This window comes from Akebia trifoliata, chromosome 8, assembly GCF_017979445.1.
Source record: "Akebia trifoliata isolate Shusen 1 chromosome 8, ASM1797944v1, whole genome shotgun sequence".
NCBI lineage: Eukaryota > Viridiplantae > Streptophyta > Magnoliopsida > Ranunculales > Lardizabalaceae > Akebia > Akebia trifoliata.
In genome coordinates, this window is record NC_141382.1 from 50556155 (window position 1) to 50842481 (window position 286327).

Genomic DNA, 286327 nt, shown 5'->3' on the forward strand with positions numbered 1-286327 from the left:
AGAAGGGGGTCATATTATCATGACTCATACCACAAATTAAGACAAATCCTCAATTAATATTATGAATTTAGAAAAAAGAAAATTACCTGAATGGGCATACTTGCAATACGCTCAGTGGGCTTTTAAGTCAATTTAAAAATAAATAAATAAAAAATTACTTAAATTTTTTTCTTAAAAAAGAAAAGTAAATAGAAGTAAATAGAAGGGTACTCAAGTAATTAAAAAACTTTAGAAGGAATTTTTGGAAGTTTAATAGATGCCAAGATTTCTTTCATTTAAGTATACTACCGTCCTTTTTCCAAGTCTCCCGTTAAACTACTTCAATCTCTTTTTTCTCTCTCCCTCTCTTTCTCTCTCTCGCCCTCTGTTTCTCTGAAACAGCTTCAATGGCGAGCGCCATTAAAAAGGTTGAGAAGATCCGTCAAATCGTTCAACTAAGGCAGGTGATGAAGCGATGGAAGACAATAAGCCTCAAACACCTGTCTCGCCATTCTCATACAGACTCTGACTCTGACCCTGACTCCGGTTCGACTTCTTCATCCAGTTCAACTCGTCGCATTCCATCCGGTTCTCTCGCTGTTTATGTCGGCTTAAATCACCGACGGTTCGTAATCCCGGCCCGGTTCCTCAATCTGCCGATCTTCTTGTCACTTCTGAAGAAATCAGAAGAAGAATTTGGGTATCCGTCTAATGGAGGACTGGTTTTGCCATGCGAGGTAGGGTTCTTTAAAGGGGTTTTAAAGGTTCTTGAGAAGAATGAGGAGAAGTATGGAAGGATGGAATTGGATGAGTTCTTGATGATGTTTTCTGAAGTGGGTTCTGATTCTTGTAAAGAGGGTTTAGATTCTTCTCACGCATTTACTCCTCTGTTACAGAAAGCTAGAGTTTGATGTCATTGTAGATGGTGTTTTTAGGGTTTCTTTTATTTTTGGTTTTTTTTTTCTTTTATAGAAAAGAGTCTGTAAAGGGCATGGGCGAGCCACCTTCATGGTTTTCGGTTTTTTTTTTTTTTCTCCTTTTTTTAACCATCCATGAACTTAATCTTTGATGGTGGGTTTCAATGAGATGTTTTCTTTTCTTCTTTTTATAACAATTTTAGGGTTTTATGGGCATCAATACGTCTGAAGAGCCATGATGCTGATGATGATGATGATAATATTTGAGAATTAATGAAAATTTCATTTCTAATTTTTCATATTATTGGAGCCATTTTTCCTCTTTCTTTTTATAAATATTATTATGATTACTATGATGTTGGGCTGTTTGGATTTTTTATTTTTTATTTTTTCAGTCGTAAGGATTTTACCCATACTAAGGATCATCGTTCGGCTCACCTTGTGGCATTAAAATGATAATAATAATAATAATAATAATATAATAAATAAATAATGATCCGATGCTTCAGGGTTGTTGGGGACAAAATTCTATAAATTTAGAAAAAAAAATATTTTTCATCTTCGTATCTTAATTTTAAATTTTTGTGTTAGGTGTGGAAATTTTGCTAGCCATCCATTTTCAAAACCTTGGATCAAGTCCCAAAAAAAAAAAAAAGTTGTTTTTTGATTTTTGATTTTTGAGTGTCAGTGTTGGATTGCTGATGACGACCCTTAGCAAGGATTAAAATCTTTGGATTGTAAGGAAAATATTACTCTTTTTCCTTTTTCTTCTTCCTCTAGTTCATGTTTCTTTAGTAGATCCGTACTTCTACCAACTACAACAATAACTTTATGATTTAAAGCTTAAACAATAGGATGAGTTATTTTTAGGGACGTTTTATGATTTTCAGGCTATTTTTAGATGGGTATATCAAGAGAGCTGCTATTAGCACTCCAACTTTTACTTATTACACCTTAATTTTTAAAATTATTTATCACACTACAATTAAAGATTAAAACACTCTTAGAACACTACCAAGGTTTGGCTCAATTTATAATCTCAACATTACAAAACTTTATAACATCCGTTCATACAATTTCAGTAGTTGTTTGTAATTATGATTAGGTGTATATAGAATCCTAAACAAAAATAAAAGTAAAAAATCTAGCAAAAGAGAGAGAGAGAACTCCGATTGGCAACCCAACTCTTACTTATTCTAAATAATTTTTTTTCAAAACATGTGCTTCTTATATTCAAATTTGATTTCGATACACTGTTCATTTTAATTCCCAAACACATGCATTTCGAGTGAATTCTTATAATCAATGAATTCGATGGTATATCTATAAATTCATCAATATTAAAAGTGACAACTCACAAGTTCGTAAATTATAAAACTGATGAATGCATATGGTCTAGTAAACAAGTGTCATTCTTTTGAGGTTTAAGAGCCTAAATTTTTAGGATAAGGGTTCGCTGATGATGAGCATTGCACTATATATGATCGATGAAGATGCTTTGGGTTTGTCTGCTATGGCTTTTTTTCTGATTTGGTAAAGTAATATCTTCCAGTTTTAATATTTGAATTGGCTTAAGTAAAAAAAAAAAATTTGTCTATTAATTAACCTAGACGAAGAGTAAATATTTTATAGTAATCTCATTATATCTAGATAATAAGTAGATGCATAAATTTTAATTTTTCGAGTTACAAAGATAATTATTAAATCATTAGGTAAAATAAGAAATTTAAAGATCTCAACAACCCTAAAGATCCAAATTCCAAATGATCATAAATTTATGGTGAATCCTACACTGTTGTTTTATGATGCTCCCTCATATTTTAACTATATGTTATGTTCTTTTTGAAAAATAATACTACCTTATAAATTGGATATCCCTCGAGATTTGTGCTTTGTGAACCTAAAGATATCACCTTTTAAATTAAAACTTAAAATGACTTTCTTCTCTCTAAGTTGTTGGTTTCCTGCTTGGTGGGACGTGCTTTTGATTCCTACTTGCCTCCCTTTGTTTGTTTGTATTTTATAATATTCATCTCATGATGGCATATTAACCATAGTTTTCTTGATGGGGGGAGATTATTGAAATAATCATGTATATAATTAAATTTTAAAAAATAATTATATACTGATGAATTTGCATATATATCCTAGAGTCGAATGTATGTTCAAGATAAATAAGGAAATAGCAAATGTGATATATAGATATACACACACATAGTCACATAGTAGAGTTCACTCATGCCTATGTCATAGGCATCCATTTTGGAGGTTTAAGGGTAAAAGTGAAAAAAATAATAAAATTATAAGAATATTAAAAAAATCTTTAAGGTTAAAAGAGAAAAATATAAAAAAAAAAAAATAGTTGAAGGGGTATTATTATAAAATGAAGGAAGAGCGAGGAGAAAAAAGAGAATAAAATTAAAGTGGTAAAGAGAGAAGACAATACATTGAGACCCACAAAAGGGATGGATGGAACGTTTATCCCTCATAACTATACCCATGGATCCTACAGTTGCATTTTATTATATAAAAGTACTAGAGTTCACCTATGGCACAAGCGTCCTTTCTCCAATTAAGGGGGTGAGAAAACATAAACTTGAAATAAGTTGTGACAATTTTAACAAGACTTGAAAATGACACGAAATTAATGGTTTGAATCAAGTCTAAATTGGTTTGGGATATTATTAAAAAAATCTTAAGGTTAAAGGGGTTACATATTGAAAAACAATAAAACGGGTTAATGGGGTAAAAGAAAAAGTTTAGTAAACTTATATGGGACAAAATGTAAAACAAAAATAAAGTGGAACCCACATAACTATAGCTTAATAGGAGAGTTGTATGCATAAAAGTGAAAAAAAATAAAGTTGGAAGAATATTATTAAATAATATTGAAGTTAAAGGGATAAAATAGAAAATATAATTAAGGTGAAAATAAAATTAAGGAAGTAAAAAAGAAAATGCAATAAAGTTGTTAAAGTGAGTCCCACACAAAGATTTGTCTCACAACTGTACCAACTCAATTGTGTTTATTATATAAATATTATCATTGTCAAATTAATAAATGGACATAATAAACACAAATATATAGTCTTTAATAAATATATTTATCATGTAAAAGACTAACATACTATTGTCTTTTTTACTAAAAAACAAAATGAGAATGGATGTTAGTGGTGGATAACACTAACTTTCCTATGAGATCTTTGACATTAGTATTTGATAAGAAAAAAATAACTATTAAAAAATATTTCTTTTTGAAAAGATAAATTACGATTCTCAATCATAATAATTGATAACAAAAAAATAATATTAAAATCTTATTACCATAGGCAACCCACATTTTTTATAAAATACTTTACTTCCAATGATTAAATACTTTTAAAATAAAAAAGAAAAGAAAATCATATACATGATTCAGGTTATGTAGACTTCAAGGTAATACTCAACAAATATACTCTTGCTTCATTTTTACCTAAGCCTATACAGCCCCAAACGCAACCACCCAATCAAGTGGATTTTATGTCACCTTCCAAGTAGGCGTGTTTAACCATTTACGTACTATATAATAAGGTCATTCCATTTGTGATAGTTGAAAAACAAAACTTGCAAGTATGAGATAGGAACATAATTTCGTTTTAATTCAATAGTACATAGTCAAAAAATTGTATTAATATATTAATATTAATGTATACATACATACATACATTAATGTGCCAGATTACTAAAATGCTCGAAGTCTTTGATTGTTGATAACTTGATATCATGACTTGACTTCCATATCCACCTTCACCTAGTAATTATTAACTACTAATCTTTATTGCAAGGCAGAAAAAAAATATATTTACAAATGTAGCTAGACCAGATTCAATGATTTATTACTTAATGAAAAAGAATCACCTCAGAGAATCTCAATGAGACCATACAAGATTGCAATCAAATAAGGTAAGTTTAGAAAGACAAAATCATAATAAATATAAATAAACCCTTTCCTTACTAAGCCCTATCCATTGTCAAAAGGATCTTGAGATGCGTAATACAAGAGTTTGAAATTTATTACAATTCTCGAGGATTTTTTTTACGCATGTCGAGGTCTTTTTGACGATGGATGAAGTTTAGTAAGGCCTTTTTTTCCTCACTATCATAGTAAAGCTAGTCGGTCTCATAAACATGCATATGTGAAACTCCAAAATTCTAATAAAAATAAGTATAATGATTTTCTGACACGTACTCACATCATAAAATCATAAATCATTTGCCTCGAGATACACATAATTATAAATCCTTTTGTGTATCCCAAGGCAATTGATCTACGATTATATGATGGGGGCGTCATATTATCACGACTCTAAAAATAATAAAGAGAAGTAGAGTGACTCTAAAAATAATAAAGAGAAGTAGAGTGAGGGTTTTATAAATGGATAATAGGAATAAGACATACAGTAATGATTATGATGATACTCTTTCATGGTTTAAATCAAGTGTATTTTAAGTTATTATAAAATAATATATGGAAGTTGGTACGTATGGTGCCTGGTGGGCCAAATGATGATGGACAACTGATAAGGGTATTTTCGTCATTTTAAAATGAATAGGATAATTTCGTCATTCCGCAATTAAAAAAAAGTAAAAGAAATTTAATAAGATTACGGAAAGCAACAAAAAAAAAAAAATACGGAAAAGGATTGAAGAGATTTTCAATCGCTGAAATTACGGAAGCGACGGTCTTTCCGTTTTGGTTTGTACGGTACTATCTCACTTTCCATAAACAGAAGAATAATGCTGAAGTAACTCAAGCCGTAACTTCATATTGCACGTCTAGACGTGCAAGTGGGTAAGAATCATAGACTTTTCATCGAGATACGTGTTTCAAAACCATCTTTCACGTTGGGGTGTGCGATATGATGTAAAATGCTGAGTTGGCTGCAGCACGATTCTAGAAAGAACTCTACTTTTTTTTTTTTTTCTCTTTAATACCATAAACATGCCTATCTTTTTTCAAAATTCAACTAAACTGAACACCCTTACCTACTTTTTAGTACGGATTCAAAGAATGGTTTTATTGTTATTTGGAAGAAGCAATGGAGTAATTTAGAAAAGTCTTACTTTCATTAGAAATTACGAATCAACTAACCTTATATCCATCTTTTTTCCTATTTTTCACACCCAACATTATTGTTTTTAACTCGTTTTGACCGTTCGTCTCGTCCATTAACGAGGCCGCACGAGTTTTTCTATACGTTTGAGTGGTCTCATTCAACAATAAATAAATAAATAAAGTAATTTTGACATTCTCCCTTTATTTTGATAAATATTAGAGATACCCTTCACATTTTCAAATTGATGACATAGATTCCTTTACCGTTATCATTAATGAGGGATCAATAAAAGATGACATTTAGGTGAATAAGTACTTGTCAAAAGACTTAAATATTCTCACATTTTGAAATACCTCGCATTAAATTCGTCCGTGAATCAATGCCTTTAAAATTTATTGAAATACCCTCATTGAAAAAAATGTCAATTATACTAAATAAAAGCATCTAAAAGAAATTGAATAATTGAAACATTACCTAGTGTATCTAAAAGAATTTGAAACATAAAATAAAATAATGATTCTTTTCAATTAGGATAATTATAAAAGCACCTTACGAATTAATAAGGGCAACCCACACCATAGCCATTTTTTTGTTTTGTTTTATATGGGTTAAAAGTTTTGGAATGAGCTGATTTTTGGTGAATATGATTTTTATGGTCTGAAGATCATCCTTACCAAATATCAACTTATTCCAAAAATTTTAACTCATATAAGACAAAACAATTCAGTTATGGTGTAAGTTGTCCTTATTAATTTGTGGGGTGCTTTTATAATTACATTTTTCAATTAAGTTAGTTGGAATAAAACCATCTTGTGCTAGGCAACCATAGTAATATTTTTTTAACATAAACTAAGTTTCTGTTTGAACATAAATACAATTAAAACACAAAGATGGTAATATAGGCTAACTTGACTACCTAGTAAGATTTCAATTTTTACAAAAGGTTGTTGGGCCCATGTGAATCACCACCTTGGCATTCCAACACCACAACACTCTAGATTTTATGGAAAAATTTTGATTAAAAAAAAATCCAACTAAAAAATTGATCATTTTGGATTGATTAATGGTGTTGAAAATAGACTGCTACCGACCTTCCAAATTTAAATTTATGGTGAAAAATAAGTTTTTTTTTTTTTGAAAAATTTATTTCCAAAGTGCTTGGAATTCTGTTATGTGCAACCATGTAGCAGTGAATCCTGTTTTTAGATGCCACAAGATGACGAGATTAGGAAATTTCCTTATTAACTTAGTAAGGAGAATGTTTTTCATAACACATTCATCTTCTCCAATCATTTTTTTTTAGGTAACGTCCTTTGCGGGCTACAACTTCATGGCTATACTTGATTTAATAAATAATTTAAAAGGTCCTAAAAAATGAATGGGTAATGAACTTTCAAATCTTAAATTAAAATCTTAACTGAAAAATAACTTCTTTTTTTTTTTCAAAAAAGATGCAAAAACTTGAAATTTACAACTATGATTATGATTTTGAGATTACCTTTGTATATTATGTGATTCATGAAAAGAATAAATGGATTATGATCAATTTTCTAGGATTTTAGAATTTATCAAAATGAGAGGTTGAAGATGATAATAGGCTTTCTAAAATAGAAAACTCAAGACTTTTAATCTTACACCCTAAATATGACTTCTCATACTAATTTTGATATTAGAGATCTTAATTGTTTTACTGAATTTTAATTGTTAGGGTATTTTAATCTTTTAACAAATTCTTATCCTCCCAAATGTGGGCATGACTTAATTAGAAGGGTATTTCAACCTTTTAACAAGTAGTTATTCGCTCAAAACACAATTTATTTTTGGTCCCTCGTAAAGGACAACAGTCAAGAGATCTAAGTCGTCAATTTGAAAATGTGGGGGGTATCCCTAATATTCATCAAAAGATAGGGGGTATGTTAAAGTCACAAAACAAAAATGAACTATGATTTTAAATCGTCAGCAATGTGTGAAACTATGTCAATTTCAAAGACTCATTCTCCCTTTTCCGTACAAATCAAACATTCAAAGAGACTTGGATGATGTTGTCCTACTCCTTGGAGTATAGGATACGCATTTGTTGTATCAAAAAGAGGGAGGCATGTTTTCTTCAAACGTGTTTATGGGGTTGGCAACAACATTGTGATTTTTATATTAGGTTTTATAGCCCCAATAGAATGGTCTTTTAGTTGCAATGTTCATGCATCCTATGTGTGGAGAAATCTAAATTTAGGCTTGTTTTCTGCTTCTTTAGAGCGCCCATGATAATATTGAGGAACTTAGGCTAAGTGAGTTTTAGTTAGTTTGTTTAATTGTTAAGAACTAACCAAGCTCATCAATCCACATTGACTCCACACAACTTACCACTTCAAAGATATGTACTACTATATTATTAGGAAGTGTAATGATTTTCTAACTCAACTCTTACAAAACAGCTCAAAAACTCAACGACATGGCATGTACAAGAATCCTAGATTTTTTTCCTTGGAATGCACAACTACACATCCCCATAAACATGTGCAATTGTGTATCCCAAGGGAAAAAAATCTACAGTTCTTGCACATGGCACGTCAGTGAGTTTTGAGTTATTTTGCCAGATTGAACTAGAAAATTGGCATTCTATTAGGAATTGGTATTACATTAGAAGTATGTGTTATAGTTTGTGGAATCTGATGGTATTGGTCAAAAAGGAGTTATTTGTTAATCAATTCACGAGTTTTCGCCTCCGAACCAAATTTTCTTATGGGTATTTTCGTATTTTCATTGATGATACATAAAATCCTAATTCCGATTCTTTGAGAGTATACATTTTTCTTTAATCGGTGAAAGAGTATAATCTGTAAAGAGATTTTTTTCTTCACAATGGAATCGATGCGGCTCTGTTAGACATACCTCAATCTCAAGGGAACCATATAATATAAGGCAGATTGAAGAATGTATGAATAGAAAAATCGAATATTGATCTATATCTACCATCTCTCCTATCTTATCTATTCTTAAAAGTGTTCGATGTATTTTGTAGGTTTTCTATTTTGTATCCTAGGGACATATCTTCATGATCATATAAAGTAACATCGACAAAGATGAGTATATTTGATTTTTCTAATCTTTAACAATCAATGATGACACGACTAAATCACTTCCATAGAGAATAAAAAGTATGCCTAAAATTCCTACGGATTGTGAAGTTCAAAATCCATCAATTTGTCTAGCAAACTACTTGTAGGCAAGCACTTCACATGCCTACAATGATATCTGTAAAAGTTATATTGTAGCATAGAGTGTGAAAAATTAGGAGATCATAATAGATGATAAAGTAAGAGGAAAAGAAAAATATTCGATTGAGATGACCTGATCATGTACAACAAAGGTTGATTACAATCCTAACTTGAAACAACGTGCAAGTTAATTAAGTATATAAAAAAGAGTCAAAAACTAAAAAAGGACATACATTTTAGTTGTAAGAGCGGATCAGAACACATTTGAATTATTAGAGGACACGATTTTAGACTGATAAATTTGGGGATCCAACTCTAAATCAATTGGCAATGAGTAGAGAAGTCCCAGATCATATAAGGAGAGAGCCAAGGCAATTTGTGTCAAATGTGGGACTAAACTCAACACACCCCCACACGTGTGGGTCGAATTGAATCAAAGCACGTGGAGATATGAATTGGGCCGCTCTGGTATCGTGATTAATTTGGGGGATCCAACTCAAAACCAATTGGCAATGAGTGAAGATGTCCGGGATCTTATAAGGAGAGAGACAAGGCAATTTGTGTCCAATGTGGAACTAAACTCAACGCGCTCCCCCGTGATACCATGATAAATTTGGGGGTCCAACTCAAAATCAATTGGCAATGGGTGGAGAGGCTTATGATCATATGAGGAGAGAGACAAGGCAATTTGTCTCCAATGTGGGACTAAACTCAACATAGACAGAATTGAAAGAAGACAGAGATAAATTTAGTCATCTTCATTCAAATTAGGATCAAAATGCCGTCATTTTTCAAAAGCAACTAAAATATTTTACCTACTTGGACAAGATTAATGTAGTAAGAACGATAAACACATTCTTGACTCCAAACAAAATTGAATGATGGAATTAGATTCAGTCAATTAACCCCCAAATTAAGTCAGGACAAGACTTCAATTATAATAATGATGATGATGGCTATTTAGATGGGTATTTGGCAATGTCAATGATGTCACGGCAACCCTGAAATTAATCTCGAGCGTTGCTTTTGATAAGGATGTTTGTTTGATACTATATTGCAATAATATGCATGGCAACTTTAACTTGTATTTAATTAATTTAATCGATAAGGATATATTACTCATGAACACAAAGTAATTTAATTAAAGAAAAGTTTTAGTCTGCCACTATGAACACCTTTTGGAAAAATGTTGAAGTGTAATGGAGTAGCTCTTAACAAACGATGTTAAAAATTTAAAGTAACTTTTGTGCTTGTTATGCGTCCTTGGCTTCCATTGTCCTTTTAAGTGTCTTAAAGATTCAAATTCAATATTTGACTACCCCATGAGCCATGAACTTAAAGAAGTGTATGCTGTATGACTCAACCAAGCTTGGATATATTCTCTAATTAAGATCCATACACATGTACCCTGCGTTTTCTAATCACCAAATTTATTCTCCAAAGCACAAAAGTAAACTTGTTCTCGCCTTGAGATCGTTGATTGGGTCAAATGCAGACCAATATCGAAAGAATAATTATGGGTTGTATCGTATATTTTATTGATTTGCGCTTAGTGGGAGATGGAATCCTTAACCTTGATTGAGTGAGAACCACTTTACTAATTGGGTTATGTAGAATCTCTTGATTTATATGGCTAGATGAGTCATTTTTGCACAATGATTTGGTTGTTTTTTGCTTTCTTAAAGATGAAAGTATCTGAAAATAATATACTCATTAGTGACTTAATGGACACCTTAAAATTCTCAAGTATATGTGATTAGTAGCTATCATGTCTCCAAAGGGAAGGCCAAAATCATATAAGAGAGACATTCAAGGAAACCCTTTATCGTGGGTGTAGTGTTTCGAAGTCAAACCAAAGCTGATCAATGTGGATATAGGATTTTATCTTTGTGATTGGGAAACTCAAATGGTCTTTAAGACCAAGCCCATCTTAAAAAATGGGCTTGGGCTTCTACAATTGATAACAACTTGTTAAGGAAGTTAAAGTGAAAGGTAGAATGCTCACTTGTTTTTGGGCCGTATTTCAAGTCGGTATGACCAGATCGGTAAGGTATATGATTTTAAATCTTGGTTTCGCCTCTGGGCTCGTTCCAAAGTCATCTCAATTTCGAACGATTTTTAAGCCCAATTCAGATCTGTGAACTAGGGAAAAAATAACCGAAAAAGTAGAATAAGAAAGTAAATCCCAATTTTGGTATCTTATCGGTGATAAGTAGAAATTGAAGCACCATTGAACCCTCTCATTCCTCCTAGGATTGAGTTGATTTGTGCGAGTCATCTCGTGTCAGACGAATCAAACCACATTAACATGAGTTTCATTTTTTAGATAACTATTAATATTTTCTATTATAAGGTAGATTAGTGTATCCTCAATTACAAAGATCTAATTTTCATATAATGTCACAAACATTTAAAATCATTAAAATGTGATTGTTTTACACATGTAAAAAGGCCTTAACTGGGCCGGGTGTTATAAAATTATTTGGTGTTCTATTAAAAATAGAGTCGTGATAATATGACTCACCAGGTGGCATACTCAAATGACTCCATGACATGGACAAGTTCGGGTACCTTAGATCTGTATGCCTTGGGATACATGATTGCACTTCCCCACAAAAAAGTGAATCTCAAGAGAACCATGTATCCTAAGGTGTACAGATCTATGATTCCCGAGCTTGTCCATGTCATGGAGTCATTTGAGTGTGCCACCTGACGTGTCATATTATCAGGATTGTTAAAAATATGGTATGAAATTGTATGAAGTAACAAAAATGAGTAATGATAATCTGACACCCCCCATGTGGAATACTTAAAATACTCTTGTGGACATGGCATGTGTCAGAACCATAGATTTTCTTTCATCGGGGTACACAACTGCACAGATCTATGGTGATGTATAGTTGTGTATCCTAAGGCATAAAGCCTATGGTTCTAGCACTTGTTATGCAAGAGAGTATTTTGAGTATGCCACGTAAGGAGTCAGGTTATCATGGCTCGATAAAAATACTCAATTAAGCAACATTTTTATGCACGTGAGTTCAACTCAATAACCTAGACCATCATAAGAACACTCTTAGGTTTTAGTTAAAGTACGATAAAACTTCTGCTGGAACAACGAGAGAAACCCGTTTCAAGTCATCAACTTAGGGTCTTTAGAAAAGATTTTAGGTTTTGTTTAGGACCCAATTTGATAACCGTTTTGAACCCATCAAAATCCAATCGAAGTGTCATTGCTCGTAAGATCAGATTTGAATCCAATCATTACGATCCTATAAAGACAATTCTCAAAAAGACCCGATCTAGTAAGTAATGGATCAGTTCTCGATTCGATCTGATTTATATTGAATCAGACAATTCTCAAAAAGACCCGATCTAGTAAGTAATGGATCAGTTCTTGATTCGATCTGATTTATATTGAATCAATCTCAAATGGACTCCTGTCCATACAAATCCAATCCATTGACAACAACAACAGCCTCATCCCAAATTTTTCGGTCGGCCAAACGGATCTATTTACCTTAAGAAGTGGTTCAGATTTGTTTTCATTATATCCATGATCGTTCTTTTGGATCTTCGAGGACCATCAATGTAAATATTTACTTTAATTGTGACAATAACTGAACTTTTACATACACCCAAAACATCTTAGTCAATTTTCTCTTAGTTTATCATATAAACTAAGAATCAAAACCTGGAGAAATATTTTTCAAAATGCATGATTGCACATTGAATTTGGCCGACTAACCCCATAATTTCATAACATTTCTTATTAGACTTGAAATAGATCTTATATATACGATTAAAAAAATAAATCAATCACTAAGATTAAAAAAGTTAATTAAACCTAATAGTTAGTAGTCACCGTTAAAAATAACTGTTTTTATAGTAGCCCAGCCACAGATCAGCCTAGAAAGTTGGTAGTGGGCTAAAGTTACTTTAATACATAGCTTATTTTATTTTTCTTTTATTCTATTCATAAAACAGTTAATCTTCTCCTCCAATGACTTGTTCACAAGTGTTCGGTTTCGAATAAGTTTGATGCTGACTCCCTCCATATCAAGCCAAACATAGTATTTGTCTTGAGCCATGATAATCTGATTTAGACTTGTGGTATACTCGATCGACTTACATGACGTGACATGCTCGAAAATCTATTTTCCTTGGGATGTAAAACTGCATTTTTTATTATGAAGAACCGTAGTTCTATATCCCAAGGAAATCACATCTACAATTTCTGAGGCTGTCATGTCAAGTAAGTCGATTGAGTTGCCACATGCACAAGTCAAATTATCAGCACTCGTCTTTTATCAATCATTCAATCTTGGTCTCAAACAGTGTAATTCATGAATTTCATTTCATCATTACTATTATAATGAGAGAGAAGGGGGAGTAGAACACAAAACTTTGAGTGGTCATAAGTGCCTTTACTTTTATTTACATATCATAAACTTTAAAGAGTAGATCAAAGTTAGAAAAAAAAAAAAATTATTTCCTTTTTTGAGGGCACTCCTCCTATTTCTCTCCATCTCTATGTCTTCATTTTCTTCTTCTTCAATCCTCCTCGTATAATTTCTCTCACTGTGTTCTTCTCCTCTTCCCTCTCCTTCAATTCTCATCCTCATCTGAGTTGTTGGAATTCTTAGAGGCTGAGAAGAATGTTCACAAATTTTTTTTATAATTATTTTGGAAGATCCTTAGAATTTCATGACGTGTCAATATAAATTTTTGTAAAATCAAGTTTTTCAAAATTATAAAAATATCCTATTTTTTATTGTATATTTTTTAAAAAAAATTTAAATTATCTGCTAGCTTGATTTAAAGAATGAAAGTATTATAAATATTAAGACAATGTATCTATTACTCAAAAAATTATTGGATAACATATTTGATAAAGTAAGATTTTTCTTGAGTTGTTCAGTAAATTTATCGGATTTTTATAAGGAATCCAGATCTTATGCAGCTAACGTGGAGGATGGTAACCTTATCCCACATCTCAACACATGTCACATAAATCACAAAGGAAATTTTTAATGAGGGATATTTTCAACATGAACCCTGATAATATGACTCGCAGGGTGGCGTACTCGAATTGTATTCCTCGGCTCAGGATGCATGATGCATGGTTGCACTTGTCCGTGAAAAAGTGTATCCCAAAGCGTACAGATCAACAAATCCAAAATTTGTCCACGTCAGCGAGTCGATTGAGTATGCCACCTGGAAAGTCATATTATCTGGACTCTTTCAACGTCAATCGCTTCGATTGTGGCTTATGTTTCCATCCTCCAGCCTGGTGCATAGGATTCGGTTTTATTAAAAGGACCATCTGACGGTTGGACGACAGGGAGAATGTCCTCCTCGGGATTACATCAATATTTTCCCATGAATTTAACCGTAAAGTTGGGTTGTAACACCTAATATCATGGAAATCACCACTATAACTAACTTTAACGGTACCACTGAAATATGATAGCCCGAACTACACCCAATCAAATCTTCGGAAATATTAGCGCGAAGGAGAAGCCATTAAAATTTATAAAATCAATTTCTGCAAATTCTCTCTCTCTCTGAGTAAATCTACTTCTCCAGGTCATAATTCTTATCTCTGCGAGAAACAAAAATTCGATTGGATTCAAACACTAGAATTCTCCAATTCTTCTCGAAACCCTAATTTTTCTCTGTTAATCTATTCTACTTATAATCCCTGCTTCATAGATGAAGTAAAGCCATTCGAGCTGGTTAGGCTTCATTCATATGTCAATCAGCCCTAGTTCTCTTACTATGATGAAGACTTCCGATCTCTGAGTTTCTTTATCCATGGAGTTAGTACAGAATGCTTCGTGCTTAGTTTACTCTCTTAATTACAATCCTTGGAAGGTAAAATGGAGGAATCTACTGTTTTCCCACAAGTTTCAGCAGAAACCTAGTAGAAATCACAAGATTTGGAGTAAAAATTCCATGAATATAAGGGCAATGAAGTCATTTGTGGTCAGTGCAAGTGATGGAGGAAGAGCAGAGGTAGCGGAGACTGCGGTTATCGAGAAGCCGAGGTTGCGGCCATTTGAAGTTTTCGGGGGAAGTCCGATGCCCTTTGGTGCCACTGCTCGAGACGGTGGAGTCAATTTTGCGATCTATTCTAGTGGTGCGGTATCGGCCACTCTTTGCCTCATCAGCCTCTCAGATTTACAGGAGGTAAATCTCTGTATAAAATAAAATAAAATAAAATAAAATAAAAATCTAATTGAACAGTTTTTTATAATTTCTTAGTTCGTTATTCGTCTTCATGATCAGTAACAGTACATTATGCAGAAATAAATTTACTCCCAAAACTATATTAAAATCTCAAATTATACCTTTTAGTATTGGATTTGAGAAGAAAATTGTCAAAATGTGACTAAGAGTAGTAGTGGAGTAAGTGTGTTTGGAGTGTTGGAATAATTCTGTTCTGGATAAACTAAATCCAGGATAAAGAGTTTAGGAATAATTCGGTTCTTGAATTGTAATAAAAATGAGGTAATTATGATCTCATCTCCTATTGTTGTTTCTTAATTTATTTGGTTCATAATTTTCTTATATTCATGTTGAATACAACAAATTTTTTCTTTTATGTGATACAGAATAGAGTGACGGAACGGATCAATCTTGATTCATTGATTAACAAGACTGGGAATGTTTGGCATGCATTTCTGAAAGGTGACTTTGAAAATATGTTATATGGCTATGAATTTGATGGAAAAATTTATCCTGAAGAAGGACACTACTATAATTCTTCTCGGATCTTGGTGGATCCTTATGCTAAGGTCAGTAGTAAGTTTTTTTCATTTTCATTATGTAATCCAATTAATATCTATCATGCATTGTGGGGACAATAGATGCCTTTTTTATTTTGCATTCATATTATTCGATTGATTCTTCGTTGTTATGCATTTGTAGCAGTATACCATGACACAACTAATTATCTTCTTTTTTTCTTTTTGATTTAGGCAGTTATAAGCAGAGGGGAGTATGGTGCTTTGGGACCTGAGGGTAATTGCTGGCCCCAAATGGCTGGCATGGTACCTACTTCTGATAATCGGGTATTTATTGATTTTTATGAATGTTTTAATTTCTATTTGTATTTCATTTATTTTGATTTATCCATTGTTGTATTTCATCTTGTACAAAGTTAAAAGAAGGATAGTTAAATTGTTATACATGTTGTAAGATTTTAACTCGGTTTCCTTGGTCCATTTTTGTGTTTAGTAATCCCATTCTTTCAACATGTTAATCTTTGTATGAAATCCAAAATTTATTACAGTTTCTACATGACTTCTCTGTTTTGCATAGTACGAACTTTGTTTCAGCCTTTGAATATTGGATGTTTGCAGTTTGATTGGGAAGGAGATTTACCTTTGAAATATCCTCAAAAAGACCTTATAATCTATGAAATGCATGTTCGTGGGTTTACAAGGCATGATTCAAGCAGAACTAACTTCCCTGGGACATACCTTGGGGTAGTGGAGAAACTTGATCACTTTAAGGTACATCTACTGATTTAGTATTATCTGAGGCTTCATACTAAGCTAGGGTATTCGCCCTCTTCTTGTTTGTTACCTATTATTCTTTTTTTTTTTTTTTTCTTTGAACGGTGTATCTCTAACCATTTTTATGTGTCTATTATTAGGAGCCAAATCTTTAGAATGGTTCGCCTGTACATCTTTAAACTCAAGATATTAGATTTATCAAGTCTTCAGATTTTTTTTAGTTATATAGCTTCTTGAGTGGGGATCAACTCACTCATAGAGGATGATGAGTCACCAATTAATTACATTTGCATCCTTTGTTTCTCTCCTTATTGTTTCCTCAGTGTTGTTTCATGCATTGTGCAGGAACTTGGAGTCAATTGTATAGAACTAATGCCATGTCAGGAGTATAATGAGTTGGAGTATTTCAGCCACAATTCTGTCCTGGGTAATTATAAGTATGTGACTGCAACCTTTATATCAAGTTCTTGATTATTAATGTTGGTTTAATGAAATAAGTTCATACTAGTTGATTATATATTCTGCTAATAATTACTCATTTATGTTTGTTCTACTCACTTTAATACACTCACATGAATCTAATTTCACACTGGAAAGTCAGTGAACTCATAAATCCTGGTATCTAATGTTTGCCTTATCAACCGTTGTGGAGAAACAATTCTACATAGAGAACATTTCAGTCTTTAAGTACTTTAGAAGTCAACAATATTAATTTTCATTTGTCAACACTTCATCTAATTCGAATTATCAATTGCCTAGCGTTCTAGTCTAGATATTTCTTCTTACCTTTTTCTATCCTAGCAGGGAGGACACAAGTCTCTACTTTTACAGAATTTTTGGAGAGATATTTTTCTGTATTTATGATAAGTAACTGGTTACTTACTGAAAAAAGGGATTTCTCTTTCCAAAGAATCGTTTGCAGGGTTAGTGCAACAAAATATTATGTGATAAGAGGAAAAATTGCAATCTTGACCTGTGAACCCATTGACCCATTCTTTCGTAAAAAATCAACTGTAATTTCTGCCTTGTTTGATCAGTATTCTTTTACTAGACTGGAGAAAGTGCAAACTATATTCCATTTATCATCTCTGGTTATTGCTTTAATCCTGCCTGCTAGATATTTCCCAAGGAGCTACTGTAAAAGTTGATTGTCTTCCAGTCTCTACTAGCTTTATCAAGAAAGATTAAAACTTTGCTTTCTCTTCGGGCCTTGCATAACAGTCTGTCAGTATCTTTCAAGATGTTCCATTACGAGGTCGAATTTCCTTTAGAGGCATGCCCAATCCACTAAAATTTTGACATGACTGGTCTTCTGAACCCCTTAGATTTATCTAAAGATTGTCAATATTCTACTTTCCAAATTTCCCAACAAATGTTGATAAGAATGATGCACCAAAGAACCATTTTAGTGATCGCTTGACCAATTTATGAGGTTTCATAATAATACATGGCTCACTTAACATGAAGCCCAAGACAATCAGAGATGGAATATAGAGCATTGGATTTTTCTTTTCGTTATCTTGGGAGTATTAAGCATTGTTACTGTAATAATTTCTGGATTTTGAGAGGTCATGACTTCATTTCAGGGTTTTCAATAAGACTAGGGCATAAGATACCTTAGAATTCTCTTGTGAACATTACATTGTATATGCTTGCTGATGACTGTCAAAATTATAAAGTTCTGTTATCTATGATCTTTATTAATAAGAAAAGATTATGGGAATCAAAAAAATAAATAAAATCTTATGCCCTAGATTTGTTTATAAAGTGTGCTTCTTGTTATTGATGAAAACATTGTCACCGGATTTGTTTATTTGAGGATATTTTCTGAAAACCATTGATTTTATAACTTGAATACATTCAATCAAAATGATAATTGTACTATTTTGCAAATTCATTTTTTTTAATTTATCCCCCCGATCAAATCTGTCTTTTGTGGGAAAAGAGAAAAAAATAATAAAAATAAGACAATAAAATTTCCCTGCACTAGTCATAGCACGTGATTCCAAATATCATTTTTGCTCCAGGCTCAATTTTTGGGGATATTCAACTGTAAATTATTTTTCACCGATGCTAAGATATTCGTCAGCTGGCATACGTAACTGTGGCCGTGATGCGATTAACGAAGTTAAGATTCTTGTTAGAGAAGCACATAAACGAGGCATTGAGGTGACAGATGGTTTGCAACTCACTTTAAAGGTTTTTGTTTATATGTATGGTGAATTTTATCTCTAATTTTATTTTTACAGGTGCTCATGGATGTTGTTGTGAATCACACAGCTGAAGGCAATGAGAATGGGCCTATTTTATCATTCAGGGGTGTTGATAACAGTGTCTATTATATGCTTGCGCCTAAGGTACAGTTCCTAATACTAAAATGGCTCACTTGTTATTTATTACAGGGAAAATTGGAGAGTTTTACCACTGTGGTGACCCTTTTAAAAATAGCTCTAACTGCAGTAAGAGTTTTCAGCAGCAGTAAAAATAAAAGTTCTTAAAAGAAATGCCATCACTTAACGTCTTAAGGCATATAACTTAGGTGATGAAAGTGACTTTAATAGATAAAATTCCTTCTGGAAATTTTCAGGAAAATAAAAGAATTTTAGTTGAAGCTAAACAGCGAGTCTCGTTGAGTTCTAAATTAGTGACTTACTTCCTTTAGTGATTGTGGTAAAGAGATACTTGTATCTAACAGAGACACTGACAAGTGTGTTGCTGTCGGTATGTATGTATTCATGCATCTATACTGCACTGATACAGGTTTGTTTGTCAATGTTTGACACTAGCACAGAGTGTCAAATTCCTCACATCCTAAAAGAAAGGGTATTTGAACGGGAGCCACAACATATTTTTTAATAATGAAAGACTAATTAGGGAGCCACGAGTCCACAACATTTTTTTTTAATAATGAAGTTGTGTGAAAATGATTATTCAATGTGTGGATGAAATTATAGAGTAACAGATAACAATATGCAGAGTGGCAGATCCTCTAGCTGTGTGATTGCGCTTCGGTGGCCATTACTATTTATATTTACTTGTATAAAAGAAAATTTTCTTCCAAATTTTTATATTGATAAGTTTTTCTTATTTCTATTTTGTCCTTTATTTTTGGGATTTGAAACCATGGCAGACACTTCACCAATCTAGAAGAATTCATGCAACATAGACACTACAGGTATTATAATGTAATAGTTTATTTAAGACCACTTTTTAAAATAAAAGTCTAGAAAATCATATAATTAATAATAGAGTGTGACATTGTCATATGCATGATGACGAGTATTGGGACATGTCAACTTGGGTATCCATGTTGATATATTTTGACATGGAAAAAAAGCGTAAAAGTGTCATGCTTGTAACTTGCTATGGTTTCCCATTATTAACTAGTAGACTTGGACAAGAAAGCAAGAAAAAAAATTGAGTGATATTTTTTTCATTTTTAAAGTAAATCCTGAAAAAATTACGCTATATGTTTTTCTTTGGAATGTGTTCTTTCCAACAAGTTAATTTTTTTTTAGTGTGGGCCTTCTAGTTGGATAGTTTCTTCGGAGACAGCATAGACTATACAAAGGAAGATGTTAGTTCAGGATAGCTAGTAATGTTAGCTCTTGGACACACATTCTTTGAGTATGAAAGTTTGCAGATTCCATATGAAAAATTGGTTGATCCCTGCATCTTCTTTTATGGTTGTTAATGCAACCATTCTATACTTGGCAGTTGGAAGTGCATTTTGAAATTCTTCTTCTAATTTGAGCTTTGAATGTGTGGAGTGTTGTTCCCACGTCCTAGGTTCAAACCTCCTTGAAACCAACTTCACTTGCTAACCAATAATCCTGTACCTATCAACAAAAAAATAGTTTACATATCTTCATATATCTTAGTTTACTGCCTTTGTACTATGAATTCCATGAAATACAACTTGGTTTATGTTTCTACAGGGAGAGTTCTATAATTATTCTGGTTGTGGCAACACCTTCAATTGCAATCACCCTGTTGTACGCCAATTTATATTGGATTGCTTAAGGTAGATTGACCAGGATTATCTTTCCTAAGGTTTTATTTCTTCTTGTTGCTATAATTTGACTAATAGTTGGACAGTTTTTGCTGAATGAGTTAAATGGATATTTCTTTCTTTAATTCGCATCTGTTCCTTTGTTTCTTTCTTGCAACATGGGTTTTAAAGATATTTTCAAAACTTTCTTGTGTAACAGATACTGGGTAGAAGAAATGCACATAGATGGCTTTCGCTTTGATCTTGCTTCTATTTTGACCAGGAGTTCCAGGTTATCCACCATAGACTTTTCTCAATAATTTTGGTCCTGAACCAGTAAAAAAATAATTTCTTTTTTCATTCAGTTCATAAAGGAGGCTGATGTTTGTTTTTTCTCTTCTTTTCTTTCCTCTTTTGTTTTTTCGGTCAAGTCTTTGGGATGCAGTTAATGTATATGGGAATCCAATAGAAGGTGACCTGTTGACGACTGGCACTCCTCTCAGCAACCCTCCATTAATTGATATGATCAGTAATGATCCAATCCTTCGTGGAGTTAAGGTACATATCTTGTTCTGTGTGCAAACCATGACTTTCAGCGTCATTGTCGAATGTGGGAAGAAAAAAATCATTGCTCATGCACTTTTCTGTAATTCTTATTGGCACCACAATTGATATGGCTCTCACTACATCAAATTACATCTCTTTATTTTCATACTTTCATTTCTAAAACTTATTTTTTTATGGACAACATCATTCTTTTTTTCTTTATCCTGAAATTATACTTTTTACATTGTGATGTGTACTCTACATAGAAGAGTGGTAGTACTTGTACAGGTTTCTACAATTAATTGGTAGTTGTTCCATTAATGTTCATTGGTGTTATCACTCTTCTAATAGAAACCTGATCAAATTTGTGTATCTACTCCCTTTCAAACAGCTTATTGCTGAAGCATGGGACACAGGTGGCCTTTACCAAGTTGGCAGGTTTCCTCATTGGGGTGTTTGGTCAGAATGGAATGGGAAGGTTAGTTCAGATTTCATATTTTTTCTATATTCTAGAGGTGACCCGGTTATAATGTGTTAGAACAAAAAGTTAGGAACCATGGTAAAACCATCAGACATAAGCAACCTCCTGAAAGCATTGAACTTACTTTCAGGACCATCATCGGCACATCATTTTACAGGGTTGACTTGTTGGATGGTCTGAAAATATTTCTGTTCTCTCTAAGCTTTCAGTCATGTTTTGATTTATACTTTCTTATCATTTCAGTATCGTGACATAGTGCGGCAGTTCATAAAAGGTACAGATGGTTTTTCAGGGGCTTTTGCTGAATGTCTTTGTGGGAGCCCAAATCTGTACCAGGTAATTACTTTTTTCTTTCTCAGGTATATATCAAGTCTTTGTTATACAATTTAAAATTCTCTGCTGGCGTGCATTAATTTTTCCTCATTTTAATATCTGAATTCCAGCATGAAATAACAATTCTCTTGTACCATTTCCTGGTCTTTACGAATCATAGACATCACTATGGCATTGAATTTGTGATTAATAACCACCTATACAAAGTTTATTCTGGTAAGAGTGGTGTTCCTTACTTGAACTATACATCAGGAAGGAGGAAGGAAACCTTGGAACAGTATCAACTTCGTAAGTGCACATGATGGATTCACTTTGGCTGATCTCGTGACATACAACAAAAAGCAAAATTTGGCTAATGGGGAAGACAACAATGATGGAGAGAGTCATAATAATAGTTGGAACTGTGGACAGGTAAATCCTAACTGTAGCTTTGTCCTCTTGAGGTCTTAAGTTGACACTTATGTGCTACTTGACTATATTTTTTTCTTTTTCTTTTTCTTTTTATGGTTATGTGCTACTTGATTATCGACGTTTCATTCACAGCGTTTCTTCAGTGCAATATATCACTCTCAAAATTTTCTTTTGGCCTTCAATGCAAACTTATATACAACACCTGTTTCTCTGTTCCATTATATACAAGGGCCATATCCTCCATTAATCAATTGGCCCTGGATACAGATGGAACAAAAAAAAGTTCAGAGCAAAAGTGAGACGATATTTAAATCAAAATACAAAACAGAAAGAAAAAACTATTATTATAGTCAAATGTGAAAAGTGCCGTGGAAAAAAAATTTAGGAAGAAAACAAAAAAGATGACTCAAGACTAAAATAGAAAGCAACTCCATTTGTTTGTTTTGAAACTGTGTAATTCTGAAAACTCAACTTAGAATATTGGATGATGCCAAACTCTCCTTCTCAAACTTGGTGCATGCATCTGGGTCATGTAATGTGGCAGTTGAACCTTTCTGTTTCAGCTGGATTCTCAATCTTGCATATTTCCAGTCATTTTCACCAAAACCTTGTTAAAGGAACCAAATGGTCTCAACTTTACCAAGATTTAATTTTTTTATTCTTTGGATTGCCTGTATTATAAATCCCTAGGAAGACAATTCCATTTTCATTCGTAGTCTTTGTATATTTTCATAGATTCTAGTCCTAGTTACTACTTATCTATGTCATTACAAACATCTTTCCCAGATTCTTTGTCTTGCCCTTTTGTCTTCTCTGTTGTCTCAAATTATACATTTGAACGGGTACTTTGCTATTCCAAATTTTAAATAAGAATGTGCTATTTCCACGGTCATCAGATGCACAACATGATAGTAATTTTTATTGACTGAGACGGCCTGCAATGCATTTAATGACCTTGGCATTAATCAAAATGGCCCTGGAAATAGAAATTTCCTATAAATACTTTGGACATATGCAAGTTACTTCTTGACTACTACCAGTTCTGAAGTAAAATATCTAATCAGAACTCAGCATCCTATTCCATCTTACTCGATGCTTTGGCAGATAGATTATGGAGGAAGCTTGCATTTTTCTAAGAATTGCAGAAAGAGAAGCAAAACAACGTAGAAGTTTAGATTCTACAACCAAAATACCTAAATAAGACAAAAATTGTAATGTTTTAGCATATGATGACCCACAATAGGCCATGGGGGTTAACTTGATATCTTCTAACAGTATGGTTTACTGCAGTTACCAAATGTCCACTGAGACAGTTTCGATAATCTCAACCTGTCTTTCTGCATTTTCTGTACACTTTCACATGGATTTTTAATATACATTAATTAAAGTTTCCATTGCTGAGTTATAATTGCATCAAAATGTATTAGCTTTTTATGCAATACTGATGAAAAGATTCCCTGTTTGTTTTATTTTAAATAAATGATTATGCAGGAAGGAGAGTTTGCTAGCCTTCCTGTGAAAAGGTTGAGGAAGAGACAAATGCGGAACTTCTTCCTTTGCCTAATGGTTTCTCAAGTAAGGTTTTAGCTTGTATCACTCTCTTGTATCCAATGTTTGGACTTTGGAAATAGGTAGCACGGACATTATAATGAAAAACTTAAGTTTATGCTAGCTATATAGTTAAATATCTATGGATGAGTGAACTATTTTGTATTTATCACAAAAGTAGTCTGCCCACATACAGAAGTATTAATAGTGAGGTTAGTAATGAGAGTTTCTTATAATAAAAAACTAAAAAATAAAAACAGTAATGAGCAAAGGCAATTTTTTATTATATTTTATCTCTTACTAACTGGCTTTATCATCTGACTCAGGGTGTTCCCATGATTTACATGGGTGATGAATATGGTCACACAAAGGGAGGCAATAACAATACATATTGCCATGATAGCTATGTAATCCTCCACTTCTTTTTTGTGTATATTAATGGAAAACTCCATTTTGAATTGTGTGCGTGCTTACCAACTACCAGCTCTAATTACAGATTAACTATTTCCTGTGGGATAAGAAGGAAGAGTCCTCATCTGACTTTTTCAGATTTTGTTGCCTAATGACAAAGTTCCGCCAGTAATTACCATTTCCATGTTTAGTTTTTTTTTTTTTTACTGCGTTTACTTTAGGTCAACCTTTTACAGCTACCTTGGTTGATCTTAAATGTTATGATCTACAGAGAAAGTGAATCACTTGGTTTAAATGACTTCCCAACAGCAGATCGACTGCAGTGGCACGGCCACATCCCTGGGAGGCCAGATTGGTCTGAAACAAGCCGATTTGTTGCTTTTTCATTGGTATGTGCCTCTTGGTAATATCTGCGCTTGATATTATTTCTTGGGTCGTTATGTTGCATTACTTTCAAAGTACTGTGGTTTAGAAACTCAATTCTTGATCATATTTGGATTCAAGTAGTAGTAAACTCATGCCATTTGATTTAATCTGAAATGTTTGATCATATTTGGCCTCAAGTAGTAGTAAAATTTAATCTGAATTTTGGCTTGAATGTCTCACAAATGGTTGAATGGTGTTTGCAACCCCACTGAATCATTAATATGCCATGATTAATTTTTAATGGCTGAATGTAAATCTTTTTTTAGACTTCATTGTATCTGTGACTAGTTGTTCTTGTATTGAAGATACAGATCGACTCGTTGAAGGGGGAGATTTACATTGCCTTCAACACTAGCTATTTACCTGTCACTGTCACATTGCCTGAACGGCCCGGTTACAGATGGGAGCCACTGGTAGACACCAGCAAGCCAACCCCATTTGATTTCCTCACAGATGATCTTCCGGAAAGAGATATTGCCATCAAACAGTATGCCAACTTCCTCGATTCAAATTTGTACCCAATGCTCAGTTATTCATCAATCATTCTGTTACTTTCTCCAGATGACGATGCTTAGCTGAAATTCCTATCTGTCCAGGTAAAATTTTGCTTCAAAATCATATATATGGTGATATTGAATCCGAGAATATGTGGTTACTGTTCCAGCAGAGACCACCAGAATACAGTTTCTATGGGCAGATAATGCCAAATTGTATCTGGAATATGCCAATATGATATATAGAGGAAAATGCAGGTAGAGCTGCCTATGTATGTAAAAATGTTACTGTACTGTAAGCAGGTCTACTTTCCCTTGGAAGAAAACTGGGAAGAAAAATGACGAATCGCTGCAGTTTAGTAACTTGTTACTTATGTTCAAATTTAAGCCGGTATGTGCGATGTTCCAAGTTCACACACCCACACACACGCATTGCAAATCTGAAGATGGTGCGACAGGACCTTTACTCCCTGAAATTGAGTTGCAAAAAATATAAATAAAATAACATTTGGAAATGTTACTCGAATAGCACTAGCACTATTTGATTGTGGAAAATACTAGAATCACCGAAATGGTCCAGAGGTGCTTCTCGCTTTTCCCCTCCGACTGTTTTAAGTTTTTTTTTTGAAAAAAAAAAACCATTGTTGTCAGTTTCAATAAGTACTTAAAAAATTTTCCCCTGGGTTTGTTTCAACAAGACCAGTGTATTTGCACATTATTCTCACCCGTTAGACTTCCCTATGGGTTCTTTACTTCATTTTGGTTTTTGCAATTTTCAACCTGAGAGTCTTGAGACTACCATTTAAATTTAAATCAGTTATTTTATCGTTTCTTGGAAGTTTTCTATAAAAGATTACAAATTATTTACCAAAAGTATTAGCCGAAGTAGTTTCCTATTCTGAACTATCATAAAATTTTCCTTTATTTATGTTAAATTTGATTTACCAAGAAGTATTAGGTTTTGGAGAACTATTTTTTATACTTTTAATCAAACGATAATAATGCTAAGATTCTTTTCTTTGCCCTCGATAGTACTTAGTGAAGACAATTACCAATTTTGATAAATACCAGCAAATGATACTTTTGCTTTACTTCTAAGAATCTCAGCAGTAAAAGCTACAGCATAGACATGTTGATTTTATAGTATTAATTATTGCCTACAATTCACAATTCAATGTCATGGTCATATTGATCTAGAAATGATTCACTTACGATTAGAATATAAATCTGTTTAAAGAGTAAGCGATATAATGCAGGAATCATTTCATACTATTCAGAAAATCTGTCTATTACAATTTTTTTTCTGCGCTAAAGTGCTGTTTTATTTTAGGTATATAAAATTATTTTGAATGGATACAGGATCGACAAATTATGATTCTAGCTCTATAGTCAATTATTGAAAAAGTAAAGCTAACAAGATTCTCAATTCTGAAAAATCAGTTTTCGTAATCTGATTCATTCACACCATCCAAAATTAGAATTAAATCTAATGTTGAACTGATATTAAATACTTCCACAAAGATTAGAAGATCAATACTGATGGAGGATCCATGCAAGAGATTAGACGTATACGGAGGGACTTTTAGACATTTATTTGATTCTTGGCGATCTTTTCCCAAATAACTTTCCAAAAAACAATATTAGTAGAATATCATATCTTCCCAAAATTGTAGTGCCTCGATACATAATTACTAATAATTAATGGGATCCACCCTCCAAAAATTGCCTCAACAATACCTTTAACAACATAAATTAGCCTGACTGTTGATTTCTTTATAGCCTCAAATCATTTTCTTTCAACCTTGGGATCAGAGAACCCATAATCAGAGTGTTCTTGAGGTGTCATCATCATCATCAAAACCTTGTTCCAAGGATTTGGGTAGCTAAACAAATCCTAATCCCCATTCCACTGTCTCCAAAGCCACATTCATGAATCTCTTTATTTAAAAAACTTAAATCTAACAACAAAAATACAGTTATAAGATGATGTTAAGCCATTACTAATACAGCATGACAGTCTAAACATCCAAAAAGGGTACATAAGCTATAGAGACCACCATAACAGCCCAGCCCCCCCATACCAGCAACAGCAATATTAACAACAACAACAAATTGATGACCATTTTATATTAAATACTTCCATTACTGTAGCTTTTTCTTCTGATTTTTAGAAACAAGGAGCAATGCTCACCTGATCCTGCCCAGCAAAACCTTCCTCAAACCCTCCTATTTTAACCCCGTCATTTTCCTCTTTTTTTTTTTTATCTTTTCTAAAACATAATATAATGTACTGTTGAGTAAAGCCAAAATAAAGGAAACCTCCCCCAAGGTGTATAAAAAAGATTCAAACCTCACACATCATAGGAACTGCTCCTAGACGGCTGAGGTTCCTCCTCTACCTTGTTCCCTGGCTGAATGTACCCCTCCTCATTACTGTTGTAATGCATGCGTTTGGATGGCGACTTGGTCGATCGCTTCTTTTTTGGTGGAGGTCCCGGGTGCACAACATATTGAGTCGACAACCCTGGTTCATCATTCTGTGTCTCAGGAAAGCCAACTGGACTTGCCCACGATAGGGGATTCACTGCAGAGCAACAATACCAGCATCATTGTCAGTTACGAAGGTTTTAAAGTTCCATTCTGAAACAATATTTCAATCTCGACCAAAACCAGTATTAAACTTTGAACCCTGATTGTTCGTAATAGCATGTCTTTATTTATCAACTAGTCCCAAGAATATTTATTTTGTTTGATGAAATAAACATTATATTACCAATTTACCATCATGGCAGATGCAATAATGTGACCCAAAATTGTGATAACTCATGGATGGGGCGGCTCTAATCGAACCAATTCAGCACACATCATGAGTTTCAGCTCAAATGTGGCAGTTCAGAAACTTCAGAACCCCGAGAAAGTTTTCTTTGATTGAGCCACAACAAAGGGATTTCTACTGAATCCCCCCTCATTTTCTATAGGTTATTTATAATATCATAATTTCTTTTAAATACCTTCAGCAAGTTCAGTAGCGTCGTATGAAGGTTGTACGCGTGCAGGGCGCTTTCTCACATAATTTTCCTGTAATGGCTTGGGAATTTGAAATGAGAATTGTGACATCGTCACTCCAGCTGTAATGTACTCTGGGTGTTCGACAAGAAACCTGCAAAATAGGGACATAAGAACAAACTGTACAGCAAAGAATGAACATTATATTCCGAGACAACATGAAATAAATTCCATTTTATTTTACAGTCAGAGAATAATAAAGAAAAAAAAAAACTCTCAGTTGATAAGAGTAAAGCAGGTCATACTTCTGCACTTCCACCATGGATCGGAGTCTCTTGCCAGACGGAGCGACATAATACCTGAAGAACACATAGTAAGAAAGAGCAAATAAACAAATCTGACTAATTTGAACAAAGTTAATTAAAATAGACTTGGCAGTTTTGAAGAAGCCCGCATTAAAAGGGAAATATAGCGGCTTGTGCCTTCGAATATTAAATGTAAAACAAAATTGGAAAGAATACATACACGTCTGCAAACTTCGTGCTTCCTTCACCTCTAATCCTGAGTAAACGTTCCCAACCGCGAGGGGGCTGAGCAATATTGGGCTTGTCAATTGCCCAGAGCCTGCTGCCATCCTGTGAGATGTCAGCTGGATCATCACAAGTAATGTCAGGTCGCCACTCACGAGCTCTTTCACAAACAAAAGGCTCTTGCAATATACTCTCTCTAATTTCTTCGTATTTCTCCTTTGTTGGGATGAACCGCCATTTAAAACAGTTGGCACACTGGACAGTAAATGCACCTACACAAGGCAAAATTCTTGATGGAGGGTTTGGCGCATAAGTTGGCATTGGTGGAGGGTGATAGTCGATGGGCTCGGGCTCGGCTGGAACAATTTCTCCAACACCATTCGCCTCTGGGTTATAAAGCACCAACTGATTTGAAGCATTGTCATAAAGCTCATTCTCATCCTCTATGATTTGCACGTCGTCATCATCCTCGTCTTCTTCCTCTTCCAAAGTAGAAACATTTGCAGGTTCTTGTGGAGTATTTTCCAAGTGACTTGAGGAAATAGGTTCAATAAAGTTATATTCTTCCTTCTTTACCTCGGGGGAAGCATCTCCAGAATGTGAAACTTCTTCATTGTTCACCTTAGGGAAGGAATCTCCTCCAAAATGCGACTCTTCTTCATTGTTCACCTTAGGGGAGGAGTCCCCTCCAAGATGTGACTCTTCTTCCTTCTTCACCTCAGGGAGGCTTCTTCAGGATGTGACTGCATTTGGATAAACTTCTAATGACCTGTGTAATAATTTTTTTTAATAAAAAAAAAAAAAGGTTAGTTTTCAATTGGTATATAATGCTATGATGATGTAGGGAAAAAAACCATCTTTATTTTATCTAACTAAATCAAGAGTGTCGTAAAGTAATTTGTCTACATATCACGCAAAAATAGGTTAGGTCTTTCCAGGGAGAGATACCTTTCTTTAGCAACTCAGGGCAAAAGGAAACCTAGCAAGCTTCGGCTCTGTTGGAAACCCAGAAAATGTACCCTGCAAAAACTCTAGCCTCATATTCCCAAACAAAAATGCAGACCCATATTCCAAATACAATCCATACTTAGAAAATTTTCTACCCTACTTCTAGCCAAAATCAAGCAATTCTGCCTTCAAATTACTATTTCGACATTGAGTAACCTGAGAAATATAAGAGTGGTGATCACATGGTGAGCATACAATAGTAGTAAAACATACGGTCGTCGTGTTTAATACTCATTGAACAAACGAATGAGAAGCCTGAAGTTTCTGTGTCATTTTTCGGTGTCTTGCGAAAGCCCAAGGTAGGTAGAGGTCCAATGAGAATCGCACACAATTGATCGCCATTTCGTTTCTCTTCTCAAGGATTCTTTTGAAAAGCATCAAGTACAGGGAGATGAAAACAACTATCCAAATTTCCTCTGGACTCCAAAACAACAACCTCTTTTGATAGATTTGTCAAACAATTGATTGTGGACCTACTTAAGATTTGAGATTGCTACTCCCATAGATTCTAGGGTTACAACTATCTATAAACTGAAACAACAAAAAACATTTGTTTCACTCTTCCCCATTATATTTTGCACCAAAACAATCAACATAAACCTTCCAAGATATGTCTTCAAAGTCTCCAATATCTTCCCCTTTGACAAAGTTCCAGCCCTTGCATTTCTGCCATGTAATGTTTAATGTATAGCTAATTCTTTTAGTTAGTGAAATAAAAAAGAAGATAACGCCAAGCATTCACTACTATTTGTCAAGAGAAACGATCTCAGTTTTAGTGCTCCCAAGTGTGTAGCTAACTATAATATCTAAAGATCAGCTGGCCTCGATTGAAGGGTAAACTATACAAGATAGAGCATTAATCGTTTTCAACCATAATAAGAAACCAGAATGAAAATTTTCAAGATCTTAAATCCTAGGGGAAAAGATATACATTCAATTCATCTAAATTCTTCCCTTATTTGGACGCAACCAAAACATCATTTTTTTTATAAGTATAAATTCATTCATGCGGGGAAAGAATACAAGAAAGACACAAGGCGGTCGAGGTGACCAACCCCAAAAACTCCTAACAATCCAACAAAGCTTCTCACCAAAAAAGACAAAGTCGTCATGGAAGACCCTTTAAAGTCAGGGTATAACTTACGCCAATAAAATAAAGTCCCCAAAATGTTGAGGGTAATCTCATGGAAATTAGAAGTCACCCCTCTAAAAATTCTCCCGTTCCTTTCCAACCAAATTCCCCAACAAATGGCAAAAGGAAAAAATCTCCACAAAATGTTCAATTTCCTCGAGAAACAAGTTAAATCCCAACTCCGAAAAAGATAGAAAGTAGTATTTGGAAGAACCTAAGAAATCCTAAAAAGACCAAAGAAGTGCCTCCAAATGGCGGAGGACACCTCACAATGAAGTAAGATGTGATCAACAGATTCACCACTTGCTAAACAAAGAGCACAGCAATTGGGCTTCACAAAACCCCAAGAGATAAGAAGATCAAGTGTGGGTAATTTAGACCATTTCTTCTCATTCCACCTACCATCAAAGTATGTTAAAAAAAAAGGGAAAATACATTTTGGCATATGAAACACATAATAAATAAGAATTCTTCTAACAAACAAGGTGATCGGCAGCCAAGATCATCGAAGGACTAGAAATTCCAAATCAAAGCTTAAAATAAGATATTCTCACAAGTATATTTACATTAGATTCAATCAGAAGTATTTTAAATTGCATCTTCTCAAAAGAAAATATATTTAATGTAGATCCAATCACACTATCACAGCTTTCTTGAAAAGGAAAATTAGGTAGAAAAGCTAAATCTTAGTAATTTTTATTCAAGAGTAGATGGAAAAACTTCTTCCTATGGAATTGAAAATCTTCAATCAAACCATCATTAATGAAGATGGAATAACTTCCCAAAAAATAAAAAATTCCGGCAACTCCGTTGCTTGGAAGAAATAAAAATAAAATAAATAATAAATAAAAATAGAGAGAAGGATAATAGGCATAGGATATGATAATAAAAAAAAGGAAAATAAACAAAGATAAGGCCAAAAAAAAGGCCAAGTGAAGAAGAGATCAATGCATTCAAGAGAAATCAAGTTATCTTTAAGTGGAAAGAACTCTCTATTTACAACAAGACATTTTTGTTGATTACTTCAAGACGACTTCTAGTAAGTTCATTTGACCGCAACTTTCATCAATTACTCCAACTATTAAATTTGGAGACCTTATACTTTTAAGAAAGCTAAAAAAGACGTTGATAAAATCCACCCTCATTTTCAAGATGTACCCATCCAGAAATATAGGAAAGAAGATTGAGAACACATCATCAAAGGCCTTTCAATCGGTGCATCCAAGGAAGACTTGACGGTATCAAAATATACATCACAGATTGTAAAGTTAAGTGAGAGTTTTTACTCTTCCTTTTGTTCATGTTCTTCTCTATTGTCAGTGATATTTGAAGAACTCGAGGTTGCACCCACAAAAGTGAAAATTTTGAAATAGATAAACCCATTTTTTGTTTTATTTACATATAAGTAAATGTGATTTTTAGCGAGTAATTTATGTTTACAATGCCCATCCAAGACGAAATCAAGCATTTCAAAGTAATAAATGCTAACTAAATGCCAAAATGTCAAACAAATAGAAAAGAACAAATATCCATTAGATGATATAACAAACTTTGTGGATAATTTTTTTGTCGAAATAGGCATTTATTCTCTTTCCCTAGATAATACATCCCCAATAATGTTTTGAGCATATTCAACGAAGACCAATCAAGTTGTAGTGAGTTCTGCCAAGAATTCAAGCAGATATGAGCATATCAACTTTTAAGTTTATGTCTGTTTGTGATAACAATAGATATCCTGATGCCAAGATGGTGTGGATGGACCCAATGACAAAAGAATTATATCCAGAGGCACTCAAGGTGCAAATCACTTAGATCACTATTCTTAAATCTTAATAGTTTTTATTAAATTATTCAATGAGAGTTTTTTCCCTACATTCTACAATACATTGCTTTTGTTTATTATCATATACAATTATGCAAAATAAAAGTAACTTGGATTTAAATTACATTACGTCTAATCAGCTTTGAGCTATCTGAGAACTTTTCAAAATCCAATTCAAGTCTCAAAGTACCACTCTTTTCTAACTCACTAGATCTCTGATACACCATTTTTAAAGCCTTGGTTCTTTAGTTATCAAAAGAGTAAAATATGTAGAACTTTTTCACAGCTTTCCAACAAAGTCACTGGATTTGGACACTAAACGACCAAAGATTCCAAAAATAAAGTAAATTTCAATTAAGGTGCAAAAGTTAGATGCCCTATGGAGAAACATAATGCAAAGTGCAAGGAATCCACTAGCTTGCACTCTGATTATTTTTCGGAAATTGTTTTTGGCTTCTTGCTAAATAAATCCTCATTCAAGATAATAAAGATATCCCACGTTCAATGGAATTGACCCTCATAAAAGTGTCATCATTCTAGTTCCAACTCTTGTCATCAGTGCCTTGTGTCAAAATGGATAGATAATCAAACCTTGAAAGATGATTAAGTTAACATTATGGAACAACCTCCAACCCTACACTCCATCTGCCAATTCTCTCATACAATTTTACAACCAAAACTTTTGTTTGTTTTTTTGGCAAAAATCTCACACAACAAAAGGGTTTTACATTAACAGTGGATTCCTCATACCAAATACATTCCAAATCCTACCTCTTTTACTTACACAGTTACACCTGGCCCCATATATTTTAACCCATGATGAACTCCTTGAAAATGGAGACCTCTTCGAAACCTCAAATCCATGAAAATTAAAAATTAAAAGAAAAGAAAAAACTTTATCACTATCCAACCTCCTCCAAAGCTCAAACATGTTGTATCACCCCGCCATTGGCTTTGACGTTTTCATTTGACCGAGTATAGCACTCAAGGGAAGATACAAGCAAGTAGTACCATGTCGTCCACTTACGCTGATAAAATCACTTCAGTAAATTATCCGGGATTGAACAACATAGGATGCACTTAACATTTATAACTCAATAACCCTACATATGATGATAAATTTATTAACAAGCTAAGATGTGAGATAATTAGGCTAATTTTGGCAGCATTGGATCCTTCAAAAAAGGTAAATATATAAAACAAAATAAAATTTGAAAAAACAGTCACAAATGAACATTAAAGGGTGGGGAAAATACATTCAGCGACAGATTATTTGACACTGATATACTTTTTGAGTCCAACGCAGGCAACAGAATAATGTATTTGAAGCATGATAATCAGTTCAACAGGAACCAATAATCAATTACCTTGACAAGTTAAAAAGCACATAAATGGAAATAACTATAACGAACGCCACTTCATCGTTGAGATAAATTCATAAAATTCCAAAAGCAGGGCGATATTACAATTCCTCATAACATTTAATGATATTGCAACGACTAACGATACGCAAACCGAAGAATGACTGGAATTACTATTACTTGAGTGTTACATTTACTAATTTTGTGGGAACTAGCCAATCATTTACTAAGAAATAAAGAGATTTCTCCAAATCATGATTTAAATTATAATCAAGCAAACCATTCTATATGGGATAACTCATTTTTTTTTTCGTAGGCAGGCATGCAACATGCAGATAGGTTTTGATTTCAAATCATTGATCTCAAACAAGATCTTAAGCAATGTTAGCAAATTTGGGCACAAGCTTGACCTTGCAAACACCAATCAACTAGAAGTAAGCATGCATTATCTCTAGATTAATAAGAACGAGTGATGGTTTGGCTCAATCTACCTGCCTACATGACATCGTCTGAAACAAGTTTAGAAATTAGCAGATCCTAAACCTATCACTTCTGCCTTCTCAGATATTGAAATCAGCATGATGAATCATTCAAAATGGAACTTTCAGCCAACACCATCAAAAATAAAAGTTCATATCAGACATGCAAGAGCAAACCTTCCAAACATCTAACTTCAATGTCATCGTCAACATTCTTATAATAAAAAAATCAAGATCGAACGAAGCTGACTAACCTATTTCAGCGGATGAACAAACGTTTCTTCTCTTGCGTTTAACGTTTCAAGGAATATTTTGCATCTCAGTATTGAGTCATTGCATGCAAATCGCCGCTCCTGAGAAGGAAAAATAACACGAATATAAATAGAAGGAACACCAAGATTCGATCTCGGTAAGAAGCTCAAGTATATCAGATCTAAAATCGGGAAAAAATCGAACAAAATCCTATCCAAGAACACTAAATCTGCAACCGGATTAAAGGATTTAAGTTGAGAAACCGGTCAGCAACATCGTTACTAGAACAAGAACACTGAAACATCACAAAAAAAACCTCCAAAAATCCGATCAAAAGAAAATATGCAACCAAGAACACTAAATCTGCAACCGATTGAAGGATTTAAGTTGATAAATCGGTCGGCAGCGCCATTTCTAGAACAAAACACTAAAACATCACAAAACAACTCCAATAACCCGATCAAGAAAAAAAGGAACAATCCTTGAATAAAATCCACCAGAAAAAATCAGAAATCTCTCAGTAACCCTAAAATCCTCGGAAGATCAACCAAACTCTAACGAAAAAACGATCCGTAAATATAATCCGATTTACTGAACAAAATTCGAGGCCAAAAACATTGGCGGGTAGAACTCGCTGAGCTTAGAAGATGACAGAAACGATGATAAACACAACCACCATAGGAGAAATCGTTAAGTTTCAAAGATCTGAGTCGAGGATTAAGATTACGAGCCATATGTGATGTAGAAAAATGAAAATACGAAGAAACGTACGGTTCTGCGGAGCTGTTTTTGTGAATATTTGCAGGCTTGCTTCGATCTCCTCGCTCGATACAGGGGAGAGAAACAAAAGATAAAAAAGGTTTCACCGGTTTATATATTTTTGTCCGAAATTACAGTATTACTAGATTACCCCTGACTTATTATATTATTCACTTAAGTTGACATTCAAATTATGTACCACAGTGCGAGAGGTTGTAGCTTTTACGAAGGGGACGAAAAATAAATTCTTGAAGCTTTCACAAATGGAACCTTCTTAATATGCAAGTGTCAACTAAATAGGATTAAATCATCAAATGTTTTAACAAAAAGGGCTCAGTATTTTCCTAAAATTACCAAATTAACCATCCTTTTTTATTCGTGAAAACGCCTTCTATGACGGTTACCTTCTTGATTCCATTGTTCCACGTGGCATATGTACAGTACTTTTGTGGCATAATAAGGCGGACATTTGCCAATGGCAGTTTTAAAATGACCAGATACATTAGTGAAGAGTGGGAAGGGATCCACTACTTGCAAATCATAAGTTGCTATTTGCCTCCCAGCTTAAAAAAATGCGTTTTGTTTAAAGTGCAATAAATACACTTAGAAAACTGGAATTTAAGGGTATTTTGATAAAAAAAATATTTTTTTTTAGGGCATTTTGGTACAAAATCCAATTTTCAATGTGTATTTATTGGACTTTGTGCCATTCTAAAAAAAACCATTATCTTTTATTTTTTATAATCGGATATCCATGTAAAAAGGGAATTGGGTTCCTTCTGGGCTTTTCCCAATCTATAGATTATGATCTTGTCCAAGATTTAATCTCGTGACACTGCAACTCCTACACATCACACGCACCAAGTAAGTAAGGGTGCACCCTCGCGGGAGGCCCCTAAGAAATTAATGTTTTTATTAGGTATCAAACTCACGACTTACGGGTATTAATAATTTATCGATCCGAAATTGCACCTTATTTCTTGTCATTGCACTTTCTTTGTTCTTATTCATCATTGTTACCATCAATCGTAACTTCATGCATCTTCTCTCGACACTGCAACAACACCACATATAGCAAAATTGAAAGAAAAATATGATGGTGAAATGTGATACTGTAATTATTATTTTTCTTTAATAGACGATGAAGAAGAAAAAGAATAACCTCACAACTAATTGTAGACTTTGACTGGTCAAATAAAATAAGATGATGGTGATAAAGAATGCAGTTTTTTTGTATTTTTTTTAAAGAGGAGGATTTTAAAGTGATAAAGTGCAATACTAATCCACCTAGGACTAGTTAATCCATTAAGTGAATTACAATAAATCTTATTTGTCAAAGTAACGTGCAATATGTTTAGAGTTGTGCTGGGATGACACAAAGGTGACAAAATGATGTGGTGGCACGCACATTATCGTAGATGCTTTTTTGTGAAATACGAGGAAAAAACATCTATGATTATGTGTGCGCCACCACATCATTTTTATCACCTTTGTATCTCCATTTGTGTCATTCCAGCATTTTCCATTTGTTTATTGTTCTCGACCTTTTAAAGTTTGTATATCTCAATAGATTGTTGTAACTTGTAGTTAAGATGAGAGCGATGTAAAACATGACAACTTACTTTAAAATGGACAAATACTATGCACACCAACATAATATTTCCATCATTTATCTTGAAAATGGTCCATTCAAAGATGTTAGATTTTTCTTTTTCTTTTTTCAATAAAATTTGTGAGATAAATAACCATGCCTCACAAGTCACGCCTTGAATTTTGGGATTTTTGCCAAACAAGTCAAATCTTCTTCTCAAAAGGTCACCAAGCGACTTGTAATTTCACTTGTATGATAAAATTAATCCACGGATCAACATATTTTCGGGGAGAATAATAATAGGATCGTATACTTTTGACTTTAAAGATGATATCTCATTTTTTTAACAAGAGAATCCCAAGTATTCCCAACTTACATCCAATTAGTGAGATCAAGTGAGCCAGGGACTGGACCAAGGCATATGGACCTCTCCCTCTAAGAAAATAAGTGAGGGTATGCCCTCGAGAGTAGCCTCAAGGAGTCATTGCTCATATTGGGTATCGAACACACAACCTACGGACTCTCACCACTTATTGGATTCAAAATTGCCATTGAGCCAACCCCTCGAGGTTAACTTTTTTATGGTGATATCTTTCATGGCTTCTTGGAAGAGGATTATATATATTACATCTTATATATTAAAGTCAACGACATCATGTGATAATTTCTCATTTTGTCTCCCATCATGTGAGACACTTCTCCAAACAAGTCATTGTTTGGAATGTTGTTATGTGTCCCAAGAACAAAGTCGATTTTATGCAACACTATATTTTGCTTATCGTCAGGCGTCCACACGAGGGTTCCTTTCCTTTTATCAAGCTTTCTGCTTATTCTACGAATTTGTAATTCTCCAATCCAAATTTATTTGTTATCTAAATTATTTTTTAACCATCAATATGACTTTATGGGATTGAGATTTTACTAAGGGCGAACTTATAATTATGATAAATGTTTCTGATTTACTAAACTGATCCTGATATAAGAAGCAGATATTATCTCATTTCTATCCTTTTAGTCAAGTTTTGAATTGAGGACTAGGAGTATGGATAGGAACACAAGCCATTTTTCGAGGTGATGCATGTCTTTATGCTATTGATATTGTTTTTTGTATCTTTACAACGTCACTATTAATAGCTTTGTTCTCTTAATTATTTTTAGGTTATTTGTAGTCTTTCGTTCTTTAATTATTTATTTTTTGTTTCATTCATAGATAGGAAAATGATACTTCAGTCCCCTCCTCTCCTCTTTCTCCAAATGGTATTTTCTACGTATCCTCTCTCATTTAAAACTAAAAACATCTTAGGCGAAACAACATTGTTATCTTTAAAAAAAATGACTTTTTATCAATAAAATTGACTCATAAAAAATTTATCGTCCATATCTTTTAAATATGCTTCAACTTCAATAACTCATTTACATGTAACTGTAAATTCCATATTTAAATTTTATTATACAACACATTTAATAAATTAATTTGGCACTTGAATGGTGTTTGTGGATTATGACTTATTACAAATTTCACTTTCCTTGTGCATATAGAGAACATTATCATCTTACCACAATTGTACTTTGTATTATCGAATATCTAAGAGTTTTGGTTGAACACAATTATCCAAAAGGGTGAGCACAGTTGCACCGACTTTTTGAGGCATCTATATCCACTTATAAGTTGCACCCCTGGGATTTAAAACATGTTTGTTAATAAACCCATATGGTAAGTGCACCAACCAATACATCCTACTATCATCCACGATTGAACTTCACAGCTCATCCTTCTCGTTGTCCCACAAGGGAACGTCACAACGAACCATCTTCATTTTCGAACAAAGAATTGGTCTAAACCTTACAAGACATCACACTTAAGTTTTTTTTTATTTGTTTATCATCTCTTCTTAGTAATGTATTTGTAATGGGGAAAATGAACCACGACCTCAAAATTACTTTGCATTGTGTTAAACCAACAAAGCAACGGGTCTAAGCCCAGAAATTATATTAGACATATTATTACATATAACATTATATAATATAATAATTGACTTATCGAGTTGGACATTGTTAATACTTAATACATTATCCAATCCAAATTAATGGGTGAACAATTTTGAATTGGACCCTATCACTGCGTTTGGATAGAGCTTCTTGACGACTTCTGCTCTTGCGGGGAGCTAGCAAACGTTTGGATAGATTTTTGCTTTGGCGTGGAGAGGTTTTTGCTCTTGCGGGGAGAGGTTTTTTGCTCTTTGTGGAGAAGCTTCAAAGACCTGCTCTTCCGCGGAGAGGTTTTTTGCTCTTGCGGGGAGTGATTGAGCTTTTGTTCTTGCACGGAGAGCTGTATCCACACAGGCCCTATGTTTGCAGGCTTGAGATCAAAGTCCTAACATTATCTTTTTGGGATGGGCCAACAGGACAAAATGAGAGCCTTAATTCCTTGTATTTCGATTTTTTAACAATTAAGTTTCTTTTAAAAAAAATTAATTTAATGGAACCCAAGATGTAAAGTCTCCATTGTATATTGGTAGTCGTGTACACTTGGTATTTCTAGATCTTAAAAGTAGCCTTGCTAAAAATAAAGATAGAGTCATGATGAATGCATGCAATTTTTTGTATGCGATTGACATAATAACAAGGACACAGAATCATAGATCTTTTTCTTCAGGATACACATGAAAAAGATCTGTAGTTCTTTGCCCTTGCCACATCAACCCTGCGTGCATTCATTATTATTCACAAAGATATATATATATATCTGATCTAAAATATTGATAAGAATAATGATTTTCTAATTAGAAAGTCTTCACTAGATCAACACTCGGCTGACGTGTTACGAGTTGGGAACCTTAGACCCATTTTCTCAAGATACACAAATGCAAATCCCCATAAAAAAGTGCATTTACATATCCCGATGAAATATATTATGATTTTGTATCCGTAACACATCATCAATTGAGTATGGATTGAGTGAAGACTTTCTCGTTAGAATATCAATACTCTGTTTATAAAGACATCTCCGTACGAGATGAGATTTGCAAGAATAGTGCTTATTTCATAATTAGAAAGTCTTCACTCGATCAATACTGACTGACGTGGCACGGACACGGAATCATAGACTTTTTTTGTTTTGGTTTTAGTTTTTTTTTTATCATCATTTTTGGATGCCGCAAGGTACACTAAACAAATCTTAGTAAGATTTGTGAAATCTTACTACGTTAGTAAGGCTAGACTTATTATATAAACTTTTGATAAAGACATGATGCAATGCTTAAATGATGCGCATGCGACAGTTGGAGACAGAAGCAAAGAATAATTATAGATACATCGGGCGAAGATATTATTTCCAGAAGACACTAGGGATTCTTAGAGGCATCAACGTGAGGCCTCACATATTCCTTCAGATTTCATTAGCCCAATCTTTATGAATATCCAATGGTCAGAAACGTTACATGATGTCATTGGCACAATCCTTATTAGATGGACAGTATCATTTCCTTTGTCCACTTTACTTTTTCATCATCGGCTTGATATAAATGAAAATCTCGAGGAATCCAATAGAATATATTAGAGAGTGTGACTTCCAATCTTTATGAATAACCAACGGTCAGAATTATTACATGATGTCATTAATCCAACATCATAAATATTTTCTCGTGTATCTCGAGGCAAATGATCTAAGGTTCTGTAATGTGAGCATGTGTCAAGGGGAGCGTCATATTATCATGACTCTTTATTTTACTCTTTCATCTTACACTCAAGATTGTTGAAAATCTCGAGGAATCTGAGAAAGAATAGTAAATAGAGTAGAGAGTATGACTTTCAATGGATTCCGTCAAATTGGATCAAACTAGAGATACTCGGATAACCATTTGATCAGATTCTTATCATATTGATCTTTATTGGATCTCTATGGTAGGACCCAAACTCGACTCAATAAAAATGAATTGGCCAAGATTGGATTCATATACAAAAATTAAATAAAATTTATAGATTTATATAAGTATATAATAGAATATAAATACTTTCTAACATTTTATTATATTATGTCCGATCCGATAGGATATTGGATCAGATCCTTATTAGAATTTAAATCATTGATCCGAATCCAAGATTATCGGATTGGAACAAATTGAATTTTCAAATCTGATCTAATCCATTCACAGCCCCTTTGATAGAGTATATTTATGATCTACAACTAAAAGTTTAATTGAATTGATACCGAATTCTGGATAAGATATTTTTTCCTGCCATGGAGTAGCTATCTTCGAGTAATGTACTCTCCTACTGAAACGTGACAGGCAACTACATCGTTTCCTAGGCCAAAAGCAAAAGCTTGATCACCAATTTAGATGGATTGGTTGATGCACGGTCCAGATTTATGGTTTGTATAATATACCCTGAATGGAAGTACCAAGTACATCCCACGTGTCATTGTATCCTACTCTATTAGTATTTCCTTATAGGGGAGTAATTTTTTTATTTTTTATTTTTTATTTTTGTTGTTGGGTGTCACGCTTTGTACACGAGAAGTAATTATACAGGGAAGGAAAATTACTTAAATGACTCTCGAGGAGAAACTTCTTTCTAAATGGTCCCTAAAATTTCACAGTTAGCTAAATAGGACCTTTAGTAAAACAATTTCATTCTAAATGGTTCCTGGACCTCATCTCACCTGGATAAAATATTTGTAATAATTAAACTACCATTTTCTCGTTTTCTTCACATAATTAGATTTTTCAATGATGATTCCGATAACTTTCGACGATCTTTGATCATGAATGACGAATGGAGAATGATATTTTGTTAATTTTGAATATTTAGATGTATTTTTTTTATTTCAATGATTTATAAAAATAAAAAATAAAAAGAGCACAATTGAGATTCAATTTTTTTTTTAATAATTATATTGTAACTTTTGATTTGCAACTATAATTGATGCATTTTTTGATATTTCGATGAGATTAATCAAGTATTGAAGTTGAAAATTTTGAAGAAAAAAAAAATGAAAATCCGATTTGTATTACAATGTCAAGTTCGCCACTTTTTATTTGATTACCGTTGAACTTAACAGTAATTAAATAAAAAGTTGTGAACTCGACACTAAATTAAAAAATGGTGAACTCATTACTTAGTTTCGAACTCAACACTAATTAAATAAAGTGTGGTGAACTCGACTGTAATGCAAATAGGATTTTTTTTTTTTATAACAATTTTGTCTTACCAATCTTGATACTTGGTTAACTTCCTCGAAATACTTAAAAATACATCAATTACGGTTGCAATTAAGAAATTATAATGTAATCATAAAAAAGAAATTGAATCTCACTTTCGTTCTTCAATTTTCTTTTTATAAACCAACGAACTAAAAAATATATATATACATCTAAATGTTCAAAATTAACAGAATATCATTCTCCATTGGAAAATGTAGAATGATCATGAATATCATTCACAATCAAATATTATCAGAAATGATCACAATCACCACTGAAAAATCTAACTATGTGAAGAAGATGACAAAATGGTAGTTTGGGTATTTCAAGTACCTTATACATGTGTGCGGTGAAGTCTAGGGACCATTTAAAATTAAAAAGTTTACTAAATGTTTTATTTAGCTAATCGTGAAAACTTATGGATTATTTAGAAAGAAGTTCCTCCGTGAGAGTCCGTTAAGTAATTTTCCCAATTATATATGTTGATGTCGCAATGGATGGGTCACATCAAGACAGCGATTTGTTTAACAACATTGATTGAAGGGTTGGTCTATTTACTTCCGCCATTTATGCTCACTCCCCCCACCTAAAGCACATTTTGGGTGGGATGCATAAAAGAAAGTGGATGCACCAAGCACCGAGATGAATAATGATTTTTGACTAAAAATTCTCACTCCATCTTTCACTCGGTTGATGTGGTAAGTAAACATAATCATATATATTTTTCTTGTGTATCCCAAAGAAAAAGATATATGGTTTTCTACACTTATCATGTCGATCGAGTGAAAAAAATTTAGTCAGAAAACCATGACTCCACAAAGATAGGTGCAAATAGAACGACCCTCGATGATTGAACCCTTGTACCATCTTCCAAGGAATTATAACCATGCGGACCAGACGGTGAGCACCATCCATGGTTTTTAAACTCGGTATTTGGTCTCGTCTCGTTCACCTCTGATACCGAGTTGACTCGGGCGATACGTCTCGTCTCATCGAGTCGTCTCGTTCAACATTAAAACAATGGTTTTTAACCATTTAAAAAATCTGAAAAAATCAGGAAAAATTCAGAATTGATTCCTATTAAAAAAATGAACCCCTCAAAAAATATAAAATTAAAAAAAAATTATAATATACCTATCAATCAAATTCAAGGTAATTAAATAAGGGTCCCGTTCAATGGCTAACTTTTTGGCAAAACATTTTTCAAAACATGAGTTAGAAGTTTTGGAATGGGCTGATTTTTGGTGAAGATGATCTCTACGGTGAGGAGATTATCATCACCAAAAATCAGTCCAATCCAAAACTTCTAACCCCATAAAAAATAGTTTACAAAAAATGGACGGTCCACGATTTTTCAACTTGTAAACATGGGTTAGAAGTTTTGGAATGGGCTGATTTTTTGTGAGGATGATCTCCTCACCATAGAGATCATCCTCACCAGAAATCAGCCCATTCCAAAACTTCTAACTCATGTTTTGAAAAATGTTTTGCCAAAAAGTTAGTCATTGAATGCTACCCATTAAATAAAACACATGTTTCCTAAAGATTACTATAAATTTCTACTGAAATTTTCATCAAAAAACTTCTAAAGAAAAAATAAAATAAATTATCAAAAATACATTTAAGTATTTATCACAAGAAAGTAATAATATCACTCAATAGCTATTGCTTGTAAAAATAAAATAGAAATTTTCATTTTTAACTTTTTTTTTCACAAAACTCGGTTGTCTCGGTTAACTCGGACGAGATTTTGAAAATCTCGTCCGATACAACTCGTTTGTCTCGCGAGTTAATGTAAAATCTGTAATATCTCGGATATCTCGTTTGTCTCGGACGAGTTTTGCGAAAATATCGTCCGAGACGACTCGCATAACTCACGAGACGCGTTCGTCTCATAACTCATTGTGAGTTGGTCTCGTTCACCGCTGATACCGAGTTAACTCGGGCGATACGTCTCGGTCTCGGACGAGTTTTAAAACCATGGCACCATCTCCATCAAACCAACGACTGAGGTGAGAGTGGAAGAACGTTCTCTCGGATGTCTGGATTTGATGAAGTCCTAACTTTTGTTAGCAAATTGGAATACGACAAAAATTCACTAAGAAAAATTCAAGTTTGGTTTGATTTTGGATTGCAAAAATCCGATCTAAAATTCATGAAACAAAAATATATGCTGCATATGGTTCATACTTATATTATCCTTCTCATTTCAAAATTTCGATGATATGATAGTGATGGTAATATGGTGGTGGTGATAATGAGGATATTGAGGTTATTGTTCCATTGATCTATAAAAGAAGATCAAAGTCAAGAAATAAATCATTAATTTGAAAATGTAAAGTTGAGTCTCAAATAAATGTAAAGGGACATGTCATTAATTTTTATAAGATGAAATAGGCATTTGTCACCTAAAAAAAGTGGATTAAAGTCAAACTTGTGTTACATGTCACAACTTACAAGTTTATACTTTACAACATACAACAAGTTATAATAGCATTTTTTTCGAATGAGTTTTATAAAAATTTGTAAAAGACGCAAAATACACACTTTTATCTATTTATAAAAAAAATTAAAAATATGTGAATTATTCAAAATAATTTAATAATCTAGAGAATAATAATTTCATTTAAAATAAAAGAAAAACAAAAAATTCGTGAAATTTTCGAGAATTAGACGGGAGATTGCTAATAAGGTTCCTAACTGATATATGCTGATACCTATGAATTAGTGGTTTCACTTATTTAAAAATAGGACTCCACGTTTTGAAAAATATCTTCAAATTTTGTGCCGAAGGAGGCATGTCATCACATGAAGCAAATCCTCTATAGTTCATTTTCCTTGCAGTACCCTGTAGTGATATCTGACGATTGAAGGACAATCACGACATACATCCAAAAAACTAGTGTCGTTAAAAAATTTGAGGCCATGGACCGTCTATTTTCGAAACCTTTATTCAATTCAAAGAATTCAATATATATATATTTTTTTGAATCTGATATATACCATGATCCATACAAGGCTGAGTTGTCAAGTTTTGTTCTCGGACATCAATCTCGACTAATATATATATATATATTTTTGAATTTGATATACACCATGATCCATACAAGGCTGAGTTGTCACGTTTTGTTCTCGGATGTTAATCTCGACTAATTAGAAGGCACAAACGCATTACAGAGGATCCCCTCCCATCCCTATATGGTAGGTGTGGGAAAACTGTAGTATTCTAATATCACTACCCTCAATTAAAATAAAAAATATGGATTAATTACAAAATCTAATCTCATCACTTGGAAGGTGAAAAAATTTAGAATGAAGATTTGTTGTATAAAAAAAGAAAGAAAAAGTGTAATAAGAAGATACTCAATGGAATAACGACACGTGTACCAAGAAATTAGAGGCATTGATTAGTGGAAAAAGTTACACGAATATTACGATGACTTAAGAATTATTAGGAACTCTTTACAAATTTTTGCATGTACACGTGGCAATATTTTATTTATTTACAGTTCAGGATAGTTTTTTTCGGTGAACAGCAAACTCGGACTCGGAAAACAGTGAGGGGTTTAGAAGGTCTTCAGGGTTTAGGGTTTATCGAGCGATGGTCAGGAAGCCATGACCGCCAGGATTATCGCCTCTTCAACCCCTCAAAATTTGAATTTTTCAGCTTCAAATGATCGAATTTTCTTCGGTTACTCCACTTTCAATTTTCGATTTCTCGCAAAAACCTCCCATTTCCCCACCAAAATCCCTTCAAAGCTCGATCTCTCTCTTCTCCCAATTCAATTTCCAGAGACAATTCGACGAGCATCATCGATAGTTGAAAATGGAGGGAACTTGGGGGACGAATCAATGTTCATCGATGCACAAGAAGCTGTTTCAGATATTCTGCAAGAAGAAGGAATCTCGAAGGAAGAATCCATGGAGATAGCTTCGAATTCACCAAAGTATGTCAAAATGTTGATTAATAGTGTTCATGATTTGGATGAGCTTTCTCTCTGGAATTCATGGAGAATCGAGAACAAAGATGTCGATAATCTTTCATTTAAGAAGAAAATCTTTTACATGGCTAAGGAGAAAGGCGATAATGGGATACTTCCATTATTGGAGAGTGTCGGTCTGAACCCGTTGTCTACAACACATATCGCTCGGTATCTTGCCTCAGAATCACTTCCCAGGATCATTCAGAAGGTATTGAAATTTCTTAACAGTTGTAGTCTAGGAATGTGTGGTAGTAACTTAGTACATAACTGTGGAACTATTGTGCGACGGTCTAGGAATGTGTGGTATTAACTTAGTACATAACTGTGGAACTATTGTTTGACGGCAAGAATTCTTATTATATTGTTGAAGATGTCGAAATTACTGCCCTGTTTTGATTCAATAATTCTTTTTGTTAGTACAAAAAGTAATGATTCAAACAATGTTACGACTCCGAATGTGTATGGGTTTAACTTTCCGCACCATTAACAGCTAGATATTTTTGGTGTATTGGTTGGTTTCGTATCATTTGGTATAAGAGCCAATGCCATGTCTTGGGTTCAAACATCACGAGGAGCGACTTGGGGAAAGGGGTGCCCATGGCCCCGAAAAGAGGGTTCTTATCATTTTGTTCTCTGTATAGGGTGAATGGTGAGTCAATTGACCACGTTCTGGTTCATTGTCCCTTGGGGGCAAAGCTGTGGGATCACTTTCTGCATTTGTTCTAGTTGTCTTGGGTGCTACCTAATGTGGTCCTTAACCTTTTCTAGTTCTGGAACCATAATGTGTTCTTGGGTTCCCCTAATTCCTTTTGCCATTTGCTGGGTTATTTGGTGAGAGAAATGGGCTTAACTTTCTGCTCTATTAACGCCTATGTATTTTTGGTGTATTATTGGGTTCATATCTTTTCTATTATAATGAGATAAGGCAGAGTAGAAGTGGTTCGACACCAAAATTTGAGTGGCCATACACCCCACTTTTATATTTAAATTTAATATAATTAGCATCATTTTGGTAAAAACCATGAAAATTGCTAGCCCTACAATCAAGTTGGTTATTTTTCAAAATTACAAAAAATTCTTTATTATTTTGTTATCTTCAAAAACTTTATTATTTTGTAATCTTCAAAAACCCTTTAATCAATATTTAAAATTACAAATAGGCCCTTTTGATACATGTGCGCGTTTGCACATGCCACTTGCTAGTCAGAATTAAACAGCCTATAGTTTTTAATTGAATTGATTAATGTGTTTTATTCTGTTTGTTTTTTTGGTTGGTGGAATTTTCATTTCTTATTTTTGCATTTGGTTTATAGGTCAAATATGTCAAGGAAATGTTATTTTCTGGTGGCGACGATGAAGGATTCATCGGGAAGAATGCTTACCGCATGATGACACAGCTATCGATTTTTATTGATGAGGATATTCAGCAAACCTTATCATTTTTCGAAAAGGTCTGGTACTTTTCTATGTATTGTTACTAATAATTTGTTTGGAAGTGCACATTATTGTCATTTTCACTGAGCTGAAAGTCTCCGGATTTTAATTTAATAATTTGTATTCCCATTCCACCTGTATTTAGTATATATGTCGGTTAGATAGTTTTTAGTTTTTAGTTTTTACATGTTAAAATGAATGTGGCTGTTTGGTGCTGTAGATGGAAGCAAGGCGCGGAGGTCTTAACATGTTGGGTTCCAAAGATGCTTCTTTTCAATACATCATTGAATCGTTTCCACGTCTTCTTTCATTATCAGTGGAAAGCCATTTTGAACCTTTGGTGAAATTTCTTGAAGGTGTTGGAGTTCCCAAAGGACGCATTAGAGTTATACTCCTGTTATTTCCTCCAACTATTTTCTATGATATTCAGAAGGACATACAACCACGGTTACATGCTTTAGAAAAGGTAAATGTTCGGAGTTGATTTTGCATTTTTAAGTTATTGGTTTTACACAGTGAGCATAAAACCAATAACTTAAACTACGACATGTCTTGATTCATTGTCCAATTTTGTTAAAATGCTACAGTTTGTGTTTTGAATCACACTTAACCCAAATGTTTGAACTTTGGATATATTGAATTTTTTGTGTAGATTCCATATATGTTGTTTCATGTTTGTCTTCCACATATAAAATATAGGTACCCTAGAAACAATCTTTGGTTCAAAATGATTATCTTGATACCTTATCGGGGTGAGGTGTCTTGGTGGTAATGTCTGATACTTCAAGACATGCTCATTTGATATTTCTCTTGGTTCCATGCTCCATATACTCTCGGTTGAATAAAGCTAATGATTTGGAACCATTTATTTATGCATCTGACCACATTTTGATTTGTGGTCTTTTAGGTTGGCTTAGAGGAGAACGATATTGGGAGGATGCTACTAAAATATCCGTGGATTCTTTCAACAAGCATTCAAGAAAACTATGAGGAGATATTGTCCTTCTTTGAATTGGAGAAGGTATAAAATCAAAGATGTTTTGCATGCACATGCTCAACCATAATCACTTGAATGCACATCAATCGACAGGCATTATTTGGCTCTATTCCGTGCCATGCTTTTCTGTCACTAAGCCAATGTGCTAATGATACAAGTAGAAACAATCTTTGGAGTTCGTAAAATATGTCATACATGAAGAACATAGTGTCCTTCTAGTTAACTTTTTTCTATAATCTAGCCATTCCAAAATGCAATAATACTCACCTTGGTTATCTTCACCCTATAATACCAAAAAAAAAAAACTCATCCCCTATATTAATGAATTAAGGCATGGCCAATTCTATTCAACTTAGTATCATCTATCTTTAGTGTCACCTACAACTAGTTAGTAAGTATTTGAGTGCCACTTTACATTGGAGTCTAACCCCAGGACCTGAAATATAATATTCTATTATTTTTATGGGGTAATCTGGACCTGAGCTCACGACCTCAAAATTGCTTTGCAATGCGTCAAACCAACTGATCTATGGGTCTAAGCCTGAAATATAATATTCTTAGATGATTACATATAGAAATTACTCAACTTTCCCTTCATTTCGCTTCTCTCTGTTTTGTGATCATAGTTAAATGTTGGAAATGAGGTTTTTTTTTGCAACTCACTTCAACCTTTACAATACTAGGCATTGAAGGTCTACTACCTTTAGAAGAGGTAAATTTGTCTATCTAAGGGCAAGACAATTGTACACATACAAAAATCTGCTAACAATCTTAATGACCTTGATTATATCAGACTCTTTCCTGTTCTAACACCTGGACACTAGTCAAGTGAGATTTTTGTCGGTCATATGATCGCATGGTTTCTTTTACATGCTCTAACCATAAACCATTCCCCTTTTTTGTTGAGCTACAAGAACTTGTTAATTTATTGTTATATTGTTATTGTCATGTAAATAATAATTTTTTTTCTATGTCAGGTACCAAAAGTTAATGTGGACCATGCTGTCAAAAGCTGGCCCCATCTATTGGGATGTTCAACCAGTAAGATGAAGTTGATGGTGGAACAATTTGGTGAATTGGGTCTTAAGAACAAGAAGTTGGGTCAGGTTATTGCTTCAAGCCCTCAGCTGCTACTTCGGAAACCTCATGAATTTCTCCAGGTTGGCAATTTCAGATTTTCCTCTCGTGTTTACTGGCTGTATATCATGATTCGATGCAAGATGTTTCCCTGGCTGGAGCTTTTGCAAAAAAAGAAATTTACAATCTGTACCAAATAGTTTTTCTAAGTTGATGGAAAAAGTGGAGATTCTACCCAATAATGGACAGCTTGATTTCTATGTATCTGTTGATAATTTCCATATCAGAAAATCCATAGTGATAACCCGTTTGTTGGAAAAATCAGCAAATGAACTTATATACGCAATGCACACATATGAAATCGTAAACCGTGGCATTTGTTTGCATCTTTGAGCATTCCTTTTCTCTTACACTATTTATTTAAATGGGTAAAAGATTTGGCTTGGAGATCTTATGTTATATATTTGCATGAAATGTTCTCTGTGTAGATGGTTTTGAAGATTTCAAGTTCAAAAACATATGCTGTATATCTGAAGTCCAATTTTTCTGTGTATCTGATGACAAATATTTTTCTTGGGTTTAACAGAAGCCAAATTTTACCTCCCAAAACCAATGTAAATTTCATTATCTAGTTTTCCAAATACTAGGTCAAGGTTTTCAAACAAACTTTGGCAAAAGAACTATAAACTTGTTTGTAGGCAGAATTTGTAGTCTCACAATGCACAATTTAAAAAAAATAAAATGAGATCAGTAAGTTGGTGATGGTGGGAATTGAACCCAGGTATGTGGTATCATTACCCGTAGACTTTACTGACTAAGCGTGCTGGAACCTTTCATACTTGTGCGTTCAGTTGATAGTTGAAGTTAATATTTTCTCCTGCTGTAGGTAGTTGCATTCATGAAGGATCTGGGTTACGATGAGGCAAGTATAGGGAAGATACTGTGTCGCTGTCCAGAAATTTTTGCTGCCAGCATCGATAAAACCCTTAAGAAGAAGATCAAATTCCTTGCTGATATCGGCATCTCTGAAGATCACCTTCCTCGGGTTATCAAAAAATACCCTGAACTTCTGGTCTCTGATATTGATGACACACTACTACCAAGGTAAAGCTCTAAATGATGAAGTTATATGTACTACAGTCATGGTTTTAAATCTCATCTGAGACCGAGACCAGTTGACAAGTCGTCTCAAAGACATGGTTTGTTCTAATTCTTAAGGCATTTTTTAAAATCTCGTCTGCGATGACTCGATCTGGTTCATGGACGAGATGAGACGTCAAAACGAGTTTTAAAACCATGACTTCTGTAGTTCAGCATCCTTACTAGGAATGAAACACAAAAAACCCTTCAATATCTTAAAGTTACAAGAAACCCTCTTGAAATGTTCAAATCTGGCTTCCGACTAAAAGGCCTTGCTCGTAAACGGAAAGATGTCAGATATTTGAAGAAGGCGCAAACTTGGTGAAGTTTGTGAGTGATTATACTACACAGACTGGATCAAGCCTGCCTGTTACCTGTTTACCTATCATTTTTCCTGTTTTTTTCTGAAAAAAAAAAATGTAATCTATAGTTTTGTATAGGGTATTTTAGAAATACCCCATGTTTAATTGGTGATATTAGGGTATCCCCTTGCAAAATGCAAGATTAGGTTTACTTCCCTTGACCGTAAGTTAATTTTACATTTTCATGGTGATTTAACGGTGATTTTTTTTCAAATACTTAAATTACTAAATCAAAATTTGGAAAAAATCAAAATTTCACCGTTAAATCATCAAGAAAATGCAACCTTGACTTATGGTCAAGGGGGGTAAATCTAATCTTGCATTTTGCAAGAGGTTAATCCTAATATCACCAATTTAGCAGGGGGTTATTTCTAAAATACCCTTTTGTATAACAAGGCTTAGCAAAAAAAGAAACCTCTTTATAAGGCAAGAAGGAAATCTACCTTAAGATAAGATATCAAAGCTGGAACATATGGGTTACAGTTCCACATGTTACATTTTCACCGAAATGTCACTAATATTTTGTGTTACATTATCTGATCTGTGCCGGCAGATTGAAGTATTTGATCAAGATTGGTTTGTCCAAGAGAGAGGTGGCATCCATGGTCCGTAGGTTTTCTCCTTTACTAGGCTATAGTATCGATGAGGTTCTCAGACCAAAGCTCGAATTCCTTGTGAACACCATGGAGAAGCCTGTAAAGGATGTCGTGGAGTATCCTAGGTACTTCAGCTACTCTTTAGATAAGAAAATAAAGCCAAGGTTTTGGGTGCTCAAAGGCAGAAATGTGGACTGCAGTTTGAAAGATATGTTGGGGAAGAATGATGAAGAATTTGCCGCTGACTACATGGGTATCGGAAGAATGCTTATTCCCCCACAATCCCCTTCTCTTCAATAACAATGGTTTGCAAGAGACGGGTGTGAGGTTACTAATGTAATAACTTGTATGTAAATAGTAGTTGAAATCATAGGTTGAGGCCCGGCTAACGAAAAAAGAAATATATAGGTAGCATGACAACCAAGAAAATTGTCGCCCATTGGTGTTCACGGTAGCTGAATTACAGTTATGGTCCTCTGCAAATTAAATGTACACGAATGCTGCGACTTCTGGAGTGGGTGCCTGATGGGTGTGGCCAAATGATCTGATACCAGTTGTAAAATTGTGATAGATTGTTTCCGAATATTTAGAGAAAACCCATCTTCCCATACTATCCAAATGTTTGTGCTGCCATTGTTGATGTTTTAAATTGAAGATACCATTTGCAGGGTACAGACACTGGATGTAAATTATCCCGATAATGGAACCATTGTTGCATATGGTGTAAGGTATCCCTGCAATGCTTAGGTTGCAGGTTAAGTGTGTTTGGATATAATTATGAATAATGATTTTCTGACGCCCTCCTCTGAGATACACTCTTTGAAATGGCATGTGTTAGAACCATAGATTTTTTCCTTAGGATGCATAACTGCACATATTTATGGAGATGTACAGTTGTGTATCTCAAGGAAATCTATGATTCTAGCCCATGCCACATGAGGGAGTGTATGTTAGAGGGTCGTCAGAAAATCACGACTCTATACTTATACCTGAAATGGCACAACTTTAGGAATGCCCTACAATTATCACACTTAGTGATGCCATTATAACCCATCCCTTCTTCCAAAACGTTGGATTAACATACCTTATTCCAAAACTGGTTCCAGTATAAATTCTATTTATGTGATCAACCTATACTTAAAAAAACATACATTCTAGTATTTCTTAGCCTTCAAAATTTGCATAGACAATGAGGGCAGCAAATATCTAAATCCTCCATTTTTATTTGACCTTCCAATGAGATTATTGAAAATCCCCCTTTTACCTCTCTCACTCTCAACATCTTATTTGCATAGGATTCATCACTGTCTAAATGTATTCAACTATTTTATCATTTCCCACAATCATTGTGAGATTAACAATTTTTTTGATCTGAATTTGAAAATCATGCGTTAATGCTACCTGCAACAAGAGACTTGTACTTGAGCAGGTAGGGCTATTAATGGTTCAGATAATATCCAATAACCCAACTCATCCAACCCAAGCTATTAGGGTATGGGTACACTTATTTTATCCAATTAAGAATTTGGATAAATTTATCCGTAATTATTTTATCCAATTTCTTTTAGGGTTAGATATAGATATGCGTCCTACCCAGTTCGAATATCCATTTATCCGAATTTAATATGGTAAATCCAGTTCGAATATCCATTTATCCGAATTTAATATGGTAAATTCACAATAAGACATATATAATCCAAAATTAAAGTTCTTCCATCATCTTCAAAATGAGGAAGATATCAACTTGAAAATTGGGTACAAGTTGGATATGGATATTCTTTAAAAATATCCTTAGCAAAAGTGGTTAAAAAAATTGAATTCAAATAATGGACTCACACTACCCATTGCCAACCCTATGTGCAGGTAGTTATGTACTTGAAAAAAAAAAGGAGAGATTCGAAAAGAAAGCACATGGCAAGAGTACACTTAAGTAACAGTAATCGACATGCACAACTCGCATTAAGTATAGAATGCATCCTCTAACGCAAAATTTCTCTCCTTTAATGGTGTGTTTGGATTGAGAGAAATGGAGAGAAAAGAAAAGAAAAAAAAGTGAGTCAAGATGCCCAACTCGCATCAAGTATAGAAGGCATCCTCTATCGCAAAATTTCTTTCCATTAACAGTGTGTTTGGATTGAGAGAAATGGAGAGAAGAAAAGAAAAAAAAAAGTGAGTTTCTCTCAGTTTCTCTCGTTTGGATTGTAATGTGAGGACAAAAAAGAAAAATAATGAAGAGAAAAACAGACCAGTTTTTCCTCTCCAAATTGGAGAGAAATGGACAGAGAAAAAATGTTCATGGCTAATAAGAGCACTAAAATTTATAACTCTACCCTTTTTTTTTTTTTCCTCCAAACGTAAGTTTTTCTATTCTTAGACCAAAGAAGATGGAAAGAAATTAGATTTCTTTACTTTCCTCTTCATTTCTGTCAATCCAAACAAAGCGTAAGAGTTCGGTCATTGATCAATTCACTTCTCAGAGTTCGGTTCTCTTTTGTGGCGCTTGCAACATCCATAGGACTCACAATTAAGGATATTTGAGTTTTTTTTTAACCCTTATATGAGTTTTTTCAACACTTTTAGGGATTAATTACTATTAAAATTTGATTATAGCAACACAAAATTGTAAAGAAATATTAGGAATTGGACAATAATTGCGATCTTGGAGACATATTTCTCCATTCGGCTCTATCTATCTTCAGTTTTCGTAAGATGATCTAAAACAGAGGGAATTGCAGATCTCACCATAAATTTCAAACAAATTACCAAATTTTTTTCTTCTTAAATGGTAATCCAAACATACCATTACATTCAAGGATAGGTGCCAAGGTTTATATTCAAGAAAGAAAAAAAAACCGCAAAGATGATCACACAGTTCAAGTGTTCGATTTCAAATAGATGAAAAGCATTCAGGTGATCCTACCAATAAAGGAGACCAAAACAAATGAAAATCAACAAATCAAGGAAGATAAACCAAAGTGAGTTATCGAGACTAGAATATTGAAACCATAATATAGAAACAATAGTGCGATCTAGCAATACTGCATGTATATATTCGAGTTCTTCAAACACAAAAGCTTAAAGAAAAGAAAGCAAAACCCTATTTCAAGTCATTTCGACAAATAGGCGCTGATCCATCACAAAGATCATCCGATTCAACCGAAACATCGATCAAAGCATCGACGATTCGACTCAAACGGGGCTCAGAAGCTGATAAAGCTGAGGTTTTGGCTCAGAATTCATGCCGATGATGATCACAAGAGGGATGAAACCATAGTGAGTGATGACTTTGGCTTTCTTCATCGCCCAAGTGCTCCATTCCTTCAAGCATTTGGCTGTCGATCGATCCTCAGAGCCCTTTGCACCCTTCGAAGATTTGCCTTTCCCCTTCAGAGAAACCCTAGGCGCCATTGATTCCTCTGCTCCTTTCTTCTCCCGACTCAAAACCCTAACCCTAGCTCTTTGCTGTGAGTTAAGGCGGTTGTTACTTATTTAAGGACTTTTGGGATCACAAAAGAAAAGGTGCCATTTGACTATTTCACCACCGAAATATCGCTGTTCTTGCAAGGAAATGTTAGGTTTTTACGGGGTACTTTGGTCCATGGAAATCTAATTTTAGAATGTTCTATCGGTACCACTCCATGACCATTCGAATTTTTTTCCACATGTATCGATCCGATCCGATTAATAAATATGTAAACCGAATCCAATCCATTTCATTTCATCCTTAGTCTGAATTCAATCCAGTCCTATATGAACCCATGCCTTATTTTCAAATCGAATCGTGATTTTTTTATGCCCCCTTACACATTTTGGCGTGGCATGAGTTAAAATCATAGACTTTCCTTGAGATACATAATTGTACATTTTCATAAATATGTGCACTTGTGTATCCCAATGAGAGAATCTATGGTTCTAGCACATGTCTCGTCAAGAGGCATGTTGGGGCATGTGTGAAAGGGGGATGTCAAAAAATCATTATTTTTTCAAATCATCATGCTTAACAAATTTAAAATTATATATAATTTACTTTTTAACTATAAATAAAGACGAAAATAAAAAATACTAAAACATTTTATCTATATGTATTTATATGAATTAAGAATAATAATAAAATATTAAAATATGTTCAAATTGGATTTTTTCGAAATGAATTGGAGTACATATGAATCCAATCTAAAAATCTGATTTTCATGTTTTTCTGCATCGAATCAATTTGAATATTGGGTATATTTCGGATCATTGCCAACTCTAGTTTCTCAAGCTTCCACCATCTCATGGGAATTTGAAGTAAATGTATCTTTGATCTCATTTGTTTCATGGGTATTCAGTGTCAAAGACCTTGGACATTGAAAGCCTATTTGGAATTTAAGTAAGAAAAAAAAAAATTTATAGAAAAAATTAATATTAGAATAAAGTAACTTTTAGAAAGTAAAATATATTTGTATTTTTATTTGTTTTTTAAATGGAGATTTACTTACATTTTTTGGTGTATAAGTAAATCTCTATTATTTAAGTACATCCAAGAGCACTCTAAATTTTTTTATTTTATTGGGTTATGAATTTTTTTTTTATTATAAATATTTTATTGGGTTATTTCAAGAACCAAAGTTTAGGTGGTGCCCTAACTGGTGTGGGATTAGATAGAGTACGATTTGAATTGAAAGATTTGTCTTTGCAAAATCATTTCGATTTTAATTGACGTATACATTTAGAAATGAAAATTTTATACAAACTAACTAATTGAAGCTCCCTAAAAAAAATAAAAAAATCGTTGTGATTGCATAATTACACTCACTGATAAGTGATGTAGACCAACATAATGCTCCCTTGTGACTACTACGCATAAGAAAGTTAAGTCACGACAAACACATATTTTCTTATTTATATTAAAATTTTAAATCAGGACCCCCACATGATGATTCCTCTGAATCCCAATAATCACTTAGCCAAAGTGACACGTGACTAAAATAGAGTATTCGACTCAACGTAGATTAGTGATTAAAAGATTTTTTTTAACATCTCTAAGGTTTCTAATTAGAGTGATATTATCAGATCAAATTAGAAAAAAGATCAAGATTAGAAAGAGTTGTGAATCGACATAGAATTAAGAAAATAACAATCAGAAGGTTTTTAATTTGAAAAAGAATATTGAAGATAAAGGAGAATCGAGAACATATTCATAAAAAAAAGTTGTCAAAGGAAAATGTACCCCATGAGTCTATAAACAAGAAATTTATGACATAGATAAAGGATTTTTGATTTTTTTACTCTTTCTCTAACTCATTTCTTTAGAAATCTTGATTGAATGTCTTGATCTGAAAATTTTAAAGATCTGAAGAGTTTCCATAGGAATAGGGTGCCATCTTTATTGAGATACAAGTTTGGGTGACGTAATCATTTTTACCTCTAACTAGGGGTGTCAATGGGTACCCATTTATCCGGAACCGAACCAAAATAGAAACCCAAAATCCAGGTTCCGATTCCCTTTTTATTGGAACCGATTCATAACAACATCAGTATTCTGTACAGTGTAATTTAATTTGGAAAGTATTGGTTTTACTCGCACCCGCAAATAAATCTTCTCGAATAGACTTATCCATGTAACCAAACAAACTTCGATAGATATAAGACAGAGAGAAGAGAGAAGAGAGAGAGAGAGAGAGAGAGAGAGAGAGGAGCAAGTAGCAGACATGGGGGGAGGAATGGAGGTGAACAAGAACAAGTTCGTAGAGGAGTGGAACTCAGCGAGGGAGAATCTGGAGTACAATTTCCGTTGGACAAGGCGTAATTTCGCAATTATCGGTATCTTCGGCATCGCTGTACCCGTCCTCATTTACAAGGGCATAGTCAGAGAATTCGTAATAAACCCTAATCTCCAATCTCTCTATATTTCTGTGCGATTGTATTTGATTTTAGTTTTTTTAATTCTCACTTTGGAAACGATCCGATCTGTTCTTCAGTTTTTGATCCTTTAATTACCTGCCCTAATCTTAGAATATATCGTTTCGATTGCAAATCTCTTAATATCTACTGATGCGAAAATAATGGAAAAAATCGGATCAATTTCAATTGCTCCTATGGGCAATAGGATTGCACATGGTATATCTGCGATGTTTTGGACGAATACAAAGCTAGATTGGGAAAAAAAATAAAAAATGAGTTAGGTTTTTATTCCTTCGTTGCTAACTTGGCGCTATTGATGTACTGAGCTCAATTTGATAATGGGTTCAGGTCATGTACTCCCAACCCCCCTGATGAACACAAAAAATCAGCTTGATTGGCCGTGAGATTTGGGCATTTTTCTATAATGAGCTTGGATTTTATTAACGGGCTGCCTGTTCATATATCTCATGATGGAAATAAAATGCTAGACCAAATGAATAGAAAGCACAATCAGGATCATTTTATATGCATGCGTAACCAATTTGTTGCAACCTAGCTTTGGGGGTACATGATTGTCTTTGTGTCTCAGCTCTAAACTCTATCAAAATTCCTACTGACTTGATCATCAAAGTATTTAATTGGGGGGACCACTAGAGAATTGGAAGGAGAGGAGACCGCCTGATTGTTAATGTCACACCCCCAGGATTTGGATTATCCAAATCCCAAGGGTGAGTTAAACTAAAATTCCCAAAACAACTCAAATATGGTGTGAATTTTTTTTATTAGGTACAATTTTTCCATATGCCAATGTTTTTTTGGTGAGGTTCTGGCCAAAATAAAAATCCACACCATATTTGAGTTGTTTTGGGGATTTTAGTTTAACTCACCCTTGTGATTTGGATAATCCAGATTCCAGATCCTGGGGTGTGACATTTAACCTCTCTGGTTCCAAAATTTTGTCCACAAGTACTATTTGGGGATGGTGCAAAATACAGGGCACAAAGTCATAAGAAAAGTTGCTGACTGAAGAAATTCAGTTGGGAAAGTGAAAAATGGCATCTATTGTGTCTTGTGATCCAATTAAATAACACCCTTAGTTTACCTTCAGGCGTTTAATTGAAAGGAGACTGGAAAACATGCAGTGAGTTCTTTTTGACTGACCAAAATACGCGTATGGAATTACCTACAAGAAAACCGAATGGGTATTGGGACAAACACAATTTGAGCTTTGTTGAATAACCAAACTCTCCTCAGAAGTCCCAGATGCTATGATCATGTGATCTATTTGATCGCATTAGCTGTCAAGTTATATTGTCTTTCAGTTTAAGGCAAATCTTCCAATGTTATTTATGGGCTTTTCATGTTTGTCTTATTATTTTTGATTTTATCGTTGCTCTATCCATTCGGAGGAAAAAAATTTGTTGCATTTATTTTATTTTGTTGTTTTGTTCATGTTTTAACAGCATATGCAAGACGAGGATGCTGGAAGGCCTTACAGGAAATTTGGATGGTAGAATGGAACGCTTTGTAATAATGCTGGCCTCAGTAAAACAGAGTTTTCTTTTTTACTAGACCAGAAAATGCGCCTTTTCTGTTTTGAGAAACAGTTTATTGTGGTTTAAACCTAGATTCTATCGTATTTGTATAACTTTGACTCCTTTTGAGGAATTTCAATGCGTTATGTTTCGTTTTGTTGATTGCGAGTTTTCCATGGTTTGCTTAGAATAGAAATTTTTTTTTTGAGACATGCCATTTATTTTTATTGGCAGCTCTAGTTTGATTCTATGTTGTACTTGGGTAGGAAATGAATTTTTTTTCCAGGTATTGTGTTTTTGTATGATAATTAATCATTATCTCATGTATTTGTGCAATCTTTGGCATGTAGATAAGTCATCTCTCTACAGTTGTGTAATTTATGCATTTTTGTCTTTTGGGAGATCTTGCCTGTTGCTCCACCACCCAACAAGTGGCAGAGTCATCTTATGTGAGCTTAAACTTTTCTCATCTCTAGTTTTTGTTTTTTTATTTGAACCTCAATTATGTAAACACTTGACAAATTGAAGTATGTTAATATCAAAATAATTACAAAATAAATTAATTTATAAATTTTACTCATAAAAAAATTTACTTTACTATATATATATATATATATATATATATCTTAATATACTACAGCAAGCCCTTCACCATGAATCATCCATAAGTTTCTTGAAGAGATTCCAGATGATTCAAATTTGGCAGGCAATAACTGTGTTTGTGGCTTTGTGCCACATAACTCGAATGGTAGTGACCTGGCACCAAGAGAAGATATGGAGTGATGGCCATGTCTAATATTGGTAGAATGGACATCTGATATGGTGTTACAGTGCATACATTGGTGGCTTGTGGGGCATTCGTAGGCAATTGACACCACACAAGGACTGCGAGATTATTTGAAAAATGGAGAAGGTAATTGAGTTGAGAAGGTTTACATTCAACAAACTTCAATTCGGCTAACTTTGTGGGTGGCAAATACAATAGACTCAATAGCATAGTCAGATTGCATGCCTTAAGGATACAAGCCTACTAGTCGTTTTTTATTTTTATTCTTATTGGTAAGCCTCTTTTTCATGGGATCAGTAACTTGATGATGGCGGGAAATGAACCCAGGTCAATGTTATCATCACACAGACTTTACCAACTAAGCTAGCTGGCACCTTCAATTGAGTAGTCGTTGTTTCACAATTTATAGGATTTTACTATTTGAGGCATTGTGATTATGTCGAAACAATTGGATTCTTGGGGTTTAATTGGGTGATAGCAGTTATATGAAGATGCCCAATGAAAAGAATATTTCATTGGTCATATGAGCTTGTCTCAGGTGGTGCAATGACATGTCATGCGTCATAAGTTAGTGTGTCTCATATTTGTCCACATGATGAGGATCATTGAATAATGCTAGCTTTTTTGATGTAGGATAATCCAGAACAAAGGACAACAGGATCTTAAATTAGGTTTAGGCGGGCTTTTGGGGTTGACTAACGAGACTCGTATTGGATATTGGCCGTACAATTAGGACTGGAGCTGTGATGGTTTACAGTGTGTGAAAGGAACTCTAATTGCCCGAAACAAGATTTCTAGGCTTAGAAATCGTAGAAGCAGATCTAGAAGAAAGTAGAAAAGTTTAATAGGGGTGAAATTGTGCCTTTCTCTGAGATCTGGGTTTCTTTGGATTCCTAAATTTTATAGAGAGGTTGCAGGATATAGACTCTTAGATTGGTTTCTGTTTTTTGCATGGCTAATCTTCTACAGGGATCTGGAGGACCAACTACAAATGGAATAGTCTATTATCTTAACAAGAAGATTATGTTAAGACTTCCTATTGCTCGCTTATGTTAGTCCTGTTATCATTTCCAACTCCCACCCATTTTGCATGGATGCAGACTTAGCAAGTCAGAATTCAATACTGTGTATCGAGGATCAAACTTGTCGTCAAGCCAAAAAGTCTTTCTTTTACCAATAATGATATTATGGATGTTGGAATCTGAACACTGCTACTCCACACATTTATTCTACTCATGTTAAGCTATCTCTCTCTCTCCACACATGCGCGCTTGGTGGGGATTTAAAAATTCTCCTTCTCTCCCTCACTATACATGATTTCTTTCCTCTCAATGAGTTAATGGAGTGTTTGGCATCATTTTCATTGTATTTGCCTTTGTACACACTCCACGTACACACACATACATTGCAGGATCGATCATCTTCCTTTGAACTATGAATTTGTGGGTTCAGTTCCATTTTAACTGCCAAGATCAATTAATTTGTAGTCTTTCGTCTCTTTTTTCCTTTTAGTTTCTCTGGTGAGCCGTTCTTTCTCATTTCTATGAATAGGAGCTGTTAGTAGATTTAATTTGTGTGAATGCAAGATGGTGAAGTTGCTGCTAAAAGAAGCAGAAAATGGAAATTTGTGGTCGGGAGTTACCGGTAGGATTCCCAGTTGAGAGAAATTTTACTTATATGATGTGAGGATAAATTTTTCCATGGTATGGATACACCATTCTCGAATAAGCGGAGGATACTTTCTTGACAACACTGCATTGCTGTTTCTGTGCAAATGACCCAAAAAGCTTTAATTAGTGTCCCACTTGGGATGTGCAGCTAGAACCCATGGATAAATCCAGGCGGCACAATTGTTATGACAGGTATAATAATTTTCTCTAACAGTGAAAGTTTAAATTCTTGATTTCATATATAATGTATCTAGAAGGTGTTTAGTTATGATACATTTCCAAATTCCAAACAATCCAATTTTTTCAATGTTTTGTTATAGTTTGGGTTGAAATTGGACATTTCAAATGTTTCAACATGATAGAGATCTTTGAGCCATGATTACGGAGGATCAATACCTTATTCATCATTGAAGCACCATCGTGTCTAATAAAATATGGGAACAGCCGAAAATCAATCAAATTAAATTGATCCAATCGTGGAAGTTAAACCATTATTGTCTTTTGCATGACACAATGGTATGGCTGTAGAGAAGACTTGAGAGCAAAATAAAAATTGGGGAAAATTACTTCATGGACTGGTAGAGCAACATCAACCCACATCTCTAAAATTTGGCTTAAAATTGGCACCTTTTCTGAACTTTTAGAAAACAAATAAAATGACAATTATGTAATTTTATAAAATTAACATCGTCATTGGATTGTAATTTTATATTATAAGGGTTTTTTTATAATAAAAAATAGTACAATATAAAGTCACTTTTGTAATTTTAGATAGATAATGAAGTTATGAACTACGGGTAGGATTATAATTATAAAATGACAAATATTTTAAAAAGATTTCTCTCCTCTTATCTTCATTTTTGGAGAAAAAAAAGGTTTTCTCTCATCTTCTTTCTAATTCCTTTCTCTTCTCTTCCTATTTTACAATCCAAACATGAGAAATGGAGAGAAACTCAATTTTCTCTTCTTTCCATTTCTCTCAATCCAAAAACACACTGTCAAGGTTGAAAACTAAGGTCAATTTTAGTGTTGAATCCAATTTACATATTAATCAAATCAAATATATCTGATAATTGGATTCGAATTTGGATGTTGATTAATAATATCAATCGGATTTTATATTCAAAATCAGATATCCAACTTTTTTTTGGAGATTCAATTCTTTGTGTAGTAAAATTTAAAATCGGGTCGGGTATATTGTGTAACTTGGTGCCCATTGACCCAACCCACCATTAAGTCACAATCAAAGCTGTGATTTTGTTGATCGGTATATTGTTGACGCATAGTAATTGCGTAATTATTGGAGGATTGCTTGAAATATTTTTGCAACACTCCCTCATCTTAATTTTGTTTACAATCCTTATACTCTTTATTAATTAAATTCAAATCCAAACACCGTCATTTTCAATTGAAAAGGCAAAACACTTGTCTTACTAATGTAATAAGATTTTAATCCTTACTAATGGTCTTTTTACTCGTATGGATAACCACATCACCAGTCCAACACTACCACAGCTCTCTAAATTTCATCAAAAGCCTTAGATAAAAAAATAAATTTTAAGAAATAAATTTTTTTTTTTTATCTTGATGTAAGTTTTTGAAAATTACCGAACTTCCGAAATACTCCCAAACTTAAAATTGAAATACAACGGTGAAAAATAACTTTTTTTGAGATTTAGTTTTCCAAAATTCACATACTTTTGTCCTCGACAATATTGAAGCATTCGATCATGTTTTTGGATGCCAAAAGGTGAGCTTAAGGTTAGTCAAAAACAGTAAAATATTTTAGAGAAGCATTTTTCCTAGTAGCTTAGTAAGATTTTAAATCTTACTAAGGATCATTGAGCTCAAATGGATTACCAAATTGGCAAATCCAAAACTAAGGTTTCTAATCCTGGAAAAAAAAAAAAAAAAAAAAAAAAACTATATTTTTTTGAATGAAGATTTCCTCGAAAAATTCAAATAAAAATAATAATAATGAATGAAAAATATTTTTCTAATTAACCTGCAAAAATAAAAATAGGTGTTCCAACTTTTTTACTATGAGAGATATTTTAAGAGAGGGGCTATTGACACCCCAACTTTTACCTATTACATCCCAATTATTTAAATTAATTATCACACTCCAATTAAAGATCAAAACACACTCTTCAAATATTACAAAGGTTTGTCTCAAATTACAATCTCATCGTGATAAAATATTATAACACTCATTCAAATAATTTTAGTAGTTTTTTATTATTAAAAAAAGTTTCACATAAAATCCTAAAACCAAAACAAAAGAAAAGAAAAAAATGAGAGAGTTTCTATTGGCGCCTTGATTTTTACTTATTATCAACTATTCAATTGTTTTCTTTATTTTTAATTAGGGTGTAATAAGCAAAAGTTGGGGTGCCAATAACACCTATCTAAAAATATCTCTCATAGTAAAAAGTCAAAACACCCCCTTTTATTTTTGCAGGTTAATTAGAAAAATATTTTTCATTCGTTATTGAAATTTTTTTTTTTTCATTCTTTACCTGAATTTTCAAGGAAATCATTCTCATTCAAAAATCGTAATTTTTTTTACATAAATTAATTTTTTGATTTTTTTTTTTCAAAATTGAAAACCTTGGTATTGGATTGCCAATTTGGTAATTCAGTTGAGCTCAACGACCCTTAGTAAGATTTCAAATTTTATTGAGTTAGTAGAAAAAGTGTTTCTCTAAAATACTTTATTGTGTTCAAGTAACCTTGGGCTCTCCTTGTGGTATCTAAAAACATGATCGGATACTTCAATATTGTAGTGGACAAAAGTATATGAACTTTAAAAGTACAAATCCTCAAAAAAATAGTTATTTTTCACCGTTGTATTTCAATTTAAGTTTGGGATTTATTTGAAAGTTCGGTAGCCATCAATTTTCAAAAACTTGGATCAAACTCAAAAAAAAAAAAATTGTTTCTTGAATTTTATTTATTTTGATATGAGTTTTTTATGACACTTAGATGGCTGCAGTAGTGTTGGACTGCTGATGTGGTTTTCTATGAGTAAAATAACCCTTGGTAAGGATTAAAATCTTACTACATTAGTAAGACAAGTGTTTTTCTATTTCAATTGAAAATGATGGTGTTTGGATTTATATTTAATTAATAAAGAGTATAAGTATTGTAAAAAAAATTAAGATGGAGGGACTGCCTTGTGGCTAAAACAAAAACCCCAGACTTCAAACAATCCCTATTTTAATTTCAACTCAAGCAAAAGAGAAAGATTAATCATCAGATTTCAGGTAAGATATGACGGATTTCTCTGATTCTCCTTTTATAGTAATTTGTTCTCATCTGTTAGGTCTTTGTTTTATCAGATCTTAGAACTATAATAGTTTCAGTTTTGTAAAAAACTATATCAAGAAATACAAAAAACTTTATTTAGAATCTAAAAAAGGAGACATATATGAAATTAAAACAGACATAAATCACTGTCCATGAATGGAAATCCATTTCAAGAAACTGAATAGAAAATAAATTTGGATTAAAATTTATCAGTTTTTTTTCTCATGATTTTGAAATGCTTCTCTTTGGTTTTGTCAGTACTTGAGTGTCGAGTACATGGCAAATATGTTTTGAACCAAGTCCTTTCTTTCTTTAGATCTTTGAACTTGTATATTGGGATGGTAAAATCGGCCTTAGTTAAATGTGCCCAAACCATTTTTATCAATTTCTCTAACTTTATGGCCTATTGAGGCTTCTCACTAGTCACTCCTATATTCTCTCGAACGCGTTCATTTCTAGTTTTATATTTCCTAGGCTTTCCACTTCCATCTCAACATTCTCATCTTTGCTACTTGAAATTTATTAACATGATGCTTTTTGACCGCCCAACATTCAGCTCCATAAAGCATGTCCGAAGTTTACTACTGGGGTGGGTGGATCAAAGCCTTATCTCCCATTTTTTTTTTTTTTTGGTGATAAGAAAGATCAGCCAAGATGAACAACTAAGTAGAGACACATTATCCCCAAATTTTGTGTTTGGCTTAACGAAATTGGCGCCTCCATTCATTTGTCTAGAACAGGATTTGATCATAATATAGTTTGTGCAAATCTGTTATGGGATGGGGAGCTTGAAAGGAGAGTGAATTTTTTTTATAAAACAAGGAGGGATGAAGTAAACATGCGAACCATGATCAAAATTTTATTTTATTTTATTAGGCTTACGTGTTGCACTTGTTGTTTGTGATTTATTTTTTGATTGCAAGATAGTTAGTGCATATCTGTAATGTGGGGGGGCTGGCTTGAAAGGAGTGTGAATTTCTTTATAAAACAAGGAGGGATGAACTAAACATGCAAACCATGATCAAATTTTTTGATTTTATTTGGCTTACGTGTTGTGTGTATTGATCCCTAATCAAAATGCAAAAAGAATCAAACTAATTATCGCTGGTATTGATCTTATATTTTTAGTCATGTGTAATTAACTCTAATGAAGCTTTTCTTACCCAATACAAGCAGGATGAATCTGTTTTAATCCAATGTTATGGTCAAGGGCTAAAATTTCCAAATGGGAGCTGTCATTGGTAAAGCTGCAAGTGGCATTGGTGCTGTTCTTGGAAATGCTTTTGCGTAAGAGTAAGAATCTTACCTCATTCGGTCCTTTTTAATTTGCAAGAGGTACTGTCCATTGTGTTATTATTTCCTCGAGTTGCGTTAAGAAAGTTACGTTAGGTTCTCTGGGTTCACTAATTTATGGGGAAGAGGGAGAATATTTCTGATTCATACCTTTTGGGTTTCTTTTGATTATGAAGTAATAATTATTTTAAGGAAAAGATGCAACAAAATTTACCGTAAACGAGACAGTAATAAATGTTATATGATCATCATGCGACGATTTTATCTCAGATAGATCCAAATTTATGTTCAAATGCCCTATGAGCCAACATTGATAGTTATGTAAGGTGGTAACTTTCATCCCAAAACATTTATGGAAAGCCAATAGTTTGAAAATGAACTATTTCTTACTTGTCAAATGTCGATATAGATGTATTGTTTTCAAGTCTAAAATGGTAAAAAATACAAAATAGCCCTAAGATTCATGCATGTATTTCATGTGTTTTGATTTTGGTTGTTGCTATCCTGAGTATGATCCTTTCATTCCGGTTGGTTCTGCAGGGGAGTCTGTTCAGGAACATGGGACATTACTTGTTTCATTGAGCATTTATGTGTGGCCAATCTTGTAAAACTGTTGATGGTTTTCGGCCTCGGATATATAAGTAAGATTCCCTTTAAAAAAAAATTATCCATTAACTTTACATGGTCTAGTATTTGGTCCTCATTTACATGAATATTTCCTTTTTACGTAACTGTACACCTATCTTCTTTTCTTTCTTTCTTTCCGCTTTTGATCATAAATCAATTTATGTTCTTGGTTATCGCTTGTCTTATCCATATTGTGCATTTGATTACACTACTCATTTGGCACAAAACTCGTGAAGTAAATCATATATATAGGTAATAATGCTAATGATTTCTCTTTCTATTCTTCAATCAGCATTGATGTTCATCTACCTCCTATTTCAACTGGGGATCATCCAATTCATTGGGAGAAGCCTTTGTAAAATGGGGTGGACTGCATGTGAGACTTAGTGGTTTGCATTAGAGGAAATCACCTGTTTTCTATGTCACAAGTTGAAGAACATCAAACGGGTATACCGTCGTCACTCCTGAGATGTTGAAGAAGAATACAGTTCAAGTGATGAAGACACTGACTCCTGGGAAAACTATGGGAGTTTGAGTGTCACTAGAAAGCGAAGATCGGTTAGAGAGAGAAGGAAGGATCAAATGAGGAGGTCTTTGTATCCTGTAAGGCATGGGGCCAAAGTTCAGTATAGAACTCGCACTCATAATCATGATGTTCGGTGGAAAACGAGTAAAGTATTTGTATGAGTAAACGGAGGGTTTGGGAGAATGCGAAACTCGAGGCAATTTCAAGTGAGGAAAGTTGGTAATTTCAAAAAAAAAACGAGCTGCTCAAGAGAAGGATCAGGTGATGGACAATCGATTTCAACTCTATCTAGGGCGATGTCATCGTCTTGCATGCACCATTTATGGTTCAAAGTTTCATTCCATTTCAGAATGTTTCAGCTTAAATATTCCCAGGCTTTGACATATTAGAATGAAATAATTTCATATGCTTCACAATTCCAAATGTATTGTAAACATATAAAGACAAATGGGTATATGTCAAACAAATATTTTACTAAAATTTAAACGTTTTTGGAATGTTTCGTGGCCGAATAGTTACCAATTTTTGTTTCAGAACTAATGCCTGTAGAGGTGACAATATATGTTTGAGTCATGCTAGAGTGACTGCATAAGACACCGTGTTGATGTGCCACCAGATCATAGATGCTTTTCACTTGTTTCTTGGGGACAAGCATCTATGGTTTCATGGGAAAGTGCAGCTGTGTATCCTGAGCGTACAGATCTACAGTTCTCAAACTTGTCACGGAGAGTCGATTGAGTATACCACGTGGCGAGTCATATTACCAGGACTCAAAGTATACACGGGCTAGCTTTTCCACATCAACTTATCCCATGCGGCAACTTTCCTCCCAATGGTATTTATACACGTGGTAAGAGAGCGAAAGTTCGAAATTTTATCAATTTAATAATGAAAATTAAGTGGATGTTAGCTGGTTTTGGACTTGACTTGTCCATTTGTTTAGTCTAAAAGTTTTCGATCAAATCAACGGTCTCGATACGCTAGTCGTTCAAGAAAAGGCCACGTCAGTATGACGAATATGTCCAGAATATAGAACACACGGGTTCTGGACTTCTGGTAGGTGGCGAATGGTTTCTCCTAAAGTGAGCTTTCGTTAACAGCGGTTACCGAAGCTTTAAGCTCTCGTTTGAAAGCTGAGTGAAGTCGACGAAGTGATATTTCTCTCTCTAGAACCCTAAGTTTAGAGTAAGTAGTTTTGAAGATCTTGATTTATGAATGTGAGAGATAATAGGTTTGAATTCTGTTTAGAGACATTGAAAATCTAAGGTTTTTTTCTTTAAATCTTTGTGTTTCCTTGGATATAATTGGGAAATTCTTCGAAAAATGTGAATGTCATAGTTCTACATGCTCTAACGATTGAAACTGGTCCTCTACTCTAATTTTCTAGCTTATTAATTAAGAATTTCTTGAATTTGCATTTGATTTGTGAATCTCTGGTTCAAACTATAGTAATCTCGGTTGTAATTTGGTTCATGAGATGTAGGGTCAATCGAAGAGATTGTTCCACGTTGAAATTTAGTTCATGTGTGCTGTGTGCAAATACTTCTCTCTTCAGTAAGGGTGCGTGTATATTTCGATTGAATACGCACATAATTTAAATTTTCATTCTGTTTTGGTATGTTTCCACCGAAAATGTATCGGCATTTCAAGATATTGGAATGAAACACTGAAGGTTGTGCTATAATCTGATTATGTTGTGCTATAATCTCATTCATGGACTGTGATTCTCTATACTGCAATTGGTGATAATTTTTGTATCTCACTTTTCGTGGTTATGAATATTCAGTGGTTTTAATTTTTTATGATCGTGTATTTTTTAGGGAAGTTGGTTGGTGTTGAAGGATCTACCAGACTTTAGCTCTTGAAAGACAAAATAGAGGAAAGTTCACAACAATTAGATGAGATTAAGTCCTACAACAGTGATTTAAGTTTTACACTTTTTTGGTTAATCTAAAATCATTCAAAATTCAGCGACCAGGTTCAGGGGGTGACTTGCCCCAAGGTGGGGAGTACAACCCTTTCCCCGTTGCTCGAAGGGTCAATTCCTTCCATGCTGTTGTGATGGATGACAACTTGGAGGATGGAACAATGGCGTCTTATCAAGATAGGCCCAGGACTTTTCCTGCCATGCATAGTAAATCTTACACCCCGTTGGTAAAGTTCTACTTTATTTGTTGATCTATATTTCTTCTTTGGGGTCTGTACTTCCTTTGAGTAAACATGTTGCTTCTTGTTTATTTTAGAAATTATTTATTTTTTCACTGCATCACAGAAATGGGTCCTGTTATTCCCAGTGAACTAGGACTCTTTTGAAGAAGTTTATGGAACCATGGCGCATACATAAATAGACTAGAGATGAGAAACAGAAAATAAGATGCAAACAGAGACCTATGAGGAGAAAAGTGGCATGGTGGATAAGTCGGCATATGATCCCAGATAACTAGAGCATCTAGCGACCACTTCCATGTGGGAAATATAACCCATGACATTTTGGACATTAAGGATTTATTTCAAGAAACAATTAGTGAAAGTAAGGAACATCATTCAATCATTTGGTAACAAGTTGGAAAATCCTCATCCATCCCCAAAGAGCATGGAGGGAGCAATGAGAGAATTCTCATTCCACTCCTAAATCCAATCTTGATGCACACTTTCACTTTACCATGTAAGATTCACTATTAGATATCACTCCCCAAACTAGCTGCTCTTCTTTTGTAACTTCCCGCTTGACTACTTCCATCAAATCTAGCTTTATCCAACTTGGTGAGGAAGAGAGCTACAAAACCGTTGATTGTATTGTTATATCCTAATTAAGATCCTTTCAAATAAAAATCCAACATTAGCGCTGATAAGGAGATAATATAAACTTGTATAGATTGGTCTTTTAAAGCATTTTTAAGAAGGAAAAAGCTCCTCAAATTATCCACTTAATAACCTAATAATATTGTTCATGTCTTTCATGGATAGAAGCTTATTCTTATTGAAAATACGAATATTTTTGAAGATTGTACCTTTATGTATTCAACGGATGAAGACCGTTGGGATGTGTTCTAGTGCGCCTTATGTAGGTACTAACTACTGGCGCACTTTTAAAAGTCAAAGGACCACGGAATTTTCTTGAGAATATATTTAAGTATTAATTACCTTGCTAGTTGTTGTCACTAGACAAGAAGTAAATGCAAAAGTTGAGCTATGTTGAGCATGAATCTGATCTCATTAGCAGAATCTCAACAGTTCTCTTCTCAAAAAAAAATAAAAATAAATAAATAAATAAAAAATCGCACAATTCAGGTTAGCCTTTTAGTTGATCAAGGAATTTGGTGGGTATGTAGGGATGGTTTTTCTCTGTTTCAAGTTATGTTTCGTTCTGTCGTCCAATGGTTATCCTTGTGCTTTGGAGGAAGGAAAAGAATTCTATAGAGCCTCTCACCATTTGCGATTTGTTGTTACCTTTAGTAGGAAAGAAATGGGCGCATTTTCCAAGGGTTGAAGAATTTGGTTCTTGATGTATCTCTCTTCGTGTTAGGCCTATTTTCCTAGGTGCAAGTTATTTGATGATTTAAGGGTCTCTTTTTGAGGATTTCTGGTTAGATGAGAACCTGTTTGTTGTAATAAAAGAGTGGATTAATATATATTGGGGGCTTTCTTATTGTCCTTTTCCTGTATCTGCTTGTTTTTATGGGTCATTTGGTCTGGTTTTCTTGATCTCTTTTTGGACTTTGTTCTTTTTTGGTGTCAAGTAATTTTACATGTCAAAAAAATAAAAACACTCTGGGTACAAGGGGATACTTTGGGAATCAAGGTTTAAAAGAAAATTTGGAAGAAGACCATGACTACATAGTTTAACTTCAATGATGGCTCACAAAGTGATATATTGGGTAAGATTTATGAGTGAGAAAAAAAAGTGATTAGTTTCATTATATAGGTTCAATTACTCATGAAGAAGAATTGAGGATGGTGCCTATTGAATTATGGGATAGCAGCAATAGGGGAGATGCAATTTGAGGGTGTTATGTAATGTTCTTCAAGAATGATATGTGGTCGAGGAAAAATGGAAAATTGTATCTAACAATAATAATCCGAATATACTTTATGATGTAGGTTTCGTTTCTTTATTTTCTTCTTTGTGTGTGTGTGTCTCAGTGTATGGGGATATACTAATAAGAGAGAAAAAAGATGAGTGGAAGGATAGTGGTGAGCTTGAGAGATCCTCACAAAGACACGACCTCAAGCCACCCTAAAGAAGAATTACAAAATTAAGGCACCCCATCTAAAAACAAAATCATTTAACTGATAACCTTTGAACTCTTCCTAGGTGGAGATCCACTTTTAAAATAAAGGCTTTTATTTTGAGGGAAACCATTTCGATAGAGCTCTATTTTATGGTATAGAAAACTAATTTGTTAGCGGCCTTTGGAAAGAAAGAAACAAGGGAACCTTTGAAGGCAGGGGAATGCTGTATAATGGCATCATTCTTATCATCAAAATGTTATTATCTAATTGGTTGATTTTCTAAATCTCTTATTTGAGGATTTTGTCCACAAAGATTGCTAGTTTGCTCTATGAAAGTTGTGCCATTGTTTTCAGATAGTAGGTTCTCTGGATCTTCTGGACACTTTTGTATATATCTCCACTTTGAATAAACTTACATTTACAACAACAAAAAAAATGAAGACATTGAGATGGATGGATGAAAGACTAGGAAGGACTTAATTTGGGAAGTCTATGAGAATCTCTGATTGGGGAAGAAATGACAGAGGTCAATTGAGGTGGTTTGGGCATGTCCATCAAAGATTATTAATGGCTCTAGTGAGTAATGCTTTGATGCATGCTAAGGCTAGGAAAGGATGATAGGTGGATTGAGAAGGATTTGGATGGAGGTACTATGAAGAAATTGGAAAACATATTCTCTTAGCAAATTTGGGATTGTTGATTGAGTGGTATTTGTTGTTGATGTGGGTAACGAACAAAAAGAATTTCCTACCCCTACAATGACAATTGGCATCCAATGGTTACTGGCTAAATGATTTTTAATAAGGAAGTTTAAACTTTGCAACATTATCCTACATTTCTTTATTGTGGTTTATTTTTGTTATCATTTATTTCATGATATGCATGTGTTCTACATGTTTCTTGTAGGGATTATTGATTGTTTGCGTTCTGCAGGTGTTTCGGATTCTCATGGGACTTGATGTCCGTGTCCTTTTTGTCCTTTCGCTCTTTTGTTTTGGAGCTATATGCTACATTGGAGCAAATACTTCCCCCATTATTGTGTTCGTCTTCTCTGTCTGCATTATTAGCTTCCTTTTTTCTATATATCTCACTAAATGGGTGCTTTCAAAAGACGAGGGCCCCCCTGAAATGACCGAGGTAAAACTTAATTTTGTATGTAGAGCTAGTTTTATCTTCCGTAATTTGCTCTATAGGTTACTGTTTAGATGACTTGCTTGTTAGTACGCTTCTTTTTAGTACATTTGAGTGAATTTAGGATTAGATCCAATAGGAGACAAAGGTAAGTTGACTAAGAGTACAATGAAGTCCAATGAATATGATGGCATCACCAAGAGCACTTTGGTGAAAGTCAAAGGCTGTAACAAAGCTAAAGAAAGCCTGAAACTGCCATGTCACGACACATATCTTAATTGAAGATGTGGCTCAAGATAGAATCGAATGGAGAAAGACGATTCATGTTGCCAACCCCAATACTTGAAGTAAGGCATAGATGATGTTGATGATTTCGGTTAACTTTTTTGATGTTTGGTTAGTTGATTCCTTTCATGCTTAACCTGGTTCATACTCAGTATATGCCACTCGCACTTGATTTTTCCTACTACTCTTTAATGAGATTTTCCATGGACACAAATTTGCTCTGATCACAAATAGTCATCTGTACCCACATGGAATGACCACAAATGAAATAAGAAGGTTTTAATAATGTTTTGGTGTGAATTGGGTCTTCTTAAGAGATGAAGTTGATTTTTAGTGGATAAACAAGCAGTTTCATTTTGGGACATTAGGAAGAATGGAATGATAGAATTTCTTTTAGTGATTCTCACCTTATAGATGCCACTTGTAGTGCCGTTGAGTGTAGCTTGTGTTTTTGGCTTCTATCACAAACAAGATCCATTTCTAACCGAAGAGTGTTTGAAAGGGGTTGGAGAGAAATATTTTCTAGAAGAAAGTTGAAGACAAAGGTATTTTCTTATGGTATGGTACCTCAAATAGTATTTTCATGGGTCTCCAAAAACAGGAGTCATGACAATGCCAAGATTTGAGTAGGTTTACATATGTGTTAGCACTTGAAGTTACCGAACTTTCAGAAATCTCTGACCTCTACTCATATTACTTTTTTTTTTTATCAATACCAATGATTTATTAGTTGTATGTCTTATGATTTTGGATTAGTTTAGAATTGTGTATCCAGATGGAGTTTAGTTTTAAGTATGAGACTTATGCTATGTTTTTTTTTTTTTTCAAGAACTTCAATTTCTAGCGTGTTGTACTTTAGTAAGTTCATTTTAGTCAATGATAATTTTAGGGAATTTGTGGTAAAAAAGTATTGTCTGTGGTTCTACTTTTTGAGTTTAGATGTAGTAAGAAGAAGAAAGGACTTCAACCCAGCTCATGCTATATGTATATGCTTTGGTTTATCTTATTTTACACAATGGAAGGGTACTCATTTGAATGTTTTAAGAGATGAATGTTTTTTATTCACCCAAGAAGTCATTTCCTGGAAATTGTTTGTGATATAATGTTTATGGTGTGATGCTACGCTTTGTGAGGTTCATTCTTTTTATTTGTTTAGTGCAATGCAAATTAACCCTAATTTGTGTTTTTCTTCATATTTTATTTTTTTGTCCATATCATTTTGTTCTTAATAAAAATCTCAAGCATAACCTATGTTCATTACCAAAACCACTGGGTACTATATAAGACATCCTATCTAGCATTCAATGATATCTTCTTATCATATGATCCGAAGATGGTATGCATGTGAAAATTTTTAGTTTTTAGTTTTTAGTTATTAGTTATCTAGTCTATTTCATCCATATTAAGATTAATTTGTTTATGCTTGTGTATGTAATATAATTCAATCATGATATCCAGCTTCCATACTAATTTTTATTGCTTGTCTACATTTGCATATCTTCAAAGCCACAATGAAAAGTTTAATCCCCCCCGCGTCACACAAGCACTTGATTGAGCTTATCATTCACTTTTCAGATATCAGATGCCATACGGGATGGAGCAGAAGGATTCTTCAGGACCCAGTATGGGACTATTTCCAAGATGGCACTATTACTAGCATTGGTGATCCTCTGCATCTATTTATTTCGCAGCTCAACTCCGCAACAAGAATCATCTGGTCTTGGGAGGTAACATGTACTATTCACTGTGTTTAGATAATAATATTAACCTAAATGATTTTGTATTCAACATTTTCCTGCTGACTTGTATTTGGTGTTCTTGCTATACTGTTGCAGGTCAGCATCTGCTTACATTACTGTTGCTGCCTTTCTTCTTGGGGCTTTATGTTCAGGTATCGCTGGCTATGTTGGAATGTGGGTGTCTGTTCGTGCAAATGTTCGAGTCTCCAGTGCTGCAAGACGGTCTGGAAGAGAGGCATTGCAGGTTTTCTGTCTACATAAAACATGACTGTTGAATAGATCCACCGCAAAAAGTATTCTAGTTTTTTTTTTCTTTTTTCTTAGTCATATGTTATATACAGGTAGCTGTTCGGGCTGGTGGTTTCTCTGCCATTGTTGTTGTTGGCATGGCTGTAATTGGAGTGGCAATCCTTTATGTCATATTTTATGTTCTGTTGGGGGTAGATTCATCAGGTTCGATGAAGGTTACTGACTGTGAGTATTGACTTTCTTTCTTCCTTGACTTATGAGACCTGTCACCTTGGAATAATATATGTATTGTTTTACCCCTTGCATGCCATATTTCTTAAAAATGCAACTTTTATTGGGTAGATGAGTTTGCTTTCTTGAAAAAGGTCTGTGAATCCTTCTGTCGACAGGATTAGTGGGCGAGTTCCTACCAATCATCTAGCTTGATAGGGAGTAGAGATCACATTCAAGTGCTAAGGAATCAATTGGGTCTTGAGACCTGCTTAGTACAAGTACACTGATGAGGGGATTATCCTAGTTTCTATTGTATGGCTTATGTTGTGAGTAATAATTAAATTTTTCTTGGAGGTTGAAAGTTGAAACACCATACTTGTGGCAGATGAGGTTGTGGTCCTGGGTCCTCACCATTTTTTTCACCTGTGCTCCTCCCATGTGGCTAGTTTCAGTTTCAGTGCCAATAACCCTTGGCCACATGGTGAAAAGATGCAGGGTTTTCTTCCTTTTTTGTCTAATTAAAATTTTAAATATTGAAGGCTGTTATCCACGGGGGGAACATGGCAGTTTATGGGTCTTACTTGCACAAGGAAAATATCCATGTGGCCGACTCAGAGGGCCCCCTTCATCCCATGGGCTATCTGGATTGGCAATGACAACCCTCGACATGGTGAGAATAGTGGACATTTCCTTATGTTGGCATGGTGTTACCAGGAGAGTGCCTTGAGCCTTAGCCAGGTGTAACACCTGGACTCACCTAGGCATTTATGAAAGTTTTTTTATTGTTTGCTTTCTTCTATACATCCCTGTACTTCTGAGTTTTTTTTTTGCATGTTGCTGCTTGTTGTCTTTACTTAAGCTCATGTTCCACTACCCATTTTCTAGTTTGTCGATGTCGGACTATCTTCAAAGTGTGTAGTGATTGAGTTTTTATAATCAACTGTCATTCTGGTCTCTATGATGTGTTGTTTGACCTTTATGTATTTTTGTAGTGCCTCTTCTCCTGGTGGGCTACGGTTTTGGAGCATCGTTTGTCGCCCTTTTTGCTCAGTTGGGTGGTGGAATCTACACTAAAGCAGCCGATGTTGGAGCTGACCTTGTTGGGAAAGTAGAGCAGGGAATACCTGAAGATGATCCTCGAAATCCTGCAGTCATTGCAGATTTGGTATTTTAACGTTTTCCTTTATGGTTAAATCTAGCACTTCAGATTGCTGTTTCCAATACGGTCATTTAATGTTTCTTCATTAAGAACCTGTTCATGACCTTATCTTGGAATATACATGCCAAGGAGAAATATGCTGCTGCTAGACCAACTGCTTTTTTGGCTTTTAGATTTATCTCTCTATTCCAATTGTTCGCTGAATGATTTTATGTGAGGCTATCACCGCCTCACTTGAAACTTATTGGAGTTAAAAATTTAATTCCACATTGCTTCATTACTGAACTGTCCCTTGACCAAAGATACGGCTCAAGATAGAGTTGAGTTGGAAAATAGGAATCATGTTGCCGACCCCAATATTTGGGACAACGCATAGATGATCATCCTTCAATACCAGATTGTATGCGAGACAAATATGATTTGAAGAAACAAAAATTTAAAATCTTAGTTGAAATTTATGGATTGATACTGATTACCAAGTGGTTGGATTGAGAATGAGTCTCACTCAGACATGCATATACATTAGAGTGGTGGAGTCTGGTTACCTCTTGGAACTCTGGCTAGAAGAGGATGGGCTTTTTTTATGAGAGGTCATATGGAGGAGAGATACGATGGTAATGCTGGCGTACTCACAACTATAGAGTTGTTGAACTTAAGTCATTTTTCTACTTATTTCGTACTTTTGTATTGGCACATATATGGATTTGCCATTATTTCCTTCAGACTTCGATTGTGTTATACAACCCGTATTCCTTGTGCCCACCAAATCGGTATTTGAAATTTTCTTTTCACCATGCCAATGCCATATAGAGGGTTTTAGTAGTTTTTTATTATTATTATAACATTTTGGTAGTTTTCGTGCGAATTCTTGCCCCATCTTTCTGTGAACCATCTCATTCCCAATTTTCTTCACAAGTTCAATTCTGATTTGTTTTTCCCAATTAGCAACAGCTAGTTCTTTTGTTTCAACAAACATAATATGGTTATCTTGAACATACAGAACTGAACTTTCAAATTTTAATAACAGAAGACGTGGTTCTGGACAGAATTGAATAGAGGAATAGGATTTGTTTATCCAACCCCAAATCTTTGTGATAAGACTTCGATGATGATGATGATATTAAACACATGACAAATGGTCCTGATTGACGAGTGCAACTTTTGATATTGTACTCCCACTGACTTTCTGTAATAGCTATGCTCTACTTATATTTTTATTCTGAGTTCAACTGTAGGTTCTAATGAGACAAGTAATGTTCTTATTGTAATTTGGAAGGTTGGAGACAACGTAGGTGATTGTGCAGCTCGAGGTGCGGATCTCTTTGAGAGTATCGCTGCAGAAATAATCAGCGCTATGATACTTGGAGGAACGATGGCTCAACGTTGCAAAATTGAAGGCAAGCACTACGCTTATCTGTTATTTGAAGTTTTAAATCAATATCTATTGCTTGCAACATCATTTCATGTTTCGACACTGTAGATTATAATATTATAATGATATAATTTATGCATGGTGTTATTTTAGTTTTACGTATCGGTCATTAAGAGTCTTGCTCCATGCCTATTGTTTGAAAATATTTCATGGTGTTACTCCACATGCTTCATGTGTGTGTGGAGCAAGTCACTATTTTATTTCTACATCGCTGCTTGTTATAGGTCCTTAACCATTATTTTATGTAGTAAATAATTTACATTGTGTGGATTTTGTGCACACTATCAATCCAACGTACAATTCTTTTCTTTCTTTTTTTCCCCTAAAATAAAAATGGTGAAAGTGGGGCTTTGTTGAATAAAACTCCTCTGATAACTACGTTGTTGCATGGCATGAAAAGTCATTTACGAGTGGTATCTACTTGGTGGTGTGGGAACTATGTATTTTAATGGAATTTTCCAAAAAATGCTTCATGTGCTCTCACATTTTGCATATGGCATCGTATGAGCTAAGCTTGGTCTCAAGTTTCTGATTGAGCAGTTTGTTTTGATCACCAATATTTGTTTCAACCTTTCGTTTACATTGATGATTTCATTTAACAAATTTATGTATTTTTCTTCAGTCTACAACTGCAAATGTTAATTATTTCTCTTCTTCCTGTAGATCCATCCGGGTTCATCTTGTTTCCTCTCGTTGTTCACTCTTTTGACCTGGTGATATCTTCAATTGGAATACTTTCAATCAGGGGTACACGTGAATCTGGAGTGAAAGTTCCCATTGAGGATCCAATGGAAATTCTTCAGAAAGGCTACTCTATTACAATATTCTTATCTGTTCTAACATTTGGTGCGGTAATGTTTCATCTACAGCAGGAACATGTTGATACAACCATTGATTGTAGTTGCTGATGTATTGTGTTTCCCTTTCTTCTTGTTGAGTTCAATATACATAATGTTTTTTCCTCCATTCTTCTTTCAGCTTAACTGTGAACCAATAATGGTGTTGCTTATAATTATCTTCATTCTGATGCTATTTTTTTTTGTTGTTCATTATTTGGATTAATTTACAGTCTACTCGTTGGCTTCTTTATACCAAGCAAGCACCTTCAGCATGGATGAACTTCGCCTTATGCGGCTTGGTTGGAATCATGACGGCATATGCTTTTGTCTGGATCTCAAAGTATTACACAGATTACAAGCATGAGCCTGTCCGCACATTAGCCCTTTCCAGCTCTACAGGGCATGGAACAAACATAATTGCGGGCATCAGTTTGGGTTTGGAATCAACTGCTCTCCCAGTTCTTGTTATAAGCGTATCTATTGTTTCAGCTTTCTGGTTGGGTCGCACTTCAGGACTGGTAGACGAAACTGGAAATCCAACCGGTGGCCTGTTTGGGACAGCTGTAGCAACTATGGGGATGCTCAGCACAGCTGCCTATGTTCTTACCATGGATATGTTTGGCCCAATAGCTGATAATGCTGGTGGAATTGTTGAGATGAGTCAGCAGGTAACACTTTTTATTTAAATTATTTTGAAAATTTTGGTTCGATCAATATAGAAAAATCTGCATTCTTTTTGTTACTAGGATTTGGATCTTCATCAGCTTAACATAAAGTTGTTGCGTCTCTTTCAGCCTGAAAGTGTTCGGGAGATAACTGATGTTCTTGATGCTGTGGGGAACACCACAAAAGCTACCACCAAAGGATTTGCTATTGGATCTGCTGCACTTGCTTCCTTCCTGTTATTCAGTGCTTATATGGATGAAGTAGCTTCATTTGCTCACAGACCTTTTGAACAGGTAGGCTAAATCTGTAATTCCTCCTTCAAACAGTTTCTCAAGTTTCCAGATGCACTTGTGTATTTCATCTTCCAAGTTACAATTCATTTTCAGGTTGACATCGCGATTCCAGAAGTTTTTGTTGGGGGATTGTTGGGCTCGATGCTTATCTTTTTATTTAGTGCATGGGCCTGTTCTGCAGTCGGTCGCACTGCTCAAGAGGTGGTTAATGAAGTCAGGAGACAATTCATTGAGAGGCCAGGTATAATGGTGAGTATGTAACCCTCTTATGTACTGTACGATGTATAATCTGGTGTGAGTTTTCTGATTTAAATTCTTGTAAATTATCAAAGACTTATTCCAACATGATTTTGATTCAAAATGCATTTATTAGGACTATAAGGAGAAACCAGATTATGGTCGCTGTGTTGCCATTGTGGCATCTGCATCTTTGCGGGAGATGATAAAACCTGGTGCTTTGGCAATTGTAACTCCGATTGTGGTTGGTGAGTCTTCCAACTCTGTTTTCATGGTGGTTGTATGCATGGTTCAAAGTTTCATGATGTTTTGGAATGTTTCAAGTGAACATTTCAATTTCACTGGAGACCAGTATGAAATATTGAACGTTTCGAATTGACTTGGAATGTTTCAGTCGAGACCGTTTCAGTTCTTCTCCCAACCAAAATGTTGCATCGAAACAAGATTTAAATCTTTTGTGTCTCTAACTGAGTAACGTGTCTTTCAGATAAGAGCTCCATGCAAATCATCGTCACGAATCATGTTCCTCCATTCAATTTTATCTAAAACATGTCTCCCATTAACTAAAATTTCGTAAAAATTCTCACTAGGGAATCCAATAGCTGCAGCACCTGAGCACAGACATTTCCATTCTTCACAAGTAACAACTGCCTCACCTGTCGTCATTTCACACATTTTTTTCCGATGGTGGTGGGTTTTTTTTTCTTTGGGTGGGTGGGTGGTGGGGGATTGACTTGCTAAAACCATATCTTGCTTCTTCTTTGTATCTCAACCATGTTTCGATAGGTCCTGAAAAGACATGGTCTCTTCCCACATCATCTGTTCCCTTAATTTTCAATCCATAATCCTCAACTTTCCCTCCCTTCCTCAAGACTGCAACGAGGGTTACTTTGAGTAGCTTCAGAAGCAGTGGCAAGAGAACCACGTATATTGTATGGTCATGCAGATCTATGGCCTGGAGAGAACACATGCCACTTTCGGTCGTGCTATTTTCACCAATTTAAATAGTGGCAGCACTGATGGTCTCCAGACCTGTTGTGAAAATTTACTGCCACCCTTTCCTCTATACTGGTTTGTAGCAAGGACAACGCCATCAATAAATTAAACAAGGAACGATCACCTATTTCATGTATGTGGTCTTTTTAATAAAAATGAATTGCTATATGGAGTTTCCAAAACTAAACGACTATCCATGCTGGAATTATCCCTTGTATTGTTGCTGTTCTCAAACTAAATATTAGGTTTAATCATCCTTTTGATTTTAATAATCTGCCTTGGATGGGGGTTTGGCAGGACCTTTGAAATCGGTGTAGTCTTAATGACAATGTCCTTATGACGACCACTTGACCTAAAACAAGTCAAGGTCATATTGAGACACCATCTGAATCATTGGTGGTATATGTGTCCTTAAATCTCTTTTGTACTTCGGTCTTGCAGTCAACAAGTAATTCTATCGCCGTAGTCAACGAACTGAAAATCTTACCGAGGTCCTCTGTCTCCCCAAATAAATGACTGTGTTCTTATATTATAATTTATAGAAGCTTGCAACAGAGAAGATTAAACTCACCTTTGACCATGCCTTCGTTTTTCTGTATTGTACGTTGTTGAAGAAACTTTCCACAATTGCCATAGCGATGAACTATTAGATTGTAGAACAGCATGGCTATCTCATTCCATTACTCTGACCTTGGTTGTTCCATCATTATCATTAAAGTTTGGATTAGGCGAAACTAGCATAGTGGCATTTCAGATTAACACTGTCCTGGTTTCAACTATGTTAGCATGGGTACATTTCAGGGTGCCTGTTCTCACATGTGAGCCATTTTCATAACATTTAAGATCTTCGGCTTGCAGGTTTTCTGTTTAGGTTATTGGGGCACTTCACAGGACATCCTCTACTGGGGGCCAAAGTCGTGGCAGCTATGCTGATGTTTGCAACTGTTTCTGGTATTCTTATGGCACTCTTCCTAAATACCGCTGGTGGTGCCTGGGATAACGCAAAGAAGTATATAGAGACTGGAGCTTTGGGAGGCAAGGGGAGTGATTGTCACAAGGCTGCGGTTACAGGAGATACGTAAGTTAGCAAATTCTTTTTGATATTAATCTGCATGTATGTATTTATATACATATATGCAAACTCAAGTATATACAATTTTGTCTTCGTAATTTTTCTAGAGAGCTGCTATTGGCAGTCCAACTTTTACTTATTACACCCTAATTTCTTAAATTATTTCACCCCCCAATTAAAGATTAAAACACACTATTCAAACATTACAAAGGTTTGGCTCAAGTTATAATCTCAACATTACAAACATTATAACACTTGTTCAAACAATTTCAGTAGTTGTTTACAATTATGATCAGGCTCATATAAAATCCAAAGCCCAAAAAAAAAAAAAAAAAAATCTTGCAAAAAAAAACGAGAGAGCTTATATTGGCACCCCAACCTTCACTTATTTTCTTTATTTTAAATTGTGGTGTAATAAGTAAAAGTTAGGGTGCGAATAGCAGCCCTCTTTTTCTATGAACTACTACCAAGTATAATTACTTACATTATTGTCCGGAGGCTGTTTGACCTCAATATAAACAGATTCATCCATCACCATATCAGAACATCAAGGTTCAAGTGAGATCCACAATTGAGGAATCATTGACCCATAAAGACAAGGGACCCAATACCAACCTTGATGATGACCCCTTTTTAATGAGGTCAAACCATTTGCCTTTGATGCTTAAGTTTCTTTGTAATATATCTTTTCTCCTTTTCCTTTATATACCATTGTTGGGTTGTTAGGTTGCTTTCTGCCCTCATGGTCATGACGGGCAATGAATTCATAGGCCAAACGTGCTGTAGTTAGAATCAAATCTGCATATGGGGAACTTTTCTTCCTAATATTTTTACTATTCTTTCTCCTTTTTATTTCTAATAATAAATTTGTAATTATAAAAAAAGAAAAGAAAGACAAAAATACATATTTAAATGTTTTTAGGTAAATACATATTGAAATATTATCACATGGATGTCTCGAGTTTCTACTTCTTGTGGTTGTGCTTGTTTATCTCCATTTAATACTAACATTTGGCTCAAAGCAAGTAGTTGTGCTTGTTTTTGTTGCAACTCTACATTAGCTTCTTGGGCAATCATCCTTTGGATAATCTGAAGGTTGTTTGGTGAATCATTTTAAGAAAAAGAAAATAGTCATGATCCACCTTTTCTGGAAAATCTAAATCTAAGATATCCATCTCTCTAACGGCTGTATTCTTAAAGGCAATGACTTGGGAGCACAGATTCGCTCTTTCTTAAATTTGTTTCTCTCACATTCATTTGGAGTTCCTAACACAACACCATGTTACTTTGTTGCAGTGTAGGAGACCCATTCAAAGACACTGCAGGGCCTTCACTTCATGTCCTCATCAAGATGCTAGCAACCATAACACTAGTTATGGCACCTGTTTTTCTGTAAAAGAGCTCTATATATCTCAAGGCATCTTATCCCCTTCAAGGGTTTAATATTTTTAGATTCAATAGGTATTTCAGAACCATAACACTAGGAATCCAGATTGAGGGTGCCCCCACCCCATTGGATTAATGAATAATTGAATGTTAAAATGACTTCCCATTCGGGTCCTAGTTTTTGTTTAAAACGGTCATGATTTTCTGATGCTCCCTCTTACATACGCCCCCATATGCCCCCTGACGTGGCATGGGTTAGAATCATAGATTTCTTTCCCGCGGGATACACAATTTTACATCCCCATAAATATGTGCAGTTGTGTATCCCGAGAAAAAAAACCTATGATTCTAGCACATTCCTCGTCAGGGGGGGGGGGGGGGGCGTAAGAAAATCATGTTCTTTTTTATTTTTTTATTTTTAATGTTTATCTTGAACTCTTGTTTGCTTTACATGTACTCCTATTTGTTAGGCCACTTGATCAATGGTCTATAGATTCATCATTCCATCTCAGAATGGTTCAGTGAGAACAAAATAGTCCTTGAAACATTGACCGTCTCAGAACATCACGGCCGAGACTCGAGACAGTTTTGATTTTTCTCCTCATCGAGACCTTGGCTTGGGATGAGATTTAGGGTTTACACAGCAGTGTACAATGAATCAATGAGATAGTGGCATGGAAATAATTTTTTGGTTGCTAGATCCTTGTTAGTAATTTCCCGTTTAATTCTTGAAATTTTTTTCATTTTTTTCAATAAAAGTTTTATTCCCCAGATTATTGAATTATTCTAATTAATTCACAGATTTTAAGTTTGAAAAGAATAAAATTGTGGTTTTTATGAATTTTTATAAAATTTGGTGGTAAAAAAAATATTACTATATATTGTTGTATGTTGCAAAATGTAAACTTGTGAGTTGTGAAGTGTAACACAAGTCGACTTTAAAGCAATTATGCTTCAAAATTTTGGAAGAATCTAGATTTTATATGACAAATGGCCCTTTTATCTTTAAATTAATAATGACAAACCCTTTACATGTATTTGAGATGACACCTTCAATTTCAAATTGATGATTTGTCCCTTGACTTGAGTCTTATTTAAAAAATCAATGGAACAATAATCTCAATGTCCTCATTATCACCATCACCAATTTCATCATGACCATTACTATTAACCCTACTATCATATAGCTGAGTTTTTTATTTTTGAATTTTTGAAATGAAATTAATAACATTCGTATGAAGTATATGCCACATATTTTTCATTTATTGAATTTTAGATTGGAATTTTGCAATCCAAAATCGAATAGAATTTGAATTTTTCATGAATCAATTTTTTGTTGTGCGAAAAAACTATTTTGAGATTCCACTTTGCGGGGAGGGGGTGTGTTATGATCTCCCAATTATTTATTGGTGGGCTATTCAGTAGAAAATGAGATGCATTCAGGATGCTTGTTAATAACACCCACGCTATGGTAGGATTTTATATTTTTTATATATAATATTTGTTTTTCAATGATTTAAATAATTAATATTTTTATATGAGAAATGTTATGACTTAGCATCTCGTAATCCCCTTATAATGCTTATAAATTAGAGAGTTGCTATTGTTTCTTGCCACACTAACTTTTGTTAATGCTACACACTGGGCAATTCTTTGGTGATTTATATCAGAATTGGTGTGGAAGTAACAAAAGTTGGTGTGGTAATAATAACTCTCTAAATATTATTAATAAATCAATTTAAATCGGTATTGCCGGGTCTAGATTCTAGATGAGACGAGAAACCGTCTTTTTAAGAGTCAAGAGTCAAGACCATTAATTAAAGAAAATTATTGAATCTGACCACGAAGATTAATATTTCGGGAAAGGAAAAAGTAACTACAGTTATATTCTCGAAATACGAGTAAAAAGTATCTACGGTTATGTGCGTACCTGCATGTCAGAAATGTGAGAATCGCAGTAAAACCAAATGTCACGTCTGCAATATGTACCTGTAGACTAACAAGCCCGACGAGCTTCCACGTGGCATTTTGAATTGGGCAATGGATCAAACTTCGGTTAATCAAACTATACTCCACAAGACCGGCAGTTGTCGCGTGAGGATAAAAATAAGAATAAATATGGAAAACCGTGTCCTCTGACGTGATACTGAAAACCAATGAATATAGGCCACGTGTAAAACGAGAATCCCGGATCCCAATGTCCTTTTCTCTCCTTTTCTTGTGGTGGAAGAACTTCAAAAATAGCCACTAAGAATAAAACTACTAGGATTCTCCACACGGACAGAGGAAAGACTGTCTCTACAAATAGATTTTTTCTTGTTTGACAACATTTTTTTCTCTTCGTGAAGAAGGAAAAAAAACAACTGAAATGACATTAAAACTAACATCAATTCACATATTACTGACGTGGAATGTGCAAGCAGTCATAAGTGTTTTTCATCTAAATTGTGAAAAGCATCTATAATTCTGCACACACCTCCACATCAGCATTGTGTGAATCAATGTACATCTTAATGTCATTCCAGCACAATTAAAACAATCACTCTCTCGTTTGAAGCAACACTAAGGTAGACTAGAGGAAAAACATTTAATACCATTGATGAAAGTGATTCATTGATAACTTGGATGATCATTGCACTAATCTTAGCATTGTATTTATGAAGAATACATCAATTAAGATATAAAAAATAGTTTTATTATAAATAAAAGAATTAAACTATAATATCACAATCATTGCTACTTCTTAATATTGAAGATAAGAATTTATATATATAGAGTAATCCCTATGTGTGGCATACTCAAAATACTCTCCTGATGTGGCATGTGTTGGAACCCTAAATTATATGCCTCTAGATACACAACCCCATAGATTTTGTGTAGATACGTATCTCAATGCATAAATTTTATGGTTCTAGCACATGTCGAGTCAAGAGAGTATTCTGAGTATGCCACGTGCGGGAGTCATATTATCATGACTTATACTAATATATCATCATCCATAAATACTTACCATTTATGATGATATGCACATACAATTAACAATGTATCTTATGTATATTATTCTCTAACAAATATGTGTCTTAGGAATCCATATTATTTGAAATCTCTAGTGCTGTGGCTAGATCCTAAGTCACACGCGAAAATCCAATTATTGAAATTAATCCCTTTTAATATCAAAGTAATCAATTCCTACAATCAAACCTCAAGAAATGTGTTCCAAAGCAAATGCAAGTAATATAAAAAGAATAGAGAAAAGAACATAACCACAACATAAGATATACCAAATCTCTACACCTAATTTTATTAAGATTCCAAATAAGAAATCAATCACACTACTGTTGTCACAAGCCCGTGATTACAATGTAAAGACCACTCTAAAAAACCCTGAACATTAATGTTTTCTCTCATCCCCTAACAAAAGAGAAAAACCTCTTTTAAAGGAATCTCCTTCCATGAACCATAATTATCATCTAGGGATCTTTTTTTGTTTCTCATAAGCTAATGAAATGATCATACCCAAAATACCCCACATAAGTGATTTTATATCACTAAACTCAACATCTAGGAAACATCTTCATGTCTAAGCTGTTCGTCAATAAAGACAACTACGTTTGAGACTAATATTTTTCTCTCAATTATAAATAAGAATGGATATGTATTTATTATTTTAATTGAAATAGTTTTTAACCTACTAGTAAAAAAAAATGATAGGAAATGACAAGTAAATCATGCAAAATAAAGTAGAAAACATGAACACAAAGGTTTATGAAATTCATCCTTTAGGCAATACATCCCTGTCCTCAAGAGGCAATTGATCATCTTTACTATTACAAATAAAGGATTATAAAAATGATATACCCTTCTTTGTCTTCTATCTCAAATATGTTCTCTTAATTGAAAAATAGTCAAGATATTCTGACTCAAAAATTTTCACTCGGTTGATGTGGCAAGTGCACATAACCATAGATCTTTTTCTTCAGGATACGCAAGGAAAAAAAATTGACGATTCTATGCATTTGCCATGCAAACCGAGTGAAATTTTTTGAGTCAAATCATCATTAGTCATTGAAAAATCCTAGGTCAGATTTATAGACTAATATTTCAACTTAATAACATAAACATCCTTAGAATAGAAATAATAACATCATATCCTAAAAATAAAATAAAATTGGGCCTGTGGTTGCATCCTCCACAACCCATCGGTTGTGAGCTCAATGACCACAACAATGTATTTACTGGGATCTCAATCACAAACTAAATACAAGTCACCTTGCACAACACTTTCAATACTTTCAATTAATGCAATTCAATGAGTTACTTTATTCTAAGGAAAGGTCCATGTGGCAAAATTGGTGGTGTAGAATGGTTTAATCCTCGTCTCTCAATGCATGCTAAATCTTAAAGATTATATTGTAAAATAATAATTTTGTAATTTTAAGAATTTTCTTGATTTTTTTATATACCACAATGACTCTGATTATATTAAGATTAAATGTAAAAGTGGGGGTATTTGTTAGATTGAAATTTTGGTGTCGAACCACTTTTACTTTTCCTTCTCACAAATATATGGAAAATTTGACAAGGAATCATGATAAGTTGACTTACCCACATGGCATACTGATCTATACCTCTAACGTGATAGGCTCAGGAATCGTAAATTTACTTTTCTCGGGATACAAAACTACGACTCTCCGTAAAAAGGTATGATTTTATATCTTGAGGAGAGTAGATCTACAATTTTCGAGCCTATCACGATTGAGGTGTTGATTGAGTATGCCATGTGGGTAAGTCATGTTATCACGACTCTTCGACAAATGGAGTGGTTGGTGCGTTTCAAATGTACATCACATGCTACGTCAGCTACCAAATAGGAGAAAAGTTCCGATAGGGTAGATTTCTTCTGTGCTCCGTCTGTGGAGGAAACCTTTTTGCCCCAAATACTACAAAAGAGAGAGAGAGGCCCCAATGCCAGACCTCTCTTCTCAAAACGTCTGCCGCAGCGAAAGCGCGTGGGGGGTGAAGAAGGAGACACACGTATTCAACAGGTGAGCAGATCAGACGTCATAAATCCCTTTTCACATTTCAGTTTCTAGGTTTTAATATCAAGCTGTCAGATTTTGGAATCGAAAACCGACTCTCATTTTCCACAATAAATCGCAGAGATATCGTTCTTGCTTTTATCGCTTTTTCTTTTGCTTTGAATTCCAGGTATTTTTTGTTGGTTCTGAATTTCAGGTTATTTTATGTGTCAAAATTTAGGATTTTTTTTTGTGTGATTTTAACCCCCCCCTCCTTCATTTTGTGCCCAATTTCAAGTGGTTTCCTTTGTTAGATTTAATCTTCAAGGTTGTGAAATAAAAAAACCAATTCTTATTTTTCCTAAACTTTTGAATTTTTTTTTGTCCGATTGGTGGATTCTTTACTACAAGTTCAACCTTGTCGATGGTTTCGAAGTGTTTAAAAATGAGTTTCTTCTTCTTTGTGCCAGCATTTTTGGCTTTAAAAATCCCTTTTTTTTTTGGGGCAGAGAGCTTGGGATCCAAATTGTCAAAAAAGTATTTTTGCGTGTGTTAGATCTGGAATTCCGGTGTCGGTGTGAGATTGAATTTCTCTTCTTTGATTGAATTCTGAGTTTTGATTCCGAATTTTACGCCCTTTCAAATCACTTTTTTTTTTTTGGTACCAGAGAAAAATAATTGCTGCATGGAGAAACTTTGAAGAGTGTTTTTCTTTGATGCAAAAAATGTTGATCTGAACAGACCTTTATTACTAAATAAATGTTTTGTTTCTGAAATTCAATTAGATTTATGTTCATGCAGAGAACCCAGTTTCTCATTTCCTTAAATCTAAGCTATTTTTGTTTAATTATTTGTTTTAATGTTTATAACAGCATTGGTTGCAGGATTTGTGTCTCCTTGGGGTTATAGTGAAAGAGGGCTTGAGTAAAGCAAAACAAAAGAGATGGGATCCATCGATTTCGAAAGCAATGGTTGGATCTGGGACGGGGTTTCCTATTACCCACACCTGTTTGGAGGAATAATGCTTACAGCCGCTGTACTTGGGTTATCGACTAGCTATTTTGGTGGAATTGGTGTCCCTGGTTTGCCATGTTTCTTACCAGATTTGGGGATCTTCCATAAGAAGAAATATAGAAAGAAATCTGTTAGGGTTTACATGGATGGATGTTTCGATCTCATGCATTACGGCCATGCAAACGCTTTGAGGCAAGCAAAGGCTTTGGGAGATGTATTGGTGGTTGGAGTTGTAAGTGATGAAGAAATCATAGCCAATAAAGGTCCTCCTGTGTTATCCATGGAAGAGAGGTATTGGGATTTTTTTTTTTTTTTTTTTGATTGATAAAGATATTTTGTGGGTGAACAAACTTTTTTCTGTGGCTTTTGTTCATTCTAGAGCATGTTTTACTGATAAGAAGTTTCAATGAAACCATCTTGACCAAATTTTCTTTTTGTGTATCACCCTTGTGGCAGTCATATGATCACATATAGGCCTAGAATCTAAACTATTGATGGTTCTTGAGATTCACACGACACAAATCATTTTCCCATTGTAACCCTTTAATTCTATATTCATATTTCTTAATATGTTGTTGAATGAATAATGACTTCTTCAAATGAACTGGTTTTGTCATTTGCAAGGTCTATTATCCCATATCATGGTCCTATGTTCTCTTCTCTCTATGAGAATGTTTAATAGATTATTGGATAGATATTACATTTTTATATAATAAAAAAACTTAATGTGATTAATCTAGTGATTCATTTTTGCATAAGGAATACATGGTTCAAGATAGGAGGTAGGTAGCTTACTATTCAATTACTTATATATTTGGTTAGCAGCTGCACATGTTGAGGGAGAAGAAACCACCAATTTATAATTCTACCTAAATGATCTCCTTGGTAAATTAGCTCGACAATCTGGACCTATAGAGTATTGTTTCTTTTGGACATTTAACCATATTCAAAGTTTATAAAGAATGCGAGATATTACATGGTTATGATCATCCTAATTTTATTATATTTTGGTGTACTAGATCTCTTAGGCTCAACTTACCGTTGAAAAAAATTCTTGGGTTTAACCTATTGAATGGTTGGACCCACTCCCTACACACATCCCTCCCCTGCATCTATGCCACATGTGAGTAGAGAGGATTGTAGTCTGCGGTCCTTCGCATTGGAATATCCCTTTTGTTCCGTTTCCGGTTGGAAGGATGGTGTTCTTTCATCCCCTTGACATAAATGCCTAATTAACGAAATAATAGGAGAGTAACATATGTGATTGAAGTACCCATTTTGGTCTAACTTAAGACTCTTTTCTAGGTTGGTTCTCGTCAAGGGTTTGAAATGGGTAGATGAAGTCATTGTTAATGCTCCATATGCAATAACTGAGCAGTTCATGGATACTCTCTTCAATGAGCATAAGATTGACTACATTATACATGGCGATGATCCTTGTTTGCTTCCAGATGGAACTGATGCTTATGCCCTAGCAAAGAAAGTTGGTCGTTACAAGCAGATCAAGCGCACTGAAGGTGTCTCAAGCACAGATATTGTAGGTACTATAATTCTCCTCATCCATCCCAGAATCAAATATCAAGTCTTATAGTTTTTTAACATTGTTTTGGATACTACACACCAAAATAATTCTCCCTGTTAAATTTCACTGAGTTAATATTTTGTATTTAGGGAGAATACTTGCATCTATGAGGAATGTAGAAAATGGGGACAATCTTACCAATGCAACACTGCCTGAACAACTCCATAACACGGATAACACTATGGGTGAAGAAAACCAATCCTGTGGATCTCAAATCTCCTATTTTCTACCTACATCTAGAAGGATTGTGCAATTTTCAAATGGGAAGGTATGTTTGGTTTTATCTATCATTGTATACAGACATTCTACTGTTCTAGTATGATGGCTTTGAATACCTTTGTAGAGTGTTTATTTTTTTTTTGATAAGTGTAATATATTGATAGAAATAGAACAAAGTACAAGGAGGCCGAGGAAGCCTCACAAAAAGCAACATAACAAAAAGAGAAAAATTAAAACATTAAAAACTGCATAAAGAGTTCCATCTAAAAACGAAGTTGTCAAAAGTTATCCCCTTGAAATCTATGTTTTGCTTCGTCCAAAGATATAACCACCCCAAGATTTCCAAGAATATGCCGTGAGAGCTTCTCATTTTATTGTTAAACACCCTGTGATTTCTCTCATTCCACACCCCCCAAGCAATAGCCGAGGGAAGAATAGCCCACAGGATTCTTTTTCTGGAAGAGAAAACATTATTGGCCCACCCTTCTAACAACATAGAGAAACTACATTATTGTAGAGTGTTTATTTCATGTATGATAAATCAAAGATCTAAGTTACCACATACAACATAAGCCAAAATGATGTGAAGATAAATGCTTCTGCTCTAGACTCAAAGGACATAAGATAACTTCTGCCATATCTACTTATTGATGAGCTAACACTAAAGAAAGGATCATCATCAACAAAGTTGTATCCCAAAAGTTGGCTTGACCACACTAAATTAAGCATAAAGCTGCTAATTCCTTTAACATAATATCATGCAAAGAGTAAAATACCAATTTGTATTTTATCTGGAAACCCAAATGGAGAAGCATTGAAAGATGATCGTGGGTTTCTCATTGGTTATGGATTCTCATTTTCCATTGAGCATCTTGTCATAGATTTTCAATTTCATCTCATCCCTTGATTTTTTATTTTATTCCCGGTAGATAGAAGAGTGGTTTGTTGGCAAGTTAGTTCTCCATATCAGGATTTGAACCCAGCTTGTCTTACTTCAGCCCAATCCCCTCCTTGTGGTACCTGCCCTGCCTCGACTTGTTTGGCATAATGTTGTCCTTGAGATGAATCAGTTTTATGAGTCAAATCTACCCCTTCAAATAAGATGCATTCTTCTCCTCAATAGTTTTCCTTATTCATTTATTTGTCACAATAAAGGAACTGTTTATCACAAATTGTGATTTAGAACATTTTCAGGCATTGTAGAAGGTGCATGGTGTTTGACATGTTCAAGCTTCTACAGAAGTGCTTAGCTTGTTAAGTTTGTTGAAGTCTGAGTGTTGACACCACCACCGGGGTTCAAAACCAGCCTTCACCTAATAATAACTGACTGCTAGTGTCACTTGCCTAGCAAAAAAAATGTTCAAATTTCTACAATGCAAGGTTGGTATAAGTCTTTCATGATTATGAGGATTAATGACCATTGCTTCCTTTGCATCAAAATTCTTCAGTGAATTCATTGAAAGGCCCCAAAAAAGAAACATCAAGTACTAAGGGCCTGTAAACCAATGTAACCTGGAGGTGGGAGCAGCATATTCCAGGGATGTAAATTATAAAAAATTGTCATTTTAGTTGGGCATAGTAGTTCTTCTATTGCTGTGCAGTTTCCCATCGTTTGGCTCTTTTAATTAGTTCTTTCTTTGTTTAATTTCAGGGACCTGGACCAAACGCTCGCGTGGTATATATTGATGGCGCATTTGATCTCTTTCATGCTGGACATGTGGAGGTACTGCAAATAGAACTCAAAAAGTTTCCCATTGGAAGCTATATCTGTAAATATTCCGTTGAACTGATTTGAGGATTGTTGTTTCTACTTTCCCATTTAGTTCACTTGCTGTTTAGGTTGGGACCTAAAAAAATCACATAATTCAAAATATCGTTCTAGATCTCATTTAGAACCTTCCATCCCATCCCCTATTCTCCCTGGTTTTGTCCACATTCAAATTCAAATTTGCAGGAGAAACTTACGAGAACTAGAATGAAATTGATCTTGACCTATGTTACCTAGAATGTTAGTTTGCTCTGTTTACAATTCGTGGTTCGCCACTCTAGGATGAACCTGGTTGTAGGGGTTTGCGTGTGTGCATGCACATCATTTGGTAATGAATGCTGATGACAAAGTAGGGCAAACCCCCCTCATTTAGGAGATGATGATGTTAGAAATATTGATATAGGCATTCTTTTTTTCCATAAGTGGGTTGATTCCCTGATTCATGCAAGTTTTCTGAAGGGAAAATCTTAAGAAATAAATAAATTGATTAGACTCCAAAAGATGGGGGTTTCCATCAATATGCAGGAATATTTATATGCATTTAGAGCTTGGAGCTTGGACCCATAGCTCTGTTGGTTTGACACATTGCAAAACAGCTTTGAGGTCGTGCATTCAAGTACAGCTTACCCATCTATATATATATATATATGCATTTATATTGTTGGCCTTTGTGAATGTAAGGACACTCCCTTCTGTTATCAGGGCTATGTGTATGACCATTGTCTTCAGCTACTATTTTATCTTTGAATATCATGGCAACATTCTCTCTTACCATTTTTTAAGAAATCATCAAAATCAACCCTGTCCATAGACCATAGAATTCTCCTACTCATTCTATAGCTGAGTTGTTCTTTCTCACCATGGTCAGATCCTTAAGAGTGCAAGGCAGCTTGGCGATTTTCTGCTTGTGGGCATCCACACTGACCAAACTGTCAGGTATACTTCTTCATTCAATATGGTTTTCCCTTTTCATTATTTTTAGTGGGTAATTCCTACACGATACACTCCATTACTGACAAGAATTTAATCAAAATTAGACTTCATATACTGTTTGGTAGGAAAACTCAACAATGATGAAAGTTGCTTTTCCATGCAGTGAGCACAGAGGACCTCACCAACCTATTATGCACCTTCATGAACGTAGTCTTAGTGTGCTGGCATGCCGGTATGTTGATGAGGTTATCATAGGTGCACCATGGGAAGTCACAAAGGACATGGTGAGTGAACTTGTTAATATTTCTAAAATGGGTATGGTTTTATATTTTTTGATTGTTGTGCCAAATTCCTTTTCTATTCATATAATGACTGTTCCTTCACTTGATATATGTATGGCATGTTTTAATTTGGACTTCAATATCTAAAGCTCCACTTGATCAACAACAATTATGAACTTTTATCTGCTCATAATGTACTTGCGTTATATATATAAATAGTTTATTGTTTAGTATTATGTTACTGCTACTTGTATGACAAACCCTTGGAAGATATATTGCCAAAGAATCATTTGAAGAGAAAATATATAATACAAATCTAGATAGATAAAGATACACTACAGTATGTAGTTTTCATTTACTAAAAGATCAGAATGAATGACAAATGAAATATTGCCCTAAATAGTGATGTTGATGAGTGGCTAGCATGAGCCATGCAACTTCTTTTTTATTTGAAAAGTAGAGCACCCCACCCAAGTGTTAAGACAACAGTTCTTTACTGGTCTTTGATTTCTTCCTTTTCCTTGTTGATTGCATCTTTTTGTCTTTCATATTCTAGATCACCTTTACATATGGATTCTCGAAAATCTTTTTAAGTGCAACTATCCTTTTTTTTTATAGGCATAGGCGTGTAGCTAGCATTTGATATTCTTTCTGCTTTCTTTGATGGGTCTTGTTTATACCATCAACTTCATCAAGCCTTATCTCTAAAGTTTGGGATCAGCTGAATCAATCTTGTTCCTTCATTTCATTTTATCTGAAATCATATCTTTTGTTAATTCAAGCATGTTCATAGCCGCTCTCACTACCTTAATCCATGTCGTTTTTGGTCTTACTTTTGCTCTTTTAGAGCCTTTAATTTTCTTGTTCCTTCTAATTGGGATTGTTCAGTCTTTGTCGCACTTGGGTAAATCATCTCAACACACTTTACCTTAGATTTTCACCAATAGGGGCTTTTACATTTTCAAAATTGTATTCAAATTTACATGTGGATTTTATATGACTGAACATTGTGTAACCAAACCCCTTTTTTTATAGGTACATTATGGGACCAATTCCCAACCCAAGCCTATAAGTTTTTTACTTTTACTTATCAATCTTAGAACCTTTGTTCATAGCTAGTGTATGGCTGAGCTGCTGAAATAATTGGTTGCTTTTTCTTCTATGGATCTATCTTTTATGATGGATTTACAGAGCATCTAATAAATATTTTTTCTCTTAGTCGAATTGACCATAATTTCTTGTGGTTTATACTTAATTGTGTCCTTCCGGACCCTCCTATGGCTTTTCTTTCTCCCTAAACATGTTTTATCTTTCTCATCAAGGCTATGTTGCATGGATAAGGGTACAACTGTTAGTGTTCAACACAGAGACAAAAGTGTCTGATAAGCCCTGAAAAATAGGATTAGTGTACACTACATTATATTTAAAAATAATTTAGAGCAAAATAATTTATCTATATATAAGGATAAGAATAATATTGGATTACTTGATGAGGATATTTGATGATGATGATGATATCTTTGAATATCCAAAAGGATACATATGGATACATGAGAATATGTTATATTACTATTGCAGAAAAGAAAATTAAAAAGGGTAGAATTCATAATCTATGGTAAATGTCGATTAATATTTTGCAAGAAGGAAAGAAAAAATTGGAAATGTTGCACGAGTCCGTGGAATGTCAGTAACTGACATGTATACTTCACCCTTGAAGAGTATATACAACATAGATTTAGGCTTTTTTGTTTATCGAATTTCTTCTGTTTTATATTGACGTATCTTTTGTTGGCTTGAGCAGATAACAACCTTCAACATCTCCTTGGTTGTGCATGGGACAATTGCTGAGAACAATTTTCTTTTGAGGGTAAGTTAAGCCCTACTATATAACTGATTCAGTCCCCCTGCCTTCAATTTTACATGTCTGAATTCTGAGTTCTTAAATAAGGTGATTTTTCATACTGCAGGATGAAGTTGATCCATATGCAGGTCCCAAGAGCATGGGAATTTTCCGGATGCTTGAAAGTCCTAAAAATATAACCACCACTTCAGTGGCTAAAAGGATAATTGCTAATCATGATATTTACAAGGTATTCACGCATGTCCTATTCTTGATTTACATGAGGCGGTTTGCACCAAGTCTTCCCCAATAATATTTGAGCATACAACCGCATTTTCCTATATAATTTATTTATTTATTTTTGTTTGATATAATTTACTGTGCATGTTTGTTAATCTTATTATGAATTCTCATGTAAAGAAGTTTTATATGTTATCTAATTGTCTTTCCAACGTTGGGATGCAGAAACGCAATGCAAAGAAAGCAGCAAGTGAAAAGAGATACTATGCAGAGAAGAAATTTGTTTCAGGAGACTGAAAGCTTTAAACGTTTGTAATCATGGCCACTGAAGTATCCCTCAGTTCTTAGAAAAGTAGGCTCAACACACCCTCTTCCCATAACTCCATCTAGTCTTGGGGACAACTGTTGTTGTTGGGGGCACATGGCTATTGTAATTTTTGTCTTCACAAGATAAAAATATATTAGAGTTTCTTAGTTTCCCTGATGTACCATATATCTGGCCCCATATATTGGTGCAATGCTCCCTTCACAGTACAATGGTTGTTCTGCAGATGAAACCATGATGTGTGTGATGATACATCTTCTAATTTAGAGGGAACTTAACTTACCCCATTAGTCAATTTTGAAGCTTTTTGTGTGGGGGGTTTTGTGAATGATTCCATATATGTTATTGATTCTCTTTCTTTCCATACAACCAAATTTTCTCTGATACAAAGATGGTTCTATTTCATATATATTTTTTCCATGCTTTTTTTTTTTTGAGCTTAATGATGAATATTATACATTTTTTCTCCATATAAGTTGCAAATGTATATAACTAATTAGTAAATATGAAAATCATAGGTCATATAATAGGTGTGGTTACGACTGAAAGGTCCCTGATCCAGGGTCAAGTTTCAGAGAAATAGTACCCCCAATGACACATGGCCAAAGTTTACAGGCTCTTGTATTCCATACATGGTGGCAAATGAGTGTGAGGTCGGCAGGAGCAGTATCCAGTGGCCAATACAGGGAGGGAGGGGGAGTCTTGCTATTTGGTCCTGGCTTAAGAGTCTCATGCTGTAATGCCCAGGATACTTATACGGGTGGTGCTGAAGTGACCTCATGCTGTCACCTCATATAGCACTTCTTGACGGGAAAGTGGATAGGAACCATAGATGCTTGTTCACACATAACTTGATGAAAAACATCTATGGTTCTTAAGCACTTTCACTTTAAAATGTGTGATATGAGGTTCCAGCCTGAGGACACTTTAGCATTATTCTACTTACTCTTTGAAATCCATACTACTTGCTTGGTTGGAAGAAGACCATGCTTCACCTAAAATTTAAACAGATATCCATGACTTGGAAGATGGTTTTAAGCTCTCAGCCGATTTTATTTTCCTCCATTCAGTTATGTCTGGTAAGAATATACTACTAAAATAAAATCAGAAGAGGTTTCACTATGTTATATTTCAAATCTCAAACTCGTCCAATCCAATTAGAACCGAATACTTCGAAATTCACTAGCCAATTTCCAATGGTGTTAGCAACCTATGTATTAATAAGCAATAAACCACTTGGTTATCCAAAAAAATTAATTCTCAAAGAACAGTAACAGTTAAAAGTGGTAGAAAAAAATATTGGAAGAACTAGAGAATATTACAATTGCAAATCATGGTGTAACATAGACGGGTGTATAATTACAATTATAACAATGTAAAGGTAATGAACAAAAAGAATAATCTATAATGTTCATATATACTCTACTTAAAATTGCCTAAAAAGGTTTACCAAATTCAATGCCTCTTATTCAAAGATACAAGCTTCTAATATTATAAAAAAAAATGTTTTAAAGATCTTACTTCAAGAGAGTTACTATTTCCACAACAAATTTTACTTACGCCACACCAACTGTATACAATTATTTGGTGATTTACATAGTAATTAGTAAAAGTTGGTGTGGCAATAGCAGCTCTCTACTTCAAAACCTTATGGCGACCTTTGAAAGCTCAGACAGGCAAAAACAATAAGGAATAAACCCCTTCAATGCATTGATAATTAGTTTTAACAAGATTCAGGTTTTTTCTTAAGAGTCAGTGTTGGGTGACACAAAAACGCGGCCGGGGGGGGGGAATACAATGACCTGGTAGGCGCACATACGGTTATGTGAGCACCACCACGTCATTTGTGTCACCCATGTCCCAGTTTGTGTCATTCCAGCATTAGTGTTTTTCTTATGCGTAAAGAGAATTCCCTGCACATTTATCATTAAAATGGGTGAGGGCGCCCCCCACACCACCACCACCACCCACCCACACACACACACAGAATTCTGGATAACAATTAGTTCTTTATACCTCTAGATTACTTTGTACTTCTCCATCACATTCACATTTCAGTTCTTTATACCTCTATATTACTTTGTACAATATACCCATAAGAGCCCAAGTACAACGAAGTGATGGGCTTCACTAAATTTCACCGACGACAAACTATAAGAAAAGCTTTCTCCTCCAATCCTTCTTCTGCTTAGCTCCCAAAAAGTTGAGCAAAAATGACAATGTTAAAAACAACTCCATATGCGTAAAAATCTATCTTATACATCAAGAGGACCACATGACTGGCGTTGATGTATTTTGAGGGAGCTGTGGAGTCATACACTGCCATTGCTGTAATCCTTCACCTTCCCGCCCCTGCCCTTCCCCTAGCCCTTCAGATATGTGCATACTGTTGTCCTCTTCAACTTCCATTTTTTCATAGTCTACTTCTTCAGCCTCCATTGGCTCTGACAAGTCAGTAGTGCCATGAACCCAAGGAATAACAGCCAAGCAGTCATTAGCACCAGTGGTTATGTCCTCTGCTGTTTTTAACATGTTGGGATGGCTAGACCAATAAACTTGTTCTACAAGGAGACAAATTAACCCAAGTTTTGTTAGTTGGTTTTTAGGTTTTAAAGAAAGCCCAGCTTGATACAACACCCACTTTGCAAACATAACAAATTTTTGCAGGTGATTAGGCGTTTGCGAGAGAAAGTTTTATGATATGATAAAATCACAACTGTTTCATGTCAAATAACTCAAAAACTTTGAATTGAAAGGTTTTACATGTATGCGTGAAATAATGGCACTTTCAAACTGTGACTAAAATAGTTCCAGCTGAAAGTTCTATAATTATCAGCAACATTGCAAATCAAATTCTAGATGGGTTTATGTTAACAGTTATAGATTGCCCAAGTTACAAAAACTACAGATTGAGGTCCTCATAACACAACAAATAATCCTCTTCAGCCCAAAAAAGGGAAATTCAAGCAAAACATGATATGGGTACCTCCTAGCAACTCCAATTTTTATCTGATTTACAACCCCATACCAGAGGCCCTTCTAAGATCCAAGTCAACGCGGAACTAGTCAAATTATACAACCAAAACATGAAAGTGCAAACTTTCTAAGTTGGTTAAAGTCTGCAAGTGAGTCTTGATATCTTGGCCTGGGTTCAAAACCTTCCCCATCACCTACTATTTACTAACCAGTTACCACTCACTTGAGAAAGAAAAAAAAAAGCTATTCAACCTAAACCCAAAAATTCAATCAATGCCTAAAGAAAAATTTTACACTATAACAACTTTATATCAAATATCATTATTGTAGTTTGTACAAATCACCCTACATTACATAAAGTAGATGTTAGAAAGAATTACAAATATATATAAAGAATGACCACTTAGCTAAGTGGTAAGACCTTGTAGAGGTTGTTCCCAAGGTCTTAGGTTCAAAACCCTTCTTAGCTAATCACTGACCCCTCTCAACAAATATATATACATATATATATATATATATAAAGAATGACCACTTAGCTAAGTGGTAAGCTAACCCCCCCCCCCCCCCCCCTCCCTCTCAATATATATATAAGGGAATGCTAACGTCCAATACTTCATGGGAATGTTAGCATAGTTCAATATTTTTTTTCCAATAATACCCCTCCTCGTTGTGTCTTTTAGTGAAAAAGACAAGGGTGTATTGGTTTTTTATATAATAAATATTTGTTTACATAATAAATGCTATGAACATTTAAGTGTTTTGAATTAAATATTTTTTTTTAGTAAATGCTTTGGCAATCAATGCCAACATAATAAATGTATTTATTGTGTAAAAGACTAACATGCCCTTGTTTTTTTTTTATTAAAAGACAAAATGAGAATGGATATTATTGGGAAAAAAAGTGTTGGACACTGCTAACATCCCCATGAGGTCTTGGACGTTAGCATTCCCCATATATATATATATATATATGGGAAATGTTCAGCACCCTAAGTTTTACCGTACACTTTAACAAACGTTTTTTGTCCTACATGGGTTATAAGTTTTGGAATAGGCTGATTTTTGGTGAGGATGATCTCTATGATTAGAAGATCATCCTCCCCAAAAATCAGCCCATTCCGAAATGTTTAGCCCCATGTTTACACGTTGAAAAATCGTGGACCGTCCATTTTTTGTAAACCATTTTTTATGGGGTTAGAAGTTTTGGAATGAGCTGATTTTTGGTGAGGATGATCTCTTCACCATAGAGATCATCCTCACCAAAAATCAGCCAATTCCAAAATTTCTAACCCATGTAAGACAAAACACGTTTGTTAAAGTGTGTGGTAAAGCTTAGGGTGCTGAACGGGACCCTATATATATATATAAATCTCCCTTGGAGCCCAATGAATTAGTTCATTACAGCGAGATTGGGAAGTGGAACTAAAGATACGGGATTTTGTGATGGAAAAATACAAAACGACCCCATAATAGTTTACTTATGGGCTTTTTTGCATTGAAAGAAAGGACTAAACCCTAAAAAGTATGTGAGTTGTATCACAAATTATAATATATCTTAGTATGTAATGGTAATGATCAACAAGAATGTAGGAAGAATTCTAGAGGGTTTCCATGCTTTGCAGTAATAAATTGTTAACAAATCGCAGAATTGCAGTATGAATTGATGTAAAAAAGTTAAAAGTACTAACTCTTAAAACAGGGAATCAGGTCCGAATTCACCGTGATAGAGAAATTTGACGAACTCGAAGACTGCAACAATGGCGTGTTAACCGGCTTATATAAAATGAGTGCCCTCTCATCGTTCGAAGGATCCACCTCCGTCACTAGTGCTGGTGAAGGCTGTTCTTCGTGCAGCACCGGTTGATCAGAATCCCGAGGAATTCCTGATTCCTCCTCTTCCAAAATTGGTGGAAGCTCCGCATCCTTTAAAATTCCAAGAAAAACATTATAGAGATTCTTTTTTTTTTTTTTTAAACATCGAAACCAATTCTTCCATTTTTGAAGAAAAATGAAGCAAATCTCATACCAGTCTCCTGATCTTTCTGGCGGGAGAAGAAAGAGAGAAATCGGAGAAGTCGTCGTACACTTCTTCAAGATCCTTTCTCTTCATCTTCGTCGACATGAATCCTGTCATTCCGATAGTTTTCTTGAGCACCAAACCCTAACTCGAAATCGATTAATAAAAACCCTAACTCAAAATCGATCAGATCGCCGTGATCGATTGCAATTAATCATAAACGAAACCTAGAATTACAAGAAGAATCTACGAGATCGTCAAAGATCAGAGAAAATTCGAATGATCTCCAGACCAAGACATATCAATTTGGGTTTTTCTCTTTTTGACTCCCTCTCACAGAGTCACAGGTTTCTTCTCTTTGGAAACCAAGGTGATGTGCCAAGAGTGTCACCTATGTTAAGTCACATCACATCACACATATAGATAAACAAAGTGGAATGGGAGGAGAATCTGGGACATCAATTTAGAGCCGAGATATTCGGATTCGAATTTTTCACTTAGTTATTTCTAACTCGGGATACACAAGGAAAACGATTCTTACCACGTCATCCAAGTATTGACCAAGATAAAAAAAAAAAAAAAAAAATTTAGTCAAAAAATCAGAGTTAAGGAGTAAACTAATTGTTTTGGATCATAATTGTGTCCTCTAATTCTATTATTAAACAGGTAAAACTCCAAACATTAGCTTACTATGTGGAATCGTGCATAACTCAAAATCTATATAATCTATTTAATTCATGAAACATATCAAATATCTCAAATATCAATAATTATTAAGAGAATTTTAAAAAATTACTCATTTTAAAGATTTTTTCAATTTAATCGTGTCGTGTGTTGTGTGTCATGACTTATGGGTATCAATTTGAACACGATACCCCCAGCTTGTTTATTAAACTAGTTTCATGGGTTGTGTTGGCGTAAATTGATTAATAAATGAGTTGAGTTCTTGTGTTAGATTTTGAAATAACCGGATTGGGTTTGGATTGGATAAATTTTCAAAACACCCTCATCAACATGGCACAACACAACACTAACAGAACCTATATCATTGTAAGGTCATGTGTACCTGGATTGAAAAATCAGTGAAAACATATTTTTTCTCAAAAATGTGATTTGTTGATCCCATTGATGCGCACTCTCACAAGAAATCATACTCATTTAAAGTGTAGAGATGAAAATATTGAGAATTTTCCAATAATAATAAAACAAAATGTGATGATAAGTTTAGTACAAGAGAGACAAGAATTTTGAGATGGATAAGTGGAAAAATTAAAATTGAACAAACTTAAGAAAGTTGAGGTAATGATTTTGACATGTTAAACAAAAGTTGATTACAGTATTTGCTAGAAGAAATATACAAGTTGACTGTGTTAAAAGAATATGAATTGAGATAATGAGAGTGAATGTGAACACACTTTCGATAAATTAATTATAACATGAGTGACTCTAATAAAATTGAATTAAGGGGCATGATTTGTTTAACAAACACCAAATCTTGGGGATTAGGCTTTGATGATGATGATTTTCTTGTTGGAACATGAAAAACCTAGTTTACACTCTTACGATTACTTAGTAATAATGCTCTCAACATCACTCTAGACTATAGGAAATTGTCAAAAAAAAAAAAGTGTCCTCCATCATATACATCATCTCCTCCTTGTTAATAACAAAATGCCCACAACTATTAAGTACTTTTACTTAGTTTCACCAAATGCCCCCACAACTTTTGAAAATGATTCTTAACCTGAAAAAAGAACTTCCAAAATATTGTCTCTAAACAATCCATCTTGCAATTCTTATAAAGTGATTCCATAGACTCGTTTTTGTTAAAAGCATAATTGTGCATTTGTACCCTATGTTGACACTGTTGCCCCAATTCACATTTTGTTTGGATTCTAAGAAATGAGAGAAAAAACGAGAACATAAATTAACATTCTCTCCTCCTTGTTTGGATAGATAAAAGAGAAAAGTTTGTCAGTTTAATAATAATTTGTTATCATTCTCTCCAAATCTCTCTGATTCAAGGAGAGAACAATATTAAACATTTTTCTCCCCTACTTTCTTTCCATTAACCTTGTTTTTTTTCCTCACTTAATTTCTCAAACAAGACAAATGGAGAGGAAAATGTTTGTTCTCATTTCAAATGGAGTGTTAAAGCTTATTACCAAGTGTTGAAAATCAAACTAACCCTTGAATACTCCTAAACAAATTTTGACGAGTAAGAAATATAATTTTCTTTTATCCAAATCAATACTATGTGAAATTTGAAAATAAAAAATTTGTATAACTCTCATCGAGAAAAGAATGTCAAATGAGAAGGCCGGAAATGCATAATATCTCGCACCACACATCTCACATTATTGGAATTCAAAGACATAACCCTTAATGTCACATTATGTTCATTACTTGTAATTAGTTAGCATTACATGGTATTTGTTGTGTTGTGTTGCTAACTATACATGTTCAACAAAGGAAAAAAGAAGATTGGTCTCAAATCATAACTTGTTGATCACAAAATACCAATTTCCCACCTTTTTCACACAACCCTTGCTCACCAACTGAATTAACTACCTTCCCATAACTATACTTCAAAGGCATTCTACCCAACAACCTATGAAACTCTCTTATACAATCTCCTCTCCTCTTCCTGTGCTCTCTTCTCCTACTACTCAACCCTACTTCCCTCACTTTCTTTCTCTTCTTCCCCATCTCTTCTTCTCCTCCTCCTCCTCCTCGGCTCTCTTCGTTGCGTGCGTCTCCATGATCTCTCAATTTCTTTGCTTCGACCAAAATTGGCCCCGAATTCGACTCATTGGCCACAACAAAATTCATCAAAATGTCTTCACAATTCATCATGTCATCAACCAAATTTCTCATTCCATTCATCTTTGTCCCACCACAGCTGTACTTGTATAGATAATCAATGTTCAAAATCATGAATTTCGTTAACAATATCGAGTACTTGTGTGGATGGACAGTGTAGATCCATGTTTTTCTCGATAAATCGAGATCATGTGATCTCGGGAAGAATCCTATCAAGTTGTTTTGATTAGAACTCCAAATCTTGAATGCGAATTCCAATGATTCTGGATCGATCTCAACGTCGTCATCGCAGATTGCGACGGATCGGGTTGTGATTGATGATCTTGGGAAGAATCGGGCGTTAAGGCTGTTGGTGGTTTGGCGGAGTACCGAGATCGGTGCGCCGCGAGAGTAGTATGTGAGGTTCTGAGATAATTGGGTTAGGGTTTGGAGAGGAGTGGCAAGGTTTCCCCAAAGGATGAGTACGGCGGCTACGGAAGGGGAGGAGGAGTACGTGACGGCAATCGAGCAGAGGAGATGGAGGCGAGATTCGGAGTAGCCGTTGATTAGGATGGTGATCTGATCGGGTCGGAGCGTTTGTTGGTCGGATAGGGTTTTATGGTCACATGGATTGGAAGAGAGAGGTCGCAGAGAAGTAATGAAAGGAAGATGGACGAAAAGGAAGATCACAAGAGTGTTTCTCATGCCGTAAAAGGAAAGTCTGTCAGATATCGGTGGCGGTGAGAGGGATGCGTGAAGAATTTGGAGTTGAGTGTATCAGATCTTGGCGATGATAATAGAGGTCAGTGATGTGGTGTCTCAGGTTCCGGCTTTGGGAGAGGCTTTGAAAGGGGTGAGAATGGTGACTGGTGAGTGAGATCTCTGCAACTTGGGTTGGGTGGAGTGTAAGCTTAACGTGCGCCTTGAGGGTAATGGATCATGGGCTCGCGTGTAGGCATGTGGCCCAGCAAAAAGTGGGATTTATGACATTCTCGTTATTTATAGAAGAGTGAGGTGCTATTTTGTATGCTCTATCTAGCACTGCAGCCAGGGCGGGTTTGGGATTTGAGAGGGTTGGAAGGTCAACTCATGCCTAACTTGAGATTAAAATTTTAAAATAGGTTAGTCCAAATTTGATAATTTTAGAAGAGTTGGATGGATTAGCCTCAATGAGCAAGTCTAATTCATTTTGATTTACACATAAATTTTATTTTATATCTTAAAAAATAAATATAATATAATAAAAAAAATCATTAGTTCTATTAATTTTTATGTTATAATTTTTTATTATATAATTTTACAAATATATTGAGAAAAAGAATATTAATATTTTTTTTTTAAATAAAATAAAATTTATATGTAAATATATAGCATCAAATTCGAGTTGAGTGCCCATAGCTTAAACCCAAATTCAATTCAGGTTGAGATTTCCTAGCTCAAGCTCAACTCACTTTTCATATAATCTAATCTAGGCTTGCCCATCAATCAAGTTGTGCTTGGGTTAAATTCAAGTTTGTTTGCCCTAGTTGCAGTCCTAGTTCCATCTCTTAATATATCCGCTACTTGAGTAGCCATTTCAAATTAATTGCAAAATGATTAGTCAAATTGGAGAAGTGTATTATTGAGCCAAATTAGGGTTCTATTTGTTGGTAGAAAAATAATGTGAACTAATGTTTTCAATATAGAAAATAGGGAAAATTACTTAAGTTTTGCAAAAGGATTTTTTTCTAAATAGTCCCTAAGTTTTGCATAGTAGCTTAACAAGGCATTTAGTAAAAAAATTTCTTTCTAAATGATCCCTCGTACTGTCGAGTTCACCAATTTTATTATCGAATTCAACGTTTTTTATTTATTGTCGAGTTCAAAAAATTTACTATCGAATTCACCACTTTTTATTTACTTTCGAACTTGACACTGGTAAAACCCACTCATTTCCAATTTTTATTTATTTTTACTAAAATACATGGAAGAGATTGACTAAAAACTTGAGATAACGACTTGTTTAAATGATTTCAAACAAAAAAGAACTATTTTTTATCAATTTTCATTTAAAAATTAAGGATAAAAAAGTGAAAAATCATTGAAAAATACTTCTTCTTTCTTAATTTTTTTTTGACAGAATGGAATTTTCGAAACTTGATTAAGATGTCAAAAATTTAATTTTGGACGAAAATGATGAGTTTGACTGATTAGGGCATTCAATCGTGAGAAATGTGGGATATGAGGTCCAAGGACCTTTTAGAAAGAAAAAGTTTACAAAATGTCCTACCTAGCAATCGTGTGAAAACTTAGGAATTATTTAGAAAGAAACCCTTTTGCGATGGTCTTTTAAGTTATTTTTCCGAGAAAATACCATAGAAAATATTTCAATATTAGGGTAAAATCGTAAAATAGTCTTCTCTAAAATGGTGCTTTTGGCATTTTCTGAAGCCGTGAAATTATTAATTAAACAACAAAAATAAAATTCAAAATAGGGAAAAACCCAGATTTAGGGTTTTGTTTGCAGAACCCTGTCATAAAACCCCAAATTTCTTTTTGAAGAATCATAAAATAGCCATCACCTTATCTCCAAAGAAAACCCAAATCACAGTTTGAACTTTAAAGAAGAGATGGAACAGCCTTCATCCCCAAGTGCGGTTCCTCCTTCAACGGGACGAGAACAAACACCGAAGAAAAAACTCCCAACCCCACAAGAACTCGTCGCCCATTACGAATCTCAAGGCCTCGAAACCAACGAAGCTTCGATGAAAGTAATCGAGGATCTCCAGAATGTTTTGTTCAGGGTTGTTAGTTCTGGAAGAGGAAGGAAAGACAAATTCATGGCGGAGAGTTCACGAAAGCTAGATACAGTCAACACTCGACTTGCGATCCTGGAGTTGAAGTTGGATTCGAAGCCTGGTTATGGAGAAGCTCTTGCTATCGGTGTTGCTGCTGGTGGGATTGTTAGAGGAGCTGCAACTGTTCTCCCTCATATTGTTGGGTCAATTGGGCAAATGTGGAATGCTGTTAGGAGTTCTACCAAGTCTTGAATCAAATTAAAATTATATGTGAGATCTCTTTCTTTCTTGGTTTGTCAGCTTTTTTTACAATCTTTGTTGGTGAATTTTGGTTCAGAAGGAAGAGATTAGAATTGATGGGTTTTCTTTTCATCTTATTAGTTTTTTTTCGGCATTAAAATTCCATTAGTAGCCATTTAACAACTCATCTTATCTCTTCTGTCTGTTTAGGGCTTAAGGCACATTTTGTTGTATCTTTTCCTATCTTTTGCACATATAGAGACTCACTCACATATGTGAATGGCAAGCTTGCATTGTCATCATCACAGACATTTGGGATTGGCTAAACGAATCGTGTTCCTCCATTCGCCATATTGTCTTTATTGATTTTGTGTTCATAACCGCATTCACTATCGCGACCCATATTCTTCTTATTGGTCTTCCTGTTCTTCACTTTGACTGTGAGATTGAATATGAGAGTCATCTAAGCAATCTATGCGCTTCAGATCGTAACTATTGCCTCAATTGTCATGGTGACTGTTTCTATGGTCACCTTGATCTTTATAAAAACAAATTTTGGATCCTACTGTTTTTCTGATGGGTAAGCTGGACTTGAGCCCACGACCTCAAAGTTGCTTTGCAATTTGTCATGCCAACCGAGCTATGGGTTTAAGCCCCTTGCTCTTAACTGCAGAGTACTGATGGGATCCGGTGAAGAGGTAGTTATGATAGGGATCCTATTGTTGACATATCGTGAATCAGACTTCTAATTGGATTTTAATACTTGAAAATTGTTTTCATTCTTTTCTTATTGGGCATTCAAATTTGGAAAGTTGGTGTTATGACCTCTTCTGTTGGTGCAAAAAATTGTAAGAGATTATCAAAGGATTGGACTTCATTATATCTTTAGAACAATGTGCTTTGTTTTTAGATGGCACTCTTTATGTAATCACTGACATTGTAGTTTTCTTTTCTTTGTTACTCTTCTTGAGACTTTCTCGGCCTTCTTGTTTCTTGTTTGTCTTCTTTGATCAATATATTATACTTAAAAAAAAAAAAAAGAACAATGTTCTTTGGAGATCAATCCTCTTTTATTATTCTTTTCTCTGATTTTGCCTCACTTCAACAATATTTTTTCCAACTGAAGTGATCTTTCTCATGTGAATGAGATTTAGGCATTCCTTATCGAACCTGTGTAAGAAAATGGGTTGTATGAACCAGTTGATGTAAAACTATGTCGGAACATCTGTACCTAATCAAGAGTTGTGAAATATGGTGGGGGAGGAAATGCTTTAGAGAATGGATAATATGTCATCATCATTTAGATCCTCATTGAATATTGCCAATCGAACTCTCCATGAGATTTCCATTCCATCCCTTCCCCTGACGTGTGTGGCATGTTATAACTCCATCAAATTTCCTATGTTATGGGAAATGGCTTGATCTTACTCATGCGAGAGTTTAAGTTTGGTTTTTTTGTAATGCAACAGTATGTCCCCATCTTGTCGAGTTTGGAAATGGAACTAATCCCTATGAATACATCTTGCCACCATAAACAAATGTATCAGGTAAAGTTGTGGGGGTTGCTCCATCACTTTCACTTAGGAGGTAGTTTGGATATACATGGTTTAAAATCTTGTTTTGTTCCGTTGTTTCGATTTTTCCAAAAACTGAGACGATACCGAAACATTGCCTAAACTTTACCAAAAAACTCCTAGACAAATGAGACATTCTGAAACATTAGTATTAACATATAAAGAACTCTTTTAGAAGAGACCTAAGTCAAGGGGTATGTCATTCTTTGAAAAGACGGGGTATCACAAATATTTAGAAAATATGAAGGATAGATTGTAAAGTCAATCAGTCTTTTAGAGATGACCGAGGTCAAGGGCATGTTATCACTTTGACAAAGCCAATCTGATTATCTCAAATAAGAACCAGAGAGAGAGAGAGAACGTTCCTTTTTTTTACTTCATTTTCCACAGAGAGAGAGAAGAAAATCATGTACGATCACAATTCTTCTGTAAATGCTATAGCCTTTGTGTGGAAATGTAGTCCATTTCAAGCATATTTTGCACAATTGGTTATTTGGTAATAGTGCTTGGGATATTATCTTTTGGGAATCAACTTTCTTAGAGGTTTTGGTAATTTTTAAGCTCTTTTGGCCATCAATTTCATATCATATTTTAGAAATAGAATGTCACATAGGAATTGGTGTGACATTAGTAAAAGTTGGTGTGGTAGTAGAAACTCTCTAGAAATATTATAAAAGGTATCTTAGTCATTAACTAAAAAAACTAGAGATATTCTTATCCATAAAATTTTACTTTAGCACCCATAAGCTTTGCTTTGCAAACATTGCAAGTAGGCAATGGGTTGTTTCGGCAACTTGCCTTCGTCTATTTTTAGAATTTCCCTTTTTGGTGCATGTGAGAGGGGGGGGGATGGCTAAAGATCAAGTGGAGGTTTTGAGTTCGAATCCCTCCGTAAGGATTTTATCTCAGAAATTATTCGGTGCATGCGGAGGAAAAAAGGTTGAAATTCCTCGATATGAATTCCTTCTTTCAATCCAAAAGTTGAGCTGGAGTAGTTTTGCGGTTGTCTTCTCCCGTAAGGATAGTCTCCAAAAGTGCTGAACCATAGATGCTTTTCATCAAGATCTGAGTGGAGTAACATTGTGGGGACAGCAATGGAGACATTTCTGACGTGGGATCTCGATTAAAAGCATCTATGGTTCTATCCATTATTATTATAATATGAAAAACTAGTTTTCTCCCCGCATCTTAGTTGTAAGTCAACGTGGTTTATCCTTGAAGAAGTCCTGTAATTTGGATTTTGGAAGGATACGTCTGCGTGATTCTTGACGCCTTAATCGCTAATTTAACGTAAGAATTACTCTTTATTGGATTTTGGAGCAATACGTTATCTTCTTGACGTGGACAAATTTCTAATTTCTAACTTAAAAAATAAAATAAAATAAAAAATCATCATCGTTGAATTTTATTTTAAAGTATTAAGGGAGTTTTGAAAATAAAATAATAAAAGAATTTTTTTTTTAAGTTATTAATTAAAAGAATTTCAAGTTACTATCTTATTATAACTTCCTAGTTATATTAATTATTATAAGAACAATTTTTTTTTCAAACCTAACTAAATAAAAAAATGCGATTATTTTTTTAAATAATTTTTTTGATTATTTTGGTAAAAAATGTAAATCAATTGACTCCCCTGACGTGACAAATTTAGGAGCCGTTACATGGTATTTGGGCATTCCGAAACAAATGTGAAAAATATGGGATTCGAATAAAAAAAATTGGATTTTTGGATTATTTGAATTGAAATTTATAGATAAAATGTAACTATGTGGTTGGTTTCGGATTAACCTATCCACCAAAATTTGAAGTCTCACAAATGCCTCTACTTTGCATTTAAATTTTAAACATTTTGTCAAAAACCTCAAAACTGAAAACCAATTAATTAATTGAATGAGTTAGTTTCTAAAATTCTCGAAAAATAAAAATAAAAAATTACCTTAATCTCCATCCCCAATTAAAACTTCAATTCAAAAAGACCTCATAATACATATCTTTACACTTCCTCAATCTCTCCCAAAATCCTAGATTTTTCATTTCTAAAACTCGTCATCTTCAACCTCCTTCGAGTCACTTTCTCTACTTTTTCTTAGTTCATCTCTCTTCTCCCTCGAAGCAATTCTCTCTCATTGGAAACAATCAAAAACAGGTTTTGGAAAGGTTACTATATACCTTGAAGAAGAAAAGTCAAGATTGAAGATCAAGTTTGAGGATCAATTTAAAAAAATTGTTGACTAGATTGAATCTAAATCATAGGATACCAATGTGCCATTTGGTACTTGTCTAATCCATTGCCAACCTTAATCCTCACATTATTATGGATTTATAAGTTATACACACAAAAAATTAGAAGTAATTTCATGCATTGGATTAATTTATTTGAAAAAAACTTAGGCAAAATATCCAACTTGTTAAGGAATGGAATCCATGTTTAAACTTGAAGATACATCTAATAAGTGAGAAATAGGATCATGTAGATAAGTTTCTAAATGTCTTTGATTTATTTTATTATTATTTCTATATTCTTAAACTATAAAGATATAAATATTTTAATGTCATAGTTTAAAACATTTACTAATTTGTAATTTTTATAATTAAGATTATATAATAATAATTATAGGTACATGCCCAATGATTTGTATTAAGTTAGAATTCTAAAAAAAATATTGCTACTCTTTCTCTTTTAATCTCTAGAGATCCTAAAAGAAAAAAAAAATCCTCTCTCTCTCTCTATCCTACCCTCAAGATCATGATTTTCCTTTTATCCCAGATTTGATCTTGTAAGATCCCATTATTATGAGGATCTTACTTCATAAATGAAACTTTCGTTAATATATTCTAGCATGTAATGATTTCTTTCTATAATTTTGAATCTTGATGGACGAGGTAAAACTCATATTCATTCTACCTTACTAATCAGGGCAGACTTCAATCTATTATGCCCGACTAGTCAGGATAGACTTCGATCCATATCTTACTCTTCTGACGAGCAAAGTTGGACTATTAGATCGTTTGTACCACTTGCTCTTCTAAATCTCGTCTAAGATAAATTATCGATTTTACCCTTTATAATAATAATTTTTTTTTTTTTTTTGTGATTTTAAGAACTAATTGACGTGATTATAGGGTAAGATAAGAATTCCTTTCAGATAAGAATAATATTAAATGCAGATAAGAGGTGAATAGGAATTTCAAGATAAATATTAAATGGAGATAAGAGGTGGATAGGAATTTGAAGATAAACGGAACTAGTTTTAAGTAATTCGTTGAAATATGGGTAAATAAAAGGATAATTTGTTAATTTTAATAACTAATTTAAGTAATTCGTACAAGGGTGGGTAAATAGGAGGAGTTTTTATAATTTAAAATACTTATTTTAGGGACAGTCACAGTAGGAACGAGGAATTCGTTTGAATTCGAGGAGAGATAAGAACTGCAAGCCAAGCCAATTTATCTTTTTCCTCATTGTATAATATATATAAATATTAATTCCTTCGTCTTCGGAACACTGATAAGGTTTTTATCTGCTCTTTTGTTCTTCCCGATTTCGATTTCAATTTCAAGAAAGAAAATGAGGATTGACGAAGGAGATCATGTCTCTGCCTCACCAAAACATCTCATCTTCGCGTATTACATCACTGGTCATGGTTTCGGCCACGCCACTCGCGTTGTAGAGGTAAAAACATAGAAAAAGATCCTTTTTTTGGGTGATGTTTTGAGGATTAATTGGGATTATTTTGGTGATGGATCAGTTTAGTTTTGAGGATTAATCGGGATTATTTTAGTGATGGATCGGTTTAGTTTTGATCTTGAACATAGATATGTGAGAAATCGATTTTTTTTTTTTTGTTAACTTTTGTACTTGGTGTTAACTTGACGTGTTTGCGATGATCTTGGTGGATTTGTCTGGAAAAAATTATATATTTTTAAACTCTTCGTGTAACAGTGATGATTTTGGATTGAATGCTGATCATATTAGTTTTAGAATATTTATTTGACAACCGCAATTGTAATGCAAGAACTTTATTTTTATTTTTTTTCAACTTCAATTGAATTTTACTGTTTATGAAACAGTATTCTGACATAGAAATTTATTGTTGCAATACTTGGTTTTCTTGCCTTATGTGATGCTGACATAGAAAATTTGGATATCCGAGATACAATCGTTTTGATTGGCTACATGGGCAGCAATTTTATCGATGTCACAGATCACTCCATATATTTTTCCCAATGGGAGACTGTGTCTGCTTTGTCACTGCATCCTGGAGTCGCGTACTTATTTTTATTATTATAATCGATTGGTCTGCATTTTTTTTTCTGAGCTGTTTTACTCGACACACTACATGTTTTTCATCTCTGAATTTTCAAGTTTTAAGAGTATTTTTTCACAGATAGCTTTGCTATGTGAATGATTCATATTTGAGTTTGCTGCATGTGCAGGTTGTTCGTCATCTCATTTTAGCTGGGCATGATGTTCATGTGGTTACAGGTGCTCCTGAATTTGTCTTTACTTCCGAAATACAGTCTCCAAGACTCTTCATTCGCAAGGTCAGTCGAAAGTTAAAATCCGACAAGGACTTTTTTTTTTTTAAAACGTCCTTGCTGGATTATGTTTTGTGAAGAATATAAATGAAAATTTATAGTTTGAACTAGTATTGGTTAGTATTCATTCTGTTGTAATAAATTATGTTACGGATAACAGGTTTTGTTGGATTGTGGAGCTGTTCAAGCAGATGCTTTAACCGTTGATCGCCTTGCTTCCTTGGTGAAGGTATGCTCTAATACTGGAATAAAGATGGGAAATTTTGTTTTGGACTAATAAAACTATGGTATTTCCCCAAATATGAATTTTAGTTTGACTTGCATACTGTTACGGCCATTGGTTTCTTTGCTACTCATAATTGCCATGTCACTTGTTACTTTTTTTTACTAACCTGTCTCCTGGTCTTCTTTTCTGATATTGTTTCATGGATATTTTTTTTTTGTGGTTAATCTAGTATTCCCAGACAGCTGTGGTGCCTCGGGATTCTATATTGGCGACAGAAGTAGAGTGGCTGAACTCCATCAAGGCTGACTTAGTGGTAATTGAATGCTTCTTTTGTTCTTAATTTATTGCATTACAATCTAACCAACATTTGTCATTTTAACAAATCCAGTATATATATAAATCTCAAACCTCATTTTCACCATCATCATCAAAGCAATATCCCAACAATTTGGGAAATGGATTACTTAATCTTTTTTTATTGGATTTGCATCTTGATTCCCTTTGATTGATAATCTCATGTTGCAATTTGACGATGCAAAGTTTTTTATGCATGTGTTAGCTTTTTGTTGGAATTATCTTCCCACATTACATGAATAGGTGTGTCCATATTATTATAATGCTACATCTATTTGTGCTTTTATGGAAAACAGGTTTCAGATGTGGTTCCTGTTGCATGTCGGGCAGCAGCAGATGCAGGAATTCGCTCTGTTTGTGTCACCAACTTCAGGTAACATGCTAGTGCTTGTACTTAGCTGATTCACCTCTGCTATTCTTTAGAACTTTTTTTTCATTTGGTGTAACTCTGCTATTCTGAGGGCTCATTCTCTGTACATCTTGGCTTAGACATATTGATCTCAGCCGTGTCTGCAAAGAAGCATTTGTGACCATCTCAGTTTCTTTTCATTTTTCTGCACCATTTTCTTTGACACAGCTTTTTTGTTTTTTAACTAAACGAGACATCTTAGATACCACGCGGTTTAACGTCTAAGGCTTAGCTTAATAAAAGACTTTTGTTATCTATCAAAAAAAAAAGATTTTTGTTGACTGGAAGGACATGTTCTCATGTTTTTGTCGCCTTTGCGTTGAATACTTTAGTGATACTTTTCTCATCATAGTTTGTATATTGATTACCAGTCAGTCTCATTAGAAAACTTGAGAGCTTGTTGGAAAAAGAGAGTATAATTCTTCTATGCAACTTCTTTCATAACTATTGAAGTTGATTGTTTGCAATTTTAAATTCCTAAGTATGGCAAGGATAGTTTATGTTCTGATTATCAGTTAGTCTTGAGGATTTTTGTAGTCTATTATTAGCTCTTCTATGCAAGTAATTTCAGGCTTTATATCCTTTTTGACTTTGAAATCTCAATGTATTTATCTTGGTCATTATTTCTAATGCTAACAATTTAAAATCACTCATTCACTTTTTTTTGTATCCATAACTTACACCAAAAGCTTGGATATCCCTGAAAGTTTCGTACTTTCTTTATTTATTTTGCTTTTACAGTTGGGATTTCATCTATGCTGAGTATGTGATGGATGCGGGATATCATCACCGTTCAATAGTTTGGCTGGTAACTAGTCATTTCCTATATCCGAATGAATTTGCACATATTTTAGGAAATTTGGTGTTTAGTTCCTTGGGAAGCCAGTTTGTTCAATGATGTTAAAAATACTTTTGTTAAGTGTTGTTTCTATTCAGTTCTTCTCTTCTATTTTATATATGTTTTGTGGATTTTATTTGGCCTACTCATCTGCCGGATTTTGTACTACATTGAAACTTCATTGACCAATTATTTCTTCTTGTATAAATCATTTATTTTTTTTCTTTTGTATTTGATTTGGCTCTGGATATCTCTTCTGTGCCTAATTATATTCATTTGCAAATATAATAGAGATATTTCATAGATGAAAGGTCAATGCAAGATATTGTGAAAGCATAGTATGCCTAGTGATGAAGCTGTCACTGACACTTTTAAGCTGAGGATTACTATGTAATTATATTTATGATCTCCGACAAGCTCTAAATTGTAGAATCAGAGTATCTTCATGATGGATATGCGTACATCCTGATATTTGTTTCCCTTAGTAACAAGCACCAAAGAGCAAATACGAACTCCTTGTTTTATGATTTTGGTACAAAAGAGGAAAAGACAGTTACGGTGTTTTATCTTGTTTCCATACTAATCTGTTAATGGCATGCCTTTTAGTAAGAGCTATTCTATTTTATGTTAGAAGTATCTATAGTATACTCATCAAGGAGATTCAACTTTTTCTTTTATGTTTACCGTATGAAACATTGAAACATAGGCTATTATAATAGTTAAAAGTATTTTTCTAGCTCTATTGCCCAGTTATGAGGTTCTGATATTGATCTTGATTATGGTTACTAATACCATGCATGCTAAATTTAGCTTTTTTTTTAACAGATAGCTGAAGATTATTCACATTGTGAATTCCTAATCCGCCTTCCAGGATATTGCCCAAGTATGTTACTTCCTGCACATCCATATAATGGATTCTTGGAGTTTACATTATCTTCAATTATATATACATACACATGTATATGTATATGTATATATATCTGGTGCTGATATTTTTATTGTTGGATCTGAAATTTTTGTCTAACCTTGCAGTGCCCGCTTTTCGTGATGTTATCGATGTGCCCCTTGTTGTGAGGAGGTTGCACAAATCCAGAACTGAGGTGTGGATCGTCCATATCTAGTAAATCTCTTCCATGGTTTGAATTATTGGATTATGTGGTCTCTTGTTTTGATTATGTCCACTGTGTGCAGATCAGGAAGGAGCTTGGAATTGGAGAAGATGTTAAGCTTGTTATTTTCAATTTTGGTGGACAGGTGAGATACTGATTCTCCTGTTTTATTAGTCATGACTATTTTTCTGGAGTGCATCTATGTCAGTGGAGTGCAGAAGTATTTGTTAGTAAGCAAGTGCCATGGATGGCAATTCATTTTTTTCGCCATTTGCAAGTTTAATTTATGAAGTTGTAGTACCATGCTCCTTAAGTAATGCATTTTTTACTTTTGTATTGAATTATTAATGGATAAAAAAATTGATTTCCTTAAGCTCACATCACCAAGGTTCTAAATTCTGTCGTAAATCAAATAGTAGCTTGCAGAAATTATTTCCGGCTTCATATCGGCATTATTTAAATATCTTATGTAAATACCCAAAAAAAATATTTTATTGGTAATTTATTTAGTTGTTAAAAATCATTAGTTATTATAAGTAACTAAGCCTATGATATATAATTGATGCATCCATTTATTGCTTTCTCCATATGTATCGTCGAGGATACATGTTTCCCTACATGTATTTTAATGATTTTCTTTAGAAAATGATTATTAAAAGAGTGCTGGTGTTGTACATTCTTTATACATTTCTTTATTAAGTTGATAAACTGTAGTCGTAAACCCCGAGTATATTTTTTTTTCAAAGTTTATACTATTTTTTTGGAAACTAGCTATCCAGGCCTCTTAGAGCACCCAACTAATCCTCAAGACCTCTGCTTCTTGAGGCATGGTCTTCACCATCTCACCAACCCTTGGGGGCTACAACGTTTATACTAATATGCTTGTTGTTATGTGAAACAAATATTAGTATCTGTCATTTGTATTAATTATGTTTTTATTCCTATGCTGTTGTTTATCACTTGCAGCCTGCAGGCTGGAAGTTAAAGGCGGAGTATCTTCCGGCTGGTTGGCTGTGCCTGGTACGCTTTGTTGGACCTAAGTTTTCAACTGTGCTATCTGTTTTTGTAGACTACTAATAATAATAATAGTGGCATTGTGTTGATGAAAATATAGATATTGTTCTAATGATGTAGGTCTGTGGCGCATCAGACAGCCAAGAGCTTCCTCCAAACTTCATAAGACTTGCAAAAGATGTGTACACACCTGATCTGATGGCAGCATCCGACTGCATGCTAGGTACTGTAATGAGATTTATTTTTTAATAAGTTCTGTAATTATATTGTTGTGTTGGGAGTTGAAACTTTTCTGATGCGTTTTGATACTTGAATCATGAAATTCGTTTCAGGAAAAATCGGATATGGCACAGTCAGTGAAGCTTTAGCATACAAGTTACCATTTGTCTTTGTACGCAGAGATTATTTCAATGAAGAGCCATTCTTAAGAAATATGCTTGAGGTACAATTTGTTGTTCAATTGTTCTTCACGTCAATGATTTGGAAGTATTTAAAAAGCATCCGAGCCTTGACAAGGTAATATATATTTTGTTTAAACAGTTTTACCAAGGTGGTGTGGAGATGATTAGGAGGGATTTACTCACTGGACACTGGACACCTTACCTTCAACGTGCAATTAGTCTGAAACCATGCTATGAAGGAGGCATTAATGGTGGTGAGGTACGCATCTTCTTCTTCTCTTTACTTTTTTTTTTTTTTTTTTCTTTTTATGGAAAATTTGTAGTTTATTTTTGTGGTTCTTCTACACTCGTGGAGGAGTTGAGGACTCATGTTTCATTTTACTAGTAAAATGCACCCGCTTTGCACTTGAATTATTATTTAGTTACCTGAAGAATTCTACAAAATTTGAATTATTACATTTTTACTCTTTTTTTATTATTAGTTCTAGTATTTTGCAGTATTACATCTCATGGCAATAGAGGTTAAGAATTCAATGTTTGATTTCTCACCGACAACCTAGGCTTGCAAATCGCTCCCTATCACTAAAATAGAAACATTTTTTTTGTAATGTTCTCAAGCAATATAGTTGATCTTGTGAGAGAGGAAGAAAATGACACTTTCAGAGGATAAATTTCTATATGCAAACATACAGATCCAATACATTGTGATAAAAAAAGGCAGATCTTGTTAGCTCTTAGCAGTGAAATTCCATGGTTTGACTTTAATGCCAGTTTTCTTAAATGCGATATATGATGATCATGGTATGAAGTCCTGTTTCACATCGTTCCATCTAGGCTGAGGTACCTTATTTCAATAAAGTACTGAGAGGAAACATTGTTAAGTAAATGAAAACCTTGTTCTCATAGTATACGAGTCATGCATAACATAGAAGATAAATAACCTTCTTTACAGCTTAATTAAGCATTAAAAAAAATCATTTGATGTGATAAACATTCAGATATTTTTGTAACAAGAAATTTTGTTTTACAAATGCGTTTTTTCATTGTGCTCTTCAGGTGGCTGCTCGTATATTACAGGATACGGCTATCGGAAAGAATTATGCTTCAGATAAGGTAAACAAAGTGCATATATCTATTTTTTACTGATATGTTACAAATGGGTTATTTCCTGTTGTTAAATATGAAACTGACTAGTATCTATTTATTTTTTTTCTTCTATAAATTGCAGTTTATTAGTGGGGCAAGAAGATTGCGTGATGCCATAGTACTTGGGTATCAACTACAAAGGGCCCCTGGTAGAGATGCAGATATCCCAGAATGGTACGCCACTGCCGAAACAGAACTCGGTCTTCGAACTGCATTGCCGAGTGTTGAAATGAATGAGAAAAGCTCTCTTGCAAACTCGTGAGTTTCAATTTCTCTTTGATTCCTAAAGAAATCTGTTTATGCTCATAAGCTTACATTCGTATGCACTTTTGTTGATATATTCCTTCTGTGTTTTGTCTCGCTAGATGCGTTGAAGACTTTGAGATTCTTCATGGAGATCTTCAAGGTCTTTCAGATACAATGAGTTTCCTAAACAGCTTGGCAAGACTAGACACTGAACATGATTCAGGAAAGAACGCTGAGAAGCGTAAACTGCGGGAACGTGTTGCTGCTGCTGGACTCTTTACCTGGGAGGTCTGTCTTTGTCATGTGGTTCTGCTTGCAATTTTTATCTAACATTGGCTAATTTACTCTTTATTCAACAGTGGGGCAAGACTTGATTTAACTTTAAACATTACTTGATCGAGGAATTCTTCTTGAAGTTAACACCCTATAAGATAATTTATAAATGTAGAATGTATACTTAGCGATTCACTCTATGGTGAACATAATTTATGAGATTGAAACTAGCTTTTACATTTAGAGCATGAAGCTTCTAGCAATAATTGTAGTTCTCATTATTGGTTATCATTTCTTGTAGGATGAAATCTTTGTAGCAAGAGCGCCTGGGAGGTTGGATGTAATGGGAGGGATAGCAGACTATTCGGGAAGCCTTGTTTTGCAGGTCTATTTCTCCCTTCATTGGCCTCTTTATATTCTGACGTTCTCGGAACTTTGTTATTATCTACAAATGAAAAATGTTTTTTTCCCGAGTTGCTTTCGGAAAAGAAATTTGCTTATATTTCCTTCTTATCAATAAGAACAAATGTTATATTAGATAGTACTAGCAGTACAAAGCATAGATATCAAAAGCCTCAATAGAAAATGTGGAAGTCCCTGATTACTAATGGAAGGATGCTAACCCATGACTAATGATGTTACTTCAATTTGAAAATTTTTTGTGTCATTTTATTTTAGAAAAAATAGAACTTTTGGTAATTTTATTGCTAACATAACTTTTCATACAGATGCCTATTAGAGAAGCCTGTCATGTTGCTGTTCAGAGGATTCATCCAAGCAAGCATAAGCTATGGAAACATGCCCAGGCTCGGCAACTTGCAAAAGGAAATGAATCCACCCCTGTACTGCAAATTGTAAGTCATCAGCCTAATTCTCTGTTTATGTGATAAATTGATATTTTCTATTAATGATTTTAATCTAGTAAAGTGGGTCATTTTCATTCTATGAAGAATGGAACTTTGAGTAAGTCATCACTAATCTATAATGTAATTGAACTATGGACAAGTGCATCCTTTGCACATATTTATGAACAATGTTCGAACCAGTGCAAAACCATGGAAGTAGTTGATTTCATCTTTTCTTGTTTTCACAACTTGCATTTCAGGTATCATATGGATCAGAATTGAGTAATCGTGGACCAACCTTTGACATGGACTTGACTGATTTCATGGATGGTGATCAGCCAATGTCATATGAAAAGGCAAACAGATACTTTGCACAAGATCCGTCCCAGAAGTAGGTCATTCTTCATTTAATTTGATTGTAATTTTGTGTTCAACAGTTTATTATTTACATGTATTCCATTTTAGGTGGGCAGCATATGTTGCAGGAACTATTCTTGTTTTAATGACCGAATTGGGTGTGCGCTTCAACGACGGTATCAGCTTACTGGTAATTGGCATTGCATGTTATATAGTTGGTAGTGATTATTAAATATTGACTCCCTTGTAGGAGGCATCCTACTTACTAAATTACAAGTTCTTTGTGTATTTTCTGAAATTGTGTGTTTTATAAGTGTCAAGCCTGAGTTTTAGTGGGAGTGTGTATGTGGATAGTTGTAAATATTTAATCAAATAATAAATAAAAAAGTGGTGCAGAGGTTCTGCCTATTATCTTAGAGGAAACAGAACAGCAAAAGCATACCATTGCCCTTTGTTTTTGCATATTAAGCCCCCACGTAAAGAGTCTTTGAAAAAGATACCAAAAGGTTGGCACCCCAAAAAAAAAAAAAAGAAAGCCTAAGATGCTAATTATGTTCCCTTGTATCGTGCATTCCGTCCCTTTAAAATTTCAGTTATTTCCCTCTTCCAACCAAATGCCCCAAGAAACGGATAAGGGAGTCGAACTCCATAACATACTTCTTTAGAGATAGTACAGAACACAGAAAGCACCAAATAGTATGAAATGGATATATGGAATCTACCCAAACTTCCAATATGAGCCGTCCATTTAGTAGGCTAGTTTCAGTTTGAAGAAAAAGTATTCTTATGGTATTTCTCTCCTAATGCAGTTGTTTAGATCCCTAGAATAGAGAATTGCATTGGTGATTGCGTTGCATTTTATTTGTTTCTTGTTGGGTTTATTTGTCTTAAATTTGGATCCCTAGATTACAGTACTCACCTGCTTCCGTAATAGTTTTTAGATAATATATATTTTCGATAGTTTTGCCTGATTCCTTACAATAAGTAGTAGTTATTCATAGACCCCACCAATATTTCCAGCTGTTTGATTTATCGGTATGAACTTTCAGGTTTCTTCCGCAGTTCCAGAAGGCAAAGGAGTATCCTCTTCTGCAGCGGTGGAGGTTGCTAGCATGTCGGCTATTGCTGCTGCGCATGGTTGCTATATTTTTCTACTTTTAGCCTTAAACTTGGTTATCTTCAATATTATATTTCATTGCATATGATATTTTTCATAGAATAGTTTTTTATTGTTATTCCAGATAGAGTCTTGGGTTCTTACAGTTAGTATTTGCTAGCATAGGTCCACTTGAACTATGGAAATTAGTTTAGTCAATTGAAGGACTCGTGTAAATGTAATTGATACGTTAATAATATGAAAATTATGTCTCTTGTCAAATTTTGGTTAATAGAAGACACAATATTAACTCTCCTAAGTGCACAAATTGAAATAATTGCACACCGATCGAGGTTATCCACCCAAATTCTTAAATAACTCATTGAAGGGTCCTCAACCCAAAATGGAGTATTTTACTTCTCGGATTCTATTTGATGACGTTGTATTTGCATACCAATGACGGCCTAAGTCTTGGATGACACATGGTATTTACATTTTACTGGTGCCCAGATTCTTCATATACATATGGTATTTTCTTTGCACATGTCCCCACTGAAAGCTTCATTTTGTCTTTATTTCTATATGCCATGTTTCTCAAGGGGTGTGGTAAACTTAAAAGTGTGTGCAAGTGTATCAAAAGTATTGTTGGAAACTAAAATGTATTCTGTAATTATTTGACAAAGTTTAACAACTAATCCTATATTCTATTTCTACTGATTTTAAATTACAACATAAGAGCATTTCCACTTCTGACAAAATAACTGAGTTGGCAGCTTCTTCTAATCTGCAGGGTTGAAGATCACTCCAAGAGATCTTGCGTTGCTCTGTCAAAAGGCATGGTTATATGCACAATTCGTTGCTGAATAGTATCGCTGATTCGTAGGATAATTTTTTAAGTCATATGCTTGTGATTGTCTTATCTTACTGTTGGCAAATATTTGACAGGTGGAGAATCACATTGTTGGAGCTCCATGTGGTGTGATGGACCAGATGACATCAGCATGTGGCGAAGCCAACAAACTTCTTGCTATGATTTGCCAGGTATAAAGCATCTGGTAGTGAGTTGAAGTTGATTCCAGACGTTGAAGTCTTGTAACATTACTAACATACAATTGTGTTTATATTCCATGCAGCCGGCTGAAGTAATAGGGCTAGTGAACATCCCTACGCATGTTAGGTTTTGGGGTATTGACTCTGGAATTCGACATAGGTATGACTGTATTTATTTTTTATTTTACTTTTTTGTTGGATAAGCTGGACCCGAACCCACGACCTCAACGTTGAGGTTGCAATATGTACAAACTGAGCTATGGTTCTTAGCTCTGAGTTCTATCTCATGCTTTGCTTCCATGATTGTTTCTTGAGATACCTCAACGATGAAGTGACATTCGTCAAACTTGTATTTTGTTCTAATTGTAAGTTAAAAAACGCAATTTTGAGTAGTTCGAGGTTTCAACACTGAAGCGTGGATCAGATGCAACATTCCATAGGAGCAAAGTGCTTAATGTCTCAGTCCCACTTCTATGCATTCTATACCTCTTTTCTTTTTTTCTTGTCAAACTATCATTGTTCAATTTAGCTCCCCAAAACTACTTTTTCTCTCTCTGCTATCTTATTTCAATTGTTATCTAAAATGTTAATATAAAGTTATTCATGCATATGAAGCTAAAAACAAGACTTCTTCCCTCTCACGTCTTCATTGATGAAATTTATAATTATCCTTTTAGATCATCTAAATCTATGTTCCATGAGAAATTATTATCAGCTTATTCCTGTTAAATTCTTGATAATTGGCAAGACTCTCATAAACCATCAAACTAGATATTTTTTTTAATGATTTTCTTTGAAAAGTCATATTGGTGAATACCCTTGTTTTTTTCCTCTATTTGCATCAATTGCAGTGTTGGTGGTGCAGACTATGGATCTGTGCGAGTAGGTACCTTCATGGGTCGGAAGATGATAAAGTCTATGGCATCTGCAATTTTACCCCGTTCGTTGTCAATTGCTAATCCTCTTCCGCAAGTGAATGGAATAAATTCTGAGGAATTTGAAGAGGATGGCATTGAACTCCTTGAAGCTGAAGCTTCACTAGATTACCTATGCAACCTCTCACCACACAGGTAAGGTGCTTTTATTAATTTACTTTCCTTTAGTAATCAGGCAATTAATACCGGTGTTTGGTGGTGGGTCACATGTGACGCCTCTAGGGTTTATGAGTAGGGATGCCACCTTCCTTCCCAAAAATCCTTTCTGAAAATTGGCTAACAACACATCCATTCTGTAATACTACTTCATTTCAAAGTTAAGACATTTTGAAATGGTTTAATTTTTATTTATTTTTATTTTTGTCTTAACACAGATATGAAGCTGTTTATGCAAAGAGGCTTCCTGACACCATGCTTGGTGAGACGTTCTTGAATCAGTACATTGATCACAATGATTCAGTGACAGTTATTGATCGCAAGCGCAACTATGCAGTGAGAGCATCCGCTAGACATCCTATCTATGAAAACTTCCGTGTCAAGGTTAGTCAATTAATCTGATGGGCGGGCTATGTTGTTAGAAAGAAAGATTCGCTTGACCAAAGAAAATTGTGTTGAATAGAAATCCTATGAAGAGAAGAACGTAATGTAAAATGGGAAATAGCACTTTAAATTCCATAATTGTTAACGAATGGCATTAAACAGGAGCGTGAAAACAATTAAGAATCGGAACCCTAGAGAAAGAATAGAATTGCAGCAACTGGTACTAGCTTGTCTCAATGACGAGTGTGTAGCCCATCTTTTAATGGAGTGTTAATGTCTTCTGGTTCTCTATATTAAGCTGATCAGAAATTACCACTGTGCATTACTTGATGAACAGGCCGTTAAAGCTCTGCTAACATCTGAGTCCTCAAATGATCAACTTTCAGCTCTTGGAGAACTCATGTATCAGGTATTTACAGTTTTTTAGTGCTTTTTGGGCTATTAATCCCCAAAATCTGTTTTCAAGATGTTTTTAATTTTTATTTTTTTGGGATAATCAAGCAATGTTATATATAAAAAGAACTGATACAAAATTTTAAGGGACTCACCCCTAGATTTTTCAATATATATATGAATTTTACAGTAGAGAAACAAAAAGTTTATATTTCCTTCTCATTATGTGCACATCCTTTTATCACAGTGCCACTACAGTTATAGTGCTTGTGGACTTGGCTCGGATGGAACGGACAGGCTAGTAAAATTGGTGCAGGAAGTGCAGCACAGTAAACTGTCTAAATCCGAAAATGGGACATTGTTTGGGGCAAAGATTACTGGGGGAGGCTCTGGCGGATCAGTTTGTGTGGTTGGAAGGAACTGTCTACGAAGCAGTGAACAAATTTTAGAGGTAATTTGCCTAGAACCTTGGGCCATAAACAAACAAAAAGCATAAAATGGGAAATAATTTATTCATTTCAATTGATCTAAATTACGTTTACTCAATTTAAATAGCTTATAAAACACTTCTAATATGTGATTCCTTTCTTTCTCCTGTTATTTCTTTTCCCTGTTTTAATGTTTTTTTTTTTTTAATCTTCAGATTCAGGAGAGATACAAAGATGCAACGGGATATTTGCCGTTTGTTTTTGAGGGCTCGTCTCCTGGTGCTGGAATGTTTGGGTATCTGAAAATTCGTCGCCGGTTCCCTCCCAACCAAAGTTAGTATAGGACTATAGGTTACTTCATTGATGGAAGTAATTTATAAGGTATGATTGCATTAGGTCTATAGTTTCTATGTAGTTAAAAACTATTACTACATCCATAAATAAATAAAAATAAGGAAATCCCATCTTTATTGGGGTTTATTAGGGTTGGCTTTGGCCCTATTTAATTCAATGAATATTTTTATTATTCTTATTTAAGAGCTGTAATGTTGATAGTAGAACTCTCCATAATATGAGAGCTTATATTGCCACATCAATGTGGTTCAGATTGATGTTGCGTGACATGTTATGAATTTTTTTTTTATTTTTTTTTTGTGTACTCTTGGGAAGCCAAAAATTGGGATATTTTTATATCTGAAGAATGAGGGTGTGTTTGGCGTTTGGATGTGCGCTGTGCGTGTCTCTTAAATCTTTTAATTGGATGTGAATATAGCGATTTTTGTCAAACCATGGAAATGCATGCATTATGTGGGTTTGCAATCCTTGACAAGATGTTTACTATTATAATGAACCACATTATTTAATTTTTAAGATTGCAAAAATAACTTTGTACTATTTTTTGTCGGTATTAATAATTAAGAACATGTGTTAATGCTCTTTAATTGGGCAAGCAAAATATGAGATTGACCTCTATTATTATCAGTCCCAACTATGTTCAGTTATATCGAATCCGCTGAACATAACATAAAGAAAGTATGATACAAAGGATTTGGGTGAGCTCATCGTGGATCCCAATATTTTCTTCATAAATATTTCACCTTTGTGGTCTGTGAAAATAGTTTAAGTAAGAGGCTACACTTAAAAGAAAAGAACAAATTGTGCTTGTAAATAACATTTCTAGTCTTCTAGACCTAGAGAAAAGCCATAAAACTTTCCAAGGTGTAGGTCCTAAAAGAGAAAAAATGTTAATTCAATTAATAGCAAATAGATCTTCACCAAATACTCAAAATTCATAATTAAGGAATGGGATTCGAGATTTATTTGAATTATTCATGATGAGTTGTCTTTCACAAAAAACGTAGGAGTAGTAGGATCTGCTTGAACATAGTGAGATTCAGCATAAAATGCCACATGCAAAACTTTCAGCTCCATCTCAAAATTCTTACAAATGTTTGATGGGGACGCTTATAATAATAGCAAATTATGTCTAAATCTTCAAGAGAAACATTTTCTTGACATACCTAGTAAAGATTTGTGCCTTCTTGCTAAGGCTCTTTTTGCTCAACCCAGCAATCCAACACCACAGCCCTCTAAGTTGCTTCCAAAAAATATTTTTTTGAACTTGATCCAAGGTTTTGAAAATGGATGGCTTCTGAACTTCCACATAACTCCCAAACTTAAAATTGAAATTCAATAATGAAAAATAATTCATTTTTCGGAAGTTTTTTTTCCCAAAGTTCATAGAATTTTATCCTCTACAACCTTGAGGCATCGGTCATGTTTTTGGGTGCCACAAGTTGAGCCCAAGGACCCTTAGTGAGGGTGAAATGGGCTAGTTGAACTTGTCTTCGAATAATGATGAGATACAATTAAGGGATGTTTACGTTGTGTTTGGATTGAGATAAATGGAGAGACGAAAAAGAAAATAAATGAGTTTCTCTCCATTTCCCTTGTTTGGATTGTTTAGTTGGGAGAAAAGAAAAAATAATTGGAGAAAAGAAAAGATTAAAAAAAAATATGAGTTTTCTTTCTCTCCATAAGTGGAGAGATTTGAAGAGAAATGAAGAGAAATGAAGAGAAAGTCTTTTAAAATATTTTATAATTCCAACTCTACCCTTATATCTATTTTAAGATGTTTTAAAATTTCAAAATTATCTCAATTTCTCTCTTCTCAATCCAAACATGGTGGAGAGAAACTAAGAATTTTTTCTATTACAATAGAATGAATGTTGAAACTTGATCGAACAATAGAGTGAATATCGAAATCATTGAGAACAAATCGATGAGAGATTTGACTTCGACAAGAGATTTCTTACCTTTAGAAGTCAAATGGAACTCGATCGGACCTTCGACAGAGATCAATCAGACCTTCAATGGAGTTTGTCATCGATTCAAGTTCTTGCCCTAACCCCTAATGTGTTTCAGTAGAAGAAAACTGAAGATAAGGGGTCGAAGCGATGTGTTTTTTAGAAATAGAAGAGAGCAAAAATGACATTTCATTTGAATCATTTTTTCGGTGATGACTTCTTGCAATGGCTTTCGCCCAAAAGCAGTCTTGGACCTACTTCTATAAAACTTAGCTTTTTTACTTCAAAAGAAAGTGGTAGAAGTGGAAGCTATCCTAACAAACATGGTTAAAAGCGACTCAAAGCTCAAAAAATCGGCGAAAAAAAGGGGAGGCAAACAAGCCCTAAGTTTCTCCTGTCTTAGTAAGAAAACCTTACTCGAGTCAAGAGGGGCATTTTCGTCATTTAAAAGAGTTATCCAATCCATCTCCTCATCCAAAACCAACAAAATCAAAAGGATAACAGGGAGGAGAGTACAAGGAGCAGTGAAGCTTCGTTAATGGCGGTCTCGATTGCTACCCGTTGCCCAGTCTCATCGATTTCCAACTCCAATGCAAATTCTCACAACTCTCTCTCATCATGCTCACTTGCCCGAACCCCTCCCCGAGTTACCCTTCTCAGAACAACTCCTCATAACGCATCTCTCCATTCCCTCTTTTTCTCTCTCCCAAACAAACAACAATCTTCTTCAAAGACGAGGAAGAATATGAGGGTGATGATGAGCATGGAAGCAGGAATTGGAGTGATGGGTACGAAGCTCGGGATGATGACCTACTTTGAACCAGAAGGAAAAGTTGTTCCTGTTACTGTTGTCGGGTTCAGAGAAGGAAACATTGTGACTCAGATCAAGAACGAGTCCACAGATGGATACAATGCTGTACAGGTCGGGTATCGTAGGGTTAGGGACAAGAAGCTCACCAAGCCCGAGATTGGGCATCTCAATAAGATCTCCGCAATTCCTATGAGACATCTCCAGGAGTTTCGCCTTACCTCCGTTGATGGGTTTGAGCCGAATCAGCGCCTTGTAATCGAAGAAATTTTCAAAGAAGGTGATATTGTGGATGTATCCGGGACTACCATTGGCAAGGGTTTTCAAGGTCTGTTTTTTTTTTTTTTTTTTTCCGGTTATTTTATTTCTTATAAGGATTAGTACGAAATTTGGATTTAGTTGGCATTAGCTTGAATGTTATACTAATAATGGTGCATTTTTTTCTCTATTTGAATGAAAAGTTGGCATTATATCTTGAATTTTATACTAATAGTCCTGCATTTTTTTTTTCTATTTCAATGAAAGCCCATAAGCCCTTTTTTTTTGTTGCCAAAATTCATAAATTTCCACAATCAATGTATTTAGGGATAGGTATATTTTTCAAAGGTTGTTTGTTCCTAGATTGTATTCTTCCCTTCCCACAAAGGAAATTTGTTTAACTAATGCATGTTCATTAGTGGACAAGGGAGACAAGAATTTGGTTGTTCAACTAATGCATGTTCATTTGTGGACAAGGGACTCAAGAATTTGGTTGTTTAACTAAAGCATGTTCATTAGTGGACAAGGGACTCAAGAATTGGGTGACATGGGTGGCTTGTGTGCGTGTGTGTCTTTGCTAGCATGTAACACCAAGTGGGAATAGAAGGTTATTCGAGGGGAATGAGTATTCATTCCAAAAAGTGCTAATTAGTATTGTTGGTTTTTTGTTCTATTGGTGTAAGGTGTATGTGTATCTAGAGTCTTGGGGGGGTCTACTTTGAAGATCTTTTTAGAGGGGACTTGGTTTGTAATTAGTTAGGTTTTTTGTTAATATTTAGCACTAATACCTTTACTAATCGAAAAAAGAGGAAGGAGAAGGTCCAAAGTGAGATAATGGGGAGAACATGGAGACAACACCTTGTTTGGGAGAATGGAGTTCAAGAATCCTTGAGAAGAGTTCTTGGACAAGGACTAATCTCATTCAGCCGTACTTCATGGTGTCATTAATCCATCTGTGTACCATGGTTTCCGGTCTTTGTGGCGTGGATCATGAGCCTTATTTGTGTTGTATATCCTTCCTTTCTCAAGGGAATGTTTACCCTTTTATACAAGCTCTAAACTCCTTTACCTAGAGAGGGGGTGAGGTGAGTATTAATGGGTCGCTGGTTCAGCAATCACTATTGAATATGAAGACCTTACCCTCAAATAAAATTCAAAAATAGTTTTCTATTTCATTATCGTTAATCTCGTTCTCGACAATTTCATTATCCTTAGCTACATTGTTGAGTCTTCTTTGAATATCACTGTTTTAGGAAACCTTTAGCCTACAATCTATTCATAGTTGATACATTTTATTTTTTTTTGATAACCGATTCACATTGGATACATGGATCTCTACCGATGTCAGATTTAACAATTTGATGGTGAAATTCTTAGTTGTCTGCAAATATTATAGTATCCCATCTTCTTTCTTACCTTAAGTTAGCAAATTTTCAGTAGAAACATTGGACCTTCTGAGTGAACAAGAAATTTTCACATTCAATTTTACCAGGATCATAATCTGGATTGGAATCGATTGTTACAAGTTCATGAACAGTTTGCATTGATGTAGACCAGAGAACACTTACCACCATATCTCCAACTTTTCTTGAGACAATTTTTGTTAAACTGTACTAGGTTGGATTGACCTTATTGTTTCATGGTGCCCTTCCATTTTCCTATATAGGTGGAATCAAAAGGCACAATTTTCGACGGGGGCCAATGAGTCATGGTTCCAAGAGTCACAGAGCGTTGGGATCCATTGGTGCTGGAACAACACCGGGACATGTGTACAAAGGGAAGAAGATGCCTGGGAGGATGGGCGGAACTAAAACCAAGATTCGAAAGTTAAAGATTGTCAAGATTGACAATGACCTTAGGATTGTTATGATCAAAGGGGCACTTCCTGGTAAGCCAGGAAATCTTCTGCGTATTACACCGGCAAAGATTGTAGGGAAAAACATTCCAAAGAACTAACTTCAGCTTGCAGTTGTATGTATTTTGTTGCTATTGAGTTCGTTCTTCTTTGGATGATTGAAAGTTTTTTTCCTTCTTATTTTCTTATATGGTAGCAATCTTGAGCTTCTTAGTTATATCTTTGTCAATTGATTCCTTTTACTAATAATTAGGGAATGAGTAGGTGCTCTGCACATGATGCCCGGGCAATGACTCCTCAAAATCTTAGGCTCTAACTGGTGGTCAAGAGAATTTTTTAAAATATTATTGTATTTGTTATTATTATAGATAAATTATTTTGAATGCATGAATGGATTTATTCAATGTTATGCTGGTAATGTTTTAAAAAAAAAAATTTATGAATATAAATGGACATTTGGGTCTATATCACTCACCATCCCGCCATGTAACAAGTACTGATATTAAGGCAAACTAGCCTACAAAGCAGGAGAAGATATTTCTGTTCTTAAAATAAACTAGTTTAATCAAATCAGATGCATCCAACTCAATCTATTAGATTAGTTATAAAACATAAAATATTATAACTATAAATCGTTTTAATTACTAAATACTAAGTAGAGGACTTGTATGACATTAATAGCTTCAAATGCTACATTTGGCATTAACAACGTATGAGATCAAAAGACGAAGAAGCATTTTTTCAATTGGCCAAGGTGCATTGAAACAAATTGTTGTTTAATTTCCATCCAATCGAAACACTAGCTCTAGATCTCATACTAAAGTTCTCGAGGATGTTGAAGAAACCCAATCTTGCCATTGAGATTTGGAGATTGAAGGAGGGACACGCTTGAGGTGAATGAGGTATAAACTTTGTTGAAGACGATGGTTTTGGGGGGTGGGGGGGGGGGGGGTGAATCATGGTATTTTGGCTCCCACCAAACCTAGAGGTATCTCAAAATTATCCGTATTTATTTTATTAAAAAAATTTAACTTTATATATGAAAATGCGCAATATTTACATAGAGAGGTATCTATATATTGCTTAGGGGTGATACTAATATGGGTTGATTAGACACATACCCTCCAAGTTTTGATGAATATTTGAGATATCTCCCAAGCTTTTGAATTGATGACATATCCCTGTGACCTTAGCCTTATAAGAAAGACTAACGTAAAATGAAATAAATGCCTAGTAAAAACCCCTTAATAATTCTCTCAAAAGTCCATCCCCAAAGCATTACAGTCCATCGTCTCCAACCTCTTCCAAAAACCCTTGATTTTCTATATTTTAAATCCCACCTTTATGAAGCTTGAAGATTGAAGGAGATAGGATCTTGTTGGTGGAATCTTTCACCCTAAAATATGAAGAAGGCAGGTTTTGGAGGGAAAAATAAATGGGGTTTTGGTTAAGAGGTTTTAGGCAAGGACATTTTGTAAGCATAACAATTCAAATATTATCAAAATGGGAAAGGATTGAAGACAATCCATAATATATATAACCCAGAATTTACAATTTTTGTGGTTAAACCTTAAACGTGTGTGGCCATGTCGTGTCCATTTCAGTAAATTATCTTTCAAGCAGCCTAAGAACTTATCCCTGCTAATGAATATAATGAGTGCAATTGGCCGTCAATCTATATCTATTAGAATAAAGATAAAATAATGAACTAATTGGAAAAAAAAAGAGAGAGAGAGAGAAATTAACACCATGGAAGGCGCATCCTCAAATTCAAATAATTATTAAATGGATGGATATAGTTTTGAATTTATTTACAGAAAAGGGATGGAGACTTAAATTAATGCATGGCGGATGTTGGGGGCTTCTCCTCAGCCTGCTTAAAGAAGGATTCATAGGTCACAACCCTTGGCTTTGATTCAGGCCCTTCAAGCTCTTCCACGAAACCAGTGGTCATCGTGAGAAAATCGTTCATGTGCACTTGCTTCCATTCCTAGTAAAAATACAAAGAAAGGAACAGAAATGATAAAAAGGAATCTAAACAGGGGGGATGGGGGGCCAAAAAATCACATCACCAATACCAAATAAATAAGAAAGGGTTGAGTTCTGAGGCCTCATTGTATTATCTGTTTCATAAGGTAAGGGACAATAAGCAATACTGACAATCCACATTAATACAAGTGAATCAGAATAACTGACCCTAGAATTTTGCTACAAGGCTTTGATGATGCCGAGCACATAACAATAGACCCAAGAGTATATAATAACAATATTGCAGCCATTGTCACCTTGTTTGTAGTCGGTTTGGCTTGATGCACGTGCTTCCAGTCAGCTACATTACTATTGAATCAAATAGAAATAGTCTAAGCGACACAATTAGCTACAATACTCAGATACTTCACTGTGTCTGTCATATCGTAGACATGATGTATATAGAGTTTTTTCTTCTTTTAATTTTGATATATGTCTAAACTAGCAATTGGCTAAGATAATGGGTGCTAAACGTGTCTGCAGTATCAAACAGGCTGTAGTATCCGTATTGACATGATATGAAACTGATAACTTTTTTCTTTTCCCCAAATAAGGGACATGATATTTATAATGGTAACGGAATTGGATAAGACATGAACACTTCTAGAACACCGTTTCTCATTTCCTATTGGACTATCGTGTTTCTCCACGCTATCTCATTTACTTTGTCAATAAGAATATAAAAATAGTGCCGTTGTGTTAATCAGTGTCCCTGATTTCAGGAAATGAAGAATCGTACAAGTGTAGCAGTATTTGTATTTGGGTGTCGTAACGACTTAGTTTGCAGTTAATTGGGAATGGTGTACTAATTGGATAATTAAAAAGAATTCACATAGTGAGAAAGCAAGTGCGAAGGAGAGAAAGGTACCTCAAAATCCCAGTCCCCGTATAAGTTTGGGTCATTTTTGTTTCCCCAAACATATGTGTGGACCTGTAACTTTTCACAAGAATCCTGCAAACTCCCCAAAGTTCCCTTTTCAGTATGACAGAAAAAGCATTAAGCAATAAGCCAAATAGTAATTCTCCCTCACTATATTGAATCAAGAGTTGAGATCATTGTCTTTGACAACTTGTAAAATTTATTTTGAGAAAGAAATGCATAAATGAACTAACCCGGAAGTAAGACTCACACCCTCGTTTTAATCTTCTAAATTGGTTTTTAAAAAATCCTTACCAAAAAGTTCCAACAAATTTTAAAATTGGTTCATATTTTTTCCTTTCATCTCTATTGTATAGGAACCACGAACCAGTAACCACCCTTCTTCTCCATGACTCTCAGTGCGAGTTAACAAAATCACAATGTGGTTTTCTATCAATAAGAAGACTTTTAGGATGTCCAAGAAAAATCTCTGGTTTCTTCCTTCATTTTTGCAAGTGGAGCAATGGGACCAATGCATTCTGAAATAATTAAGATGATTTGACTATTACTTACAATCAAAGAGACGCCAACAGAGTGCCTTTCATATTCAACATCCTCAAATGTATCTAAAATGTCTAATTCAGGATCTGTGATACCCAAGAGGACCTGCAACAAAAAATCCATTTGGGCAAACAAGAATGATTGATACAATCAAGGTTTACAAGAAAGAATAGAATAGAAGGAAATGTCATAAAGAACTAACATGAAACTCAAAAGCATTAAGGGTGTGTTTTGATTGCTGAGAAAACATGAAAATGTGATTTGTTGGGCTTCAATTTCTCATTCATTTCCTTACCCCACTCCAGAATTGATTTTTCTGTGGGGAGAGAAAGTGAGTCTGACTCTCTCATATTGACCGCCATCTGAATCCAATCAGTTTTCCACCGGATGAGGTTGTCAGATTCGTATATCATATTGAAACATGAAAAGCATCATTTGATATTTTATTCAAATTTTGAGTGGATGGTAATTGCTCAGATGAGGACCATTATATAAATTGTAGCAAACTTCAACCAATAGGAAAATATGCTCTAAACAAGGAAATATTTACAACATAAAACTTGAGTTTTGGTGTCTCGAATCAAGAATAATTTAATTTAGCTTTCTCAGTACTATTAAGAGGATAAATGGATTAAATAACTGACCTTTCCAGTAACTTTCTTATCCTCTACTGGAAGAATTGCTGGATAAATGCGTCCTTTTATGCTAAACCTATGGCTGAAAAAAAAAATCATGTCAAAAGTGAACTAAGACACTAAAGACTGATATAGAGTAATTTTCACCAGATTTCAACATTGTAAGTTTCAATATTTTCTTATTTGTCACAAAATACACTTGCACAATGTATCTGAGTTCTTTTACATGAAGGATTCAGCAATGGTCTATTTAACCCCTTGGGCCAATCAGACAAACTTGTACTCTGAGGTTGCAGTTTCAATGCCACTTTTATTACCAAAACAAGGTATGGATTCCTACCTCCTATACTGTCATTTTTCATTCCCATCCATGGTATCCATAGGAAAAAGAACCAGGAGAAAAAAAAAAGGGTTCAAAAGAAAGAATCAGAGTTTAAAATGCAAAGAGATCATGAGGTCAGAAATGAAACTGATCAATATTTTCATGGATACCAAATGCAGGAATAACAAAATAAATTAAACTAGGTAAGGATTAATTGGAAGAAAATAAAGAAAGAAAGAATTTTAACAATTAAAAAAAAAAAAGGAATTTTTGCATGCAATATCCTTGATCTAATTTGAGTGAAAATAACTGATTGATGTTAAAAGTTAAAAAATTAAAATATAAGACAGAAAAGTAGGTTCCAGTACTATTTTGTAAAGAAGGAACGATAAACAAGTTTCAAATTCCAACAAATCCATGCAATTCTAACTTTTTTTCCTCTAAAAATTGCAAAAGATGTATAAAAATACGTAAAGGGAATGGTGGTTCCTTGGAAGGAAAACCTATTTACATTACACCTCTCTTAAGCTTATAAGGGTGAGATGTGAACAAGATAAAGATATCTAAGCCCTCACCTCACCTCCTATGTTACCTGCAGGGGCGCAACATGGGGGCAAATAAAAAATTTAAAATGTCTTGTGGGGGGTAATAGTGGCAGATTGTTTTCCACACACAGTATGATATAGATTTTTAAAAGTTCTTTATTGGAAATGAGTTTCAGTGAAGACGTTCATCAAAAAGAGATATTTCAAATAATCATTTTGACATATATATACATACTTTGATAATTAAATTATTAGATACTGAAGATATAAAGAGCAAAGTGAATTTATCAGCCAATATATTGGTTTTAATAGGTAGGTAGGTATTCCGTGACCGTGAGTGAACCGATGGATATGTTACATACCTACTTAGATCGGATCATAAAAAATAATAAAACGAAGAAAAATATTGAGATTGATCTCGTTCGAGGGAGATCAGACCTCCTAAGCCACCAATTCGAGATGGTGAATCTCCAAATCCCAAAGGACTTTTAATAATAATAATTCTCTGCATATTTTCATCAATCTCACAATGAATTTAAATACAAGAGAAACACTACCCCTAACTACCCACTTCTCCAAACTACCCACTATCCCATAACCCACAGCTCAACTTCTCCCACACAATACAGATTATAATCCCATGCACCCAACCTATTTTAACTATTCTACCACTCATTAGGAATATATTCTATACATCATATGCACTCAAAACTACTCTACTCCCATCCCTATTAGGCAGATAACAGTACCCAATTAAAATGATACCTAAAACATTTGATTCTCAAATATTAAAATTTGCAACTTTAGCCGAATCACTCAAAGACAATCCTCATGAATGGAAACAATTACTTCTGACTGAAATCCAGATCCTATATTTTGTGGCCAGGGATCAATAGGAAACAAATAACATGAAAAATCTTAAATTGTTTACAGAAACCCCACATTCATTCAAGATGATTCATTAAAACTTGAAGATTGAGACTTGAGAGAGAGAGAGAGAGAGAGAGAGAGAGAGTTACAAGCCGTGAAGAACAGCGGAAGAAGATTGAGGGACGCGCTTCAATAGCACGCGCACTACCTCATCGGCCATTAAGCTTCCGTACACAAAGACGCTGTGTACTGTGTTGGGCTGAGATACAATCGGAGATCCCATCTCTCTCTCTCTCTCTCTCTCTCTGAGTTGCTTAAGATGACAAAATCTTAAAAAATCTCAGTGTCCAACTTCGTTGGAATAAATTTGTGGTAGGAAAGTCAACCTAGGCAAAAGGGAATCGGTTGCCCATACCATATGACTTTTCCCGATTAGAAGCCTACGGGTGTGAAATGATTGTTCCTACCTTACCACAAGCTTAGTATAGTTACCAGTTTTGTGTTCCCAATTAATTAAATAATCATGCTAATGGTAGTAATCTACGTCATGATTTTAAAACTCGATTTCATGTCTTGTCTCGTCCATGCCTGATATTGAGTTGACTTGGATGATATATCTCATTTCATTCGAGTTATCTTATTTCGATATTGAGACAATAATTTTTAACCATTTAAAAATTTTGATAAAGAAGATGAAGTTTTTCATCCAATTTCGACCCAAATCCTTTGTTCTCTGATTCACTTAATTGAGAAAAAGAATAAAACTCAATTTGTGGGTGACAATTATAGGGTTTCAATCATGAAAATCGGTAAAACTCGTTGGTCTTGATTATCTCAAGCGAGATTTCCTATATCTCATCCCAAACGTCTCGCAAGATTCCACCAACTAAAAAAAGATTGTCCATCCGTCTCATCCATGCCTGATACCAAATTAACTCGGGAGATACGTCTCGATCTCGGACGAGTTTTGAAATCATGATATACATTGAAGATATGATAAGAGTCAAGTTGTTTATCCAAAAATATCATGATAATCTGACTACCTCACGTGGCAAACTCAATTGACTACCTTAACGTGACAAGTTCAAAATGGTAGATTTGCTCTCTTCGGGACACATGACTGCACTTCCCCATAAAAAAATGTATCTCAAGGGAACTGTGTATCCTAAGGAGCACGGATATATGGTTCCCAAACTTGTCATGTCAAGTACTCAATTGAGTATGCCACGTGAGATAGTCAAATTATCACGACTCTATCCAAAATTGTTTTTCTCAAGATTAGTACTAATTGTTATGATAGAGAGTACCTTTAGAAGGCTAGGAACAAGAGATTTTCGATCAACTCATTTTACAAGTGTTTACTTCCTTTCATTGTAGTTTTTTTCTCGATGTCCATCATTTGGTCAAATCACATTTCATCCAAGGTTTACTTTTTCATGTGGCTTGCTTCTTTAGGAAGAATCTTCACCTTAGACAATTTAAGCTCTCAGAGTTGGATTACTCCTAACTTATGTTCTTTGTGCTTGAGTAGTGGGGAATTGGTGAATCATATCTTAATCCATTATCTTTTTTATCGTAGAAAGAGATACCGTTGGGTGATCCTTCCTTTTTTCATGGCTTGGGATCTTAAGAAGGAGAGGAATAATAGGATTTTCCAGAGCAAGGATAGGTCATCTCAAATAGTGAATTTGGAGATTTTGGGACTTCTATACTTTTGGTCTAAGCTTAGCAGGGATTTAGAGGGCGTAACATTTTAGAATTTTATTTTCAGTTGGAACTCTATTTGTGACATTTAGCTTCGTCACTTTTACTTTCTATTTTTTGCATTTTATGATTGATTATTTGCAATCTTCTTGTTTGGGGCCATCTGAACTCCTTTTTTCTCTCTTTCCTCTTAATGAAATTATTATACTTATCAATAAAAAATAAAAATAGAAGTTGAACATGGTTGGATTTGAACTCATTTGTGACATGACATACTTTACTGACATGACATACTTTACTTCACTAAAAGTTGAATTTGATGCATTTTTACCATTTATTTAACACAGCTTAATATGGTTATTAATGTTGGAATTTACTGATATTTTATGACAATCCAAACTATGGGTGGGTCCAATTGGAAGTAAGTACAAACGAGTAAGAATAGAAAGTATCATCATCCTATATATATAATTTTTCCGCCATAGCCCAATGGTTATTAATAGGGGATCTCAAAACAGGAAACTTGATGTGAAAAATGATCAGAAATGGAACTCTAATTTGTTTTCCCTCCAATGCCACATGTTACCTTGAACCGTTAATTGAGATTTGGCTTGAATTGCCCTAGATGCAATCTGTGGGAGTACAAACAGTCTACCTGGATGGGTTCTCTGCCCAGGCTGGCTTTTAAGATGTGTTAAAGACAGATTCCAATAGCAGTTTGCACTTCATTTCACCATATGTAAACTTTAGGGGGGAAATAAGGGAAAAAACCTTGGTATATGAACTATACAAGTTCCTTGCAGAATAAATTGGATTTTGATCTCTCAACACCCATGTTACCTTCGACCTGCATTGCTTGGCATATTTGACTGAGACGTTAAAAATACTGAGCAGCTACAAAACTACTAACTAAAAAGCAGTAAAAAAGACAGTAAATTCCATGGAGATGGAAGCAGATCACCCCAATATTGAGGCATTGGTGGTGAGCACTTCACACTAAACCTGTTGCAAGTCTAAGCCTCCAAGAACATTTTGACAATAAAAAATCAAATTATTGAGATTCACACTCCAATCAAACAGATGAATGCATTGCTCATTCCACTCAATTTCTAAAGACAGTACTGCCATACCTCACTTCATAATAACCCATATCAAATCTAGTCAGAAAGAGAGAAGAAAATTAAGCACAAATCACTAGCATTTTAACCTTCAAACAGATTGATAGGTTCGAAAGTTGACTCTAGAAAATGTTTTTTTAACTATAAACTGATCATAGTTTTCAGCATCCGGAGCTGCTGCATTTCTGAGCATAATCTGACTTCTAAGTGCTCATTGGCTCCGGACCGCTAGAAGACAGTATATCCAACAATGAATTGCAAGGCTCCAACTCCTCATGCCATAGGGGAAGTGAGTCCCCGGGGTAGAAGTTTCTTGTCACTCCATCCGAGTTGATCTGCAAAACAAGGCCATGGCCAAACAACAGGTAGAGAACAGTGAATAAGAAAACAACAATAGCTTAAACAGTACATTTGAATGGAGAGAGCCAATTCAGGCATGTTTGGTTGCAACAAGAAACCTACTAAGAAAGTCCTAATGAGGTGCAAGTGATTTGCCAAAAGGGATTCATATGGTAATCTAACTAGAGTAAACAAGAGACCACAAGGACAGTTGCCATGGGCATCTTTTTTATAATACCCTGATATGTACTGAGATGATGGGACCCAAATAAAATCCCAAAAGATTGATAAATTTTTGTAGAGTAATTATTTGGATAGAATGAGAAAGATATACTTATGTCTTCGTCAAAGAAGCAAAATGAGAAAAATATCCTCTGATCTTCGTCTAAGAAGCAAAAAAGGCAAAACTAATGTGATTTGAATCATTAAAAGGACTGAATGCAGAGAAGAAAAAAATTTCAAAACTACTGTTTGCAGTTTAAAGATGATGAATGTTAACAGTTGCCCTCAAAATTTTGCTCAGGGATTCCAGTCACTTTTTGCTAAGTTGAAGTGTATAACTCAACACAACTTTCACAAGAAGAAATAATTGAAATAAGATACTCACAATAACAGTGCGAACTACGCCTCCACTTGCACCATCACGAGCTATGGCAAGGGATACTGCCTTCACCACTAGTTTCTGCAGTAAATGCCAAAAATTGTTAGAAATGATGCTTAAATATAATTTACAGCAAGAGAATTGCAGTCAACCGAATGTGAAAATCTTAACCACACCAGGAAATCATAACTGCATAGCCACGAAGAATCAATTAGTGACAACTTGGAAGTCAGATTGTATATTAGGTTTTGTAGAATACAGCCTTTGATAAAATTTACTTTTTCTTTTCTTTTCTTTTTTTCCTTTTTTTTTGGTGGTAGATAAACCCCAAATCAATTTGTTACAAATTGCAAACTGCCGCGATTATCAATTGTTCCAATTATTTTCTTTTTTCTTGCCCTCCTTTTTTTTTGTGGTAGATAAGCTTTGATTGATTCACTAGCACCTTCAATTCAGTCAAGTTAAAATATCACAATGGATAATCGTACAGGAAACAATGGCCTATGTAATCAATTGTTCCAAGTACCAATTCTCCATACATTTGCAACAACTTAAGTCTACATACCTCAGCCTCATCTTTTGTCATTCCTTCCTTCCACGCTTGATCAAAGAATCCATACAAGTAACTAGAGCCGGACCCTGAAAAATAAAAAAAGTCACAATTTGATTATTGAATCCAATATCTGTTGGAGATGGAATTCCAGTGGAGTTGCTCATACACATTTCAAAAATTTCCCACCAAATGTTTGGTAAAAAAAAGAATAGATAGAGCATGTACAAATAGAATGGTTTAAAATGAGGTGACAATAACATACCTCCAATAGAAAAAGGTTGCTCCAAAATTGTCCCACCAAGAGGCACCGAGTATATTTTACCTCCTTCATACTTGTCCCATCCACCAACAATCAGGCCGGTCTCAAGCATGTTCTGCCATGTTCAGCAAACCATCATATTTGAAGTATAGAACAAAAGTGTAAAACAATCAGTCAAACAGAATATTACAAAGTGAAAAATTAGGACTCCCACTTGATTCAGAACACAATGGAAATAACTCATTTAATCATAACTGCCCACTATGAATGGAAGGGAACAAGACAACATCCCTAGTATGTAGCAATCATGGATAAATAACTAGCAAGATATAAACAAGGGACAATTTAACCATACCTTATTACTGTAGGACAATAACCTAATTAGGTTAGCAGCAACTTTGACAGTTGCAGGCTGCCCCAGTTGTATCCTGCACCGAGAAAAGTGGATCAGTGGCACCAGTTCAGTATTGAAAAATTATAAAATGGCATAAACATGCATTGCCTTCATAATCAAAACCTATAATAATCATTGAATGAGGCAAAATTACATTCAAGTCTTCCCTCCAAAACTAAGCGATCTCACAAAAACAATATGTTCGGCATGTCAACAACGTATCGATATAGAGCAGTGTATAAGGATTAGACTGGAGTTCCCAACAGAGAACACAAAACACCACACCAAGATCTGTTGTACACCAACTTAATGCCAAGGGCAGCACCAGAACAATGTCAGCAGTCACAAGCCTCTCTTGGTATGGATGTTGCCAATGGTTTCAAATAATTTGAACCAACAAAAGACTCATTAACTAGGTCGATTTCTAGGGACCCTTGTATGTATGTAATTTGGAAAAAAAATTACAACTTCTCTCAAATTATCCTTCTAAAAATAATACATGTATTAACTATAAAGTTAAGATAAAAACATTCCAATTAATACATATATCTCACATGACGATCCTTCTAAAAATCTCAAGTTATCCTTCTCAAATTATCCAAAGACATGGACTAAGCTTATTTTATGGATCAAGATCTCAAATGGATGATAAGCATTCACATCATCTACCAGCATAGTTTTTTTTTTCAAAACCAGCACAAAGTGCAGAAATAAATCAGATAATCATCAAAGATTCAAGAATGAAATAGGAAGGATCATGGGAAGTGGCATAAATTCACTCACGTGTGCTGATGAAGAAAGTAGCGAACATAATCAGAAACAACTTGAGAATCTGCCGCCTGCAAAACACAAAATTGCAAAAAGTTAATATGAATAAAACAAGGCCAATGGCTTTGTCATAATTTATTTACCTCAACTTATGGAATATTCTAAATATCAAATAGAATACCGAGAGTTGCAGTAAAAGCATGGGAAAAATAGATAACATCACAATCAACATATAAGATGCATGTAGCTTACAAAAAAGAAATCAAAATGGATGCAGCATAGAACAGTACAACCTAGGAAAGTAATTAGCTCATAAGGTAAACTGTCATCCTTCCAATGGCTTGGCCAACTGAAGCATATGAAAGTTAGTGAATTATACAAAAGCAGCAGAATTAATTGCACCATCCTCCTATATACCAGAACAGGCATGATCATCATCACAATCAAAACATTGTACCGCTGCTTAACAAGTCTTGTTCCTTAAAAAATTCTCTATAAAGCCATAGCTACTCTTACACCAGAACAAACAAGTTGAGAATAACACATAAATGTAAGGACAATTCCCTACAGGATCTCTTAAACATATGGAAATAATGGGCATCAGGAAACTAAAATAAAGAAAATATATATGGGGGTCGGTTGTTTCAATTTTGTAAAAGTATTCTATATTAAGATTTTTTAATAGGTTCAATAATATATTAAAGAAAATCCAAAGCAAGTTTGTAAAAATATATCCAAAACAAGAGGGGGGAAAACTAGAGAGATATGTCCTCACTAGATAAAAAACAATCCCTCTCAATCGCTATTTTTCTTATGAACAATTTCTGCATATTCAATTTTAAAAAAATCTTCAAACTGAACCCTTTGAAATGCAAACTAACATATTCCCAAAAGAATGGAAGTCTTAATCATTGTAATGATTACCTCACTTGACAGTTTGAGAATTCAATAATTTCAAAGTCATGTCTATTTCTTTCTTTCAACATGTGCCAACACCGTGAAAGGGTGGAGATTCCAGAGGATCCTATTGAGATTGGAAAAGGTTTTATAACTCCAAGATTCAAAAAGCACTTGAACGTTACTTGAGAGTATCCATCAAATCTCAAAAAGAATAAAAAATGAGCACCATGAATCTCTTAAAAAAGGGCAATAGATAGGAGGAGAGCCCATTAATTCAATGCAGGAGTTGCCAAGGATACATCTATTGAGAATCATGAAACCCTATTTATTGGTAGATCAATCACCAATATTTTATCAAAAGCCATCAACCACAAAACCCTATTTATTGGTAGATCAATCACCAATAATCCAATTTCTCCCATGTACTTCCAAATCGCTATTGAGATACCATCTGATCTTAATACCATTATTTCTTTTTTCTTTTTCGTTTTTCCTCTTTTGATAGGTGTATATACCCTTATTATCTTTTTTCGATAACGATATAATTACCTTAGCCAATACTTCTTTCACGTGCATCTTGGTAAATCAAATACTGCAATGCCTCAGATAATATGGAGGAGAAGACAAAACCCTAATTCTCCATTGAGTCCAAGTCAAAGTTAAGCTGAACTAGTGAAGGAATAAATAAAAAAGCAAGTATGGAAAAAAACCCTTCATAGCTGGTTTGGGTAGTGGGAGAAACTTTTAAACACCTATTCGAGTTATTATTACCAAGTGCAGATGTATTGAAAATTTCCCTTTCAAAACAAATGCTCAATAAGCTTTTGTAATTTCATTATCAATTTGGAAGAGTAGTTATAGAAAACATTTATCTAATTGAGAGTTATTTGAGTTTACAATTTCTGTTCTAAAAGTTATTAATGTATGTCTGTATTATAAACCATTTTACAGAAATGGATGCAGAACACCCTCGGGTACATATGCTTTCATTTCATATCCTTTATAGGAACCCTGTAGAGACGGAATTGATCACCAAAAACTCACCCTTCATTTTTGTCTCCATATTTACAGAACGATAAGCATACTAATTACTAAGAACCCCACCAAGAACGCAACATCTCTCTTCGTAAACATAATAATGGTACAAACTCAACCAGTGCACCAAAAATACCTAGGAGTTAATGGTACTGAAAAATATAGTCCATATCTCTTTGGGATCGTAACAAATAAATGAACGATTTCGATAACACACTATCATTGACTTATGGGATCCAAATCCCTAACTTTACACTCCACTGACACGTTGATAAACCCGAAGCACATATCAAATGTGAATAAATTCGATAATGCAATTAGTGGGGATTAAAAGAGTTACCGATCCAGATCGACACACATAAACATTATCCGTCAGCTGTGTGATTTTGTCCGATGCCCGATTAGCAACGTACATTCCTAACAACACGAGAACATCACGACATCGAAATTCAGATTTTGTTAACGATACAAACAGTCTTTCAAATTCACAAAATGATTTTCTTGTAAATCGAGCAAAAAATTCTGCTTAAATCTCCATGAATCACATTGAATTAAACAAAACGAAATTAAGAACGAATAAAACCCTAGAAGTCGAAGAATTACCAGTGCTGGTTCTCGAATCGGCGCCCAGTACTACACCCCCATCGTAGGTTACTCCAATGATTGTGGTTCCCATCGAATGAGGAGCGTTAAGATTGAGATCCATTGCAGGAGTTCAAGCGTTTTAGGAAAAAACCCTAGAAATTGAAGAAACTCCAACTTTTCTTCGAGCAGAGAAATTGCAAAGAGTGACACACGAGACTCGAGGGAGGAAATGAGTCCTTAAAAAGTAGAAGAGGGGAAGAACTCGTAACCTCCTTCGCAAGGCACCAATCCATCAATAGAGGTATTAATGGACCGGACAAAGCCCAACTGGCAATAATTTGGACCTACAATACTGAGCCCAACCTTTGGTTGTTGTACTTGAACTTTGTTTCCAACTTTCCATACTCATGCCATACCCCTCGACCGTGGTCTTCCATGAGAAGCTGAAAAGTTATCGATATGATCTCATCTTGCACCTAGAAAATTTAATTTAATTTCTTCAAAAATGAGTAAATTGTTATAAAAATTTATTTTATTTGTGAAAAACTGAGGTATCCAAGCCTCTTAGAGCATTCTAACTAATTTGTGGGAACTTCGTTTCCCCTTCCATCATCTTCCATCTTTATCTCAATTTCCTTGATTTTTTTTCCTCAAAAACTAGTGAACAGTTATTGCATGGTAAAAAAAATTTCTCTTATGTTCGCCAAAGAGATATCTGTCTAGTTAAAACTTCACACCTCACAAACTAGATATGAAAATTATAAAACGCTCAAATTTGGGCAAACAAATCAATGATTTTGAAGAGGAAAAAAAAAAGGTTACGATGGATTAAAAAACAGTGTATTAAAATTAATATTGAATAGATTAAAAGTAATTTACCATAAAAATTGAAGAGTGTGCATGAAAAATATTCAAAAGAAAAATTAAGGAATTTTGACAAGAGGTTGGATGTGAGAGCACCTACATCGTTTTTACTAGGAGTGCACATTGGATCTGGTCAAATCGAACCAAATCAAGGCATTTCAAATTGATTTGGCTCAATTTTTTAGCTCATCGGTTCAATTCTGATTTATAATTTTGAAAAATCGATTGATTTGACTTGGTTCAGGGAATCCTAGACTTGAACCAAAGTCATTATATATATACATTTTATTTACAAATAAATTTAAATATAACAAAAAAATAACTCTCATTGTTTGCTTTTTTGCATTCTAATAGATTTAATCACCCATCTGAGTGGTCTAACCATCTAATGAGTTTCAATTTGAAAAAATACTCATGTTATTAAGTATATAATTGAGATTATAGATATATTAATATTATATTGTCAACGTCATTCTTTTTATTGCGCTTTTGAACTAAAATCATTGATGATTGTGGATTTTTTAATTGTAAGATTTAATAATTGGTGTCTTGGTATCTATGTTTAGGAGACCCGAGAATCAAACTGAACTAAGGTTCGTTTGGTTCCAATTTTACCCCCAATTCGAATCAAATCGAACAATGTGCACCCATAGTTTTTATTAGTCCTAGACCATAAAAAAGGTTCATGGTCAAGGAGTTTATCATCAATTTGTAAGCACATGATATTGTCACCCTTTGAGTTCAAATAGATATCATGCTCCTCAACGTTGGTCTTGCATGCGAGATTAATAGAAAATAATCAAAAGGCCCTCATATTTAATCTTATGACAAAAGAGTTTATTTTTTTCCAAAAACCTATAATCTTAACTCTAAATAAACTTTTATTTTATCTATAATTTTTTAAGCCTAGAGAACTCCTTCTAGATTGTCTTCAACCTATTGGTGAAAACTCCGATTTCTCTTTTAAAAAATCTATCACCTTCAAGCATGGTTTCAAAACTCGTTCGAAACATATCTTCCAAATTGTCTCGGTATTAGGTATGGACGAAACGGACGGATAAGTCAATTTTTCAGACAAGATTTAAAATCACACATTTCATTTTTCAAAATTTTGAACAAAACGTCTCAAACGTATCGAAAAACTCTTCGGAAATGACTTGATATCTGGCATGGACGAGATGAGATACGAAATCAAGTTTTAAAACCATGGCTTCAAGGCCACCTCCACCAGAACCCTATCTTGGTCTTTAGGTCTTGATGGTTGAAAGAGATAAATAGGTAAGTTGAAGATGAGGGCATTTCAATCGTTCTGCATTAACATCTCATGAAAGATCAAAGTCAAGGGATATGTCATTAGTTTGGAAAGAAAAGGGGGTGATGTCTACTTTTCAACAAGGGGTAAATCTCATCTCTTGTTGTTATTTTATAATTTGGTGATTTGTAGCCATCATCATGTTGTGAGTGTGGTTTTCTTAATGGTGTGGTAATATCAAAGACCCCGTTTTGGAAATATTGCTCAATAGATCCCATTACGACCAAGATATCTTTCTAAATACAACCTAAATTTCAGGGTGTTATCTTAACAACCTAATTAGTAAATTATTTCTTTCTTAATGCCCTTACTTTAATAAAATGTCAAATTCAAATCATTGAGATTGATGATTCAAACCATTGATCTCAATGATTCATGTTCAAAATTCAAGACTCGAGACCAACGATTGTAAAAAGATAGAACTCAACAATTTGAAACCTTGTTCTCAATAATTCATGTTCAAACGTTGAGAATCGAAACCAACAATTGTAAAAAGATTGATCTCGACAATTTGAAACATTGATCCCAATGGTTTACATTTAGAAGTCCATATTGATAATTTACGACCGATGATCTTAACAATTGTAAAAGGTTGATTTCAAAAATTTGAATCGTTAACAATTTAAAACATTGATCTCATCAATTCATAGGGGTGAGAGGTCATTAATGGAGAAAGAAAAGTTAGGGGATGCAGAAAGAAGTCAATCTTTGAGACTGAGTTGGGTTTGCTCCCTAAGTTGTGATTTCAAATCTCTAAATACTCTTCCGTGTATAAAGTGGCTACTTATTTATTATAACACATGACAGGATTGAATGGTGCATGTGGCCACCACGTAGACTAGTCTCACCTAAGTTGGGATACTCTTAGGGTAAAAGAAAAAAAAAAAAAACCCTCTTTGCAGGGTGCATTAAGTAACTTTTTCCTTTTGTTTTTTTTTTTATTAAGTGGATACAAATAGGATGGCACCTCCTGGGCTGTAACAAAACACTCAGGATCCTATACGCTGACCTGTTCTTATCAAACTGGAACGATGTCTACTTGGCAATCTTTAGTTGGTGTTCAAAATACCTAGGGCTCTTAACTAAGCCGTCCACGCAGCCCAACGTGCTTGTTTTCCAATTAAATCGTGGCAGCTAGACAACGTTCCTATCTATAGGAATGGGACATCGGTCTGGATCGCAACTCTAAAACAAAATTGTCCAGCATTCCTTCTCCTGAAGTAAAGCAACCACATGCGTACGTCATTTAAGGTCTGTCCAACTTGTGGACCCCATCTCTTGATCGAAACTCAATCCACGAATGATCCAACGTTCCGGCTAATTCTACTATCCAGGAATCGGACGGTTATAATCAGATCGATCTGAATTTAGGTGAAAAGACTTCTCTTGTACGAAGTCAGCTTATTCGACCATCCTGATTAACTAAATACATGATTCTTGCCAATACTCCCAAAAACTTCTTGTCGCTTTAACATTCTCACTCTCCACAATCGCACAAACCAAACATCTACCCACAGAGTTAAAAAAATCCACAGATCTCTTCGTTTCTTTTGCCCTAGGTTTGGATTTGTAGATCTGCTATCTGTTTGTTTTTCTTGCTTTATTGAGAAATTTTTCTTCGATTTCTCTGATCTTCACATAGAACCAGAGATCAGAGAAAATCTGTAGAAATCTTTTTTTTTTTTTTAATTTTCTCTTATTTGTAGGATAGATTCCTGGGTTTCTTCCGTAGGTTTGTTTAATCAGAGATTTATACGGGTTCTGGTAAGAAATCATCTCGGGAGAAATAAGAGAAAATTGTAAATTTGGGGAAAATGCAGCAGAGGTTGAAGCAGCAGCAACAACAGCAACAAGCCCTAATGCAGCAAGCTCTGCTTCAGCAGCAGCAACAGATGTACCATCCTGGCGTTATCGCTGCTGCAATGTCACAGGTTTGATCTCCATCCATTTTTTTTCCTTCATTTTTATCAATTTTTGGTGAAGTTACAATCATAGATTGTTTTGGTTTGGGTTCTCTAGACGTATAAATTTTAATGCAGTGTTATCTAAGTTATTTAGATTTATGTTCCAGTAATCACCTTTTAAGATATATACTGTGATGTGAAAAGTGATTTACACTCGAAGTTGATATTAAAAAAAGAAGAAAAATCTTATCTTTTTCGATCTCCAAGGGAAATTTCCTCTACATGTTGCACTTGGAAAATTGAAAAAAAAAATGAAATTGTGAAATAAATTTTCATGATTTTCTTAATCATCATCAATTGCACTCCTTTTCCCAACTATTCAGCATTTTCAACATAAATCCAGTTTCAACAAGGCATGTGGCTTCTAGATTTTCTCATGAAGGAGAACTCTATCTATTCTGATGTTATTCTTTTTATATTGTTGCAAAGTTCCATGGTTTATGGTTAATGATGTTAGGAAATTGAAAAGTAATTTGTATTTCACATCTAGATGTATGTATTCGGCTTTCTTTTGGAGACCACTTATTCATTTTGGAGTTACTATTATTTGAGGGTATTTTTGCGTCCTTTTATAGTGTTTCTTATTTTGGTATGCACGTTTGAAGTCATATTTTTCAATTCGTAAAATAATGAATGCATTTATTTGGTGTTATTTTGTATTGTGTTAGGAACTTATTTTAGAATCAAGGAGCTGGGGCCATTTTTTTTCTTTCTTCATTTTAGGGTGTGGGCTCAGTTTTATTAGATACTTATAGACGAATGGGTCCTAGGAAGATGGATTATCGCCTTGTAGGTCCTTTTCTTTTTTGATTTTTTGAATTCTCATTGCCTCTGTTTAGGAAACCCACTTAGATTTTCTAGGCTTTATTTTTTTTTACTTTTATATTTTGCAGATGGAGCCGGTTCCAAGTGGAAATCTGCCTCCTGGGTTTGATCCATCTTCATGCCGCAGTGTGTGAGTTCTATGTAAAAGTTTTTTTTTTTTTTTTCCTTTCCTTGCCCCGTCTCCTTCGCTAGTTTCTTACTATCATTTTTTATGCTTTTGAGGGGCATGTATTCTGAACAGGCTGTTATATGTACATTTCATGACTCATGAGTAAACTTTTACAGTCCTCAATTTCATGATTGGGTCAGGCTTACTTGATCTATGGTCTATGGCACATCTATTTCTTTCCTTTTGCCGTGTGGCTCTTCAAGCCCTTAGAGATAATTGTGCAGTGGTTGGAAGTGCTGAATGATATGGCATGCATTTAGTTTATTCGCTATTAGTATCGTGTGCTTACTTTCGTGTCAATATGCTGAATCAGGTATGTAGGCAATATCCATGGCAATGTTACGGAGAGCCTTCTCGCAGAGGTTTTCCAGAGTACTGGTCCACTTGAAGGATGCAAGCTTATTAGGAAAGATAAGGTTCATTTAAATCAGCTTTACATCCTTGTGATCACTTATTTTTCTTGATTATGCGTGGATTATAATTTAACTGTGGTCTCGTACAATAAGATAAACCCCATGCCATATGGGATCAGTATAATTGTATTTGTCTAGTCATTTGTTGAAGGTATTGCAATTGTTGTTAATATTGTGTCCAGTGATCACCCTATTTTACTGCCTGTTCTGGGGAAATGCTTTAATAATCACCCAACTATATTAGATTCTCTAACATGTTAGTTGGCAGTGCCATATCTGGTTAATCTGTCAATTCCGTCTTTGTATTTTGTGATCACATTGTTAAAATTTATATCCTGAACCAATAGAAAAAATATATCCTGACATATCTGGGGTGTAAATCATTTCAAGATATGTACCTAATTGGTTTAAGGTCTACAGTATGTTGCAGAGTCAACTACTTATATTTTCAGCTAATTAAATAATGAATTTCTCTTTGGTATCACTGTAAGAACATCAAAGGATCTGCCTTCTTGTTATAAGATAGATGGACAAACTTGAGCAACCATGATACTCTAAGCCTTATTTTGTAAGCTAAGAATGACACGTGAGATGGACTCAAGGGAAAAAAACAGCGGTTTAACTATCAAACACTTTGGGGTTTTGAAGCAATTGACTGGGCAATGGATAGATTTAAAAGGACGCTATTAATTTTCCCTCAATTATGGTGCATGGATGCTTCTAACTAAGCAATGTACCTGTATAGCACATGTGTAGGATTTGAACTAAATCCAAAGTTCCGGTTGTGTGTAGAATTGTATCTCCTTAGTGCATATATTAGGATTGCCAGACATGTTGCCTTGTTCTTTTTGTCTGATTTTTTGGGTTTCATTTACGAAGAATTTGGCACCAGCTTTGAGTGTTTTGAACACATAAACCAGTAGGGGTAGCTTCATTTAGAATTTTAGGATTGGCAGTTATCGGGTGACTCTAGAGTCCAATTGGTTCTGACTTCAGGCATCATGCTGAGTTGGGAGTGAATTGGAGGTGATTTCAAATGCCAATGCAGAGGTGTAGTCTTTGAAAATGGCTTCTAAATCTACACTAAAAGTAATCCTATGTGTGATTCTTTGATGTGATTGTTCTTTTTTTTTTTTTTCCGGATAAGATTAATGTGACTGTTTCACATCCACAATTAACCCGAAAGAAAATCTTGTGTATTCTCATTTCCTCTCTTCTCTCTAATTTTACTTTGTTTTGTTTGATGAATGAGTATTCTATGAGATGGCTGCTCAGAAATTCACCCTGGCAGTCATGTTTGCAAATTACCATACATTATTCCATTGTGATAAAATGCAAGGAAATTGCAAGATTTGACTATGTTACTTTCAACAAATTCAAATTTGATACCTTGTATAAATTTAGTCCAAGCATGTAAATTTGTGGGCATTACCCCTGTAAAACAAGTGTATAATCAATATTTTTTAATAATGAAGCAAATTTATTACTTTTCATTTTTTTTAAATTTATAAATGACCTTATTGTATGTCTTTCAGTCTTTGTAATAAACGGCTCCATCACATGTATATACCAAATTTTATTTGTCTTCCTATGCATGGTATCTATGGTTTAAACTCCCGCTTTGCTGTTTTTATTGTTAATAGCTTCTTTTGACTTATAGATTGTTCAATTGTTTATTCATGTAGTCATCGTTTGGCTTTGTGGACTACCATGATCGGAGGTCTGCGGCTCTTGCTATAATGTCGTTGCATGGAAGGCAGCTGTAAGATCACCTGTATTTTGTACCAGGCATGATGGATAATGTTCATCCTTAACTTATCAAAAAATTTAAATGCTTAAGGAAAAATGCATTCAACCTCAAGGTTGTAGTTTAATTGTCGGTTTTTGCTATGTCAAGGATGAACATTATTTGAAATATAAATAAATAAATGAAAGAAAGGTTACTATACATCGAATTTATGTGGTTCTTGCAATAATGGCTTTGCATGGAAGGTAGGCAGCTTTAACTTGTAAGCGCACCCGTTGTTTGCATCAGCAGACAGGTGTAATAGATATAACATTCACCTTTGACCATAAAACATATAAATACATATATAAAATAAAAGAATGTTCATTGGTAAAAATTTATTGTTGGAAAGAAAGAAAAACTGATGGAAATATAGGGTCTGATGGAAATATAGGGCTTCCATTGATTAATTAAAAAAATTATCTCATTTACAGTTATGGTCAGGCAATTAAGGTGAATTGGGCATATGCAAGTGGCCAACGAGAGGATACTTCAGGTTACTATTTGCTTTGATCCTTTCATTGCCTTTTTATTTTTATTTGTTGACTGTGGACTGTCCTTTCCTCTCCCTGTATGTCTTCAACAGTACTACACTTTAGCATTTACTTTTTACTCTTCAGGTCACTTCAATATCTTCGTGGGTGATTTGAGTGCTGAGGTTACTGATGCAACTTTATATGCATGCTTCTCAGTCTATCCTACCTGTTCGTAAGTTCCTCATTGCTTGTAAGATTTTCTTATTATATTTTGGTTGCAATGTTTCTGCTGCCAACTCATAATTTTCTAGTTAGCTGTATTAAACTGTCCCTTATTTATGACTTGGTACTTGTAATTTTCTTTTATTTACAAGGTTAGTTTTGAAGATCTCGTTGCTTAATAAGCCTTCCTTTTTGGAGATCCATACACATTGAATATCTTTTTTTTTAGCAGATGTTGATGTGCTTGGTCATTGTTTGTAGGGACGCAAGGGTTATGTGGGATCATAAAACCGGGCGATCGAGAGGATTCGGCTTTGTTTCTTTCCGTAATCAACAGGTATTATTATAATCATTGTGATCATGGTTCATGATGATCACTATTCTACTCTACGTAGAGCTGTATCTTCTGTCAAAGCACTTGTCTTTAGATATTTTCTTAATTCCCCAATTACATCACTTTTGATCTTTCTCTTTCCTTCTTTTAGAGCCTTCAATCTACACCAGAGCACCGGTGTCATCGTTGGTTTTTGTTATATTGGCTTAAATCTTATCACTAGACTTTATCTTGTATTTGCAGCTATTTGGATTGCCTCATATGTGCTTGTTGTTTAGTTTTTTTTTCCCTAGCTTATCACTCATCCTTTTCAATATCATCATTTCTTCTACTGTTATTGTATGAACATGTTGTAACTCGACTACCCGACATTCATCTCCATAAAGCAGTTGCCAAATTGTTGTCTTAAAAAACATCTTTAGCTGATTGCAACACATTAGGCACATGATACTTCAAAAGCAGATCCCTTTAGTTACCCAATACTAATTCTATAGGTCACACATCCTTGTCAATCTCTCTTTCCCTCCATTTGTATGGATGATTCTACCTAAACAATTGAAGTGGTAACTTTGTGCCCATCAACTTTATCAGCTCATCTTTATAAGTGTCCTCTCTAAAGTTGCATTGCGTACATTGTCTCGGTCATATATATATATATGTTAGAACCCTTGATTGCAAGGTTTATTTTCATAATCCTAGTTTTGCATTTCATCATTCCTAATTTTGTCGACCAACAGTACATCATCTGCAAATAACATACATCATTTATAACCAATGCAAAGATAATAAATAAAATTATGGACTAAAGATTGACCCTGGTGCACATCTCCTTATAACTGGAAACTCCCTTTTATTTTTTGATAGGTAAATATTCACTAAATCCATAAAATGAGGAGGTCTAGATGTCCTCCTGAAGATACAAATGCCCGGTGGGAGATCCACTACCAACAAGCACTGCTCAACATGCATAAAGATTACAAACCCAATCCCATCTACCCAAAAAACCTTCAAAGAAAACACTCTTGAATTCCTTAAAAAACCTTCACCAAAAAAGATGAAACCCATGATTGAAATAGTGATATCCCGACTTTATTGTTCTATTCTCAAAAACTCTAGTATTCCTTTCTTTCCACATTCCCCAACAGATGGCAAAAAGGCATTAAACTCTACAAAGTTCTCTTGGTAATAGAGCATGAAAACCCGAGGGTGAGCCAACTCCTGAATTGGGAGCCAAGGTATTTTAGGTAGGCACCTCGTGACACCAAAGAGAGAGAAAATAGGACCAAATCTCACAATCCACCTACAATGAATGAGAAGGTGATGAACAGATTTCCACATTGTTTCATTAGCATGCTTGAAACCTCAGCTCTGCTTGGACACCTTAATAAAAAAAAAATTGTTTCCAGACCAGTTGGATCCATGTTTTCTTGTTCATCATCATCAATCACAGTCATTCTGAGTCAATTTTGTGGGGGAATGAATCCCTCAGGATGGATAATATTGGGTAACTTATGTTAATTGTGTTTTGTCCTGGGACTGTTTGCAGGATGCTCAAAGTGCTATAAATGATTTGACTGGTGAGGCCTCTAAGTACCTGTTTCTTTCTTTTTATTGCGTTTTGCCATTTTCTTTCTTTTAAAGGAGTGAAACATGAAACACCTACACCATATTTTACCTGAGATTGTCATCCTTTCTTGCAGGAAAATGGCTTGGCAATAGGCAAATAAGATGCAACTGGGCAGCTAAGGGGGCTGGCGCTAATGAAGACAAGCAAAACAATGATAATCAAAATGCGGTTGTACTTACAAATGGATCTTCAGGTGGTATGGGTCTCTTATTCTCGGAATAAACAAGGCCCAAACATATTATGCATGTTTTCTTGAGCATCTAGAGAAGTAGCTCATGCACACGCTATTCATATTTCATAGTCTCCTTGTTTTGCACGCACAAGGCTTGTTGGGGAAGTTTTGGGCACTAATCTCCTTTTTTATACAGATGGATGCCAAGAAAATGCAAATGAGGAGGCCCCAGAGAACAACCCGGCATATACTACTGTCTATGTTGGGAACCTTGCTCATGAGGTATTAAAATTAGAAAAGGAAAATCAGAGCGCAGGTTGATCTTATGTAGCATAATCTTTGTAAGGCATTGATTTTATGTATGTCTGATGATTGCGTCTGCTCCCAGGTGACTCAAGCTGAACTTCATCGTCAGTTCCATAACCTTGGGGCTGGAGCCATTGAGGATGTGCGTGTTCAGAGAGATAAAGGGTTTGGATTTGTCAGGTACCACACCCATGAAGAAGCTACCTTGGCCATCCAGATGGCCAACGGAAGGATAGTGTGTGGAAAATCCATGAAGGTAAGCCATACAACGGTCTCCAACCCTGCTCGTAAGTTTAGATTTTTTTTTTATTTAAAAAGAAGTTCCTATATGTTTGTGGTTGCAGTGCTCTTGGGGTAGCAAGCCAACTCCTCCAGGGACTACTTCAAATCCACTACCTCCTCCTGTCCCACCATACCAGATCCTTCCAACTCCTGGCATGAATCAGGGCTATTCAGCAGGAGAGTTGTTGGCATATCAGCGCCAACTTGCCTTAAGCCAAGCTGCTGCTGGAACAGGCCTATCAAGCCAGGCACTTGTGCAGATGGCTGGACAGCAGGGTCTTGCAGCTGCCCAAGCTTCCATGGGTTTGAACTCTAGTGGATCCCAGGCCATGTACGATGGTTATGCAAACAATTCTTTGGGTCAGCAGCAGCTCATGTACTACTAGTGGCACTAAAGGCAGGTCATGATATCATCTTCGGCATTGGTCTTTTAAGATTTTGACGACATAGTAGAATTGATCTTATTTATTTTTGTTTTCTTTGTTTTTAAAAATTTTCTTGACATGTTGTACCTGATGAGATTCACTGTTTTTGGTTTTGGGTTTTGGTTTTAGTTTTGTGAAAGATTGGATTATGTAATATTATTGGATATATATGCGTGCTGGCTGGTCACTCAATTTGTTAGGGCGATCATTTTTGTGCTAGGATGGGATTTTAACTTGAGAGGGCTTCAGTTTTCTATCGTGTTTCATATTTCATGGTTGTCTTCGCTCAGAACCAGACTATTGATGGGGGGTGGGACCTAAATACACACATGCACACAATTCTGCCAAGCTCATTTTGGGTCTTGAGAAATTATTTTGGTTCAGTATGATAGTCCCTTAACCATTCTATCCTTAATTGCCCAAATTATGAGATTGGGTCAGTTAGGGCTTGCTTTATAGAAACCTCATTCAAGCTCAAAGCCCACGAACAAAGAATCAGTGAGTTTTCTTTCTTTATTTTTTTCTTGCACAGAATTAACACTAAAACTTGGTACCTGATTGATTCTCTATCACTATAAAAGAGGCTCCATCATGCATGTGTTGAGTATATCATTGTAATTAGATTATGGCTATTACAACAGCAGAATCTGGACACAACTACACACCGTTCACCACTGCATTTTCCATCATTCTGGAAAATAAAATACTAATATATTATATATTGTTGGTCGTCTATTATCATATTGACTTTTGACCATCTCTTGTTAAGCTTTATTTACAAGTTACTTAGGTGGCGATTGATTGCGCTTCAAAACGCAAATTTTCCAGCGTTTGCGTTAAAAAGCGGCGGTTTACATTATTTTGTGTGTTTGATACAACATTTAAAAATTGCGTTTGGTGCGTTTTAACGCAATTTAGCCATTTTTACCGCTGTTTTGAAAAGCGGATGAAAGACGCTTCGCGCATCAGCGTTAAAACGCAGCTATGTGAAATGTCTTTAATACCCTTTCACAAATTTAGAAATTCCATCGTCTGTCCGCGATTAAAATCACTCTCGTTCATCGAATACGTCTTCACCCTTCGATTTCACAGCCAGCGGCAACTGTTCTCCTCGACGACGACCACCATCACAGCACCGATTAATCTATTGACGACGACGACGACGACGTTCAAGCGAAACCCATCAAAACCCATCGAAGACGACGACGGTAAACCCATTTGATTTGAAACCCATCGACGATGAACCCAACATTCATGGTTGAACCCAACCCCGATCAAGACAGCGACAAAAATCGACGCCATTGATGACCCCCTTTGCTATCGACGGCATTGACTACGACGATTCGAAGTCAGATCGACATCAATCCCTCCGTTTACCCATTTTTCTGATCAGAACCTTTTTTTCCAATCTCTGTGAGCTCTCTCTCTCTCATCGATTTCAATTTTTGTGAATAATTCTTGTAGAAATTGCATATTGATGGTTAGATTAACAGAAAATTTTCTGTTAGGGTTCTAATTTAGCTTATCTTCACATTCTTAAGGAGCTTGAACTGTTAGATCATTTAGTTGTCAATTGTAGGGTACATACATGAGGGATTCAACGTATTAGATCAACTAGAAGAAGATTTATCTAATTAGATATTTATTTTTTAATTTCTTCTGGATCAGATTAGTGACACCAGTTGATTTTACTGATTTCTAGTCCAGAACATCTAATTAGGGTTTATTGATTGGATGGTTTAGTTTATAGTTAGTAATTTAGGGCAAAGATTTGTAATTGGGTTCATTATTCGGAATTTATGATTGTAGTCTGTTTAAAAATTGGGGGAAAAAAGGACGAGTGAAAAAAAAAATGCAATAGGAGAATAGTTTGGGTGTAATTCAGGTTCCATGCTCTTAGAATTTTTAAAGAATTTCTATTTTACACCCTTCTACAGTAACACCCTAATGACTTTCTCTCAACAACTGTGTTGGTAGTCCCCTTTCGATAAAGAATTTCATATAATAACAACGACGGTGATTCGTTGCTCCACAAAATACTTGAAGCTACAATGATTTCGTATCTTCAATTGTCATCCAAGTAGATGAGGTATCCATTTTGTTATAGCATGTATTATTACAAGCATCTCTTTCTTGTAATTAGATAGTACCAAATGTTGTCTAGATAATGCCTTACTCTTGAATGCAAGGGGCTGTTCATTTTGGATCAAAATAGCCTCTATTAATTTGCTAGATGCAATGTTTGCAATCTTTTGTGGATCAACAACAACTCCATCCTGTGATATGAGATGGCCTAGGTATTCTATCTTGGTTGGCTGCATATGCATTTAGAAAGCTTCACTTATAACTCGTGGTCATGATGTACTTCTAATGTAGCTTGAACATCACAAGCACGAGTTTAATATAGCCCCTTTGGGTTGGTTTAGTTGACCACCCTTTTCTCGTTTTAATAAAACTTTCACTTATAAAAAAGAAAAGATGTACCCTTTGAATTAGAATCAAAGGCGGTTGTTTATTTTTTTGTCTTTAAATGAGTTCTCATTGATAATGGGGAAGAATACTCTCATTTTTTTTTCCTTTCTTCCTTTGTAGGCATCTCACCTCTTAGGTTTTCTTGTTTCTTAATAATAATTTTTTAAAATACTTTAAACAATTATCATTTTCAACATCTTTTATAGATAAATAAGGCATGTGCGAATCTGTTTTGCTTGGCTAACCTTGTGCCATATTATAAATTTCTATTTTTTTCATCTTCATCTTTATCTACTTGAGTGGGTTTGCTACTTTTAATGGAAAAATGTTCGGTATATATGTTAAGGCCTATCTTGTATATCATTTTGAATTACATTGTTAGTCTATTACTCTATACTGACGTTAAGGGGCACATGTTCCCCCAAGTGGTAACATAAGTTTTAAAAATATTATACTTTTTATAGAGTTGACTGGAAATATAGGATTCTTATTACCCTTTAATTTTGTCAAAATCTTAGATGATCCCAACACATCTTATTACAATGCATTATATTTACTATTCTAATAGCCTCTCTAAATTTTACAGTAATCCATGATGATTGTAATTATGTTGAATTAAACAACCTTCATGATTAAACAACCTTCATGACCATTGAGGAAGAGAGTCACCAAGGTGCTTTTGATGAGATCATCTTGTAAGATGAGTTCCCATTGAAAAGTTGATTTGCTAATGAGATGCATAGTGATTGGCCGAAAGAGATGACAGATGATTTGACCCAAATGCATGAAAGAGAAGTGTAAGATGGGTCTTGAGTAGGCCGTGATCAATTTAGGCTAAATAGAAATACTGCCAAAATTTGGTGGTTGTGGATGTGTGGTGTATATACGATGTAATGTAGATGCGTTATGTAAAATGTGAAATTTGGATTGAAATTATGCAGGTATTTTGTTTATCAGGAAAATTTCATATGTTCAATTTCAAGAGGAGATGCTGTCGAAATTTTTATAGAATTTTATTATATTTATCGATATTTAGTGTAATTATATATTTATAGGGGTATTTTAATAATTTTTAATGCATTCTGCGTACATTATGTTAGATTGTGTATTATGCAGGTATTTCATTTATCAGGAAAATTTTATATGTCTATTTTTAAGAGAGATGTTGCCGAAATTTCTATAGAATTATAAATTTTTCTATAATTTTTTATAGATTTATAAACATTTTAAAATTAAAATAATTATTTTTTTAATTTTTTATATAATTTTATTATATTTATATATATATATATATAGTGTAATTATATATATATAGGGGTATTCTGGCAATTTTATGCATTCTGGTTGCATTATCAACCTTAAGGGCATTCTGGTCATTTTACCCTACTACAGCAGATTTTAGAAGCTGTATCAAACAGTCCACAGTCAGATTCTAGTCAACAGCACAGCAGTTTTAAAAAGCTCTATCAAACAAGTTTTTCAGCTTTTCAGATTCAGACAGCAGATTTAGACAGCAGAAGCTGACAGCAGTTTTAAGAAGCTGAATCAATCGCCCCCTTAGGTGGCGATTGATTGCGCTTCAAAACGCAAATTTTCCAGCGTTTGCGTTAAAAAGCGGCGGTTTACATTATTTTGTGTGTTTGATACAACATTTAAAAATTGCGTTTGGTGCGTTTTAACGCAATTTAGCCATTTTTACCGCTGTTTTGAAAAGCGGATGAAAGACGCTTCGCGCATCAGCGTTAAAACGCAGCTATGTGAAATGTCTTTAATACCCTTTCACAAATTAGAAATTCCATCGTCTGTCCGCGATTAAAATCACTCTCGTTCATCGAATACGTCTTCACCCTTCGATTTCACAGCAGCGGCAACTGTTCTCCTCGACGACGACCACCATCACACAGCACCGATTAATCTATTGACGACGACGACGACGACGTTCAAGCGAAACCCATCAAAACCCATCGAAGACGACGACGGTAAACCCATTTGATTTGAAACCCATCGACGATGAACCCAACATTCATGGTTGAACCCAACCCCGATCAAGACAGCGACAAAAATCGACGCCATTGATGACCCCCTTTGCTATCGACGGCATTGACTACGACGATTCGAAGTCAGATCGACATCAATCCCTCCGTTTACCCATTTTTCTGATCGGAACCTTTTTTTCCAATCTCTGTGAGCTCTCTCTCTCTCTCATCGATTTCAATTTTTGTGAATAATTCTTGTAGAAATTGCATATTGATGGTTAGATTAACAGAAAATTTTCTGTTAGGGTTCTAATTTAGCTTATCTTCACATTCTTAAGGAGCTTGAACTGTTAGATCATTTAGTTGTCAATTGTAGGGTACATACATGAGGGATTCAACGTATTAGATCACCTAGAAGAAGATTTATCTAATTAGATATTTATTTTTTAATTTCTTCTGGATCAGATTAGTGACACCAGTTGATTTTACTGATTTCTAGTCCAGAACATCTAATTAAGGTTTATTGATTGGATGGTTTAGTTTATAGTTAGTAATTTAGGGCAAAGATTTGTAATTGGGTTCATTATTCGGAATTTATGATTGTAGTCTGTTTAAAAATTGGGGGAAAAAAGGACGAGTGAAAAAAAAATGCAATAGGAGAATAGTTTGGGTGTAATTCAGGTTCCATGCTCTTAGAATTTTTAAAGAATTTCTATTTTACACCCTTCTACAGTAACACCCTAATGACTTTCTCTCAACAACTGTGTTGGTAGTCCCCTTTCGATAAAGAATTTCATAATAATAACAACGACGGTGATTCGTTGCTCCACAAAATACTTGAAGCTACAATGATTTCGTATCTTCAATTGTCATCCAAGTAGATGAGGTATCCATTTTGTTATAGCATGTATTATTACAAGCATCTCTTTCTTGTAATTAGATAGTACCAAATGTTGTCTAGATAATGCCTTACTCTTGAATGCAAGGGGCTGTTCATTTTGGATCAAAATAGCCTCTATTAATTTGCTAGATGCAATGTTTGCAATCTTTTGTGGATCAACAACAACTCCATCCTGTGATATGAGATGGCCTAGGTATTCTATCTTGGTTTGGCTGCATATGCATTTAGAAAGCTTCACTTATAACTCGTGGTCATGATGTACTTCTAATGTAGCTTGAACATCACAAGCACGAGTTTAATATAGCCCCTTTGGGTTGGTTTAGTTGACCACCCTTTTCTCGTTTTAATAAAACTTTCACTTATAAAAAAGAAAAGATGTACCCTTTGAATTAGAATCAAAGGCGGCGGTTGTTGATTTTTATATTTATTTTTTATATAGATTTTTGGAGATTTTTTTGTCTTAAATGAGTTCTCATTGATAATGGGGAAGAATACTCTCATTTTTTTTTCCTTTCTTCCTTTGTAGGCATCTCACCTCTTAGGTTTTCTTGTTTCTTAATAATTTTTTAAAATACTTTAAACAATTATCCTTTTCAACATCTTTTATATAGATAAATAAGGCATGTGTGAATCTGTTTTGCTTGGCTAACCTTATGCCATATTATAAATTTCTATTTTTTTCATCTTCATCTTTATCTACTTGAGTGGGTTTGCTACTTTTAATGGAAAAATGTTCGGTATATATGTTAAGGCCTATCTTGTATATCATTTTGAATTACATTGTTAGTCTATTACTCTATACTGACGTTAAGGGGCACATGTTCCCCCAAGTGGTAACATAAGTTTTAAAAATATTATACTTTTTATAGAGTTGACTGGAAATATAGGATTCTTATTACCCTTTAATTTTGTCAAAATCTTAGATGATCCCAACACATCTTATTACAATGCATTATATTTACTATTCTAATAGCCTCTCTAAATTTTACAGTAATCCATGATGATTGTAATTATGTTGAATTAAACAACCTTCATGACCATTGAGGAAGAGAGTCACCAAGGTGCTTTTGATGAGATCATCTTGTAAGATGAGTTCCCATTGAAAAGTTGATTTGCTAATGAGATGCATAGTGATTGGCCAAAAGAGATGACAGATGATTTGTCCCAAATGCATGAAAGAGAAGTGTAAGATGGGTCTTGAGTAGGCCGTGATCGATTTAGGCTGAATAGAAATACTGCCAAAATTTGGTGGTTGTGGATGTGTGGTGTATATACGATGTAATGTAGATGCGTTATGTAAAATGTGAAATTTGGATTGAATATTATGCAGGTATTTTGTTTATCAGGAAAATTTCATATGTTCAATTTCAAGAGGAGATGCTGTCGAAATTTTTATAGAATTTTATTATATTTATCGATATTTAGTGTAATTATATATTTATAGGGGTATTTTAGTAATTTTTAATGCATTCTGCGTACATTATGTTGGATTGTGTATTATGCAGGTATTTCATTTATCAGGAAAATTTTATATGTCTATTTTTAAGAGGAGATGCTGCCGAAATTTCTATAGAATTATAAATTTTTCTATAATTTTTTATAGATTTATAAACATTTTAAAATTAAAATAATTATTTTTTTAATTTTTTATATAATTTTATTATATTTATATATATATTTAGTGTAATTATACATATATATATATATATATAGGGGTATTCTGGCAATTTTTATGCATTCTGGTTGCATTATCAACCTTAAGGGCATTCTGGTCATTTTACCCTACTACAGCAGATTTTAGAAGCTGTATCAAACAGTCCACAGTCAGATTCTAGTCAACAGCACAGCAGTTTTAAAAAGCTCTATCAAACAAGTTTTTCAGCTTTTCAGATTCAGACAGCAGATTCAGACAACAGATTTAGACAGCAGAAGCTGACAGCAGTTTTAAGAAGCTGAATCAATCGCCCCCTTAGTTTGGGCAGCCTTGCTTTTTTGAGATTTTGAAGTAGAAATGATTGTTTGCAAGGAAAAAAAACAAAAAAACAAAGATTCTTTAGACTAAAATTTGTAAAAATGACAATAATGCCCTTTATAGAGAGTGGGTGGGTTTGGGGGGAATTAGAAGTTATTAAATTTTTTGAACTAGGACTCAAAAGTCTTCAACTGCTTTTTGGGCCCATTTTTGGCTTCTTGCTTTTGTAGTAGAAAGTGTTGAAAAATATGGTTCACCAAATGTTCGATTTGGTGCAGAACGCACTTACGAAGTGGCCCCCCCCCGACTGCTTTCCAAAAGACTTGTCTCAGTTCTCTTGTAAGAGTATGAAACTTACTTTATAATGCTAACTAATGTAATGATCACACATATTAATTAACATTCTAAATTATAATATATATATATATAATATATATATATATATATATATATATATATATATATATATATATGAGATACAACTAGAACAATATCAAGAAAAAGCATATTAAAACTAGTAATAACATATCTAGAAAATTCAAATCTAGTTTCTTTCTCTCTCTAGGTTCAAACAAACTCCATAATACTCTCTCCATTCAGGATTTGCCTTGCAGAATGCGATCTACGACAAATAACTTGGCTCAAATACTCCTCACTCTTCTAGGCCGGTGATGCCGATTATTTATTGGGTGCATGTTTAAGTTGCTTCTTTTTGTCTTTATTTATATATATTGATTACTTGTTTTGAGTAATTAAGCTACCGCAATCCCAACCGAAAAGAGCCTCGGTGCGGAGCAAGGAGAGACAGAGTAGTCGAATGACTTCAGTGCTTCGGACCTGCAATTCTCTTTGCGCTCATCACTTAGAATTTGTTTGCCTCTGCATTCCGCGCTACAGTAGGCTTTATCCCCTCTGCAAAACAAAGATTTGTCACGTTAAGTGAATAGAGATGACACTAAATTATACTCACAAGAATCACTAAATTTAAGGCCAACAAGAACCACGAGTAATCATATTAAAAAACAATCGAAACCCACAAGGATTTTCCCCAACAACAGTTTATCTCTATAAGATACAACAAATTTAGAGGCGAAAATTCGAATTTGAGTTTTCCCCACTGTAACTTACCCCAAGTGAATCATCAAAATTAGAAAACAAACAAGAGTCGTGTCGATTTTTTTTAATATTCCAAATACTAAGTCCCCAGAAGAATCACATCTAGAGAGAAAAGACCAAAGTGTGATCTAAACACAAATACACCATCCCCAAATGCACCACCAAATTATGAGTCCTACGCAGAGAAATCGATCAAAAAATAATAAAGAAGAAAAAATAAACCAATATACATCACAAAGAAAACACAGATTTTACTGGTTCCCTCAGGATGGATTGAGGAATGCCCATGGATCCACACCAATTCCACCATGAAGAGAAAACTCTGTTACAGATTATACCCTTTAGAAATCTGCTTTCTATAACAAACATGGAAGGAGATCAGAGGACTGCTTTGGACAAAAGTAGATCTACAATGCAGATTACATTAATTCAAAAAGAGTTCTTATACGAACTCTTTGGAGTAAATCATGTAGCTCAACATTGGTGTTCTGTTTTGGAACCATGAGATTTCAAGCTTACTTACCAAATGAAAGTGAAACTACTATAACTGCACAATGTCCATGGAAGACGAAGTGAATCGGCTAACGACAGCAAAAATTTTAGACCATACGCACATTTATAGATAAAACAAAAGAGTGCCAAGGATCATATTTTCCTGGAGTAGATCGACAGGCAACTTACTTACTAAAACCACTAAACTTTGATGGAATGCCAGCTAGTACTCCAAAGAAAAATTAGAAATTAATAATGGAGAAAAAAGAGACTAACAAAGTAATTAGAATTTCGAGGATGACTCGAGGCTAGAACTAAGATTGCATATGCTTCATGTTTCCACAAGAGAATTCAAAATCCGGATTTGCCGGATTGTAAGCTTAGAAATCTCTTACTTCTCACACAAATCCCAAGATTTTAAGCTTTTCCGGCTCTCATGAATGTCTTCTAGTTCCCAAAGACCTGATGAAATGGAGAAACCTCAACTTGCACCATGGAACCATTGCAAGAACCACTAAGACTATGATGTACACAAAATTTGAGTGTAAATTGCAGGAGGAATATGATGCTAAAGACATTTCCATTCCGGTTGCTTCAAGTATAGATTTTTTTATTATTCTTTTTTTCCCTTGATAGACAAGGAGATGATGATGGGTATTGAACTTAGGTTCTGTGGTATTACCAGTCATAGGTTCTACCAACAAACCAATTTATAGGGAATTATTTTAGGAAAATAGAGGGGAAATATAACATGTTCAGTCCATATATGTGCTTGCAGAGTCAAGGATCAAACCTCATCTGTGCTTCAAACCATGACTTGAGGCTTATATCGCGATCAGTTGAGGTGTAGATTTCTAATAAACCAATCAAGGTTAATCCTCAAGGCCAGAACTTTGTGGCTCACCTCAAGGTGTAAGCCACATGTACCTCAAGGCAATAATTATTACAATAAGATTTTGAAGATTGTATCAGGACCGGGAAAAAAAAACAGGCAAGACATACACACAATTGTGTTTCAAATCCATTGAAACTTCACAAATGTTCATACTACAACAAAACTAATGTGGATCGACATCCATACATAAAGAACAAAAAAAATTAGAAAACAGATGCAAAAATCGATTACAACAAACCAAACCAATGACCTTTATCAAATGCTTTGACAACCAAATCATACAAAGTAAAGACACCTACTAAGTTTATAGGTGCTCCGAAATCTATTTCAAAAACTACCCATAAACCAAAACATGGTGTCAAGAACTCTAAATGGTTACTAAATTTATCAACAGATCTAAAATTACATGAGCCAAGACATGATCAATCCAAAATTCCAATTCACAAATCACTCAAGAAGTAAAGTTTTCCATAGAAGATCAAAGCAAATACAATAAAAGCAGCTAAAATCTATATAAACTTAAAACCAACCAATAACCCAGACCCAGAAATATCTGTAACAATCAAAATTCAATTAAACCGACAAATCTAACATTATCAAAAATATAATTAAATTACTAAAAAGGAAAATTTGTCAAATAAAAAGTTCAATTTTTTTTTTCTCTTTATACCTGTACATGAAAATATCCAGCCCATGAAGTTTCTTCCTGCAAAGATGGCAATAACTCAAGAAATCTGCATCCTTAAACACTGTCACAGCTTCTGAATACTTTGGCGGAGAAGCGAAGAACACCCCTGAATTTCCCCAGAAATTACCATTATTTCCATCAGGTTTATCAAAGTATTCACGTTTCTGTACTGAATTTTTATTCCCAAAATGAGAAATCACACATGTATAGCTCTCAGATAACTCCATTTCATCTTTCTCTAAATTGGGTTCTCTAAATTTCGCTACCGGTTTAGCTGAAACTATTGGAATCGGCTGTGATCTTGGTGAAACCGCTATCTTAGCAGCTCTAGTAGTTTTAGTTGGAGAAAAAGCTTCATGGGTATCGTTCAATTCGTTCATGGCGGCTACGATTCCAAGCCCAACGACTCCTCCTTCGAAATCCCTTGGTGATTTGGTCGAATATGGAGATTTAGAGCCTTGATCGGATGAAAAAGATTCAGATATATTGGTGAAAAGGGATAGATTGATAGAGGGCCTCTTCTTTCTTGAGGAATCCGACATGATGATCGAGATTTCTTGGGTGAATCTCTCTTAGCAGTCCAAAATATATAGCTTAGAGGATTTTGGTGCGTGTCTCAGTGAGAGACAATTTTCTAAATTTAGATGGTAACACCGTACAGTATTAAATTCAAATAAGAGAGACAGAATGAGAGAGAGAAATCGTCTAAACTTAGGTGGAGTACTAGAGAAGACACACTAGCAGTTTCTGTAAAAGTTCCTCCATATTTAGAGGAGTTCTACAGACAGACAGACAGAGAGAGAGAGAGAGAGAGATGGCTTTCTGAAGAAGACCACCTTTCTTTCTTCTCTCTCCATTTGTTGGATCTCACGAGAATATAAACACATTTGAAATTGATTTATAATTTTAAAATTAGAAAAATAATATTTTAAATTAATAACTATCTTTTGTAATTTGTCCTGAAGTTCTTATGCAATTGTAATTATTATATACACATTAATGATACTTTATTACATAATTATAAAGTATTGGGCTTATTTCCATGTGGTTTCCATCATGATTTTCAATTTTGAAAAGAATAGGGATCCAGAACGATGTGCCGTTTCTATAGCTAGGAACGATGTTTATGTGGCACATTTTGATTAGATTTAAAACATATAGGCCTGCGTGCACAACTTATATAAGAGAGTCTACTAAACATAATTAATACTTGTCAATTCTTTTGAAAATCCATTTAACAATTTTTTTCTAAACGATATCGAGGTGACCTGTTCAACTTATTTCATTATCTTAGATGATACGATGACGATTGTGAAAATCCTTAAATCAAAGAAAAATAGAAGAAAAAGAAGTAAGTAGAAGAATATTCGACGAATCAAAGGAAAATCACAAACTCAATATTATGGTCTCATCTCATTCATAGATCGATACTTAGATAATCGAATGAATCATCTCAGTGTCAGATGACTTTTAAGACAATCATTTGTGAAAATATAAACTGGTAGCATGTGTAATATAAAGATATTTTTATAATTTATTGGTATATAATTATGTACTTTTTTTAGATAAATATTCCCAACCCTACTTTCTTAGAAAATATTTTTTCTTGTTAGAGGAAAGGTTTTTAATCAAATTCTCAGTTAAGCGTACTGTTACACTCTTAAATTAATAATCAACTTGGGGAGATTTTTCCAAATCAAATCAAATATTTTCGAAGAAAATATATTTTCACCAAAATTAAGATTTTATGAAATATGTTAACAATTTCAACAATCCTAAATATCTAGGGCAAATACATTGTCATAGAGCTTATCATGAGTTGGACTAATGAGGGTGAAAATATGGGGAAGATTTGTGCACCACACACTTGTTAGTTGATTGAGGGGCAAATCCAAAAGTCTCTCTCTCAGGTCAATTCTATTTGGATGTATATCTTTTTCATATTCATGATTATAGAATTAAGGGTGATTTAAACAAAGCCCTTCTTGTTTTGAAAAATATTTAAGATGCTCCCATGTTTTCAAACAGATGACAAAGTCCCTTGACCTCAGTCTTCTCTAAAATACTAATAAAAATGAACTAAATATTCTAATCTTCGATCTCTAATATATAAACTTGTTTATTTTTCTTCTCTAACCAACCATATTTAATCTCTAAGACACCCTCATCATTTTCTATTGTAAGATTGCGTACCTTTGAACCTAAGAACAAGATGAGAGCTTTGATTAATAGAAAGCTATGGATTTTTGGATAGACAAAATAATGATTTTCTACAAGAAATTGAAGATGAGGGCATTTATGTTATTTATTAATTTTTCAAATCATAATTAAAGAATATATCATCGTGTTTGAAACATGGGTATTTCCAATATTCATCTAAATATGGAGGGACATGTCTAAAACACCTTAAAATTAATAGACTTCGTGTGAACTGAGGGTATGGTAAGTAGTACCCATAAAAAAATATTTGATCTTACGAATTATAAGTAATTTTTTACTCATAAAAAATAATTTATTTTAATAACAATGATGATAGTTGCAAAATAATATAATAGAAAATTTAAAAAACAAGGTTCCTAAAGATCCATATATATGGGTCAGGATCTACCTACACATAAAGTTATTCATAAAGTCACAACGTGTTTTGTCTTGTATGGACATAAAGGTTCAGAATGGACTGATTTTTTATGAGGATGATCTCTATGGTGAAGATATGATCCTTACCAAACATCAGCTTATTTTAAAACTTCTAATGCTAGTTTACAAGTTGAAGAATTATGAATCGTCCAATTTTTATAAAATCACTTTTAATGAGATTAGAAATTTCGGACTGGGTTTGTAAGGATGATCCCCTTACCATAAAGATCACCCTCACAAAAAATCTGCCAATTTAAAATCTTTTTGCCTATATAAAATAAAACACATTGTAACTTTACGTGTCTACGGATCCTGACCATATATATATATAGGGTCGGGTTCCTGCAACACACATTGCGACACACATATAGACAACGTGTTTGTCTTATATGGGCAAAAATGTTTGGAATGGGCTGATTTTTTGTGAGGATGATCTCTGTGATGAGGGGATCATCCTGGCAAAAAATCATCCCATTCCAAAACTTGTAACCCCATCAAAATTGATTTACAAAAATTGGACGGTCTATAATTTTTCAACAAAAATTGGACGGTCTAGAAGTTTCATAATGAGCTGATTTTTGGCAAGGATGATCTCCTCACCACAGAGATCATCCTCACAAAAAATCAGTCCATTCCAAACATTTTTTCTCATATAAGACAAAACGCGTTGTCTATATGTGTGTTGAAATGGTTGTCGTTTGAACCTGACCTATATATATATATATGGTTGGGTTCCTGCAACACACATTGCGACACACATATAGATAACGTGTTTGTCTTATATGGGCAAAAATGTTTGGAATGAGCTGATTTTTTGTGAGGATGATCTCTGTGATGAGGGGATCATCCTAGCAAAAAATCATCACATTCCAAAATTTCTAACCCCATCAAAATTGATTTACAAAAATTGGACGGTCTAAAAATTTTCAACTTGTAAACATGGGGCTAGAAGTTTCATAATGAGTTGATTTTTGGTAAGGATGATCTCCTCACCATAGAGATCATCCTCACAAAAAATCAGCCCATTCCAAACATTTTTGCCCATATAAGACAAAACGGTGTGTTGCAATGTGAGTTGTAATGTGAGTCTACGGAACCGACCCTATATATATATATGTATATAGGACAAGGTTATTACGACTCACATTGCAACACACCGGTTTGTTTTATATGGGTAAAAATGTTTGGAATGGGCTGGTTTTTTATGAGGATGATCTCTGTGATGAGGGGATCATCCTGGCAAAAAATCATCCCATTCCATTAACTTCTAATCCCATCAAAATTGATTTACAAAAATTGGACAGTCTAAAAATTTTCAACTTGTAAACATGGGGCTAGAGGTTTCATAATGAGCTGATTTTTGGCATGGATGATCTCCTCACCATAGAGATCATCCTCTCAAAAAATCAGCGCATTCCAAACATTTTTGCCCATATAAGACAAAATGGTATGTCGTAATGTGAGTCGTAATAGGGGTATACGGAACCCGACCCATATATATATATATATATATATATATATATATATATATATATGTTCCTGCAACACACATTGCGACACACATATAGACAATGTGTTGTCTTATATGGGCAAAAATGTTTGGAATGAGCTGATTTTTTGTGAGGATGATCTCTGTGATGAGGGGATCATCCTGCCAAAAAATCATCCCATTCCAAAACTTGTAACCCCATCAAAATTGATTTACAAAAATTGGACGGTCTATAATTTTTCAATAAAAATTGGATGGTCTAGAAGTTTTGGAATGAGCTGATTTTTGGCAAGGATGATCTCCTCACCACAGAGATCATCCTCACAAAAAATCAGCCCATTCCAAATATTTTTTCCCATATAAGACAAAACACGTTGTCTATATGTGTGTTGAAATGGTTGTCGTTTGAACCTGATCCTATATATATATATATTAGAAGATCTTTTCATTTGAGAATCTATAGGAAATACCCTCCAAAATTAGTCTGTTTTTGGTGGGTAGACTCACCAAAGTCCGGACCAAACATTCTTAGGCCTACGTGGCATTATTGGACACCTTTACACTGGACAAAGGTATTACTGATCAACATCAAAATCTCCTCTTTGGGATAATATTTTCGCTGAAACACGGAGTCATATACACATCAAATGAGAAAAAGAAACATTAAAATATTATATGGTGCTAATAATTGTTTTAATTAATCTTAAAACCATCATTAATGGCCCAAATAAAAAGTAATGATAGTGGGATTTGTTTTTTGAATTTCTTAATTACCCACTCGTTAAAATATTGTTTATTTAATTTTTATAAGGGTCCATTTAGTCGTTTAATAATTGGATTTTGTTAAAGTGTGCTCTTAATGGACAATAAATATAAAACACTTTGAAAATTGGATTTTGTATGAAAAATATCTTTAATTTTTTATTTATTTATCAAAATACCCTGAAATTTCAATTTTCAAAGTGTATTTATTGCACTTTAATGTGTGCCCTAGGCACACGTTTTACAAGACTCTTAATAATTTAAGAAAAATATTAGCTCCTCCCACCTGTTGTATGATTTGACCCAATAATTAACGAAAGGGAAGCTTCTCATAACATTCTTGTGGGGCTTTTGGGAGAAAATAAAATGGAGAGTTTTTTATTGTTCATCCCACTAACTTTTATAATACCCCAACTTTTACTTATTACACTCCAATTAGTTAAATTATTTATCATACCCAATTAAACATTGCAACACCATTCAAACATTATTTATCATACCCAATTATTTATCTTACCATTATAAAGCTTGTTCAAAGTTGAAACAATTTCAATATTTTTTTAAAATTATGATTAGACTCATGTAATTTCTTAAATTCATTTAGGAAAAAAAGAAAAAGAAAAAGAAAAAGAGAGAGTTTCTATTCACACCAAAACTTTTACTTATTTTCAATCATTTATTTATTTTCTTTATTGTTAATTTGGGAGTGATAAGTAAAAGTTGGGGTGCCAATAACAACTCTATTTTCTTAATAGACACCCTCATTTCTTTTTCTATTTTCTTTTAAAGAAAAATAAAATGATTCAAAATTGTATGTTAGTGAAAGTTTTTTTCTTTGAAAAACTTCTTTTTTTTCGGATTTGAAAATTGAAATTATGAGAAAATCCGAGGAGAGGGACATTTGGGATCTCTATAATATTATTTGAGTCGTGATTCTATAATATTATTTGAGTCATGATAATCTGATTACCCCATGTAGCAAACTCAATTGACTACATGACGTGATACGTTTGTGACCGTAGATTAACGCTCCTCGAGATACATGATTCCCTCGAGATACATTTTTTCATGGGGAAAGTGCGGTTGTGTATCTCGAGAAGCACAGATCTACAATTCTCAAACTTATCAAGTCAGGGTAGTCAATTGAATTTACCACGTGGGGTAGTCAAATTATCACGATTCATATTATTTAGCTACAATGTATAATTTCATTTAGAGTCATGATAATCTAACGCCTCCTTTGACTTATGCCTCTATCACAGAATTATACATCATTTGCCTCAGGATGGACAAGAAAATATTTATGATTTTACATATCTCAAGACAAATGATCTATGATTTTGTGATGGGGTGTATGTTAGAGAGGGCGTTAGAAAGTCATTATTCCTTCATGGATTATGTACATTGTAAATAAAAGTTGGTGTGGTGATAGAAATTATAAAAGAATCGTGATAATCTAACTACCTCACGTGGCACGGTCAATCAACTCTCTTGGCGTGACAAGTTCAATTGTGGTAGATCTGTACGTCTTTTCATATCCCAAGGTGTATTGATCTACGGTAACCGAACTTACCACATCAAGATAGTCAGATTATCAGGATTCATTCTATAAAAATCACCATGCTTGCTTTTTGTCGACCAATCATTAAATACAATTTTAACAAAATCCTTAAAAAAGAAAACTGCGACCGCATCGGAGTAGGAATATACTTCCAAAGACAAAAACCACCGAATAGAAACAAACAGTGAGAGATATTTGTCTTCGATGGTAGACCAAAATGCCCATCTATTCTTCATCAATGAGGAATAATAATTTTAATAAAATATCCAAATGCGTTTGTGGTGAAAAACACTAGGGTGCTTTAGAAATGATCCACTCATGTTTTAATCAATATTACGGGTACCCATTTTTCAAACTAATGACATGAATGCCCTTTTGACCAAGGCTAGCTATATAAGGGACTAATATAAATGACCTGACCCTCATCTTCAAAGTTCTATCTTTAACTGATTTTCTCTCCAAAATAACTCATCTTAAATTTAGATTTTCTTTTTAATATCAGTTATTTTCAATTTGTAAGATTTTACCATCTTCTTCAAGTTTAAGATCATATCTTTCTCAACCTTTTGGTTGCAAGAACAAGATCGGATTTTTGAAAATTGGTGGAATTTTGGATTAAAAAAAAAAAAAGAATCGTGATAAAATGACTACCCCATGTGTCAAACTCAATCGACTACCTTGATGTGACAAGTTTGAGAACCATAGATCTGCATTCCTCGGGACATACGACTGTACTTCCGTATAAAAAAGTGTATCTCGAGTGAACCATGTATCTCAAGGAGAGCAGATCTATGATTCTTGAACTTGTCACGTTAGATAGTTAGATTATCATGACTCAAAAAAATAAAAATAAAAATCAAGGATTTCTATAGGATATTGTAGTCAAGATTGAATACTTAAGTAATAATTGACCATACATTTTAATAGATTGAAGAAACTATTTAATAGATAATAAATAGTTGACTTTAGAGTTAAATAGCTTTGAGATTTGAAGTGTTTTATCTTCTTCCTCAACGTTAAGATTGTATATCTTCCAACTTTCAAGCCCCTAGAATAAGATAAGATTTTTGGAATAGAAAAATGAAATTTTCGCTAGAAAAATCAAGAAATTTCTACTATACGACGAAGAAGATAACGGGTTGAAGATGTTGGTGCCAACTAACTTGGTTGGTGAAATGTTTGCGTTGTGATACCATAGACCTATGTTCAATCCTGCCAACACCAATTTATTAATCTCATTGAAAACAAACTTATCAAACTAATATATATGGGTTCAAGATGAGGTACAATAAGTTAAAACTAGCCAATTTTCTGAAAGATGGGGTTCAACAAGTTTAAAACTGACAAATTTTCTGAAGAAAATTAGGAGTTTTTAATTTGAGGTTGAATCTATTAGTCTTAGAAAAAACGTAGATCACAGAGGGCATGTCATCCCTTTGAAAATATGGGTATCTATAGCGTTGATCAAAATCTGTGTAAGTAATGACCTCCCAAAATATATGCGTTTGGTTGTGTTCTTGAGTTTAGGGTGCCAATGGTTTGGTCATCCGAGTGATAACCTATCGTTTAGCGCTACCAAAATTTTTACATATTGGTAAATTTGTTTTTAATCAAATATCACTAAGGATGAATTATCATTTCATGAGTTGAAAATGATGAAATTCCCATTCCAACTAATTGTTCATTTTAATTTCCAAAACGTGAATGAGCGAAATCACAGGTTTTTCAAGTGACGAGATTGCAGATTTAAAGTGACAATCTTGTTGTTTTTATTTTTCTTTTTCCAAAGTGACAATTTCATTTGTTTGTATAGTGACAATCTCACCAAAAGTAATGAAATCTGTTAGATAGTCAAGTGATACCTGCAGGATTGTTGCTTTGAACTTACGAAATTGTCACTTAAAAACCTTCAATGTTGTTTCGTTCACATTTTAGTAATTAAAATGAACAGTGAGCCAGATTCGGAATTTCTTCAAAAATTGGTCATGTTTTCCTAAATATCTATATCATTAATGGAAGTAATTGAACCAGCCCTCTATCATACCCATAGGGTTTATCAACTAAATATAGCTTACATGCAGGGGCGGATTTAGAGTGGAGGCTCTTGCCCCCATAAGAGTTTTCAAATTCTATGGATTAATGTGCTATTGCGACAAATTTTAGCAGCAGATAAAGAAATTTATCACTATTGCCCCCACAAAATTTCACTCTTAATCGTCCCCACTATTTTTTTTTTTCTGCTCTTGGTTGCCCTCACATGAGCAAAATCCTGGCTTCGCCCTGCTTACATGTACCTTGCTGCAGATTTTATAAGAGTTCGTTCAAGAAAAAATTGGTTAGGAGTTGCAAAATCTATTTTCATATTTATTGTAGCAAACCAGACATATTGGAGAAATAGATTTTATGTTAAAAGTAAGATTTTCCAATTAAAATCTCATTCATCTATTCTAATTTCCAATACTGAAAGAGGTATTCCCAAGATGTGATATCAAGGTTTGATCCACACAAATACCATCTTCAAAACAGGTTCTAAAGTTTAAAATGATTCAATGGTAGTGGAAGTTGAATATTTGTTCAAAGGATATTTCAGTAAATTCATAAAGGAAAATTAATAATCTCATATCTTCTTGCCAAGTGCAAGTCAATAGTGTAACCTTTAAATGAATGACATGTGTCCATATGACAAAAACTACTTAACGCGGTTGTTTTGTCGCTAGGAGTAGGGGTGCCAATGGGTACCCATTTAATCGAATCGGAACCGAAATCGAATATACCGATTTCGGATCCTTTTTTTATTGGAACTGATTAGAATTGGGTCTAAAATGAAATTAAACCGATAGGAATCGGAATTGTTAGATTCTATCCAATGGATACCTACGAGTACTCGGAATGGATTTATTTTGTCATTCCTTTTCATATTATAAATGATTTAAGGTATTTTTTATTTAAAAAATAAATGCATGTAATATAAACTTCTTCAATTTTTCATATAAATTATCGATTGAAACTTAAAATGAGTTACTTTTCTAAAAAATTATTACTTTTAATAAAGATAAATTTTTATTTTTGAAAAAAATAATTAATTTGTATCTTAAGTATTATAAATTATAATTAAGTTAATAATTTTGTTGATAATATATTAATTTTTTTTAAAATTTATTTATTTATTTATTTATAATGATTTGAATTATTTTTTTTCTCATTCGATTCTTGAGAATCAGAACTGATGGGTAACCATGATTTTTTACAGTTTCGATTCCAATTATTTTGGAATCGGACTCGAAATCGACAATAATCGAAACTGAACTAATATAATGGTTATGATTCAAAATTTCTTAGGAACGAAGCCGACCCATTGACACCCCTAGCTAGGGAATTGACATAAGCATAAAAAATGTCGACAACTTCCAAACTTGCCTTTCGATGATTAAATTTGGTGGGACCCACCTCATTGATTGGTATTTTGGACCATTTGAAAGCTGCGAGACATGGACCTACAAAGGACGATGAGCTCGTTTGTATACACATAAAAAAAGTAATTTTTTTGACGTTTGAAATTTAAAAAATCTGTTTGGATTCATTTTCAAAAACTATTTAAAAAAATAAAAATCCATATTAAAAAAAAAAAAAATTATTTTCTACTTTATAATAGTTACTTTCTTTCAAAGTTACTTTATTCCTAACTACTTTTTAATTTTACTGACATATTTTTTAAATAATCCCTACTCTCTAATCCATTTAGGAATCTGGGCCTGTGTGGATTGACTTTTCTAAGTGCTTCTGACTCTTGCGGGGAGTCAGAAGCACTTTAAGGGTGTTTGGATAAATAGCTCTTAGAAAGAACTACTTTACTGTGGAGTCATTTTGATGTTTTTTCATAAAGTACCAATGGTGCTACTTCTCTAAACTACTCTTACGCGGAGCCACAAAACACCGTCAAAATAACATGATTGAGATAAGTATGCCCCTCATAAAATTTAAAAATTACAAGCATACCCCCGAAAAAGTAATTGGAACAATATTATATTACCATCCATTGATGTGGTGATAGCCTTTTGGTGTATCATTTGAGACAAATATGCCCCTCATACATTTTTAAAATTACAAGCATACCTTAAAAATGCAATTGCATTAATATTATATTACTATTCATTGATATGGTAGTAGTTTTTTGGTGTAGCATTTGGGACAAGTATGCCCCTCATAAATTTTAAAAATTACAAGCATACCCTCACAAATGCAATAGAATAATATTATATTACTATCCATTGATGTGGTGATAGCCTTTTAGCGTAACATTTGAATTTGGATTTCTAGCTCTTCCAATTGTTCACTCAATGATTTATCTATAAGGATTCCAACCATGGTTGAAAGTTTCTTCTTACAAGATTGATGTGAATAATTACAAACAAATTTACTATCCATTGATGTGGTGAAAGTTTTTTCATATTTTTAGTGATTGTATATATTTGCTTACAATATCTTCCATTTATTTATAATTATAGGGTGTTTATATAAGTTTTTATGGAGAAAAACAATATTTACTTTTATTTTTTTTTTAGTATAATTTGTTGATTTATAATGTTAAAAATAGTAAATGATACTTATAAGGACATTCTGGTCATTTTAACAAAATTCATAATATTTCCCAAACACAAAACTCTATCAAAAATATTTCTCACAGTACTTTTAAGAATCTGCATCCAAACACACAACAATTATCCATTTACTTCAGACAGTACTTCAAAAAATACTTTTGGGAGTACTTATGTTCTAACTACTTCTGGCTCTTGTATTCACACGGGCCCTTAGCCTCTCTTTGTGATATTTTTATGTCCAAAATATATTTTTCTCATCTTCTTTACATATTTAGATTTTTCAACTTTAATAACATTCATTTTTTATTGTGAATTATGAATGAAGAATGATATACTCCTATTGTTGAACATTTAGATGTATTTTTTAATTTATTTTGATGATTTATAAAAAAAGATAATGAACAAAGTTGAAATTTTAAAAAAATTTAAACATTTTGTTGTAACTTTTAATTCGAGCACCCATTTCGTAGCTATAATATATGCATTTGTGTTGTGTGAAATCCACGGGCAACTATGAAAACTTCTTATTGATGAAGTCACAAAAAATACAAAATATGATTTAGGATTTTTCATAAAATATATGTATGGATTCCCAAAACTTCTAACGTATTTTTGAAAATACCCCCTCAAGCCCTTGACAGCGTGCAAAGAACTCAAATCCTACATTCCTCCACGAAATTAACTTGATATTAGGACTATAAACGACATTTCGGGCATTTCGAGAATATCTATCTAATATCAAAATTGAAAATATTAAAAAACAAACAAAAAAAAGAAAGAAAAGAAAAGAAATCACATTTACAACGTTGAGCTCACGACTTTTTATTGTCAAATTCAATATTTTGTTGTTGAGTTCGAGAAATTTTAAAAATTGTTGAGTTCGACGACATTTGTTGTCGATTTCAACAGCTTTTTATGATTGAGTTTAACAATTTATTATTGTCAAATTTAACAACTTGAATTTCATTCGTTATTTTTTGTTACAAGTCGTCAAAATAAATTGAAAATACATCTAAATGTTCAAAATTAGGAATATATCATTCTCCATTCGTCTTTTATAATAAAAAAAGTCAAAAGATAATTGTAATCATTATTGAAAAATCTAATATGTGAAGAAGACTTGGCTACTCAAAAAATATTGTAAGGAGAGAAAAGGTTGAAGGACCATTTAGATATTATTTTTTTAACTAAATGGACTACAAAACCAGTCGCCCAAAAGAGAGGGACAATTTAGAAAGAATCCCCTCCTACGGGTCTATTAAAGAATTTTCCTTTCTCATTTCAAAAATTATAATTTTTTTGAAAGAAAAATAGCAAATCATATTAATGAATCAAGAACAAATTATATTTGTTTATGTTTAGGAATAGGGCTCCTCCAGATTGATAAACCACACACAGGCCACCTTAATTTTATTTCTCCATCATCATTATTAAAGTCTTGGTCCCCAAAATAGGGATGGAATGAGCAAACCTCCTTTTTCTCGTACTTCTTTATCGATTGTCAAAGTATAAAGATTATCTTAATAATAGGCACATATGATATAAAACTAAATTTATTATCTAACATGTTTATTTTTTCTCTCAATCTTTATTTTATTACTACTTCCCAAACTTCAAAATATTAGTGTAGTCCTATACATTTCCTATGCTTATACACATAATACAATATCTCTTTTCTTTATTTTGAGACATTATCGAAAAACTTAGCTAGTTCAAACAACTAATATCTTTTATAAATTTTCATACTTTGTTAGAAGTACGATATGCAACTAAAGTGCTACTTATCTTCTTATTTGCTTATATTTCTCCCAACTCTACTTATGCATGGTATTTGCCATTCCACGTGTATCCTTTTAAGTATAAGTCTCCTAGATTATTTTTTGGATAATTTCTTCATAATCTTTTTAATATTGTGTAGGACTCTGCACTCCTTGTCCTTAATGTGTCTCACATGAATTAAGTATTTAATTTTGGGATGGACTAGTTGCACACTATCAGTTGTTGGTTGCAATCCCAATCTTAAAAATGTTCCTTTTTTAATAATCGTGACATTAACCTACTAATTGCACTTCATTAGAATAATTCTACAGTTTAGTCTATTCATCTTCCTGTGACTTCTTTTTTGTTCTTGCACTATTTTTCTTGTGAATTTTTAGCGCTAATCGAAGGTAAGTTTTTCAATCTCTATTTAAACTTTTGTTCAGAAATTAATAAATGTATGTGCTTGAATACTATATCTTGGACTTATGTTGTCTTTGATCAATCCAAAATATCAACATGGATTCTTAGAAGGTGAGGTCAAATCAAAAATGTATTTTGAACTTTGTTAAAAATTTATAAAGTTTGAGAACTTTCAATCCTACACCAAAAAATTAAGAATCTTCAAGTACATACATGGAACCCTCCCATTAAATCCATTTAAAAAATATATTTCCACCTTACTTTATAAGTTATTTACTAATAAACCAATGTCTACTTTTTACCTACCACTCTACATTTACATATGTCACTCCCTTACTTATCCTTTTAAAAATATTTTTATTCTTTCACCTCTATTTATCAAAAAATCAAAGATCAAAAATGTTTTTAGGATTTCTTCTTACAAATTTCACCTTTATCCTTATAAAAATAAAAAATCCAAAAACATATAACTTAAACCTCATGTCATTTATCTTTGTTTTTAGGGTTGGACCACTTTATCCCTAAAAATTTTACAAAAATTCTATAAATAACCTCATTTCCTATGAGTAATTCATACTCTCAAGCCCTTATCTCTCATCCTAAAACTCAACCAAAATTCCTACTCTACCTATCTAATCATCTCTCAACTCAACCTTCAACTCAATAACTCATATACATCTCTTCACTCTCAACCAACAATCTTCATCTTCTTTAATCTTCTATTCTTGACTAAAACTCTCAACTTTCAAATTACTTTTTACAAGACTCGACATCATTTAATCCCATTTTGAAACTTCTAACTCCATCAAAAGTTATTACAAAAATTGGATGGTCCACAATTCTTCAACTTGTAAAGTAGGGCTAGAAGTTTCAAAATGAGCCGAGTTTTGGTGAGGATGACTTCTTCACCATAGAGAATATCCTTACAAAAAATCAGCCCATTCTGGAACTTCTAACCTCTATTTTGTAAACTTCCAATTTTATTATCTTTTTTTACTATATTTTTCCAATAATAACCCTTTCAATTTTTTTTTTCCCTTCCACCTTCTTAACCAGGGATGCATATAGTTTGGATTTGTAGCAAAATCAGAACCAAACCAAATATGATCGATTTTACAAATTTGGAACCAAACCAATCCAAACCAACCTTGGTTCGGATCGGTTCTTGGTTCTCATACTTATTATTTTTAATAATAAAATGAAAATAGTTAAAACTTAAAACTGAACAAAATAAATATTAAACAAAGCATCACGCATAACAAATAACATGCATAAGCAAAGCGTCAACATACTTATTATTTCAACATAAACAAAGCATCACGTATAACATATTAAAAATAAAAATCATGAAAAAAATGAAAAAATAAAGTAAGAAAATCAATTTTAACACTTACCTTGTAAGAGATGATTGAAGAAGAGAGAATAGATGAAGGAAACTAAAAAAGGGGTTTGAGACTTTGAGTATTGTTTGAATGTTTTTATCTTTTGTCTTTTAAGATTATATTTTATTTTTAAATAAATAAATATATATATTATTTTTAAAAATTATTTCGATTCTCGGATTGGTTCGGTTTTATTATACCCCTAATCCATAATCGAACCAAATCAATCGATTTTTTTTTTTACAATCCTTACCCGAACCAAACCATACTCAATCCGAATCAATATAATCCAAAAGGCTTTGGATTGGTTTGATTCTCGGATTTACCTGATCTAGTATGTACCCCCAACTTCAACATATTTATTATTTCAACATAAACAAAGCATCACATATAGCATATTAAAAATAAAAAGTTTTGTATTTTTAAAATTTTTAACGTTGATAATTTGAAAATAAGGCATGTGTTCGGATCGGACCGCATCGATTTCTGATTAAAGGTGAAATGAAATGGATTGGATTCGGATCATATATTCATTAATCCGTTCAGATCGGATCATAGTAGTCCTGATCCGGTACTAAACCAATCCGTTGCCAGCCCTACTTACATTTTTTTAAACTCGTCCGAGACGACTCGGTACAGGCATGTCCGAGACGAGACGCGAAACCAAGTTTTAAAATCCGCTACTTGTGACCTTTTACACCCAAATCCCTACCGTATACACCCAAACCAAAACAGAGAGCTCTCGAATCTGGATCTCATCCCCTCTCCTCTCTACTGAAAACTCCTCAAATATCTCGCTCTCGCTGGATCTCAAGATATCTCTGCACTCTATCGCTTTGTCGCTAGATCTCAAGATCCCTCTCCACTCTTTCGCCGTGTCGCTATCTCGCATACGGTTGGTTTTGAAACCAACATTTGTCTGTGTTGCTAGATCTCAAGATCCCTCTCCACTCTTTCGCTGTGTCGCTGTGTCGCATACGGTTGGTTTTGAAACCCACATTTGTTCAGTTTCTTTTGTTTGATTGTTCTAGCCTTTCGTTAATTTAGAAATGAAGATGATAAATTAGAAAAAACAATCCTGTTGTTGTTCTTGCATCTAAATTAACATTTCTGTGTCACTGTCTTGCTGGATCTCAAGATCACTCTTTCGCTGTGTTGCCAGATTTCAAGATCCCTCTGCACTCTCTTGCTGTGTCGCTGTCTTGCATAAGGTTGGTTTTAAAACCCAAATTTTTTCAGTTTCTTTTGTTTGATTGTTCCAGCCTTTTGTTAATTTAGAAATGAAGATGATAAATTAGAAAAAATAATTTTGTTGTTGTTCTTGCATTTAAGATTGAAAAGAGTGTATTTGATAGCAACCCACATTATATTGTTCACGTAATTCAGACCATAATTCAAAAGTTGACATTTCTTGATCATTGGAAATCTTCTTGTATTTCTTTTCTGATTTGTATAAGAATCTTGATGTTTCTCTGTTACATTCTTTTTGATTTCTTTCTCTTTCTGTTATGAACTTTTTGGAATGTAAGAATCTTGATGTTTCTCTGTTGCATTCTTTTTTATTTCTTTCTCTTTCTGTTATGAACTTTTTGGAACAAATCAAATTGTTTTCTGATATATTTTATTACACAGAAATTGTTTTCTGATATCCATTCAAAGATTTCTGTTTTAAAATCCATTAAACTCACATCAGAAATCAATTACAGAAACCCACTAAAAAGCTAATTTGGGGTCCATGAGCCCATCATGATGAAACATTTAAGCATAGAAATGCTTGAAACAATTCAAAATATAACATGGAAAGCTTACAATTGTGTGTTCTTGATTCTTGTTCGTTTTTAAATTGTTTATTTGATAATTTTTTCTTTGTATGTTCTACGTGGCAGTCCATAGTAGCCAAATATTATTATAGTAGTTACTATCTATAAATATAATTTTGAATGCATGAGTAATATATATTTTTCTTATTAAATAAACTTCAACGAAGGATATTTTGAGAGAGTTGTTATTGGCACCCCAACTTTTATTACACCCTAATTACAAAAATATAAAATAGGGTGAGTCTCCATTTTGTGTGCAAATTCCGAAGACTAATGATTTTTTAACTCAACCTAATAGCCAGACTCAAAACTCACCGATGTGTCATGCGCAAAGAACTGTAGATTGTTTTGCTCCGGATACACAACTGTACCCTCGGGATATACAACTGCAAATGCAGGTTGGTTGCGTATCCTGAGGGACATAATCTACAGTTCTTTGCCCATGCCACGTCAGTGAGTTTCCTTGTTAGGTTGAGCTAAAAAATCAGCACTTAATTCTGAATTCGGTATACTATTGATTTAATTCTCAAACCATGCTTTTCTAGTGAATTCTTCACTTTAATAATGTACGAACTTGTGAGTTCATCGCTTTTGGTATCAACGAATTTGTAGATAAAATATTATCGTGCTAGTAATTTATCAGCAAATTTGATGATTGTAAAAGTGAAAAAATTCACTTGGGAAACATGTTTTGATAATTAAAAGGAACGATCTACCGAAATCAACTTGTTGACATTGAAAATGATAAGATAACTCTTTTTATAACAGTTGCAAATGATTGCAAAGTTATAAATTGAACGTAGAAATAAGATATGTTTTTCTTATTTAATAGAACAGGAATGAAGATATTTTCAAACAGTTGCTACTAGCACCCCGACTTCTACTTATTATACCCTAATTATAAATTATAAAATTGGGTGAAACTCCATTTTGTTTGCTGAATATATGTTCATTTAATTCCCAAAACATTTTTTTCTACTGAATTCGTCACTTTTATTTTTACAAAAAACATTTTTTTTATTACGTAATCTTGAAAAACCTTTGCATTGATATTTTAAATTACAAACGTGATTAGCTTTCAAAATTACAAAAAAAATATATATTCCTTTTACAATATATAATCTACAAAAGCCCTTTAATTGATATTTTAAATTACTTATAAACCTTTTAATTGATATACAATGCTATTATATCAATGTGGTATGTAATAAGATGAATATTGGCACATCCATCTTAGCTTGTAATCTTTAGCAGTCTATGTAGCCTTTTTTTCTGCCAATACTTTTTTCCTGTTGGTTGTAAATTAGCCTCTAACGTTCTGATGAGGAATTAATATTTTTTGGGGCACAGATTGAAAGTGTGTTTAGTGGTCATTAAAAACTTAATACTATAACTAAAGCGATTCTTAGACAAACCCAAAGGGAAATACTATTTACATGATATTCTCATGAACTTAAAAAAAAACACTATCACACTAAAAAAAAATGAATTTCAATACAATTTTTCTCCAATGATATTTGTTTTTAAATAATTTAAATTAAATATTGACTGGTATATTTTTCTTTTATTTGAATAACATTGAGCAAAATGTTACTAAACATAGAAATTTGTGCAATTTCCAATGATGTTCAAAGATTTGATATATAACAAAAAGAAAAAAAGATCACAATAAATTCGACTACACAATATTGTCTTAAAACACCACAAAAATTTAGAATTTTAAGACCAACTATTGAAATATGTGGGTAGCAACTATTTAAGATCATCTTCATTTCTAAATTAATTTAGATGCAAGAACAACAACAGGATTGTTTTTTCTAATTTATCATCTTCATTTCTAAATTAACGAAAGGCTAGAACAATCAAACAAAAGAAACTGAACAAATGTGGGTTTCAAAACCAATCGTATGCGACACAACGACACAGCGAAAGAATGGAGAGGGATCTTGAGATCTAGCAACACAGACAAATGTTGGTTTCAAAACCAACCGTATGCGAGATAGCGACACGGTGAAAGAGTGGAGAGGGATCTTGAGATCTAGCGACAAAGCGAAAGAGTGCAGAGATATCTTGAGATCCAGCGAGAACGAGAGATTTGAGGGGTTTTCAGTAGAGAGGAGAGGGAATGAGATCCAGATTCGAGAGCTCTCTATTTTGGTTTGGGTGTATATGGTAGGGATTTGGGTGTAATTGGTCACAAGTAGCGTATTTTAAAACTCGGTTTCGTGTCTCGTCTCGTACAAGCCTGTATTGAGTCGTTTCAGACGAGTTTAAAAAAATGTAAGTAGGGCTGGCAACGGATTGGTTTAGTACCAGATCAGGGCTACTATGATCCGATCCGAATGGATTAATGAATATATGATCCGAATCCAATCCATTTCATTTCACCTTTAATCAGAAATTGATGCGGTCCGATCCGAACACATGCCTTATTTTCAAATTATCAACGTTCAAAAATTTTAAAAACACAAAACTTTTTATTTTTAATATGCTATGTGTGATGCTTTGTTTATGTTGAAATAATAAATATGTTGAAGCTGGGGGTACACATTAGATCAGGTAAATCCGAGAACCGAACTAATCCAAAGCCTTTTGGATTGGATTGATTCGGATTGAGCATGGTTTGGTTCGGATAAAGATTGTAAAAAAAAAAAACCGATTGATTTGGTTTGATTACGGATTAGGGGTATAATAGAACCGAACCAATCCGAGAACCGAAATAATTTTTAAAAATAATATATATATTTATTTATTTAAAAATAAAATATAATTTTAAAAGACAAAAGATAAAAACATTCAAACAATACTCAAAGGCTCAAACCCCTTTTTTAGTTTCTTTCATCTATTCTCTCTTTTTCAATCATCTCTTACAAGGTAAGTGTTAAAATTGATTTTCTTACTTTATTTTTTCATTTTTTTCATGATTTTTATTTTTAATATGTTATGCGTGATGCTTTGTTTATGTTGAAATTATAAGTATGTTGACGCTTTACTTATGCGTGTTATTTGTTATGCGTGATGCTTTGTTTAATATTTATTTTGTTTAGTTTTAAGTTTTAACTATTTTTATTTTACTATTAAAAATAATAAGTATGAGAACCAAGAACCGATCCGAACCAAGGTTGGTTTGGATTGGTTTGGTTCCAAATTTGTAAAACCAATCATATTTGATTTGGTTCCGATTTTACTACAAATCCGAACCATATGCATCCCTAGTTAAGAAGGTGGAAGGGGAAAAAAATTGAAAGGGTTATTATTGGCAAAATATAGTAAAAAAAGATAATAAAGTTAGAAGTTTACAAAATAGAGGTTAGAAGTTCTAGAATGGGCTGATTTTTTGTGAGGATATTCTCTATGGTGAAGAGGTCATCCTCACCAAAACTCGACTCATTTTGAAACTTCTAGCCCTATTTTACAAGTTGAAGAATTGTGGACCGTCCGATTTTTGTAAAGAACTTTTGATGGAATTAAAAGTTTCAAAATGGGATTAAATGATGTCGAGTCTTGTAAAAAGTAACTTGAAAGTTAAGAGTTTTAGTCGAGGATAGAAGATTAAAGAAGATGAAGATTGTTGGTTGAGAGTGAAGAGATGTATATGAGTTACTGAGTTGAAGGTTGAGTTGAGAGATGATTAGATAGGTAGAGTAGGAATTTTGGTAGAGTTTTAGGATGAGAGATAAGGGTTTGAGAGTATGAATTACTCATAGGAAATGAAGTTATTTATAGAATTTTTGTAAAATTTTTAGGGATAAAGTGGTCCAACCCTAAAAACAAAGATAAATGATATGAGGTTTAAGTTATATGTTTTTGAATTTTTTATTTTTATGAGGATAAAGGTGAAATTTGTAAGAAGAAATCCTAAAAACATTTTTGGTCTTTGATTTTTTGATAAATAGAGGTGAGAAAATAAAAATATTTTTAAGAGGGTGAGTAAGGGAATGACATGTGTAAATGTAGAGCGATAGGTAAAAAGTAGACCTTGGTTCATTAGTAAATAACTTATAAAGTACGGTGGGAATATATTTTTTAAATGGACTTAATGAGAGGGCTCCATGTATGTACTTAAAGATTCTTAATTTTTGGGGGTAGGAATGAAAGTTTTCAAACTTTAGAAATTTTTAACAAAGTTCAAAATACATTTTTGATTTGACCTTACCTTCTAAGAATCCATGTTGATATTTTGGATTGATCAAAGACAACATAAGTCTAAGATATAGTATTCAAGCACATACATTTATTAATTTCTGAACAAAAGTTTAAATAGAGATTGAAAAACTTATCTTCAATTAGCGCTAAAAATTCGCAAGAAAAATAGTGCAAGAACAAAAAAGAAGTCACAGGAAGATGAATAGACTAAACTATAGAATTATTCTAATGAAGTGCAATTAGTAGGTTAACGTCACGATTATTAAAAAAAGGAACATTTTTTAAGATTGGGATTGCAACCAACAACTGATGGTGTGCAACTAGTCCATCCCAAAACTAATTACTTAATTCATGTGAGACACATTAAGGACGAGGAGTGCAGAGTCCTACACAATATTAAAGTATTCGGAGGTATACTTAATTTCAAATATCTCCACTGTTGCGCAATTTTCACTAATATCTAAAATTCCAATCTTATCGCGTTCATATAAATCTAAATAGATTTTCCCTTTGTAATTGATGGCATTAAAAATCTTGAAAGAAGAATTCAGATTGAGTTCTTTCTTGATCCATCGTTCATCATGATGAGGCCGACAGAAATAACAATTTTTCTTATTGGTTAGGAAGATCACGAGGCAAATGTTATTAGGATCATTTGGAGAAGATGTTAAAAGTGCCGAGCAAAATCTGAAATCTCCCTCTTCCATGGGCGGTAGCTTCACTTTTTCCCTAGAAATAGGATTCAATAAAAAACTTTTAAAGGAAATATGCTCCCACATGATCAACCAACCATGACAAGATGCCAGACAAATCAACCCACGCATCTCTGGTATGCTTCTAACATGGTAACGTCCATCCGATAGAGTGAAGAAAGTTTGACTACGCTCTTTCCTACCATGAGGGAAGACGAAACTTGGGGAACAACTTGGTGGGTGAGAACGATCCTGCTTCATCATGTCTTTCGATTCTTCTTTATCAAGTTTCTTTATAACAACATGATGATCTATATGTATATTATTAAAAAACCGAGGAATGGGGATCAATAATGGAGCAAAAGCATATATATATATGGGTCCCGTTCAGCAACAAACATTTTGGCAAAACATTTTTCAAAACATGGGTTAGAGGTTTTGGAATGGGCTGATTTTTGGTGAGGAGATCATCCTCACCAAAAATCAGCCCATTCCAAAACTTCTAGCCCTAGTTTACAAATTGAAAAATTGTGGACCGTCCATTTTTTGTAAATCATTTTTGATGGGGTTAGAAGTTTTGAAATGGGCTGATTTTTGGTGAGGATGATCTCCTCACCGTAGAGATCATCCTCACCAAAAATCAGCCCATTCCAAAACCTTTAACCCATGTTTTGCCAAAATGTTTGTTGCTGAACATTTCCATATATAAATATGGGTAGCGTTCAATGGCTAACTTTTTGGCAAAACATTTTTCAAAACATGAGTTAGAAGTTTTGGAATGGACTCAAAGAGGAAAGTACAGCTACTTCTTATGATAACCGAAACTCTCTAAAATTTTGACGCTCTTCGTATCCTATCTGATGTGTCAGTGATAGAAGCGTAGATCTTTTTCCTTGAGTATCTTGAAGAAAAGATCTGTGGTTGTATAACTGCCACGTAGGTCTCGTATAAATAGCGTCAGATTATTACGACTCCGCCTCTAAGAAGGAGAAGAGATCGAGTAGGAGTAGTCAGTCTGTCCAAAAATTTCCAAGGAGTCCTACTAGACTTACTGAGCTAGTAAGGTCCTTGGGCTAAACTTATGGCATGGCATCTTTTTCACCGTTTAATTTAATTTTAGGTTTGAGAATTATTATGTTAAAGTTGTTATTTTAATTTTAGGTGTATCCAAATCCTAATTGGAATCTTGAGTTTTTCTTTTGGGTCTAATTGAATCAAATCAAGATTTTTAGAAGTACAATTATTTAAGAATTACAAATCAATTATTCTCCTAATCAATGTGGGACTAAAATTACTTTCAAGTCAAAAATCAATACTAACAATTAAAATTTAAAGTAATAAAGTAAAAAACGTAAAAACAAAGTTGGGATTGATTTACCCTGTGATTTAAAGATTGGTTTACCCTATTATGATTTAACCCTATTAAATATTAAAGGGTTTTTCAAATCTAATCCTCTAAATTCTAATAAAAGTTTGATTGCGGTATTTTTTTCAAAATCTTAGATCAATTTCAAAAAAATTATTTTTCGATTTTTTATTTATCTGAGTTTTTCGAAGCAACTTAGAGGGTTGTTGTGTTGGATTGTTGAGGAGGTAATCCATTTAAGCCCAACGAGTCTTTGTAAGGTTTAAGTTAGTTAGGAAAATGTTTCTCAATTGAAATCCCACAAATGCCATCACCTTTATATTAAAATTAAATATTATTAGAGTTATTTAGTTAATAAATAATAAATTACAATCCCAAATCTTAATAAAATTTATCAAATTACAAACATAGCACAAAAAAAAAAAAAAAAGTCCACATTCCATAATTATTTGATGGGGCTCAAATCAATTAATTTAGATATAAGTTTTGATATTATCACATCAAAACCCATTATTTTCAACATCTTTGGAAACCCTATCTTCTTCTTTATGTTTAATGTTGAATTTTTTTTATTTTTTTCGAAGGTGTAGGGTAAAAATGTTACCATATTCACAATTAATTGAGAAATCAATGATTAATTCGCCAACTTAATTGGCTAAGTCTTTAATTCACAGAATTTTACATGTTTTTTAAGAAATTTGAAGTACTCTGTGATTATGATTAGAAAGAGACATTTTATTGTCACACTAACTTTTGCTAACGCCGCCTCAATTCATACGTAAATTGCCAAAGAATTAGCACACCTCTTGGGGTAGCGTTAGCAAAAGTTGATGTGGAAATAGAACCTCTCAATTACAAAATCATCCCTTCTTCTATTTTATCTTGACATTCTTTTATTTAATATTATTAATTCCAACATGGTTTTTATCTGTGCGTTTGAACAGGCACCTACTGGTTAACTATAAGAAACTAGTAATAAACTTGTGGGTGATACATTGAAACCCACATGCATACAAAAATTAAGATTTATACTTTATTTAATTTTTTTTATAAAATTAAATAAACAATCTAATTTTATGTCATATTGTGCATACCAACACAAACATCCTATTTACAAAATAGAGGTTAGAAGTTTCAGAATGGGCTGATTTTTTGTGAGGGTGTTATCTATGGTGAAGAGATCATCCTCACCAAAAATCAGCTTATTCTGAAACTTCTAACCCTAATTTACAAGTTGAAGAATTGTGGACTGTTCGATTTTTGTAAATAACTTTTGATGGAGTTAGAAATTTCGGAATAGGCTGATTTGTGTTGAGGTTGATCTCCTCATCATAGATCTCATCCTCACAAAACATCAGCCCATTTCAAAACCTCTAATCCATACATTGAAAAAAATGTTTGGCTCTCTTTAGGGCCTTTGAACGCCACTCATACATATATATGGGTTGGGTTCCGTAGACATATAAAGCTACTCATAAAGCTACAATGTTTTTGTCTTATATGGTTAAAAATGTTCAGAATGAACTGATTTTTTGTGAAGATGATCTCTGTGGTGAGGGGATCATCCTTGCAAAAAATCATTCCATTCCAAAACCTCTAACCCCATCAAAAGTGATCTACAAAAATTAGACGGTCTAAAATTTTTCAACTTGTAAACATGGGGCTAGAAGTTTCATAATGGGCTGATTTTTGGTTAGGATGATCTCCTCACCATAGAGATCATCCTCACAAAAAATCAGCCTATTCCAACTATTTTTTCCCATATAAGACAAAACACATTGTAGCTTTATGAGTAGCTTTATGTGTACGGATCCTAATCCTCTTATATATATATAGGGTCAGGTTCGACAACCAATATTAGGGAGTCAACGATTTGTCATATATGACTTAAAAGTTTTGGATTGAGCTGAGTTTTGGTGAGGATGATCTTTATGATGAGGAGATCCTCACAAAAAATTAGTCCAATTTAAACCTTCTAATCCTATCAAAAGTGATTAGAATTCTAAATTGTTGATTTTTTATCAATAATTTGTAAATCAATTTTGATGGATTTAGAAGTTTCTAAATGGACTGGTTTTTGTGAGAATGATCTCCTTACCCTAGAAATCATCCTCACAAAAATTCAGTTCAATGTATGGAACTTTTAAACTATATAGGACAAAATTGATTCCCTAACGTTGGCTATCGAACACCACCCATAAAGTTTGGGAGCCAAAAATTGTCCTATTAATATTTTTATGTGAAAAATAAATAAAAAAATATTTTTTGAGTTAGATTATCACGACTCTAATAATATTTATGTGAAACAATTATATTTGTCTATCTTGACAATTTTAATGGTTGATCTTGATGATTCATGGTCAAACATCATGATTGATGATTATAGGTTGTTGATCTTGATGGTTGTAATAGATCGGTATCGACAATTGGAATTAAGGGATTGATTTCAATTATTTGAATTGTGGGTTTTGAAAATTTTGAATCATTGATCTCACAATGGAGGGGCATTAAAAAAAAGTTTATTAAATGGACTATCAAGTAATTTCAGAAAAACTTTCATGTCTGAGTTTTACCATTTTTAAGACTTATCAAATTCACAAAATAGTCATTAAATTCACCTATTAAGGAACAGGTCAATTAAACTATCATTTATTGATGGTTAAATTTGATAACATTTTTAACTTTTTTTTTTTTAAATCTTCAAAATTTTATTTTCTTCTACATTCACATCTTCAAAAGGTTTTATAAATTGAATCCCAATCAATCTGATCTTAGGTTCAAACTCTTATTAAATAGATATTTGATGCATGTAGTTAGATACCCGTCCTCCTAATTACAATATCAAAATGATTCGGTGTATTTTAATACATTACAACATAATTAATTTTATAATCTTATTCTAATTAAATTAAAATAATGATGCAATACCCTAATACAATACAACACAACCTAATACTCGATCAATTAACCAAGATTTTTATCGGATACCAAATCATTGGTACTCGATCTAGTGGTATTTTTATGGAGATTCTATCTATTGTTGTAGGATCCCGAGTTCTGTTGTTCAAGCAAGGGATGTGGTTTTTATTTTTCCACATGACATGGAGTGTATGGTCGATGGTGAAATATGATGTGATATGTGGGTCCGGTCGTCAAAGCAATGGGTCTAATGCAAAGTCAAAGTAAGGGGGGATATCTAACGAGCATATGGGTCGGGTTAGTAGGTATAAGGAACGTTTGGAACCTTCGAATAGGCCGCCCTAATACATTTTAAGGATGAGATAGGGCTTTTTAGATATATCAATATCATGGTTTTGGGGAAAAATCCAAAAAATAAATTTATATAATCTCTGAATTTATTTATTTATTTTTGAATGTTTTTACCAAAAATAAAACCAGGACTTAATATTGTTTCTAATACCTTTAAATCATGGAAAATCCTACTTAGTGTGCACTTAAACTATGACTAATCTAGGCTCTCCATCAAACAAGCTGTTGAGATGGGATGATGTTTCCTCGGGAATTAAATATATCATGAAATATGTTTATCTTTTCTCTCATCTCAGCCATCTGTTTCTTGTTTGATGTTAGTCCATCTGAGTTTTTTTTTTTTTTTTTAACTCTCGCATCACATGTGAAAAGGTTGGAGAAGTTCTCGTTGAAAAGGGTTTCTAATCGATAAATCAGTTATCCAATCAGGTTCGTTTGATATCTCAGTACCTCACACACATAACTTGGTGCGCCCCTCAGTCTCGGAAAATGCTACCCTCAACCCATTAGTATCTCTCTGTTCTGCAACTATAGAATGGAAACCCTCTCTCTTTTAACTACTACTACTACAACTGCTGCTGCTTCTCTTTCGCTTCTCCACACTCACAAACCAAAACTTCTTAGTGTTTCTTCTTCACAAAACAACGATTTTGCAAGTCGAACTTCAGCTCGAAAGGTACTTTTTATTTTTAAATTTTTTTCATATTATTTGTTTGAGAAATTACACTCATTTAAATTCATGATTTCTATGAAAATCTTATATCTAGAAATTCAGTTATGAATTTAGTTGGAAACTTGAAGACATTAATTATTACTCAACTTCTTTCTAATGCCTTCTTCAAAATTAACACCAAAATCAAGGAAATTTGACCCAAAAACAAAAACCCAATTGCAAATTTCTATTTGGGTCGCCATCTTTTAACAGTAAAAGTGATATTTAAGAGTTTTTTTCTTGTGAAAAATATCTTCTTTACTGAACTTTAGATTGTGTTGGTTGGCTATATGTAAGAGGAGGGGCAATTCTTGTAATTACCTTTAGATGTTTGATCCCTACTTTTAGAAGTTAATGTGGATAAAATCTTTCAAAGTAATGTGCTTATGAATTATTTTTAATATATACTTAATAAACTGTATGGGTGTGTCGGCATATTGGGTTTGATGGGATTAGTGTGTCTAGAACTTAACCTTGTCTAATATGGAAGCACTTGTATAATTCTAAGTCACATTCATATTTCAAAGTTGCTTCAATGGATGTTTATTTGATCTACTTGACTTGAAAGTCTGATTTATTTTTTAATTTATAAACTTACTATCGATATCTGTAATTATGTCTGTTTAATATGACTTCCTTGTGCACGAAACAGATAATCTGGCGAAGAAGTCAGCAAGGAAGCGTCATCAGAAAGGATAGTCATGTAGATTTTCCGTCACTAATACGCATGTTGGGCAAGAAAAAAATGGCTAATGTAGCCCATGAATTGTTCCTTGAGATGAAATCTGAAGATTATATACCTAACTTTGAGACATTATCAGCTTTTATGCTTTGTTATGCAGATAATGGCCTTTTCTCCCATGCCCAGTCTCTCTGGTATGAAATTATAAATAGCTCATACGTGCCAAGTATCATGATAGTTTCAAATCTAATGGATGCATATGGAAAGATGGGGCGTTTCGATGAGGTATCCAGGATTCTTCATGAAGTAACCTTGAGAGATTTCAACTTGTGTCCCGAGGTTTACTCATCAGCTATCTCTTGTTTTGGAAAAGGAGGACAGCTTGAACTTATGGAAACTACGCTATATGAAATGGTTTCAAGTGGTTTCACAGTGGATTCCGTGACTGGAAACGACTTCCTTAGATATTGCAGTATTTTTGGTTCTCTAATGGAGATGGAAGATGCATATGGTCGCTTAAAAAGATCTAGGATTCTTATTGAGGAAGAAGGAATCAGAGCGATGGCTTCCGCGTATATAAAGGAGAGGAAGTTTTACAAATTAGGAGAATTTTTAAGGGATGTGGGTCTTGGTAGGCGGAATGTAGGAAATCTTCTCTGGAACCTCCTACTGCTATCCTATGCTGCTAACTTTAAAATGAAAAGCTTGCAAAGAGAACTTTTGAGAATGGTGGAGGCAGGATTTTCCCCGGATCTTAATACATTTAATATTCGAGCTCTGGCTTTCTCAAAGATGTCTTTGTTTTGGGATCTCCATGTAAGCCTTGAACATATGAAACATGAAAAAGTGGTCCCTGATCTTGTGACATATGGGTGTGTGATTGACGCATACTTGGACCGGAAACTTGGAAGGAACTTAAATTTTGCTTTGAAAAAAATGAATTTGGATGGTTTTGCTTGTGTTTCAACGGATCCGCTTGTGTTTGACGTTCTTGGGAAAGGGGATTTTCATTTAAGTTCAGAGGCAATTTTAGGATCGAAGAGCCAGAGAAAATGGACTTACAGGGAGCTTACTTCAATATATCTCAAGAAAAAGTACCGAAGTACCCAGATATTTTGGAATTATTGACAAGCATCATTTCCAGGTGAAGTTTTTTGGTTTAATAATCCCAATGCAAACTCCAAATGTAAATGAACTATTTGTTAGAAAATATCTGATTTGGTTAGATAAGGCATGTCTATCTACTTTGTTTTTCCATTATTAGCAAAATATATATATATATGAGAAATCCATTAATGATTATGAATTTACAAAAGATATGCTCATTGGTAGCCTTATCCTTGAGCATACTCATCTTATTTGCAATAAAATAATTTCTAGCTCAACTAAGTCAGCAAAACAATTGCATATATACTGAGAAACATTGATATCCTATATCCAATATGAACAGGAGATAGACCTTCATTGACTTCACTTTCCTGGTCTTGTGAACCAAAAAATAAAATGTGTTTCAATGATCTTTTGAAGAGTTTAGCTGTCTAATTTTGTCCCAAATGTCTGTCAGGTCGTACTTGTTCGCCTCTGTGGCAAAGATGATGCACTTGAGTGGCTCCTTGAGCTATCGTATCCAGATTGTACGAGCATAGGATCACTCATCACGTCCTGCAGAATTTTCTTGTCAGGTTGTGAAGTTTTCCAATATTGTTTGTTTCTTGACATGAAACTTAAAGTAGCTATCATGTAGACCATATGGTTGTTCGATCAATAGGGTGCAAGTAAATGTGACACAGATGCATTGGTTGGGACACTCGATAAGATGGTTTTGTTTCCCACTCTACCATAAGATGATCGGTTGGATGACAATATATTGTCTGTGGACTATTAACCATATGTTTTTGGCCAGTCCAAATTTTTTGATATAGATATGATTAAGATCATCTTTTGAGGTAAATATTTGGTGTAGGATATTCCATTGTGACCATCCAATGATAGGTCGCATTCCCGTGTGCACAAGGTCTAGAAAACATTATGTTCGTTCAGCTCTATTTGTGATGTTTCTTCCTTCTTCTTTTTCTTGGTAGGCAGAATAAATTTAGGACCGCTACTGAACTCAATTAATAGAGGGTTTTGTTAACATATGTACCTAAGGGGCTCACTTTCAAGTGCATTAAATACATCTGGGAAATCGAATTTTGTACCAAAAATATCCTAAACAAATATATTTTTTACCAAAATATCCCAGATGCTTATTCCTAAGGAGTATTTATTGCACTTTAATAGGGCACATGTTAACAAGACCCATTAATAGAACTATAGGTTTATGCATTCTTTAGTCACCTGGGTGATGGAGATATAGCTGTGGTTTGGCGAGGCACTTGCACTGCTTCCCAGAAGGAAGTGCATATTTTCTTCAGCGAGTGATCTCAACCTATCGAGCTCTGGCAAGACTTCCTTCCCGAGATTCGGGCGATCTTTCCGCCTTAACTCTGCACAGCTGAGCGCTAGCTTAGCAAAACACAGGGCTTCTTCAACCGGCCAGTCAGGCACTGTAGGGTCCAGCATCTCAGCAAATGTCCCTTTCTCAATAGCCCGCTCGACATGGTGTGTCAGTCCCATTGGTGGCTTGGCTGTTATTAGTTGTAGAAGCATAATCCCGAGGGAGTAGATATCGGATTTTATACCAAGCATGCCTGTTTGCTGATACTCTGGGTCGATATAGCAGAAAGTTCCCGCGGTTGATGTCATGCGATACTGTGTGACAGTGTCGGCGACGGTTGGAGGGACAAGTCTGGCAAGGCCGACGTCACTAATCTTGCTGACATAGTTGCGGTCAAGCAAAATGTTTCCGGGTTTGAGGTCACGATGCACTAATGGTTCTGGCTTGGTCTGGTGTAGGAAAAGCAAGCCAGTACCAATCTCTGCCGCAATTCGGAATCTTAGCTGCCAAGAGAGAACAGGGGTATTCCCTCGCCGGAATAGGCGGTCTTCTAAACTCCCATTCGCCATGTATTCGTAGACTAGACAACCGTACTCAGGGCAGGCTCCCAGGAGGAGAACCATGTTCGGATGCCGTATGCAGCTTAGTACTTCAATCTGCATTGGAGTTACCAGAGAAAGTAAACGTAAATATCTTAATATTGTTGTTGGTGTGCCATCAGTCATCTGGGCATAGAGTGATCAGGAAAGGTGGGGGTTTGGCATCAAAATGAGGAAAAAAGAAGGTTCAAATGGAGGTATCTAGGAATCTTGCAATCTCTAAGCCGGATATGTGCACAAGTGGACTAATGCAACTATTTTTGAACTTAAAATGCATTCTTGTAGGGGTACTGTCCTCTATTTAGATGCTATGGAAGATAAGTGTAGGTTTAAAAATGTGAACTTTGCACTTACTAAAAAAAAAAAAATGTGAAATTTTCTAGGGACTCTGTTTAGCATCCGATTGCCTTCTATACTACATTGTATAACTGTGACTTGTTCTTTTTTTTTCTTTTTTTCTTTTTTTTTTAAATAAAAAATTATTGGAAAAGTTTTCACTTGCTCACCTCCTGCTGAAACTGTGACCTTCCTTGAGCAGCATCTGGACGCAGAACCTTAATGGCGACTGGTGTGTGATCCAGATGACATTTATATACGGGCCCATAACCTCCTTCACCAATCTTACGCGATTCAGCAAAAAACTCTGTTGCTGCTTCAATTTCCTCGATGGAGTACTTCCTGTACCTGACATCAGATTGTGCTAACGCACTTAACACCTTTCTTTTCTCCTCCGATTCTTTGAGGGCCTTCATCTCTGCACTCACTCTCTTCTGTGCTTCCAACTCTGCAATCCTCTGTGACGCTTCAGCTGCCTCAAGGGCTGCTCTGCACTTTGCTTTCTCCCTCTCCGCAATTGCTATCGCGGCTTCCTCAGCCATTCTTGCTTCCTCTAATCTTTGTACTTCTTCTGCTTTCCAGCGGTGGAGCTCCATTGCCTGTGTAGTGTAGCAAGCATAACATTAGAAATGAATCATGGAATCACTAATGCTGAAGAAGATGTGAGATCTCAGTACCCTTTGTTTTGCTGTAAGTGCTTCTTTACAGGCTGTGCTGTACATATCCATTGTTTGCTTGAGCTCTAGCTTGAGCCTCCTCATTTCAGCTTCTACATCCTCCTATGAGTTTCAATCCAAATAAGTTTAGTTATGTTTATATCTGCTTCTGTATGTAGTTGTTTGTGAACACGTGCATAATTAATAATTCTGTGGATGTATAAATGAACATGGCATGCAGCATGAAGAATTACATAAGCACATAATGAAGTTTCATGCATATGGGTATCAGTTAATATTTAGGGGAGTTACATCTTCTGAGATGGGTATATATAAAATGATGATAGAATGTAAGCACAGCCCATCAGCCATTCAAGCCTAGGGAATTCTTGGTGTACATGCAGGGAGCAAATTCTATCTTTGGAGACCTCTGATAATAAAACTTGACCTGATTGGATGATTCTAATTTCCTGTTGAGTGTATATTTTCCTCCACTCTCAGGTGTGTCATACCCCAGTTAAGTCCTGCGACCCTCTTATATTCATAGTTCCTCCCTCTCTCCCACAGATCGGGCTTTTGGAGAAGTTGGTTGGTTATCATGGTATCAGAGCACTAGGTTCGTATAGTCATGGGTTCAATTCTTTCCACCCTTATCGGTGAGTGGGAGTGTTGGGCGTATATTTTCCTCCACTCTCTTATGTGTTGTACCCCAATTAAGTCCTGTGACCCTCTTATATTCATAGTTCTCCCCCTCTCCAAAAGGTCGGTCTTTTGGAATAGTTGGTTGGGTAACATGTTATCAGAGCGCTAGGTTTGTATAGGTCACGGGTTCAATTTTTTCCATCCTTATGGGTGAGGGGGAGTGTTGAGTGTATGTTTTCCTCCACTCTCAGGTGTGTCATACCCCCGTTAAGTCCCGTGAGCCTCTTATATTCATATTTCTCCCCCTCTCCAACATATCTGTCTTTTGGAGTAGTTGGTTGGTTAACACAACCAATTACTCAATTGCATTCTGTTGATTGGTCTGAAAACTATGGTGAACGGTTCCAGAAATGTCTAGATTTGATGTTTACAACAAGCGTGGATTCTCGGCGTAGGGGATCCTAGTGGAACCCATGGATTGGGAAGCTGTGTATGTATTATGAAGGCATCCAGGTGTTTGTATCTGTATGTATGCTTTGCTTTTGGACTTTAATGCCCTTACTATGTTCTGTGATGATGACCATGATGATGCACTCTCCTGCGAGATTGATGAGAATTCAGACTTGGTTGCCGAGCGCAGTGAGTCAAAGCTCCGGTTGTCCATGTCTGAGCTGTTCGACAGCCGTGGGGTCCGGCCAGTTTCCATATGATCATAGAGTGAAGGAAACATGTGATCGGTGCTTGGCCTACCAGAGCTTACAAATGATATATCAGTGTCTGGAACTGAAAGCTCCCCATATGATTTTAAATTATTTGTATTTCTCCCTCCTCTGCCGAATGGTGACCTGTTTCCAAATATCAACATTTCTCAGTCCTTTCATGGGTTGCTAATTTCGATCTTTTTTTCCAGTTAATCTTATAGTCTCCTGTACTCTAGATAGTGAAGATGTCTTTAAGTACCTATCAGTTCTGTTTGGTGTTGTCTGACTTACCTGATAAATTCCATGTCCTTCTGCAACTGGCTGGGCTCCATTGGTGTCATCTCAGCCACTGATAGAGGAGTCAGGTAATTTCTTTAGAAGAACTATTTCTGAAACAATATGAAATAAGAAATGAATAGTGTATTTTTATATTTATTTAACGAAACTAACCTCTTGAAACATTGTTTTGGGGTAAAAGCGTTTCAGATGGCTCAGGTTTCAGGTTGGCTTGGTTCTGTATTTGGGTCCAGAGGGGCGAGACGGTGGGAGCGGGCCGGGAGGCAGATCGCACAGATGAGATCTTTCCTTTGGAGATGATGTACACGGTGCAGAAATCTGGTGCTCCTTTGGAGATGGTGGTAGGAATATCTGTGTTCTTGAATCTTCTGTCACAAATATTTCCGTAGTCAAGATAACATGGATCTTAAACACGTTATATGAGAAAGCATGACACATACAAGTACATGCATATACATGCAGTCTGAATTGTCACCCCCTTCTAATGCAAATAAAACAAATAAATTTTTTTATTAGGAGTCATGGAAATAACCAATAACACAACAGGGAAAAAACCCCCAAATACAGCATCAAAGTATTTAAGCAGAACCCTGTGCCAGTATCGATGTGCGCAATTGTGTTGATATGGGCACAGCAGACATGTTGAAGTATCATTGTATCATAGGTAATTTCATATTTACTATTGTATACAAGTTAGTTTGGCATTTTTATAAGAACGTAATAATCACATTGAGCTCTTGGTGTAAAACAAGAATTGCTCCTAATTTTGACAATTGTGAGTGCAGGAAATTTTAACAGAAGTAATTACCTTATAAATCCATTCCTGGAACAGGCGCCAAGCACCAAAGTTTCAATTGCACAATGGGAAACATACTCAATTAATGCTTTTGCTATATCCATGTCTTCGATTATGACATCCTTGCATCGTATCTGAGACAAAAAATTTACGTGGAAAAACGAAAGGTTAGAAGTTCCTATCATATCTAAACAAACTACATGTCTTAATGCTTGTCAATGTTTTTTTCGTTGCTTTTGTACGATATACTGAAAATAATGTTCTCTTTTCCAAAAAGAAGTGTAATAGGAGAAGAGACAAGAGTACTCACATCTTTTTGCGTACAATAGCAACGAAATGGAAGGAACAATTCCCTGGTTTGATTTTGAAGCTGTTGTCTGTAGGTTGATGCAACTTTGGCATTGACATCAGATATGGCGACGCTTCCCACTGCAGACACAAATGGATATAAAAACATGGGCTTATATGGTAAGAAGAAACTGTTTCGCTAAAGATGAAAAGCAGATCAGTAAACAAGGTTAGAAACTGATGACATTTCATTTTAACTCACCTACCTAAGGGACGATACCTTGTTATTTTTATGGGGGGTTTGATTTATTTATTTAATTAGGGAGAGATTTTTACTTATTTAATATAGGTACATTAGGTAAATTACAATGTATACTTTAGAAGGAATATTGATGAAATAGTTTCTCTTTTATTTATTTATTTATTTTTTTCCTCCAAGGGATTTAAAAAAAAAAAAATCAAGTCAAATCAAAATCAAAATCCATCTTCACCATTAAATGTATGATAAAGGGAAGAAATAAATTCTTATGATTCTGAACCACCCAATGGACTGTAATACCATAAGCCAATGGCCAAATTATTTAGCTATTTTGCCCCCACATTTTCATCATTATTATCAGCTAACTTAACCTAAATATTGAATTATATATTCTGCCCAAGTAAATTCATATTTTGTTGCTTAGCATGAACATATGGAAATTAATATTGTTCTTTAATATAAGTAAGAGAGAGGGAGAGATACTTGGAGAGGGAACAGAAGATAATTTTTGGTTGACATGAATTAGAATTAAGGTTTGGCCCTTGCTGAGAAGATGATCAACAGCCCATTTCAGAGCATATTGACTGCCTTTGTCCTTGTCTATGGCAACTGCTACCAACCCATTTCCTTCTTCCTTCACTCCATTTCCTTTCTGGGCCAACATCTTTCTTCTCTCTCTCTCTCTCTCTAACAAAATCTCCTTAAAAAAAAAAACTTTCACAAAAAATAACTCAACAACAATTGTTTTTTTTCCTCTCTCTCTCTCTAGAACTCCCTAGGGAGGCTAAACACACAAATTTAAAGATTTATCTTCTCTCTGTAGAACGTGCCCAGCTCTAACAAAGAGTATGTTGGGTTTTTGTTATTTTTTTTCTCCCTCCCCCTCTCTCTCTCTGGTCTCTCAAAAAGGATCAAGAGACAAGAGACGGTACAAGAGGCTCGTAAGAGACTCTTCTCTCTCTCTAATTAACCTTTTTTATTCTTCTGTTTCAAAACAGAACCCATAACCTGACACTCCGTCTTTCTCTCTCTCTCTCTCTCTTCTCTGTTTCTTTAAGGCTCATTCCACCACCATCATTTACGGGTTGTTTATATTTTGACCATTGACTATATAATTTTCTAAGGTCCAACGTGGTTAGGCAATGAATGGTTGAGATGTAAAGAGAAATAAAATTTTATTGGGATCAGTGTTTGGGAAATCCCAGAATGGCTGAGAATACTTGTCATATCAGCCAGTTCGTTGGATATTTGCTGTCCATCAACGCTGGACATTGAAGTTTTCTTGGATAAATTAGGAAGAATGGTTAAACCCTTCGACGGCTTCAGACACTTGGTAGACTTGGTACGTCATAACGAAGTACCGACAGTGAATCATGATGACATGCCCCTCTAGGTGTTCATGAATATTTCTGATACATCCTTTTTTTTTTTTTTTTTTTTCTAATTGGTGCTATACCCATTGACTATAGTCTTCTCTAATAGACTAATAAAAAATGACCTCAATCCACTTGGCATCACCATCCTCACCACTTGTTTTGGTATTTAGTTCTTTTCACCCAAATGGGGGTACCTTCTACACCTTTTCATTTTTATTTTTATTTTGGAAAATGTTGAAGTAATATTAAGATGTACATCAATTCTCACATCGTTGGCATGGATTTATGTATGAAACCATAGATACTTTTCATTGAGATATGAGTGAAAAGCATCTATGGTGATATGTGCACCTCCACATCAGCAATGTGAGAATCCATGTACATTTCAATGCCACTCCAACACAACTCTTTTATTATATGGAGAATAATGCTGAAGTGACCTAAAGCTGGAACCTCATGTGAAAAATGTATGGTAATCATCAAGATATGAGTGAAAAAGCATTTATGGTTCCATCCACTTTCACCTCAAGAAGTGTAATATGAGATTCTAGCTTAAGGTCACCCCAGCACAACACTTTTATGAATGCTAACTAGCAACCTCTCAAAGTTACGAGTGGTTACCTCCTAAAACACTATGCTAATGTTTGGTGTGCACAGAATCACAAATGCTTTTATCTAATTGATTATTTTTCAAATTTTAAATTGATAGTCCGACTTTATGAGGTGTTGTATTGATTGATGTAACATACGAGAATTTCCTTTTTAATTTAAAAAAATTAATTAATGTGATAACAGTAATGTAAGGGCATTTTTATAATTAAAAGTAATAATTTCATATCCAAAGTTACTATGCCATTTTCCTACTTCTTTCGATAATTGTATCAACAATCAATACAACTCTATTCCTTTTAATAATGGTATAAGAGTTATTTACTCCTCTTTCTTCTCTTCTACACAAGCACATAAGCCCTATGTATGTTTGTTTGTTTTTTTTTTTTTTTTTTTCTGAGCAACTATGTTTCTTCTATACATGTTGGATGAAGGTCGAAGTCACACTTCTCACACGAAAACACCCAGAACTTCCCTTGCATTTTGCAAGAGTCACATACATAGGCCTTGGCCATATCTAACTTAAGTAAATGTTCATGTTTTCGATCCTTCACTTGGTGTGGCAATCCATCCCCTTCTTTTTGTACGTCTGCCTCCACTTCTGTGACCCTTGGTGCGGTGAAAGGGAAAGCTTTAGCACCGTATGATGAGATCATGGCCCTCCCATTTGTGCAAATGGTCTTCCCATCTGGTCCCAAAATGACCAAAGCTGGAATCCCTTTGATTTCAAAAATTCGAGATAAATCATGTCTTGCCTTGTCATGATAAGGTATTGCTAGCCATGGCATGGTACTTAGGTTGAGATTGAATTCTTCTTGGTCTCTATCTGTTGAGACATAAATGATTTCAAAGCTTTGGTTTTCGGTGAACGTTATCTCATTGTAGGCCTCGACGAGTTGTGTAGTGAAGGCTCGACATGGGGGGCACCAGTGTGCCCCGAAGTAGAGGCCTATAGTTTTACCAACGAGTTCTGAAACAAGTATCTACAAAACATGAAAATGGTGACAAATAGCGGTCATTATCTTGGTGAGATTAGGATTAGATCAATTACTTACAATAATTAACAATAAGAAGAACAATAATTTACCTTTCTAGCATCTCGGGTGACAACGTAATCCCGTTCTTTATACACTAAAAGGTCCTCCAACTTCCCCCCATGACGCCTCACATAGTCCATATCCTTCAACTCCTCTCTTCTCTCCTTAGTGAAGGGAAACGCTTCGATGCCATAATCTTCAATCAATGAAACTGCATCTTCTTCGACAAATTCCCCATCCGAAGTTAATGGAATCAATGAGGGAATGTTGTTCACATGGTAGATAGCACATAATCGTCTTTGGATGGTTGCATTAAATGGGATAGCCAACCATGGCATGTGCTCGAAGTGCTCTCTAAAGCCATTCTCGTCTCGATCGAATGAAACAAATATTATCTCTATCTCTATACCTCTGCTTCTCAGGTTGTTGTATAGTTGCATCAACTGAGGAGTGAAGACTTTACAAGGCCTACACCAATTGGCTGAGAAAAACAAGCTGATTGTCTTCTGATCAAGGGATGATAAGGGTACCTGATCTCAGATTCAAAACAGATATGTCGAGTTTGACTATATTATCTTTGTGTTCTAACAACCATATTGAAAATCCAAGTCAATTTATTTGGTTGCTGGACCCATCACATGATTGGATGGTTCTGATCATACCATTAGGTTGACTATTTTGATCTAGGAGAACTTTAGGTAGGATCACAGCCAAACTTTATTCATGATGGATGACTTCTAGCCGTTGGATCATAACAAAAGTTTCAAACTACATTACAAATTCTCAAATCCAAGAGTTAGAAATCAACAAACTGGCTGATTTGGGGTTGTAAGTCCATGTGTCAAACATTCATGGACCATTAAATCATTCTTCCCTTAGAGCACTAATATCGATGTTCATTAAAATTAAGAGAAAACTTGGAAATTAACAGAACATAGAACCAAAGAGCCAAAACAAAAATATAGTACAGAAGATTATAATCAGAAAATCAAAAAGTGAGCTATTATTAAAGAACTAAAACATTTAATTTAAAATAAAATAAAAAATGAATTAAAGGCTTACCTTTCCTTCACCAGATATAAGGAACTCAATCCCTTCTGAAACTAAAACCGACACGAAAATATTGTTGTCGACAACATTGGATAGATATCCTGATCCAGCCATCAGAGCAAGAAACAAAAAAAGATCTGATTTTTATTTTCTTTGGTGATTTTGATCAAATAAAATAAATTAAGCACAAGAGGATCAAAAAAAAAAAAAAAAAAGGATTGAGTGCTAAGAACAGGAGATTTTTTATCTTCTTTGGTTGGTTGTTTGTTTTAGTTCATTTTTACTTCTTTTATTGTAGGATATGTGAGGGAATTTCGGCTTTTTATTTTATTTTATGCTATAAAGTATATACTCTTCAACTTGGAGATGGTAATATTCCATAATTGTTCTTTTCATATTAATATGAACCCTTTAGTTGGCTAAGTTCATCTAATTAAGGAATCGACGCAACATGGGTGATTCTTTATACGTATGGGATTGATGGGTCCTACCTAGAATGTCCACTATTTCAAACCAATTGCAACCGTTAGATATATTTGAGTCTTTTCGACCGTTTAAAAATTGTACATAACCTCTCCCCCCCCCCCCCCCCCCCCCCCCCAAACAAAAAAAAAAAAAAGCAATTTTATGGTTAATCCCTTCCCCAGTCCCCTTTGTACCATATGATTGCATGGGTATTTTAATTAATTTGCCAACTAATCGTTCAATATTTTAATCCTCCTACAAGGTGTATTTTTTTTTGGGGTGGAATCCTCCGAAACTCCGCCTCTCTCTCTCTATCTATTGGTCTTTTTGCAACATTTATTTATTTAATTTTTTAAATATAGAAATCCATCATCTTCAACCTTCGTTCTTCTTTTTCTCTCAAAATCTTTATAACGATTCTTCTATTTCTCATTTTCAAAATCATAATCTTGATTTTTTTTCCTAATCTTAAGATTATATCTTCTTCAATCTTCAAATCTAAAGATCAAGATATGAATTTGAGAGGAAATTGAATATCATGGGTTTTAGAGGGACATGTAAGAGAATATGATACATGAGATACATTTTATCATCATCAATGTACTTATTACATAACTCGAAAGAAGGTAGTGATGGAAAATAATATATGTAGTAATATCAATTAAGATATTCTACCTTAAGAAGTATTAATAAATTAGAATATTTATATTAGGATATTTCTATATCTTGGTTGATGTAATGTTTATAAATATCTTATTAAGGTTTATGTATTATTCATCCAAGAATTCTCAACAAATTTAGATTTCTCTTTAGGAAACCTAAAAACATCATTTATATAATTCTCATAAATTTTTTGAATTTTTTTTGCCAAACATTCTTAGAATTATTTGAATTTTCAAAAATTGCCGAATCCAAACTTTGTTACCATGCATAGAAGAGCTCTTCTAGGATACAATATGATATGCCTTCTACAACTACAACTACTACTACAAGACATGTTGTCCATTGGGGGAAGATAAGAATGACATGCAAGCAACATTCCTGGTCCCCCCAACTTGTCAACGTATGTCTGGCATTGATACCAAGTAACATGGCCTTCATCCTTTGAATCAATTGTTCTATTTCAACGCAACATGTGTAACTTGAACATTAAGAATCGAACAAATAATCAATCTTCCATCTCTTATGATGGGTCATGGCCAAAAATTTATTTTGATCAATAATCATAATGCTTTGAATTTGTTTACTTCTTTAGTTTTTTTAACTTCAAATTGGAGAATTCCAAGTAATGCTCTTCATTGTTAACCATATAAATACATTAGATATTTTCCAATCTTGTAAAACCCTCTTTTAACACTATTTGTGGAAAGACTTGATGAAAATTGATAGTCAAGCACGTTAGGTGATGTTGATAGGAGCCTTATCACTCTGCCCAAAGATGGACTTATCACTCTCACCAGTCAAAAATGATAAATAATAAAAATAATTAGCAATGGAGATAGTATCATAATTAATAAATACTTCAAAAAATAATGATGAATGCACGCGGTCTTGGTACGAGGCTGACGTGATAAGGGTACAAAACCGCACATCTTTTTCCTATGTGTCTCAATGAAAACGATCTATAGTTTTGTGCCCTAGCCACATCAGCCATGTACCAAAACCGCATGCATTCATCACAACTCTTTTGAGACATATGTAGCTCAACAGAATCTCTTGCAAATAAGCAATTAATCTAGTAAGTCTCAAAGTAGTAGAATTCACCATGAACTGAGAAATTATTATACGGAAAAAAATTCAGAAAAAACATATCCATAAAAAACATTGTAGAGTTTTTCATAATTTTTGAAACAGTAGAAATTTCGACAAAAAAAAAAAATTTGAAGCTTCATGGCCTTAATCTCCATGAATCAAATGTGATAATGTGAGAGAAAAATCAATTTTCAAATCTATTAATTAAAGAAAATTAAGAGATGAATTTAAAGAAGGGAAAAAAAAAGTACCTTATTAGTGTGGCTCCTCCTATATTCAGGGACTAGGTGATGACTAAGGTTGTGACTGTAGGATAGATTCAAGAGGACACCAAGTGAGGTTTAAATATTCTATATTTTATAAATGAGTGTTAGCATCATCCCTAGTGGTAATCCCCACATCCATGTTGCTGATGGTGCATTGAGATTCACATTGCACAAATCTTAAAGACCATCTATTGGTCTGGAGCTTTGGACAAAGACTAGGGATCATAATATCATTTTTATTTATTAATTTGATATATAGTAAGGTAAGATGACGGCTACCTAACAGCCAAAATGAGATTTGACATGTTGGTGGAGGTGGACAATAAGGACTGCGTAGTTGTAACTTGTACTTATAAAAGGAGGATCCACCAATCATGATTCAATGCAAGAAGATTGAACCTATTGAATGATCACAACCATAATTATATCATAACACATACACAACTCAAGTTTCGTGTTTTGAGCAAGATCGTTTCTTCTTCGATCAACTATATTGTTTAGACACTGGTGTGGTACCTATCAAATAAGCTCTGATGATCTAGTCAAATAAAAAAATATAAAGAAGAAGACTTTCAGAGTAACAATCAATCACTACATGAAAAAAAGGGGTAAATTTAACGCCAAGTTCCACCAAATTTGATAAACTTTTGTCAAATGCTACGGGCCTTGGCCTCGAATTCACTCATTTTTTATGTGTGAGTTTTTTTTATAGTATTCCATAGATGAGAATGTTAACCATTCTTTGATCCCTCGCTTTATAAGAAGTAAAAATAAAAGAATCCATTAAGAAAGTGGGCCGAGCTTGTGGAAGCATCTTGAGGATATGTTGCATATCACTAGGATGAATCCGGGCCCTTGGATTTCATATTTTTTCATTCAGGTTACATAATTTTTAAGTCATTTTTCTTAGGTCCACTGCACACACACACACACACATAGACGCCTGCACGCACACACACATAGGATAGTGTTCAGCAGCTAATGTTGGAAGCTAAAATTTATTCTATATGGCTTAAAAGCTTTTGATTGGACTGATTTTTTGTAAGAATAATCTCTATGGTGAGGAGATCATCCTCACAAAAAAATCAGCCCAATCTGAAACTTCTAACCCCATAAAAAATGGTTAATAATTGTAAGAAATTTCTAACACCATCAAAGTGGTTTAAGAATTGTGAACGGTTAGAAGTTTCAGATTTTAATCTCTTCACCTTAGAGATCATCTTCACAAAAAATATCCCATTCCGAAACTTCTAAGCCCACTCAAAGAGAGAGAGAGAAAGAGCACACTCTGATTAATACCACTCAATCTGTTGCGTTATGATCTAATCCCACAAAACCCAAGGGAGAAAGAATGTAAATTAAAATAAAAAAGAAGGAAAGGTTCGTTTTCTACAAACCACATGGTTGATATTTGATAGAGGTAAGTTAGGATGATAAAAATGCCCCAATGTGATAAAATGCACCATAGCAATGATAGAGTGCATCCCATACAGATCATTACAATGCACCTAACTTACCTATATCAATGGCAACTCAATTCAAAGGCCTCCACTCCTTTAAACTCCAATCAACTATTTATAGAGAAAGATAATTCATCCTCGGTCATTGCTCTAGAGGAGTACATGTCCCCTTCACTAGCAAATGAAGAAGATTCTTCATCACTGTCCCTCTCTCTCACCTCCTCAATCTTCTCAATAGCCTCCTTCAATTCCCACCTTTTCTCTTCCTCTTCTTCACAACAACTCAATCCAATCTTCAAAAGCTTCAGCATCTCACCTTGGCTGTTCCTCATCTCTTTCATCTCCTTATCGAACACCTCACCCGTCCACTCTTCCCTTACGACCGAGTTCACCCAACTCGCCAAATCCACATTTTTACCTCCCTTACCTTGGTTTAGATAATTCTCAGGGAATTTACCCGTTAGCATCTCTAGAATCAGTATCCCTAGGCTCCAAACATCCGTCTTCTTTCTTAGACAGCTATATCTCGTATACTCAGGTGATTTGAAGGCTACCATGAGTTGTATAGCATGATCCTTGTTGGTTATAGGCAGTAGGCCATAATCTGTCAAGAGGGGCTCAAATGATTCGTTCAAAAGCACGTTGGAGGATTTTAGGTGACCGTGGGATACCATTAAGCTAGGGAGCTCATTGTCGAGGTAAGCCAGTCCCTTGGCAACTCCTTTGATGATTTTCAAGCGGGTAGGCCAATCGAGTGCGGGCATTTCAGGTGTCCGATTGCCTGAAATGGAAAATCATGGTGTATTATGAAGCTCTTTAACGAACCACCAAATGAATATGCCAAAATGCACAAACAAGCACGTAAAACAACACTAAACATGTCATGCAATTATCACATCGATATGTAACGTAAATTACTTACCATGGAGATGATAAGCCAAGCTACCATTCCCAACAAAGTCAGTTACCAAAAGTTTCTCTTCCTTTCTATAGTAGAAGGCCACAAGAGATAGTAAATTGGGATGTTTCAACCTCCCCAGTCTTCTCATGTGCTCTTGAAACTCTTCTTTCCCCACATTATTCATGTGTCTAAATCTTTTCACCACCATAACAGATCCATTCAAAAGAGCAGCCTTGTAAGAAGACCCAAAGTTTCCACTGCCCAACACTTCAGCTGAAGCTCTAAGCAAATCTTGTAAATCAAACCTCTCCATGTCATCCCTTATAAATACTAGTTTCCCATGTTCAGCCTTAGTAGAGTGGCTGGAGTGCTTCGGTGAGGTGCCAAGCTCCATTTGGTCTCCTTCACTAGACACCACCTTATTTGTGTTGTTCGAAGATGTGGCCTGGCCCAATTGTGCTGGTCGACGGTTGCGTAGGATGAAGAAGGCTGTAATAATGGCTGCAAGTACAACCACCACGACCATCACAATGATGGCGATCATTACAACAGACAGTTTTTTGGAGGAGTTGCACAAGTCCAAAGGCTTCCCACATAGATCTTTATTACCTGGGTGATCGGAAAAATGTCAGATGCCAAATTAAAGTTTTGGCCATAAAATATGCAACGAAGAATGTAATAGATTATCGTACATATTAAGATAATGATTTGGTGCATCAATGAGAATGTTTATCACAATATATCATATTTAATATTCTATAATTTTAGAGCATGAGGATTACTTTAGGTTGGCATTGTAGACACTAAAATGGCATAAAAGTCTTTATTCCCTCATATTTATCATCTTGTGGCACATATCGTGAGATAAGGATGCAAAATTTGCAATCTATTAAACTTCATAACCTCCTAACACTAGCACGAATCTTGATCATGCTACAGCATTCTTAAATATGACATGGCCTAAACCAAATTTTTGGAATAAAACTTTGATAATGATGAGACAAGATAACAGAGTCAACTCTTTGACTCATATGATACATTTCTTGTGATCAACGTGCACTGCACCACTAACAAAAACATTCTTATTGAGCTCTGGAAAATAGATTTGCTTGAAGGGGCATATTATACATTAAAATGATGAGAAATGCTTGCAAGTACAAAGTCTTAGTTAAAGGAGAGTTCAACTCTATATACATAAGATCAGAAAGAAAATTATAATTTAATGGTCATGGTAGGTTTCCAGAGGTAATACTTAAGTTAAAGTGACACTTTATTTGCTTTTGGGGTTTGAACCCAGGCTTTGTTTGTTTGTATTATCTAAAGTAATTGCACTAAAAGCTTATATCTGTACTATTACAATGAGACAAGGGTGAGTATTATTACAACATTAATTCTTAAAAAATAAAATAAAATTATTTTCTTCCTTGTTAACAATTTGATATATAATACTAAAATTAAATCCGGCAAAATAAAAAATAAAATAATGGTATTTTTGTGCCTTGCATTCTATTGATGGTATTATATATGATCGTAGAATGGACTGTACACGAAAAGCGATTCCGTTTTGGGGGTGATTTTATCCAAATTTTCAGAGTTTTGGTTTGTGTGGGCTATAAGTCTGGAGTTATCGAGGAGTTTTCTGAAGTGAGATTTTAAGAGACTTTAACCCTGATTTTCGTGGAAATAATGAAAGGGTCTCGTCACGAACCCTAGACTATAAGCATTATTGTCGAACCACGTAAATTCTGTGTCCCATCTTATGCTTTATTTTCTATCTATACCTTTTATTGTTATTTGTGTAATGATGATGAAGATAGGGCAACCATATTATACCTAGTTCAGTTCTGTATTGAACCTGTTACAACATTGAGATCATCCTACTTACCCATGAAATGGCAATCATAATCATGTAACCCTAACAACAACAGCAACAGCAACAACAATGATGATGATGATGATGATGATGATGTTGGGGATCATGGAAACAATGGTGGAGGGTTACAAAGGTGACTCACCCAAAAATCCGCTCCTATCCATCTTGCTTAGGCTTGTTGGAATTGGACCCTCCAATTGATTATTTGAAACATTCATCAATTTCAATTCCTTCAGTTGAAAATTTGGAATTTTTCCTTGGAACTGGTTCCCATCAAGCCTCAACTCCAAAAGCTTAGGCAACTTAACAAGGGATGTAGGAATTTTACCCGTAAATCCGTTCTGCGCCAAATATATCTTCTTCAATGATCCCATGCCGGCAAAAGCATCATCTGGAATTTCACCAGAGAAATTGTTATTTGACAAGAACACCGACTTTAATGCACCAAGCTTTTTTACGTCAGGAATGGGGCCATCGAAGCTGTTGTTCATGAAGCTTAGCGACCGTAAATATGGCAATCCCATAATTGATTCCACATCAATGATACCCATTAGACCCATGTTCTCGAGTTGCAATCCCCATATCGTGCCATTTGAACAAAGCACACCAATCCAATTCTTGTCATCACTGAAGCAAGGGATTATTGACGCGTTCCAATTGCTCAATGCATCATCGTTAGCTAATGAATTCTTGAACTTGATGAGGGCCTCAGAGTCCGAGGCATTGGAAGACACAAATACACATAAGAACACAAATAGGAATGTAAAAGACCAAAGTGGGTCATTAGGGGCCATGAGAGGGCCGAGGTGGTGAGCACAAAGGCAAACATGCATGCATGTCAATGCAAGAAGAGGAGGAGGGTTGAAGAGAGAGATGGGTTTTTGGAAGAAGAGGAGAGAGAAAAGGGAGGGAGAGGCGTCAAATGCTAAGAATGGGGTGTAGTAATGTTACATGAAAGGGACAAATGAAGACGGTGAGATTGACATAGTCATCTTTGCTTGTCTGTAGAGGTGTATGTGTTTGGGATGAGTTGTTTCATGAGAGATCTAAGGCCGGCCTTCAGATTTTGTTATTTTTATATTACATTAATTATGTTTGATTTATTTATTCATTAATTTTATCCCGTGTGGGTAGGGTGTTATTGTTGATGATGTTAACCAATAGAATTAATAACTGATCTACTATTATTGGAGGAAATCTAACGTGCCTATTGGCAAGATCCAGCCTACCAATAGCACAGTGACATGTAACTTAGCAAGAATCCAACCAAATGATCATCCACCCCACCATCACACCTTAGATTTGCAGACATTTTTTTCTCCCCTTCTCCCAGTCTGCATTTTGAAATACTAATTCACGATCGTTTGGGATTCTACATTAAACGGATGGTTGAGAGGAGAGGAAATACACAGATTTCCTAGAGATTAGGCAAACGGATGGTGTGCAATCCGTTGGTGATTTGCATAGGAATTGGTGTGGCAATAGCAACTCTCTTTTCGATTCTTCGACACAGCCATTTGCCTAGAAGAGTTAAACATTCAATTCTCTGATTCAGTGAATCCAAGTACATGACATCATCGCGAGGAGATGAGCAGGTTGTCTATATAAAGTCCAAGATAAAAATTAGCACCACAATCAACAGAAAACAGAACAATGATTTCAAATAATTAACATCTTTCGACAATTGAATGGAGGAACAAGATTCGATCAGCCAACCCCAAATTTTGGGATAAGGCTTTAATGATGAAAATTCAATTTATGGAATCTGACTACAATAAGTTTAAGAGAGGAGAGGCTTAAAGGTAATAGAACACAACCTCAGGAGGAATATTCAATTACAGACCAAATTACAACAACTAGATCAATTAAAAGCACATATAAAAATCTTTTTCCTTATAAAAGAATGGGTTGGAGAATCATCTAAGAGGTTCGCTTTAACTGTGCGATGACGGATAAGCTTGACAGAGAACATGCTGGTCCCTCTTTTCAAAAAAGTATCGAGTTGTTTCAAGTAGAGATCTCCCGAGTAGGATCTGTTGAATGTGTCCCCTAACCTCTCCCAAATACATGCCATTTCTGCTCGACTAAGATTATAGAGTTACCCTATAAGATGAGGCAGTTTTCCGGATTGAATTCTTCATAACCAACATCCACAAGGGAAAGGCCGTCAGGCGGTGCAGGGGGAGCTGTGGCACGTCTGCATGTAGCGTCCATAAGCTTTAGCAGAGCATCATCATCTGCACCCGCAGCCGCCTCTCTTATTGAGGTCGCAACAAGCACTCGAACCATCTGATAGATACACATGAATAAAGCTAGGGTCATCGGAAGAACTTCAACTACCCCTAATTTTCTTTCTATTATGAACATCAACTACTGTTTGACATTTTTCTATCTATATTTTATGCTTTTTAGAAATATATTTGATATAAAATAACTAAATCAATTACCTTGCGCAAGAAGCGGTTGGCGACTAGCTCAACACACATGATCTTGGATCCTTTTCCACCTTCCCCATGAACCTATAAAAGAAGATATAGTATGGGCAGACTTGATTCATATGCTTAAAACCAGTGAAAAAATACCCTTCAAGTCGGATCACCTCAATCAACACTACCTTGAGTTAATGTGGCATTCCTTAAGAAAACCACATCAAACATCATAAAAATGGGAAGCTTAAGAGGACAACTCAGGAGAAACAAAAAAAAAAAGAAAAAAAAAAATCTCAAAGTAATCATGAAGCTCAAAAACTAATAAATTAACAAGCATGATGTAGTACTCAATTGAATAGAGTTAAAGAAGAATGAAAAGTGTGCAAGATAAACAGTGAACCTCTTCTACACAAGGTAATCTGGCTTCTGTAGCCCGAGCATGGTAGATGAAACACTCTGTTGGTGGACCCCTGGCATAAACAAAAATAATAATGTAGTTTGTACATGGTAAGCTTTATTCTGTTTTGGAAAATGTAGAACAAAGCTCAGATGTTAAGATGTATTTATGTGTTGTCTCAACAATTATCGAACACACAAGGGTAGGCACACAAACATGGAACTATGGTCCAAAGCCTTGACTTGGCCCTTTTTTTTTCTAGCCTTTGGTGGGTAAACTGGTATTCAAATCATACCCTCGTTGCTGCAACAATTATCGAACACACAAGGGTAGGCACACAAACATGGAACAATGGTCCAGACTTGGCCCTTTTTTTTTCTAACCTTCAGTGGGTGAACTGGTATTCAAATCATACCCTCATTGTTGCAACGTGAACCATAACCATTGACCTAGCTGAGACAAACAAATTGGCCTTGCTTTAAAAAGCATACAAGCATATGGGTGTGGCTGTGGTGCATACATACACAGAGAGATGTTAATTCTTACGTGCTTCTCGAAGCTTTTGTGTCCCGTGCAAACATCTTGTACGACAAAGACTTCCCTTCTAGTTGAAGTAGAAGTTGGTTAACCTTGTGTATGCTGAAACTTCTTGGTTTATTTCCACTTTCAAACTCGTTCTCATCATCAACAGTTAAGTATCCGTCTTTTTCCCCTCCAATATATTCTCTACATCCATTTAATTGCTCGCAGTGCGGTTGATTAGTGATGAGATTCTCATCTCTTTTGCTCCCATTGCAGTGCTCCTCCTCTCCATCGTTTAAAGGGAAAATATAGAAATAACGCCTCCATTTTGCAGAGAAATTAGGATGGAATTCACGTGATACCTACAGTTCATTCAAACGAATCAAAACTGATTAAAAAATGATGAATAAGCCAATTTAACAATAACTGCAGCAAGAATGAGAACCAATCCTTGCATCCATGATTGACATTGGACATTGTTTGCATTATCCGATCATTTTCTCGACAAAAAAAATATTATATTGAAAATATATCATTGACTGAACAAATCCTCACCTTTGATACAGAAATGACCCTGAGCTTTCCTGGTTCTCCATTGTTGATGGCATCCTCAACATCTTGAGGTTTCACATCCTTTTTCCAAGTATCTGAATGTAGAAAAAGTCAATAGACATCACAAAATTCCCAGTAATATTACAGAGCAAATTCAAATAAATCATCAAACTTCCTGCAGATTGTTTCTATCCCATGAACTTCCAAGAGATGGAAAACAACATATCCCAATTTAAATTAACAAGAGCATCCAAGTTGCCAATTTGTCATTTGTAAAGTCAAATATTGAAGCCCTTTCTTCAATTATATGTAAAGTCTATATGAAGGAAGAAAAGTTTTTGTCTTGCATGACCGAGCTAAAAAAATCACATTTTGGACTTCATCTCATTCTCCAATTTCATATTAATAATCCTAGCCAGTCAATTTCAGTAAAAAAGTAGCATTGATCGAGAAAATACTGAGTAAGACCGTGTTTATTGTGCATCTGTCAGCCAAACTATTAGCTTTTCTTGGAACTATAAATAGCATAAAAACTCGGTATAGATAGAAGCTATTTATTTATTTTTCATTTAATTGAGGTTTTATAAATCTTGATGTGCGGGATTATGTGTCTATATTGGAAAGAAAAAGGGGAATGCTTGTAACTAGTAATATATGCTAAATATGGACACCATTTATGTATCAAGTATTGTTTCAAATTCAACACCAGCCCCAGATCTCGGTATCGTAGCTGTTGATATCTAAGAAATGGACAACTACATAGGGAAATTTTTTCAATTCCTTTGAGATTTAAAAAACACAGATTATGATTGCAAAAACTAATTAGTTAGAAAATGCGTGTATCAAAAAAAGATATTTGAACTACCAACTAATATTCAACTAATGTGGTTTTTTTCAAATGTAGAACATAGGGGATGAGGAGGAGGTTATAACTCACAGAATGCACAAACTTGCTTCAGAGCTGTGACCCCTTTGTCAGTGCGCCCAGCAACAATAGCACAACCTTCCAGTGGTAAAGACTTATCTTTCAACTTTTGAGCTTTCTTCTCATCAACAAATCTCCCAAGGGACTTCTCTACTAAGCTTTAAAAAAGTAAAAGGCGGCTATTAATAGGAAAAAAATAGAGAAAAAGAGTCAAGAACAATGATATATGGCTCAACATAGAGTTTAATGGGGGAAAAAAGTATTCATGATCCTGGGCCAAGTAATAGAAATAAGTTGCAGACAAAGATGATGATGACAAACTTTTTTTTCCATGATTTTGTCAATAAATAGTTATAGAAAGAGGGTCGCATTATGCAAATGGAACCCCAATACCACGAATCACAAGAAGTCGCTTCATTACTTATCGCTTTCTCGATATTGACAATGCTTAATTTCTTATCCAAGTCTAATAAAACAAATAGGCCTGGAGTTTGAGTTATTGACTGAACGATACTAAAAAGCAGTAAATTAATAAATTAATTAAAGAAAAAAAAAACTCACCCTTGAACAGTGTTCAGGTCAGGCTGCTTCTGCCATCCTTCAAAAGAACCCCCGTGATATGAAAGAAGTATCTTAAATGTTACTCTTGCCCATCTTCCAGTCCTATCTTTAGCAGAAAGACATACCGATTCAGTTTCCTCACGAGCTTCTGAAATTTCAGCAACATCTTGAACAAATTTCTACATAGAAAAGGGCCTCTAAAATTACATATAGCAAATGGTGAATCTCGTGACTCGTAAATAAATCATTGATAATGCAATAATTATGAAAAGCAAGCTCTTTTGAAGTTTTTTTTAAGTATAATTACTAATGAGCTGTGCTTACAAGGTCAAAGATATCTTTTATGACATAAGTGCACTTAATTTGAGACCAAATTTTTACCATATATGCATCATGGCGTTTTGGTATTCTCCATGACGGATAAAAGGAAAAGCTGAAAAAGAGTTCACAGAGAGTTCCACGCAATTCAAAAGTGGATAAAAATAGTAAGAGTCGTGCTGGAGTGACCTCAAGATTGTACTTCATATAGCACATGAAAATGTGTAGGAACCATAGATGCTTTTGACTCGTATCTCGATGAAAAGTGTCTATGGTTCTTACACACTTTCATGTCAGGATGTGCGATATGAGACACAATCTTGAGGTCACTTCAGCATTATTCAAATAGTAAACAGAAGAGCCTAGACCAAAGAGAAAGAGTGGAAGTTCTATGAGATGCCTATTTCATTATTTTTCTTACCAAGACAAACTCAAGATTGTAATAAATAGTAAATAAGAAAATAAAATATTTTTTTGGGTTTTACATCATTGATCAATGACATTAGAACTCAATTTGGCTCCATTCACAATACAAACACCTATACAGTAACTTCCCAAAGTAACACCAGCAACTTTGAGAACGAAACTAATTCTCAATCACGAGGAAGAGAAAGGATTATATGACACTTACTACCTTTTGTAGTTAGTTGGGGGCCATGGAAGGAGAGGAACTCTCGCTTGTTCAATGGAATTAAGTAATCGCTTAAGTAAACCCCAAGGGGTTGGCCTAGTGACAAGCCAAGCCTTGATAAGCTCCTCGGGATGGGCAGGTCAAGAGTTCAAAACCCCACGAAACAATGAATTCCTTGGGGTCACTCTCCAGGTCTAGTTGACCCTCAACTCAACCAGTTGCAAGTAGGACTTTCTGAGGGGGCGGGGCGGGGCAGTGCATGTGAGTATGATTGCGGGATTAGTCTCACCCGAATAGTGGGGATACCCATGATAAGCCAAAAAAAAAAAGTTTCAATAGATTTTAATTAACATTATGAGAATTCTATTTTTTTGAGGCAAGATGTTTGAGGAGTTCAAAAGTGTCTTCTTTGAAGACTTTTTATTCAGATAGGAATCGGTTTGTAAGCAAGAGTGATAATCTCATGGTTTGTTTACATTCAATGCTTTTCAAAAAAAAAAAAAAAAAATTGAGATGTGAATACAATGACAATAAGAAATTCTTATCAAGTAAAAGTCCATGGATGACCCATCTAAGCTTCCAAAATCCAAATAATGATAATTTCCCATATTAATCAAATTCAAAATAGAAAATTTGTGTTTGCCAACATTGACCAGTTATAGTAGTCTAGAATTTGAAGTTGGTGTCCACCATCAATACTTGCAAAATTAACTAACCACCACTAAACTTAAAGATGTGTGATCTCCAATTGTGAAATTCAACAAGAAAATAAACTCATACGTAACAAGAAAACATCTTTTTTTTTTTTTTTTTTTTTTTTTTTTAAAGTTTAGAAAGAAATTCATTAATAATCATAACCCACCTCAGTTTTAAACCATGACTACTGAATTGTACAATTAACTCACAAAAACATACGACATTTGATTCTTAATTATTAATTGATGAACAACAATTACAATCAGACCAAGAAACTTTGTTTTCTAACAGAAAAAAAACAGCACCTTAGTTCCAAACAACACCGATATCGACGATCGCCCGTTCACTAGATTCAAATAGAAATCAAGTACATGTTGCCACGGCCTAGCATACATGAATTCATAACATTCCCTGTCAAAAACATATACATAAAAAAGAGTGAAATATATAAAACTGAAGGTTTCCAATTGGGTCAACTCAGAACTAGACCGATTCGAGTAGAAGTGATAATATACATACATGTAAAGGGGGATAACAAATATTAGAAAAAAAAAAAATGGAAAATCGGGAAAAGATGAACTACGGTACCTTGAAGTCCACCTCGCATACTTGCAGGAATCTGTGTGGTTGTAATGTAAATAAACCTTCTTTTCTGTCTGATTTTCCATCGCAGAGCACCTAATTCGTTTTCTCACTAGGATCAAATTTCCTCTTGCGCACGTTAGCATTCCCCCTTGTTTACCTTCGCCGGGAATCTGACGACATCGCTGAATTTCGGCCGTCGAAGTCAGCGAGAAGACTGAATAGAGGGCAACAGAGACGACGCCAATTGTAAGATTTTGCATAAATCTTCTCTTTCTTTCTTTTTTTTTCGATGACCATAATGCCCACCGCTACAAGCCACAAATAGTAAAAATTATCGTAAAAGTCCTCAAAACACCCCTTGACCTCGATCTTCCCTAGGAGACTAAAGGGGGTTAGATTAGGGGTGTCAATGGGTCAAATCCGGTTCCGGTTCCGGTTCGATTCCTATGATATTTTGAATCATAATCTTTATATTTTATCGGTTCTGGTTTCAATTTTAAAATAAATGAAATCGGAATCAGAATCATAAAAACTCACGCGTACCCATCAATTCCAATTCTCGAGAATCGAATGAGAAAAATTATTTCAAAATCATTATATAAAAAAAATTTCCTTCTAAAAAATAACATATTATTTATAAAGTGTCAACTTAATAATAATTTATTCCACTAATATGGTAATTTAATGACCTTTATTTTCAAATATTAAAATTTATTTCTTTTACAAGTAATAAATTTAAAAAGAAATGACTCATCTTAAGCTCAAATATTTAGTTTATATGAAATTTGAAGAACTTTATTTCATATATGTTAATTTTAAATTACAGGATTACCTTGACTCATGTATAATGACAAAATAAATCGGTTACAGGTATTCGTGGGCATCCATCGGATAGAACCTAATGGTTTCGATTCCTATCGGTTTGGTTCCATATTAAACCTGACTCTAATCGATTCCAATAAAAAGGGAACTGAAACCAGGATTTTCGATTTTGGTTCTAAGTAAATGGGTACCTAGTGACACCCCTAGGCTAAATGCACTTCATTGTAATTTTTAAGATAAAATTTAAGAACTTTTATTGGCACACCAACTTTTTCTTACAACATGTCTTCAAATAATGAGATTGAGTCGTGCTGGAGTGATCTCAACGAGGGAGACCTAGACATGGTGGCCTACGCACGGACGTGGTGACCCGTGCATGTCCGTAGATGCGTTTTACTGGTATCTTGAATAAAATGCATCTATAAGCATGCGCACACCACCACGTCAATGAGATTATATGTGACACAACAAATGCATATGAGTTTTGCTGGAGTGATCCTAAGATTGGACCTCATATGCACATCTTGACCTAAAAGTGGATAGGAATTGAAAATGCTTTTTCATTTATATCACACACCCTGGAGTATCTCGAGAAAAGCATATATGGTTTCTATCCACTTTTACGTCAGGGTGTGTGATGTGAGGTTCAATCTTGAGGTCACTTCAGCATTATTTAATATAGATATAGCCACATCCTTCATTATAGTCCCTCCCTCTCACATAGCTAATGATGGAAGCTATTGTAGGATCTTAGATCGCATCTCAAATCCTGATAAATAGTCATTATTATCTTTAAAACTAAAGTTTTCTTACTTCTATAACTATAATAAGATTCTTAGGTAACCAAGGGCGTGACTCTGGCAATTTTAAATCCAATAAGTGGTGAGAATCTGTGAGTTGTGTGTTCGATGCCTAGAATGAGCAATATTTTCTCGGGACCACTCACAAGGGCACTCCTTCCCTTTCATTATGCTTGTGATGCGTGGGAGCATTGTATGTGCTCAGGGGAGGTCCCTCATCCAGCCTCCCTAGTTGGACTTATGTCAAGACACCCCCATAATCCAAAAAAAAAAAAAATCTTAGGCATCTCTTTCATACAAAACCTATGTATAGCAATAATGATTTCTCAAGACTCTTAACACCTTGCAATTGCAATTGTATCATCTATGTCTCGAAATTATACACTCAAAACTCAGAACATACTTCTCCATTCATATTAGATTTTACATCATTATTCTTGTCAGATCCCTCAAATGGTTCGAAATAAAAAAATCACAATCCAAAAATAATAGATCCATAAACATTATATCAAAAGCAGGAAACTAAACGGATGGAAAGAATGGAGAAGAAAAAAAAGAGCATAGAAAAAAAAAGGAATAAGCTTCCATTAAAAGAATTAAAATCAGAGATTAATTAAAGCTAAAAATAGAAGAGTTATCCCCTAAATTATGTCTTCCATTACTTTAATGCTCTTAGTTTTATAGATAAAAGGTTTGTGTGCCAATATAAGTGGTTTTTATTTTTATTTTTTATTATTGTGTTTTTTTAAATCCTCTTTTTCTTCAACCTTAACGGTGTATTTGGATTAAGAGAAATGGAAAGAAAAGAAAAGAAAAAAAAAAGTGAGTTTCTCTCAATTTCTTTTATTTAGATTGTTAAGTGAGTTTCTAACCTTTTTTCTCTCTAAACTTAAGTTTTTCTATTATTAAACTTAACAAGATGGATATAAATTGGATTTCTTCTCCCTTTGTTTTGTTTTGTTTTATTTATTTTTAATGATTTTTTTTCCTTTATGTCTCTCAATCCAAACAAGTGTAAAGATTCTATTTCCTTAATCTTTAAAGGAGTGCACCCTTGCACGTGTAAGGCGACAACACACTCTCTTCTTGAATTGTGTAAGAAAATAAAAGGACAACTTTCAATAGCATACGATTACCAACCCAATAACTTGACTGAAAGAGAAAATATCAATTGTACACATATAGTAATCTGACAACTTGGCGTATCATAAATTCAACGAGACGATCACCCTCAATGGTCATTATTGTTCCATTTTCTTCTTGTTCTTCATGAAATCTATTCATTGTTGATAGAATCATACTGGAGTGACCTCGAGCTCGAAACTCATATTACATTTCTTGAGGTGAAAGTGGATATGAACCATAAATGCTTTTTCACTCGTATCTCAATGAAAAGTATTTATGATTCTCATACACTTTCATGACAACGAAGTGTGATATGAGGTTCCAACTTGAGGTCACTTCAACATAATTCTTGTCTTTAACCAACTTTATTGTGTTGGTTATTTAAAATTAATTGATACAAGTTTGAGGATGTGGATACTAGATAGTGAATTTGAATTGAATAAGGACCAGGGGTGCAACTTGTTCTAGTTCACAATTTGAACCGAACCAAATTAAGAACTTAGATTGGTTTAGAATGAACTTCAGTTTGGTTTTAGATTAACAAAATGGAGAATTGATCAATTTGATTTGGTTCTTGGTTCAAACCTTGTATATAACTGAATAAAATCGAGAATCGAACCTTTACATTAATAAAATTATATATACATGTTATTATTTTATTTAATAAATTACACCCATTTTTTATGGATAGATTGATGACTTTTTTATAATTAGATTAATGACTATTTTTAAGATGGATAAATTAATAGCATTTTTTTTATGGATAGACTAATAATGGCTCATTGTATGAAATTTCATATATATATATTTTTATTTATTAAAATATGTTGCTTCAAACTGGTTTTTAGGACAATGACAATCCATAGAACTGTAGAAAATATGAATTTTATTGATAATTCTTGGATGAATATTACAAAAGTCCCAATAGGGTATTTATAGACATTACATCAACCAAGATATATGAAAACTACCTAATATAAATATTCTAGAATATCCTAATTGATATATTCTAAATATCAATATATATTCTAGAATATCCTTCATCACAACCTTCTATTTGTGTGAGATACACTAACAATGATACAATGTATCTCATGCATTTTAATACAGTGCATCTTATTCTCTGACATCCTCCCCCAATTGCATGGTCCTTTGAAAAAGGAATATGCTATTGGTTTTGTTAAATAATTGTTTGATCTCATTAATGGATATGTTTATTGATCGTCGAAGTGCCAATCATGCTTGCTGGTGGTCATCGTCTGTCTATGGAGTCCATTATTGTCGTATCCTGCTCTTTTTGAGTCTGTCGGAGCCGATGGCTTATTAGACCAGATCTGTCATGATCTCTCCCAGAAGCATAAAAAAGTAGGATTGTGCCATTTAAATGAAAAAACTCTCATTGGAGAGAGATTTTAGATGGAAAAAAAATTGAGATCGTGTAGTATGAATGTGTGAAATTGGGAGATTTGCAAAGATATAAAAGAAATTGTGATTTTTATTGGAAAAACAAAAAACCTAAAATAATAGCAAAGAAGAAAATAAGATAGCTAGGTTCAGAGATAGAGAAAGATGGTATTTTTATTGCAAAAAAAAATACTAATAAGGTAAACAAAATGATTAAGGTTCGGCGATGGCGGTGGCGCCATTGCCGAAGAATGGCGCACCAAGATCGATGTGCTCAGTGGAGCATGAGCTCTGATACCATGTAGAAAATATGAATTTTATTGATAATTCTTGGATGAATATTACAAAAGTCCCAATAGGGTATTTATAGACATCACATCAATTAAGATATATGAAAACTACCTAATATAAATATTATAGAATATCCTAATTGATATATTCTAAATATCAATATATATTCTAGAATATCCTTCATCACAACCTTCTATTTGTGTGAGATACACTAACAATGATACAATGTATCTCATGCATTTTAATACAGTGCATCTTATTCTCTGACAAGAACCGAATCAAACCATATCGACTTTAGTTCGATTCGGGTTGGTTCAGTGTTATAGCAATTCAATTCAATTCCAATTTAGCTCCAAACTGAATTGAACCAAGTTGCACACCTCATAAGAATTAGCTCATGTGGTGTATGAGATCGAGTTATTCCAAGGTGCCCTTGCTCCCACATAAATCAATTGTCCAAGTTGTTTGGTTACCATGCATGGATCTAGAAACTAAGGGAAAATACAACAACTTGCAAAAGTTGGGGAGATGGGGAGATTCATTATTTTCCCGGACCAATGTCTTATCCTATCCTCGATGCAAAGCGTGCAACATATATATACAACATTCCCTTCTCGCATGAGCGTTGGTGCATTAGGGAGATGGAGTTTTCAAGACTTCACATGGCTTGCCATTGGATCAAACATGACTTCAGCACCATACGTGATCGTTGAATCATTTTCGTGTACACAAAATGAACACGTCAACTAACACATGTTAATGTTAGATGCCTTATTGTTAGGCCACACAACTACTTCAAACTTCAAAGTACGTGACCTACCTGTAAATCATTTTTGCTGACACACTTCAAACTTGTTAGGCCAGACAAGCCTTAGAGCAATTCTAATGGAGTCGTTAAAAAATAGTTACTAGAAAGTGCCACATAGGCCTCTTTACCATCTACTTATTAACAAATCCCCTCAAACTAATTATAAGCTTTGTTGTACATGTTAAAATTCAAATCAAACATTTTTATTTTTAAATTTATTTCGAATGAGTTAAATGTCAACGTGACTACCTAAATTTGTAACCAAAGTAAACTTCTTTGAAGTACACATTAAAAAAAATACTTTTGATGAGTAACAAAAAATATTAGAAAACCGTTAATGGATCTGACATATTATAACTCCATTATAAATGCTCTTATAGGTATGCATTGCAGACTAGCTAATAAAATACCTCACAAGTGCTAAGGTCCCTCTTCCCCCCCCCCCCCCCCCCCAATAGTTTTGAGCGGCACCAGCTACTTTAATCCCTTCCAATTATACGATTGCAATCATTTTTTCTTTTTGGAAGAACCATTTCTCCACCTCAAGTACAATTTTTTTTTTTTTTAGCGGGGAAATATTGACGCTATTCTCTCGATTGGAATTCCTTTTCCTATTGAAGAATTTATAAAATAAAACACAATGGTCCCACTCCTTTCTCTCAAGATTTATCCCATAAGTACCGTATCTCAAGGCCGGTTATCCCTATTTTGCCTTATCTCTTCTATTTTACACATTTCCATAAATATCCCTACAACGTTTTATATTACTTTTCTATTTTTCCCTTTTTTCAATAAGAGTTGTGCTTGAGTGACCTCAAGATTGACCTCATTACACACTTTTTTGACGTAAAAGTGGCAAAGAACCATCTATGCACTTCACTCGTATCTCGATGAAATATATCTAAAATTTGTACATATTTCCTAGGGGTGGAGCCAGAATTTTACTCACGTGGGGGCAACCAAGAGTAGAAAAAAAAATTGTGGGGACAATTAAAAGTGAAAAAATGGCAAATTTCTTTATCCGCCACTAAAATCTGTCACAATGGCACACTAATCCATAGAATTTGAAAACTCTTGTGCGGGCAAGTACCCCCACAACCCCCACTCTAAATTCGTCCCTGATATCTCCATGTCTGGAAAGTACGAAATGAGGTCATTCTTTGAGGTCATTTCATCATCATTTTTTTTTTTTGGTAGTCCAAGGAGTATCCCCACCTTAGTTCAGACTAGTCTACTTGGGGCACACACACCATCCCACCTTGTCACGTGTTATGACATTTAAGTAGCCACATTTTTGTGGAGGGGTTTCGAAGTCATAACCTAGGGAGCAAACCTAATCATTTCTTTCAATAATAACTTTTCAAATTGAGTCGTGCTAAAGTGACCTTAGTGGGGGACGCATGGAGGACACCTTTACGTGGTGGTACATGCATGTTTGTAGATATGTTTTACTTGTATCTCGGAGAAAACACATCTATGGGCATCCACACGCCACTACCTTAAGGAGTCCCCCATTGAGGTCCCTCCAATATTAATCTTTCAAATTTATTGTTTTCCTTTCACCCCCTAAACCTCAAAGAGTATGCCCACGTCTGAGTTTTGGAATTGACATTTATGCCATCGTTTGGGTCGTCATAAGTAGTTAGTTACCTCTTTTAACTCCACGAACTCAATGTTGCATTGCACCATGTTTGTCTGAGTTTTGGAATTGACATTTATGCCATCGTTTGGGTCGTCATAAGTAGTTAGTTACCTCTTTTAACTCCGCGGACTCAATGTTGCATTGCACCATGTTTGTGTGCTAAGTCCAAAACTTAATCGTTCCCCATATGATTATATCACCTAAAAAGCCAAAGCCATGTGGCACATCTTGTAGGCTATATGAGAATATGACATTCAATGGCAAATTTGGACTGATAAGCGGTTAATGTCAGTAGGTTGTGAGTTCAATACCCAATATGAGCATTAATTCCTCAGGGGTCATTCGTGAGGGTGCACCTTCACTTACTTGGTGCATGTGATGTGCGGGAGTTGCATGTGCCCTAGGACTAATCCTTCGACTATACCATGATCTATGGATTGGGCAAAGCCCATATACGGGCCCGGTCGGCTGTCTACAGGGATAGCCGGTTATAAAAAAAGAAAAAAAAAAACGAAAATGACGTTCAAATGTTTGGCGCGGTGGACCGATCGATGTTAGTGGACCGGGAAGAAGTGTCAGTCGTGGCGGATTTTAGGGACGTGAGTTATTGAGCATTCAATAGTCCCGATACCATGGAAACATCGCCCTTATTTACAATCTATTAAATTGAGCTAAAGATTCAAAGTTTCAAATTTAAAGCACTAAAAAACAGATCTGGATCGTCGGTTTAGCAACTCTGTACGGTTCCAAGTGGGTTCAATCTAACGGTGGATGTTACCATTATATTAAACAGTACCACCCAAACGACCTTCACGGAATTCGAAACAGAAGAGAGAGCGCGAAAATGTATGGAGAGTAGATATTATGATAACTAGGCTTCGAACTTGAGATCGCAACAAAACCTAGACAGCTTTTCACGGGTGAGATTTTCTCGAAATTTGTCTGAACTTTTTTTTCGTACTGAGATTCGTTCTTCTTTTGATTTTATTTTTTAAAATTTTAAATATTAACACGAGGAGATTAAAGAGCTTTGGATGCTTAGGTCCCGTCTAATTTTCACTTTTATTTGAATTTTTTGCTAAAATTTCTGGTTTTTTAATTCGTGTTTTATGCTATAGTTCTTGCATTTAGCTTCATTTTAAAGATGAACTGATGAAGGTCGTCACAAACAGGTTTTTGTGATCTTTTATGTTTTTAACTTTTTTAGGAGTGTTCTTAAGTCCATATTTAGATCTAGGGTTTAAGATTTCTTTCTGCCAAAAAAAAAAAAACCTTTTTTTTTTTCTAGGTTTCTTTGAGTGCAACAACCTCTAATTTCATAGTTGCTACTTTCTGAGAGAATTCAATGAAGGTTTGTTCGATATTATGGTTTTTGTGGGTTTCTAACACTGGTTCTGGAGCTGGTTTTCTCCATTTGAATTATTTTTCAATTGCTCAATCTGTCCTCAAAGTTGTTGCTCTTTCTTAAGGTTTCTTGATGTTTGGAATGTTTTGAGTTTTATTTAAAATCATGTTCTCTTCCTTTTGGCTTACTGTAGAGGCTCGTATCCGCAGTTTCTTCAGTAAGCTATAGTGTCCGTTGCCAGTCTTGATGAGTTTTCCAGGTTTTTTGTGTTTCTATAGATCGCCCCCTCTCCGGGTCTAAGCAATTTTTGCCTTATGTGTTTGTTTTTTTGCAGGAATTTCTACTTAAGATGAGGTTAGTTCTTGCATGAGTTACTTGATCATGTCTAGCCAAGTCACAGTAACGGGTACGTTTTCTTTACCATTTTGGCCCATTTAATGTTCTTTAAAATTCTTCTAATACCCTCATCATTGTTACAGAATGTATTCTCATTCAGATTTCATTTGGTGATAATTGATCCTATGAGATATTGTAGTATTAACCTTGAATTTTTGGTTGTAATTGCATAGGTTTTCAGCGAAAAACATATTGCACGTTCAATAAATGTATAAATTATAGCTGTATGGGTATGTTGTTCATATGAGTGTCTGAAGATGCAATCTTTAAAGGACTAGTCCTTAGTTTGAAGGTCAATATCTGGGTATACCAATTTCATGGGTTGCGACAAGAGTTTGGAAGTCAAAGATCGAAGGTTGACTCAGGGTTGGAGATTGAATTGATAGGAAGCTAAAATGAGGCCACTGACACATTTGAGATCAAAAGGAACTGTCAGGGTTAACACGCAGCAGTCAACTTTTGAGCTCAAGCATCGGGTTATTCTTGCATTGAACAAGCTTGCAGATCGAGATACTTACCAAATTGGGGTTGAGGAGTTGGAGAAAACTGTTGAAGGTTTAACTCCAGATGGGGTTGTTCCATTTCTTTCGTGCATTATCGAGACCGATTCAGGGCAGAAAAGTGCAGTTCGAAAGGAATGTATTAGAATTATGGGAACATTGGTGAGGTTTCATGAGGAGCTTCTTGGCCCACACCTTGGGAAGATGGTGGGCAGCATTGTTAAACGTCTCAAGGATTCGGATTCAGTTGTGAGGGATGCTTGTGTGGAAGTGGTGGGTGTTTTGGCTTCAAAAATGAGCAATTGCAGCGATGAAAGCGACGGGACCTTTGTTGTGCTAGTGAAGCCACTTTTTGAAGCTTTGGGTGAACAAAATAGGCTGGTGCAGTCTGGTTCGGCATTATGTTTGGCTAGTGTCACAGACAAATATAAGAATCCTCCAGTCCCTATTATGTTGAGGATGTTGACTCGAATCATCAAGTTGCTTAAGAATCCACACTTCATGGCAAAACCGGCTGTCATTGAGTTGATCAGAAGTATTATTCAGGTCTAAGATCCAAATTGCTGCTTTTATGTTCATCCATTTTCATACACTGTTTTTTGGTTTTGATTTATATATATATAGGGGAATGCTAACGTCTAAGACCTGATGGAGACATTAACATTTTCCACCACATTCTCTTTCTAATAATACCCTTGTCCATTTTGTCATTTAGTGAAAAAGACAAGGATATGTTGGCCTTTTACATACTAATACATTTATTATACCCTTAATAAATGCGTTATTATGTTGGCATTGATTGCCAAAATATTTACTGCAAACAAAATATTTAAATCCAAAAACTAAAATGCCTTTGGCATTTATTTTGTAAAAGACACACTTCAAGGGGACGTTAGCATTCTCCATCACATAATTTTTTTTTTTCAATAGTACCCTTACCTATATTGTCTTTTAGTGAAATAGACGAGATATGTTAATCTTTACATAATAAATACATTTATTATGCTCTTAATAAATACATTTATTATCTTGACATTGATTACCAAAGCAATTATTACAAACAAAACATTTAAAATGCTCTTAGCATTTATAATGTAAAAACAAGCATTTATTATGAAAAAGACTAATATATCCTTGTCTTTTTCACTAAAAGACAAAATGGGTAAGGTATTATTGGAAAAAAGAATGTGGTAGAGAATGCTAACATATATATATATATATATATATATATCACAAATTGTAAAATAGGGAGATTCTAATCTATTTGTACCATGCATAATAAATGTTGCAGAAGTGGGTAATGGATCTAAACTAATTTATCAAGGCACATAAAAATCCTCAATTTCTCCTCATTCCTTATATTTTGGGGTTCCAATATTATTTCTTAATTTTTCTAAAGAGATCTACCTTTGAATATGGGCTCATTCAACATGGTTTTGTTAAGCAATGGCGATTTTATTGAAGAAAGAAGAGAATACGAGGAAGATGAGAGAGTTCAATGAAGTTCCTTGGAGACAGAAAGTCTCATACACATGATTCTAAAAAATTGCAACAAAAAAAAAGTTCATTTTTTTTTTTCCCTTCTTACATATTAGAGAAGAAGTTCCTTCTTACTGGCAAGAAAACCATAACAAGAGATATTCTATTCATAGAGGACTCTCTTCCTAGTCCTTGTATTCTCTTCTTTCTTCAATAAAATCGCCATTGCTTAACAAAACCATGTTGAATGAGCCCATATTCAAATGTAGATCTCTTTAGAAAAATTAAGAAATAATATTGGAACCCCAAAATATAAGGAATGAGGAGAAATTGAGGTTTTTATGTGCCTTGATAAATTAGTTTAGATCCATTACCCACTTCTGCAACATTTATAATGCATGGTACAAATAGATTAGAATCTCCCTATTTTTTACAATTTGTGATATATATATAAGGACTAGGAAGAGTCCTCTATTAATAGAATATCTCTTGTTATGGTTTTCTTGCCAGTAAGAAGGAACTTCTTCTCTAAGGGAAAAAAAATTAACTTATTTTTTTTTGGTTGCAATTTTTTAGAATCATGTATATGATACTTTCTGTCTCCAAGGAACTTCATTGAACTCTTTCATCAATCAAATATTCACTGATAATGATAGGCACTATCTGATATTATAGTTGGGTGCACAACTTTTCATTTTGATGGATAATGTGTTGCAACTGTGACCTTAATGTCTTGAATTAGGGCCCCCACCTCATAGAGTTGGATATTGGAAATAGTTGTAGTTTTTTTCTTGTTTTTATTCTATGCAAGGGCATTTATGTCCATTCACACTTTTGATAATAAATATATCTGCCAAGCTCTCATTATGAGGCTTGCACTTTGCTAAATTCTTCTTTGGAAACTTAATTCTTTTACATCCATATTCCTAAAATTCAATACAACGGAAAACTAGCCCATTAACTTTGTTATACTCACAAATGCATTCAGAGCTGCTTGTACTTTTCTAGCTTTTTTTCAGGATAAATCTGTTTGTCTTTATTGCTTTGCCTATTAAAGATCCATAACTAACCATACTAGCCATTATGTGAAAATAGATCAAAATACCTGAGAGAAATGCATAATTTTCTCTTGAGCTTGATATTGGAACTTTAGGGAAGATAAACTCAGTTGGATTAACTAAATCGTTTACTTGCCCCTCTGGGACTCCTCATCCTCTTTTTTTTTTTGGTCTCTTCAGCTTAAAAGAAATAGATTGATGAACTATTTTCTTGAATTTTCGTGACCTTGTATGGATGGTGTTTTTTTTGTTTTGCTGTTGTTGTACCTAAATTTTTCACTTCGTAATATTCCTCCAAATCTTTCAGGCAGGTGGTGCTCCAACTCAAAATGCTTTGTCTTCTGCATTGACCAACATCCAAGAAGCCCTCAAAAGCAGTGATTGGACAACACGGAAAGCTGCTTCTGTTGCAATGATGGGTGTAGCTGTAAGTGGTGGCACCTTGTTGCGGTCTTTCAAAGCCTCTTGCATCCGTTCCCTCGAATCCTGTCGTTTTGACAAGGTCAGTGGAGATCAATGGTCTCTATTTTTAAAGGATATTGGTTCCTTAACAATGATTTAGCATTGGATCCCAATAGTTGCTTATCGTTTCTGTAGGTGAAACCGGTCAGAGATTCAGTGTTGCAGGCCCTGCAGTACTGGAAAAGTCTTCCGGGGTCTGATTCTCCTAACCCTTCAGAAGCTGGTTCATCTACAAAAGGTTTGGTGGCCTGTTGTTCAATTAATTTACAAAGTTTCTGGTGATGCAAAATTTTTGTGCTGAGTCGATCTATGTGAAAATATTTTATGAATATGTAGTATTTCTTTTATCTTATTATCTAATGTATGTTACAGAAAATTTTCGTGGAGGTGACTACAGTGATCTTACAAGTGCTAGTGATGGTGGGTGGAAAGATGCTGCTTTCAAGAAAGTTGTTAACTGCCCAATGAAGAAAAGAATCCCTCTAACTGCCAGAAAAACATTTCCGAATCTTGCGCAGAGCCCTCAAAGTTCCAAAACAAGTGACTGGCACATTGAAATTGCTGTCCCGAAGACCAATACTATTTCTTTAGCAGATACCCACAATGAAGAATCAGAGGATAGTTGTTTTACAAAGGCTTTTGAAAGAACAAAGGCAGATACTACAGGTGTGCAAGATATTGAGTATGATTATGAGCCAATGGATGACAACCAAGAGTGTTCTTCTATGTCGAACCTTGTCAGCAGTAATTTTGAGACTAAGAGAGTGACTGACGCTCATGACTGTCTTGAGAAGGTCGCTTTGATGAGTCCAATGGGGAAGAATCACCGGTCTGCAGCCGAAGAGGTTGGCTATGAACATCAAATTTGTTCAGAAAGATTGCAGCAACGTCAAAGTCTGGATTCAACAGTTACAGAAGTGAGCTTGCAAAGTAGACGTGGGTGTTGCTCACAAACAGCAAATGCAATGGCTTTCATCCAAAAGCAACTTTTGGAGATTGAAAACAAACAGTCTAACTTGATGGATCTTGTGCAGGTATTTGATTTGGGTTCATTGGACATCTGCATTCATTCATAGTTCTTGCTTAAGAAAGATTCTACTTTGGACTTCTGACTAGGTATTGATTTTGAATCTTCTCAAACCTGAACAAGTTTGAGATGAATCACAACTGTTGTGATATTGTACGGGCAGACAATGGTAAAGTCCAATAAAAGAGAGTCGGTCCCTACTTGCATTATGTATTATCCTGGTTTGAGTCCAATAAATTCTACATTCACAATGTTTGTTTAGTCTAGAAATGATTTTCTTGCATTGGCCTAGACTGAATCGTGTCTTGTGCTGCTGATGTATTAGGGTCAAGAGCCAATTCTCTAGTATTTGGATCTCTTCTGTTTGCATCTGCATACTTGAAATATATGCCATATCCATGTTACAAAATTTCTTACCTAAAGAATAACTAAAATGAAAATTGCACATCTTTTTCATTTTCTAATGTGCCTTGAGTCATTATCTTACCTGTGATCGTTTACCTTTTTTTTCTTCTTCTTCTCTCATAACTCAGGTGTTTATGGGCAGCACAATGGATAGTCTGACTATGTTGCAGTCGAAGGTGCTTGGCCTAGAACATGTGGTAGAAAAAATAGCACAAGACCTTTGCCATGGTAGCAAGTGCTCTACCATGGCAAGCTTCAAGATTTTGAAGAACAACCAAACTGTCTCTTCTCCTAGATCCTCGACCTGCACACCTAGGCCATCCGTGGATATAAATAATAGACAATCTTCACTCTGTTCTATGAAAAATAGGGAGGTTTGGAACGAGACTGTTTCCAAGAGCAGATCGAGCACTTCCGACAAACAAGGTGTAGATATGTGGAGAGATTCCACACTAAACGGAAGAAATTGTGTAATCAGGGGCATGCAACAGAGCCTAGGTTGTGGATCTCAGAACATGGGTGGTCATTCAAGAAAAGCCGAAGATGTCATTTCTGCTTCAGCTTGTAATGCTAATGCAAGGCCAAACATTTCCGAAAGTAAGAACAGCTTGTGGAAACGTGTGAAGGATTTTCTATGCATGGGTGACCTAGACTCTGCATTTGTGGAAGTTCTCTGTTCTGGAGATGATCTTACTCTGATTGAACTTTTAGATAGAACCGGTCCTGTTCTGGAAAGGTTGTCACATGGGACAGTTGGTGAAATTCTTAGCACTTTGGCAGTCCATTTCCTAGATCAAAGATTTTTGGGTTCCATAATCCCTTGGCTGCAGCAGGTAAGCTACCCTACTCTCCTACCAGTGAGCTGAGATTTATGTTTATTTTCAGCACGGTTTATCTGATCTTATTGTTCTTATTATATGAGATTGCGCTTCTGACATGGAACCAGAATAATAGGACACATGCATGAACTTTAATTGACATGAATCTACTAGCTTCCTCACTTCTTCCCATGTTTCCACATCTTACTCTGCTCACCATCGTTGGAAGAAAGCCTAATAGCCACACTAGAATGCGTTACTGAATGTGAAACAATTCCTCCCCCCCTACCAGTGAGGTGAGATTTATGTTTATTTTCAGCATGGTTTCTCTATTCTTATTATACGCGCTTCTGACATGGAACCCGAATAATAGGACACATGCATGAGCTCTAATTGACATGAATCTACTAGCTTCTTTTCTTCTTCCTGTGTTTCCACATCTTCCTCTGCTCAACCATCGTTGGAAGAAAGCCTAATAGCCACACTAGAATGCGTTAGTGAATGTGAAACAATTCCTCCCCCCCCCCCCCCCCCCTCCCACCCACACCCAGGCACTCTAATCAAGATATATTGTATGGATAGCTGCAATATAAATATAACAAAATGCTTAAGCCCACTAATAGTAATATCTGTATAGTTATTCACACTGTCATTGTTAATTATGTAACTTTCTCCAAGCCTGGGTTAATTTAATGACTAAATTACTCTGTTCATAAAGGTTTGTATTCAAGAAAGAGCATTTGACAGCTTTTCGTTTATTTTCAATTTATTACTTTTTCATCTTCTGAACCAAAATTATTTACTTATTCTAAATTTCTTCTGTTTGAAGCATTTAACATGGATTAGCATCCTCATTGAATAAGTATCTGGTTATAAGAGAAAAAAAAAAACAAGTTCAAAGCAAAGAAAATTTTAGTGTAATTACTGTAAGCCCTTCACAAGTATCTTCTATGCTACGCTCTCATCAAGGGCTTCACCCACACCTCTAGAGCCATCAAAAGATCATTCGCCTTGTGTAGAACATGAAGCTAATCAGTTTAAGATCTCTCTAACCACTTAGAAACTGTTGTAAAGAAGAAATCATGGTACCTAGGAGAACTGAACTCTCAACAATAGAATGGTGTAGAAATATTACTGATGAAACATTAGCTCTAATTTTCCATCTTCAATGCTGGTACCTCTAGTGGCACGATCAACCAAAACTGAGAACTATGATTTACTATCCGATATAAAAACTCTTAAGGTTAAGCTGAAAATTTACATAAGATATACTTCGTAGACATACATGAAAAAGGGGACTCGATTTTCGAACAAACCCTCTCTTCATTAGTGTTATGGTTATAGACGTGTGTAAAGTTTAAGGTCTAAAATATGCTTATGTTATGCTATCCTTCATTGTTTAGGTGGTGGACTTGAGCACTAGCTATGGACCAGATTGCCTTGCTCTGTCTGCAAAAGCAAGGAGGGAATTCTTGTCTGCAATTCAGGAAGCGGCAGCCATGGATTTTCCTAACCCCGCAGACAGGAGATCTGTGACACAGTTAGCATTGAAGTTGCGGCAAGTCTGGGGTAAGGCTGCTTCTAGATTCAAATCGTAATGTCATGCATTAACTAAATTAACTCCCCATCTGCTGAATTTAACACCTCATATCCTTAAGAGTTAATAGAATGACTGTGAGTAAAACATCCTCTTTGAATGGATAATAAAGTCCACGTAACAAAAATGGTAGCTTTAGGGTTTATGTTTGAAACTACCATAAAAGACATGAGGTATAACCACCCGAGTTTTGGTGCAATGGTTCAGCGACCTAGGTGTGCTCCCCAAGGTCGTGAGATCAAGTCTCTCCACCTGCGACTTAACCTGACACTCCCATTTTTGACACCCTATCACACATAAAAAAAAGACAAAAAATTTAGACTTGAGGTGTACCATGTGGAATAGATTCACCAGCCACATGGTCCTTCCATAGATTCATGCCAGTGGTAACAGTCTCGCATATAAGAGATTTTTTTCTTGTTTCATAGAAAATCTCCGAAAATGAGAATGAATTTCTGTTCCTGCAGGAAAATCTTCCTTGCAGAGGAGTACAGGCCCCACTGTGGAGGAGCAACAGATTCTGAATAGGAAGTCACATGTTAAATGCTAAATCTTCTTTTTTGCTGAAATTTCTTTTCAAGATGAATGCAAAATGTACTCTGGTAATTCAGTTTCAGAACTACTGTAGAATGCTTTTGTCCCCACGTTCCGTTGAATGAAGGATGCTGTTGGTGAATATCAGAAAATTTCTTGAAAGTGTTTGTTCTAAGTAGGTAGAGTTTCTTGAATGTTTGATTCCAATTATAGGTGTCTACACATATTACACTCAGTACTACTTTCTCACTCTTGGTCCTGCCCTTTGTTGCTTGCCATGCATGTCTTGGTCCCTGTCACACTCACCTTTTCTTGGTCTTCTCTTCCTTGAGTGCTCTAGGTCCCGGTCAGTATATGCATGTATGTATGTGTTTTCAAGTTAGGGTTTGGTTGGTTTTTGCTCTGTAATGTTCATTGCGGCCAAGTGAGTTGCGAGTTTGTAATCTTTATCGTTGATAGTGGATTTTTTTCTTCCTCTCCTCTATGAACGTAGGTCGACATGTAAATCATGTGTTCTCTGTGTGATTGTCTTCATATTTATTTTTGTTTGCTCTTGTTATGGCTTCGCACAACAACACTAGAATGTCTTCTACTGGTATTTGAACAATAGTCTCCCTTATCTCTACCACCTGACTCATGATAGGCCATCCTTGATTGTGCGGACTCAACTACTAGGTATTGATAGTCCATTGTTCTCATTCTGATGAGAACCTCAAGGAGCACGACTCTGAAATTATGGACGTTGCATCAAGCTGTTAGACAACTTGAGGAGAATTTGAATTGATTGGTATTTTATTAGCTAGAAGATTATTTCCTTAAAATGGATTTTTGAGTGACCCAATTTTTTTTTACATGAACCATGGATTCTCTCTTAAGAAAGAGGTTGCTTCAATTTTAGAATTATTGGAGATGAAATTTAAAAGGTTGAAGGTACAGAAGTTGCATCATATATTACAGATATTTGTTGTCTTTGAACTTGAGATCTATGGTTGATTTTTCTACTCCGTGAAGAAAACCAAACCCTTTTGCTGCACCCAAATCCATCTTCATTCTAGTTGATCCGAGGTATTATAACAAAACCCTCTCAACATCAACTCAATTTTACGTGCATGTTATCTAGCCACTTTTTGATAAATTATTCAATTCTTTTTCACTGGTGATCAAAGCAATTCCATAATTTCAGGACATCTCATCCCCATTCCTATTGGAAACCAAATTTCAGCTAATTTAGACCACCCAGGTGATGATTGTGGGCTCTTACACAAATGAGGTATTTACATAAAATAATGATTTTCTGATACCCCCCTCCGACACACTTCTCCATACCACCCTTGACGTGGCATGTGCTAGAACCATACATTCTTTTCCTCAAGATACACAGCTGCACATATTTATGGGGATGTATAGTTTTGCATCCTGAGGGATGTATATACCGTTCAGAGGCCCTAAAGAGAGTCAAACATTGTGCCAAACATTTTTCAGAACATGACTTAGAAGCTTCGGAATGGGCTGATTTTTCGAAACTTCTAACCCTAATTTACAAGTTGAAGAATTGTGGACCGTCCAATTTTTGTAAATCACTTTTGATGGGATTAGAAGTTTTGGAATGTGCTGATTTTTTGTGAGGATGATCTCCTCATCATAGAGATCATCTTTAGAAAAAATCAGCCTATTCCAAAGCTTCTAGGTCATGTTTTGAAAAATGTTTGACTTTCTTTAGGGCCTCCGAACACCACCCTATATATATATATATAGGGTCCCGTTCAGCACCCTAAGCTTTACCACACACTTTAACAAACGTGTTTTGTCTTACATGGGTTAGAAGTTTTGGAATTGGCTGATTTTTGGTGAGGATGATCTCTATGGTGAGGAGATCATCCTCACCAAAAATCAGCCCATTCCAAAACTTCTAACCTATGTTTACCAGCTGAAAAATCGTGGACCGTCCATTTTTTGTAAACTGTTTTTGATGGGGTTAGAAGTTTTGGAATGGGCTGATTTTTGGTGATGATGATCTCCTCACCGTAGAGATCATCCTCACCAAAAATCAGCCCATTCTAAAATCTCTAACTCATGTTTTGAAAAATGTTTTGCCAAAAAGTTTGCTAAAAAGTTGGCCATTGAACGCCCCCCTATATATATATAGGGAAATGTTCAGCACCCTAAGTTTTACCACACACTTTAACAAACGTTTTTTGTCCTACATGGGTTAGAAGTTTTGGAATGGGCTGATTTTTGGTGAGGATGATCTCTATGATTAGAAGATCATCCTCCCCAAAAATCAGCCCATTCCGAAATGTTTAGCCCCATGTTTACACGTTGGAAAATCGTGGACCGTCCATTTTTTGCAAATCAATTTTGATGGGGTTAGAAGTTTTGGAATGAGCTGGTTTTTGGTGAGGATGATCTCCTCACCATAGAGATCATCCTCACCAAAAATCAGCTCATTCCGAAACTTCTAACCCATGTAAGACAAAACGCGTTTGTTAAAGTGTGTGGTAAAACTAAGGGTGGTGAACGGGACCCATATATATATATATATGGGTCCCGTTCACCACCCTTAGTTTTACCACACACTTTAACAAACGCGTTTTGTCTTACATGGGTTAGAAGTTTCGGAATGAGCTGATTTTTGGTGAGGATGATCTCTATGGTGAGGAGATCATCCTCACCAAAAACCAGCTCATTCCAAAACTTCTAACCCCATCAAAATTGATTTGCAAAAAATGGACGGTCCACGATTTTCCAACGTGTAAACATGGGGCTAAACATTTCGGAATGGGCTGATTTTTGGGGAGGATGATCTTCTAATCATAGAGATCATCCTCACCAAAAATCAGCCCATTCCAAAACTTCTAACCCATGTAGGACAAAAAACGTTTGTTAAAGTGTGTGGTAAAACTTAGGGTGCTGAACATTTCCCTATATATATATATATAGGATAAAGGGACATATGTAAAAACAATGTAACATTAATAAATTTTCAAAATATGGGTTAGAAGTTTCGGATTGAGTTGATTTTTTGTGAGGATGATCTCTATGATGGGAAGATCATCCGAAAAAAAAAAAAAATCAGTCCAATCCAAAACTTCTAACTCCATTAAAAGTGATTTAGAATGTGAACCGTCGATTTTTTGCCAATTTTTTTTAATAATTTGTAAATCACTTTTGATGGATTTAGAAGTTTCAGATTGAGCTGATATTTTGTGAGGATGATCTTTTCATCATAGTGACCATCTTCGCAAAAAATCAGCTCAATCCAAAACCTCTAACCCATATTTTGAAAAACCATTGTTTTTACATATGTCGGGCGTCAGAAAATCACGAGTCATTTGCATAATGTTTGAAAGTAAGGGATTAAGGAAAAAATAAGGATGACTATCTTAGTATTATCTAATGCTTCAAGGGTTCTGTGAATTTATATTAAGCAGAATCAAATTTTGTACACTAAATACATACATGCACTTTTCGAAACCGTTGTTTTACTATACATACCGGCCATATAGTGGTTGTTATTTAAACAAATAATGGACACTATGGTGGTATACAACATGAAAATGATCCATTTTGATTTAAAAAAAATGATTTTAAAGCTTAAATAACAGCCAATATTTAGGATTATTTTGTTATATTGTCATAAATTACCTTCTTTTGGGGCTATGCATACATTTATACTAAAAATAAGGCAAAGTGGTGATATTACATAACTTATTCAGTTTTTTTTACCTCTACGATACTTTTACACGACCATTTTGCTAAGGACTTAGAGACATCAAGCAAACAGAACCCGCTTTCGATATTCTGCAAGAGCCCATATTGGGAAGATGTTCCTGTACGATGAATAGTTAAGTGTGCAATTCTTCATGAAAACTCCCGTAAGTTCCTGTTGTAAACCACCAATAATGGCTTGACATTAAAAATGATGAACATTGGTAGGAAAAAAAATTAAAACAAGGATTCTTAGCATGAACATAAAGGAATTGTTGGACTTATTAGAGATTCTACTGATCATTTCAACTTGTACTTTGAGTACAACTAGTCCCTTGTTACGGGGAAAGTCTCGAGTAAATTGAATAAGTACAAATGCGAACTATAACATCTATAAGAATTTTTTTAAGTGAGTTACCTGTTGAGGAAAATCGCCATTTTCCATCTGCGAATTAATCAAAACCTTTAACCCACGATGCAAATGCGTTGGATCTATCTCTGCCTACTTGCAAGGAAACAACAGATAAGAGTTACGATGATAGAAAGCGTTTCATAACAAGGCAGGTTACTTTGCTCTGAATGAGAAAGGATGGGAAAAGGTCTATATTAGTTGAAACCTATAACAGAAAAAGTGACTCATGAACGCTGCGTGTTGTCATTAAACCAGTTTTGTATAAAGTTGGTGGCATTGCTTTAATTTAATTTTGGTTTAGAGAGACTAGAAAAGTGATCTTATATATAACAAGAGAATAAGTATATGTAGATTGAGTGGCTTGGAGATTACATAATCACCCATATAATATTACAGGATTATATAGAAAAATAAAATAAAATAATAGGTATTGGTGCTTCTTAGTAGGAACTTGATCTAGTTCTTGTTGGATTCTAGGTTTAGAAACTTCAACATTGTCAATGGGACAAATTGTTAACTGAATTTTGAATAGCTTTTGATGGGTTTTTTAGAATTTTAAAAGGCATCAAGTTTTTTTGATCCTCACACTTCTCTCCCATTGTATCTCCATATTCTGATGTGCATCTTTTAATATGATTTTCAACCTCCTTAAACATGCAACAAGTGACCAGCAAATGATTTGTTTCAAAATATTTGCTAATTGTTTTGTAACCTCATTCTATTCATGAGTAAGAAAAACAAAAGGAATTATTTAGCCGGTTACCAATGCTCTTAGATATCCATACGAAACAAAACAAACAAATTGGCATGTAAAATGCAAGCAAACAATGTAGCTATTGATGACTTAGTCAAGGATAAAACCTTTGAAGAATTAGAAAATTTTTTTTTTTCATACTGACCATCCCAGCATCTATAAGAGACAACATAGCCCATGCTGTATGAACTAAATTTGATCGATTGCCCTCTAAATTTGTATACACCTGCTTGAACAAACAAACAAAGCAATGCCTATTAAACGGGAAGTAACAAAGAAAAATTTGTTCCTCAATCAAATTCAAAAAGCTTCCATGGGACGCTCATCCTTTGAAATAAATTCAGCAATGTCGGTCTACATCTTCAAATTGTAGAGTTTGAAATAATTGTGAATGATAAAGACAGGACAAAGAAATCGGTTATATCCATGGTTTTAAAACTCAGTCTAGTCAGAGTTATTCGATGAGATATCCATTGTGAATTGCCCATTCATTGACTCATCCAAGATCCAAGACTCCATATTATTCAATTATAGAAGTCAAGAAAAGGATTTGAAAGAACAAAACATTTACCTTGTTTGAGCTTGAAAGATGACTCTCTCCCCATCCACCACATGGTAGTTGTTTTGATAGTAAAAATTCACAAGTTTTACGAATACTAGGGCTATTATGGTAATTCCTCCCACAAGCTTCCAGTCCCTTTACTGCAAACCATGTTCCATAGGTGAAGCAGATTCCCCAACAACCATACCTAAAAAACATGGTACTCTCATGTAAACATCAATGTAAATCTTTATTTTGGAAAATAAAAAATCACCATACATGTGAAATAACTGACATACGTAGATTTTTTGTTCATGATGGAATCGTATTTTGACATGAAACACAGACCAACAAGGTCTTTCATTCAATGGGGATGATATATGTGAATGATGATATATGTTGGAAAACTTGGAATTATAGTAGAAAATTTGAAAAAGAGTAGAAGGTATAAAGTACTTTGATGTTAAAGTGTGGTTCACGGAAACTTAACAAAGTTATCACGTATGACATATATAACAAAAATAGCATACCATGAACCATCTGGATTTTGTGTGTCTTCAATGTAACGTATTGCTCTAGCAATGCAACTTTTAATTTCTTTCTTTCGATATTCAGGATATAATTTCTTAAATAATGCAAGGGCCTGAACTGCTGCTGAAGTGCACTCCACATACCTAGCAAACCACAGATGTAAATATTAGTGGATATTAGATATACATCATGAATAGAACTAATAATGGAAGAAGAATTGGTCTAGAAATCTTACTCGCACTCTATGAGAGTATCCTCAAAAAATTCGGTAGGATTGAACTTCTGAAACCAAAATACCAAAACTTCTATTAATAGATGATGAGTTAACAAAAGGGTGGGATAGCTTTCCACGAGTACTATTTCCCAGTAAGATCTTACAATGTGTGCATGCATACATGTATAATAGAACAAAGACTTGAAAATGGTATTTTAGAAATCAAAATATTATAACAGAGAAAGAAGTTACCTCCAACCAACGGTATGCTCTCGCGGGCTCCCATGCCGGGAAACCACCATTGCTGCTCTGTATTTACATGTTAAAATAGAACTTATTAATGGAAAAAATATATATTTCATTGAAATTAAAAACAATGAAATATATATATAAGAAGAGGTATGGATAATGCCTAGATTAGTCCTTACTTGTAGAGAAAGAATTACGTTCACAGCATCATATAAATGTTCTTTCCCCAATTTATCCCCGACAATTTCCGGTGAAATTTGTGAAAACAAGAGAGAAGCCTGTAAAAGAATATATTTAAGTAAGAAATTAGCTAACCATTGTGAGAAAAATGCAAGAAAATAGCATTTTAAGGACAATGTTTCTAACTATGTTAAAGAAAACATGTACATTTTATTGAAACAATGTTGAATAGATAGAGAGGTACCTTTAGTCCTTCTGCTGTGCAATCTGAGACCTGCCACCCATGATCTGCCATTGAGAAAGTCCAGGCACCTTTTGAAATGTGACGGTACATTTGACTGAAGTCACCCGAAGGGTTTTCTCGGACCTTCAAAATAATGTAATATAGGAAAGTTAGGAATTAAATTAGACTAGATGTTAAACTCAGGAAAAACTTCAATATCGAAGTGAAACCTGTGAATTTTTCACAAAGTCGTGCCCTTTCCGAAGAGTGGGTCCAAATTCTTTAGTAAGATTACTTGACATAATTGCTTGAACGGCAAACGCAGCATCCCACGCCTGACTGCCAAAACTCTGCATAAAGAAAAAATTAATGTACAAACTTAGTACACACTACTAAGACATGTGAGTTGCATATGCTCTAAGAAAAGTAGTGTCGAGTTTTGAGCAGATTGACAAAAGATTACATTTTTTTTTTCTTTTTCAAAACAAGTTTGTAGGCTTATTTCATCAAGTGATTCTATTATCTGAAACTGTAGTTTCTTATAAGTGATGACCATAAACAACCTTTTGTAGCAGACATAAAGAGGCAAGATGTGATTTCCTAACCTGCATCTTCATGCCATCTTCAGCAATCCATAAGTAGTCTGGAATTCGAGCAACATGACGTTCGTATGCTTCCGAATTTGGATCTTCTACCCAACAAGCAAGCAGACATAACACCTGTTGAATTCAAGTACACATGATAAAATTGTTTCATTGCAAACATATATTTCTTGGTTTCTTTTATTTTTCATATTTAATAATTTATAATCAGTGTAGAACAAAAGATAAGTCTCGAAATAACTTTGTGACCGATATGTCCTAAGTGCTAGACAATGGGTCCATACCCAAAGAGTTCACATTTCAATGTTACACATTACCTTTTCTACACATCCAATGCATAGGTATCTGCTATTCTCATCTTCGTAGTGAATGTGCTTCATTGCTACTCCTAAAGCTTTCTCTCTCAATTTTGAAAATGGCCATCTTGTCAAAATAGGCTCACAAATGTTGTGAAGAAATCCCCAAAGCATATCTTGTATTAGAGGATGTGGGTAGTAGAGATCCTCCTGAAATAGCAATTTATAGTGAAAAGTTCATACATAAATAAACTTGTTCACCAATAACATTTTTCATTTGTATAGAATAAACATATAGACAAGTCCTTGCACGCTGTAACAAACCTTTGCACATGTGTTGCGGGCTTTATTCCAATCTATTTCATGGTAAGGCAGAGTGTGAATCTCCTCTCTCAATGATTTAGTCAATTTTGTGATCGGTCCGACAAATCTCCTTCCATATAAATATGACATAGGCATGTAAACCAATCGACAATAACACAACATTTTTCCTGCATTTTCATCGGATGAGAGTTAGAAATAGATGCAAACAAACAATGTTTAAGTTGTTGTGATTTTTGTCAGCTTATACAAAAATTACCTGTTGCAGCCCTTATCATGCAACTATGTAGAATTAATGCATATAATAAGTAGATTAAGGATAAGGTGCAAACCCATTTCTATATATCTACCTTGTGAGCAACATCTATAAAAGAAATACAAATATGGCCTTTATGAAATGGTACATAGATCATGTATTTGTAATTCATTTTCATTTTTATTTTTCAATGTTGATAAAACTTTGTTTAGATATTTAAATGTAGAGAAATATTTTTTTCATAAACTTATTCCATGAAAACCTGGATGCATGGGGAAAAAGTCAGGAAGTAGCCAAAATTCCGGGGGCATTGGATTGCAGCCTTCCCACTCGTATACTCCAAGTACCTACACCAAAGAAGGCACATAATTATTAATTCTTGTTCGACATTTAAAAACTCATAGAGACATATTGGATTATTTATTGTGAACATATGGTGTTTAACAGGATATACTTTTCATTTAATATAATTGACCTTAAATTAATTATTTCAATAGAATCATAGGTGACAATTTGTATCTAAAATCAAAACATAGTAAACATTTACAAAGTAGTCATACCGTAATCCAGAACTTTCCCCAAGAAGGAATCGCTGTCGCACCACCATGGTCAAGGATCCATTCCCTCCCCTTTGCCATGGCCATGTCTTCACCATCATCAGGTCCTTCCCCAAGCAACCTTAGTGCAATGTAGTTAAGTACCGAGCCAAACATGGTGCTATGGCCCTCTATATGAAATCCCCAACCTCCATCCTCATTCTACAATATATGTGGTGTTAGCATGAGGGAAGATATTATGTGTCGAGTTCTTATCACCCTTTATATGAAAAAAACTATTTGGGTGACTATAAAACATGAAAATTTTAAATCTTAAATACTTCACAAGAGAGGTTAGTCATAGCTTAGTGACTCATAAGAAATAGGCCAAGATGAACATCTAAATTAAAAGAAAAATACCATTAGTGATCAAATTCTGTCAATATTGTCACACTATTTGTTGTGTAGGTATCTCATACATATGGTTGTTATTGGCCTCGTCTTAACCTTATCGAAATAGAACCAACAATCTTTTGATTAAAAAATCCATACACACCTTACGAATTTGGCCATGTGCATTAGTTTGAGGAACCATGTTACAATGTGAACAGAATCGAATAATTTTTATTAACAAACAACAACAACAACAACAACAAATCTTTGTATTTTTTCAAACCCATTTTTCTCTTACTATTTACTAATTTAGGGACAAAAATAGGATGAACCATGATACAAGACATATATACCTGATGATTATACATGTAGCGAATGATCTCCTTCTGATGTTCTGATGAGAGAACTACATTGAGTGATCCTATGATGTACAATACCATGACCTGCATATTATAGCACTTGAAACAATTAGCATTCTCAATTAGATTTTGAATTTATTTATTTATTGTGTGTGTGTGTGGTGGGGGGATTCAATGTGGGCCACAACACATCAGCTTTAGATTGGTATGATGCAGTGACGAGAGGTTGGGATGAAGCAAACAAACTCACCAATGGAGGAAGAAAAAACAAGGGCCCTGCAGATTCAGCTGGCCAATGACCATCATGAGCTTGAATGGTTGAGTAGAAGTTGATGGCTCTCTTTAAAGTGGTTGTGACTGCTTCCTCTGTTACATCCTCTGTATCTTCCACTTTTACTTGTGGGGGTATACTTAGAAGACTTGGATTCTCTTTAGTAAGCTGTAGTAGTTTGCATGTCACCACATGAATTTTAATTCTGGATTCTTATTTTAGATTCTCAGAATCATTAGAAATAATTTTGCTGAAAAGTGACATTAGAAATGGGTTCTGCCCCATTTCTATTTTTAGCCAATTCATAATATTCCAATTATAGGGATTAGATCCTTAGAACCAAATATGACATTAGATTCTATAACATAAACTTTGAATCTTGACATAATGATAGGATCTGAATCAGTCGGATTTATGTCATATATTTCGAGTTGGATATGGGTTGATGTCCCTTGACCTGAGTAAGATGCAAATGATATATTATTTTTTTTAAATACATTTTTTCAATTAGGAAGTGTTGGTTGCAGTGGCTAAGGCCTCTCTCCCTCCCTTAAAAATGGAAGAGGTATTGAATTCAAGTCACCTAACCTTAAAAGATTTGTATCACTAATTGACTTGTTCGAATCAAATTCGGATTTGCTTCCAGATAAAAATTCAGATATGGATATACTTGCATTCGACCGGTTTAAGCTCTAGTTAGTATTGTTGAAATGTGAAAATTTGAACCCTAACAAGCCAACCCACAAAAAGAAAACAAATCTAGATTAACGGCTTTAAATGGTGCACACAATCCAAGATTCCATGTACAAGAGAAAAATGAAGTATCAAGATCTCATTTTTCTTGGAAAAATTACTTAAAGGACCCCCTGGCGAATTTTTTTTTTTCTAAATAGTTCATAAGTTTTAATTGGTCTCTTAATAGTTCATTTAGTAAACTTTTCTTTTTCTTAACAATCCTTGGACCTCATCGTCCAGATTTTTCACGATTGAATGCCCTTACCGTTCGAACTCAACGTTTTCATAAATAAATAAATAAATAATGGATTTTTTTACATCTCAATCAAGTTTCGGAGACTCCATTCTGTCGAAAAGGATTTAAGAAGGATGAAGAAATCATTTTCAATGATTTTTTTAAATATTTTGAAGATGTATGTAAAAAAATTCCTTTTCACTTTTTTTCTTAGCTTTTGAATGAAAATTGATCAAGAATGGTCCTTTTGGGTTGTAATCATTTAAACAAGTCGTTATCTCACGTTTTTATTCGATCTTTTCATATATTTTAGCTGAAAAAACTTGAAAATTGAAAATGATTGGGTTTTACTAGTGTCGAGTCACCACTTTTTATTTAAATAGTGGTGAACTCGACAATAAATAAAAAATGTCGAGTTCTACGATAAATAAGAAGTTGTGAACTCGATAAATAGTGGTGAGTTCAATAGTAAAAATTGTGAATTTGACACTAAATAAAAACCGTCTAGTTCAACAATAAATAAAAGTGATGAACTTGATCGTAAATAAAAAAAAACGGTGAATTCGCCAATAATGAGAAACCATTAAGAAATAAAAAGTTTACTAAATGTCCTACCAAACTATCACCTAAAACTTAGGAACTATTTAGAAATAAATCCCTTCGCCAGGATTCTTTAAGTAATTATCCCTTTTTTTTCTTTTCACTACAATTAATAATGGCATTTAATTGTTTGACTTCGAAAATGAGTTTTCAGCAACTAAATAATTTGAGGTTGCTGTTAACACGTGTCCTAAGGGCACACGTGAAAATGCATTTTAATTCACTTAAGCGTACACGTTAACAAAACCCATTGAAAGTGACACCTGACTTTCTAGATCCCTATTCATATTTTAAAGGGATAGCTTCACTGGAAAGAATCAGAATCAGGATCTAGAGCTGTGTCCCGTCCCTTGTTAGCAGCAAAACTTCTAGTTTTAATCGATTTTGGATTGAAACAATTCGTTTGTCAAAAATTCGATAAATGAAAAATATGGAGCATATATTTCATGTGTGTATTATCCATGTCATTTCAAAAATTCAAAAATAAAAAATTCGACTATATGATAGTAATAATAATGATGAAATTGGTGGTGTTAATGATGATGATAATAATGATAGTAGTGATAATGAGGATATTGAGGTTTATCGTATCATTGATTTTTAAAAGAAGACCAAAGTCAAAGGATAAATTATCAATTTAAAAAATTAAGGTGTAATATCTAATAAATGTAGAGGGTCTATGTCATTATTTTTTTAAAGGTAAAATGGACATTTGTCACGTAAAAATAGGAATTCCTCCAAAATTTTGAAACATGGTCATTTCAAAGTTGAGTTGTGTTACACATCACAACTTACAAGTTTACACTTTGCAACATACAATAAGTTATAATAGTATTTTTTTTCCACCGAGTTTTATAAAAATCAGTAAAATTCATAAAAACCGTGTTTTATTCTTTTCAAACTTAAAATCCGTGAATTATTCAGAATAGTTTAATAATCCGAAGAATAATACTTTCATTGAAAAAAATGAAAATTCGTGAATTTTTCAAGAATTAAATAGGAGATTGCTAACAAGGGTCCCATTCTTATAGAATAGAAATAGTGTCTTTGTGTCATGTTTTAGGAGTTTAAAATACATCGGAAATCAAAACGTGTCAATGTAGACACCATATGTTGTTATAGGTACGAGACACCACTAAGTGGTGACTCCATCATGAATAGCAAAAAATTTGCCACTGTGAGATGAGATTCAAAAAAGAATAATAATGAATGCACTGACTCAATAGAAATTTGCAGGGAATTCATACTTGGCATTAATTTGGATTTTCCATTCTTCTACCTACATTTATGTGAAGTAGAAATGAGTCACTGTCGTGATTGTTTATCTTGGTCCCCCTAAATCTTTATTTCATTGTGTGGGCGTAATTAAGAGTACCACTTTACAAGGGCGGATTTAGAGTGGGGGCACTTGCCCTCAGAAGAATTTTCAAAGTCTATGAATTAGTGAGATATTGCAACAGATTTTAACAGCGGATAAAAAAATCTGCCATTATTGCCCCTACATTTTTTTTTCCAATCTTAGTTGCCCCTACAACTTTTTTTTCTTTTTTTTTTTCACTTTTAGTTGTCCCCACAAAAAAATTTCTACTCTTTGTTGCCCCCACATGGAAAAAATCCTAGATCCGCCCCTGTCACTCTAGGTTTTGGTGAATATTTAAGATATTCAATGGTTTTCAACATGTGCGGAGCCTAGGTTTTTACCTTCCTCGAGGGCAACCAAGAGCCAAAAAAAAAGTTTTTTTTTTGGGGTTGGGGATGGAGTGGAATCAAGAGAAATTTAAATTTGTGGAGGCTAGAATTCTTGTAGCGACAAGTGCCTGCACTATAAATCCGCCCAAGGTTTTCAACTTTGATAAGCCTCATTGACTCCAGTATTCTTTGGAAGAGTAATGTCTACATGAGGGCTTATTACAATCCCAATTAAAAAGAATATGCAAATTGAAGGTTCTACAAAAAAAGGGGTAACTCTAAACATAATTGAATAGAGAAAAATGATTCGTTCAATTGACTCCAAATCTACTGGATTAAACATTGGTTTATATTTGATCTATAAATGTCGTTTTTGAGATAAGATGATAAGGATCATATTAATTCTAAATTGACAATAATTAGTTTCTAGCTCGAAAATAGCATATGGTCAACATCTATGGAATAAGTCCAAGAGATATTTGGATGGATTCCGTATATCTAATAAATATTTGATTACATATGAACAAACATAGGAGACTTTTTTTTTTGTTGAATGAGCTAATCCAATAAATGGACAATATAAAAAGTGGGTTGAAGAAATGACCTTATATTATGACCGTCAATAAAATGATTTGGACACATTACAATTCCAATTGAAAGGAACTAGAAGGTGGCATGCTTATCTGTTATTTAAAATATTGATTAAAGGGTATTTGAATATTACATAGTAAAATGGGATGTTTTGTAATTTTGAAAACTAAGAAACGTGATTCTAGGGTTGTGAGAGGTAATTTTCTTGATTTTTGATCAAAATAATTATGATTATATTAAATTTAAGAATCATGATAATCTGACTACCCCACGTGGCACACTCAATTGACTCTCCTAACGTGACAAGTTCGGGAATCGAAGATCTGTAGTCTTGAGATACAAAATTGCACTTCCCCATAAAAAAGTGGATCTTGAGGGAATAGTGTATCCTAAAGCGTACAGATCTATGGTTCTTGAACTTGTACGTTAGGAGAATCAATTGAGTGTGCCAGGTGGGGTTGTCATATTATCATGACTCAAAATTTAAATGTAAAAGTGAGGGCATTTGTGAAATCTAAAATTTGGTGTCGAACCACTTCGATCTACTTTGCCTTCTCTCATTATAAATAACAGTAAAAATATGCAAGTTTATGCTTATAAATGAATGAGATGAAAACCCAAACAAAATATTGATTGAGGTGGTGAAAAGACTAATAAGAACGCACTTTCAATTAGATAAGATGGAATATAATTTAATCAATGATGTATATCTAAATTTAGTTACTTCAATTAGATGGAATGTTAAAATTAAGAGTTGGACTAACCTTACTAAGATAGTGAGGAAAAGAGGCCTTACTAAGCTTCATCCACCATCAAAAAGGTCTCTAGATGCATAAAATAACACCTCGAGATTAGCAAAAAATCTCGAGGTCTTTTTGACGGTGGATGAGGCTTAGTAAAGCCTTTTTCCCCACTATCTAAGTAAGGAAAGGGTTTCTCTAAAATTAAAGATATGAAAATGATAAATAACTAGAAAAGGGTTAAAAAGACGATGTGAGCTGAGGTAGTTAGAAGTTAGAACGAATATGAACACACTTGATTTATATGAAAATATTAATTGCTTTAGATTAGTGACTTGAATAGAGGAGTATAATTCATTTGGTCAACACTTTTTTTTATGATGGTTGAGTTGGATCTGATAAAATTGTTAGTGAGTTCGAGAGGGAATGGTCATTAGGTTTGATAAGAAAGAAATGTACCTAAGAAGGACCACTTAGCTAAGTGGTAAGACCATGGGAGGATGTTCTCAAGGTCTTAAATTCAAATCCCTTGAACCCCTTCTTTTTAGGGGTGTCAATGGGTTGGTTCCGGTTCCATTCCTAAGGAACTTATAACCATAACCATTATATTAGTTCAATTCCGGTTCTTGTTGGTTTTGATTTCGGGTCTGATTCCAAAATAAATAGAATTGGAATCGAAACCTCCAAAAATCACAAGTACCCATCGGTTCTGATTATTAGGAATCGAATAAGAAAAAAAGTATTCCAAATCATTACAAAAAAAAAAAAAACATATTATCAACAAAATTATTAACTTAGATGCTGTTTGTCAAACTGAAAAAAAATAAGTGCTGAATAGCATTAAGCGCTGAAATTTATAAGCGCTGAATTTAAGTGCTGAAAAAGTTGTTTGTTTAGATGCTGAATCATATTTGTTACACATTGCTGAAACTGGTAAATTGTCTTTGTTACCCTTACAATCATATTATACATTGTTTGCATGTTTCAAATGCTTATTTATTATCAAACACAATAAAATATATTATTTCTTATAAAATTAAAATACAATTTATTTTTAAATAATAAATAATACTCAAATCTTCAATTTATAAATAATAATTTCTATTTATAAAAGCCCACAAATTTCAAATTAAAAATAATAATGTCATACAAGTCACCAAAATTTGAAATCAACTTTAAAAGAACTTAATTTTGGATGAATAATTTTCGATGGAAATGAAGGATATGTAATTATAAAAAGCACCCTATGAATTAATAAGAGCAACCCACACTACTATTTTTTGTTTTGTTTTATATGGGTTAAAGTTTTTTGAATGAGCAAATTTTTAGTGAGGATGGTCTATATGGTCTAGAGATCATCATCACCAAAAATCAATCTATTTTGAAACTTCTAACTCGTCAAAAATAGTTTTCAAAAAAAAAAAAGGACAATTTACGGTTCTTGAACTTGTTTTGATAGGGTTAGAAGTTTCAAGATGTGCTGATTTTTTGTGAGGATGATCTCCTCATTGTAGAGATCTTTCTCACCAAAAATCAACTCATTCTAAAACTTTTAACTCATATAAGACAAAATAATTTAGCTATGGTGTTGGTTTATTAATTTGTGGGGTATTTATATACTTATCCATGGGATATAAGAGGTAATATCCTTTTAAGAATAAGGGCATACTTGTCCATACCAAAAAAAACAAAGGGCATACTTGTCCGTGTTGAAAAAAGTGAAGTGCTTATTACCGCTTCAGCACTTTTTTTTAGCATCAAAATAGTGCTGAATTTTTTTCACTTATTTTCAGCAATAAGCACTGAAAATATAGAGTAAACAAACACGCTATTTTGACAAAAGTGCTGAATTTAATTTTTTTCAGCAATAAGCGCTGAAAAATAGCGCAAACAAACACCGCCTTAGTTATAATTTATTAGATTTAAGATACAGATTAATTATTTTTGAAAAAAATAAAAATATATCTTTTTTAAAAGTAATATTTTTTTAGAAAAGTAACTTATTTTAAGTTTCAATTGATAATTTATATGAAAAATCAAAGAATTTTATATAATATGCATTTATTTTTGAAATAAAAAATACCTTAAATCATTTATGGTATGGAAGTCTCTTTCTAGCTATCATTATTCTTTTATTCTTCCAAATGGTTTACCTAATTTTTGTACCTTTTGAAAGTTGGAATTTGGAAGTCTCCAATGTGGTTTGACACTTATGCTGCGTTTGAATTGAGAGAAATGGAGAGAAGAGAAGAGAAAATAAATGAGTTTCTCTCCATTTCTCTTGTTTGGATTGTTAAGTGGGGGAAGAGAAGAGAGGAAGAGGAGAGAAACTCTTTTGAAATATTTTATAATTCCAACTTTGCCTCTAGGTCTCTTTTAAAATATTTTAAAATTTCAAAGTTGTAGCAAATTCTCAATCCAAACATGATGGAGAGAAATTGAGTTTCTCTTCTCTCCACTTCTCTCAATCCAAACATATCCTTAGTGTCTAAGAAAGGGTAGTGATGGGAAGATATTTCAGAGAGAGAGAGAGAGAGAGAGAACCTGCATGCGCATTAACAGATCAGAGCTTTGCTTAATTTGAAAGCGATTATTTCGAAACTCCAGACGAACCCTTTCGATCTCAGATCGCTCTTCGGGTGTTCCAGCCTCAGAATCAAACTCCCAATGCTGTCTTCCAATATGATTGTTCACAGTACTAAGCCATGGCCCAGTACCTTCTGCGATTTTAAGCTTCCACATTTTCTCTATCTATCTGTCTCTCTATAATAATATTTCAACAAAATCAGTTTGTTTAAGACTTCCACACACACACACACACAAATTACTTCTATCCTAATTCAACATTAGAAATGGAACAACAGACTCAATATAAATCATCATTAAACAGTTTCTTGAAATTATCATCTTAATAAGAAAAAAATTTACTAGACCCACTCCACCCAGAGAGAGAGAGAGAGAGAGAAGAAGAAAATAATAAGTGCACAAATATAGGGCCCTCTACCTCTAAAGTTTCTGGGAGGAATTGAAGTCTACAAAACGTTTTAAGACAATAAAGCTAGTTCAACTATAACTATGAGCAATAGAGAGAGAGAGAGAGAGAGAGAGAGATTGAACGTATATGTAACTTCAGATTAATCCATTCTTATATAGAGAAAAAAATCAGAGAGAGAGAATATTTGACGATGTGCGTCATGGCTGAGATGAGAATATAGACACTCGTCACACTCCCAACCATAGTCACAAAAAAATCTGCAATTTTTTTAAAAAAATCACAATTAAATCATGATTTTAAATAGAGTGACGATGAATGCATGAGATAAGATATGTGGCTGACGTGGCAAAAACACAGAATCATAAATCTTTTTCATCGGGATACACAAGAAAAAGATGTATAGTTCTATGCCCTTGCCACGTCAGTTGCGTACCTAACTGCATTCCAAGATCGCATGCATTCATCATTATTCTTTTAAATATTATCCATTAATTATGATTTAATTAATAAGTTTTTAAAAACAATTATAGATTATATATATATATATATGATATTTTTATAACTAATTATTTTTTAATTTGTCATATGTTTTTTCTAATTTTTTCAAAACTTTCTATTGCTAAATTATTCCTGAACCACGACCATGTCACTATGCTCCCAAGGAATTCCTACTTAAAATGAATCCCTAGAAATAATGTTAAAATCCCAAGAAACTGAATAATGATTTGCAGTTAGTAAATAATGGTCATGAGCTGATGAAGTAATGGCATGGTGCCATCTGTATTAATAAGAAAATTAAATATTAGTTATTTTGTGGACAAAGAGAAACTTGTGTCATAGTTTTAAAATTTTACCTTCTTATCTATAGATATGGAGTCATATCATTTACTTATCAGCTCATCATTTTTCTTAATGAATCTTGAAAATTTGACTTGAAAAAAGTCTCTCAAATTTATCTAGTGAGATGTGGTATGTATACAGAACCATAAATCTTTTTCTTTGGGATGCACAAGAAAAAAATCTATGATTCTATACACATGTCACATCAGTAAATTTTGAGTATTTTTTCTTTCGAGTCAATTTATTATTAATCTTTATTTTTTATTAGTAGTGAATTCAGACTCTTAGAAAAGCACATTTCTCCTTTCATCTTAATCTTTAAGTTTGAGGTTAACAGTCTTATTTGAGTAATGCTTTGGAAAGGAAAATATTTTTCTCAGTAATTTAGCAAGAAAAGTTTCTTGGCTTTTGGACAATTTTTTTTTTTTTTTTTAATTTCACAAAAGTTTAAAACTTACGAGTGCTTGGATTTTACTCTCTTGATTTATAAGTTCAACATTATTAAAAAAAAATCAGTAGAAAATTCGAATTACGCTTGAGGTTTAGTATCTTTTTTGAATAATATTTTGAAAAGGAAAATACTTTTCTTACTACTCTAGCAAGGAAAGTTTCCTGACTTTTGGGGAACTTTTATTTATTTATTTAACAATAATTTCGAACTCCACGAGTGTTTGGATTTTACTCTCTTATCCATACAAATGGCATCATGCCCTTAGGCCACACGTTAAAGTGCAATAAATACACTTTGGAGATTGGATTTTGTAGTGAAAATACCCTTAAAAAATTATTTTTTATTAAAAAACCCTCAAATTCTAATTTTCAAAGTGTATTTATTGCAATTTAAAAGTGCCCTTAGGACACACACTAACAAAACCCTTTTTTTTTTTTTTCTAACTAATAGAAAATTAGAATTCTTAGAAAATTATAAAATTCTTTTTTGAAAGGAAAAACACTTTTACAAGTAATTTAATAAGGAATGTTTCCTGACTTTTGGCCAAATTATTATTATTATTATTATTTTCATTTAACAATAGTTTAAAACTCACAAGTTCTTCACTACAAAATAAACGGTCTTCACTGATGTTTTCTATTAGCCACCATATGTTAACGAAACGTCGATAGTATGTATCAACGGCAGCTAAAATTTGATTGGTAATTATGGCGTCGAGGAAAATTATAGCAGCGATTATAAAACCGCTAACAATAATAGATATTTTACGACGATTTTTGAAACAATTACCCGCGGTTATGAAATATCGATAAAACTCTTTTGTCCAAGTATATTTTTCTATTACTGGTGGTTATAAACTGCCGACAATGTCTAATATAAATGGTGTTTATTGGAAGTCGCCACTGAAATCCGTATTAGCGGTGCTTACATGAACCGCGGGGAATGTATCCTTTTAACATCATTTATTATAAACTGATGTTAAATAATGTATTAGAGGCACTTATTTTACTTGACGGTAATATAATATATTAACGACATTTACTGGAAACTGCCGATAAATAATACTCTTATGGACGGTTTTTAAAACACCTCTAATATATATATATGGGAAATGTTCAACAACAAACATTTTGGCCAAACATTTTTCAAAATATGGGTTAGAGGTTTTGGAATGGGCTGATTTTTGGTGGGGATGATCTCTACGGTGAGGAGATCATCATCACCAAAAATCAGCCCATTCCAAAACTTCTAACCCATCAAAAATGGTTTACAAAAAATGGACGGTCCATGATTTTTCAACTTGTAAACATGGGGTTAGAAGTTTTGGAATGGGCTGATTTTTGGTGAGGATGATCTCCTCAGCGTAGAGATCATCCTCACCAAAAATCAGCCCATTCCAAAACCTCTAACCCATGTTTTGAAAAATATTTTGCCAAAATGTTTGCCAAAATGTTTGTTGCTGAAAGGGACCCTATATATATATATATATATATATATATATATATATATATATATGAGTCCCGTTCAGCAACAAACATTTTAGCCATCATTTTGGCAAAACATTTTTCAAAACATGGGTTAGAGGTTTTGGAATGGGCTGATTTTTGGTGAGGATGATCTCTACGGTGAGGAGATCATCATCACCAAAAATCAGCCCATTCCAAAACTTCTAATCCCATCAAAAATGGTTTACAAAAAATGGATGGTCCACGATTTTTCAACTTGTAAACTGGGGCTAGAAATTTTGGAATGGGCTGATTTTTGTTGAGGATGATCTCCTCACCGTAGAGATCATCCTCACCAAAAATCAGCCCATTCCAAAACCTCTAACCCATGTTTTGAAAAATGTTTTGCCAAAATGTTTGTTGCTGAACGGGACCCTATATATATATATATTAATTAATATTATTACTGGCGGTTCCGAAAGTGCCTCTAATACATTATTTGACGACGGTTTCCAGTAAATGCCGTTACTATGATATATTATCAGCAGGTAAAATAAGTGTCGTTAATACTATTAACTGTCATTAATAGTATTAATAATATAGTATTAGAGGCCCACATAAACATAAAATCCCCTAAAATCTCTATTTTGCTTACACCAATGTGGACCTCCAACTAAAAAAGAGTTGAATCAAAGACCTTGGAGTGGTCCAAGACAAATGAAAAATAAAAAGGAAATGGGACCACACTGAATTTACATAAGCACAATGAATGAACAATTGGTCAACCGATTCCTAGTTAGTCTTATACAAAAAGCAAATAATTAGTAACAAACAAACATGCCTCTAAGTCTAAGAATATCCAAGGTAGGTGAGAAATAATGCTTCTTTAAAAAGTCCATAAAATGCTAAACTATGTAGCACAAAGCAATTCTAATTAATTGAAGGGGAAAAAAATTGATGAACACTTAAAAGACAAGTAGTCTCATTAGCTCAATTGTGAATAGCCACAGCTGAAACTATATCACATGGGATGGGCCTCCTTGCTACACCAAGACCCTATGAGAAGCCTTACATTTTTCCAATTTATTAGAGGGTATCCCACTTCATCATGCAACTCATAGTAAACCGTGCAACTAAACGTGTGTTCTCTAAATTGTCAATGTAGCTCAATGTTTCTTTATGTGGACATACATATCATACCTGGATTAATCTAAGCATTTTAGAATGTCACGTATACGATTGTCCATGTTATAATTCTTAGATATATTAATGCAATATTTATAAATACTTAGAAAAAAAAAACATTAATGCAGTAATTAATAGTTGGTTATTTAACCAAGGTGCTATTTGTTAAACTGAAAAAAATAAGTGCTGAATAGCATTAAGCGCTGAAACTTATAAGCGCCGAATTTAAGTGCTGAAAAAGTTGTTTGTTTAGATGCTGAATCATATATGTTACACATTGCTGAAGCTGGTAAATTATCTTTGTTACCTTTACAATCATACTATACATTGTTTGCATATTTCAAATGCCTATTTCTTATCAAACATAATAAAATATATTATTTCTTATAAAATTAAAATATAATTCATTTTTAAATAATAAATAATACTCAAATCTTCAATTTATAAATAATAATTTCTATTTATAAAAACCCACAAATTTCAAATTAAAAATAATAATGTCATACAAGTCACCAAAATTTGAAATCAACATTAAAATAACATAATTTTGGATGAATAATTTTCGATAGAAATAAAGGATGTGTAATTGCAAAAGCACCTTATGAATTAATAAGGGCAACCCACACCATAGCCAATTTTTTTTGGTTTTGTTTATATGGGTTAAAGTTTTTGGAATGAGCACATTTTTAGTGAGGATGGTCTAGAAATCATCCTCACAAAAAATCAGTCCATTTTGAAACTTCTAACTTGTCAAAAATAGTTTTTTTTTTTAAAAGGACGATTTACGGTTCTTGAACTTGTTTTGATAGGGTTAGAAGTTTCAGGATGTGCTGATTTTTTGTGAGGATGATATGCTCATTGTAGAGATCATCCTCATCAAAAATCAACTTATTCCAAAACTTTTAACCCATATAAGATAAAATAATTTAGCCATGGTGTTGGTTTATTCATTTGTGGGGTGCTTATATACTAATGAGGAGATCATCCTCACCAAAAATCAACTCATTCCAAAAATTTTAAGTCATATAAGACAAAATAATTTAGTCATGGTGTGGGTTTATTAATTTGTGGGGTGCTTATATACTTATCCATGGGATATAAGAGGTAATAGTCCTTTTAAGAATAAGGGCATACTTGTCCATGTTCAAAAAACGAAGGGTATACTTGTCCGTGTCGAAAAAAACAAAGTGCTTACCGCTTCAACACTATTTTTCAGCATCAACATAGTGTTGAATTTTTTTCACTTATTTTCAGTAATAAGCACTGAAAATATAGAGTAAATAAATACACTATTTTGACAAAAAGTGCTGAATTTAATTTTTTTCAGCAATAAGCACTGAAAAATAACGCAAACAAACACTATCCAAGTGTTTTAATGTAAATGCTTGAGTAGTTAATGCAATCACATAAATTAATTAAGAACTCATTCATGCTTGTAGGAAAAAAGAGATGGATATCTGATAATGGAGGAAAAAAGTAAACTTGGTACAGATAAGCTTGAGACACAAGACTGTTGCAAACTATAGTCACAGTCGAGACGAGTTCCTGTAACACTGATACAATAACCTTGTCAATAATTGAGTATAAAATAATATACTAGATTCATATCTACCAATTTTGAGTTGTCTCATGTCCGCACATCATGAAATTGAACATTTGACAAACATAGGCAGGATTATCAATAACTAGTATCTAATTATAGATTTCACCAACATACTCCTCTGCTTCAAAAAAACAAAGTAGCGGAGGTCTTCGATTTGTTCCTTTATCTTTTTTGGGGGTTACCGTACATGCACCCTCGCATGTGTGTGTGTGTGTGTGTGTGTGTGCGCATGTGCGTGTGTGCGCGCGTGTGTTTTGCCCTTTTTGGACCCCTATGGTGGTGCTCAAACACCGCCGCTTAATTAGTTCTATTACCATAGCTAAAGATACAAGCTTGGATTTTACTCTCTTCTCTGTACAAATGGGATCATGCCATTGATTTATAAATTCAACTTTATTATTATCTATTTTTGTTAGTGGCAAATTCGAACTCTTACAAAATTATATTTCTCATTCATCTTAATATTACATTTGAGGTTAAAAGTATTTTTTCAGTAATATTTTGAAAAGGAAAACTCTTTTCTTAGTACTCTAGTACGGAAATTAAGGGCCTGTTTGGATACCAGGAGCAGAACTACTCTTCCAAAGAACAGGAGCTGAAGTACGCTATGGAGGAGCTGTAAAAGTAATTATGTGCAGAAATGGCGTTTGGCAATCAACTCTATGAAGTACTGGCAGAAGTACTTTTGTGCTGGAAGTTTGTTTGGGAACCATACTGACTTTTCATGACTTCTAGAAAAAAGACTAGAATACCCTTATATTATACCAGTTACTGTTTTTTAACTTTTAGTGTCATAATATGCCTTCAAACTATATTGTTTTTGACATTTTAACTATAAATATTAATATAATATAATATAATATAATATAATATTAATATAATATAATATTTTAAATATTAAATATTAATATAATATGTTTAAATCCATTATACTTAAAATTTTAAAAAAAATTTGACTGACTGTTTTTGACATAATATTAAAAAAAAAATTGACAGACTGTCTTTTAGTTTCATAAGATGCCTTCAAACTATACTATTTTTTACATTTTAACTATAAATATTAATATAATATAATATAATAAATATTAATATAATATAATATAATATAATATTTTAAATATTAAATATTAATATAATGTGTTTAAATCCATTATACTCAAAATTAAAAAAAAAAATTGACAGACTGTCTTTTAGTGTCATAATATGCCTTCAACTATATTGTTTTTGACATTTTAACTATAAATATAATATAATATAATATAATATTTTAAATATTAAATATTAATATAATGTGTTTAAATCCATTATACTCAAAATTAAAAAAAAATAAAATTAATATTAATAAATGTTTCTTTTGTTTGATTTAAGGGCAAATGAATTAGAAATATTTTCATAGAAAATTAATAAAGTTAGGGGTATTTTGGTAAAAAGAACCGTTAGATTTTGACTCCCCGCAAGAAGAGTTTTGAGAAATAGGTTTTCTTGACTTCTTCATAAAGAGTAATTTCTTGCTCTTACGCGGAGTAACTCTTCGAAAGAGTAGTTCATACAAATGCATCCAAACGACTTCTAACTCCCCGCAAGAGTCAGAAGTAGCCAAGGAGTCCTATCCAAATGCCTACTAAGTTTCCTGACTTTAAATTTACAACAGTTTAAAACTTGACTAATGTTTGGATTTTACTTTCTCTACACAAATGAGATCATGCCACTAATTTATCATCTCTTTATTATTATTTTTTGTTAGTAGAAAATTTAGATTCTTAGAAAATTATATTTCTCTTTCTATCTTAATCTTACATTTGAGGTTAAAAGTCTTTTTGAATAATATTAAATGGAAAACACTTTTCTAAGTTAGTAAAGAAAGTTTATTGATTTTAAAATATTTTTTTGTTTTTTGTTTTTTTTACTTTAAATTTTAACAACAATTTAAATTTGATGAGTGTTTGGATTTTACTCTCTTCTCTATACAAATGAGATCATGCCATTGATTTATCAGTTCATTATTATTATTACTTTTTAATAGAAATTTGAACACTACATGAAAACTAGAAAATTTCACAAGAAAATTCGACAGGCCAAGACCCACAAATTTTAATTTCAATGGTCATGGGCTGTCAAAATTTTTTATGGTCCCCAAATTTGATGGCTTAGAGACGTCGAATTTCTCCTATCCTTCATTTATTTGATTGTTATGACTAGTTGAAAAAAAAATATTCGACAATGAAAAATCCAATGCCTTAATCCGTCAAATATGAGTTTTTTTTTCATGTCGTGGAATTCTTGGGAAATTATATTTCTCCCTCCATCTTAATCTTACTCTTGAGGCTAAAAATAATTTTTGAGTAATATTTTGAAAAGGAAAACACTTTTCTTGGTATTTTAGTGAGGAAAGTTTCCTGATTTTAGGATAATTTTTAATTTTTAATTATTTATTTAACAACAGTTTAAACCCCAACAGACGACAGGAGACCTCAAACTCAATTGACTTAATTCAATTTGATGGATTTGGAGATTACTCGATAAATAATCTTGTAATAGGTCGATGAACCAAGCTAGCTTGGACCTTTACCTGGAAATTGAAACGAGATAATATGTGTTACATTTAAGGGATTTTTAACAACACACAAGACAAATAAATATATTTTATTTTATTTTTTTGAAATATTTATACAAAAATAATTTTATATGTTAATAATTTCAATATATATCATAAAAAAATATTGTTCTCAAAGAGAAAGTCCATCAAATGAACAGTTAAAATGTGAAGAAATGGAGATTGCCAGCCTCCAACATGGTCTGGATGTTAAGATTCCCAAGAAAAAAAAGAATATCCCTAGAAAAAAATATAGTAAACCTTTAAAGATTAGATCTAATCTATAGGAAGTTTGTATTTTTCCTCAAATCCTAACCGTCATGTTGTAGAGTCGGTTGAGGATAGAAAAGTCCAGGAGGATAATAAAACAGTTGCCAAAAAGAAACGGATCTCTAGGAAAATTATGTTTATGCTGCAGTGCTGCAAACTCTTAACTATTTCTTCGGTGCGCAAAATTCACATAATTGTTTGATAGTTCCATATTTAAATGGGAAAATGACCTCAAAAGTAGCATTTTAAGAAGGATTTTTGTTAACATGTGAACACATTAAGATGCATTAAATACACATTCGACATAGCATTTAAGTCGTAATTTTTTTTGTCTTTTTGGAGGGACATTTTGATCGGACAATTTATTTCCTAGGTGTTAATGCATCTTGAGTTGTGCTACATGTGAACAAAATCCTTCTAAGAAAGAATCCGACTAGTTTTACTTAGCAAGGATTTTACCCCTACTAAAAATCTTTGGATTCACATTGTGGCATCCAAAATTATGATGGGATGCTTCATGGCTGTAGAGGATACAATTCTATGATATTTGAATATTTTTTTTTTAAAATGATATTTTTTCATTGTATTTCAATTTTAATTTTAAAAATTAAGTAGAAGTTCAGTAACTATCAATTTTCAAAATCTTGATCAAGCTTTAAAGAAAATAAATTGGATCTAAGTTTTTTGATGAAACTGAGAAGTTGTTGTGTTGTATTGCTGATGTGAAAATCCAGTTGAGCAAAACAATCTTTAATAAAACTTAAAATCTTATTATGTTAGTAGGGAAAATGTTTCACTTTAAGAAATATTTGCTAAAAAGTCTTTTGTGAAAAAATTTGGACTGTTTAAAGGTCAGTTTCCTAAATGTTTTCCCCCAACCCCCAACCCCCCAAATGGGTTTTTTAACTTCTGTCCAAAATATTTTATAAAATATCCAAAATACTTTTAAACATGTAATTTGCACCTAAATGAATCTAATCCGAATAAGAAAGAGAAAAATGGGTCCAAAATAACATAATGTTTAGTGTTTGTTTTTGAGAGGTATATTGTTAGGGAAAATGACCTTAGAAAAGTTTTTAATTTATGAAAACTTTATTAACGATAAATATAAGTAGCTATGCAACACTATTGCAAGATAGTAGCATATGACTATTATTCAGAAATGGCTTAGTGCTTAACATTAGCATACTTTGACTACTTAGACAAATAAAATAGGGATAATTATTTTCTCTCATTACTTTAAAAGATAAGCTTTAAGTGTAAAATATTGACAATAATTTGGGCTGAGGCCAATTGCTCAAGGTGCAACACAGTGTCCAACTTGTTCTCCTTAGGAATGAACATAGTTAGTAATTCTTTGAATAATTCTTGAATTATATCCGAATTTTTCGAATGATACACAAAATGATTAAAACTTTCGTCCAATTCAATTTTTATTAAAAATTCTCGACTTTTTTGAATCTTTTCAAATCATTCACGATTTATTATTTTTCCGAACAAAACAAATCAAAAATACTTTCTGCAAAGAGGATTAAAAACACAAATTAACACATATTTTTATAATAAAAAAATTATATCTTAATATTACATGATAATATTTTCATTATTTTTTATTTATGCTTAAAGATTTCATCCTTAGACAATCACTAATTGTTAATTTTTATCGCACTAATCATTGTTTGTTATCGAATCTCACGCTATTAATTAACAATTAGTTTTATCACTCATTTTACATATCTTCCCTTTCCTCTCGGATTTTTTGAACATGAGTTTTGGTAATTCAATTAATTTGTGTTAATAGTATGATTAATCATAAGAAAAAAAAATATCTTATTGATTTTAAATTTTTTCTATATAAGCTATTTTAGAATAAATATTAAAATGAAATGTTTAAAGGTAATTTACCAAAGATGAAGGGTACTAATGGTGATTTTGAAAAATAAGATATAAATCTTAAAATGATAGGGAAGTTTTTCTAAAATTCTCGTATCGCATTTTTGTTGTTCTTTGCATTTTTGACCAACTTTTTAAATGAACTACTAAATGTACATTCCAAATCGTACTTGAATTAATCCCATAAATTTTTATTTTTTATTTGCCATACATCGAATTGCTAACTATGGGAATGAAAGAGGCAATATTGCACACTCGGGATTTGATAATTGGTAGTTACTTTATTCTTATCCTTAAAGCAACTTGTAGGGGTGGCAAACATTTTTTCGTCCGCTCTCTTAAGTGTTAAGTGGCTCTATTCCAAGAATATACGCACAAAACATCAAATTGATCGGTGATTTTATTTAATAAAAATCACTAATTAATGTAGGTCTTGTTAAAAAGTTTGCCTTAAATACCCTTTAAAATTTTGAAATTTGTACAGAAAATGCCTCCAATTTTTTTTTACCAAAATACCCTCAATGCTTATGCCCAAGGTGTATTTATTGCACTTTAACGCGCACCCTAACAAGACCCATTAATGTATAGTTTATCTCATATACATAGAAAAAATGACAAATTAAAATAATTATGAAATTTGTCAAAATTATTTAATTACTTATGTTTTTTCAATGTTTAAAAATGATTAGTTATATATTTGATTTCACATTTATTATTATTTTTAATGAAATGATTATGTGATATAGAATAGTTTTAGTCATGATAAACTGACTCAAAAAAAAAAAAAATGATTTGTCGAGGCATACAGATCTACGATTCCTGAACTTATCACACCAGAGAGTCAATTGAGTATGCCACCTAGCGAGTCGTATTATGAAAGCTCATATTTAATACATACCTAAACCCTACTCCATTTAGGATCCCAACGCATATGGAATTGGGCTCACAAATGCATAAATTGTTTGTATGAATCAAGCTTTGACTGTGAGGTAGTCAAGCTAGCGTAGCTCTTTATCAATTTTATAGTATATGAATGGGACGTTTCGAATAACCAGGATGATTCAACCAAACGGCTTATTCTTTCTATGTTGATTAAATATCATTGACTTTCCATAATCCGGCTAGAGCTTTTGGGCTAGAAAGTTGACTGCCTTCGGGCGTTCTGTAAAGTTTAATCTTTTCTTTGATTCATTCTCTTTTCTGTCCATAATCTGGGTTCCTCATTTGTCTATCTGCCTATGCGAATTCTTAATTCTTTTGTTTAGGGCGCTCATTCCGCTTAATCTGTTGAGCAGACTTCGTCTTCCTCCTGTCCGTACAGTTCCAGCTCCAGTCTAGCCGGCGTATCAGAGAGAGAGTTTCCTTGCCGTGCTGTTCCTGCAAGCGCTAAGCAAGCGCAGTACTCGAAGTTTACTTCTACACTCGATTAAAAGGAGAGGATCTGCAAGAGGTAAGCCACTTGACCAAAGGTTCAGGAGAGAAAGGTTTGGAACCCATACAAGCTCCGCTAAGAAAACAAGTAAGAAAATCCAAAGGCACTGAGAACACCTCTCTTTAGGCACCGAGAACTGCTCTTCCAAAGGCACCGTCCTCATACTAATATCAGAGAGGAAAGATCAGACTACTTGTCTACTAGTACCAAAAGCGAGTGGCCTACCACCCCAATATTAGTGAGACCAAGATGGCTGACTGGAGTGCCACAAATCCGCTGGTCATGTCATGGCTTCTCAATGCAATCGAGCCTACATGCCGTTTAAGTTAAATGGGTATGACGTGCCACAAAACGTAATGGTCCCACGGAGCTATAATCTTTCGTTTAGTTGACCAGTGAGGAGTGAAGACAATGTCAAAGTCCTAAGGTCATAAATTTTAGTTTTTTAATTCTTGAGCATAAGACTTGTTACATTGAATTATTTATATCATGTAATTTAACTAAAATAATTCATATTATTTATTTGATTATAATTGAATTTATTTATTTTTAATTGCACCAGTTAGACATGGATTCTTGCTTTAATTCACACACATGTCGAGGCTGCCCTTAAGTAACTTAAAAGTATTAAGTATTATTATATAACAAATCTTTGTAATAATTAAGTTTTCAAAGATGACGAATAGGAGACTAGCATAATAATCTAAAACAACATAAAAGCGATACAGCAAAGTAAATTAGGATCACACACATGAAACCATAGTATACCTGCTCTGCAGAAAAGATCCAAATCAAGTCACAATATTCATAAGCAATATATATATAATAGAGTTCACACATACCTAGGACACAGACATCCAATTATGATTAAATTGGTGAAAGAGAAAATAGTAAAATTAGAAAGGTATTTCTAAAAAAATCTTTAGAGTTAAAGGGGAAAGATAAAAAATGAAGAAGTTGGGGGAGGGGGGAGGAGAGAGAAAAAGAAAGACAATAAAATTGAAGGAAAGAGGAAATCAACAAAGTTTGATCATTTTAATTGAAGGGACGTTTAACACTCAACAAGTGGATCCCACCATATAAGAAATATCCAAAATACTCCTATATATTCGGAAAATGATACTTTTAAATATGTTTATAGAATGAATCACATGCAATTGGGACCAGAAAGCTATCCTAAACCTACCTCCAACACTTCCCTCCATAATTAGGAGGCCCAACTAAAATAATTCCCCACATTAATATGTAGAATATAAGAGAATCTTCTCAAACCAATAAAGGCTAATTTATCAAAACATGCATCGAAAATTGGTTAATTCCCAAAATTATACAATATTTAAATTAATTCTAAACATTGTATTTTATCGTTTTCGAAATTTTTTTTTTAATCAAAACAATAAAAATAAATAAAAAATCAGTATATTTTACAATTTTTATACCAAAAATATATTTTTCTCTATCTTCTGCCTTTTTAACATTTTTCAATTCACAATAATAAAAAACCGAACTCTTATATATACTAAAGATAGGAGGCTATAAAGGTAATTTGAATATAACTTAAAAGAAGGGTATATTGATAGTTTCAATAAAATGTTAAAAATTAGTATTTTCATATGAAAATTGATAAAAAGTATTGTTCATTTTACGTTTTATAATTTTGGTAAAAAAAACTTATTCTCAAAAATGGTAAATAACAAATTTCAGTTCTAAATATTTTGCATTGTATTACCAATTGAAAATTAAGTGAACAACAACCAAACATTTTTACTCTACTTCTAGATCATAAAACTTTGAAAATTGAATTTAGAATTGGTGTCGTAATTCTTTTATGATTTTTACAAAGAAAAAGAAAACTTCAAGTTTTTGTATTTGGAGTGCAATCATAAAAGTGGAGTGCAAGTGTTTTTTTAGAGTCGTGATTTTCTACCCCTCCCCCCAACACGACTCGTTCAAAGTTAAGCACGATAAGAGATCTACGTTTTAAATTTACGGACTTCTCTTCTAAAATGTACCGTGCATGTGTAGAAATTACCAAACATTTTTCAATTCTAAATTTTTTGCGTTGTATTACCAATTGAAAATTGAGTGAGCAATAATTAAACATTTTTACTCTACTTCTAGATCACAAAACTTTGAAAATTGAATTTAGAATTTGTGAAGTTTTGGTGTTGTGGTTCTTTTATGGTTTTTACAAAGAAGAAGAAAAATTCAAAATTTTGTGTTTGGAGTGCAATCATAAAAGTGGAGTGCAAGTGTTTTTTTTTTTTTTTCCACCTCTCTAACATACTCCCCCATACTCTCCTAAAGTGGCATGAGCTAGAACCATAATTTTTCCTCACAATACACAACTTCACATGCCCATAAATATGTGTAGTTGAGTATCCCAAGGAAAAAATTTGTGATTCTAACACATGCCATGCTAAGAGAGTGTGAGGGATTACGTTAGAGGGGGAGGGGGAGGGGGAGGGGGTTAGAAAATCATTATTCTTATTTTTAAGTGATGGAGTGCAATAACTACCTAAGTGATGTGCAACTAATCAATCGTTCTCTTAAAATTTATCCAATGTTCATTTTCCTATAAATAAATTTTAAATTATAAAAATGTCCTTATACACATGCGTTCGCACATACCACCTACCAGTGGGTTTATTTAGTCTGATTCCTCTCGAAGGACTGCTAAAAAGAATCGGTACTGCCACGAACGTTGATTTTGTGACCCATCACACAAATACCATATGCCATCTGATTAATTGTCCTGTCAGGGGCAATAATTTAACACGTGCCTTAAAGTAACTGAAAGAGCCCTACTAAAACACGACTTTCGACGACGTCCGTCCGTCCATCCGTCTCCTTTCCTGATTTAAAATTAAAATTAGATTATTACTGTCGAATAACGCTTGAGGTTGAGCATTTTTTCAAAAATTAATATTCAAGGAATTAAGATCGATCACAACTACAGTAAGACATGTGACTTCTGATAGAGTAGAAAGGAGGAACAAGATCTATTTAGTGAATCTGAAATATTTTAGATTAAGATATGATGGTGACAATAATAGTGATGATAGTCAAATAAGTGACATCTAATTGACATGTAACCCCGCACCAATAATATATTATGATCAATCTAATATATTATTTACCTAAAGTCTTTTGTTGTTAGATTATCATTTTCAACTGCAATAAAGGATTCTGGTTAGAGTAGATGGATTAGTTTCTTCCTCGAAAAGAAATTGAAAGCCGAGGAAAACGATTGAGCTATCAAATCTCTTATTGCTATAAGAACAATGGTAGAGACGATTATGACTAGGGATGAAAATATATAACTCATGCCAGCGCAAAGGACGTCAGAGATGATTAACATCTCTTATGGCTACGTGTTATGTATTTCTAGACATAGACATTATCAATCAACCTAATTAATAATTTATAGTCTTGGATTCACATATTATTAATTTTCTTGAGTTTGGGATTCTGTTCAACAAGTTCATAATAAAAAATCACGAATCCAACTACTTGTTTGGTGCCTTCATTATTATCATCGAAATAGTATACCAAACGCAAAAAAGAAGAAGAATCATGAGAAAGAAAAGTAGGAAACTCTTCCATAGTATCTCGTTTTGTTCAAATATGATATCGAGATACTCGAACAAGTCATCTCAGTTTTCAACAATTTTTTCCAACCTAGGAATTTATATTGATGAAGATATTTTAAAATCCAATATCTCATCTAGATCCCAATAGATATCGAGTTTATTCATTTAATAGATAAAATTTATTATTATATTGAAATAACTATTATAATATTTTCTTATTATAAATTTGCCAAATACAAAGCCTAATTTTTGAGAGATTCTATTGTCACACCAACTTTTACTAAAAGCACCTTAACATGTGCCTTTAATCTTCGTTATCACATGTGAATAAAATGAGAGGCTATGGAATACTTTCCTACTTTTCTTACTCATTCTTCTTCATTTTTCTGTGTGGTACACTCTTTCAATCATAATAATAAGTGCACAGAACAATTAGTTGGATTCATGATTTTTCTTCCTTTCTTAGTGTGGTATATATAATGTATTTAATGCATCTTAACGTGTGCCGTTAAGGCAAATGTTAACAACACCCCTTTTATATATATAAGTAGATCATACCCAATTGAACCAACGCCTATTGTTGTTAAGACAAATTTGACTTATTCTCAACTCAATCATGAATTTGATCTCTTAAATATTGCATTAAAGTAAAAACAGTCCATTATTTTATTTGATTTTTGATTGGCAAGTTGGGGTTGTTGGGAGGACCCTCTCTTTTATTAAAAGAGGTATGTCAATGTATACTAATCGAAGCTAATAAGCCTCTATCTGAATTCAAATTTGGAAAAAAAAAATTCACCATCCGTACTCGATATCCAACAGATATTCTTAAATAACATCCAAATTTAAATCTAATATGTGCAGTTGTGTATCCCGAGAAAAATAATCTATGATTCTAACACATGCCACGTTTGGAGTGTTTGGGGGTACGTCAAAAAAGCATTATTTTATTGTTAAATATGTAATTTTCCTTTACAACCTTCAATTTATGATAAAATTGCATTGACAATAATACAATGTATATCATCTATCTTAATACGATGCATCTTTTTTTTTTTTAATTAAAGATATCGGTTTATCAATGTATTTCTCAAACTATATGGAAGGGTTATGTTATTTCTCATCTTTGGACTTCGCGCTTATTTGATAGAGAAAGATGTTTAACATTATTAGAGAACATTTTGTGGTGTTTTTTCATCTTTAATGTTGTTCAAATTGTAGTACGGATTGCAAATGGAAATTGAACAAATGATTAAAGAAACTTTGATAAGTAAGGTTCGTTCCACAGGGATAATAGTGATTTAAATTTTCTTTTAAATTAAAATCAAAACAAATTATAGAAGAATTACAACTAAGAAGGAAAATGAAATTAAAACAAGAATATAAATTAAGGCAAATCCTCTCCTTATATCAATTTGTCATTTACTTGTCTCAATCTTCTCAATAAAACTAATGTCGATGGATCGAAAGATCAAGCGGTTAAATCCAAAATGAAATCTAAAAATTTGTAAATAAATCAATAAGATGAAATTAAGGGATTTGTATTTGATGATCTTAGTGAAGCATTGTTTAGCTTGAGCTTATCTAAGAATAAACTATCAAAATTAGAAAATCAAATACTCAACTCAATAATTCCTACTTAAGAATTCTCACAATGAAAACTATGAAGTATAAGGTAAATGACAAATTAATTATACGAGAAAATATTACTCCATCTTCATTGACCACTCTAATGAAGGGTCTAACCATTGATCATTGCAAGAAACAACAAATAAGAAATTAAAATAGAGATGAGAGATGAGAAAAATGAAAGGTCTTCTTCATTGATCTTCAGCATGAACATTAACTAGATCATCATTTATTACAAAGCTTCCAATTAAACTAAAAACTAAACTAAGATTACAAGAAGAAAAGAGAAGACATGGTTTTTTTAGCTCTCACTCTAAAAGAATTCTCTCTCTCTCTTTCACAAAAATTAGAAAAATACAGAAAAATTAGAAAAATCAAGAGGGACCCTTTCTTTTGGGACAATTCCTCAATTTATAGATTTTCTATTCAGATTTTCGGGTTGAATTTTTGCTTGAGTTGATTCGAGAAGGGTCTTCATTTGCAATGGCCAAAGCATCTGAAATGTTCAGTTCGAATCTCAAGGCATAATTTCTCGAGATTACCGTGACACGGTAAGGACTTACGACGGCATGGTGACGTGACAACGATTGGCTTTGATTTTTGGATGGATGCTTTCATTTGTCTTGAACATTATAACAAAAATTGTTATAAAAATATTTACCGCCAAATTTTATCCTTTTTACCTGCAAATAGTAAGAAAATATATTAATTTCAATAATTTGACAAATTAATATAATTTAGATTTATTTGAGACAAATAGCAATTATTAGACGTCGATATTCATTGTGTAATTGCTTTTGAAAAATCGATGACGAGTTAGCTTCATTTTTTTCAAAGGTTTTGTTTGATATTTTAAATATCTAACTAATTAAAACCTTACAGAAAGAAAAGAAAAATCATTGCCTTACGTACTTTTGCTTGGGAGTTGTAGTGTGTTTTCCCTGTAGTATCTTGAAGTGCTTTTTAATTATTAGAGATTGAAATCTTGAAAATAAGATTAGACAACTCATCCTTAAACAGTTCATGGTGTAGATCAGATTCGGAAACAAATATATATATATAATTCTTTGAGTCCATGAAGGCTTTGAAGATGGACAGTCCACGACCTCCAATTTTTAATGAAACAGATTTTGTGGCTGTCCTTCAATCATGTAATATCATTATATGGAACTGTAGGGAAAACGCACTACAGAGGATCCACTCTCCTTTTGCTTTGGCTGATGTGGGGTTCACATTCATTGCGGTAAGGAGGGAGTATGTTGTAAAATACTAATCTAACTCTTTGTTGTCTAAGATTTGTTATTAAAAATCGAATATTCCTCCATTTCCAACAAATTAACGGGTTTGGATCCATAAGATTTTATTGGGCCAATCCATTAGTTTCCTTAAAAGGCCTGCCCCAACTTTTTTTTATTTTTTATTTTTTATTTAAGAAAATTAATTTCTATTAACTCTTTTTTCTTAGTCAATCCACCAGTGTAAATTATACACTGGAACATGCAAATATAATAGATTGGAATATCTCGTCGTCACTCGGTCAAATCTAGTTTGTTGGTTTTTTTTTTCAATGTTTGCGAACAAATGCAAGTTGGTTTAATTGGGCGACACATGAGTAAATATATATATTTATCCATTAAGATCGTATCAGCTTGAATTGGTTTGAGAGGGTTTGAATTAGCATTTGTTGGTTCAAATCGAACTTGGCAAGAACTGGTCCAATCCCAAAATCTGTTTCTTAAAACCATTATCTGGCTCCACTAGGATCCTTGGTTTTTTGTCAATTTTTGGATGCTAAAACTCATACGTGCATGATCCTAGATAGATGGTCATTGCAAACCATTAATCCTGCTCGCCAAAAGTGGGGACTGTTGAATTCATTTGGGTCCATTGGCCTATGAAATTTTTGTCCATCCTTTGGTGAAAAGAATATGAAATTTCATAATCAATGGTGATTGGCAGTTTAATAGATGATTTACATCGGTGGGACCAAGCATTTTTTCATGGGTTCTAATAAGACCAAAGGCCAGAGATAAATAAAAAGGCCTTTTTTGAAATGTAGGCCCATTCGTAAATAATGGACCACATATTCATAATTCCTTTCTAATTATCTGATGAATCTAGCCATTTTGATATAAGCAGTTTTGAATGACAATCTCAACGCAACCCGCAACTTGAAAACCACATGAAATTAGTGGGTTTGGGTCAAAAAATTGTAAACCCATCTAATATTATTATTAAATAAGTTGGGTATTGGCTAGGGATGTCAACCTAATTAACCCATTTTGACAAGTTTAGTTATTTTTTTATTAGCGTGTCTTTTTAAATCATAAAACACAAGAGGTATCTCAAAAATCAATAATTATTTAAGAATTTTTTAAATTATCCATTTTTTATTTTTTATTTTTATTTTTCCTAGAATTTCATCTGACTTTTTCATAATACATTATTTCAAATTTTTATAAAATATAGAGGACATTTTAAGATATTTTAAAATAATTACCCATCTTTTTCTTCTTTTCTCGTCCCTTTAATTGGTTGTGATACATTTTGTTGTGATTAAACGTAGTTTATGTTTTGTGATACTTAATTTATATTTGAAAGATATTGGTTTATTGTTGTGTGAATTTATTTCTGATGGTGGCAATAGAACTTCTTTTTTCCAATTAAGATTACAATTTTATTAAACATGTCACATGGGTTGAGTCAGGTTATCTATTTAATAAATGTGTCGGGTTTGGTTTAAGTTTTTGACACGATAATTAAATCGGACGAATTTAGGTTTGGTAAATTTTCATAATACCCTTACTTGAACATGACACAAACACGACCCAACCCATTGCCACCCCAAGTCAAACAGAATGAAAAAAAAAATAGTCACAAATCAATCTGATTTATGGTTTCTAGGATTGTTATATGCGGTAAGACTGCATCTCAAATTGGGTTGAGGGCAAATCTAAGGCTGACCCAATATTAAAACACCAAACCTAAGGTCAGGTCTGGGATAATCTGCCCAAATCCAGATCAAATTACCCACTAAGCAGTCCAAGCCCAAGCCCAAGTATGGTCTACTTAGCAGCTCTGGTTGCAACGAGCTTATCGGATAAGTCTGATTGGTGGGAATGATAAAGAAGTGGTAGTGGAAGAAGAAGATAGAAATAGTGAAGGAGCTTTATAGGATGGTGGGATTACACAGCAACAATGTTCTAAATGGGTCTCAGCAATAAACAGTGGGTAGTTTTGGGCTTATATCATGTGAAATATCCAAAACTATGTTCCAATAACTCTATCTAACACTTAAAGAAGACTGGGCTACTGTTGCCTAATGAAGATTGGATTGGGTTCGTTACGTTAGACCGTAGCCCAAAGATAGTACCATAAATTCAGCCCAAACTTGGCATGAGTTAGGCTAATCTTCTTGTATTTGGATTGACCCAGCCAACTTACAACCTCAATCACAAGTTTTACTTACATATTTTCACTAAATTACATTAGTATGACAATTTTCAATATATCTTTCAAATTTTTTTTTTTTTTTTTGCAACTATCATTGATGTGTAAAAATGTAATATAATTATTTTATCTCTCAATCATATAATTAAAATGTAATATAACTATCAAACATTGCTTAAGTTATTTTGGACTATCAATCAAATAATTGATATTCTTGAAAAAAAGTCAAGTTTGATGCACCTTATATGTAAGTTATTAGTCTTTTATTTTAAGGCTCTACAAGGTATTGTTCTGATAAGTGAAATCTATGAATACGAATGATTGAGAGCTAAAGAGACAACGATTGATCATTAAAATAAATAGTACAATAGTTATAAGTGGAGTGAAATATTATATTAGATATTGCTTTGTTGAAATCTGCTGCATTTGATGATCCTATACATTTATGGTTTGCTCTCAAGTTTTCTTAGAGTAAGAGAAGACCGAGGTCAAGGGGCATGTCATTATTTTAAAACATAGGAGTATCTCGTTCAGTTCCCAAGTAATAGAAATAAAGATTCAAATAGCTGAAATGTTATTTTTTTTTTTTTCGTTTTTATGTAATATAATTTTAAAATTAGGTATGACATAATAAAATTTATTAATCTGTTTTGTGTAATTTTACCGTTCGAGGGTGAAAATAATAGAGCTGAAGGAGAAAAAGAAGTAAGAGAGTCCATCTTAATTTTCAAATTTATAAATAATATATTCTTAATATAAGTTTGAAAATAGAGGATATTTTTTATATTTTAAAATAAATAATATTGAATATCTTATTCTTTTGTAACTTATATTCAACTATTGTAAATAGTGTAATCTGATTTTTGAAGGAAAAAATTTGGTAATTATTTAATAGAACTTCACTGGATAAGGATTGGTGTGCTGTAAGTAAAAGTTGGTGTGGCAATAGAATTTCTTTTGAAAACTTTTTAGGTTGAAACTGTAAAAAGTAGTTCGATTTTGGAACACATGAATAAAACGACAAGCCATTCAAAGATATGTAAGATGAGCTAAACGTGTGGTCAGGTAAGGTTTTCCCACGTTTGAAAGATCCTTTTGAATCTGATCATTCCTAGATCGTGTGGTTTAAAAGCCACCACGACTACTTTGATTTTGATTGTCACGTCTCAATTAAAATCATAATAAATGGGACCCAATGATTAGCAGCAGATCTTGAGTCCAACAACAACAAGAAGTAAGAATGGTTAAAGAGGTTCAATGAATTAGGTAGGTATCAAGTGTGGTTGTGGTGGGGTGTTAAATAATTGAAGGCTTGTCAAACTATACAACAAAACAAGTGGCTCTAACCAAATTCACATATGTTGAAGTTTTGATATTTCTTTTCATCATTGTGGCTTGTCGTTCTATACTTTAAGATTTTGTATTGGCCCACTCGTGGTTGATTCACAAATCAAGAACGAGTGAACCAACAAAAGTAAATAATTGAAGGGTTCTCGAACCATACAACAAAACAAGTGGCTCTAAGTAAATTCATATATATTGAAGTTTTGATATTTCTTTTCATCATTGTCGATTGTCACTCTATAATTTAGGATCTAGTGTGGTTGAAAAGATAATTCGATGAGGGACCAGTTAATGTGAGATGGAAAAAAAACAATGAAAACTTTTTAAATTTTTTTAAAGATCTAATCTCGATGGCCACATTATGTAATATGACCATCCCAAAATTCTATGATGTGAAGACTACAACACATTGTGGAAACACACACCTACCTCTTTGCTTGTTTATATCAATAATATATATTAAATTATAATAATATATTTAAAATTATTTTTATTTTAAGTCACACCTACCTTATTTTTACACATCATTTCATGTACGGATCGAAGATTAAATTGAACTCCTTTATGGAATAAAGGAAAGAAGTATATGTCAAATAAGATCAGCTTTGATCTCAAAAAAATCTATGACTTATATATATATACATATATATAAAAGTCCCAGTCAGGTGTCAACTATTTGACTAATATCTTTTGTCCTACATGGGTTAAAAGTTTTGGAATAAATTGATTTTTTTTTCGGTGAAGATGATCTCTATGATGAGGAGATCATCCTCACAAAATGTCAATTCATTCTGAGAATTCTCACACCATGTTTACCAGTCAAAGAATTCTGGATAGTCCATTTTTTGTAAATTACTTTTAATAGGGTTAGAAGTTTTAGAATAGGCTAATTTTTATGATGATGATCTCCTCATCATAGAGATCATCTTTACCAAAAAATCAGTCTAGTTCAGAACTACTAACCCATGTAAAACAAAATGTGGTGGCCAAATAGTTAGCACCATCAAATAGTACACAGTGTAGCATTGAAAGCGAATGCCTAGCCTCAAGGACTACTACCAATATGGATCACATAACCGTGTGGCACGTAAAAAAAATGATTCAGTGCCACATATATGTAGTGAATTTTTTTAAGAAATTAAAAAATCATATATATGTATAAAGTGGTGTTCAGCAACTAAGATTAGGAAGCAAGCGTTATCTTATATGACTTAAAAGTTTTAGATTGAACTGTCTTTTCATGAGGATGATCTCTATTTTGAGGAAATCATCTTCACTAAAAATTAGTCCAATCTAAAAATTTTAAGTCCATTAAAAGTGATTTATAAATTTAAATAATTTTTGATAGAGTTAAAATTTTCAGTTTGGACTAATTTTTTGTGAGGATGATCTTCATCATAGAGATACTTTTAACACAAAAAAATCAATCCAATCCAAAAATTTTAAGCCATATAGGACAAATGTATTGCTTCCATGTTGACTCCCAAACGTTGGATGATATATATATATATAGGGAGCGGTTCAACAGCCCTATTATGGTGTCTTACATGGTGCCATACATTTTTCAAAACATGGGTTATAAGCTTTGGAATGAGCTGATTTTTTTTTAGAATGATCTCTTCACCGTAGAGATCATCCTCACAAAAAATCAGTCTAGTTCAGAACTACTAACCCATGTAAAACAAAACGTGGTGGTCAAATAGTTAGCACCATCAAATAGTACACAATGTAGCATTGAAAGCGAATGCCTAGCCTCAAGGACTACTACCAATATGGATCACATAACCGTGTGGCACGTAAAAAAAAAAATGATTCAGTGCCACATATATGTAGTGAATTTTTTTTAAGAAATTAAAAAATCATATATATGTATAAAGTGGTGTTCGGCAGCCAACATTAAGAAGCAAACGTTATCTTATATGACTTAAAAGTTTTAGATTGAACTGTCTTTTCATGAGGATGATCTCTATTTTGAGGAAATCATCTTCACTAAAAATTAGTCCAATCTAAAAATTTTAAGTCCATTAAAAGTGATTTACAAATTTAAACAATTTTTTATAGAGTTAAAAATTTCAGATTGGACTAATTTTTTGTGAGGATGATCTTCATCATAGAGATACTTTTAACACAAAAAAATCAATCCAATCCAAAAATTTTAAGCCATATAGGACAAATGTGATGGTTCCATGTTGATTCCCAAACGTTGGATGATATATATATATATACTTTTCACCATTGGATTGAAATTCTGAATTTAGGTTTCCAGTGACCATTTATTTTCAAAACCTTACAAAAATAATTTTTGTTTAAAATCTAATAAAAACCATGAACTCTATAAGGTAGAGGTATCACTTGACTTAAATGAGGATTTGATCCAAGTTATACATGATCACTCAGGCCACATAATCTTTTTACACAAATATTAAATCCCATGATCCTGCAATTTGTATGTATTCTAATAATATATGTATTCCACTTATGCTTAACCCAAGAATAAGTCCCGACCTTTGGAATTAAGGAATGGAAACGGGCGGGTTTGGGCTGGGTTTAACTAAATCTTGCTCCAACCCCAACTTAGGGTATGATTTTTTTTTGACATATCTCTATCTCGCCCCCAACCTTTTTTAATTTTAATAAGTAAAAGAAATATGAGGTGGAGATTTGAATTTAGGATGTGGGAATAATCTTCCACTTAGCTAGGTGACACTTCGTGATAGTATATATATAACCGGGACAAGTTATCAAAATTGTCCCCGTCTCAAAATCGAATTGATTTTTCACTTTGAATACCGAAACCAATGAAAATTGTGAAAACCCAACCCTATAAGGTGGGGAGGGGGCGTGGTACCGATTGAGTGGGGCAAAAATTGCCATCCCTACGTTGGATTTTTATTTTACTTGATTGGAATTATGTATTTTTTTCACGAACTACAATCGGATCCATCTCTCTTCCTCTCAAAAGTCGGCCTAACATTTTGCTTAAAGATTCGCAATCGGAATTTTTTGTTCTCTCAAATAATCTGGGATCCACCAATCACATGAGACTGTGTATTGAATGCATCCCTAATTTACAAATTACCTCTCCTCAAGGGTGAAAAACTTTGAAATCGCTAGCCCGCTTCAAACTTTTGAAGAAACCCTTTTCATTGGATTACACGTGGCATTTTCAAGGAGGTGTTTCAAATTTTGGTGCAAATGTAGGGACATGAAATAAATTCAAAACACCACATGTCTCGTGACGAGGAGCAAGGAGGGCTCCTTCAAAATTTGAAGCGGGTTGCCCGTTGACGTAACACGCTCTAGAGAGTGTGAGCACTGAGACGATATATTCTTTGAGCAAAACATCACTATTGCAATGGGAACATACAATGCATATGATAAATCTGTGTTCTAGGTTAAAAGACGAAAAATATCCATTATAGACGATAGGGGTGTCAATGGGTTAGTTCCGGTTTGATTCCTAAGGAACTTAGAACCATAATCATTATATTTAGATCGATTTTGGTTCTTGTTGATTCCGGGTCCGGTTAAAAAAAAATTGGAATCAGAACCAGAACTGCCAAAAATCATGGGTACCTATCGATTCCGATTCTTAATAATTGAATGAGAAAAAAGTATTTCAAATCTTTATAATAATATAAAAAAAAATCTTTTCAAAAAATTAACATATTATCAACAAAATTATTAACTTAATTATTATTTGTTATACTAAAGATATAAATTAATGATTTTTTCAAGAATAAAAACTTATCTTAGTTAAAAATAATAAATTTTTAGAAGAGTAATTCATTTTAAGTTCCGATTGGATAATTTATACGAAAAGTTGAAGAAATTTATGTAACATGCATTTATTTTAAAATATAAAAAAAAATTTCACCTTAAATCATCTATAGTATGAAAAGAAATTATAAAATAAATCGGTTCTAGGCACCCGCGGGTACCCATTGGATAGAACCTAATGGTTCCGGTTCTTATTGGTTTGATTCCATTTTAGACACGACTCTAATCAGTTCCAATAAAAAAAATCCGGAATCGAGATTTGGATCCAGTTTGATTTCGATTAAATGGGTACCCATTGACACCCTTAATAAACAATTCCAATATTGTACATTGTCAGTGGTTTCAATTTTCTTTTTTGGTAAACGACATTGGTCCCCAATTGCTCTCCCTCACACCCACATAATTATAATAATGAAATTTAAACCTTGTGCAATTAATTAACGAAGTTTGAATTTTTTTTAGATTAATTTAATGGGGAAGAGAAAAGAAGAAAATATTAGAATTGGCATAAACTAAAATCCGTTTAGGTGAGGATTTCTTTAAAATATTCAATTGTTTACGTGGCAGCCTACAATTGATGTGAGATACTTTAAAATCTCGATTAAATATACTTACATCTATTTAAAATCCTACCTACCCAATAATACTAATAACTCATTTTCTTTTTTCTTTTTTCTAGGTGCCAATTAGCTTAATTAGTAAAATCTTTGAGTGATGATAACAGAGACCTGGGATCAAATTCCAATAGCATCGAGAAAGTGAATTACAAGCTGAAAAATTATGAAACACTTTCAATGACACATCTAACTTGAGAGAATGGCAGGATTGCAACCATATGGGTTGGGATATGTTTTTAGGATATAATCTTTCAATTTCTTTAATTATTCTTCATCTTGAATAATAACTTCTGAATGATTTAAGTCTTGACAATGATTCTTAGCTTTTGAATAATTCAAAATTAGGAAAGTACTTTAAAATAGACACCATTCTGATCTTTCAATTAGGGTAAATTCCTAAATGATTATCAAAGTTTTAAAAAATATCGAAAATGGTACATGTGTTTACGCAACTACTACTTAATGTGCGTAAAATATTATCAAATTATCAACATTACATGATAACTTTATCAACTTTAGTAACATTTCGAAAATACCAATTTTTTTTTAATTATTTTAAAATTTACCCTTTCAAGTAGGGTGTGTGCTCAAAATGGGATGTTTGGACCTCGAAAGTCTCATTTTCCTTTCAACGTTCGGATTAGTTTTGAAATATTGACATGCCCTTGACTTTGGTCTTCCATAGGAGATTAATAAAATGTGATAGAAATGATCTCTTTTTATCATGACTTATGGTGTCAGAAAGCATCCTAGCTAATGATACCAAATTACCAATAAGTGATCACGTGTGGCACGTTAGTTGTTATTGGTAGGTACTGTTGACATAAGGTTTTGGTGCATCCGACTGGAAGTGGCCACCGGCTTCAAAATTTTGAAGAAACCTACTTCGTTAAAAGACACGTGGTATTTTATATTTATTTTATGTCCTATATTTTCGCCAATATTAGAATACCTCCTTAGAAATGCTACATGTAAGACAGAGGAGAGGGTTTCTTCGAAATTTTTTAGCGGAATGGCTGCTTCAAAGTTTTTTCTGATTTCGGTAGCCAAACCAACAAAGTATCATGATGAAACTAATAAGAAATCGTGCGTTGCACGTTAGTTGGGATTGATAGGTATCGTTGACATGAGATTTTATCAACCAAACCAACTTTCAACCCTTCATTTTGCATGACCCGAGGTGTTCTTCTTTTCTTTAAAAGTAGTGATTTTTTTGACTCATCACGTGGCACACTCAAAATACTCTCCTGATGTGACATGTGCTAGATAAATAGAACCTTAACTTCTCAAGATATACAACGGCACATGTTTATGGGGATGTGCAAATGGGCGGAGTCACGATTTTACCTATGTGGGGGGTAATCAAGAGTATAAATTTTTTATGCGAAGACAATTAAGAGTATAAAAAAAAAATTGTGGAGGTAGTTAAGAGTGGAAAAAAAATTATGAGGGCAATAATGGTAAATTTTTTTATCTACCCGCTAAAATTTGTGACTAGCTCAGTAATCCATAGACTTTGAAAATTCTTTTGGGGGTAGATGCTCCCACTGTAAATCCGCCACCATGTGCAAATGTGTATCTTGAGACATAAAATTTATGGTTCTACCACATCCTATGTTAGAAGAGTATTTTGAGTGTCATGTGGGAGAGTCGAAGTATCACAACTCATTTTTAAAAGAGAAAACATTAGTTGCATGCTATTTTAGGAGCGTGGTAATTACTTCTTCCATCCATTTGACACATCGCCTAAAAAACATGGGATTTAGCTGGGACTAGGGCTGTCAATGTGTACCTATTTCACTAAAATTGAACCTGAATCGAAAACCCCTGTTTTGATTTTTTTTATTGGAATCGATTAGAACCATGTCTAAAATGGAATCGAATTGCTAGAAATCAGAACCATTAGGTTCTATCCAACTGGTACTCGAAACCGATTTATATTTTCATTTCATTTTATATTATAAATGATTTAAGATATTCTTTTGCATTAAAATCAATGCATGTTGTATATAAATCTTCAATTTTTCATATATAAATAATCTATTAGAGTTTAAAATGAGCTATCTCTTTTAAAAATTTATTACTTTTAAATGAGGTAAATTTTTATTTTTGAAAAAAAAAACATTAATTTATATATTTAGCATAATAAATTATAATAAGTTTATAATTTTGGAGATAATATGCTAAATTTTTTAAAGGAAAAAAGATTTATAATAATTTGAAATACATTTTTTCTCATTTAATTCTTGAGAATCGAAATTGATGGGAAACCACGTTTTTGGGCTGTTTCAACTCTATTTATTTTGGAATTGGACTCGAAACTGATAAAAATCGATATCGAAATAAAGGTAATGATTATTATTCTAAGTTCCTAAGGAACCGAATTGGAACTAACCCATTCACACCCCAAATTGGGATTTCGTTTCTAAACAATAAGTGAAGGGTATCTTGGACATTTCAATTTCTCAAACTTTCCTAAGTCCTTTTCTTCCAAGCTAATACATCTCCATTGAGATAAAGCATTGAACTTGGTATAAAATAATTTATAAATAAATATAGTTTTGTATAAAATATGGTTGATTAGAAAATGCCGAGTTACAAGATCATATTTTTATTTATAAAATAAATATTTAAATTATTAAAAATAATTATTTTATAAAAAAAATCGATTGGCTTGGACGAGTTTTATTAATTCATTTGATATTTTGAAAATAGTGGATAAGTCATACCAGATCATAGATGATTCACATGAAAAATATGGAATGCTGAGATTGAAAATCCTAAATTTAAAAGGAGCTAAGAAAGAATTGGAAAGAACTTTGTCAAAATTAAAAAAAAAAAAAAATGGAATATAGCGACCTACCCTTCATTTGTTGTTTGAGATCAAAATCCCACAAAAATATCACGTTTTTATCCAAGTGATTGCTGAATTGGGGGAGGAAGCAACTACCATGATCCTAAGAGGAGCCTGGGTTAGCATTCCTCTTTCTAAAACGATGACGTTTGCCTCTATGTTTTGTATATATTTGAGATAAAATCCTTGTTAATGATATACAAATTGTCCTCAACCTTCTGAAACAGACTAATGAAAGATGAACTCATGAATACTGTTATCAAGATCATCATCGTCACCATGACTAGCATCATCATAGAGGTTGACAATGACAAGTTTGGAAAATCAAAGGTTTGTAGGTCATTTTTCATTAATCGATAAGAGAAGACCGAAGTAAAGAGATAAGTCAATACTTTGAAACGTATGGGTTTCTCAAATATTCAACAAAACGTGAAGTTCAACATATCTTGTAAATGTGAGCGTGCCACTAAAACTTTAAAGAAAACGGGCGTTTCAAAGGTTTTTCCCATGTTTAGGGTGGATTTTGATTAGAAGTTGTTGGTATCAATATCTAATGAATTTTGATGATATGACTCGTCAGGTGACATATTCAATTGACTCCCCGATTGATATGAACAAGTTCGAGAATAACAGATTTGTACGTCTCGGAATACACTTTTATGGGAAAGTGCAATCGTGTATCTCAAGACATACAAATCTACGATTCTTGAACTTGTCATGCCAGAGAGTCGATTGAATATGCCAGCTAGCAAGTCATATTATCAAAACTCATATCTAATACATACCGAAACCCTACTCCATTTAGGATCCCAACCCGTATGGAATTGGGCTCACAAATGCATAAATTGTTTGTATGAATGCAAGCTTTGAATATGAGTCAGTCAAACTAGCGTAACTCTTTATCAAATTTATAGTATATGAATGGGAAGTTTTGAACAGCCACGATGATTCAATCAATTGGCTTATTCTTTATACGTTGAGTAAATATCATTGACTATTCCGTTTAAGTTAAATGGGTGTGACGTGTCACAAAACATAATGGTCCCACGTGGCTATAATCTTTCGTTTACTTGACCAGTGAGGAATGGAGACAATGTCAAAGTCCTTAAGTCATAAAATTTAGTTTTTTAATTGTTGAGCGTAAGACTTGTTACATTGAATTATTTATATCATGTAATTTAACTAAAATAGTTCATATTATTTATTTAATTACAATTGAATTTATTTATTCTTAATTGAACCAGTTAGATATGGATTGTTCCTTTAATTCACACACATGTTGAGGCTGCCCTTAAGTAACTTAAAAGTGTTAAGTATTATTATGTAACAAATCTTTGTGATAATTAAGTTTTCAAAGATGACGAATAGGAGATTAGCAGGTAATCTAAAACAACATAAAAGCAATACAACAAAGTAAATTACGATCGTACACATGAAATCGTAGTATACTTGCTCCACATTAGAGATTCAAATCAAGTCACATTATTCATAAGCAAGTATAATGTGACTTGATTTGAATCTCTAATGTGGAGCAAGTATACTACGATTTCATGTGTACGATCGTAATTTACTTTGTTGTATTGCTTTTATGTTGTTTTAGATTACCATGCTAATCTCCTATTCGTCATCTTTGAAAACTTAATTATCACAAAGATTTGTTACATAATAATACTTAACACTTTTAAGTTACTTAAGGGCAGCCTCAACATGTGTGTGAATTAAAGGAACAATCCATATCTAACTGGTTCAATTAAGAATAAATAAATTCAAAGATGACGAATAGGAGATTAGCATGGTAATCTAAAACAACATAAAAGCAATACAACAAAGTAAATTACGATCGTACACATGAAATCGTAGTATAATTGGAGAGGCATTATTAAAAAAAAATCTTTGGAGTTGAAGGTGTAAAAGGAAAGATAATAAAATTAAAGAGATATTGTTGAAAAAAGAAAAGAGATGAGGAGGAGAAAAGAAAAAATAATAAAATTCAAAAGAGGAAGAAATCAACCACGTGGTATAATCAAAAAACTTTCTTGACGTGGCATGTACTAGAATCATAGATTTTATGTCTCGGACTACACATATGCACATCCCCATAAATATGTGTAATTGTGTATCTCAAAGAAAAAAAAATCTATGATTCTAACACATGCCACATTAAGAGAGTATTTTTAATATACCACATGGGAAAAATAAAAAATCCTTAAAAAAAAAATAAACATACTGTCTTAGCAGGGAATGGTGTCAAGTGTGGCACCACACCTTTGTTTTTACAGTCTTGTAAAATAGGTTCAAGAGGCAGGCACTTTATGAGAATTATCTTCACCTCGGAGAAAGGACGGTTTTATATTGTGTTATAATGAGTGCTGATATCCTAATTATAAATTCTTCACTCGGTCAATACTCAGCTGATGTGTTGCGAGCATAGAATCATAATTTTATTTTATCGGGATACACAAATACACATCGTTTACGAGGATTTGCATTTATATTTTTTCCGAAGGGTTCCGTGCATGTAACACGTTATCTGAGTATTGACGAGTGAAGACTTTCTAATTAAAAAATCATTATTTTATTATAAATTATTTGACTGTAACATACACGTTTTTCACATTTATTACTTTATTACTTTAGCATCGATAATTATTACAGTGCAGCTTTACTGTGAAAAAGAAAAGGAGAAATGATTTTCTTGACTCCGCACCTTTAGTGCTTGACCAGCTCTTCGTCTTGAGAAAAGTAAAAATAAACTGCGCAAAAACGGAATAGATTTTTTGAGTAACTTCCCCCATTAATATAACATATTATATATCCATCCCTTACCCTTAAAAATTGTGGATGGCATCCCTCGACTTCTTGACTTTGATGGATTCCACCCTTAAGCACCCACTAACAAAAATTAAGAATAAGAAAATAAATTAAATTTACTTGTATAAAAGATATATTTATTTAATTTTAAATGTAAGACTAAGAATGTAGAATTTTAAATTAATTAATGACATGATGTCACTACATATAATTTTTATTAAAAAAATGGGTTGGTTTCGTTGACTCAAAAAATATTACTCAAGAAGTGATACAAGGGCTTGACCGTTTAAACATAAAATCTAACGATTGAGATTTTATGTGTAACTCAACAATACATATCCCAATGATACTTATCTCAAGTATAATTTTTCAATATTTATACAATCAAGATCTTGTGTTATTTTTTGAATCATATTTTTTTGAGTCAACAGAACATGATCGACTAGTATAATGAGAGAAGGCGGAGGGAAGTGGATCAACACCAAAATTTGAATATTAAGATTGCCTCCAATCATTTTCTTCAAAAATTGAGAAAATTGCAATCGAAAATCCTATTATCACGTTGCTTAATTTTCAAAAATCTTTTGATAAATATTTTAAATTATAAATAAGTACTTTGATAATATGTACATTGCACATCCACCTTCTAGTATTTATTAAATTTAAAAAAAAAAAAAAAAAAAAACATATAGGCAGCGAGATGCTCGACTTATTTATCTTACATGTGTGTATCATTATTGCCAAAGATTCTCTAACAACTATTTTTTTTTTTTATTGAATATATCATTAATTGAAATTTTAATTAATGAAGTAATTGAGGTGTACCCCATTTTATATATTGAATGAGGTTCCCTTCTTTTCAGAATTTTCTTGTTAGGTGGAATTTAAAAATGGACAATGTTGAAGTCACTGTGTTGCACACTGTATTGATGTGGAGGTGTACATGGAATCATACATATTTTTCCTCAATATATGAGTGTGAAGCATCTCTGGTGTTGTGAACACATCCACAGCAGAACAATGTGAAACAGTGTCTAACACAATCACTCCAACAAGACTCTTTCAAAGTTAAGCACACTAAGAGATCTACGTTTTGAATTTACCAACTCCTCTTTCGTGCACATGTAGAAATTACCAAACATTTTTCAATTCTAAATTTTTTGCATTGTATTACCAATTGAAAATTGAGTGAACAATTAAACATTTTTACTCTACTACTAGATCATAAAACTTTGAAAATTGAATTTAGAATTTGTGAAGTTTGGTATCGTGGTTAATTTATGATTTTTCCAAAGAAGAAGAAAAGTTCAAACTTTTGTACTTGGAGTGCAATCATAAAGGTAGAGTGCAAAGGCTTTTTAAAGTCGGGATTTTCTGACCCTCCCCCAAACACGACTCTTTCAAAGTTAAGCACGTCAAGA

At 34.0% G+C, this 286327-nt stretch overlaps 25 protein-coding genes and 1 long non-coding RNA gene across 55 annotated transcripts; 13 read left to right on the plus strand and 13 right to left on the minus strand.

Moving 5' to 3' along the window:
* Positions 1-282: 282 nt before the first annotated feature.
* Positions 283-1023, plus strand: LOC147397579 (protein SMALL AUXIN UP-REGULATED RNA 51-like). Its single transcript, XM_086450968.1, has one exon. The coding sequence runs from the start codon at positions 387-389 to the stop codon at positions 888-890; it is 504 nt and encodes a 167-aa protein (XP_086307094.1). The 5' UTR covers positions 283-386; the 3' UTR covers positions 891-1023.
* A 13693-nt stretch (positions 1024-14716) lies between these two features.
* On the plus strand, positions 14717-25707 carry ISA1 (isoamylase 1). Of its 3 annotated transcripts, none has more exons than XM_086449361.1 (18): positions 14717-15396; positions 15822-16004; positions 16188-16280; positions 16572-16724; positions 17073-17164; positions 18755-18896; positions 18977-19084; positions 20666-20751; positions 20939-21010; positions 21150-21276; positions 21656-21742; positions 21989-22081; positions 22331-22489; positions 23981-24064; positions 24364-24444; positions 24534-24616; positions 24720-24837; positions 25180-25707. In XM_086449361.1, exons 1-18 carry the CDS (start codon positions 15022-15024, stop codon positions 25447-25449), a joined length of 2406 nt encoding a protein of 801 aa, XP_086305487.1. In that variant the 5' UTR covers positions 14717-15021; the 3' UTR covers positions 25450-25707. The 3 variants fall into 3 exon arrangements, with proteins under 3 accessions (XP_086305487.1, XP_086305489.1, XP_086305490.1); XM_086449363.1 differs by having other exon boundaries at positions 14719-15396; positions 25186-25707; XM_086449364.1 differs by lacking the exon at positions 14717-15396 and having other exon boundaries at positions 15872-16004; positions 16192-16280.
* A 1599-nt stretch (positions 25708-27306) lies between these two features.
* On the minus strand, positions 27307-29636 carry LOC147397581 (methyl-CpG-binding domain-containing protein 2-like; the record flags this gene model as incomplete). The annotated part of the gene is made up of 4 exons (XM_086449365.1): positions 27307-27952; positions 28380-28528; positions 28680-28733; positions 28900-29636. Coding segments are annotated over 4 exons (1173 nt in total), but the record flags the coding sequence as incomplete, so codon positions are not given.
* Positions 29637-33446: 3810 nt separating this feature from the next.
* LOC147397582 (uncharacterized) lies at positions 33447-35889 on the minus strand. Of its 2 annotated transcripts, none has more exons than XR_015180272.1 (3): positions 35730-35889; positions 34961-35059; positions 33447-33894 (listed from the first exon to the last, which is right to left on the minus strand). It is a non-coding gene; the product is annotated as an uncharacterized LOC147397582 (long non-coding RNA). The 2 variants fall into 2 exon arrangements; XR_015180273.1 differs by having other exon boundaries at positions 33447-33969.
* Positions 35890-46038: 10149 nt separating this feature from the next.
* Positions 46039-52711, plus strand: LOC147397583 (Mitochondrial transcription termination factor family protein). The gene is made up of 7 exons (XM_086449366.1): positions 46039-46703; positions 47809-47946; positions 48150-48395; positions 48837-48950; positions 49904-50086; positions 50890-51107; positions 52059-52711. The coding sequence occupies exons 1-7, from the start codon at positions 46128-46130 to the stop codon at positions 52399-52401; spliced, it is 1818 nt and encodes a 605-aa protein (XP_086305492.1). The 5' UTR covers positions 46039-46127; the 3' UTR covers positions 52402-52711.
* Positions 52712-55067: 2356 nt separating this feature from the next.
* Positions 55068-55585, minus strand: LOC147397584 (mitochondrial import receptor subunit TOM7-1-like). Its single transcript, XM_086449367.1, has one exon. It carries the CDS (start codon positions 55507-55509, stop codon positions 55291-55293), a length of 219 nt encoding a protein of 72 aa, XP_086305493.1. The 5' UTR covers positions 55510-55585; the 3' UTR covers positions 55068-55290.
* A 2159-nt stretch (positions 55586-57744) lies between these two features.
* LOC147397585 (neuronal acetylcholine receptor subunit alpha-5) lies at positions 57745-59681 on the plus strand. The gene is made up of 2 exons (XM_086449368.1): positions 57745-57959; positions 59448-59681. The coding sequence occupies exons 1-2, from the start codon at positions 57792-57794 to the stop codon at positions 59496-59498; spliced, it is 219 nt and encodes a 72-aa protein (XP_086305494.1). The 5' UTR covers positions 57745-57791; the 3' UTR covers positions 59499-59681.
* Positions 59682-65140: 5459 nt separating this feature from the next.
* Positions 65141-68232, plus strand: LOC147397586 (uncharacterized). Its single transcript, XM_086450210.1, has 5 exons — positions 65141-65242; positions 66462-66574; positions 66988-67012; positions 67119-67219; positions 67498-68232. Exons 2-5 carry the CDS (start codon positions 66511-66513, stop codon positions 67590-67592), a joined length of 285 nt encoding a protein of 94 aa, XP_086306336.1. The 5' UTR covers positions 65141-65242; positions 66462-66510; the 3' UTR covers positions 67593-68232.
* Positions 68233-68747: 515 nt separating this feature from the next.
* On the plus strand, positions 68748-83838 carry LOC147397587 (pyrophosphate-energized membrane proton pump 2). 4 transcript variants are annotated; one of them, XM_086449372.1, is made up of 16 exons: positions 68748-68916; positions 69209-69291; positions 69552-69885; positions 72898-73101; positions 74956-75107; positions 75216-75363; positions 75461-75593; positions 76574-76746; positions 78017-78137; positions 78836-79023; positions 79242-79679; positions 79806-79970; positions 80064-80219; positions 80344-80455; positions 82062-82281; positions 83572-83838. In XM_086449372.1, the coding sequence occupies exons 3-16, from the start codon at positions 69793-69795 to the stop codon at positions 83669-83671; spliced, it is 2403 nt and encodes an 800-aa protein (XP_086305498.1). In that variant the 5' UTR covers positions 68748-68916; positions 69209-69291; positions 69552-69792; the 3' UTR covers positions 83672-83838. The 4 variants fall into 4 exon arrangements, with proteins under 4 accessions (XP_086305498.1, XP_086305497.1, XP_086305496.1 ...); XM_086449371.1 differs by having other exon boundaries at positions 69215-69291; XM_086449370.1 differs by lacking the exon at positions 69209-69291.
* Positions 83839-88550: 4712 nt separating this feature from the next.
* On the plus strand, positions 88551-97299 carry LOC147397588 (ethanolamine-phosphate cytidylyltransferase-like). 4 transcript variants are annotated; one of them, XM_086449374.1, is made up of 10 exons: positions 88551-88706; positions 89552-89984; positions 90999-91234; positions 91365-91543; positions 93146-93217; positions 94131-94198; positions 94359-94479; positions 96278-96343; positions 96444-96566; positions 96782-97299. In XM_086449374.1, exons 2-10 carry the CDS (start codon positions 89623-89625, stop codon positions 96851-96853), a joined length of 1299 nt encoding a protein of 432 aa, XP_086305500.1. In that variant the 5' UTR covers positions 88551-88706; positions 89552-89622; the 3' UTR covers positions 96854-97299. The 4 variants fall into 4 exon arrangements, with proteins under 4 accessions (XP_086305500.1, XP_086305501.1, XP_086305503.1 ...); XM_086449375.1 differs by having other exon boundaries at positions 88552-88706; positions 89564-89984; XM_086449377.1 differs by lacking the exon at positions 88551-88706 and adding an exon at positions 88718-88869 and having other exon boundaries at positions 89564-89984.
* Positions 97300-98870: 1571 nt separating this feature from the next.
* On the minus strand, positions 98871-102290 carry LOC147397589 (uncharacterized). The gene is made up of 3 exons (XM_086449379.1): positions 101884-102290; positions 101546-101780; positions 98871-99442 (listed from the first exon to the last, which is right to left on the minus strand). Exons 1-3 carry the CDS (start codon positions 101989-101991, stop codon positions 99144-99146), a joined length of 642 nt encoding a protein of 213 aa, XP_086305505.1. The 5' UTR covers positions 101992-102290; the 3' UTR covers positions 98871-99143.
* A 1903-nt stretch (positions 102291-104193) lies between these two features.
* On the minus strand, positions 104194-105641 carry LOC147397590 (Nucleotide-diphospho-sugar transferases superfamily protein). The gene has a single exon (XM_086449380.1). The coding sequence runs from the start codon at positions 105379-105381 to the stop codon at positions 104365-104367; it is 1017 nt and encodes a 338-aa protein (XP_086305506.1). The 5' UTR covers positions 105382-105641; the 3' UTR covers positions 104194-104364.
* Positions 105642-107136: 1495 nt separating this feature from the next.
* LOC147397591 (ribosomal protein-like protein) lies at positions 107137-107825 on the plus strand. The gene has a single exon (XM_086449381.1). It carries the CDS (start codon positions 107286-107288, stop codon positions 107703-107705), a length of 420 nt encoding a protein of 139 aa, XP_086305507.1. The 5' UTR covers positions 107137-107285; the 3' UTR covers positions 107706-107825.
* A 4833-nt stretch (positions 107826-112658) lies between these two features.
* LOC147397592 (L-arabinokinase-like) lies at positions 112659-126113 on the plus strand. The gene is made up of 29 exons (XM_086449382.1): positions 112659-112940; positions 113705-113812; positions 113967-114035; positions 114262-114345; positions 114683-114759; positions 115537-115603; positions 116459-116516; positions 116666-116733; positions 116825-116887; positions 117709-117762; positions 117877-117979; positions 118089-118198; positions 118297-118416; positions 119214-119270; positions 119386-119561; positions 119669-119837; positions 120124-120207; positions 120551-120676; positions 120928-121058; positions 121133-121214; positions 122074-122161; positions 122911-122954; positions 123066-123161; positions 123254-123330; positions 124022-124240; positions 124480-124645; positions 124983-125054; positions 125286-125489; positions 125682-126113. The coding sequence occupies exons 1-29, from the start codon at positions 112836-112838 to the stop codon at positions 125802-125804; spliced, it is 3000 nt and encodes a 999-aa protein (XP_086305508.1). The 5' UTR covers positions 112659-112835; the 3' UTR covers positions 125805-126113.
* A 2125-nt stretch (positions 126114-128238) lies between these two features.
* On the plus strand, positions 128239-130910 carry LOC147397593 (Ribosomal protein L3 family protein). The gene is made up of 2 exons (XM_086449383.1): positions 128239-128908; positions 130505-130910. The coding sequence occupies exons 1-2, from the start codon at positions 128311-128313 to the stop codon at positions 130792-130794; spliced, it is 888 nt and encodes a 295-aa protein (XP_086305509.1). The 5' UTR covers positions 128239-128310; the 3' UTR covers positions 130795-130910.
* Positions 130911-132427: 1517 nt separating this feature from the next.
* Positions 132428-136993, minus strand: LOC147397594 (AIG2-like protein D). 3 transcript variants are annotated; one of them, XM_086449384.1, is made up of 5 exons: positions 136663-136986; positions 134786-134858; positions 134154-134246; positions 133590-133694; positions 132428-132683 (listed from the first exon to the last, which is right to left on the minus strand). In XM_086449384.1, exons 1-5 carry the CDS (start codon positions 136794-136796, stop codon positions 132531-132533), a joined length of 558 nt encoding a protein of 185 aa, XP_086305510.1. In that variant the 5' UTR covers positions 136797-136986; the 3' UTR covers positions 132428-132530. The 3 variants fall into 3 exon arrangements, with proteins under 3 accessions (XP_086305510.1, XP_086305511.1, XP_086305512.1); XM_086449385.1 differs by having other exon boundaries at positions 133590-133673; positions 136663-136980; XM_086449386.1 differs by lacking the exon at positions 132428-132683 and adding an exon at positions 132695-133030 and having other exon boundaries at positions 136663-136993.
* A 2291-nt stretch (positions 136994-139284) lies between these two features.
* On the minus strand, positions 139285-145025 carry PBA1 (N-terminal nucleophile aminohydrolases (Ntn hydrolases) superfamily protein). The gene is made up of 8 exons (XM_086449387.1): positions 144788-145025; positions 144525-144601; positions 142265-142320; positions 141443-141515; positions 141091-141202; positions 140841-140914; positions 140282-140356; positions 139285-139670 (listed from the first exon to the last, which is right to left on the minus strand). The coding sequence occupies exons 1-8, from the start codon at positions 144888-144890 to the stop codon at positions 139539-139541; spliced, it is 702 nt and encodes a 233-aa protein (XP_086305513.1). The 5' UTR covers positions 144891-145025; the 3' UTR covers positions 139285-139538.
* A 3321-nt stretch (positions 145026-148346) lies between these two features.
* Positions 148347-156138, plus strand: LOC147397596 (RNA-binding protein 208-like). Of its 5 annotated transcripts, none has more exons than XM_086449388.1 (13): positions 148347-148504; positions 148657-148876; positions 149803-149864; positions 150217-150319; positions 152002-152078; positions 152537-152598; positions 152723-152810; positions 153062-153137; positions 154681-154711; positions 154835-154957; positions 155130-155215; positions 155322-155495; positions 155584-156138. In XM_086449388.1, exons 2-13 carry the CDS (start codon positions 148760-148762, stop codon positions 155905-155907), a joined length of 1323 nt encoding a protein of 440 aa, XP_086305514.1. In that variant the 5' UTR covers positions 148347-148504; positions 148657-148759; the 3' UTR covers positions 155908-156138. The 5 variants fall into 5 exon arrangements, with proteins under 5 accessions (XP_086305514.1, XP_086305518.1, XP_086305515.1 ...); XM_086449392.1 differs by having other exon boundaries at positions 154835-154954; XM_086449389.1 differs by having other exon boundaries at positions 148357-148504; positions 148652-148876.
* Positions 156139-163760: 7622 nt separating this feature from the next.
* LOC147397597 (FCS-Like Zinc finger 14-like) lies at positions 163761-167315 on the minus strand. The gene is made up of 2 exons (XM_086449394.1): positions 166441-167315; positions 163761-164179 (listed from the first exon to the last, which is right to left on the minus strand). Exons 1-2 carry the CDS (start codon positions 166998-167000, stop codon positions 164020-164022), a joined length of 720 nt encoding a protein of 239 aa, XP_086305520.1. The 5' UTR covers positions 167001-167315; the 3' UTR covers positions 163761-164019.
* Positions 167316-181783: 14468 nt separating this feature from the next.
* LOC147397598 (Pentatricopeptide repeat (PPR) superfamily protein) lies at positions 181784-200924 on the plus strand. Of its 8 annotated transcripts, XM_086449400.1 has the most exons (9): positions 181784-182048; positions 182231-182279; positions 192792-193038; positions 193727-194900; positions 195321-199492; positions 199606-199765; positions 199941-200088; positions 200210-200387; positions 200604-200924. In XM_086449400.1, the coding sequence occupies exons 3-4, from the start codon at positions 192898-192900 to the stop codon at positions 194882-194884; spliced, it is 1299 nt and encodes a 432-aa protein (XP_086305526.1). In that variant the 5' UTR covers positions 181784-182048; positions 182231-182279; positions 192792-192897; the 3' UTR covers positions 194885-194900; positions 195321-199492; positions 199606-199765; positions 199941-200088; positions 200210-200387; positions 200604-200924. The 8 variants fall into 8 exon arrangements, with proteins under 8 accessions (XP_086305526.1, XP_086305532.1, XP_086305529.1 ...); XM_086449403.1 differs by lacking the exons at positions 181784-182048; positions 182231-182279 and having other exon boundaries at positions 192311-193038; positions 195321-195438; positions 199474-199492; XM_086449406.1 differs by lacking the exons at positions 181784-182048; positions 182231-182279 and having other exon boundaries at positions 192307-193038; positions 199474-199492.
* LOC147397599 (U-box domain-containing protein 35-like) lies at positions 195025-201431 on the minus strand. Of its 2 annotated transcripts, none has more exons than XM_086449397.1 (10): positions 201251-201431; positions 200531-200649; positions 200233-200354; positions 199578-199789; positions 199419-199476; positions 198989-199271; positions 197806-197907; positions 197299-197727; positions 196094-196849; positions 195025-195418 (listed from the first exon to the last, which is right to left on the minus strand). In XM_086449397.1, exons 1-10 carry the CDS (start codon positions 201429-201431, stop codon positions 195317-195319), a joined length of 2364 nt encoding a protein of 787 aa, XP_086305523.1. In that variant the 3' UTR covers positions 195025-195316. The 2 variants fall into 2 exon arrangements, with proteins under 2 accessions (XP_086305523.1, XP_086305522.1); XM_086449396.1 differs by having other exon boundaries at positions 199578-199792.
* A 1690-nt stretch (positions 201432-203121) lies between these two features.
* LOC147397600 (protein kinase C-like zinc finger protein) lies at positions 203122-205109 on the minus strand. 2 transcript variants are annotated; one of them, XM_086449408.1, is made up of 3 exons: positions 204852-205109; positions 203840-204295; positions 203122-203735 (listed from the first exon to the last, which is right to left on the minus strand). In XM_086449408.1, exons 1-3 carry the CDS (start codon positions 204951-204953, stop codon positions 203157-203159), a joined length of 1137 nt encoding a protein of 378 aa, XP_086305534.1. In that variant the 5' UTR covers positions 204954-205109; the 3' UTR covers positions 203122-203156. The 2 variants fall into 2 exon arrangements, with proteins under 2 accessions (XP_086305534.1, XP_086305533.1); XM_086449407.1 differs by having other exon boundaries at positions 203840-204319; positions 204852-205108.
* Positions 205110-208667: 3558 nt separating this feature from the next.
* Positions 208668-213000, minus strand: LOC147397601 (pollen receptor-like kinase 4). The gene is made up of 3 exons (XM_086449410.1): positions 211699-213000; positions 209705-210292; positions 208668-209563 (listed from the first exon to the last, which is right to left on the minus strand). The coding sequence occupies exons 1-3, from the start codon at positions 212387-212389 to the stop codon at positions 208890-208892; spliced, it is 1953 nt and encodes a 650-aa protein (XP_086305536.1). The 5' UTR covers positions 212390-213000; the 3' UTR covers positions 208668-208889.
* A 193-nt stretch (positions 213001-213193) lies between these two features.
* On the minus strand, positions 213194-219452 carry LOC147397602 (Pseudouridine synthase family protein). Its single transcript, XM_086449411.1, has 9 exons — positions 219176-219452; positions 218893-218998; positions 216943-217121; positions 216394-216539; positions 215460-215551; positions 214929-215266; positions 214386-214455; positions 214004-214075; positions 213194-213845 (listed from the first exon to the last, which is right to left on the minus strand). The coding sequence occupies exons 1-9, from the start codon at positions 219430-219432 to the stop codon at positions 213660-213662; spliced, it is 1446 nt and encodes a 481-aa protein (XP_086305537.1). The 5' UTR covers positions 219433-219452; the 3' UTR covers positions 213194-213659.
* A 7381-nt stretch (positions 219453-226833) lies between these two features.
* On the plus strand, positions 226834-236166 carry LOC147397603 (ARM repeat superfamily protein). Of its 4 annotated transcripts, none has more exons than XM_086449414.1 (9): positions 226834-226984; positions 227744-227815; positions 227979-228851; positions 231150-231344; positions 231440-231542; positions 231677-232338; positions 232865-233569; positions 234958-235123; positions 235619-236166. In XM_086449414.1, exons 3-9 carry the CDS (start codon positions 228201-228203, stop codon positions 235699-235701), a joined length of 2565 nt encoding a protein of 854 aa, XP_086305540.1. In that variant the 5' UTR covers positions 226834-226984; positions 227744-227815; positions 227979-228200; the 3' UTR covers positions 235702-236166. The 4 variants fall into 4 exon arrangements, with proteins under 4 accessions (XP_086305540.1, XP_086305542.1, XP_086305541.1 ...); XM_086449416.1 differs by lacking the exon at positions 226834-226984 and adding an exon at positions 227068-227106; XM_086449415.1 differs by lacking the exon at positions 226834-226984 and adding an exon at positions 227112-227236.
* Positions 236167-239264: 3098 nt separating this feature from the next.
* On the minus strand, positions 239265-253240 carry LOC147397604 (lupeol synthase-like). Of its 3 annotated transcripts, none has more exons than XM_086449418.1 (19): positions 253126-253239; positions 252666-252884; positions 245511-245699; positions 245255-245344; positions 244533-244730; positions 244235-244319; positions 243720-243886; positions 243417-243605; positions 243103-243216; positions 242728-242847; positions 242519-242641; positions 242274-242372; positions 242098-242154; positions 241867-241913; positions 241631-241774; positions 241131-241308; positions 240705-240785; positions 239812-239895; positions 239265-239568 (listed from the first exon to the last, which is right to left on the minus strand). In XM_086449418.1, exons 2-19 carry the CDS (start codon positions 252861-252863, stop codon positions 239458-239460), a joined length of 2274 nt encoding a protein of 757 aa, XP_086305544.1. In that variant the 5' UTR covers positions 252864-252884; positions 253126-253239; the 3' UTR covers positions 239265-239457. The 3 variants fall into 3 exon arrangements, 2 of the variants coding, with proteins under 2 accessions (XP_086305544.1, XP_086305545.1); XM_086449419.1 differs by having other exon boundaries at positions 252666-252876; positions 253126-253203; XR_015180274.1 differs by lacking the exons at positions 239265-239568; positions 241131-241308 and having other exon boundaries at positions 253126-253240.
* Positions 253241-286327: the final 33087 nt, after the last annotated feature.

What these genes read in the sequence shown, in the direction of transcription:
- LOC147397579 (XM_086450968.1), top strand. Translation starts at nt 387, where the DNA reads ATGGCGAGCGCCATTAAAAAGGTTGAGAAGATCCGTCAAATCGTTCAA.
- ISA1 (XM_086449361.1), top strand. Translation starts at nt 15,022, where the DNA reads ATGGAGTTAGTACAGAATGCTTCGTGCTTAGTTTACTCTCTTAATTAC. An exon ending in ATTATATGCTTGCGCCTAAG is followed by an intron (nt 19,085 to 20,665) that starts GTACAGTTCCTA and finishes ATGTTTCTACAG; the next exon opens with GGAGAGTTCTATAATTATTC. An exon ending in GGTCAGAATGGAATGGGAAG is followed by an intron (nt 21,743 to 21,988) that starts GTTAGTTCAGAT and finishes TTATCATTTCAG; the next exon opens with TATCGTGACATAGTGCGGCA.
- LOC147397583 (XM_086449366.1), top strand. Translation starts at nt 46,128, where the DNA reads ATGACCGCCAGGATTATCGCCTCTTCAACCCCTCAAAATTTGAATTTT. An exon ending in CCTTATCATTTTTCGAAAAG is followed by an intron (nt 47,947 to 48,149) that starts GTCTGGTACTTT and finishes TTGGTGCTGTAG; the next exon opens with ATGGAAGCAAGGCGCGGAGG. An exon ending in AACCTCATGAATTTCTCCAG is followed by an intron (nt 50,087 to 50,889) that starts GTTGGCAATTTC and finishes CTCCTGCTGTAG; the next exon opens with GTAGTTGCATTCATGAAGGA.
- LOC147397584 (XM_086449367.1), bottom strand. Translation starts at nt 55,509, where the DNA reads ATGGCGCCTAGGGTTTCTCTGAAGGGGAAAGGCAAATCTTCGAAGGGT.
- LOC147397585 (XM_086449368.1), top strand. Translation starts at nt 57,792, where the DNA reads ATGGGGGGAGGAATGGAGGTGAACAAGAACAAGTTCGTAGAGGAGTGG. An exon ending in AGGGCATAGTCAGAGAATTC is followed by an intron (nt 57,960 to 59,447) that starts GTAATAAACCCT and finishes ATGTTTTAACAG; the next exon opens with CATATGCAAGACGAGGATGC.
- LOC147397586 (XM_086450210.1), top strand. Translation starts at nt 66,511, where the DNA reads ATGGGAGCTGTCATTGGTAAAGCTGCAAGTGGCATTGGTGCTGTTCTT. An exon ending in TTGTTTTCAAGTCTAAAATG is followed by an intron (nt 67,013 to 67,118) that starts GTAAAAAATACA and finishes TTGGTTCTGCAG; the next exon opens with GGGAGTCTGTTCAGGAACAT. An exon ending in TTTCGGCCTCGGATATATAA is followed by an intron (nt 67,220 to 67,497) that starts GTAAGATTCCCT and finishes TTCTTCAATCAG; the next exon opens with CATTGATGTTCATCTACCTC.
- LOC147397587 (XM_086449372.1), top strand. Translation starts at nt 69,793, where the DNA reads ATGGATGACAACTTGGAGGATGGAACAATGGCGTCTTATCAAGATAGG. An exon ending in TTGAGAGGCCAGGTATAATG is followed by an intron (nt 80,220 to 80,343) that starts GTGAGTATGTAA and finishes TGCATTTATTAG; the next exon opens with GACTATAAGGAGAAACCAGA. An exon ending in TGTAACTCCGATTGTGGTTG is followed by an intron (nt 80,456 to 82,061) that starts GTGAGTCTTCCA and finishes TTCGGCTTGCAG; the next exon opens with GTTTTCTGTTTAGGTTATTG.
- LOC147397588 (XM_086449374.1), top strand. Translation starts at nt 89,623, where the DNA reads ATGGGATCCATCGATTTCGAAAGCAATGGTTGGATCTGGGACGGGGTT. An exon ending in TTCATGCTGGACATGTGGAG is followed by an intron (nt 93,218 to 94,130) that starts GTACTGCAAATA and finishes CACCATGGTCAG; the next exon opens with ATCCTTAAGAGTGCAAGGCA. An exon ending in CTAATCATGATATTTACAAG is followed by an intron (nt 96,567 to 96,781) that starts GTATTCACGCAT and finishes GTTGGGATGCAG; the next exon opens with AAACGCAATGCAAAGAAAGC.
- LOC147397589 (XM_086449379.1), bottom strand. Translation starts at nt 101,991, where the DNA reads ATGACAGGATTCATGTCGACGAAGATGAAGAGAAAGGATCTTGAAGAA. An exon ending in CCAGAAAGATCAGGAGACTG is followed by an intron (nt 101,781 to 101,883) that starts GTATGAGATTTG and finishes GGAATTTTAAAG; the next exon opens with GATGCGGAGCTTCCACCAAT. An exon ending in CCTGATTCCCTGTTTTAAGA is followed by an intron (nt 99,443 to 101,545) that starts GTTAGTACTTTT and finishes GTCTCCTTGTAG; the next exon opens with AACAAGTTTATTGGTCTAGC.
- LOC147397590 (XM_086449380.1), bottom strand. Translation starts at nt 105,381, where the DNA reads ATGAGAAACACTCTTGTGATCTTCCTTTTCGTCCATCTTCCTTTCATT.
- LOC147397591 (XM_086449381.1), top strand. Translation starts at nt 107,286, where the DNA reads ATGGAACAGCCTTCATCCCCAAGTGCGGTTCCTCCTTCAACGGGACGA.
- LOC147397592 (XM_086449382.1), top strand. Translation starts at nt 112,836, where the DNA reads ATGAGGATTGACGAAGGAGATCATGTCTCTGCCTCACCAAAACATCTC. An exon ending in AAAAGCTCTCTTGCAAACTC is followed by an intron (nt 119,562 to 119,668) that starts GTGAGTTTCAAT and finishes TTGTCTCGCTAG; the next exon opens with ATGCGTTGAAGACTTTGAGA. An exon ending in GGCTATTGCTGCTGCGCATG is followed by an intron (nt 122,162 to 122,910) that starts GTTGCTATATTT and finishes TCTAATCTGCAG; the next exon opens with GGTTGAAGATCACTCCAAGA.
- LOC147397593 (XM_086449383.1), top strand. Translation starts at nt 128,311, where the DNA reads ATGGCGGTCTCGATTGCTACCCGTTGCCCAGTCTCATCGATTTCCAAC. An exon ending in CATTGGCAAGGGTTTTCAAG is followed by an intron (nt 128,909 to 130,504) that starts GTCTGTTTTTTT and finishes TTTCCTATATAG; the next exon opens with GTGGAATCAAAAGGCACAAT.
- LOC147397594 (XM_086449384.1), bottom strand. Translation starts at nt 136,796, where the DNA reads ATGGGATCTCCGATTGTATCTCAGCCCAACACAGTACACAGCGTCTTT. An exon ending in ATAAGAAAGTTACTGGAAAG is followed by an intron (nt 134,247 to 134,785) that starts GTCAGTTATTTA and finishes TTTTTGTTGCAG; the next exon opens with GTCCTCTTGGGTATCACAGA. An exon ending in CTGTTGGCGTCTCTTTGATT is followed by an intron (nt 133,695 to 134,153) that starts GTAAGTAATAGT and finishes CATACTGAAAAG; the next exon opens with GGAACTTTGGGGAGTTTGCA.
- PBA1 (XM_086449387.1), bottom strand. Translation starts at nt 144,890, where the DNA reads ATGGATCTCAATCTTAACGCTCCTCATTCGATGGGAACCACAATCATT. An exon ending in ATGTGTGTCGATCTGGATCG is followed by an intron (nt 142,321 to 144,524) that starts GTAACTCTTTTA and finishes TGTGTTTTGCAG; the next exon opens with GCGGCAGATTCTCAAGTTGT. An exon ending in GCAACCTTTTTCTATTGGAG is followed by an intron (nt 140,915 to 141,090) that starts GTATGTTATTGT and finishes TTTATTTTTCAG; the next exon opens with GGTCCGGCTCTAGTTACTTG.
- LOC147397596 (XM_086449388.1), top strand. Translation starts at nt 148,760, where the DNA reads ATGCAGCAGAGGTTGAAGCAGCAGCAACAACAGCAACAAGCCCTAATG. An exon ending in AGCTTATTAGGAAAGATAAG is followed by an intron (nt 150,320 to 152,001) that starts GTTCATTTAAAT and finishes TTATTCATGTAG; the next exon opens with TCATCGTTTGGCTTTGTGGA. An exon ending in TTTCTTTCCGTAATCAACAG is followed by an intron (nt 153,138 to 154,680) that starts GTATTATTATAA and finishes GACTGTTTGCAG; the next exon opens with GATGCTCAAAGTGCTATAAA.
- LOC147397597 (XM_086449394.1), bottom strand. Translation starts at nt 167,000, where the DNA reads ATGTCGGATTCCTCAAGAAAGAAGAGGCCCTCTATCAATCTATCCCTT. An exon ending in CTGGATATTTTCATGTACAG is followed by an intron (nt 164,180 to 166,440) that starts GTATAAAGAGAA and finishes TTTGTTTTGCAG; the next exon opens with AGGGGATAAAGCCTACTGTA.
- LOC147397598 (XM_086449400.1), top strand. Translation starts at nt 192,898, where the DNA reads ATGGAAACCCTCTCTCTTTTAACTACTACTACTACAACTGCTGCTGCT. An exon ending in GTCGAACTTCAGCTCGAAAG is followed by an intron (nt 193,039 to 193,726) that starts GTACTTTTTATT and finishes TGCACGAAACAG; the next exon opens with ATAATCTGGCGAAGAAGTCA.
- LOC147397599 (XM_086449396.1), bottom strand. Translation starts at nt 201,431, where the DNA reads ATGTTGGCCCAGAAAGGAAATGGAGTGAAGGAAGAAGGAAATGGGTTG. An exon ending in AAGGACATGGAATTTATCAG is followed by an intron (nt 199,272 to 199,418) that starts GTAAGTCAGACA and finishes ATTTGGAAACAG; the next exon opens with GTCACCATTCGGCAGAGGAG. An exon ending in CACTTACAGCAAAACAAAGG is followed by an intron (nt 197,728 to 197,805) that starts GTACTGAGATCT and finishes TACACTACACAG; the next exon opens with GCAATGGAGCTCCACCGCTG.
- LOC147397600 (XM_086449407.1), bottom strand. Translation starts at nt 204,953, where the DNA reads ATGGCTGGATCAGGATATCTATCCAATGTTGTCGACAACAATATTTTC. An exon ending in TTATATCTGGTGAAGGAAAG is followed by an intron (nt 204,320 to 204,851) that starts GTAAGCCTTTAA and finishes ATCTGAGATCAG; the next exon opens with GTACCCTTATCATCCCTTGA. An exon ending in TCACCCGAGATGCTAGAAAG is followed by an intron (nt 203,736 to 203,839) that starts GTAAATTATTGT and finishes CATGTTTTGTAG; the next exon opens with ATACTTGTTTCAGAACTCGT.
- LOC147397601 (XM_086449410.1), bottom strand. Translation starts at nt 212,389, where the DNA reads ATGCATGTTTGCCTTTGTGCTCACCACCTCGGCCCTCTCATGGCCCCT. An exon ending in GGATAGGAGCGGATTTTTGG is followed by an intron (nt 210,293 to 211,698) that starts GTGAGTCACCTT and finishes CCGATCACCCAG; the next exon opens with GTAATAAAGATCTATGTGGG. An exon ending in CTTGGCTTATCATCTCCATG is followed by an intron (nt 209,564 to 209,704) that starts GTAAGTAATTTA and finishes TTTCCATTTCAG; the next exon opens with GCAATCGGACACCTGAAATG.
- LOC147397602 (XM_086449411.1), bottom strand. Translation starts at nt 219,432, where the DNA reads ATGCAAAATCTTACAATTGGCGTCGTCTCTGTTGCCCTCTATTCAGTC. An exon ending in TATGCGAGGTGGACTTCAAG is followed by an intron (nt 218,999 to 219,175) that starts GTACCGTAGTTC and finishes TGTTTTTGACAG; the next exon opens with GGAATGTTATGAATTCATGT. An exon ending in CCAACCGCTTCTTGCGCAAG is followed by an intron (nt 213,846 to 214,003) that starts GTAATTGATTTA and finishes TGTATCTATCAG; the next exon opens with ATGGTTCGAGTGCTTGTTGC.
- LOC147397603 (XM_086449414.1), top strand. Translation starts at nt 228,201, where the DNA reads ATGAGGCCACTGACACATTTGAGATCAAAAGGAACTGTCAGGGTTAAC. An exon ending in AATCCTGTCGTTTTGACAAG is followed by an intron (nt 231,345 to 231,439) that starts GTCAGTGGAGAT and finishes TCGTTTCTGTAG; the next exon opens with GTGAAACCGGTCAGAGATTC. An exon ending in GAAGTTGCGGCAAGTCTGGG is followed by an intron (nt 235,124 to 235,618) that starts GTAAGGCTGCTT and finishes CTGTTCCTGCAG; the next exon opens with GAAAATCTTCCTTGCAGAGG.
- LOC147397604 (XM_086449418.1), bottom strand. Translation starts at nt 252,863, where the DNA reads ATGTGGAAGCTTAAAATCGCAGAAGGTACTGGGCCATGGCTTAGTACT. An exon ending in ATCTGTTAATGCGCATGCAG is followed by an intron (nt 245,700 to 252,665) that starts GTTCTCTCTCTC and finishes AAACTACTACAG; the next exon opens with CTTACTAAAGAGAATCCAAG. An exon ending in GAGCATACCGTTGGTTGGAG is followed by an intron (nt 241,914 to 242,097) that starts GTAACTTCTTTC and finishes TTTTGGTTTCAG; the next exon opens with AAGTTCAATCCTACCGAATT.